The 288,358-nt window shown below is 35.5% G+C and overlaps 1 protein-coding gene across 2 annotated transcripts; it reads left to right on the top strand.

The window, feature by feature from the left end:
• Positions 1–58,343: 58,343 nt before the first annotated feature.
• Positions 58,344–265,641, top strand: LOC149569688 (UDP-Glycosyltransferase superfamily protein). 2 transcript variants are annotated; one of them, XM_089822412.1, is made up of 15 exons: positions 58,344–58,536; positions 59,306–59,377; positions 111,186–111,285; positions 111,460–111,599; positions 111,761–111,831; positions 165,175–165,256; positions 215,201–215,302; positions 215,540–215,595; positions 232,515–232,549; positions 232,654–232,891; positions 233,556–233,804; positions 233,952–234,011; positions 234,110–234,149; positions 264,908–265,126; positions 265,304–265,641. In XM_089822412.1, the coding sequence occupies exons 1-15, from the start codon at positions 58,435–58,437 to the stop codon at positions 265,376–265,378; spliced, it is 1,641 nt and encodes a 546-aa protein (XP_089678538.1). In that variant the 5' UTR covers positions 58,344–58,434; the 3' UTR covers positions 265,379–265,641. The 2 variants fall into 2 exon arrangements, with proteins under 2 accessions (XP_089678538.1, XP_089678537.1); XM_089822411.1 differs by having other exon boundaries at positions 264,893–265,126.
• Positions 265,642–288,358: the final 22,717 nt, after the last annotated feature.

Raw genomic sequence — 288,358 nt, 5'->3', positions numbered from 1 at the left:
GATTTTATATCGGATCTAGGGGGCCTTCATTTTGGGTCACTTTGAGCCCAAACCAACATTATTGTTGAGTTTGTGATCTCAAAAAATCCCTATTTCCATTTAAAATCTATCCATTTTATACACAGTCACATTTTATAGAAAAAAATTAGCCCAAGGTTGTACAACCTTGAGCACGCTTCTCGAGATCAAGACAATTTTATTTAATTTATCGAAAAAAAATTGCAAATCTTATTTTTAGAAGGTACATGGAAAACAATTTCTTTTTAAAGGAAGGCATTGGTTTTTTAGGGAAAAAAGTTTGGAGCTCCTTTCTTAAAAGGGTGCAGGCCCCATTATACTTGTCTATGCATGTTGGCATATACTCATGGGCATCGTATAGGCTTTGACCATAGTCCTTGGCATGCAAGCATGTCACCTCTATTGTCTACACTATGTTGTTAGTGTAGACACCTAAAACCTTTAGAAAATAAAGTATTTTTATTTTCTAAAAAAATCCTGATGACATCATCATTTATTAATTAATTAATTAGTTTATTTATTTATTTATTCTTATGCCATTAAATCCCTTTATCTTAATTAAAAATATTTAATTAAGGAATCCCTCCCAAAAATGTTTAAATCTTATTTAAACATTATTTCCTTATTTATTAATTATTTAATTAATAAATTGACCAAAAAACTCAAAATAAATTAAAAAATTATTTTTTTCCCAAAACTTAGCTAATTTCCTTAAGACCACTAGAATCTTCTAATCCTTCTTTAATTTTGATTAAAGGCTAATCCCATCATTTCCTACCCCTAATCCCAACTCAAAATATTTAATTAAGATTAAATATTAATCCTCATGTTTATTAAAAAAGTTTTAATAAATATCTCCTCAACCCAAACCCTTGAAATAAATAAAACTTTATTTATTTCCTAAAAATCTAATTTATCCTCATCCTAAGAAGTTCTAGACTCTTCTAGAAAGTCTTCATCCTCATCCTAGGAAATTTTAGACTATTCTAGAAAGTCTTTATCCTCATCCAAAGTCTAGACTCTTCTAGAAGATGTCTTTAAAACTAATCCTACATTCCCTAAACATGAGTTAAAACTTCCTAACCCAAGCCAAAGTTAACAAATATCTCCTCCTTCACCCACCCTCATTAAATGCCATCCACTTGCCTATCCCTAAGCTAATCCTTAACCATCCTAATCCATCCTCTAATCATTTGTACAAGCCTAAGCAAGCTTAAAACCTTCCTAATCAAGTCCAAGTCGAAATTGCTCTCATCTCCCTCAAAATATCTCAACCATAAAACTTTATGAAGCCCACTAGGCCATAAATGACTCTTCCAAGCCTTTTTATTGCTCTTACAAGTCATTATGAGGGTCTTTATGAATATTTTATCCCTTGAGCCTCCTTTGTTGACTCATCCTTCCCCTTTCCTCCATCCTCTCACCCTATGACATGTGTCACTCCCTGATTGGCTGTAAGGAAGCACAATCCATGTGCTCTCCTCTCATGCAATCTGAGCCCTCCATGAGCTTTTTCCCATCCTTGCATCTTAGCCCTCAATCCCTCAAGCCTCTTGCCTATAAATTGGATCCTTCCCCTTTGCAAAATAACACAATCCATGAAGTAAAGTCATAATGCCATTTTAAGAAGCCATTTTACATCAAAACCATACACTCACACCCAAATTTCAACTCCATTTGAAGCCATTTTTGAAGCATAATCTTGAGCATACATCCTATCTATTTAGACAAAGCCACTCAACAAGAGAGCTTCTTATTGAGAGAGTCCATTAATGGCTCATATTCTCAATTGAGAGCTCATCTTAATCTATCTTAAAGTTTATGAATTTTGTTTAGTTTGTAGAAGCTTTATTTAAATTTGGTTTCTATTAGCATACTAACATTGCTCATATACATTTTGGCATGCCCGGTGGGACCCCGCATGGGTCATCTTCATTGGCTTTTTTAGTCAAGTTTTGTATGTCATTTGCTAATTTTGGCTAATTTTGTTTGTTTTTGTGATTTGTAGGATTGTATAAATTGGTTTTGTAGGTCCACATGAGCATGAAAAAGACAAAGGAACTCATAATCTATCTCATAGTGTTTGCAGATTTTTCAAGCTTATAGGTGGACAAAGCACTTGGAATTCTTCTTCCTCTTCTTGTCTATATTCTTCTTATTCCATCTACTTCTTCTTCTTCTTCTTGTGGGAGATCTTGGCCATTTTTTTTGAAGGAAGCAAAATTGTACACACTTCTTTTTAGTGCTTAAAATGAACCCCTAAATCATACTTAAATCCATTAAAAACTAAAAATTTGCAAAAAAAAAAAAAAAAAAAAAAGCCTTTTAACAAGTGAAACTAAACCAATTCAATCATTTGCATCCTTGCAACATCAAGGTTTTAGATGCATTCATGCAAAGTTAGGAACACTTCATTTTTGGAAATTTAAAAAGAACTTCAAGTTTCCATTTCAAAAGGTTCAAAATCAACACTAAGTGCACACTAAAATCTAAATCAAACCCAAAGCATCAATCAAGGATAAAATGAACCTCATTTGCAAATATTTTAAAGTTCTTTTAAAAATCTCATGAAAACTAAGAGTCCTAAATGGTTTCCAAAAATTATCCTAAAAGCTTTGTTATTTGTTCCAAACAAATGTCTTGTTGCAAAATCTTGAATTTTTCTTAGGTTTTTCATGCATCAAAACAATCTAGGAATATCATTTTTGGGCTTAAAATATGCAAACTAGAATACAAAATCTTGAATGAAAACCAAAGTCCAAAAATTCATTTTCAATTTTGAGTCCAAAACAATCTTGAATGATCTAAGGTTAAAACAAAGCACTTCAAAGTTCTTGAAACAACACACAAAATCTCAATCTTGAATGCTCAAAGGAAAAAACTTGAATGTTTAATCACTTGTCTTTGAATGCATGTTGCTAAACACACTCTTGAATGCCATGGATTAAAATCAAATTTTCCTTGAATGCATGATTAAAAAAACAAATCCAATCTTGAATGCAAAGGATCAATTAACCATTGCAATATCAAACACTTCATTTGGAGCTTCTAAAATTGAACAAAACAAATCTCTTTTCCACATGCAATTTAGGTAAAGTTTGATTTTTGGACATTTAAGAAACTTTGTTAAGTTAAATAAAAATTTGCAAAAATCAATTTGAGTAGTTCCTTGGACTCACCTCTTTTCTAATCACCCATCAATTCAACCATTGGTTGCAATCTCAGCGCCATTTATGGGAATGGGTCTACTTGAAAAAGGTGTTAAATGTTCCACAATATAACTGACTCACTTGGTCTTTGAACGTTTGCTTTAACTTTATCAAAAATTTTAAATGACCAAAACTCTAGATTAAATCGATCACACTTCAAGTTTGGGCACTAAAATTGAACAACTATTGACGTGGAGGGCCTCCGGGTGCGCGTTTGACAAATCGAGTCTCACACATCTTTTCTTTGGGCTTAAAACAAAATCACACCAACTCTTGAATGCTTTAAAAGAAATTAATCGATACTTGATGTGGAGGGCCTCCGGGCGCACGAGTTTTCTTTTTTTGACCCTAACTCTTCTTCTTGTTTGCATTCTCCGATCGATTTACTTTTGTTGGTGCTTCAAGTTGGAATTGAACATTATCTCTTAAACATGAGTGCTTGCAAAGTCTAGATTAGTACACATAAGAGTCAGTTGGTAAAAAAACAAGCATGTTTTTTTTAGCCCAAGGTCATCCAAGTCTTCTCTCCCCTTGTCGTCTTTCGAGGCCATCTTGGGTGCATAAGATTAGGATCCAAAACCTTGTTTCTTTTTAGGAGGCCTGCTTGGGAATTTCATCACCCCTTGGACGACCTCAACTCCAGCGTTCTAGCAGAGTATAAGAATCAAGAGGTGAATCAAAAGACACCTCTCTTGAAATCAAGATTTTTGTCACTTGAGCTAAGCCTCAAGGAACTTTATACCCTTGAGAAGTGAAAGAGGAGAAGTGGGTTACCGCTCCTCTCCACTGTGTGACATCTTGTTGGTTTCATCTATGGATTTGGGCCTCACGTACCTTTGGGTATATCAAGGACTCCCTAACTAAACCAACTGTCAGCCTTGTAGACAACCATGTAGAGTGTTAATGTGTTTGAAGTGATTGATCAAAACATTTGTAAAACATACACACTCCTCAGCGCAAGTATCACATTTTGAGAATCAAAAACTTCTATCTGGTTGTTCCTATCTATTGCTTTCTTTTTTATTTGTTGATTGAATGTTTGCCAAACTTGGTCAATCCTAGCTTAGGGTACACTTAGCGTAGTCACTACCTATTCCAGAAGTTGAACAAGTTGAAGCAAAATAACCGAGGTCTCTCAAAGCCAAGCAGATTCAAGAATTGATGTCAGAGCAACCCAAACCCAAACAGAAGTTCCACAAAGTTAAACTCAAACCATCTCAGGCATACCAAGAACTTTCAGCGAAGAGAAAGGAACTAACACCAAGTCCTCGAATTGCCAAACTCCACAAAGAAGAGGATAAAGTTGTCGACGAAGCACTTCAAGAGGCCTAGTTAGAGTGCACCATCAAATTTAGCCAACATCCAGGAGTTAATCCTGCTTATGCCTTACCAACTAGGCATGATTTCTATGATTAGACACCCTTGTTTCTCCACACCTTCTTGGATAAGCTTTACCTTAGAGTCATCTTTGTAGAAAAGTCAGCCATCTTAGGTTATCTCCTTAAGCATTATTAGCTCATCCATCTCATTTAGGACCAAACCATCTAGCCAGCAATCCAAAATCTTCACATCCAAGCCTTCAAAAATTGTTGTCACCTTGCTAAAAGTTTGCCATTCCTAAAATCTTTCAAAACCACCAATCTCACCAAGGTTATCCCTTTGACAAAGCTTTGTCTAGAGTAATCTAGCTTTGGCACTTATTATCCCTCATCACCTTGAGCTAAAGGTTGGGATCCACAAGTGGTCAATCTCGTGTTCTTCCTAAAGGATCATCAGTCTATCCTTAGGTTGACACAATGACCACCAAGCTTGCACATAGGAAAGCAGACCTTTTATGCTTTGGCAACATATCTTTGAAGTTAGAATCCCCAACCCAATCCTCCTTAGGTTTTGTCATATAGCTTTGCCTCAACCTAGGAAATCATTTGCATAGAAAAGCCTTCCTCCCTTTTGCATCCACCAGCATTTGTTGCATCTCATCCCTAGGAGCATTTTTCATGCCACCCGTCACTCGCTTAGCCAAGAAGAAAGAAAAAATGGAGCCCTATCATTTGGATTGAACAGCCTCACCCCCCTTGAGCACTCAGCCATCCTTCAGCCCAGAGAAAGCTATGCCATCATCTACTGACATTGAAGCTTTCATGAACCAACCAAGAAATGCAGTATTGGTAAACGCCATTATAAACAAGAACAAAGAGACAATCATGGCTAATTTTTGAAGGGACAATGTAGGAACCTTTGACTTTGGAAGACCCCCTCCATTATCAGATCCATCTCACCCATTATGTGGGTAGCTGCCACCACCCATAGGCTCTTATGATCCAAATTATCCTCAATATATGCCAAAAGAAGAGCCTCCAGCCAATCCATATGATCCAACAGACCCAAACATACCATCATCCACCCAACTTGAAATCTCCATGCTGCAAGCCAACCCATCCACCACCACTCCATCCTTGGTTCATACCTCTCCACTCCAAACCCCCTTTACCCAAAACACCTCACCGTTCATGCCCTTCACTATTGTTGCTGCTGCTCCCCAACCCAGCCTTCCAAATCCACCCATCTCCCAAATCAGTGCTAGCATCTTTGGCCAACCTTAGCAATATACAATAGGGATGCTACCCATGGGGCCAAGTAATCAACCTTTCATCACCCCCAGCTTGTTCACCATAGCCCAAAGCACAATCCCATCATTTCTATTAGGTCCTGGGAGCTCAATGCCATCAACCACAAATCCACAAGCTACTACCCTCACTCCATAAAGCTATCAAACCCCACAAGCTACTACCAATGTTCTGCCCAGCTCTCAAGTGACCCAAGCTCCCGCCACCACTCTACCAAGCTTCCAAATCCAGCCACCAAGCTATCAAACCCCATCAATTCCATTTCCTAGCTTTCAATTCCACCACCTCCACCACCAACTAATCCATTACCTCCTATTACCAAATACTTTTCAATGCCACTTCTAGGAGGTAACCCACCAATCCAACCAACCACCAATTATTTGTAGGTACCATCCCAAATGGGGGCACAGCCCACATACCTTGGTCAAACCCCACAAGCCCCTCGATCCTTTCCCCAAGCTTCACAACCATCTTATACCTTACCTCCACAAAGCAATTCATTTATCCCACAGCCAGCTTATGTTCCTCAATCCCAACCTCAAATCCCATATCAACAACAAGCCTCGCAACACATGCAGCACTATGCGCCACCTCCCCCTCAGCAAACTGTCATCCACCATGTAGCTACCCAAACAATGTACAATCTCTATCAGCAAATCCCTCACAACCATCCATATTCAGTGCCCCCATCTAGTGCATACCTACCTCAAGGCACTCCTACATTGGGCGCACCCAAGCCATCACCCATTAATTCAGAATGGGAAGCCATGAAAATAGCTTTGAAGAACATCCAAGAGGGAAATGATCCAAAAACTTTCAAGTTTGAGAATATGTGCCCTTACCCATTTGACAGAGCCATTACCATGACACCATTCCCCAAGCATTTTGAGACACCCAAATTTGACAAATTTAGAGGAAAAGGAGACCCTGTCACACATATCAAAGAATTTTACATGCACTGCCAAGAAGTGGCATACAATGACGTCTTCCTCTTGCGTCTCTTTCCCAAAAGCTTGGCCAAACCAACTCTTGAATGGTTTTATAGAATCCCCTATGGCACAATTAAAAATTTTGCTAAATTATCTGAGGCATTTGTAGCCCAATATGCCCATATTGTTGAAACAGAGCTATCAGTAGTTGATCTTGCCCACACCAAGCAAAAAGGTGGAGAAAGCCTTCCCGAATATCTGCAAAGATGGCAAACCCTTACCACCCACATATCTTGCACCTTGCCAGAGCACCATTTGGTGAAAATGTTTATTGATAATGCCCTTTCTAGCTTGGCTCACCACATGACCATGAACTGTTTGCAGACCTACAAAGATATCAAAGAGAAAGGAATGATCCTTGAGCAAGGACTCATTAAAGATGGTGTGGTCAAGATTTACAAGGAAGCCAACCAAAATCAATCACATTCCAATGACAAGTCTAGGTATTGGAACAAGAAAAAGCATGTTGCAACAGATGGTGTCACTGACACCAGACATGTGAATATTGTTGGTCCTTCTCACAACTAGTCCAACCCACCCTATCAACCAAACAATCAGCAAGCTATCAACTACCAACAGCAGAATACCCATAGCTATCAAAACCACAATCCAAGACCAAACTTTCAAGGGTCTAGCAATCAAGCTAATGCCATCAATGTAGTTGCAGGACAAAAGCCCAGATTCTAAAATACACCTAGAAACTATACACCCCTTGGTGAGCCATTGGATGTCATTTTTGAGAAATTAGTCAAGGAAAACCTCATCAAATTTCCTCCTACCCAGCAAATTGACCTAAGCCAATCCAAAGCTGCATGGTACAAAGACAATGAGTACTGCAAATTTCATAGGGTAAAAGGTCACACTACCCTCAGATGCATGAAACTGAAAGACTATGTGCAGGACCTCATTGATCGGAAGGAAATCACTATTGGTGCCCAAACCTCTCCCAATGCAGGCTTACAAATCTATCAAAATGCTTTTCCTACTCACAACAATCAAAATCCTGGAAAAGCACCTATCCAAACCAACAACAACAAAAACACCAACAACCGTCAGCCAAACCAATAGCATGGGAAGAACAATGACCACACTTCATCCTATATAGACTATGGTAGCCTTATAGGTTGTATATCTGAGAAAGGGCCTTCTGTCAATGTTATCAATATCCAAGGACCAAACAATGAGTGTGTAGTCACCACTCGAAGAGCTCGATTTAACATCACAAGCCCACCCGTTTCACCAGCACCATCAGCTCCATCAAAAAGCCAGTACAATATCTTGGAACACCTTGGGAACATGCCAACTCAAATCTCCATTTTAGACCTTCTTCACACTAGTCCTGTGTACAAGAACATCCTTGATAGTGCTCTCATAGAATCCGGTGTCCCTTCTAATATCAATGCTACTGATTTTTGTAATCTTGTTGGACACCTTTCATCCTCATGTGCCCTATCGTTCAAACCCACCGACATACCCATGGTCGAGCCATATCACACCCTTCCGCTTCGCATAGCCATCATGGTATCCAATTTTTCTGTGAAAAGAGTAATGATAGATAATGGATCAGCCTTGAATATTTGCACCCTAAAATTCATAAAACAAGCTGGGTATACTGAGGCAGATATCATCAGTGAGGTTATCACCATCAAAGCTTATGACAACTTGAAAAGAACCACAAAAGGAACTATTTTGCTGCCAATCAAGGTTGGGCCAGTCATCCAAAAAACACTCTGCCATGTTATTGATCTAAACCTACCATTCAACATCCTCCTCGGTCACCCATGGATTCATGCCATGAAAGCTGTTCCATCCACTTACCATTAGTGCGTCAAATTTTTGCATCAAGGCACTAAGGTAACCATCCATGCCGATCCAAAACCCTTTCCTTTCTGTAATGTTGTTGAAGCTTCATATACAAACCATTACCCTAGAATTGATATCGGCACATCCATCACCAGCTCATCCCACACTTGTAATGACCCAGAAACCATCCTTGCCTCTACCCTGTCTACCGTGAAGATCAATAACAAGGGTTGTGGAGAGTATAGTCTGTCGGATGCATTTGCTGTTGGGGCACTCCCACTTGATCCACATGCCCATGGACGACTGACATATCACAAAGCTAAGGAGATTCCACCTCCTCGATACAAACAGTTTGGCCCAACAACCTTTGTATCCTCGAAAATCCCTCTTCATGAGGAGCTCACTCCAGATATCAACAATTGGTTACATAAGGATGCACCTCAAAGGAATCAGGCACACCTTGATCACTTCAGCCAGAAGTATCCTCAAGAACATAAGCTCATCAGTGACAAATGGAACTATCAAGGTGGTGGTATAGGACCAGAAGAAAGAGGCATGCAGTGCCCTGTCGATGCACACAAGTGGGAATCGAAGTCAGGTCTTGGCTTTGGCATACCCACAACTGAGGGCACCAATACAGACGGTCATGCTTTTTTGAACATTCACTGCAACCTTGTTGAAATCAAAGACATTCTTGAGGAAGTTGAAAAGAGAGCCTACGATGATATCCTAGACCAAATCTCCCTCGAAGACTCTGTTCTCCAAGAACTATCCATCCACCTCATTGACCTACCACTCGCCCATCCACAACTCATAGATTGAGACCAACCAAGCATCATACACATTGATGAGTTCACATCAAAGGAAGCACTTTTGAGATTCATGGGAGCTGAAACACCTCACAAGAAAACAAAGCCAAATTCTGCCTATATCTACAAGCTAGATCCCAAGGGGTATTTTGGAGAAAATCCCCAACCTAGTTTCGATACACCCAAAACTGGAACTAAGGTGAATCTGAGACTAGCTAAGGCAGTGAAGAGAACCCCTCAGCAAGAACATCCAGAGCCACAAGCAAAACATGAGGATTTAGCATTACCTCCTCAAGATAATCGACCAGAGATATCTTCTATTCTAATTGAGGATACTAGGGAAGTCAACATTGATTCTTCAAAGATCCCTAGGCTTGTTCACATTGCTACATCCCTATCACAAGACCAAGCTGATCTCCTCTCTGAGGTCTTAAGAGAGAACATTGGTCGATTTGCATGGTCATATTAGGACATGCCAGGGCTTGATCCAAAGCTTGTAGTTCATCATCTTGCAGTCAATCCACAGATCAAGCCCGACAGACAAAAGCTTAGAAAAATGCACCCCAAGATGGCATTACTGGTCAAAGCTGAGTTAGAAAGAATGTTAGTTGCTAAGGTTATCTGACCTATTGACTATTTAGAGTGGATCTCCAACATGGTCCCCGTCACTAAGCCTTCTGGTGACATCAGAATCTGCACTGATTTCAGAGATCTTAACAAAGCTTATCCAAAAGATGATTTTCCCTTGCCCAACATAGATATGATTGTAGATCTTACAGCTCGACATGAAATTTTGTCCCTCATGGATGGATTTTTTGGGTATAATCAAATCAAGATTGCAAAAGAGGATAAGCATAAGACATCATTCACTACCCCTTAGGGAACCTTTTACTACAACATGATGCCTTTTGGCATAAAAAATGTTGGGGCTACCTATCAAAGAGCTATGACAGCCATCTTTCATGATCTCATCCATAGCATTTTGGAGGATTATGTGGATGATATCTTTTTCAAATCTCATACCTTCATGGATCATCTTGCTGACCTGGAGAAAGTCTTTGATAGGTTAGCCAAATATCATCTCATGTTGAATCTCAAGAAGTGTGTCTTTGGCGTCACATCTGGCAAGCTTCTAGGCTTTATAGTCTCTAAACGAGGTATAGAGATCGACTCCAAGGAGGTCAAGGCTATCTTAGACATGCCTCCTCCCCAGACACTATGACGGCTTCACTCTCTTCAGGGAAAGCTTCAATCTGTTTGGCGCTTCATCTCCCAACTTGCAGATAAGTGTACACCATTTTCACATTTACTAAAGAAGGATGAGAACTTCAAGTGGGATCCTTTATGTCAGCACAGCTTTGATCAGCTCAAGTAGTATCTCACCAATCCCCCTATCTTGGTTCCACCAGTTCCTGGTCATCCCCTAATTTTGTGCATATCAGTAACGCCTACTACTCTAGGGGCACTTCTAGCACAGCTTGATGACTACAGCAGAGAAAGAGCCATCTACTACATCAGTAGAACCCTAGTTGGTTATGAACTCAATTACACTCCTATGGAAAAAGCTTGTTTGGCAGTTGTTTTCTCAACTCAAAAGCTTTGCCATTACATGCTAAGTCATACCATCCAACTAGTCTCCAAGATTGACCCTCTCAATTATATTCTCTCCAGAACAACACTTACAGGCCGTTTGGCCAAATGGGTTATGCTCCTTAGCGAATTTGACATCCAGTATGTGGACAGAAAGGCAATCAAAGGGCAATCTATAACAGATCACCTAGCTGATGCACCTCTAATAGATGCTTATCCGTTGATCATAGAATTTCCAGATGAGCATATCTGTCTAATTGAAGAACAACCCCCATGGAAACTTTATTTTGATGGCTCATACACATCTCATGGATCAGGGGTAGGAATATTGTTGGTCACACCTCAAGGAGATTACATTCCAAAAGCCTTCAAGCTACAATTCCCTAGCACCAACAATATAGCTGAATATGAGGCCCTCATAGAAGGATTAAAGATAGTTGCAGAATGGAACATTACTGAGTTACAAATATTTGGCGATTCTCAGCTCGTCATCGAGCGAGCCCTAAATGAATATCAAACGAAAGATGAAAAGCTATTACCCTACAAAGAGCTAGTTGATCAGCTAACCCAACATTTTACAAAGCTTCAAATTACACAAGTGCCTCAAATACAGAACAAAGCAGTAGATGCTATGGCTACTATCGGCTCGCTCTTGGAAATTCCCCAAGTAGCTACACAGTATGAGTTTTTAGTCGAGCAGCTCCTCACACCCGCCTATGCGAATGAGGATTCAAACCGTGTTTGTATCTTGGTTGGTCCCCAATCCCCTTGGTACCATGAGATTCATGCTTACCTTAAAGATGGTATCATATCCCCTCACCTCACACGTACCCAACGCCAGAACCTCATCCAAAAATCCTCCCGCTATGTTATCATAGCCAATACCCTATATTTTTAGGGTTATCACGATACTCTCTCTCGATGTTTAGACCAAAATGAGGCCGCGATGGTGTTAAAAGAAGTAAACTCTGGACTTTGCGGTGCCCACACGAGTGGTATTGTCCTAGCACGACAAATCCTTAGAGCAGGATACTATTGGCCTACCATTGAAGAAGACTCCTATGACTTTGTTAGAAAGTGTCTCCCATGTCAGCAACATGCAAATCTTGTGCACGCTCTAGCACAGGATCTATAGCCTATTGCAGCACCTTGGCCTTTCGCTTGTTGGGGCCTTGATCTAGTTGGAACTATCACACCCCTCTCATCTGATGGACATAAATGGATAATAACAGCTATAGACTATTTCACTAAATGGGTGGAAGCAGTCCCCCTCGTCTTAGCTACAGGAGTTCAGGTCTCCAAGTTCATCTTATACCACATTGTTTGCCGCTTTGACATCCCATCCACCATCTTCACCGACCATGGAGGTAACTTTGAAAATATCAACATGGAAGAATTATGCACTTCCCTCCGCATCCATCACCACTTTTCTAGCCCATATTTCCCACAAGGTAACGGCCAGACAGAGGCAACTAACAAAACCCTCCTCAAAATCCTAAAAAAAGTTGTCAATGATTTCGGTCGTGATTGGCACCTACAAATAAATCCAGCCCTATGGGCTTATCGAACTTCCTTCCATACATCCATAGGCACAACTCCATACTCCCTAGTCTATTGTGCCGAAGTGGTACTACCTATAGAGGTTGAACTTCCCTCTTTGCACATATCTTTGCAAGGGCAAATATTAGATGAAGAATACAGAGTAGCTCGGCTCACCCAGCTAGATCTCTTAGACGAGAAGCAACAAAAAGCCTATGATCATCTCATAGTCTATCAAACTCATCTCAAAAGGAATTTCAACATGAAGGTGCTTCCATGACACTTTTAGCCAGGTGACATGGTCCTCAAAGAAAACATGAAAGTCTAAGCAGATCGAGAAAAGAAAGGCAAGTTTGAACCTACATGGCTTGGTCCTTATGTTTTCACTGCTTCCTTTGGCTCCGGAGCCTATCAGCTATCTACACCAAAAGGAGAACTCTTGAATGATCCTACTAACATCATTTACCTCAAGAAGTTCTATGCTTGAAGATCCTTGGTATACCCAGCTTTTGAAAAATACAAAAAAAATAGTAAAGAGAAATAAGCGTCCAATGGTGAAAACTTGGCAATTCAAGCGCCTTGGATAGGTACCTTGGTGAAAACCTAGTAATTCAAGCGCCTTGTGTACTAAGACTAATACATTATCTATCACTATCCTATCCCTTATCCATTCACCCACCATCCCATAAAACACCTACTTGTTCCCTTGGTGTTCCAACCAAATATCCAAAATCTAATGGAGCTTGTAAATACCTCCTGTACAGCTTGTAAAATCTTGTACCAAAGCTTGTGTTATACCTTTCAAATCTTGTACCATACCTTGTATATCCGAATCTTGTCCAAAGTTTATACCATATTCTAGCTTATAAATAATCTTGTATCCTAGCTTGTATACTATCACGTGCACACACAAAACCCCATTTTCACTTAAGCTTTTCACAAACCATCTACCTATCCACCTATCACCTATTGTAGACATCCCATCCTTCACAAACATTTCCATCTCACAAAAACCAAAACATGAACAAACTTGTACATTTGTAACATATCTTGGTCCATCAGCTTGTACATCCTCTTTAGCTTAGTACCATTGTATCTATCCAGCGTTCGTGTCAGTTTGTCCTTGATCAGCATCTTGCACCCATCGCACATCTTGGTTAGCTATTTCAATGCATCCTTTAGCTACATTTCCTGTCACCAAAGTGTTATCTTTCTTAGTTCAGCTTGCCAGATGCATCACTCATCCAAATCCACCAGCTTAGGTGCTCTCCGATAGGTCCTTGTAGGATATAGCTTTCCTCATGTCTAATCTTGGTCCGTTAGTACCTCGTCCTACCCATCTCGTTGGCAAATGGTTCTCTTTTGGATTTTCACTTTCTTTTGATTTTGACTCTTCCCTATTGGGTCTTGAAATATCTTTTCCAAGCAATCTCCTTGTTCCCTCCTCAAGGTTTCCACGATCTTCCATATCATGATATACTGTCAATGGGGCAATCAGAGCATAAGGTCTTGATCATGTCTTTTGCTTGTTTTCTTTTCTGCTTGTGGGTTACCCAGTGAGTTTCCACACTGCTTCCTCTGGGATTCATGTGTGATACTAGGGTAATCCTTGCATGTTTGTTTTGAGTCAGTTCGTCAGTCCTTTGGATAGTTGGTGAAAAGTCCTTGATGTTCTTGGTAACCTTGGCAATTAACCAACAGTCCTCTAGCAAATCTAGTGCTCAACTACATGGTAGTACTTCTCTTTGAAGTATCCCCCTGCTCAAAAAGCTTCAATGGTTTTCCTTCATCTCCATTATCCCCCATCCATATCTAGCATCCGTCACTCCTACCCCAGCTTATGCATCAGTATCTCTTTGAATCACTCCTCACCTTTAGCTTTAGGGATCCACAATCCTAGTCTTAGGGATCCACCAATCCAAATCAATCCGCCAAGCCTCATCTTTCGCGATCCACAATCCTAGTCCTAGGGATCTTCGAAACCCATCTTTCGCCAATCTAACTCTTTGAAATCCTATTGCATCAGCTTTATAATCCCCTCATCCATCTCCCTATCCTAGATTCCTTTTTATAGCGCTCCGCTCCTTCATCCTCCACCTTCCCTAAAGTCTTAAGCTTGCTTCCTCTTGTGCATCTAATTCTCCTTTATCATTCTCCCATAGTGAGAGTTTGAGCTAATTCAGCCCCTTCTCTTTGCCAATCTAAGTTTCCTTGCTCATCCAAGATTCTTGTACTTTTCAAGAAGCCATCAAGCCTCTCTTTCTCTCCCCGCCACCTTCTTGAGGGGGCATCTTGCAGTCCATTCTCTCCTCTTCTACTCTAGCCTTGGGCATCTTATTTTCTTATCTTTGATGCCATGCCACTTGCGGCATCACATCAAAGAGGGGCAAAATGTAGACACCTAAAACCTTTAGAAAATAAAGTATTTTTATTTTCTTAAAAATTCCTGATGACATCATCATGTATTAATTAATTAATTAATTAATTAATTAATTTTTATGCCATTAAATCCCTTTATCTTAGTTAAAAATATTTAATTAAGGAATCCCTCCCAAAAATGTTTAAATCTTATTTAAACATTATTTCCTTATTTATTAATTATTTAATTAATAAATTGACCAAAAAACCCAAAATAAATAAATAAATAAAATTTTGCCCAAAACTTGGCTAATTTCCTTAAGACCACTAAAATCTTCTAATCCTTCTTTAATTTTGATTAAAGGCTAATCCCATCATTTCCTACCCCTAATCCCAACTCAAAATATTTAATTAAGATTAAATATTAATCCTCATGTTTATTAAGAAAGTTTTAATAAATATCTCCTCAACCCAAACCCTTGAAATAAATAAAACTTTATTTATTTCCTAAAAATCTAATTTATCCTCATCCTAAGAAGTTCTAGACTCTTCTAGAAAGTCTTCATCCTCATCCTAGGAAATTCTAGACTATTCTAGAAAGTCTTTATCCTCATCCAAAGTCTAGACTCTTCTAGAAGATGTTTTTAAAACTAATCCTAATCCCCTCCTAACCTTGTCACATTCCCTAAACATGAGTTAAAACTTCCTAACCTAAGCCAAAGTTAACAAATATCTCCTCCTTCACCCACCCTCATTAAATGCCATCCACTTGTCTATCCCTAAGCTAATCCTTAACCATCCTAATCCATCCTCTAATCATTTGTACAAGCCTAAGTAAGCTTAAAACCTTCCTAATCAATTCCAAGTCAAAATTGCTCTCATCTCCCTCAAAATATCTCAACCATAAAACTTTATGAAGCCCACTAGGCCATAAATGACTCTTCCAAGCCCTTTTATTGCTCTTACAAGTTATTATGAGGGTCTTTATGAAGATTTTATCCCTTGAGCCTCCTTTGTTGACTCATCCTTCCCCTTTCCTACATCCTCTCACCCTGTGACATGTGTCACTCCCTGATTGGCTGTAAGGAAGCACAATCCATGTGCTCTCCTCTCATGCAATCTGAGCCCTCCATGAGCTTTTTCCCATCCTTACATCTTAGCCCTCAATCCCTCAAGCCTCTTGCCTATAAATTGGATCCTTCCCCTTTGCAAAATAACACAATCCATGAAGTAAAGTCATAATGCCATTTTAAGAAGCCATTTTACATCAAAACTATACACTCACACCCAAATTCCAACTCCATTTGAAGCCATTTTTGAAGCATAAGCTTGAGCATACATCCTATCTATTTAGACAAAGCCACTCAACAAGAGAGCTTCTTATTGAGTGATTCCATTAATGGCTCATATTCTCAATTGAGAGCTCATCTTAGTCTATCTTGAAGTTTATGAATTTTGTTTAGTTTGTAGAAGCTTTATTTAAATTTGGTTTCTATTAGCATATTAACATTGCTCATATATAGTTAGATCTTTGCGGTACATTGTACCTAGTCATTTCTGTGCCAACCTTTTTGTGGGGGAGATGGTTCTGATCTCTAGACTGCATGTACTGCACATGCAAATGTCCACGTACTAGCATCCATCACTAGCCTTTTGTGCACCTTAGCTTATGCCTTGGGGTGTGCCTTTTTTTTTTTGGTCCGCCACCAACCTTTCAAGGCTCCCAAACAATAATATTTTAGCCCCCTATTCCTAGTACCTAATGATAGGTCCACACCTTGGCCAACATGCAAACATTTCCACCAACCACGTGGCCCTCCATCTATCAAACATTTCTAACGCTGAACCCACAAGGTGTTTTGGTATTTAATGAATGGTGTTCTTTTTTAAAGAAAAATTTAAAAAATTCAAGGATTTATTTGGGGTTGCATCTGGTGGTTTCTGACAATTTTTTTGGGTGGTTTATGACCTTTAAAGGAAATTTTGGCCTTCTAATAGTAGTTTCAACCCATGCATAGGTAGTTTGGGTGTTTGGCATGGTTGGCAATTTTCAAGATATGGGATAACGGTTTCCCTTATTTTTCTTGGTGGTTTTCTTGTCATTCTTGATGGTTTCTTAGGAAAGACAATTATCATTTTTGGTGACATACATTTTTTTTTGCCACCAAAATTATTTTTCTAGCACCAACCCATTTTCCAGCATATTGATCTTTTTCCTTGGTAAGAAATTTTTTTTTTTGGTATGTGGGGATACTTTTGAGCATTTGTTTCCCTCAACAACCATTTGACTATCAAATTCAGGCTTGTCATCTGCTAATGGCATCACTACATCGGCATGCTTGATAGTCCTTATGGATTTCTTTGGATGTACCTTCAATTTTTTGTTCATATCTCAGGATACAAACTCTATTTTCAGCAAAAGAGATATCATTAGAAATTTGGTTCTAAGTGTGTCCCAATAGTGCAATTATTTTTTTCAATTTTGATGCTTTTTTATGGCATTTTTTGGTGTCAAATTCAGCGATTCATTATTGCACTCTGAGAAACATATTTTAAGCATCTAGTCTCTATTTTAGGAAAACTTTATATCATTGGAAAGCTTTTTCTATTCTCTTTTCCATTGATGCTAGTTGTTTTCCCAGATTTTGCTCCTGGTACATCCTATTTAGTTTTTTGCATTTTTGCATTATGGTGGATATCTTGGTTGTTTCAAGTTTAAAGGTCATTTTTGTTTCTTGGGATGACACATCTTGGGTTTTACTTTCTATTGTACCATCCTTATGTCTCTTCTAATCATTGTAGACATCTATGGTAAGCATTTTTACAAATGTACTAAGATAAAGTGTCATATTTTTATTTGTATTTTTTCTTTATTTGTTTTCCTTGTTTTACCTTTTGATTTGAGCACTATAATATGAGGGAACTCATACAAATTATTTTATTCTTGGGATCAACCATAACTTATGCCTTATGATACATGCACTAGTTTGATTAAGTGTCATGGAGGGGGGGGGGAAGTGGGGGGGGGGGGGGGGGGGAATGTTTGCCTTTGTTTTCCATCTACCTTTGTCAGTGAGTATTCCTTCCATGACATTAGCCTCATGAAACATTTGAGATTGATCACCTCATGATGCTATTATGTAATTTTTAGGTGTATCTTGATCATGGTTCCTTGACATGCAGTTCTTATTGACCACTTTTGCAGTTTCCTATCACCTCACCTTTATATGCATTAGGGTGTTCCTTTTGTTGGTTCTTATTCTTCCTTGGATTGATTGAGTGAGCTATGTATACAATATTTGTTCTTATATATTAGGTGGATGCAGTGACTAGGTACCTATCTATTTTGATGAGATGGATCTATTACCATATATACACTTTTCTTTTCATTCCTATTTTGGACGCAACCTTCCCTATTCAATTGAACACCTCTTAAGGATTTGGTCTTTTATGACATATGTATCTTTGATCAAAATTATTTTCCATTGATTGCCTCCTAATTCAAGTAGCGTCATGTATATTATAGTCCTCTCTACCTAGTTAGGTTCTATTTCAGTAGAGGTTCTCCAAATCAACATTTACTTTCTGATAAGAATTTGTAAGTTTTTCATTCTTTAGTGTTCTTCTTCATGATCATCCTTTTGTTCCTATCTTTTGGGATATTCTCTAGTTTGGAGGCTTCTAAAAACCTTCAATAGTTCTTTCGACATTCATTCCATCTCTTCTTGGAGTAGGGTTTTTTCCATGTGGTTTTTGTTAGAAAGTAAAGTCCACCAAGATGACATCAATGATAAACATTGTCATAAATGCAACACATTACCACTAAATCATGTATTTACTAATTCTAATATACTCCCCCATAGGAGTATCATCAACATTCATGTTAACAATCTCCCCCTTTGGCATTGATGGAAACATACATGGAAAAGGTCTAAGTTCCATGAATACCAAATATATTTCTTTTTCATTTACATTTCCTTCATCATTCATGTTGCTCATGAATGTAAACATACATCTCAGTCTCATATAATACATTCTTTCTTTAAAACTCATCATATCAAGTAGCCAACATGTATAAGGAAGGTGTTAATCTCCCCCATACATAAGCATCTCTAAATATTCTTCAATCAACACTCTCCCCTAAAGAATGCCACTCTCCCTCAAAGGATTTTTTTTTGTACACATCTCTCTCCCATTGAAATCAATGAAAAAGATGTCATCATGTCAATTCTCAAAATTCAATCATTTCTAAAGAAATTTGTTTAAGCTCTAGTGTCCAAAGACACTATTGAACACTAATACCCAGAGTCCTTGATTACTTGGCTCAAGCACAGATACTCCCCCATAGGAGAAGCATCAAGCATTTAGTCAAGATAAGAATGGTGCTCTCATAACAGCTTGACTGACCTACAATCTCTATGTCAACTACTCAAAAGTAGGTTGGGGCATAATCCCAAGCACACCTCTCAAGTACTGAAATGTATCCTTAGCTAAAGGTTTTATAAATGTGTCTTTTATCTGCTCCTTTGTGCTAACATATTCAAATCTAACTTTTTTCTCTACAAAATTCTCTCTCAAAAAGTGATACTTAATAGATATATGCTTTATATTTGAATGTAAAATGGGATTCTTTGATATACTTATTGTACTTGTATTATCACAATGTATGATAATATGTTCAATATACTCTATTCTAATATCCTTCAAAATCTACTTCATCCAAATAATCTAATTAGAATTATTTTTTGCTGCTACATACTCTACTTCAACTATGTTCTGTGAAATACAATCTTGTTTCTTACTTAGGCAAGAAATCAATCTTCCTCCCAAGAAGAATGCTCCACCACTAGTGCTTTTTCTGTCATCTACACTTTTTACCCAATCATCATTAGTATATGCACATAACGTAAAATTATGCGATCTATCATACCACAATCCATAATCAAATGTGCCTTTCAAATATTTGAAAATTCTTTTAACTGCTACATAGTGTGTCTCTTTATGATCTACCTAAAATCTTGCCACAATTCCAACTACATTAGCTATATCATGTCTAGTATGTGTCAAATACTATAATCAACCAATCATAGATCTATAATTTTTCTATAATAGTAGGGGATTCATCTTTGCTAGGTAGTTTCCAACCAATAACCATAGGTGTTCAAATAGGTTTACAACTTTCCAATCCAAATATTTTCAAAAAATCTTTAAGATACTTAGCTTGTGATATGAAAATTCCATATTTGTTTTGTACAATATGCAATCCCAAGAAATATTTCATGTCTCCAATCATACTCATCTCAAATTCCTTCTTCTTTTCTTCTAAAAATATCTTACTTGTTTCATCACTACCTCCAAAAATAATGTCATCCACAGATACTCCAATAATCAGTAATCCATTATCATTCTTTCTCAGATACAAGTTGCTATCAACATTACCTTTCACAAATCCCAAGCTTGTCAATTATTTATCCAATCTTGCATATCACACTCTAGGTGCTTGTTTCAATCCATACAATGCCTTTTTCAATTTGCAAACCATATCTTCTTTATATTTCAAAGGAAAATCACCAGGTTTTTCAATGTATACTTCTTCTTCAAGTTCTCCATTTAAAAAAGTTGACTTGACATCAATTTGATAAACTAAAAAGTTCTTGTTAGCTGCATATGCCAAGAACATCCTCACTGCTTCTAATATAGCAATAGGTGTTAAAGTTTCTTCAAAATTAATTCCTTCTTGTTGTAAATATCCTTTACATACCAATATTGCTTTGTTTCTCACAACTTCACATTGTTCATTCATATTTTTTCTAAATACCCATTTAGTTCCAAAATCATTCTTATCTTTATGTCTAGGAACCAATTCCCAAGTTTTATTCTTCTCAGTATTCTTTAGTTCTTCTTTTGTATCTTCAATCCAATAATCATCTTTATAAGCATCATCAATATTCTAAGGATCAACTTTAGAAATAAAACACAATTATTCACTTACCTCGTTCCTTGTCATAACTCCTTTGTTCACACTACCAATTGTGTGTTGAGTAGGGTGATTCTTTGCCATATTTTTGTTAGGTGTGACATATTCAATTCTGATTTATGCTCTAGGCTCAAATATAGTTTCTTCTCTCTAAATTTCTCCTTTTAATTTATTCTAAAAATTAGTATTAGTTTCATAAAATGATATATGCTCATCATTATTAATGTTAGCTCTTTTATTATTCTCTCCATTAAAATCATAGTCAAGTATCCTTTCCTAAATTCTAAACTTTTCATCATCTGGTATGTTAGCTTTTTCAAAAATAGTCTTTGATCTTTGATTAAAACATATGTATACTTTTCTCTTTAATGAATAACCAAGAAATATTCCTTCATCACTTCTTGAACCAATTTTTCCAATATCATCATCTCTTTTAAGATAGCATTTACTTCCAAAGATTCTAAAGTACTCTACAAAAGGTGCATGTCCAAACCAAAGTTCATAATGTGTCTTACCAGTGCCTTATCTAATCTTCACTATGTTCATATTGTATATTTTTGTGTTCACTGCTTCTCTCCAAAACACATGTGATATATTATTCTCAAACATCATTATTATTATTTCCTTTGTTACTATTTTTTTCTTCTCTCTACTACTTCCTTATGTTGTAGTGTCTTAGGGGTTGAAAGTTGTCTCTTTATACAATTATCTTCACAAGAACTATTTACTCATTTCACTAGTACAATTCTGGCAAATAAATGACTACGTGACTAAAAATTTTAGTCACATGACTAAAACTGATCAAATTTAAGTAGCACTTTGCAATTTATAAGTATAAGTGACTTCAATAAATGACTAATTTGGTCATCAAGTAAAATTAAAAGGTTAGACAAAGATAAGTGACTAAATAAATGACTAAACTATTGGTCACTAATAACTAGTCACCCAAACAAATTACTAAATGAATGATCAATGATTTTTTTATTATATTAATACATTTCTTAACTTTGTTATAACTTTTATTACTCATAAATGAAGTTTTTGTCCTATCAATAGCTTATTATCAATAAAGTTCCTCGAATACCCTCTCAATTGATATTGAATTAGAGATAAACTCAAAACCACCATATTCTACACTCAAACTCCTCAAAATCTATCTATGAAGTTTTGAAGAAAATAAAAACCATAGTTATGGCATGCCTCCAATTTATTTAAGTTAATACATATTCCATTTTTAAAAAATCTTCTTATTTGATTTGAGTTTTTATAGATATTCTCTAATGAATTTTTAATGTTTTATCACTAAAATGAATGTTTATGCTCTCATTCTTCTTTCTCAAGTCTCTCACAATCGCTGAACAGACTCGATTGTATTTTATTTCATTTAAAATATTTTGTTCACAACCTTTAATTATTTTATTAAATGCTATATACTAATAAGATATATTAGAATTAATTTAATTATTAATATTTTAATTAATACATGTAAAAATCTATATTTATATAGAAAAAAATATTTTTTCCTCTTTCACATTTAAAATCCTTGAAATTGGACCTTGTCTAAGTTTTTGACTTGAACTCAACTCAATTCAATATGTTGACACCAAAATTTGGCTTAACAATTAGAAGAAATTCTTGATATTTGATCTTATGAGGAGATATTTGCTTGAACCAAACAAATATTTCCATAATGAAATATATCACATAGAGGAGAAGATGAAATGCACACATCAATATCCCTAGTATCCTCATGTGATGCAACATCAAAAGGACATGAACATAAAGATATAAAAGTGGAACTACCATGAGATGTAAGAAATTAGGATTACTAGGTATGAAAATAACACAAGTATTTAGAGGAGGTACAATATCACCATATAAAATATGATCCCTACATGTATCCAATGAAGATAATGGAAAATTAAGAGCTAAGTCAAAATCGTACACTACAAGAGTTGTATCACGAATCATGTAGTATAGTATGACAAAGAGAAATCTTGGTTAGGAGGATTTAAAACATAACTATAATAAAAGTTTAACAATAACAACACATTAGGATGGATTCAAAACCTAACTAGTATAAGTAATATATAATATGAGTAACATGGAAAGATAAATACTAATGAGCATAGAAAATAATATAATAATTTTTGGTAGAGACAAAAATACCCAACAACAAATATCTAGACCAATAAAAAAAAAAAAATGATCAAAATCACAACTAACCTCATAAAAGAGCCATGTCTAGACAATTAGTAGACATATATAAAAGGTCTCAAAGGAGAATAAATAGTCTTGAACATTTTGATCTAACGTCTACTCTAGGGTCCAACACACATAAATATGAATTTTCACATGCAACCTTGACCTTAGATCCGAGACCTCAAAATTTTGCATGACTCTATCTTGAAAATGGTAGCCTTAATTTTTGTATTCTTACAAGTCAAAATTTTATTTACCTAATTCTATTTAGACTACATGGTGCTTAAAAACATTAATAAAACTTGCTATCTAAATGAAGGAATCCTTAAAGGTATTGATTGTAGTCAAGTTCTATTAGACAAACTCAATGATGTTTAAACAAGATTGATGACAAAACACACACAGTGCAAATATCTATGTATTTATCTTTGTTTATTCATACAATAATACAATGATTGCTCTAAACAATAAATTACATTTTCTAATAAAATCATGATTTCCTTGGAAATTTTGTTAGACCATATGTATTGATATGCTAGAAAACTATAAATATGACAATTAAATTTATCACTAAAATGTCAATGTTTGTTATAGACAACTTAGAATTTTACTTAATAATATACATCATGTAATTTTACAATATAATATATATGTCTCATAAATATATGTTATTATATAATATATATGTTTCTATAGAATAAATATTTAAATGTTTCTCTTTTGATTATTATATACTTATATTAATTTAGAATCTTGTCAAAATAAAATATAATAAATTTTAAAAACTTATTTTTAGTAATTTAAATTATTAATACATAATATATATATATTTATATTATCTATTATATATTTATATTAATTTAAAGTTTTCTTAGAAATTTATTTATTTTATTTGAGATTTTTTATATATTACTAATTTAAAATTACTAATGTTTTAGATTTTTTATATATTACTAATTTATATTTATTATTTTTTAATTTATTAAAAAATTATACTAAAAAATTTGACAAGATAGAAGTATGGAAGTAGTGAAGGCAGGAATAATTTTTTTGTGTCGATAACATTAAAGGGAACTTGCCAAATTAAAAAATGATTGGGAAAGATCACTATACAGTGAGAGCAATTGATCTTTGATTTTAGTTGACCGCATTATATCTTGGAGAGAATCAATGACAGATATACAAAACAGAGGTGTGCAACTTGGGGCTCTTCTTCCTCCGCCCACTATGCTTCCTAGAGGCCCTCCTCGCCCTTCTCCTTTCGTATTCAACCCTAATTTTTGAATACAACCATCTTTGTATTATTTTTCGTCGATTTGGAAACTAAACCCTAATTTCAATTTTGTGCACAAATCAAACTTTAATTTAATTTAAGCAGAACAAAGTGCCAGCTAATTCAAAATCGGGTGACAAGATTCGGTTCCAGAAGGCGCGTGGATTCGAGTTCATGGGTTTCAACATAGTTTCTAGTTCCAATCAAATTACAAGTAGCATTTGATTGGAGAATCTTATGCTTCTTTTTATGATAGAGCTTTCTAATCTTCTCCAATTACATTATGAGATTCTCCTAACTTTACCGATTAGACATGTTAATCATTTTCATGCAGGAGAATGTTTGAGTTTCTTAGCTGTAATTATGGTTTAGTAAACTTGCTCAACTGGGAGACACAGTTATTTTTTGTTTAGGGTTAGGTTTATTTTTAAACCCACAATGCTATTGGAGCCTAGTTTTCTAGTTAGTTTACTGAGCAAGAAATGGTGCAAGATATTCATATTTCTAACTCTTGGGCCATGGAAATGGCTTTACATTATAAAAATGTCAATCTCAATGTTAGTAAACTTTCCACTTTTATAAACATTTTCTATCTTGTCAAATTTTTTGAATATTCACCAATCATGAACATCACTAATGATCTAAAGATAATAAACCTCACATTGGTCACTCCGACCCTCAGCAATATTATTAATTTTAGCTCTAATAAGATTTTAATTCATCTTGGGTCTTTTTCGTGTCTCACCATCTTCTTTTCTTTAAATCTATCTGAACAACCAGCAAGGAGGCTTCTTTTTTTAAGACTCTACTCTATAGTTTACCACCAAAATATTTATCTCCACCTAGTTAGGTTTTCACAGAAATATAATATTCACTTGCCTTGATTAAAAAGGTGCACAGTAGGTTCTATTAATCAACAATGTTAGAAGTAAAAATTATAAAGATCTTTAGGTAGTAAGCAAACTGTATTACCCCGTATAAATATTTAAATATCAAAGCTTGTCATTTGATTATGGATTGAAAATCCGAGCACTTCACTATCTTTTTCCAATTATTATTTCTTTTTTTTGTGGAATAGTAGATTAATGAAAATTGTTGATCCATTTGTGAAACCAAAAATAAAACTATATTTCTTTAATTCAACTTATTTGCACAGTTAAACAATGCTAGATAACTCCTCAACTCTTAAGACTGATGACCAACCAATCTTCCAAAATATTTCTTAATTTAAAACAAAGAATTTCATAAGGTACCATATTTGCAATAATTTTATCTTCGAAACATTTAACTCTTACAAATTACTTTCATAGAGATTTCTTCAATTTTCCCTTTTGAGATATTGTGCATTTGTAATGTTTAGTATAACAACATTACTCAATTGATCTTAAATTTATATATTAGAATTTTTATAACCAATTTCATATCATTTTTCCATGTTAATACTTATCTTATAAACAATCTTTTCATATATTGTATTATTAATATTAATATTAAGTTATTAATATTAATCATTGAATTATTTTCTAGTTGACCTAGACATCTTTTAGTTTTTTGGTATGATGAACAAACTTTATGCTGATTATTTCCCTTTATAATAGCATAATAAACTAGTTTTTTTATTTTGGTTTGAAGGCAAAGGATTGGAGGCATTTTTGTTTGCAGGGGGAGGGTGTGGAGTTAAAGAGGAATGATAAGATTGACTGTTTGGTCGAGTTTTCTGCTAATTGGAGAGCCTAAACCTAAATTAGAGATGCTAGTTTGCAGGGGCAACAAGACTTATCTAGAACATTGCACCCCTTTAATTCCAATTTCATGATCAGAGACATTCAAACAAAAAAAAAAAATTTCCCCAACATTCTAGAATGTTGGGATGTCTCAATTGAATTCATAGGCTTAAGTGATTTTTTCAGCTAAACTTATTCATACATTTTTTTAAATCACGATGAATGAAAATAATAATAAAAATGCATTCTCTTTGGGTCTAATAAAATTTCTTGGTTTAGCACAAAACAAGCCACACTACACTTAAATAAAATCCACGAAAGCAAAAGTTCAATGCAAAGTGGCAATTAATAAGAGCTGTGAGATAGGCTTGGGATATGGTTATCTGATACCCTGCCTTTTAAAAAAGTTTTTCCTCATACTTATAAGATCTTATTATCCATTAATCTTTTGAACTTCATTCACATTTGTTTGACAATTTACAATCCAGCATTCTCTAAGGATATGTCCCATTTTTCGGTGATATTTTGGAGACATTAAGATGGGGACAAAGTACTCTCCAATCATTAAAAAAAGAAAACTAAGGGCATCCATGAGATGTCTACTCAACTTGCTAGTCATATCTTACATCATATGAGATGCCCACTATCCACATTATCCATAAGCTATTCCATAGATATTAGTCTATCCACCAACCTGTGAAAACTAGGGGCATCTATGAGATGTCTACTCAACTTGCTAGTCATCTCTCTTTTCTTACATCATATGAGATGCCCACTATCCACATTATCCATCAGCTATTCCAGAGATATTAGTCTATCCACCAACCTATGATGTTGAGCATCTTAATACTTCATCAATCTTCTAAGTTTAATCACCAAAGTTTGACATAAAATACTGGTTAGAGGCTCATTGTACTCTATTAAACATATTCCAACTTTTAAAATTTTTGTACTCTATGAAACATATTCCAACTTTTAAAATTTTCAAGAACAAATAGTTAATAAGTTAGCCAATCCGTTAAACGCTCATCAAACACCTCTTAATAAGGCCATCTTAAAATTCCATACAGGAAACTCCAATTTCTTCCATCAATCCATATCCATTGTTGCTTTATTATACCTGGTTCTAATTTATTCCACACCCATTTGAAAACAAAGATAACTTTATTTTTTCTCATAATATCTCAAGCCCAAACCAATTCTACACCAGCCATCTATTAGCACACTATAGAAATCTGCATTCTTATTTTGAATACATTAACTCAATACCACTATTTCTGAATTGTAAACCTTAGTCACTAAAACCAAAATCTTTCAAACACACTAAATCAATTTAGAAATTGACTCTTCACCACCCAATAAAATCAAACAATAACTAATTCCCAATATCATGGTTTATGAATCTTTTTAATTGGGTTTTGTAATGGATATATATGGTCTCAAAGATTGAAATTAATTTCTCATTGCAGATTTAAATTGGTCTTTAATACCCAAAACCGATACCATGAAAAGGGGATTTAGAATCAAAATCTGAATTTTAAAAAAAAACTTAAAGTCTTGAATCGGTGCAATAGAGAACCGATATCATAATGACTAGAATCTCCATAATGAAATGGGATTTCAGATTTTGTTCCACCGGTTCTTTTATCGGTTACTTGGAACTCATTATTCAAATTCTAAATAATAGGAACCAATTTCTTTAAGACATAAATCTATTTCAAATTTACTCCCAAGTACCTTTCTTTGAAAGCATACATTACTATTGCATTGAGTATGAACACTCAAATTAGTTTCCAAATCATTCTTGAATGAAATAATAATCTGATTTGTCCCACAGAGATTCAAAATGAATTAATGATAAAATAGAAAATTAAAACTTGATATTTGGAACCATAAACGATTTGTTATTTAACTCACAAAAAATAATAGCAGATTCATTGAATCAAAATTGGGAGCTCCAAAACATTTAAACAAGAATGATCTCGATTGCAAACAAAGTATGCAGCAGCAAGAGGGATCTTTAACAATTAAATTCTTTCTTCCCTATTCTGTGACCCTTTTATAAGAGTCTTTGGGTGGTTAAATATTTCTTTATGATTGATCTATTCAACTTCCTCATTTGGGTATAGCTTTGAAAAATATTATTTTTGCAAATGTAGTCTTTTTACATAGTTATTCATATGATTTGGGCTCACTTATCATTTTTCATGAACTCATGATTCACATTGACTACAATTAAATGATAAAAAAATTTGTTGTTGTCAAGGTGCCTCTGCACCAACTTGCACTTTTTAAATGCTTGGAAAAGACTAAAATCAAAACAACACTAAATTCAAATCCATTAATGAGGGTGTTGGTTCTCAAATTAAATACACACCCTATCATCTCAAAATCCCTATAGTACATTTGTATTTTATGATTGAACATTTTTCACTTTAGCAATCAAGCAGAGGAAAACTAAAAAGAGTGGGAGGAGGAGGAAGATAGAGTTCAATCTGTCATCCACAAAATCACCAGATATCCATTTTTCAGGTTTACAACAAATAGTTTTCCATTTATTTATTTATTTTTGTTTCCATTAAACAGAAAATGAAATGAACATAAAGAATAAAATGAATAATAATTGTGACCATTAGTTCAATCACAATATGTTTTTCCTCTGCTTCAAAAACCTTGCCTTTTTTTAGCACTTGTAATGTCCTAAAAGTTTTAACAAAATTGTTGTCTTTTTTTTTTTTCCCTTCCTTTTTGTGTGATGAAGGTAAGGGAAAGAGATGATCCCAGCCAAATCCACCAAACAACCAATCTAGTCAGGGGTGCATTGCAGTTTGATCACCCTTCCAAGTTGTTGGAACCATATGTCAGAGGTTCATTTACTTTGTGTTCCTTGGGGACACATTCACAACCCACTAGTAGCCCACACCAACCCGTGTTTCCAGGATAGTGAAATGGCAAGGAACGTGCCCTAACCATCTCAAGATTTTTTTCAGAAAGGAAAAATGTCCTAGAAATAATTAATAAAATAATTGTTATAGTTTTTATAATTTTGGATTCAATTTATAGTATTGATGTAGGAGTTAGGATCACTTATTACAATATTGAGCAAGAGTCCTCCCATTTGCCAAAATATGAAAAATTGAGGCATTTGTCTAAAGATGGAAAATTGACTTTTATATGAAGGAGGTTGATGAATGAATCATCACATAAAAAGCAATAAATAATATGTAGAGAATTTTATCAACACAAGTTTTCTTCAAAAAAATTATCTCTATTGATCTTAGTAGAAATAGATTGGCTTGGAAATTTTATAGATCAATTATACAACATAGATAATTGTCTCTAGAAACACCCACATGAAATATGATGTTGTAGATTACATATAGTCCTTGGGAACTCTAGAGAGTTCTATTGTCACACATATCTCCACATATCTACAATCTGGAAAATATTCCAAAGAGTTAGACAGGTTAATTATTTATAAAGTGTCAAGGTGGTTATGAAATATAGGAGTTGGAAATGTACATGCATACTATTTGGAGGGGGAGAGAGAGAGAGAGAGACAAAGAGAGAGAGACACACACACACACACACACACACAGAGAGAGAGAGAGAGAGAGAGAGAGAGGGTAGAAAATGTATAAGAAAAACTTGAAAACATGCAGACCATAATTAGAGTTTACTCTAACTTAAAATGTGCTTACTCTACTCAACTAGTAGGATTTCCTTCCAATGTAATAAAAAAAGTAGAAATAAGCCGCATGTAATTACTTTCTACAACTTTATTATAATAAGGAAAACAAGCCACATGTAATGAATGTGACAATGAAAATATTTTCTTGATCTTTATATTATACATTTAATAACATCACTATTTTTTAAAGGGTTCTAGCTCAATGGAAGAGCACCTACTTTACAAGTAGGTAGATGGTGGTTCGATTCCATCGTGCCCTGATATTATTTAATAAATGATTAAGTAAATTATCAAATATACTACCAAATATACTACCAAATGCACTACCAAATAAACTACCATTTAACAACAATAAATGACCAAATCAATGATTAAAATAGTTTAGTCATAAATTTAGTTGGGAGATAAATGTCTAGCAATATACTACCACTAGTCACGTGATCAAAATTAGTCATATATCTACAATATTTAGTAGTTTATTTAATCATATATTGTTGTTTTTGTTCTAGTGTTTGAAATAAATTGTCCTCCTCTATCAAATCTTAAGCATTTAATTTGTTGACCAAATTCATTCTCAACTCTACTCTTGAATATCTTGAATTTCTTAAAAGCTTCAGATTTATCTCTAAGAAATGCAACCCACATCATTCTAGTGAAATCATCAATAAAAAGCATAAAATATCTTTCACCATAAAATGCTCTTGTTCTTGTAGGACCACTCAAATCTGTATGCACAATCTCCATTTTTTTTGAAGTACTAAATATCTTTCTTGGAAATGAGCTTTTCTTTTGCTTTTCCAATATACATTTTTTGCACATCATGTTAGTAGGTTTCACAATCTTAGACAAATCCCTTACTAAAAATGCAATACTAACCTTCACAATGTTATCAAATTTGATATGCCAAAATATCTTATGTCATAACTAATTGTCATCCACTTTAGCAACTAACATGACATTTTAAAAGGGTTCAACTGAAATACATTACCTCTTGTCCTTGTACCAGTACTAATAAATTTACCATATTTATCCTTGATGATGCAAGTTTTCTCTATGATTTGTAATAGATTCAACAATTTATCCAACACTTAAAGAAATTATGTTTCAAACCATCCACAAAGTAAACATCTCCAGTGTTAGCCTTTCCATCAACTATAATAAATCCTTTTTCTTTTATGTGACATGTTGTATTGTATCCAACTCTAACCGCTCCTCCATCATAACTATTGAATTCAACAAATTTATTCAAATCTCTAGCCATATGATGAGAACAACCACTATCTATAATCCAATTATACTTTTTCTTTTTCAATTTGTGATACTAGTTCTTTTTCTTCTCTTATTTCTTCTTTTTTCGGGGCTTTCTTCCTTAATAGAAAAAAATCCAATTTTGTCATCCTCATCATCACTATGCTCTAATAAATTTATCATTTTAAAATCAACTTCACCATTCTCATCAACATATAAACAATCCTTAGACACTTTTGACTTGTAAGGATTTTTAGGCTTACACTTATTTACTCTCTTAAGACATTTAGAAGATAATGACCAAGTTATTTACATGTCCAACTAACAAGAATTTTGTTACCTTTAGGTTCTTTCTTTATAAGCAAGGCAATACCTTCTTAATCTTCTTGTCTTCTTCATCTTTTGCTCAATTTCTAATGGCATAATCTCCACTTGTACTTGCACTTAATTTCAATTTAGGTGTTGTTAGAAATAGGAAATGTTGAGTGGGGGAGGGGGGTGAATCAATGTGTCACAATTTTTTTCCCAATTGTGGATATCCTTAACAATCTTTAAACATGCATATGTAATCAAACTAAAAAGTAAATATAATAACAACAAAATGTAACTCATAACACCATTATTTTTTAACTAGGGAAACCTTGGCCAAGGGAAAGCCTCGACAATGATGATATCCACAAAATGATTCACTAATCAAAAGTATCTTGTGAAATATATTGACCTTGTTAGGAATCTATTACATCCATATAATGTATTTGTCCTTGTTAGAGGAATAGGTATGATTAGAAGCCTAAACCCTATTAGGAGTTAACATTACAATTTAAAAAGTAGCAAGATGACTCCACTACTCAAACATGCATATACAATAACATATTCTATATACAAAAGGTATAGATACAAAAAACCTTTCTGACGGTGTCGATATCTTCAAAATCTGATTTGTCCTTTGTAGCTCTCTTCACAAGACTAATCATACATTCATACTATAATGTTCTAACATCAAGTTTGCATCAATATTAATCATAAAAAGTGCATATTACAACATTATAATATTACATTACAATGTCACACTTTGTCCAAACACATGGTGTCTTCTTTATACCCAACTACTTAACAAAGTTAACCTTCATTCCTTTGCATGTTTCCAAAATTTTAAAATTAATTTGTGCTAAGTTGGGATTAACATATAGGATGTCATCCCTACCTTTTTAAGTCATTTTAAAGTAAATTAAAACAATTCCTTAACAAAAATTCCTTTACTCTATTATCTTCTTTATCTTGCTTGTATAACTTGTACTTGTAAAACTCACCATAACTTTGTTCGTACGTCAAATAATCTTTAGTTCTTTTAGATGTATTATTAATACATCATACCCTTTCTTCCCTTAACTTTTCATAACCTCATCTACTTCTAGTAAATCATGCTAAACCAAAATGCATAACTATTCATTACTTTCCTGAATTATACATAGACAGATTTCTAAGTTTAATCATTCAAAATTTAATCTAATATATTGTGTTCTTTATAATAGGTATATGTTTTCATAAATTAAAACCCTATATCATCCTTACACATTCTCCTATCAAAATTTTAAACAATCTCTCCCTTTGACATTGATGGCAACATATGGGAAAATAAGTCGTGTCCTAAAAATCTTTAAAATTGCAAAACTTGTGAAGTTCTTCTCATGGCCAAACAAAATTTAGAAAATGTGGATCATTTCATATATTTTTGATCTATACTAATTTAACTTACTTTGACTTTTGTTTATCCTACTTGTAACTCCTTATAGCAAAGTATACAATTTTCCTTATACTACTCTCCCCCTTTGACATCAATGGCAAAGTTGAGCCAAAATTGTATATACATTCCAAAATTTTGTTACCTTCACTTCTCTATCAAGCATGCCTACTCACGAGTTCCATACGCTCTCCAAATTTCCTCTTCAAGTTGTTGGATTATTCATCCCATGTATCCTTGACTACTTCTAATATGTTGATTATTGCACATAGTCCATAGGTTTCAAACTCTACTACATTTAAATCAGAATAAACAAATCTAGTGAAGGAATCATTTGTGTTAGGACATTGCTTGAGTTGCCTTTTGCACAAGGTCAATTTTCAATATAAGTTTTTTTAGTTAACAATGGAAATTTCTTTATGATTATTTCCTTCCTCAACTCAAGTAATCTCAACTCATCATGAATACTGTTGATTCTTGCTTCCAAATATGTTATCTGTGCATTTGGATTATGCAATTCATCCACAATGCTCTTTAATTCAAATTCCTTGTATTTTCACTCTCCCTCAATGTCTTTTGTGTACTTAAAAGATAAAGTACTTTTTCCATACAAGTCCTTTCCTTCTTGAAGAAATTTCCTCAATACCTTGATAAAAATATCAAGAAGCGATAATTCACTTGTGATATTATTATTGGCAATATGGTCAGATAGATGTCTTGATGGTTGTAATTTATGGAAACATACATTCAACATTTCATTTATGCATTTAGAGTTAGAGAATTTCCTAAGTGTTAGATAGTTTACAGCAGCATAATGAACAAATATTAAGTGTACAAACAACTCATTGAGAGTTAGCTCATGTGCAGTTGAGGGAAGCTTCACAAAAATATCATGATGACATGTACTAGTGTGCAAGTGCATATGGATAGTATGACATGAGATATGGTTAAAGTACTAGTGTGGGTATTTAATAGTGCAGAACAAAGCATAGTAGAGAATTGGATTGTATGGCCTTAGGAATTATTTTGGTTACGAAATAATTACTAAGTTATGATGAGCCAACTTTGCGGATATAATTCCATAAGTTATTTTATATTATGTCAAGCATGTGAATACATGCAGGCCGACTAAGCATAGTTTTGTAATCATGCAAGGTATAAGTAAAGATTTTATCTTGTGAAGATAAGTGTGTACTATCTATGATAGATGAGAAAGTGTTATGTGATGCAAACTTTTGTACAGAGAGATTAAAATAATTATGAGCCTTATGTGATGCAAATTTTGATGTATGATTAGAACAAATGCAAAGTACAACAGACAACAAATATTGTATGTATATCTATTATTGTGGACTAAATTGTATAATTGCATGTTAGGGTAGTGGGCTCTTCTTGCATTCATTCTATTTTTTCTACCAACTCTTTACAAATTTGAGGCTTATAACAAGGCCTAGTCTCATAATAGGGACTCGAGACACTATATGTACTTCATAGACTCCTAACAGGGTTGATATCATTAACAATATCCTATTGTTTAGTAAATCATCTAGTGGGTATCATCCCCACTGGGGTTTTGCCTTGGCCAGGGTTTCCCTAGTTAACAAATAATGGTGTTATGAGTTATCTATGTGAATGGTTATGTTCACTCTTCAAAATTGTTGGTTTACTTTTGTATGCAAGCTAAAAGTAATTAACAACATTTAGTTGTGGGAAAAAGTTTGTAGAATACTAATTCACCCCCACTCTCAGTATTATCTATTTCTAACAATCAATATCAGAGCATAGTTTCTTTGAAGAAGTTTAATAGCTTAAGTAAGATCATTGAAGATATGGAACACTTGAAGAAAAATCTTGAAGAAGCTTTTGAGCAGATTGACCTTCTTACTAAAGAAAGAGATAACCTGAAAGATAGATATGAAGATGTAAAAGTTTTCATTAGAAAGTTAAAAGACAAGATTGATGGTTTGGAATCTAGCAAGGAATCATTCATGTAGACTTTTGATAATGATGAAGTAGGAGATCTTTAGAAACAAAATGAGATCTTGAAACATGAACTGAAAATCATTGAAGTTGAGTTGAGTCTTAAGAGAAATGGCAGTAAGAATGAACCAGAACTAAAAATGAAGAATGCAGATCTTAGATCCCAATTAAGTCAAGTTACATTTGAACTAGATATTATCAAGATTGAACATGCTAAGTTAGAGAAGTACAAAATTATTATGAAAGGAGAATTAACACAAGCTAAGAAATATATAGTTAGAGAAACTTTTTCTAGTAGTGAAAAGATAGATCAATGGATATTTCATCAAAGACCTTCTTATGACAAGACATGACTTGGATATTTGATCGGAGACAAATCAACCAAGAATGTTGAAATTAGAAGAGAACTAGATCTAGTTATTGAATCACCTAAGGAATCAGATCTAAGTAAGGTAGAATCAAGTATATCTACTAAAGTATCAAAGGAACTTAAGTTAATTTATTTGTCAACTAAACCTGATGAACCTAAGAAAACATAGCAAGATGATAAACCTAAGCAAGATGAACCACCCAATGATGTAAGATGTGAGTTCAAAGCTAGACGTTTCATATGTAATGAGGTTAGACACATGAAACAATATTGCACAGGTAAGCCTTTTAAACCCATTACTAATTTTTATTGTTATAATTATAACGGTTATGGACATAAGGTGGTAGAATGTAAGAAAGCTAAGTTTGATGGTTATAGTACAAATAGTAGAATGTCTAGGAGTACTAACCCTGCAAGTAATGAAAGAGAAAGATCACAAAATAGATCCAATGATGGAGAGAAAGATAATGGAGAGAAGAACCAGTTTGTGTGTTACAAGTGTAACAACCTTGGACATATTGCAAAGAATTGCAGAGCACTTGAGAATCAAAATGGAACTAATCAGAGGAGAAATGCACTTGTATGTTAGCTATGTAATAACCTTGGACACACTTAAATAAATTGTAGAATGGATAGAAGGGACATTAACAGAAATATGAATAACATAAGGAACAACAATAAAAATGACAGAAGGAATGTTAATGGCAATAACATCAGTCAAAAGGAAGCAATTAAGGAACATGTTGATGAATTCAAAGAAGCATTTGTGATAGCTAAAGATCCAGAAAGCTCTTATATAGTTTTGGAGGAACAATTTTTTTGATGCGCCTAATAAGAGATTGAAGTCACAAATTGTTTGTGACTCATCCTAATTGAATTAAGCAGTTTTAGTTGTGGCAGGGTGTCAATTGGCAAAAACTAATGTTAGAGAGAGAGTTGGATGTTGTGTAGTTACCATGAGGTTAAGGATATAGAGAGAAGGCTATGGTCAAGTGTGCAAGTCTTGCTATGATTTCAATGAGAAATAATTGAGAAATCAAGCTTACTGGTATACAAAGACAATATTTGAATTTGTGGTAGATATGCATTTGATGCACAGTACAATTTGAAATGATTTAAGGATCACAAGCAAGATTGTATGTACCATTTGTTCATGCAAAGTGTCTTGAGTAAATTGAAGAGTGATTTGACAGTAAATTGAAGTGTGAAGATAAGTTTGAGAAGTGGAAAGTTGCGGAAGCCCTAAATCATGTTTTTAAGGTATTTTACGAAGCTTGAATCTAGTTTGTTTCAGTATTTTGAGTTACAGTTCAAATGGAAAGTTAGAATGTGTATAATGTAAGTGAAAGAACATGATATGATTTTAAGAAATATCCATTTATTTCTTTATTGGATGATCTGTTAGGCACATTTTTCTAAGTTCCAAAAAATGTGTTGCATGTCGAGGATATCTAAAGCTACATTCACTCCAAGATTGAGAGCATAAGTGATGAAGAGATTCATGAGGACTTCAAAAAGATGTGTAAAAATGACCTATCCTTGAAGTGTGAGAATGCACACCTAGAGAATTTGAATTTATGCACACCTAGAGAATTTGAATCTAGTGAAGTATATGTTTTATACAGAGTTTGACAATCACGATTGGACCCAACTCATTTTGAGTAGGGTAAATGATGATATGTTATGGTTAGGAGATGAGAATATTTTGATTGTTATTGACCTAATTTACAAGGTCATAGGATCGAGTAATGAAGATTATAATCTTGTTAATGAGAAAAATTTCAGGAAGATGGTTGAGAGAAACCTAAATATGAAGTTTGATGAAAGGAACATGAAGGTAGACTCCATTTAGGATAGAGGAGGACAGTTGTTAACCAAGATATTAGGGTACAAGTTAAACCATGGACCAAGGGTTAACTTAGTACCAACTAGATTTTTGCATGCAACTTCTGTAATGGCTATTCAAGTAAGAAAGGTTAATTTATGCAAGATTACCATATTGCAATTGTTGGACAATATTGCAAATATTAAGAAGACAAATAATGTAGCTTTTAGATTTGACTTCTTGTCTTTAGCTTTTAGATTTGACTCCTTGTTGACTCACATATTCTTTTATGCTATAAGGAAGTTTCTTAGATTGATAAGTTGGGATAGTAGCGAGTGTGCAATGAAGTTGGTTACTCAATGCTACAAATCTAAACCAAAAAATGTCAGAGATGATAAAATTGATAAGATGATGAATAACTTTTAGAATGAGATGAAAAAGAGGTATATGATACCTCCCTCTATGGTAGATAAGTACAAGGAAGAGATATGCTTCATGGTGGAAACTGATAACACCTGCATGGAAGCAGTAATACCTAGAGTTTAATTTATAGAGCTTGTGGGATATGAGATGAGCATAGAGCTCATAGAAGGGTATGCACATATTATTCTTGAATTTGAGAAGGATACAAAGTTCCCTAGATGGGGTAGTTATGAGGAAAAAATGAGAATAATTCATTCAAAACTATACAACAAAGAAAGTAAGAAAAAGGATTGAGAAAGAATATTGATGAAGGGAAAAGATAATATGGACAATGTACACAATCATACAAGTACCTTACAAACTTTGAGAGTCAAATTAAAGGCAGTTAAGTGAACTTGAAATACTTTTTTTCAAGTTACAACTCCTAGAATCCAGAATTGAAGACTATGGAGTAGAAGTGGAGAAGATACACGATATGATCAGAAACTTGGAATCTGACAAAGAGAAAGTAGCAAGGATATTCTCTAGTCTTAGAGAAATTTTTCCATCAAAATTTAGCATTTTGCAGAAGAAAATTGAGGAATTTCTTACAACTAAGGCTTCCTATGGCAAGTTTTCCTACACTGACTTGAGTGCAATTGAAGTGGCATCCTATGCACTTTGCACACTAATTAGTATGTCAAAGATAGTAAAGGAGAACTAGAAGAAAGAGATAGAGAGACTAAAGGTTGTGTATACAAATTGTTTTTCCAGATTGATAGGTTGATCAATAGTAGATCCAAATTTTTGTGGATACAGTTTCTAACACCTTTGCCATTGATGTCAAAGGGGGAGTATTATGTAGAGAAGGAAAATTGTATAGATGTATATGTATATGTAAGGGGGAGATTATGTATGTATCAATGTAAAGGAGTGATAAGGAATGTAATGATCCATCAAAAAATGAATAAAATTGTTATTTTTTGAAGGCAATTTTTGTAGTTACTTTTATTTTGTTTTTGTTATGTATGACATCATTTTGGGGCCTAGCCAATTTTCCCAAATTTTTCCATCAATTACAAAGGGGGAGATTGTTGGAAGTATGGTTAGATAGATGTCTAGATGGTTTTCATTTATGGCAACATACATTCAAAATTTCATTTATGCATTTAGAGCTAGAAAATTGTCTAAGTGTTAGACAATTTGCCACAGCACAATGAACAAATGTTAAGTATGCGGTCAACTCATTGAGATTCAGCTCATGCACAGTTGAGGGAAGCTTCATGATAGTATCATGATGACATGTACCTATGCACAAGTGCGTACAAATAGTACGATGTGAGATATGGTTAAAATACTAATGTGGGTATTTAACAATGCAAAATAGAGCATATCAGAGAATTGGATTGTATGACCAATTATTTTGGCTATGAAACAATTACTAATTTCTAATGATCCAACTTTTTGGATATTATTCGATAAGTTGTTTTATATTATTTCAAGTGTGTGAACACATGAAGGTCAACTGAGCATAGTTTTGAAATTATGCAAGGTATAAGTAAAAAATTTATCTTGTGAAGATAAGTATGTGCTATCTATGATAGACGAGCAAGTGTTATGTGATGTAAACTTTTGTACAAAAATCTTGAAAGAATTTCAAGCCTTATGTGATGTGAATTATGATGTATGATCAGATAAGTGTGAAGTACAATAGACATCATGTATTGTATGTATATCTATTCTTGTGAAGAATTGAATTGTATAGTTGCATATTAGGGCAGTGGGCTCTTCTTGCATACATTTAATTCATTCTACCAACTCCTAACAAGGTTGAGGCTTCTAATAAGGCCTAGTCTCCTAAAAGGAACTTGAGACGCTATATTTACTTCATAGACTCCTAACAGGGTCAATATCCTTAACAAGATCCTATTGTTTAGTGAATCATCTAGTGGGTATCATCCTCACCAGGGTTTTCCCTTGGCTCGAGTTTCCCTAGTTAACAAATAATGGTGTAATGAGTTATCTATGTGGATGGTTATGTTTACTATTCAACATTATTGGTTTACTTTCATATGCAAGTTACAAAGTAATAAAAGCATTCAATTGTGGGAAAAACTTTGTAGAATATTGATTCACCCCCCCACCCTCTCAGTGTTATCTATTTCTAACAATTATTGAAAAAATTTCTAAATAGATTAGCATCATGTGTGGCCTAAGCTTTTGTTGTTGTAACTTCAACCAATGTAGAAAATTTCCCATCAAATTTTGTCATTGTCTTCTCTATATATGGGTCATCCACTTGTATTTGAGAAATGTCTTGCATCTTCATTCTCATTTTATCAAGTGCGCCCAAGGCATTGTTACTAATCTTTCCTAATTCTTCTGAAAACTTATTTAGTGAGAATGTTGTTAGCTATAGATGTTTTTGTATGTCCATGTTACCTTCAAACATCTTGGTAGCATCTTGTGGCAATCCAATAATTAGCACTTTGAGAGGAGATCTTGAAGTACTAATCTATGTTGTATCTACTGCCTTAGCAGGTGTTTGTACAACTGCTACTTGTCTCTCCTCAATTGAAATTTTAGGTCATTGTTGGTGTGGAGGGTGTGATGGTTGAACATCCATCTGGTCTTTCTATTTTGGCACTTGGTCTTCCTTTCCTTTCTCTGTCTTCTCATTTTCTTTTTTTGTCTTCTTCAAGGTGATTGTGTTGGATGTCACTTATCTATTATGTTTGACCAATTAATTGAATAGTCAAACTTTGTAGTCACTAGTATAACTACCAAAGATAATTCTATGGATTCTATTTCACTGTGCATAGTATTACAATGCCATTTTTTTTTTCATCTTCATCCTTTGAGTTGATATAGTCTTCAATGTAAGATATGGCCAAATTGCCAACTTCTTCTTTCTTTTGTTCTGTAGGGGGCTCAATTTAAATATTACCAAAGGGTTCTTCACTAGTTTCAATAGTGATAGAAACTCCCCCTATCACCATTGTGTCATCTTCTTCACTTGTTGCATCTCTTTTGTCCATGAATATATCATCGTGTTCTTCCTCTATTGTTGCTACTACCATTGGAGTAGACTTCATCATCACCTTTACTATTGGCTCCTATGTCTCCTTGATCATTGATTCACATTCACCTCCAATTATTTAAATAAACCCTTTCTTATTCCTCAACAATGGCTTAACCTTTTCCAATATAGATTTCATTTCTTCTTCACTCTAAATGATAAAGTTTCCTACCAACCTGTTCTCTTATCTTCTTGTCCTCTTACTTTATTCTAAGTTTCTCCTCAATCAATCTATTAAATAGATCTTTAGGAATATTACCATGTACATGTACAAGTAATTGTTTAAAATCTATCATGTACCTTATCATAGTATTCTCCAATTGCCTCTTCTACAAAGGGTCATAAAGATCATAGTACTTATTTAGCTAATCTAGATTGCCATCCTGAATTATCATTTGATTCATTTGGCCAATTTCAAGTTTGTAAATCGTTTTCTTCCTCTCACTACTTTCTATTCCCTATGGATGTGGTTGTGGTAGTGTAATTTGGCCTCTGATCTTTCTTAGTGTACTTGTCTTCTTTGGTGTAGCCTTCTTTCCTTCATAGGTCATTAATACTTTTGGTTTCTTGTTGGGTCCTAGACTAGTAGCCATAGCCTTAGTCCTTTTTTATCTTTTAAGTGTTACTTCTTTCTTTTCATCTTTATTTTTTTTGCTAGTGGTTCAACTTTTATCTGTACTTCAAATTTTATAGGAATAACACTAATAGGTGCTACTGGAGTAGGTGGTGTTGATGGTGGAATACTTGGTGCAACTGATAAAGGTTGCACTAATAATATGTTTCTTTGTCATACTACTCTCATTTTTGCTACAGTCTGTTTTGCTTCTACATATTCCTCTTGTTTCATTCTTGTCTCCTTGAGCATCTTCTTTACTACCCTCTCAAAAGATTTCTTTGTTGTCTTGGATGATAATAATTCTTGTGCTTCTACGTTTCTTTCTTCTGTTATTCCTTATTTCTCACTTTCATCATCAACTTTTGCTTTTAACAATTTGGTTGCATGCTCAATTTAATCTCTGTCATTGTCTCTTCAAATCCCAAAGAATCAACAAACATTTCTCTGGGAACAACTACCTCCATGAAAGTATTATCATAAACATATTTTCTTCTTAAATCTATCTACAATTTACTTGGGAATTCCAACTTTGTTCTTCATTTCAGTTTGGAACAATCTTATAAAATTGTTTATTGTAATGATCATATAATCTTGAGGTGTTTTCTATAAAATAACTTACTAACTCCATTTCACATTTATCTAAATTTCATTATGATTATGACATACTTGGGAATATTTTCATAACATAAAAGAAATAGTATGTGATTAGGGATCTAAATCTAAAAGTTGCATATTTGTTCTTCTTAATTCTCTCTAGATTGTCAAACAATTGTTTCTTCATAATCTCACAAAGATTAACCTCAACTCTATCAACACACACCTTAAATGTAGCATAGATGAAGTTTGCAGAGACTTCACCCTCTCTTGAACTAAAATTTATTTTATAGGATAATATTTTACTCACAAATCTCAGATCATCCTATTCTATTAGGTTTAGCATCATGCTTCTCACATTCCATTTTGTCTTGGTGTTTATTTGCCTTATTTTCTTCACATTCTTTTCATTGATTGGATTTTTTCCCCTATTTCTAAGTTTTACTTCATGGATTAGGTCACTTGTGATGTCAAAAACCTTATCTTCCAACAAAAATTTGTTTTCATGTATTCTACTCAGTATGATTCTAGCATAACCTTTAGTGTCAAATTCATGGCAAAATACAAACTGTCCAATTTTAAGTTGACCTGAGCAATTGAACTCATCCTTGAAACTTGTGTCTTGTTTGTAAATCTTTTCAAATTCCTTAGAAATACCACTATCTCCTAGGGTCTCAAACTTGTAATGTATGTAAGAGTGTACATCCTCTACAATCACTACTTTGTTTGGCATTTGTGAGAATGCCCCAAAATGGTCATCTCCCAACTGTACAATTGAACCTCTTTTGAACTTATATCAGGGTTTCTCCATTATATCATGAAATTAGATTGATCCATTCTTACAAATTTCAAATGACTTCACGGTTGATATAGATTAATACCTTCAAATCATTGATCAATCTCCTCCACAATTTTTTCTTGGCTCACAATGATCAAATGATGGTACATTTCATTGATTTAAGTCCTTCTATTCATTACAAATCCATTCAACATTAATTGTGCTAATACACAAACTCAAAAATATTAAATTCCTTTCTCAAGATCAAATATGATCTTAGAATTTTATGCACTCTTATCAGTAGATTCAAGACATCTTTTACATGATTCTTCTAAGTGCACAAAACTTTATCTTATTATTTAAGGGTCTAATGAATTTCTGGTGTGATATCCCATATTTCTTCTAATGAATTGGATTTCTTAGATTGATAGGGGTTTGTTAGTAACTATAAATCACTTTAACTTCTTCTAAGGTGTATTACTTGTCTTCTTTTCAACCCATACTTATGTGCTTGTAGGTGTATTTGCCTTAACAAATGTTTCATTGAAGCTTTCTATTTTCTCTTTCACATTTTATTTTTGTCTCTCATTATTACTTTCACTCCTTTTGACATTGATGTTTGCATTCCTTCTATAGTTCATATTTTTTGATCTTATGTTCTTTGTCCTCACATTGTTTCCAAAACCATTATACTTGTAAAATCTCGATGTATGCCCAAGTTTATTGCAATTATAACTGTAGACACCTAAATCTAATTACAACATTAGGTAATCTTATTTAGTCATCTTCTAGGATATTATTGATTAAATATTTATTATTTAATTAATCAATCATCATCCCCTAGTTAATTAATTAATTTAATTAACTATAGCCCAATTGATAAAATCAAATGATAACCCAAAATTAATTTATCAATTAACTCCCTATTCCTCTATTAAATTAATAAATGTCCAAATCTATTTAATCTAATCCCAAACCCCTTTTATTAAATAAATCATTTACTAAATCATCCTAAAACCTTAAACCATCCCTAAAACTTATCCTAAACCCCTAATCCAACCCATCCCATCAAAGCTAAGCCACTTACCCCCTAACCCGCTTCTTCAGCTAAGCCTGATCCCCCTCCTAAACATGTGCACCACATTAAGAAAGGGTTAAGACTTGCTAACCTAAGCCAAAGTCAATAGTCTCCCTTGTCCTCTTCTATCCCTATCCAAGAGAATTAATGGCTCTTACATGCCATTAATGCCTCTTACATCCCTCTTACACACTCTTCCTCCCTCAGTACTTCCTTTGACCATCCATTTTTCCCATCCCCTCACACTCATCCTCCTTGTGACAAGTGACAGTCCTTGATTGGCTCCAAAAAAGCACAATCCATGTACTCCTCTTTCAAAGCACCCTAGCCCTCCCTCACCTTCTCTCCATTCTCACATCTCGACCCTCCATCTCACTACCCCTTAGCCTATAAATTGAGCCCTTCCCCTCTCACAATCCATCATCTACCCATGCAAACTTATAATGCCCAACAAACCACTACAACATATCCATTTACACCATTACCATGTTAAAATCCCTCTTCATCTCCATTGTTGAATCCTCCACTCACCTCCATGCTTGATAAATGACCCATCACTTGAAGCTTGAGCACAATCGAACACACATCCCCTAGCTATCTGGACATATCTACGTCATCATAGTTCTCACTCAAGGAGCTTACCATTCTTGGTTTGCCTTCCCTCTTGGTGTTCACCTCATCTAATCACAAATGTTTCTATTGGTCGGTATTGTAAATGTTAAATTATTATTAATATTTGTAGCATGCTAGGTTTTTAGCATTACATTTTGGCACACCCGATAGGACCATTCTAATCATGTTTTTGCACTTATTTTGTTAACTAACCAAATTGATGCATTGTGCTTGTTAGTCTAGGTGCTTTGTTTCTTAACATTGTTCGCAGGTACCAAAATCCCCGACCAAGAAGCATGCTCTCGACCATCCAATCAAATTCCTATTAAAACACCTTGCAAAAATCCTTTATTCGCGAACCCGTGGTTGTGAATTTTTGATCTTATATCGACAATATTGCGAACTCATGAAGGAAGGAATGCATTCAAAATGAACTCTTACTACTACATGGCAGTAAAAAAACTCCCCATCATTCCTGCTAACCAATCCTCTCGCGGGAATGCAAGTTTTACTAGGGGGATCACTAGAACAAATCTATGAGAACACCTAACCAAATAAACCAGCCCTAGAAAATATTGTTTCTAACCTTTGTCATCAATCTCGCAAATACACTTACTAGTAGGAATGCTTTTCACAAACCTGTAGGATCACACTTTTGTAGTATTGCACTGTGAGTATTTTTTCGTGATCTACTTTTTCTCTATTCTTGCTAGTTTATGTACCATGATCTCATGTTCTTTAACTTCATTCCCATGTTGTGGGATCGCAAGTTTACTCCTACAGGTTTGCTAGTTTTATTAACCAGTTTATCTTTTTGATGTTTTTGACAGGGATGATAGCTTACTAGCTTGTAGGAGTGTTTTATATTCTTATCTTTAACTATTTGTTTGCAGTTTTACTTAGCTTTCTTCAAAAATTAGAAAATTTATATTCAAAAAAAAAAAAAAAAAAATTTGACTTTTAGTGGTTCCGTAGGATATGGACTATTTTGAGTTTATTTACACATATAAAAAATAACTTTAAAAAGTTAAAATTATTTTTTGCATAGTTAGATATTCATTTTAGGGATTTTTGGGTGATTAATCAAGTTGATTTTTTTGTAGCATTGTAGATTAGAGCATCTAGAAACACCTAACCATGTTGTTTGCAGGTTTTTCTTAGGAATGAACTTGAATGCTTAAACATTTGTCTTTGAATGCATGTTGCACTTAATTGGATAAACCAAACACATTCTTGAATGACTAAAGTTAAAACAAACCAAATTCAGTCTCGAGTCCCTACATCAATTGAACAAATCTTTCATTGAATGAATGTTGTTAAAATCAACCTTGAATGCCATGGACTAAAATCTAAAGTCGTCAATGGAATGCATGATTAAAACAATAAACACAATCTTGAATGCCAAGGATAAAAGAATCATTTCTATAACTCACATGTTGAATTTGGGCATAAAATACTTAAACTCAATCTTGAATGCCTAAAAGTCAATGAATAAGGCAAATTGATATGCTTCAACTTTGGGGCTTAAAAATAATTCATTCAATCTTGAATGCTCTAAAAGTAAAATGTTCTTATTACCCCATTTCAAAGCTTTCATGCACAATTTTCTTATGTTGATGTCGATTGATTTATTTTTATTGACGAACCCTTGACTTATTATGTTGACAACGTTATCAAGTTGGAAATAACTCTACATGCTTAAACACAAGTGTCTTCAAGAGTAGATAGAAAACCTAAAGCTTCAAATGGAAAAGAACAAGTGGTCTTGTTTTACTTCTTAGGAGACCTACTTGGGGATTTTATCACCCCTTGGGATGATCTCAACTCTAGCATTTTGGCAAAGTATAAATATGGGGAGGTGAATCAAAAGACACCTTTCTTGGAAGCATAATCTTGTCACTCTTGGCTAAGTCCCAAAGAAATTTATACCTTTGGGAAGTGAAGGTGGAGATTTGGGTTACCGTCTCCTCCCAGCTATGTGGCATTATTTTCTTTCATCTACATATTTAGGCCTCACGTACCTTGCATATATTGAGGACACTGCTAGCTGAGCTTGTATATCCTAGTCAAAACCTTAAAGGATCATTGGTTTGTTTTCACGTGTTTGAGTGTTCAAAATTCTCCCCATTTTTAAGAAAAATCCAAAAACATCTTATAGACATTCACATTGGTTACTATCAAATCCTTTTGCTAAAGAGATCACTTGTTTGTCTCTCTCAAAGATGCTTTGTCCTTTCAGAGATTGTTTTCTCACAATACACAATATCCATTTATGAAAGAGTCATATCCTTGTTGTTTCCAAAATGGTTGTTAGCAAGTCCATTCGCAAAAACCCTCCGTCTACTTTGCTCTACTTTATATTTTGTGGTATCCATTGGTAAATCATTCAACCCAAATAAAAGGCATACTTAGCATAGTCACTACCTCATCAGAGATTTATCCACACTTCCTAAAACATTATCATCCTAATCACATCCTTTCTTACATCATTCTAGTCTTCCATCAAGTTTTCCTTATCCTGAGATACGTAAGTCTTCTTAGTCATCCCCATCCCATTTCCATATCTTTTGGATTCAATTTTTCCTTCTATCACAAGCCTAATCCAAATCCAAATATGAGCCTATGTACTTAACCTAATCTACATTTTTGTATTCCTTTGTATTCATCCTTCATCCCCAAAACATAATGTCACAATCCTATTATGATGAGTGTGGTCATCCCACCTTTTCTCTAGCTCTATCCTATTCCAATGATGATGAAGATCTTGTTGACTATGATGGGTACATTGAAAGCCTTAGAGATAGTGCTCCCAACATCCTCCAAAATCCAAACATTCCTCCTTGCATACCCACTAGTACTCCTTACCATGCCCTTGACAAGGGAAATTCATTATTAAACTCATCCACACCTCCTTCCTATATTGTGCCCACATATTCCTCTTATACGTCAATCATATCTCCACCTTCCTCCACCTTCATATCCCAGTCTCCACCATTCCAAAATAATTCTAGTAGCTACATCACTAGTCCAAACCCACCATCTCAATATCTTCCAAACCCCTTTCCAAATCCTCCAACTAATCCTATTTATACAATGCATCACCTAAATCCCCTTACTCTTCCCAGTCCCACACTCATCTCCAAGGAGTTTTACAAGGAAACCCAAAGATAATCCATCTCCCACACCCATCATTCCTCTTACATCACCCTATCGCTATCATCCATATTTCATCCACCCCACTTATCAAACCCCTTCCATCTTCTACCTTCCATCCATCAAATCCCTTCAAATCCCATCTACATCTCATCCTCCTAGCATTACCCAAATCCCATATAATAAACCTAATGAGTCCCTCCTCCATCATCTCATCCCCATTAAAGAACCTCCTACCCATCCATCTACCTCACTTAAATAAATCATCCATACTTCTCCTATCATACCATCCACTCCCATCCATTCCTATCAGGATCTTGTCCAAAAGCACATTGAAATATCCCATGACACAAAAGAAGATCCCACTATCCCACTTATTCCTCTACATGATCCACTTTTATAATCTACTCCATCCAAAGAGTGGTCACCATCCCCTCCATATCTGAATCCTACCATCATACCTACTCCATCTCAAGATCCATTTCCATCAACCCATCCAAATCAAGATCCTATCATTCCATTCCCTCTACTTCATGATCATACATACCCTATAATCCATGATGATAGATCCATAGAAGAAGAACTAATTATCATATCTGAAGGTTCGAGTCCTTCAGCTATTAATGGACTCACATCTTGTGTTCCAAATAGGTAACATCATATTGAGGAAATAAATAAAAGTGTATCTCTAGATGTTGGTATCCCTTCTATCCCTGCATGGTCACAAGTCCTTCCATTTTCACCCCAAAGTTCCCATCCATCTTGTTCTACATCTATTTTGGGCCCTTATCCTACTACTTCTTTCCAACCCTCCATTTTGGGTCTGTATATCCCTTATCTAAATCCCCCACCCTTTCCATCCATTTTGGGTTCTTATATACCTAAATATGTATCCTTTATCTCCTCCATATATTTTGTGACCCACTCCTTCCTCAATTCCATCTGTTTTAGGCTCATGTCCTTCATTCCCTCCATCCATTTTGGGCAATTATATGCATCCATATTCTTTATTCCAATCCATCATTCCATCCCCTCAAATCCACAAGCTAGATCATCAAAAGCACCCATCTTTGAATCCCTTCCAACCTTCAAACTCTACCATTCCATCCACAATCCATCCATATCCCCCATGCTCTTGTTCTCATACCATGGCTAATAGAAGAAAATTAGATGCCAAAATCAAAAAACATAAATCCAAAAATCTACAAAAATACAAGTTTCAACATTTCCCTTCTAAAATACATGTTCCAAAAGAGAAATATTTAATCCAAATCAAAGAAAAAGTCAAGAGGCCACAATGGCCCAAGTTGCAAAAGTCAAAAATCATGTGAATACCTAGGATGCTCATAAAATAAATATGTCTCAAAGAAAAATCTCAATTGGCATCCATTCATGCTACTCAAAAAACATCATCCATTCATACTTTATCCAAATCTCCATATAAACATCCTTCATCCCCCCAATCCACTGTTAGTCCATATACTTCTTATCCTGGATTTCTAATCCTCCATCTTCCAACTTTACTGTTAGTCCTTATATTTCTCTTCTTCCATTTTCTCCTTAGCCTTGGTCAACATCATCTTTCCCACTACTTCATCACCTTTCAAGGTGTGTGCCAATGATGATCTTTCCAAATTCCTCATCAATTTAACACAAGTCTTATGTCTTCCCATCCCTTATCTGCCAACTCCCACCCACCATTCTACTCATTTTATCCAATCTTTTTCTACCCATCATACCAACATATATCAGTAAAAAATGCATTAAAAAAAATCAAATAAAGAAAAATAAGTGTCCATTCGTGAAAACTTGGCAATTCAAGTGACTTGGACAAGTACCATGATGAAAACTTGGCAAACAAGCGTCATGTGTAATCCCCATCCAAATGCTCTGCAAACTTGGGGGCACATTCCATCACCCACCATACCCATATCATCCCACCATACCAACCACATCTTATCTATTTCACCTACCATCCTTCTTCAGATATTGATAAAAATAACATCCACCAATGCTTTTGGTCATTCTTTTGACATCCATTCCCAATCAAACTTTGTCTCCACCTATCCTTTATCTACCCACTCTTCCTTCCATATAATCCCTCTACCTCCTCTTTTTCAAATCTTATCCACTAACCATAATTATCCCCTATCTTCCTTTCTCATTCACCTTTCCTATCCTAGCTTCCATCTATCTCCATCATCCTCTTGTTGACTAATCTTCCATCCTATCACATCCCTCATAAAACCTCCTCTTTGGTAATTGGGGACACTATATTCCTTGGAGACCATGTCATGTCAATCTTTCCATCCCCCCATTCTAGTCCTATTTTCATCTTGTCATCCCCAAAACTAGTCATCCCTTTTTCTTCTATCCTTGCACTTCTCACCATCTCTCCATCTTTCCATCACCTAGTACATCCCTTTTCATTGGTGTCTACCTCTAGGCTATCCCCATATACCCCAATATCATCCATTTATATTTGAATTCTCCTAGAAATATACCATTCACTTCACCATCCCATTGCACATCATTCAACTCATTCAATCACCTTCTTAATCTTCTGCCCAACCTTGTTGCAAGCCTTGGTCACACCCCAATCATCATCATCATTGGGATGCATCCTTCCCACTCCTTTTCTTCAGGTAAATCATTCCCTTATCCACATCACCCTATCCACCGTCAACCCACTATCTTCTCATCCCAAGCTTTTCATTCTCTATCTTAAGATTTTCATCCGCTATCTTCCCATCCCAAGCTTTTCATCCCCTTTATCTACTCATCCCAAGGTTTTCCTCTATCTCCTCATGCCAAGCTTTTTATTTGCTAATCTTCTCATCCTAAACCTTTCATCCACTATCTTCTCATATTTATCTTTCTCAATGTTATCCTATCATGTTGAGCTTTTATACAATAATCCCTTGTAAATATTTTGGTCTGTCGATTGTATACTCCTTGTGTGTCAGTCCTTAACTTGGTACTATTGTATATCTCTCATCTATTTGTGTTAGTTCACATTTGATTTCAAATTGCACTTATCTTGGTTAGGTGCTCTAGTGAATCCTCGTATGAGATCCCTTGTTAACAAAATGTTTTCCTAAAAAGTTCTTATTGCCCAACTCATCCTAGTCCTCAATATTACCAATAGATCCTTGTAGGATGCATCCTTCCTCTCGTTCGATCTTGTTCCCTTAGTATCCAATCCTACCGATATCTTTGGGAAAAGTTTACTTTTTCATGCATTTATATTTTCTTTCGATTTATTTTTTTGGCATTTCAAGTTTGGCTCTTAAAGTATCTCTTCCAAGCGATTTGGGTTGTTCCCTCATCAAAGTCACCATGATCTTCTATATCATGGTGTGCTATGAATGGTGCAATTCAAGAGCAAGGTTTTGATCAGGTCTCTTTTGTCTTCTTTTTTCTACTTGTGAGTCAGTCAGATATGACCCTTGCATAGTCCAAACATGTTATCACTTGTGGTTACATGGTGTACTTGGGAAACATCATTTTCTTGTGGGTTATCCATTATCATTTCCACTCTAATTCTTCCACGATTCATGTGTGATGGTGGGGCAATCCTTGCATGTTTGTTTTATATTAGTCCTATGTAATATTGGTGCAAAGGCCTTGATGTTCTCTGTAACCTTGGCATATCTCCAATATTCCTATATCAAAATAAGTGCTCAACTACATGGTGGTGCTCCCCTTTGGAACACCCCTACGCTCAAGCTTCAATGGATTCCTTCACATCTCACTTCCACAAAAACATAACCCATTTTACCACATCCTATCCAACCATCCCATCCAATCAATCCAACAATCATGATCCAAACAATCTATCAATCTCATAGTATAGCTCATGCATCAATCATAATCATAGCTCATGCATCAACCATAATCATAGCTCATGCATTAATCATAATCTTAGTCCTCACCAATCATAATCCTAGAATCATAATCTCTCGAACCCTACCATCTTCCAAATCACTTCCCCGGGTTCAATTTAAAACAACCATTCACCCTCCCCCTCCCCCTATAACCAATGTTCTTAACCATTGGTTAGCCTTGCGTACAAGGTTTTCCTTTGTATCATTCTCCCATAGTGAGAGTATGAGCTTCCTTAAACCCCCTCTCTTAGCCACTCTCAATCCTCCTGCTCACCCTAGATTCTTGTACTTTTCAAGAAGCTGTAGGGCCTCACCTTCTCTCCTTGCCACCTTCTTGAGGGGGCATCACATAGTCCATTCTCTCTTCTTCTATTCAAAATTGAGGCAACCATATTGCTTTAAAAAGTCTTCTTTACCTCTTTTATATTTTGAACTTCTTTGAAATAGTGTTGTCCCATCACTATGTCAAAGAGGGGCAAAATGTAGACACCTAAATCTGATCACACCATTAGGTAATCTTATTTAGTCATCTTTTAGGACATTATTGATTAAATATTTATTATTTAATTAATTAATCATCATCTCCTAATTAATTAATTAATTAAATTCACTATAGTCCAATTGATAAAATCAAATGATAACCCAAAATCAATTTATCAATTAAATCCCTATTCCTCTATTATATTAAATAAATGTCCAAATATATTTAATCTAATCCCAAACCCCTTTTATTGAATAAATCATCCTAAAACCTTAAACTATCCCTAAAACCTATCTTAAACCCCTAATCCAACCCATTCACCAATACTAACCTCACTTAGCCCCCTAACTAACCCATCCCATCAAAGCTAAGCCACTTACCCCCTAACCCCCTTCTTAAGCTAAGCCTAATCCCCCTCCTAGATATGTATACAACTTTAAGCAAGGGTTAAGACTTTCTAACCCAAGGCGAAGTTAATAGTCTCCCTTGTCCTCTTTCATTCCTATCCAAGAGCATTAATGGCTCTTACATTCCATTAATGCCTCTCACATCCCTCTTACACATGCTTCCTCCCTCATTACTCCCTTTGACCATCCATTTTGCCCAACCCCTCACACTCATCCTCCTTGTGACAAGTGGCACTCCTTGATTGGCTCCAAACAAGTACAATCCATGTGCTCCTCTTTCAAAGCATCCTAGCCCTCCCTCACCTTCTCTCCATTCTCACATATTGACCCTCCATCTCACTACCCCTTAGCCTATAAATTGAGCCCTTCCCCTCTCACAATCCATCATCTACCCATGCAAACTTATAATGGTCCACTAACTGCTACATCATATCTATTTACACCATTACCATGTTAAAATCCATCTTCACCTCCATTGTTGAATCCTCCACTCACCTCCATGCTTGATAAACAACCCATAACTTGAAGCTTGAGCATAGCCACACACACATCTCTTAGCTATCTGGATATATCTACATCATCACAAGTCACACCCAAGGAGAGGTGTTCACCTCGTCCAATCATGAATATTTCTATTAGTTAGTATTTTAAATGTTAAATTATTATTAATATTTGTAGCATGCTATGACATTGTTTCCATGTCTAGGTCTTGATTGACTAATCTGTAATTTACAATCTATAGCAATATGTCCAAAGTTGTTGCATTTATAACACATAACTCCATTTCTTGTGATATTTTTTGCACCAATAGGTCTACTAGTTGCAAGGTTAGTACCTTGATGCATTCTATTATTATTATATCTAGGTTTCCAACATTCATTAGCTCTATGTTTGTAAGCATAAGAATTATGAAAAAAACTAGAAAACGAGTTCTAGTATACTTACATGTGCAATCCTTCTTCATGGGAGCAATTTCATTGAATGTAAGGCATCTTCCATTAAATTGTCTCCTCACTTCTGTGGGTTGTTCAAATTATTTAGGTACTTGCTTATTCATATCTTCTTGTTGTTGTTCAAGCTATTGGATCACTAGATATGATTCCTTAGTGACTTCAGATCTCTTAGATGATTCTCCTTCATAGTATCCAATACCAATCATATCACCTTTAGGTCTTTGTGTTATGATCTTCTCATCTTGTTTTTTAGTGATGAAATACAATTTCTCAAAATATTGTTTTGTTTGTGTAAGCTCTCCTTTCATAATAGTGTTGTACTTCTCAAGTTTTGTAAATTGTAGGTTTGTAGATTCAAGTTTAGATGTCACCTTGGTAATTTTGGATTACACATTTGCATTCATAGATCCCAAATCTAATTGACTTTTCTTCTCATCTTCCATCAATCTCATCTTAAGATTTGTGATCTCAAGTTCATGCTTTAGAATCTCATTCTCCCTCTTAAGCTTAGAAACTACATCACTACCCTTGATTTGATCATTTGAATCTTTCTTCTTGGATTTAGTAGATTCAATCTACTCTTTCAATGTCTAAATGAAATTTTGTGCATCTTTAATTTTGATCTTGAAGCTATCTCTTTCTTCTATGCTTACATCAAGTTCCTTTAGAGCTTCTTTCAAGTTCTTCATTAATTGATCCATATTCATAGAGACCTTGCTCAAGCTATTAGGCCTTCTCTAAATAACTATGCTATGATACCCATTTTTAGAAATAAGAAATACTGGGGGGGGGGGGGAGAATCAGTAGTTCATAAGCTTTTTCCAAAACTATGGATATCCTTAACAATATTTAAACATGCATATGTAATCAAATTAAAAAGTAAATATAACAACAACATAATGTAACTCATAACCCCATTATTTGTTAACTAGATAAAACCTGGCCAAGGGAAAAACTTGGTTGGGAATGGTACCCATAAAATTATCTACTAATCAAAAGTATCTGGTGAATATATTGACCTTGTTAGGAGTCTATTACATCTGTATAGTTTATTTGTCCTTGTTAGAGGATTAGGCTTAGTTAGAAGCCTCAACCTAGTTAGGAGTTGGTATTATAATTTCAAAATTAGTAAGATGAGCTCAAGTGCTACTAAAATATGCATATACAATGATATATTTTGTATACAAAAGATATAGATACAAAAACCTTTCTAACAATATTGATATCTTCAATATTTGATTTGTCGTTTGTAGCTCTCTTCACAAAATTGATCATGCATTTGTACTATGCTATTCTAAAATAAAGTTTATATCAATAATGATCATAAAAAAGTTCATATTACAACATTATAGCATTACATTACAATGTCACACATTGTCCAAACAAAAGGTGTCTTCTTTATACCCAATTGCTTAACCAATCGGTCTTCATTCCTTTGCACATTTTTCAAAATTCAAAATTACCTTTTGCTAAGTTAGGGTTAACATCTAGGACATTGTACCTACCTTGTTAAGTTATTATTTTGGTGAATGAAAACAATCCCTTAACCAAAATGTCTTTACTATGTTATCTTCTTTGTTGTATGTAGAGCCTGTACCTATAAAACTCACTATAACTTTGTCCATACATTGAATAATATTTAGTGCTCTTAAAACTGTTCTTAATAAATCATAAGCTCTCTTCCCTCAATTGTGCATAACCTCATTTTCTTCTAGTAAACCAAGATCAACAAATATGCATAATTGTTCACTATTTTCCTCAATTATACTTAGATAGTTTTATAAGTTTAATCATTCAAAAAATAATATGACATTTTTATTTCTTTATAATAGGTATATGTTTCCATAAATGACAACCCTATATCATCCTTACATATTCTCCTAGTTGAATTGGCAACAAGTCTATCTCTTTGTACATTGAAAGCAATTCCAATTCTAGGCAATTCACTATTTTTTTCATCAACATATCAGATGTCTGTAATCTAGCGAGAAGAATCTCTCTTGTAAAGTTAGGTGTGCTTAGGTGTGCAAGGAATAACATGTTCAATCATCTATTCTATCTATTTATAATCAGGTGTCAAAGTCTTCAATATTTTCCATACAACTTCATCTTTTGTCTTTTTACCTCCACAACTCTTAACTCTTAAGTCTTGTAATTATCTTTGATATTCTAGAAAAATAACCTCTTACAATTTCATCTTCCAACATTTTAGCATCTTCAAATAAATATATCCAACTCTACAATCTAGCCTTTCTTGCATGATCATCACCTTCAAATATTCTTTGTAAAGCAAGCCAAATCTCATTAGCAAGTCTTAAGGTTTTTACTTATCCATATTCTATTTTAGGAAGGGCTATCAATAGTGCTTCTCTAGAAAGAATATTCTACATGAATAGATCTTTTTGAGCTTCTTCACACTCACCAAGCTTATCTTCTTCAATTATAGTCTTCTTATTTATTGTAACCAACAAAAAATTTGGACCCATGCATAGCAGACCTGTGTTTTCATCTTTTCTCTCCAACTATCATAGTTAACTCCATCAAACTTTGAACTTTATTTTCTAAACTGCGCCATGGATCTCCTAAAGTTATTAAGCTTTTCCTTCAAGGACCTGAGCTCTAATATCAATTGTTAGAAAGTAAATTCCACCAAGATAATTGAGAGGGTGGGAGCAAAGTAGTTATGCAATTAAAACATCTCTCAATATTTTTATTAATTCTAAAACATGTAATTAATAGATGTAACAAACATAGAAATATGACCATGCACAATAACACTAGATATGTTAACTAGGGAAACCCTTGATTAGAGGGAAAACCTCAGTGACAATGATGCTCACAAGATGATGTACTAATATAAAAGTTCCTTGTGAAAGGATAGACCCATTTAGTAGTCAATGAAATAAAATCAGTATATATGAGTCCATGTTAGGAGATTCCAACCCTATTAGGAGTTGAAAGGAGGACAATTGAACCCACTGTCCAAATAGCCTTAAAAACAGTTTTCACTAGATAATATTCTGGATAAGCATATCCAAGATTTTTGAATTGACTAACCAACAACTCCTTTGCCAACATAGTTCCTTTGAAGCTTATAGTACATCAATCCACATCAATATCTGCTCTGATCAAAAGATATTTGCATTCAAGTTTGATCAAAAGATATTTGCATTCAAGTTTGCTCACACACTAACTATCCACACTAGATCTCACTTTCAAGTTCGCATAGCAAACAAATGATCTCAATGATCAAAACCACACTCCATCACAAGGAAATAACCTTTCTTTAGACCAAGTCCTAAAGAATAAGTATTGAGTCAGCCTTGAGACTTTCCAAATTCACTATAATAATATAGGAAAATTTTAAGATTTTACGATACACGTTGTATTATAGTTTTACATCTTTTCAACATTACAAGTAAATTGTTAGCTCACAGTCTTCACAAATTTCTACATGATGATCTTGTGATTATTCCCTCTTAACCAAGGTATTTTTGTCATTTCTTCAATCTTTGTCTTGATTTGCTTAAGCCAATTCCATCCCTATGAGGAGATATAATCAAAATAATAGTACCCACTTTCCAAAAATGCCATCTGAAGGCTACCTTCAATAACATCCTCATAACTTGAACCAATCTTCATATTTTCGTATGCACTCATAGTTGTAGTATCTAGAAATACTCTTGAACATATCCTCAAGTGCGTATAAGCTTTAGTCCTTGAACTGCACTAAACACTTATTCCTCTGTAACTCTACCACTCTTGTCAAAATAACAACTATATTGACATTAATGAAATGCAACACATAACCACTGAATCATGTCTTCAATAATGTTAATATAGTCCCGCATAGGAATATCATTAACATTCATGCTAACAATTTTCTCTATTCGTCTGCTTTATAGAGATTTAGTTGTGATTGGGTACCTCATCAGGTCTTGTAGTTGGGACTCAAATTTACTTTCAGTAATAGTTTTTAGGTTTTTAGCTACTCCCTAAGTTTATCCTAAGGGGGGTTTAGAGTGATAAGGTATTGTCTTATTAATTAAACAATTTTGATTTAATTATTAAGCCACTTATTATCTCTATTGTACTTAAAAATTTAGATGTATAATAATTATATCTTTTATTAATTATTGTAATGCAACTTAGGTTAGTTATCTTTTAGGGTTTTGATCTCCTTTTATAAGGATTGATCACTCTTTGTGATCTATTCATTCAATGCAATTGTAATTTATCTTTTGCACATCAAGAATGTCTCATTTTCTGTGGATCTCTGGATTTAAGCCTCCATAACTTTGCTTCTCTCTTTTTGTGACAAGTGTTTGCATGCAAGTGATTTTTGGGAGTTGTGGGTTGAACTTTTCTCAACTTCAATAGATTGCAACCTCATTATCATTTTCACATCATGTTATCATTTGCTCACCTCATATAGTCTAGGACATAAAGCTTGACAGATTATCTAGAAAGTCCCTATTGCTTGCAGTTTGGATTTAGGAGATCTTACAATTTAATTATCTTGTGTTAAAGTTATAACAAAAGAATTTTAAAACTTATTTAATTAAAATATAATTTTAAAATTCATAATGTGAACTTAAAAATTGTAGTTATCTTTGGTTTACTTAGAGTACATTATAGAAATTTGTGGTCCAAAAAAATACTTAACTGTTATAGAAATTTACTTTTCTCATTCTATAATTCAAAAAGTCTACTTTGCCATGGTGTAATTCATGACAACAATGTTTAGTTTTTGGCGATGTTCGTATTGTCACAGCTGATTCTAGCTATTGCAATTTATTTGCTTTCATCTAAAGCCTTATAATATTTTTTTCCTTGACTGATTATCTAGAAAGTCCCTATTGCTTGCAGTTTGGATTTAGGAGACCTTACAATTTAATTATCTTGTGTTAAAGTTATAACAAAAGAATTTTAAGACTTATTTAATTAAAATATAATTTTAAAATTCATAATGTGAACTTAAAAATTGTAGTTATCTTTGGTTTACTTAGAGTACATTATAGAAATTTGTGGTCCAAAAAGATACTTAACTGTTATAGAAATTTACTTTTCTCATTCTATAATTCAAAAAGTCTACTTCGCTGTGGTGTAATTCATGACAACAATGTTTAGTTTTTGGCGATGTTCGTATTGTCACAGCTGATTCTAGCTATTGCAATTTATTTGCTTTCATCTAAAGCCTTATAATATTTTTTTCCTTATTCTAATACCAAAAAAAAAAAACTAAAAATCATAAAGATGCACCCTAATAATACTAATAAAACTTTAAGGGATTTAAAAAAAAAAATCGGCCTAAATTTCTTTAAAATTGGAAAATACATTTGAAATTTATCGAACGGTCGAGAGACCAATTCTGAGCATGGCTACGCGTAAGCCCAGAATGATATAGTTATGTAGTATCAGATGCTTTATTCGGCGACAATGGACTTCCAAATTCACAGAAAGAAGAGACCCAGAGCTGTGTTCATGGCGTTCGGCACCAAGGGCGATGTATTACCTGTCGCTGTAAGTTTCCATCTTTGTACAAGTTAGAATAAATAAATTCCTGGGATGATAGCGTTTAGGGTGGACGGATTGCCAATTATATCACGTGTTTGGTCTGCGGCACTTTATTTTTTAATATACCCATAGGTAACGCGAGATTCTGGTATTGGCATCAGGACCCTTTTGCCATCCCCAAACACATGCTCTCATAATTGTTATAAAATACAGCTTTAGACTCAGTCATTTATTCATTTACCCCGGTTTCTAATGGCGTCCCTATTCCTATAATCAAACGCCTACATTTGTAGGTGACAATGCTCAATAATCTTTGAGGAGAGGCTTATTTACACCCCACATAATTTTTAACTCTTGGACATATGTTAGTGGGCGAATGCGAGCAGAAAATTGAAAGATGAAATTCTAAGAGATGTGTAAATCTTAAATAAAAAAATCTGAGCTTATATTGTTTGTAATATATGTTCTCTCGAAGAATAATAAAAAGAAAATTGAAGAAGGTAGTACATTCAGGTTGTAACATGAATTTGATACGTACGAAGAGATACTTGGAAGGTTCGGGATGGTAATTCTACCACAACATAACTGGAAGATTAGGTATTGGCACCTCCGAGTCTTTTGGAAAGCTCTAGGTACATGTCAGATAAATGTTAAGAACGTAGATGGTTTCTGTCAAATATATCTATCATTTTTATGTTCACTTATGTTGGAAAAGAGTTTGAACATCTATTACCAAAAACTAGCTGATAACTTCATCTTTTAACATGATTTGCAGACAATTGCATCAGCCCTCGCAAAACACCATCAACATTACCTTCTGACATTTGTCACACATGCTGCTCACGAGGTTTGTGCTTTGAGTTTCATTTTTTTAGATTAATAATTTCAGTTTTTAATTGATTATATATCACTAACAAAGAAACAGGTTGCACAGTACAATTCATGCTCACAAGGAGCATAACAGGTCTAGGAGACAACGAGCCAATACAAATACAAAAAGTTACATAGAAGAATACATTTAGTGCTTAAAAACCAAGGTATTCTAGACATGATAGCTCTCATTGTATCTGTCCAAGTCATAATACCATAGTTACACTGTCGTCGATGACGGGGGGATAGGCTTCTGGGAGATGGGGACAAAGGGGCCTCAATTTGGGCATGGTTGGGGGATGGTGATAAGAGGTGGGGTGGTGTATATACTATATACTATGCATATGATACATAAAATGCTAGTTATGAAAAGATGTATACGATTATTAAAATAGCAAAATTGCAAGTACCAAATAATGAATAGTAAATACTTGAACATTAGCATCGAACAATGATCATTGAAGTTTTGATAGCAAATTACTAATAAAAAATTAGAATACTCAATACTAAATAAATCTTAAATTGTTGAATTGACAAATGGAAGATTTTTATTATGACATAAAAATTAACTGATCATAGAGATGATTACAAGAGTAACATGATATTAAAACAAGTTCAAAATCAAAATGACAAAATGTAGTGAAGGAGGCCTCTAATCATCCCTTAGGGGTTTGACAAACTCCTCATTAATGGAACTACTAGACTCCCCAAGGTCAAGATCTCCCAAAGGAACACCAACCAACCCTATATCTACAACATCCTTATCAATTTATGATGAGTCCTTTCACTCTACATCCCATTGTGCTGCTAGGTTCTCCTCGTATGCATGTGTCCTGCAGTTAGTGATACATAAGGCACTATGTAGAACCACTAGCTTCTTTGCTCTCCTAAAGGAAAATTTGTTCCTCTTAAGAGAGTGGATGAAGCTGAATACGATGAAGAACTAGAAACCCGAGACAGAAAATGAATGGTTGGTGTGGTAGTCGCAGATTTCAGTCCATGACAAGTCCACCACAAAATTATTCCTTCTGTGCCATAGTTCTTATATCTGCCTTTGGTCAGCCTTATAACACCTGTGACTAACAAATTTCATCCACTCACTATGAATCTTGTGAGCAGTTTCAGCATCCTACATCCTATCAATACAACCAAATTGCCCTTCCTTGACCTCATTATGTAACTCTACTAGGCCTAGGCATGTACCACTTCAGATACAATATATAAGAAATTATGGCATGGGAGTGTTTAGGCTATCCTATCTGTGCTGAACTATAGGTCGAATGTCCTCATTGTAGAATGCTAAAGTGGGTCCTTCTTTGGCACAACTGACCTCATTTGGCCAAACATAGAATTGATGCAATCATGCACCTCTCTAAGGTTAGGTGTATCCCCATCCCCATTTCAAATAACCTAGAAAACTAGAGTGATGTTAGAGAGTATGTATTTTGCATCGCTCCAAAATGCATCACTTTTCACTGTCTCCTTGACCCTCCTCCCCTGTTTGTTCTGGTCCCATCCCACCGAATCCATTCTTGCGCCATGACCATTAGGTGTAGTGGATCTTGCAACTAAAGCATTCTCTCCAAAAGAATGAAATAGGATGCATATCTATTTTCAACTGGTTTCAAGAAGTCCTTCCCAAATCTCCTGAAGAGTGCATGTGAAGTGTGGTGGTTGTTGATATACATCTGCACATCTTTCGCTTATCAAAATGAGTATAAATATGCAATATTTTCTCTACAAAATATTGAAATAAGCATTTACATCATAAAAATAAATTCAACATTAAATCACATATAAAACACACAGTTCTTTTCCAACCTTGATTAAACCCGAAACCGCAAAACACTTGCTCAACATTATCTACTCATATAAATCATTCAATGGTTATTTTGAACTCAATCATGCATAAATAATCGTTAAACCACTAAATTACTAATAAAACCATAAACTTGTGTTAATAACAAAATTCCCATGAAATAAACATTGACACACAAACACTAGTTCTGATGTATCCACATAGGGTTAAGGTCATCAAACACTACCAATGGCTGTAGACTAGTGTAATGTTGGTCTCACAAATTCCCATGACATAAACATTAACACAAAGGCACTTGATACAAGGTATCCACATAGGGTCAGGATCATCAAACACTACCAATGGTGGTAGTCGAGTGTGATGCAGGTGTCATGAATAGACAAATCACACTCAACTGTGCACAATAAAACTAGGGTCAGGGATATTGGTGATTTCAGGAGTAAAATCCATTGGGTAGTATGCATGCTCAGACCTGAGGAGCTAGGTGGAGTTGATGCATGGTACCTATAACCTATACAACCTTCCATATATATATATATATATATATAGATATAGATATATAAAGCATAGTTGAAGCACTTATAAATAGTCCATTAACATTATTCACTGAAAAGGGAAGTATAATGGTGTAATCATTCTTATGTATTTAAATGTTACGACATCACCCTTTTTCACATATAATTACCTTTTAAACATTGCAATAATAAACTCATCTATATTTAAAAACATTAAGCATCATTAAATATCATTAATGACAATGATAGATTCTTGAGCCATGTCACTAACGATGCATAGCCAACAACCTAACATCTCATCAACATCATACTAATCCACTTAAATATAACATATCTTTCTAACTACATTTACTATTATTTAATATGAAATGTACTTCATTTTACATCCAAGCATTGGCTTATAACCATAATACCTCCTTCCCATCACATGGTTGGAGTGGCACTACAATCAGGCAACAGATTGTTTGTATCCACACCGTCCAATGTGGATATGCCAATTGGTCAGAAGCCCATCGATTGTATCTGATTGTGAATGATTCTGATAAATATTTATCTCTGAACTACTGTCTCAGTTTGGTTTTATCGCTGTGTTCCTCCATTTTGTGCACTTGGGACATTACATAAGCTTTGTGTAATTGACAAATTGACAGTAAGGCAGGGTATTAAAATAATGTTTTAATATTCAATTATAGTAAATAAAGTTGTTAGGATAGACTTTAGGAATATTCTTATTCTTTTAGTTGTCTTGTGCTTAATTTGTTTTTAATTATTATTTAAGGAGACTTTAACCCCTTTGTTAATATCAAAATCATTGTAATCATACTTCGTGGGATTACTTTTTGTAATATTTCCTTCAAATGATCTTTCTAGAAGGATCTTGCTCTCTTACATTATCTGAATTGTTATCTTCAACAGAAAAAAGTGTTTTATAGAAGTTTTGAAATTCAACCATAACATGGGTAGGATCATTTTTAATGCAGATTGTCTGCCCAGATTGAGCCAATGTCTTGGCTAGCTTTTCTCTCTCTTATATAATCAAAGAGCTGTGAACCTGTGGGCTCCATTTCTGAACCAATTCATTTTAGTCATAACTTCTAAAACTTTAATTTTTTCAGTTTGCTATTTTCTCAAGTTATATTTGACTTTCACTAGCTCCTCATTCAAGGACTCATCAAAAGGATCATCTTGCAGTTGAGATTCAGGAGAAAGAAGCTCCTGCTGCTGCATATTCTTAGATCTCCTTCTGTCAAGAGCTCTCTTTTTCCCCACAACCTGGAATAGGGATCTTCAGCTACTAACATCAGTATCCTAATTGTGAATAGAAGAGTAGTTTTCTAGCAAGATCCTATTGATTTTTATTTGTTTAAAAATACACTCATTACAATCTTCAATGTTGAACAGATCAGTTTTAAGCTTAAAACTGTTTCCATTCCTTAACTCACTTTGCTTCCTCATATTTTCCACTTGAATTCTAACCTTAAGAGGGTGATAGAAAGTATGGAGGGGGGGTGAACTTTGACTTATTTCCATCATCAATCTGATCAAAACAGGATTGTACATTGTTGACATAGAATCTGTCTAGCCTACTATAAATCCTTCGGTACCTTTTTGAGAGTTGCAGCAAATAATCCATTTTTTTTGCTAGAATGGGTCAAACAATTTCAAAGAATTTCCATTTTGTATGGAAATAAGTTTTTGTCTCCTTTCCAAGCCATTTCCAGCCCTGCAGTTTCATCTCCCTTTTCTTCCACCATATTAAAATCTCCCTCCAAAATCTATGGGATATCCTAAAGGCAAAGTATTCAACCATTTCCACATACCACTTCTTTATCTAAAATCATTGGGAGTATATAGGGAACAAACTCCAAATTCCAAACCATCTTTTTTAGGATACTCTAGACCCCTCTTTACATTGGGAATACCTATGCCTTCTAATATTTTTTCCCATTTATTGTTGAGCAAAATGGTAGTTCTGCCCTCCCATCTTTCATGCTCGCTGCAAAACTGGATAGCATCTTTGAAGGCAAACAATTGGTGATCTGCTGATTACAAAACAAACACAAATACAAAAGCCCCAAACCATTATTTAGAAAACCAGATGGAAGATGACGTTATGGAGTTCAACCATATTCACCAATATTACAATTACAATAATAAAAAGCTGCAACTATCAACTAGTAGAGTAAATATATCCAACAATATATTTAGTATGGTATAGAGGAGTCAAGGAAGGCTGCCCCCAAAGTCAAGAAAGGCAGTCCAATGGGTATTAATGCTGTAGATCTCTGAGCTTTTGGAATCTTTCACGAGCTAGAGCCTTTGTGAAGATATCTGCAATCTGATCTATTGCAGTACACAATTTCGATGAATCCTTGTTTAGCCAATTCCTTGATATAGTGCTTTTGTATCTCAATATGTTTGGTTCTACTATGAAATCCTAGGTTCTTTGTCATTCGTATAGCACTCTCATTGTCACACTACAATAAGGTAGGTTCATATTGAATTTGGCGTAAGTCTTCTCAACCATATAGTTTGACAAGTTGTTGATGTGTAGCTTTGTATTCTGCCTCTGCTAGAAAGCGATACTATTGATTGTTTCTTGAACTTACAAGTAAATACTGCAGAACCAAAGCTAAAAGTGTAACCAGAAGTAGACTTCCTATCATCTGCAGAACCTTCCTAATTTGAATGTATAGCCAATTAATCTGCTATCCTCTAAATGCTGGAATTTGAGACCATAGCTCAATGCCCCTTTAACATTTCTGAGAATCCTTTTAGCTACACTCCAATGTGTTCCTTAGGCTCTGACATGAACCTGGTTACCAAACTCTCTGCAAATGTGATATCTGGATGAGTAGTAGTTAATTAGATTAAACTTCTAATCAACTGTCTGTATAGAGTGGGGTTTACTGGATTTGACACATCTAAAGTGGACAATTTACATCCAACTTCAATGGGTATTGCAACTCTGCATCTAAAAGTTTTATAGGACATTTGAGGCATATTTTTTTTTGAGACATAAAGATTTCATCTTTGTTTTGCTATACTTCTATACCCATAAAGTAGTGCATGTGTCCTAAAACTATCATTTTAATCTCAGTAATCATGGCTGTTCTGAACTCTGCAAATAAATCTGAATTATTCCCTGTGTAGATAAGATCATCAACAAAGAGGACTAAGATATAAATATCTTTTTAGAGTTTCTGATAGAGAGATTCGGAATTGACTGACTGCATGAAAAACCTTTCTGCTGAAGGTGTGAGTCTATTCTTGAATACCATGCTCTTGGTGCCTGCTTGAGACCATACAAGGCCTTACTCAATTTGCAAACATAATGTTCTTTAAAAGGAATTTTAAAACCTTTGGGTTGTGAAACATACAGTTCCTCACCAACATCAATATACCCATTCAAGACAGCACTCTTCACATCCATTTGATAAACTATCCAACTCTATTGAGCTGCCAATGCCAAAATCAATTTGATAGTATCCATTCATGCTACAGGTGCAGATGTCTTAGTATAATCAATACCTTCTTGTTGAGTGTATGTACCCTTTGGCTAACAATCTAGCCCTTATCAATGCTTCCATCAGATTTGTACTTAGTTTTATATACTCATCTTGTACCAATGATTTTATTACCATAAGGTAATTGAACCAAATTCCATATGTCATTCCTTTCAGTTGTGTCTATTTCAGTATTCATTGATTCAATACACTCTTCTTTTTCTGGAGCTTGTTTAAATTTTTGTTGTTCATTATTTTCCATGATTTATGTCATTTACCCATCAAAATAAGATCTATATAATTAAAATATAAATGAATAGATAAATAATAAATAAATAAAATAATAATAATAATATAATGGTATAGTTATAATTTATTATAATCTTATTCTAAAATTGCATAATATATTAATATTAAAATATGATAATTAATTATTATTATATAAAACTATAGAACAATAATAATCATAATATAAAGTGAATTGTATTAATACTAATATTAATAATAAATAATAACATAATAATAATATTAATACTAACAAATAATATAATGAAAAGACACATCTTTTCAAATATCAAGGTATATAAAGAAATATCAATCACCCAAAAAGACAGAAGAGAAAATGGAAATTTTGGAACTGATCTACAAAAATTCTAATATAGAAATAAAAGATGAATTAAGTAATGTCCCAATAGGGGACATTGCAATTTGACTCATCAATGCAAAATTCAGTTATGCTTGTGACCTTGTTGTTATTTTCAAAATTTGAATCCAACATAAGAGTTGATGGATGACTCTTTTCTATCCTTATTGGATATTTTTGATATTTTCTTTCTGATCCAAGTACATCTTCTTCCTCTTCAATCTCATCACTTATTATCTCTTTTCCTTTTGTTTCATTTTCTTTGGTATATTCTGTTAGTTCATTGAATTCCACATCTCTACTTATCACAAGCTTTTTCCCTACTGGATCATACAACTTGTATGCTTTATTTTTAGTTCCATAACCCATGAAAGTTGCATTAAGGCCTTTATCATCTAACTTAGACCTTTTTTCTTTGGGTATGTGTGCTTAAGAAACACACCCAAATACTCTGAAGTGATCAACACTTGGCTTTACCCTAGACCATGCTTGTTCAGGAGTCATTCCTTTAGCCACTTTTGTAGTACTTCTGTTTAGAAGATACAATGTTGTGTATATAGCTTCTGCTCAAAAACTTTTATCCAGATTTCTCTCTTTTAACAGACTTCTTGCAATTTCAACAATTGCCATATTCTTCCTTCAACAACAACAGTTGTTGTGGAGTGTAAAAAGTAGTGAATTCTCTCTTAATTCCATGATTTTTGCAAAAATGAATAAATTGATTTGACTTGTACTCACCTCCATTAGCTGACTTCACCACTTTTTGTTTCAACCAAACTCTTGAATTGCACAAATTTTTCAAATTCTTTTGATTTCAAATTTTTTCTTGAGTATTCATTAATGAAGGTTAAAAAATGTTTGGATTTGTTCACAGAAGGTATTTCTATAGGACCACACAACTTTGTATGGATTATCGCAAGATGTTATTTAGCTCTTTGAGATTTCGCAATAGGAAAATTTATCCTACGTTGTTTGCCAACAATACACTTTTCACGCACTTTTTTTGTGTCTTCAATTAATGGAAAACCTTTAACCATTTTTAATCTTTTGAGTAAAATCAACCCACTAAAACTTAGGTGACCATACCTTTTGTGCCAAATTTTATTTTCATTCATTTCCCTAGACCATAATCCTTGGTTCCCATGAGTGAAATGAATAGGAAACATCCTATCACCTATCATTGTTTCTCTTGTAACAATTGCATTCCTTTTTGATTTATCTCTTACTATGCACTCATTCTTATCAAAAGTTACTTGATAATTTTGCTCTCACATTTGTCCAACATAAAACAATTTTTTTTTGAGTGCTGGAACCAATAGTGTTTCATTGATATGCTCCACTTTACTATATTCTGTTGTAACTGAAAGTTCCCTTACCTCTGCTTCCATGAGAATTATTATCTCCTAGTACTACAATACTTTGGTGCTTTTGATCCAAATTGACAAATAAATTCTCATTAGATCTCGTCTGTGAAGAACATCCAGATCTATATACCACACATTATTTTCAATGACATTTGTATTGAAGCAAGAAATGAACAAATTTTTCTTATCTTCAATAGTGTTATGAGCACTTCTCTTTTCTGTTTCACCTTGTTTACTCCAACATTTTGAAGCATAATATCCAAACTTATTGCTAGATTCACCTTTGTCTTCATTCTTAATGCTATCATCAATTTTACTATGATTCTTGAAGAATGTGTTTCTTTTTCCTCTTATATTTTCTTTAGAGGAAAATGCTCTCTAAGCTTTATTCATTACTTTTCATTCTCTCTTCCACAGTTAATGAAATTCCACTTAATTCATCAATTTGCATGCTTGAGAGATCTTTAGAAATCTCAATTGTAGAGACCTCACCAACAAATTTTGGAATCAAACTTCTCAAAATCTTTTCAATGACATGCTTGTCTTTCCCTAGTACTTTCATTTGACTCACTAGACATTCTACCTTTGTTAGAAATTCATCGATAGATTCACGAGTTACCATCTTTACATTTTCAAAGTTTTTTCTCATTGTTTGTAACTTAGGAGGTTGTGCACCTTGATATGCATTACTTAGTTTTTTCCATGCATGCTTAGAGTGAACAATACCTTTGATCCTAGGGAAGATAGCTTGGGTGATTGCACCTTGAATCAAGAATAAAGCTTCATTATCGTTCTTTATATTTGCTTTGTATTCCCTTAATTGGTAGTCATATAATGCATTTACATCTGCTATTTTAACATATCCATGTTGATCAATGTAATGTCCCTTGTTGGGACTTTTATTTAATATTACTCAATTAATTTCTTGCAGAACTCTTTCAAATATTTCTCGTATTTCTGCATCTCTGAATGCCCATCTCTCAATGTTGAAATTCTATATACATAGTTTTTATTCTAAGAGTCATGTCTTTTCATATTATATTATAATAATAATATTATACTGGTAATATAATTATATTAATAATTAGATTATAACATATATTATATTAATAATATATCAGCTATATTTCTTATTATAATACATATAATGCATAATATATTTACTTTATATATTTAGATTATTAATCAAAATATTATATTTTATTGCTTAATATAATATGTAATTCTCCAGTTAAAAATATTATGCACTATTATAATATGATAATAAATTATACTACACCCTTATTTATAATATATTATTATTTATTTAATTATATGGATCTTATTGTTGAAGATGGTGAAAGATCAACACCACACCAAGAATCACGTGCATGCAAACACCTGTCACATAAAGAGAGAAACAAAAGTTATGGAGGTTGGAATTTCCAGATCCATAGATGAGACATTCTTGATGAATAAAAAAGAGATTGCTATTATCAAAAGTGTATTAATAAATTACAAAAAGATCAATGCTTATAAAAGGAGATCAAAACTCTAACAGGTAAAACCTAGGTTGCATGATAATAATTAATAAAAGAATTAATTATTATATATGTCTAAAGTTTACTCTAATACGGGAGTAGCTAAAAACCTATAAACTACTATTGAAAGGAGATTTGGGTCCTGACAACAAGGCCTAATGAGGTACCCAAGCACAACCAAATCTTTCAAAAGAGGAGAAATAAAGAAAACCACATGGGAAAAACCCTACCCCAAAAAGAGATGGAAATAATGCTAAAAAGAACTAGTGAAGGACTGAAGAAGCCTCCAACTTAGGGAATGTCCCAAAAGATAGGAACAAAAGATGATCGTGAAGAACACCATTGAAGCATGAAGCTGCAAACACTGCCAAACTGCTGATTTGAAGAACCTCCACTATATAGAACATGACCAGGTAGAGAAGACCAAGTCTGAAGAGCTGATCAATCAAAGATGGAAGGTATCTTCATGACTTCCGAAAATAAGGATGGAAGAATGTCTATATGGTAAATGATCCATCTCACCAAAATGCATAGGTATCTAGTCACTGCAATCGCCTAGTACATAGGATCAAATACTGAATACATAGCTCACTCCATCGAACCAACATAACCCCCCTATAATGCTGAGAGGTAACATATGGGTTGCATGATAACAATTAATAAAAGAATTAATTATTATATGTCTAAAGTTTAGCTTAAGTAAACTAGAGATAATAGGTGACTTAGTAATTAAATCCTATGTTCCACGGAGTTTCCGGGACGGGAACGTTTTAGGGGACGGGGACGTGTTTCCGGTACGGGTACGGGTCGAAGCCAAAATTTAGGGGACGGGACATTAGGGGACGGCGATTAAAAACATAGGGGATTTTTTTTAATATAGAGACAAAATTCAAATATGTATATCATAACATTGATAAACCATTCACCATAGACATTTTAGAAGATAAATACATGGAATATTATCAAATGGCAAATACTAAGTGCTTCCATTATAACAATATCACATACATATATAGCAAAAATTAAAATGCCTAAAGGCTTCAAGTATCATGCTGAAATCAGAATGAAATAAAGAGAAGTCCAACTAAAATTGTTAGTAAATAGTAAATACCGAAAGCAGTCTTGCCTCACTAAACACAATCTTTGCTCATTGCTGCTACTGCTCTTATGTTTTTTTCCTTCCTCTTAGCAAGTATGTTAAATCGAAAAATGAGTAGAAGAGTTAGTGTTTTAATGGACCAAATATAGGTTGCATATTGTTATTATGTCTTTAAGATGACTAGGGGCCACACGAACAACAAAAATTAGGAAAAAATGTTTTTTTGGGGATGGTTTGCCTTTTCCAGATTGACTGGAAAAAAGGGGACGGCCAGCAGTTTCGGGGACGGATAGGGGACGGCAAAACTGTCCCCGATACTGCTGGCCGTCCCCAAGTTTCCTGCCCAAAAAAATTGGCCGTTTCGGGGACGTTTCTGAATTTTTCAAAAAAGGGACGTCGCAGGGTACGGCCAAAATCCGTACCCGCGTCCCCGTTTCGTACCCGGTACGGGTACTAGGGTACAGAGGCAGGGGACGCGTCCCCGTGGAGCATAGATTAAATCAATATGATTTAATTAATAAGAAAAAACTTTATTACTCTAACACTTATTGATTGGGATATCACAGTCCTTCCCTCTCCGATTTTGCTTGTCCTTAAGCAAAAAATCATAACTTTTTTTTAATAAAACCAAAATATAATTGAATGCAAAAAGATTTTAGTATACATTGTAATGCATGAAAACACAAGGCATACACAAAGTAGACATATGAATGCATGAAAACATGAAGTAGGCACATGAAAATGTGAAGCAAACACATGAATGCATGAAAACACGATGTAGACGCATAATACTTGCACTCTTGATTAATGCCTTACAATTCACTAGAGTTGAGAAGATGATTTACAAAATTTTATTCTTCGATAGAATCTCGCAACCACAAGTGATCATTAGTACATATGTATATATAAGTTTCAAGAAAATGCGAGTCAAGAGAATTTATTCCAAGCCAATCCCATACTTCCACACGAGGTGGCCTACTTATGGGGATGTTTGTTTTGCTTTGGATATATTATCATTCTTTAGTGCAAAAGAACTCTTAGAATGTAAATAGATTGCTTAGGCACCAAACTCGACGACCTTCTCAAGGTTTCTGTGAATCCAAGCCAATGATCCCTATTGGGTGGATATTTTGCAACCGACAGTTTTAGGTAAAATCCAATCGCAAAATAGGATGACCAGACACAGCATGTGAGGTAGAGTCTCTCCTACCTTAAAGGGAAGGCTCCCCCTTCTCATTGTTCCTTGGATCAACTCGAGGTAAGCAAGAAGTTGAGAGATTTTGTAAAGGGGTGTTATCTCTTAGATTTCAGGAAAGAATCCACTTACCCGTGGAGAAAGTAATGAGAAAGATTAAATTTCTAACTACACTTCTATCTAGTAGCTGGAAACGGTGATATCAATAAACTAACACTAACTCAAAGGCTAGCTGAAAGTGTACCGATTTGGCTCTAAGTCCGGTCGTACTCTATTCTATAAGAATAATCTTTACTATTGGGGTACAAAGACTTCCAGAAGTAAAAGATTCAAACTATTTTGTGAATCAAGAAAGAGATATAAGCTACAGTCAAAGCTTCTAGTCTATATATCTCTACAACCACTCCTAGTCAAAGCTTTGGCTCCAATTGCTTCCTAATTCCTTTTATACTCAATTATCAAGAATGTAAAAAACACGTGAATCAAAGATAACAAATGCAAATTATAGTCAAAGCTTCTAACTTGCACAGGTAACAATTTCACTCAATCAAAGTTCAGCCTCAATTCACTTTTCTTTCAAAATGATGCTACACAATCAAAGCTAAGCTTGCACAATTTTTTCGAAGCTCTCTTGCGTACAATAAAAGATAGATTTTATAATAAGAAAATACTCTTTTATATAGGCAAAGGAGTTGAGAAAACGATGGAGGAAAAAGTGGGAGCAACTCAACCAACTTTGACCTAGTCTAACTGAAAGAGAAATTATTGGACTACGTGTCACTACACATGCAATTGTTAAGTTCATGGATCTTCTGCAAATGTTTACATTCCTATATATGATTCTATTTGAGCAGATTGCTAGAAGAGCAGACTTAGAGATTTCAGTGTGTCTTCTAATCTGTAATCTAGCCCTCCCTCATACCTAACTCAAGGGGCATGTTTATTGAATGGACATGTCCCTCTCTAGGTTGGCCTATTTAACAACATAATTGTTTCCTCAAGATTGGTGCCCATTCCAAGAGTTACTAATGGTTAGTAACTAACTAACCACATTAGTAAATAAGAAGACTTATAAAAGCCACAAGGAAGATGCCAATCTATCTAGAGGGGACAATATGTTCTAGTGATCAATACTTAAGGGAACTCATGCATCTAGATCAGACTGATCTGAAAATCAGAACACTTATCTTGTCAAAGTTATAAGGAATTAACACTCCCTCTTAACTTGATAAGTGATAGAAACATATCTAGCAACATCAATAGAGATGACTAAGCATAGATATACACTCTATACCTTTCTAAATTTCAAGCATGATGTATCATTATACAAATGACACCTGAAAACACATCATATTACAAATCTTGTAATATAAGCTATCACTGGAGCTTGTGATCAAATCACTAAGCATCGTTCGTAATACAAACTATCAAATCACCTAGGCTTGTAACACAGGATGTTTGACAAGGCTTGTGATATGAAGTATTACTTGAACTTGTGATAACAGTATTGCATAGAATGTAGTACTCAGGATAAAGACTAGAGAATAATTAAATTCTCCCTCTATCCAAGTTGTGATGTCTGGAGTTTTAGAAATGTCATTGTCACAACATGATCTTGATTTTGTCCAAGATCTAGACTCTACCAGTAATCCATTACTAGAATGCCTTACATAGGATAAAATCCGGAGAATAATTAAATTCTTCCTTTATCCAAGTTGTGACTCATAGGCACACAACATGATCTTGAATTAAGATTTGCCAGTACACTAGATAAAATCCGGAGAATAATTAAATTCTTCCTTTATCCAAGTTGTGATTCATAGACATAGAAATGCCTCCATCACAACATGATCTTAAATTCAACCAAATCTGCCAATAGTTCTCTATTGGTTAGAACATTATCTCAGAGATCGTCACCTCTTATAATGTCTTTATACAAGTGTTCATTATTTCAAAGATCGTCACCTCTTAAATAACAAACACAAATGGTGAAGCCTCATAACAGTCAATATCCTGACAATAATATAAATTATCATAAGAATGCAAAACAATACAATCATACCTGGATCTTTCTTGAGATGATCACTCTCAGAGAGGTTTGATAAGAATACCTGCTTTATAATTTTCAGTACTTAAGGATAAAGTCTAGAGAATAATTAAATTCCATGGTTACCAGGAGACCCGTCTCCCCCCTAAAAGTGGCGTCTCGGAGACCGAGACGCGTCTCGGAGACTTTTCGCGTCTCCGGAGACCTCAAAAAAGGTTGGAGACTTCATGACGAAGTCTCCTGAAGTCTCCCCGTCTCCTAATCCAAAAAGTGAAGTCTCCCCGAAGTCTCCTGATAAAATATAAATGTAAAATATAATATTAAATAATTTTATATATTTTAGCCCTCATTTAAATGTTTTTAATACAAAAATCTAAGGTACTATATGAATTCCGTAACAACTGCTTGGTGATGTACATGACCTACAGGAACACGATACAAGTCTAAGACAACATATTGGAAGCTGTACAGGATTGCAGTAAAGATCCCAAATCACATAAATTTATGCGGCTGAGGAATTAGGGTGCAAAAACTGTTGTTAGTGCATTAGAAGATAGTATTACGTATGTTACAGAAATCTGATATGTAAATGCTTGGTAATAGTATTATTCCTCATGAAAACCAAGCATCTATTTGCTGATAAAGACTCAGCGATAACAGTGATAGACTAGAGGTTTTATGTATGTTAACATGAATGTATTTGGTCCCATATTTCTGTTTTTTCAAGAGGATATCATGTTTCAGTTTGATGTATAAGTCGTATTTGTTATTCGTACCTGTTTATCTGCTTTTGGCAATATCCTAGTACCAATATAGGAATCTTTGTTAGTTGAATCTGTGTAACTGGAAAAAAAACACTATTACAAAATGATTTACTCCCTTTTAAACTAAGCAATCCTAACTCTTAGTTAGAAAATAGAAATCCTAAGTGTGTCTCTATGCATGCATTGATGTTGAATAATTCAATAATTTTCACGAATTTTTTGTAGCAATGCCAATTTGTCAGGTTTTAAAATCTATTTCAGTAATGTACTTTTGTATCTGACTGCTTATTATTATTATAATCTTTGACAGTTTGACTCTATGAATCTATTTTAAATTTTAATGTGACAACACTAGTATTATTAATTTATTATTTACTTTAGTCTTTTAGTCTTACGGTATTACTATTTTGAAATTTTGAAATTTTGTATTTACTTTTAGTATTAGACTCTTTAAGTTTAAACTATTAAAAATTTATTTTACAAAAAAAAAAAAAAAAAAAAATTGCCGTCTCCAAGTACCCCCGTCTCCTATTTGGAAAATTGCCGTACCGGTACCAGTACCAGTACCGGAGACCTCAAAGTCTCCCCGTCTCCCGGTGACCTTGTTAAATTCTCTCTTTATCCAAGTTGTGATTCATACACATCGAAATGTCTCTTTCACAACACAATCTTGAATCTATTCAAGATTTGTGAGTAGTCCTCTACTGATTTAAAACACTATAAGATCATTTGCTATCATAGAAAATTCGTGTTGGAAGATTGTTTTCTATTACTGCAAACTGTTGCTGCAAGACTGTTTGCTGAGAAACGCTTCTACACCATGATATTTATAAAGGTAGGCCCATCAGATGTTTGCTTACTTTAGATTTTTCAGACTCCTATTGGATATCAAATCTTCCAAGCTCCTTATTCAAGGTTGCCTTGATGAGATGTCAGACTCCCTCTGAATTCAAAATTCTTTCCTACAAGAACATTCTTTAGAAAACAAAATCAAGGCATATACTCTTCTTATAAAAAATACAAATGAAAGATATTATAGACATAAGGTAAAAGAAGAGCTCAAGTACAATAGATACTTATCTTTCCATCATAACCTTGATGAAAGCTTTCGTACTTTATGAGTATACACCATATTGACATGGTACACTCAGTCTAAGTTTTATAACCTAGATCCTGGGGAGTCAATTTGATCTTTTAGGTACTCTTTGACATATAACCTTCTTATAAGATGATACTTATGATTTTCTGCTACAAATTCTTTATTACTCAGAAATCAATAAAGCATGGTCTACTCCCTCTAAGTCAAGATTCACCATTGCAGATCATTTAGCTTCTTTTGTCAGAAAGGCATACCATGCTAATATCCATGATCTTAGTGTCACATCATGATGTCACTTTTTTCCCTCCATTCTAAGAGAACCAATACTAATAATCTGAATAGTCATGAAGTTATATAGAATGCATCTTTTCTAAGTCCACAATCATTAACACTCCCTCTTGGACTTGAGGGAAGATCAGAAATGCCTTGAGTAAAATGATATGTAGTCTCATGATGTAATCTTTATCCATGTGCATCTCATCAATGATTCTATCCATGAGTTATCTTCATTGATGAACTCCTTCTCAAACATAATAAGAGAGTTTCTCTAAGATGATATAATCGTTTGTTCTTATTCCAAGGTTCCCTTTTATAGTGGATCAAACTTATTTTGAATGGGAGTTTCCTTTCAGTAGAGCGGCATTTGGCTTACTCATTGTAAATTCTCCAAATGTCTCAATATCCTATGATTTAAAAAATTAGACTCTCTCTGATTCTGAGCATTGATGGGTGCCAAGAGAACTTTTTAACTTATTGCCATCTCCCCTTCTAAAAGAACATGTAAGCAATTTCTAGGAATTGACAAACAATTCCATATACTACTGATCACATATGGAATTCATCAATCAACTCGGTACATCAATTAATCATTCGCATTACCACTTATCTTCAATCATCCTCTTAATCTTGGTGGTGGGGCCCCTTTTGTGGCGTCAGTGGGATGTCATTTCCATGAGGCTGGAATTGTTCCAATATCTAATTAAGATCTTGAATTGCGAACCATTATCAGGTCAATCCTCATTCACAATCAACATTACTCAAATGTTTGATATGTCCATTTACCCTTTCTCAATGATTTTGTCCTTTGAGAGGATCTAGGTTATCAATTTATTACTTTGTCCTTTTTCTCCCTCCGTTCATGTATGTTGTCTCTGATATGCAATCTAGAAGCTATTGCGAGTTGCAGGATAAATACTAAGCAAAGGTACACCTTTTCAAAAGTTTTGATATGAATAATGCATATACTCTCTCAGGAGTTGTTTCTGATATATTAATATTATTATAGACTATTTGACCAGAGCCGTCTCTGACCTGCATTTATAATACTTGCATTGAGATATATTTCGCTAGCAACCGTCTATGCTCATATCGTGTGGATTCCACAATGAGAGATATGTTTGATAATCAATTCTTCAGTGATCCATTTTCTAGGATATAGGTAAGTGATTCGAGCGTATCATTTACAGCAGATATGATCGACCAAATCTTTTACAGACTGCAATAAGATTGGCCAAACCACAAGAAGTATTTCTGTGGGGAGTTGAGGAAACCAATTGTGTGGATACTCTCATCATGGTAGTCAGTCCATACCTATTGTACTAAGGATATGCAATCTTCTAGTCTATTATTGCTATTGCCAAACATGTGTGAGTGCACACTAGCCTCCAACAAGACATTCGATATTAATAATATGGCCATTAGAAAGTGATCCAAATGATATATGATATTATTGCTACTGTCGATGAAGAATTTTAATGGAGGCGATTCTACGTGTCTCAACCTCAAAGACTATTCTGCAAATTTATTAACTCGTACTCCCTATTATCCCCTTGATGCTAACAATCAGTTTCCTTATCTCTCGATGTGTTGCTGCTCCGTATTTCTGGATGGAATCCTCTACGGGTGTATCCTTATGCCACACGAATGAGGTGGTTGTTATCTTTGATTTTTATAGTCGAATGATCAAATGAGAAGTCCATAATGTATGTATCATATTTAATAGTTATTTATAACTTATTCATTTCGTAATCATTTCAACATATATCTGTTGAACTTCTTTTCTCATAACTTCTTCCTCTTCCCTACGTGACTCTTCCTTCAACAACTCCTTTCTCCACATCTCATCCAGCATAACTGGTGTTCGTGTGGGTGTTGGATCAATTGGGACAAGAACATGAGGCCTTCCATGTCGAAATAACTCAGCGAGCTTCTTCACCTGTCAAGAACTAAGCTCGAACTTTAACTTATTCTTTTCATCGAAGGAATTGTCTTTGCAGATATCATTCTTGAAACATTCTTCGCTCAATTGAAAGCATTGCTCGTGAATACGAAAGCGGACCTGGGCTAGAAAAGTTGCCCTCTCTGAAGGCATCTAGCTCCAAGTTCATAAAAACTCCAGCAGAAGAGGCCTTGTATATGCCATACATCTTTCTCTCCTCGTTATCAAACAGAAACAACTTCATCCCCGGCTTAAACTTTTCACCAGATCCTTCTTTCTTGTAGGAAAGTCGATGATGCCATATCGAAAACAATCCTCCTTCATTTTCGAGTTGCATATGAAAATGAGACTGCCAATCTTTTCCTTGCGACACCCTAGTTCTTCTTTCTCTCCCTCCTATAAAGAATTAAAAAAAATTAAAAAGATTCTTCTTTTAATTTTGATGGGCATTATTTGTTGCACGAGTCTCAAGCAAAATGTTTACTTTAGGTTTGGTGGCGACTGTTAGCCGACTGGATGGTTCCGGTGGTATTTTGTATTCTGTAGCCGACGTCGTCGGTAAATAGTTTGTAGCAGATAGAATAATTGTGGCTGACGGACTCCTTCGGGAAGGTTCGGCGGTAGTATTTATATCTCGTCTGGGATCATTGTAAATCATCATTCATCTACTATTGTGAATATAATTTTGCTGTTCGTGTTCATTGTCTGTATGTGATCATTTTCTTTACCTGTACGGTAAACATTTGGCGCCATTGCCTTATGAATCTGGAAGGTGGGAGGAATGAAGATTAATGCCAAATCAGCTTAACAAGGATCGGAATAAGGTGAAGGGAAAAGATGGAATCCGTACTGCGCAAGAGAATTTAATTCTGGCACAGCAAGCCGAACGCCGACGGAGATTTCAGAAGATTGCCGACGGAAACCGTAGCGCGGAAGAATTGTTGGAGGAGACTCAGCAGCGGGTGGAATTGGTGGAAGAAGCATGGGTGGAGTTCTTGAATTTGTGTTCGCCGAGGGAAGAAAATTCAGATGGAAGAACATCAACTCGCATGGCTCGCAGTGCCGACGGAGCACGAGCGTGGAGTGATCTCTTCGTCCAGGATAGACTTCCACGGGAAACAATTTCGGAGGGTCCTTCTTCTTCACCAAGGTTCGCAGCTGTCGACACCTCCGGTGTGGGAGTGCAGACCGCTGGTGCAGGAGTTCAGACTGCCGGTGTGGGAGTTCAGACTGTCGGTGTGGGAGTGCCGACCGCCAGCGTGGGAGTGCCGACCGCCAGTGTAGGAGTGTAGACCTCCAGTGTTATGGCGGGACCCAAAGAAAAGCTGCCGAAATTTGAAGGTGATGGTACAGCCGACCCCATCCGACATTGTAAGACATGTGAGATGATTTGGCGAGAAAATGGAATCACAGATGCCGATGAATGGGTCAGGCAATTTCCGGCAACCCTACGAGGTGTCGCGATTGATTGGTTTTCGGATATGGATCCGCAGAAGCTGGATACATGGGATAAGATTAAAAAGGAGTTCTTGGCGGAGTTTAAACTCTTGCGGGATGATAATGAAATCGTAGCGAAAATTTTCAATACCAAGCAGGGGAAGCACGAAATTGTCCGTGTCTATGCTAGGAGATTAAAAGACTTAATAAACAAAATGGAAAGCAAGCCGGCGGACGGATTACAGAAAAGGTGGTTTGTGGACGGCCTACGCTCACAGTTGCGGAGGAAAATGAAAATTGTACCACCGTCGTCATATGTGGATGCTTATAATAGAGCACTGGACCTTGAAAGTGCGCACATAACAAAGAAGAAGAAAACTAGCTCCTCTGACTCTGATGACGACGAATTTGCTAGAGATGATAGCAGTGACGACGAAGGTAGTAGCAAAAAGGTTCGTGCCTTACAGAAGGATATGGTTCGAATGATGGAGTTTAAAAATATGCAGAAAGAGCCAAAAGGTAGTGAACTGTGGTGCACGGAATGTAAGACCGACGGTCATACTAAAGGATCGTGTCCGAAGAACCAATTCTGTGACATTTGTCAGATCATGGGACATTCAACAAAAGATTGCCCCTTTAACATGAAAACAAGAGGATCTCCGCAGGTGCTTCTCACACAGGAGGCTTCCCCGTCAGGTGGTAACGGAAACACGAATGCCGCCGGCGCTACATCTGGAGGATACAAGAATAATTGGCGTGGACAGAATAACAACAACAATAACAATACCACTACAAGCAGAAGCCAGATCCAGTATGATGCAAACGGACGACCGATTATTCAGTGCCGAGCATGTAACTTGTGGGGGCATTTTGTGCGAGAATGTCCAACGGCAAATACACCTCAACTATTGTGTCGATGGTGTGGACCCGACAATCACGACGACTCAAAATGTCCAAAATCCGGAGTGAACTTGATCACTGTTGGAGTGGATGAGGAAGAAGTTCTGGCAATTACGCGGCAACAAGTAAAAGAATACCCGGACCCCGCCGAAGAAAAGAAGAAATTTGTGGCAGCACGGGTGGAGGTTGGAAAAGTATCTAAAGCAGTAACACATCCGGACACCGCCGGCAACTCAGCAAGGAATTCCGCAGAACAAAACATAGTACGACAAATTTTGCAAACGGAGGTGCAAGTAAAGGTAAGTGATTTGCTTCTCACCATGCCCCAACTTTGATCTGCTCTTTCAAATATGGCAGGAGAATCAAGCCTCGAGAAGGAAAAGTCACCGGGAGAACCAAGTCGACGAAAAGAAAAAGAAATTGTTATGGGAGGAGAAGATCAGATGTTGCTGGCGCTGACATCCGGACGACACCCTGCAGTTGTCGAGATGGGGATACTTGGACATGTTCTCACAGACACCATAGTGGACAGAGGGTCCGGCGTAAATGTACTGCCAGAAGAAACTTGGAGGAAACTTGGACAGTCGACATTGTGGCCTCCAAGGTTTCAGCTATTGACCGCCGATCAACATGGTATTAAACCATTGGGTATTCTCATGGCACAGCCGGTAACCATTGGCACCTAGCCGTTCCTGATGGATTTCGTGGTGATTCCATTGAAAAGGAAAGGCTATGATGCTATCCTGGGCCGCGGGTGGCTTATCGAAGCAAGAGCTCGACACGACTAGAAGAAGAACACTTTATCCCTCGAAAGTAAAGGCCGCCGATTCGTCATTGATCTGCATACCCAAATGGTAGGGGAAGAGGCCCTGTCGTCAGATTCTGACGGAGAGGAGGACGAAAATAGACGACGGATGGAACCGGATCAGGAGGGCGTCCTCCGATTGGACGGGGGAACAACGGATGACGACTTGGATTCCGTCAACGGTCTCTACCACTGGCAAATGGGGGACTATGAATTATTTCACAACTGTAATGTTCTGTCAATTGAGAACGAATATCCGAAGGAGTTTATTGAAGTAAAGGAGGGGGAGGCACCGTTGGATGTTACACCCGCCCATGCATTCAGTAAAGGAGAGACAATCAAGTACAACGAAGCTCCGCTGCAAACAATGAATTTGGGGGACGAGGCAGAGCCGAAGAACATACTAGTCGGAGATAATTGGGATCCAGTACTCAAGGCTGCGGCATTCAAGATATTTATGGACTACAAGGATGTGTTTGCATGGAAATACAAGGACCTCAAAGGAGTACTGCCGGAATTGTGTGTGCACCGCATCCCATTGGTGGACGGAGCTGTACTTGTACGAAAGCGACCCTACAGGATGAACAAGAACTATGCCGCACGGGTTACGGAGGAAATCAACTGGATGCTGGAAGCTGGCATTATCTTCAAGGTACAGACAAGTGAATGGGTGTCACCAATAGTCATTTCATTGAAGAAGGATACTATTCAGATTCAGATATGTGTTGATTTTAGATGCCTGAATGCAGTAACGATCAAAGATCCTTTTTCGATTCCTTTCACAGATAGCATTCTGGAGGAGGTTGCAGGGCATGAAATCTACTCTTTTATGGACGGGTTCTCTGGATACAATCAGATTCTATAGCGGAGGAGGATAAGTTGAAGACAACGTTTGTTGTCGAAGATGGGGTCTACGCGTACAACCGGATGCCTTTTGGGTTGTATAATGCACCGGCCACATTCCAGCGGATTATACTGCATATATTCGACAAAATGTTTGTAGGAAATTTCAAAGCCTTCTTGGATGATTGGTCAATATTTAGCACGGAGGACGGACACCTGGCAGCACTTGTTGAGTGTATGGAGAGATGTCGCAGGGCCCGGCTAGCATTGAATCCCAAGAAGTGTAGATTCATGGTTCCGCACGGCAGACTGCTTGGAAACATTGTCTGTAAGGAAGGATTAAAGACGGATCCTGACAAGGTGAGTCATTCTTGAAATGCAACCATCTACTAATGTGACGGAGGTAAAATCTTTTCGCGGGCATATAGGTTATTATCAGAGATTTATTAAAATTTTTGCCAAGGTGTCCCAACCGTTAGATAAGTTAACCTGCAAGGAAGAATCATTTAGATGGGATAAAGAGCAAGATGAGGCATTTGGGCTGAAGGTACGACTGGCTACGACACCCATCCTAGCATATCCGGACTGGAATAAGGAGTTTCATGTTCATGTGGATGCCTCCAACTATGCAATTGGCGCGACCCTGGCACAGACTGGTAATCACGGACTGGGTCATCCAATATACTTTGCCAGCCGGTTGCTCTCAAAGGCCGAGCAGAACTATAGCATGACTGAAAGAGAAGCGTTGGGAATGGTTTATGCTGTGCAAAAATTCCATCATTATTTGCTTGCTACACCGTTTGTGTTTTATGTTGATCAGCAGGCCCTGTTGTACATGATTAATAAACCCGTCATCCAAGGGAGGATCAGCAAATGGCTACTACTGTTGCAGGAATTCACTTTCAAAATCATTGTCCGGCCAAGAAAGAAACATGTCAGTGCCGACCACTTGTCGCGGATCAAAACAGGGGAACCAGCAAATGGTGTGAATGACGACTTCCTTGACGCACAGCTGTTTCAGATTGGGGTACTGCCGGAATGGTACAGGAGTATTGGCGAGTACCTGTCAACAGGACAGTTTCCCACAGGGATGTCACTGAATGATAGGCGCAAATTGATAATCAGGAGTCATACGTTTCAATTGATCAATGGATTGCTCTACAAAATGGGGCCGGATCATATTCTTCAGCGGTGTGTATTGGAAGAAGAGATACCGCAGGTGTTAAAAGAAGCACATGAGGGTCCCGCGGGAGGACACATGGGACCCGACACCACTGCACGGAAGATATTACTCGCAGGACTCTGGTGGCCAACGGTGTACAATGATGCACGGGAATGGGTCGTCGGATGTGACACTTGCCAACGGGCCGGGAAGCCGCTGAAGAGAGATTTCATGCCACTTCAACCTTCTCATGCGCAGGAACTTTTTGAGAGATGGGGACTAGATTTCATTGGACCACTGAGGGTGAGCAAGACTCGACGGTGCCGATACATCATTGTTGCAACGAAGTACTTGACCAAGTGGGTGGAGGTCCGTGCGTTACCAGATAACTCGGCCGTCAGCACCATGAAATTTATTTATGAACAGATCATCACAAGGTATGGAATCCCGTTACAATTAACAAGTGATAGGGGAGGTCATTTTGTTAATCATGTTATTCGACTGCTCACCACTCAGTTCAAGATTTATCATTCACTATCGAGTCCGTACTATCCAAGAGCAAACGGGCAAGCAGAGGCCACCAATAAAATTCTAGTATCCATCATCTACAAATCCTGCACGGTGGAAGGTGCCGATTGGGAGGAGAACTTACCCTCTTCTCTGTGGGCTTACCGCACGACGTACAAGGTGACAACAGGGCACACACCATTCCAGTTAATGTTTGGATAGGAAGCAGTGGTCCCAGCGGAATTCATGATTCCGAGTCTCCAAATAGTGTTGGAAAACAAATTGGATGACGACGGAAGCCTACAAGAGCGATTGAATAATTTGAATAAACTGGAGGAGAAACGGTTGTTGGCACAGTGGGTGACGGAAGTGGCATAGAACAGACGCAAGCTATGGCATGATAAGCATCTGAAATGTAGCAGATTCCAGTCGGGACAATTAGTACTGAAGTATGATGGCCGTAATGAAATCAAGCCGGGAAAATTCAAAGTGCGATGGGTTGGACCATATCAGATCTGACAAATTGGCAACACTGGGGCAATCAAACTGGCAACCTTGGATGGACAGGAGATGGCTCAGTCAGTTAACGGATCTAAGTTGAAACCATATCGTGCAAGAAAGTTCTCGCCATCATTGAATCCTCCATCGTCGTCATTACAACACTCTGGCGGCGACGTCGTCCGAAGGTACCTCTGTTATTTGATGTGTTAGGAATTATTAAAAAAAAAAAAATTACAAAAAAAAAAAAAAAAAAAAAAGTAAAGTTGGGCCCCACGGACTGAAAAGCCCCGTAGGCAATGGCCTGTCCGCGGGCAGACTCAGAGACCCCGCGGACAATGGCCGTCTGTGGGAGTAACAAAAGAATGCCCCCGCGGGTTGTTATAAGCCCTGCGGGCATAAAGTTGGCATGATCGATGTTGTCTGCCAAGAGTTTTTCCTATTTGCTTTGGACCAGATCAAACTATTAATACCGTCTGCTGCCAGTCCTGGTATATGAGTGTGCGGAGTGGCATCAAAATTTTGATTGCAGGGGGCGGCATAGGTGGATTAGCCACTGCACTTACTCTCCATAGGCAAGCTCATTGCGAGTGATAGGTGTGTGTATCACTATTTGGGACAACGGCTGGAAAGCTCTTGATGCTCTGGGCGTGGGAGATGCTCTTCGCCGGGATCACAGCCGAATACAGAGAATCGACACGATCCTTATAGCCAGAGGCCTCACCAAGTCTATAGAACCGTAACAACATGAAGTGCGTTGCGTGCAACGTAAGAAGCTTATCGAAGCCCTGGCTCGAGCATTACCACCAGATACAATCCGATTTGGCTCAAAAATCTCAGCAATTCAAACAAGGCAAGACAATTCAAACATCACATATTTGATTGTTTTTACTACCCAACAATTGCCTCCAGGGGTTATCTCTGCTACCGTAACAGTACGTGGGGAAAGTGACTTGAACACATCCAGAGTGACATTTTTGTAGCGGTCGGGGGAAACAAATATAAGGAGAAATAAACCATCTTTGCATGGAATCAGCGGGCAAGCGGAAGCCATGGAAGAGTCAGTTGGCAGCTAGCATGGAGAAGAATTCAAGAGTTTTGGCATCGGGAATTCGAGTTGCAGGCCCTTGCGGTTCCCGTAGCAAGAAACAGAAGACCAAGGAGGAACTCACTCATCTCACCGTCCAGTTTGAGTCTTAGTGGAAGCGAATGCCGGAAGTGGTGGCAGGAGACCCTTGAGGCAGACCAAATTAAACAAATTTTGATGCGGGCACAGGTACATTGGGCTATTCAGCTTCCCATTTTTTCTATCCGGTTGTTCGAATCAGTTTTGTGCACCATGATAAAGACATATAGCGCTCCGAACAGAACGAGTACATTCCTGGACAAGGAGCATCAGATGACAGTGTCTTTTAAACCTAGGGATTTCACTAGGGTTTTCGGCATCCTTGGCCCCGATGGGAGGAAAGTGGAAATCAAGAATCATAAACTGTCACGGGAACGGAAGGAGCATTGGATAAATCTAGTGTGTAGGGACCTTACACCCGTGGAGAGGGAGACAGCAGTTCAGGGGACAAAGTGTAGAGGGCTTCATAGAGACTTTATTCGGGAGGGTCATTGGCGTTGTATCATGGACGTCATCAAGAGCAGGTTGACAGGTGCCACCCGGGCCTCAGATATCGCATTGCCGCAGATTGTGTTTATGAATGGTATCATGCAGGGATTGGTATATGATTGGGCCTCAGTACTTGCCGACAGGATGGAGGAATTCATGACGCTTCAGCACCGAACATTTTTTATGCCGCACCATGCCATCGGGTTGTTTCTAGAGGCTGCAGCTAGCCAGATTCCAATGGATGGCTTTGAGGCTCCTCCAAGGGGCAAGTTGGCAGACGGGGAGCCTCCCATATTCTACTGGTGACACTTAGATACAGGAGGATCAGCAGCGGGTCACAAGAAAGTACTTCGCGAAATGGCTCCTTCCGGAGAGACAGATAGCGGACGGGAGGGCACTTCGATGAGTGACGAGGCGGAGTCCGTGGAAGAAGAGGTGAGCACATCGGCGGAAGTTGATGGTGAGGCAGCAGGTAGTGGGCCCACATTCTTTACCCCTCCTCAGTTGTCAACTTCAGCGCACTTGACTACCTTTTCGACAGTCGTTCCGACGTTTGGTCAGCGCCGTGCCCCGGTCCTTATGACTCCTCCAGCGGAGGCAGATGTCCCACGGACAGTGATGGAGGTGGCCCCAAAGGCACTGACGGATGATGTCCCACGAACAATGACGGAGGTGGTTCCATAGACAGTGACGAATGTCGTCCCACGGTAAGTCGCTGAGTCATTGCCGACGGCTGTAGCGGAGGTGATTCCAGTTGTACCAGCTGATGTCACCGTCGCAGTCACACCGAGAGCACAGTTGCCACCGCCACAGTTTGAGCCGCAAGTTCGGTTGGAGGTCATTGATTGTGATGCAGTGGTCACTGTTTCATCATCCTTTTTAGCAGAGGCCGAGTCAGCCCAGCCAGTACCGGAGACGAACATGGAGTTTGCGCAGTTTGACCAACCGGAGGTGATGGATAGAGCTAGTGAGTTTCTGAGGCAGCAGTTCCGACTCACTCCTGCCAAGCAGGGTCCGTCCATTCAGTCTCCTAGGCGTTCAGGAACATGGCCAGCGGTACCAGAGCCTCAGCTTCAGGAGGAGGGAATGCCACATACTGTGGTTGCGCCAACAACAGAGAAGGCGGCACCGGATGTGGGCATGGCTCCCGCTAATGAGGAGGAGAACAGTGATGCGGAATGGTCATTGGAGGCCTTCGCCAAGGAGGACTATGGGTCGGATGAGGATAGGTGCCGGGATTACCTCAGAACTATGAAGTCTGCATTGAAGAAGGGACATGATGTGGCAATTCAGGCCCTGACTCGGCGGAGGGAGTGGCACTTGATCAGAGCGTATATTCGTGGGATTTGTTCTCGACGATTTCAGACTTGCTTTATAGACAGGGGCTGGCCGGCGATGGAGACAGATGAGATGTTGGCAGATTGGGCCACTGAGCCGAAGTTGGGACCCAATGACACTCCTATGATGAAGCTGGCACATGAGATTGTGGGACTATACAAAGATGTTTACTACGGTCGTCGGCGTGCGGAGGTGAACAGGGTTGTAGCAGAGATATCATTGGCAGCTAAGACTGAGGCTAGACAGAAGCTAGCCGCCAACTTGGCCGACCAGCAGGCAGCATGGGCTGCAGAGCAGACAACACTATTGGCAGATTTGGCAGCAGCGGTGCAGGAGAGGGATGTGGCTAAGAAAGGTACGGAGGCAGCGGTTCGAGATAAGGATGCGGCTGAGCACGAGATGCAGTTAGCTAGGACGCAGGCCATGGATGTGGCACTTCTTTTAAAGGAGGCTGTTGAAGTTAATTCTCAGATTTAGACAGATCTCCGTATCAGGACAGAGCAGGTGTACGAGTCACGTCGCCAGCAACACACTTCTGGGACGCCCCCTTCTCTCTAGTATTTCTTCTGTGGTCTGTAAGTTGTCTCCTAATTTTGTTAGTCGTCAGGAGACGACTGTTTTTTTGGGGGGGATGGTGTTAGCCGACTAGATGGTTCCGGCGGTATTTTGTATTCTGTAGCCGACGTCGTCGATAAATAGTTTGTAGTAGATAGAATAATTGTGGCTGACGGACTCCTTTGGGAAGGTTCGGCGGTAGTATTTATATCCCGTCTGGGATCATTGTAAATCATCATTCATTTACTATTGCGAATATAATTTTGCTATTCGTGTTCATTGTCTGTATGCGATCATTTTATTTACCTGTACGGTAAATAGAGACTGGTTCATTGATTAATATCAGACCACTCGTGTTGGGGGCTACTGCACGTTTTTCGCATATCTTCGTGCTTGTTCCTTTTTTCATCTTATTCGGTCTAGGTAGAAGGAAACAACTGATGCAATTCTAAATAGCAAAGTGTAAATGAATCCAACCTTTAGAATTCTCACAAAGTCTTTTTTCGTTCTGATCGTCCACATGCTTGCCAATCCTTAGTTCTAACTTTCTTATGTATACATTTGCAACCAAGGTCTGATACTATGTTAAGTTCATGGATCTTCTGCAAATGTTTACATTCCTATATATGATTCTATTTGGGCAGATTGCTAGAAGAGGAGACTTACAGATTTCGGTGTGTCTTCTAATCTGCAATCTAGCCCTCCCTTATACCTAACTCAAGGGGCATGTTCATTGAATGGATATGTCCATTGAATGGACATGTCCCTGTCTAGGTTGGCCTATTTAACAACATAATTGTTTCCTCAAGATTGGTGCCCATTCCAAAAGTTACTAATGGTTAGTAACTAACTAACCACATTAGTAAATAAGAAGGCTTATAAAAGCCACAAGGAAGATGCCAATCTATCTAGAGGGGACAATATGTTCTAGTGACCAATACTTAAGGGAACTCATGCATCTAGGTCAGACTGATCTGAAAATCAGAACACTTATTTTGTCAAAGTTACAAGGAATTAACGACAATTCGTATTACATGTAACAACACATTTTCATGTAATACATCCTCTTGAATTACAAACATGAAAGAAGAAGAAGAAGAAAGATAGAAGAGCATTGAGACAATCCTAGGGAATGTTTTGAAGGGCCTTGTACTTGATGATGATCATGGGATCGGGGATTGTTGTATTCCATGCCATTGCATTCACCATACTGAGTTTCCAGTTGTGATTTGAAAACTCGACATAATCAAGCTTTTCCTCATTCCAAGCTGTGAATTATCTTGTCAGACTTGCACATTCTGGATTTTCCAACACTTTGAAGACCTTCTCAATGATGTCCGGAGGTAAACTTGGAACAACTTTCCGACAAGCATTTGCATATTTTTTTTTGAAACAAAGTGCTTGGCCCATTTCTATATGAACTTAGGTTTTCGGAGAACCATTGGGAAAATGAAGATCAAATGAATTACTGTTTCTTGAGAATCAAAACATGCCTTCTTGATGGGATATCTCTATTTTTTTTGAAGAAGTTTTGACATATCTTGAAGAGTGTGCCGCAACATGAAGATGATTACATCTTTCAATGGGATTGAATCCTTGAGAACTTTGAGATTTGAGTTACAATGACGAATCCATGAGGGGTGGGTATTCAAAGTATGGATTAGACACTTATGGAACACATATGATGGCTGGAAATGAATTGAAAAGCATACATATCTGGATGGAAAGGGCCAAAGTTAGACTTGCAAATATGGATTGAATGTGGGCAGTGATGGGCTTTTGTGGGTGTGGTCAAGAATGCAAGTTGGGATGCATATGAATGCGTGCAAATGATAACAATTGACTTTAAAAGTGTGACCTTTAGTCAAAAATGGGTTCTCTGGATGTCATTACACGTAAAGTGGATTACATGCAAAACGAACATGCATTTAGGAACGAAAAGTGAGATTGTATGTAAATGCGGATGGAAGGTGAATTTGCATGTAATTGCATGTAGAGAATGAGATGCAATGTGTTATGACATGAAAAGTGGAACTACATGTAGTTGCTCATGAAATGTAATTGCATATGAAAGAAATGGATGCAATGTGCCTTGGCATGTGATGGCGAAAATGGAATGAAAAGATGCACTTGCATTGGTTGATGGAAGATGGAGTGAAGTGAAACGTGCTCAAGTTCTTGGGAAAGAACTTGCAACTTTTTCCAAATGAAAAGCAAGCAAACAAACAATGAAAATAAAACACAAGAGAAACACATACCTTCAAACATGTCAACAAGCAAGATACCTGCAAACTCGAATTTGGAATTTGGGAAAAAAACCAAACGTATGAAAATGAGACTTTTCATCGTTTTTAAAGAGAAGATGCACTTTTCATGGCATCTATATCAACAAGTGTGTAACATCAAGCTAAACATGCATCAAATCAGCAAGATAAGCATGAATTAGTTAACAAAATGGAAAATGTCCACTTGAAGATTAATATGCCAAGAATGAAGGGAAAGCAGTTTCAACTTCGAAAAATTCTCAAACAAACTTGGACCTCTTCAACCTTGCAATGATGAATTCGAAAAGAGCATCCAATGAGGCATTTTTGGCTAAGAATGCCCAAAATGTGCCCTACAATCCCTCAAAACACCAACTTTTATAATAAATGCAAGTTCTTGGGACATTTTTAGTAAAAAACGTGTTTCAAATCTGCCCCAAATGAATCATTTTTTGTAAATCAAGGGCAAAAATGTGATCCTAAGAACAATCATATGGATCAAAAACCCCAAATCGACTCCATGAACCAAAACGTGATCGGCAATACCATGAAAATGGACGTGACTACAAATGACAATAAAATGAGCGATTTTGGCATGAAATCAAACGTTTAGGGCATGGCAAAACCAAGAAATGCAAAAATGCCTCTCCGCTTGGGATTTTCAAGTCATACCATGATCATATCTAAGCATTTGAGTGTAAATCATGTTCTTGGATGGCATATGCATGGAATTTTGCCTTCAATCTTCAAAAATGGGTTTCTTGAAGACAAATGCATGCCCTTGGGAACAAATCGCACCTTTTGGGTGCCGTTACATGTTTTAAAATCTTCAAAATGGCTCCTTATCAAAAACACACCTTTTGGGTGCAACTACATGTTTTAAAAACACATGAGAAAGAGTCTACAGGCAAAAACGCACATTTGGTTTTACTCAAGTTATTGCTTGATGTTTTTGCCTTTGAAAATATAAAATATATAGGGAAATTTGCATATATACATTACTTTCATACGAAGACATGGATAAACCATGCCATTTAAGCATCATAAAACCTTAACATACAACATTTCAATAATCAAACTCAATGCTCAATATGCTATAATGCATTCGTAATTTGGAATTATTGTCAATGTGCATGTAATATTAAAATATAACATAAAAAATTGAAATATACCCAAGAACATAATTTGGAATTCATTTTCAATAGCAACAAGAAGAATAACCCACCTTCCAAATTGAAACACACTACTATCATTTAATTCTGAAACTACACTTCCAATTCATTGTAAGTGGACTAATATTAATACTAAAAGGTCCTCTATTTTGTTCTGATTAAGATATAAGTTTGTTACAGTAAGACGATATCTTGATGCAACTTCTAATATTCACCATATCTTTCGCAAAGGACCTAGATTAACCCAAAACCAATGTCATGTCCCCATTTTGGAGGTAATTTGATTTAATTAATTTAATTAATTAAGTTGTCCAAAATAATGAATATTTTATGAGGATGACTAATTAATTATTTTAATTAAATAAATAAGTGGTATTAAGTTAATTATTTATAAAATTATTAAATAAATAAATATTAAAAGATAACTTTATATTTAATTAATTTAATAAAGTGACTTGAAGTATACAATATTTTATAAAGTCACTTAGTAGATAAAATAAAATAATGTTCTAGAAGTTTCTGGAGAAAGTGGAGAAAAAGAATATATAGGCATGGAGGGCTCATTGTCTATCATCCGAGTTTATTTTCTCTATTGTGTCTACTTGAGCATTTGTGGAGCTTGAAGGTCTGCAAGTATTCAGCTTAATCATTGGGAACGATACCTCCCAAGTGATTGCATAATTGACGAGGTGAAAGATCCTTTGAAGGGCTGCCCTTTGGAAGTAGCACTCAACCATTTCAAGTTGAGCTTAATTTGTATACTTAGACTTACTTGAGGGTTTGAGTTTTTGGTTGCAAGAGAAAAAAAACAAAAAACAGATCCGAAAAAAGCAATCCGAAAAAGTAGTCCAAAAAAGTAGATCCAAAAAAGCAGATCTGAAAAGCAGTTCGAAAAAGAAGATCCGAAAAAGCAAATCGAAAAAGTAGATCCGAAAAAGCAAAGCGAAAAGGCAGCATTAGTAAAAATTATTACAGCCATCTACAATCAGGTTCCTTTGGATATTTCATGCATTTTTCTTATCATTTAGATGCATATTAGAAGCTAAGGTTGTAGGTGAAAGTTTGTATTAGATTTAAGCATTATTCTTGCGGATGCACGCCAAGAGTCTTGGCCATTTCATACTAGCATTGTAGTTGACATTATATGTGCAATAAAGGAGACATAAGTTGCTGGTCTGATATAGTTGTAATTGAATATGTATTTATCATTCATGATCAGCTTATTAGTTTGCATGCCAATTGTTTGACAAAATGTCAATTGGCTGTAGGTTCTCTTTTTGACATAAATAATGTTATAATTTTGCATACCAAGTGTTTGTATTAATGCCACTTGGCTATAAGTGCATTAACGCCATCATAGGTTGCATCCAAAGTGTTTGTCATAATTACTATTTGCTGTAGCAGCATATTGCAAGTAGTTTTAGTTACATAGTTGCATTGAATATTGTCAAAATAAGTTGCACATTCATGTTAGGTCATTGTTTAGTCAATTTTGAGTCTTTTTGCAAAAAATTCTCATTGAAGAAAGAGTCATTAAAGCAAACTGAAATACTATATCAATCATATGACCCTTGTTTGTGAAGTGTTTGACAAAATTTCTTAGTTCAGCATTAGAGGTTTTTAGTGGCCTATTGGTAGGGGTCATTACAGTGGTATCAGAGCGGTTTCTTGTCAGCTTGACAGGGTTTATGCAACAACCATTCAATTTAGTTAATAAGAGCAAAAACAAAAGGGCTCTATTTACACAGGGAACTAGCACAGCTGAGAACATGGCTAAAAGACATTATAAAAGCCCACTCAGAATTATGAGAGATGATGAGGCTTTATAGCATCAGGATAGGCTTCTACAGTCAATAGAGGCAAGTACATAGGCAATGATGGCTATGATGCAACATTTGATTGGGGAAAACAAGAAGGATGACAGGAGCATAGCAGGATCACAATATGGGCAAAGGACATGGTTTGGGACAATTGACAAACCCACATGTCCTACATTCAGGGAAGAAATTCCAGCACTCACACCTGATGCTATGGTAACAGATATTGCAGTTGAACTCTGACAAGCGAGGAATGAGTGGAATTCATTACCAGCATATGTATAGGATGGATGGACATTTGACAGGTACCTAAACTACAGAGCTGCCATGCAAAAGCAGGCAGATAAACACAGTGAGTTGCAACAGGTCACCAACAAGTTGATTGGATTTCTATTTGGCAGATCTTCTCACAGGGAAGATGACACAATTACCAGGAACTTGCATGAGGAGTTTGAGAATTTAGCTTACAGCGAGGCTGAGGTCTCAGATTCTACTCTGCCACAGGAGGAAGTGGTGAAGGATATTACACAGATTGATAGTAACTGTCAACTTGATACTCAAGTGGAGATAGTTGTATACAGGTCGCCAGAGGGTGATATCATAGGTACTCAGGATGGTTTGGTTATGACAAACAATGACTACAGCGTAGAGGGTTCAAATGATGATTTTGAGGATGTTTTTGTGCACGATGGTGAGATACCTGGTAGAGATGAGTAGACATTGAGTATACATGACTTTGCTAAGAGGGAGTACCGGGCACATTTGGATGCTTCGTCACATAAGGTTGAGGCGGGTAGTACTTCATATGATTTGTCTAGCTAGCTGAAGGTGAGTGAAGACAGTATTGTGACTTCATTATCTCATCATGACAGGATGTGGGATATGATAGAGGATCACATCCAGGTGATTTAGTTACAAGGCAGACATAAGGAAGTTCAGGCAGAGTCTTCTTGTGTTGACTTACAGGCGATTAGGGAAGGAATGGGAACGATGAAGTTAGTTATTTACATCTTCTATCAGATCGTGACCATCTTCTTAGCCTTGCCGGAGACTATTCAGATGCCTTGAGGAAGGAGGAGGAAGTTGACAGGCTTTCTCGCGAGCTTGAGGACACTCGAGCTTCTTTGGTGAATACTCCATTGGCATTACAGGACTTGGAGAGACATGGGGATGAGCATGGCGTGGAGTTGAGTTTAGTTTCATCTTGCACACTTGATACTCAGCTTTCTGCGGCAGGCGGATCATAAGTGGTCGTTGATAATGTTGTGAGTTCGTCTTGTATTCACATCCAGGATACAGGGACAGTGTCAGACAGGTATATGTAGTTAGTTGGTATTAGTCATATTACTCAAGTGAGGAGTTTGCTTGAGTTACCAGCTGATTCTAGTTTACGGATATGGACTCGAGATTGTTATATTGGCGTTTGGGATTTAGTTGACTGGAGATCTTTATCACTTTTTGGTAGCAGTGATTGTTTGGGTGCTATCATGGATTTGATTAGCAGATTGCATGGTGTTGTTTCTTCTTGTTCCAACAACTTGTCCGATGTTGGTATTAATTTTTATACATCGGTGTTGGGCTTTGTTCATATATCCATTTGACCATTCTTGCTGGAATGTGTTGATGATCTTTCATATTTGGCAGTATGTACAGATGAGTCCTAGGATTATACTAGCATTGATGACATCAAGGAGGATGTAGTGGGCAGTTTTGAGGACTTAGTTTCCTCGGCAATTTTTTTTTGTACAGAGGAGTTGGACAGCAGTGCTACAGTTTTTGATTCTTTGTATTTTGATATGAGCTTTGGAGTTGATTTGTAGGATATGAATGGTAATACTCTAGAGACCAGTAACTTTGAGGATGCTCCTTTGGATAGTGCGTCAGAGGAGGATTGTAGGAGACAGTCTAGCCAGTGCCATCATGTGTCTAGTCAACTGAGAGTTAGTGAACGAGACATTGCTATCGCTTGCCAGCATTTTGATGCTGCTCGTCAATTGTTAGCAGTTTATGGATGGGGTTCTCCTACTAGTGATGAGCAGGGAGGTAATTATATTTCCTTGACATATATCCACTCTTTATGGGATGCTATCCAAATTCTGAGACAGAATTATATGCAGTTGGTAGCCGACAAAGATTATCTTATGGAGTGGGGCAGTATAGCATATGACGCATTGTTGGTCAAGGAAGATGAGGTGAGTGAGCTTACTCAGCAACTCGTGGTGACTTCTGAGATTCTTGAAAGTAAACAGCTGGCTCTCGAGGAGTCACAGTTTCATTTGGCTGAGGTGACCATGGAGTTAGAGTGACTGTGGTCTTTACCGGATTCCGTACAATCATAGTTTGTGATGTTTGGCGATTCGAGGATGCCCATGGTCGAGATTTTTAGAGATAGTGGAGATGGGGATGTATCCATCCTTAATACTAGCATTGGCATGTCGGGTTCTCTTCCACAGGGTTCAGGTTCAATTGAATTGGGTGTTGCAGCAGATTGTTGTGGTATGCCTGACATGGTGGTAGTCTCTACTACTGATGACATGGAGATTGGTGATGTTGGTGAGCCGACAGTTGGCATGGTTCCTACTAGTGATACTACTCCTTTGGCGGTGTCTTTAGAGGTAGTAGTCAGTTCAGGCTTGGTTAGTGATCGATTGTAGCTAGTTTCATTTGGATTGCAGTCTGAGCCACTGATTGGGATTGGTGCATTCTATCGGCATTACATTGTGAGGTATGCTCATCAATTTACCTTTGATGATCATGTTGATGAGATGATGATACGAAGATGTACTTTGGTTCCTAGTGCTTGTCATCAGTTATGGGATGGTTTGACGACACGGGATGAGAGTTGCAATGGGCATGACATGGCGATAGGTTCTGCGGTTGACAGCTTGATAGTACATGACTTAGAGCAGGAGTTTGGGAGTGATGCTTTAGCAGTTGTTATTGATTCTAGTCCTTTGGCTATGTCATCTCCTGACTTAGCTGGTGATTAGTTGTAGTGGGTTGCATCACCTATGCATGGCGAGCTGTCGCCTGAGGTTGGTTCTTTTAATCAGCATTATACTGCAAGGTATGTTCATCAATTTGCATTTGATCCATGTGTTGAGGAGTTGATGGCAGGCCGACTTGGTTTGGGTTCTATTTCCTACTGTTTATCTTGTGATGTATACTCACCATCAGCAATGCATGTGAGTTATGGTTATGAGACAGTGGCCGGTGATTTGCAAAGTTGTGCTGATTGTAGTAGGTGTATAGTATGTGGATTCTCCGCACTTGGTGCAGTTTTATTCGGGAGTGTTCACCATTGTGATAGAGTTGGATGGTACATCCCGCATAGGTTAGTGGGATGCATTAATGGTATTTACTGTGTTGGCAATTTGACATGTCCACTCTACTTGGGTTCTGATATTTTGGGAGTTTGTGTCTCGTGGGTTCTTGACTATGGCAGTAGTGGATTTGAAGTTCAGTTGAGTAGTGATTCACCCTTCATTCATGGATTCTTCTTGGTTATATTGCAGAGGATATTGCAGGATCCTGCGTTGATTGACAGCAATATAGTTCATGACTACATTTGGGATCCAGGTGGATTGATTGGTTTATTGTTCAACCATTGCTTGGGGACAAGCAATTTTAGGAGGGGCGGATTATCATGTCCCCATTTTGGAGGTAATTTGATTTAATTAATTTAATTAATTAAGTTGTCCAAAATAATGAATATTCTATGAGGATGACTAATTAATTATTTTAATTAAATAAATAAGTGGTATTAAGTTAATTATTTATAAAGTTATCAAATAAATAAATATTAAAAGATAATTTTATATTTAATTAATTTAATAAAGTGACTTGAAGTATTAAATATTTTATAAAGTCATTTAATAGATAAAATAAATTAATGTTCTAGAAGTTTTTGGAGAAAGTGGAGAAAAAGAATATATAGGCATGGAGGGCTCATTGTCTATCATCCAAGTTTATTTTCTCTATTGTGTCTACTTGAGCATTTGTGGAGCTTGAAGGCCTGCAAGTATTCAGCTTAATCATTGGGAACGATATCTCCCAAGTGATTGCATAATTGAGGAGGTGAAAGATCCTCTGAAGGGTTGCCCTTTGGAAGTGGCACTCAACCATTTCAAGTTGAGCTTAATTTGTATACTTAGACTTACTTGAGGGTTTGAGTTTTTGGTTGGAAGAGAAAAAAAAAGCAAATTCGAAAAGCAGTCTGAAAAAACAGATCCGAAAAAGCAAAGCGAAAAAGCAGATCCGAAAAAGCAAAGCGAAAAGGCAGCATTAGTAAAAATTATTACAGCCATCTACAATCAAGTTCCTTTGGATATTTCATGCATTTTTCTGATCATTTAGATGCATCTTAGAAGCTAAGGCTGTAGGTGAAAGTTTGTATCATATTTAAGCATTATTCTTGCGGATGTAAGCCAAGAGTCTTGGCCATTTCATACTAGCATTGTAGTTGACATTATATGTGCAATAAAAGAAACATAAGTTGCTGGTCTGATATAGTTGTAATTGAATATGTATTTATCATTCATGATCAGCTTATTAGTTTGCATGCCAATTGTTTGACAAAATGTCAATTGGTTGTAGGTTCTCTTTTTGGCATAAATAATATTATAATTTTGCATACCAAGTGTTTGTATTAATGCCACTTGGCTATAAGTGCGTTAACGTCATCATAGGTTGCATCCAAAGTGTTTGTCATAATTACTATTTGCTGTAGCAGCATATTGCAAGTAGTTTTAGTTACATATTTGCATTGAATATTGTCAAAATAAGTTGCACATTCATGTTAGGTTATTGTTTAGTCAATTTTGAGTCTTCTTGCAAAAAATTCTCATTGAAGATAGGGTCATTAAAGCAAATTGAAATACTATCTTAGTCATATGACCCTTGTTTGTGAAGTGTTTGACAAAATTTCTTAGTTCAGCATTAGAGGTTTTTAGTGGCCTATTGGTAGGGATCATTACAACCAACCAAGCACTGATGTATTGCTAGAAAATGACACAAGGATGCATGTTCTAAGTCTATAATGCACTTTTCAGACTTTCCCAACACCTTGCAAATAGTTTGCTATATAATTCTGAGCATGCAGCATGACTGTAACAACAATATTAATTCCATAATGCTTAACATAATGTTGTCAAATACTAATCAGAGGGCCTCAAATAGGAGTTTACCACCAAACAATAATGAGCATGTTAGGGTGAACTTGGAAGGAGGGGCCCACTTTAAAATTAAAAAAGAAAATGTTTAATGAAAGAATTTTTTTTTAAAGTGCTGATGTTGTCTATAAAATTGGGGATGCTCATCCATCTCGGGGACTTCCAAGGCATCCTCAATAGACCCCAGGACGTACGGACATCCCCCAAAAAATTTCCTTAAGTCCCCAAGTTTCTGAGATGTTTCCTGGGAATCAAAAAAAGTGGGACAGGGTGGGGATGTCACCTAGCCGCCCCCAAGTCCCCGAAACGTCTCCGATACAAGGATAGGGTTTTTAGGTATACAACAGGTAAGTTATAAACTATATATGAATTGAAAAGGTCATGATACCAAATTAGTAAGCATGTCGAGATACAATAGGGTGTTTATAACCAAACATCAACATCCTTCCTCAAGGTTTATGTGGATCCAAACCTTTAATCCCATCTTGGAGTAATCTCAAAGCAACTTGATCCCATCTTGGTTAATCATCAAGGCATCTTGTAGGGACGTTGATCCTTACCCATCTTGGAATGACGTATCAGTTGGATCAAACAATCCTACACTATATCCTTGTTCTTCTAATTCAGAATTATAATGAGCATACTGTTATTCACTAAAATTAATATTGATGACAGAGGGTGTGTGGGACACTCACCTTAATATATCCAAGTTAAATTTGTGACTGGAGCATCTGCTATGTATATTTGTGTTTTTATGTTCATCTGGTTATACCAGATGGAGATACTCATTGGTTTTGGAATTTTCTTAAGCCTGTTAACTGCAGTCTTATCGACCTGCACCACAGTGAGTTCATCTTAAATGCTGGGGATTTTGAGCATAGAATAACTCTTGTCGTTCACTGATTGTGCTTTTTCTCTCCTTTTTCTGTTCGATGCTATCAAATGGGAATACTCGTGTTTAATATACCTAACTATATTTTGTTTGTCCTGGGTGTTGAGATAATGGGTGTTGCACACATTGCATAATATTGTTATATTTTATTATGTAATGTTGTGCCTAGATGGATGTGCAACATGTAAAGATTCCCATGGAATATTCTTGATGAGTTGTATTGTAACATTGTGATAATATTTTATGTAATTATTTAATATTGGGAAAAAGAATTAAATGCCCAATATTAAATGTGGGGTTAGTGGGTTAGGTAGCACATGGTTTATGTAATACCACTTGGTGGTTTTGTGGGACTTGCTACTATATAAGCAGCCACAAGGGTAGTTGTTGTAGAGAGAGAGTAAGAGTGAGAAAGGCAAGAGTCGAGTAGGACAAGGCTTGACAGGTTAGCCAAGGGAGCATTTGTGAAGGTTGGAAGCATGGCATGGGATGTGTGGATTCATGCTTGTTCACATAGTTTGCTCGGTTGTGGCTATGGTCATGAAGGCTTCCATGGTTGTATGGCAATGGTATTTTTTGCTGAATAATACATGGTGATGGATGCTTTTGGAGGCTGGGTTTTTTCCCCTCAATGAGGGTTTCCCAAGGTATATCTTGTGTCACAATTTTGTGAGTATGTTGTCTATTCTCTTGCATGTGGATTTTAATTCCGTGTTTATTTCAGATCTATTATGGGTTATGTGGAAACGGTTATATTCTTTGTTGCCAAGTTTCCTTACAATGGGGCCCATGGATTGTGGCTCGTGCAGCTTGTCCTTTCATTCCATGTCTATTTGCGACTACTAATGGTGACCTTAACTATTCCCATTTCCCACTTTAGCAGTCTTCACGTGTGTTCCAATTACAAGATAAATTATTTGTTCTTACCCTCTTCAAAAGCCACATAAGACCTTGTCATGAGGTGATTTGACCGGAATATATCCCACCAATAGTGGATCGAATAAAAAGTTACTTATTCATTATCTTCTTTCTTGGCAATCTTCTCTATCATTTCTTATTGCCATTTTCCCCCTGTTAGATGGGTCAGATCCCATTGGTTTGCCCTTATTAATTTATTTGTTTATCTCACTTGTCTGTGGCAGGACTTCGATGGAATCTTTATATTATACTCCACCCTTATTTCATTACTTTTTATCAATTATTCTCCATTATTATTGTTTTTACCTAGGGTACTCGCTGCAATGTAACTGCAATATCTCTGTTTGCCACCTTTGATATTAACACAAGTTTGTGTCACCTTTTTTTAAAAGTTACTGCTCTGCCGTTTTAATCAACATCACATTTATGCCATGTGACATGGTTGTGTTTGGAGATGTCATTGCCACTAATAAACATCTTCAAACCATTCAAATTACAATTGTGTCCTTTTAAGAGTTTTCTTGTGACTGCGCGATGGCTCCTCCTTACTCAGCTGATACAAAGAGTTATCAAGGAAACATTGTGAGGACGTGATTGTCGCATATTGTGGGCAATTTTGTCCTTAACATATGGATAGCTTTGATGTTTCCAGATATCGTGCAAACAATGATTTCCACACATCATTTGCATATTCTGAAACATGCTTAGAATGTAAATTTATGCCTTTTCTGTTAACTCAATTCATGCATTAACTTTTATTATTTTGTGTAAAAATGGTCAGCAAGAATGCATGTGCATTCTGAATTCAATGGCTTTACAGGTATCGTCTTAGTCAATGATACTCCTGACGCAATTTGTCACCCTGAGAATTTTTAGGATTGGTAATAAGAAACTTTAAACTTTTGTCGCAATTACCAACCATAAGCAATTTTGTGCATAATTTCTATATGGGCAATAAGTGATCCCAGTTCTGATAAATAAAGACTCTGAGAACTTCATAATAGTCACTACGGAATATGTATTTTACACAGCAACACAATGAGATCTTCCTGACATTAACATAGCTTCCGTACATCCCAAAGGAAATATCCTTCCTCATATTTTCAGCCATTGGTTCACATATTATGAGTGATGCCAAGTATAATATGTGCCCTCAAAAAGACAATGATTGTTCTTCCTCCATACTCTACCTGGCTGTCACCTATGACCATACTCTATCAGGTCATGCTATAGACTTGAGCTATGGGAAAAAAATCAGTCAATGCCAAATATATCCATGAAACCAAACTTCACAGGATGGTCTTTAACTCACAGCTTGGTAGGAAAACCAGCTCTAATACTAATTGTAATGTCCCCTGCTGGGACTTTAATTTAATATCACTCAATTTGTTTCTTGCAGAATTCTTTCACACATTTCCCATATTTCTGCATATCTGAATGCCCATCTCTCAATGTTAAAATTCTATATATATATATATATATAGTTTTTATTCTAAGAGTCATATCTTTTCATAAAAAATAATTATATTATATTAATAATAATATAATTATATATTAGTGACATAACATATATTATACTAATAATAATATAAATTATATTTCTTACTAATATATATTATTATTAATATTGATAATATAATTTTTTTTTACCATTGCATAATATATTTACTTTATATATCATAATATAATATATTTGATTCTTATATTTTAAAAGTAATATACTATGCAATATTTAATATGTTTATAATAAATCATAACTATATTATTGTTTTTTTATTGATTTATTGTTATCTATATTTTATTTGATGGGGATATCACAAACAATATCCCCACAAATCTTTAAATTTGAGTAGAGTTTGCATTCTAGTACATCAATATGTAAAATTATCTCCTTCAGACAAGAATCAACACATTAGACATTAAATTGCCTACCATATTTGCCATAAAAATAAGCACAATGACTCAATTGCTCAACACAAGATCTGGGAGAGATCTCTTGCAAATGAATACTCTTCTTGTCCCTTCAATTGGGACCCACACACACAGATTTATTATTATTACTTTTGAAAATAAGTGTCGGTTACAACCGAAAATGCAATTAATTACAAGTTATTATGTTGTCCCTTTATTAAAAAACTATATAACATCTCTATAAGAAGTTTTAATTCATAAATCATTTCTTGAATATAACTAATATTCCCACAAGAGAGATCCAAAGTTAATTAAATCTTTAGTATGAGCTAAAATCAAAATATTAACTTTTACTTGCATGTGAAGGTGAAAAGTTAAATTCATAATTAAAGCTCAAAACAAATTCTCTGACTTGTCCATGGAAAAAATAAATAAAAACCTTTAGTATGCAAATTTTTTATCCCCCAGCTAGCACGGGGATCTCCTTTCAACTTTGGCAGCGGTGGTCTTTCTCTGTATTAACAGAAAGAGTCAACAACTTTAGTGCTGACTTCTTTTATATGCAGCCGTTTATGTGCTAGCAATAGGAAGACTTCTCTTCTGCAATCTTCACACCCTTTTACTGTAGATCTTGTGCAATCTTATACAGAGAAAAACTGCAGCTAGTTGCTCTCTTTTTAGCAGCAACATCTAACAACCTTAACAAGAATCTGATAGATTCTCCTTCCTAACAGATTCTCATTTCTCCTTCAAGATTCTTTGGCATTCTTCACTTCCTACGACAAAGATATTCTCAATTTTCTGTCTTTTTCTGCTCCTTTTAGTGACTCTTCTAAATCCAACCACTATGCAAATGGTTCTTAACAGAAAGCGGTACCAGATGAAGGCGAACAATTGGTGATCTGCTGAGCACAAAATAAACAAAAATACAAAAGCCCCAAATTGCCTTGGAGAAATGAGAGGCAGGCAATCCATTATATAGAAAACCAAATGGAAGGTGACATTACAAAGTTCAACCATATTCACCCACATTACAACTATAATAATAAAGAGCTGCAACTATCAACTAGAAAAGTAAATACATACAACCATTTGTCACTCTTTCCATATGAATTTCATATACCTGTACAGCAAAAAATCCAACAGCTTTGATTCCTTGAAGGAAGCATAAGTCAGAAGTCTTAAAATTGCTTATGATTCTTCTAATAATGTATTTTCTGTCAGGGGATTCTAGTTCATTGATATTCTAACGAATGCAATTTAGGCTCTTCATTACCACGAGTGGGTTGTGATACTTAGGATTTCTTTATATAGTCAAACAAGGCACTTGAGGTTTTTTTTACTTGTTTGCTCTTTTTATTTTGGTTCACAATCTTCTCTACTAACCTATTTTCTCTTATATTTTAGAGGCATCCTTCTCAATTCTCAATTATTGTTCCTTATCATATCAAAATAAGGGATTGTCATCAATTACGTTTTCAGACCTATCCTCAACAACATCCGTATTTGGCAATATTCTATCATCCTTTTTTGGCTATAAATTACCAAATGCATCAAACTTGAGCTCTGCAAGATCTTCTAATTTCTTATTATGAGCCCTTTAATTTTTTTTTCTTAGTTTCCTCAAGAAACACTCATGAACAGCTTTTTTTATGTCCCAGGTTGCTCTTATTTTAATTTTTTACCAAAGGGGGTGGCAGAAGAATGTTGAGAATATTAGCTTCATGGAAATTGAAGCAAATACAATAATTGTGATTTTAGATAGACTTTCAAATTAAATTCTTAAAACAAAAGTCATAACATGACAAACAATGTTAGAGTAGAGGATAGGCTTGAAAGAGCAGCAAATTTCTTCTCATGGAAAATTCGAATTATAACAACTTTTGAAGAATTAGAACTAGAATCATTCATTGAATCAAATATTTCAATGCCTGAAGATGAGGTAGAAAAGGCCACTTGGTAAAGACGAAATAATAAGGCTAGGAAAATCATTGTTGATTCAGTAAAAGATCATATTCTTCCATCCATCTCAAATGTCAGGAGGCATTTGAGGTATACAAAAAAATTAAGGATACATTTGAAATCAACTACTCAAGTAGTTGATTACATTAAAAAATCAACTGATAAATACAAAAATGAATAAAGGAGAGTCAATTTCATCCTACTTTGGAAGAATTTCTGAAATAAAGAATCATCTATCTTCTATTGGAAACAAAGTAGAAGACCAAGAACTATCCATAATTGCACTTAGAGGATTACCTATATCTTGGGAAGCATTCATCCAGGTTGTCAGCAGACCTTCAATCCCAGCTTTTGATCAACTGAAAAATGATTACACATCAGAAGAATCAAGACTAATTTTCAGAGGGATCATTTCAAACCAAGAGGGAGAAAATCAAGCTCTTTTCTCAGTGCCTAACAACAAAGGAAAGAAGAGGAAATTCAAAAGAAAGAGATATGATAAAAGGAAAGGAAGTAATAATTACAAAAGAAATGACTTCTCCAAAGTTCAATGTCGTAAGTGTGAGAATTTCAGACATGCCTTCAAAAATTGTCCATAAAGGGAAAAAATCCTAGCTTCCTTAGCCGAAACAAAAAAGGATGAAAATTTGTTAATCTACTCAGCCCTATCAAGTGAGATGAAATCCAACGAAAATTTGTGGATAATAGATAGTGGTGCTTCCCGACACATAACAAGATTCAAAGACAAGTTTGAAACTTTTGGAAATTATCTCACTGAAGGTGTCACCATTCGAGATAACTTGACCTATCCAGTAAAAGGAATTGGGACCTGTTCTATACAACTAAGAACTGGGGTTACACTAAAATTGAAAAATGTTCTTTTCGTACCATGCATAAAAAGGAATCTAGTATCGATCTCTGGATTTGCTGATGAAGGGTTTCGCGTCACCTTCAATGAAGACAAAGTATTGTACTGGCCAAAAATACTAATCTCAAGAATGCTATCACCATAGGGACCAGAGATAGAACCTTATATAAGCTATGTAACATTCAAAAGCAAGCCCTAAGCCACAAAGTGACAAATTCTAATGAAATATGACATAGAAGGCTCAGACATATTAGATTCATTTCACTTCTAAATGTAGAAAAAATCACCACTGGAACACCTAGTTTAAATTCAGAACATATAGGCACTTGTAAAGGATGTGCTCTAGGAAAGAATATAAAAAGCCTTTTCCTCCTAACAAACACAAGTCTAAATCAGTTTTGGAAATAGTTGTCATAACCCTATATTTACATATAATGAATCCTTTGAGTATTTTTAGTAAATAATATTGATCAAATATTACAAATAAATATTATTGATAATAATGTCAATAAATATTTTTAATAAACAATAATAACAATTGAATATAAGACGAATATCTTGAAGATATTGATTGCTAGCATCGAATATAAAAATAATCTTAATAAATAATATTCATGAAGATATTAACTAATAAGAGATTATAGTCAATGATGACTTAGTGCTTAAGAATGTAATCAATATAAATAATAATAATTAACATATTTACATCTTACTTATAAGCATATTACAATAACATAACCTACTAAATGAGTATAATAATAAAACTATAATATAATAATAAACCTATAATTCAAGAAATAATGAATCGATTAGAAAGATAATCGATTATACAAGAATATTAATAAGTCAACAAATAGAAAGTATAACTTAGAGATAGATCACTATTATTAATAAGGAGATGCAACTATTCAATAGGATACGTCTCATGGGGACCCAACGATCAATTCACAATGTATAAATTCAACCATCAAACAATCATTAATGGGAGGAAAAAGGAAGGAGGATATTGAAGGTTGGAGTTTCAAAATTGACTTATATAAAGAGCATTCATGTTGCAGGTAATCATTGCATAGACATAATCTCTCTCCCCTTGAAACAAGCATCACCAGAACGAGAAAAGCAATTCGTATCAAAAGGCGGGAATAATAATCAGTTAGGTCAATCTCTATCACTGAGCAAGAGAACACAATTAGCTAAGCAAGGGATAGAGTAAGACTCATCATAATTGATAGACATAAAACAAGGGAACTAACATGACGTGGAGGCTATACAACACACCCACGAATAGAAGAATACGAGAATAAATAACATTGAATACAATCATCAAACTATATCCATTTGAAGAATGAAGAGGGAAAAGAATAGCAACGAACATTTAGGTAGATAGAAGCAATGTGCAGTAATAGAGGAAGCAAACAAATCTTTCATCTCTTGCCAACATGGATGCTTACACTACAAATCAACGCCAAATAGTAGCATGCACAGAAAAGACGTCTTAACCTGCATATGCATAGTGAATATGATAAATAAAGGAAGAAACAAATACATCTCTCCATAAAGGCTATGGGATTATTGCAGTTCAAAAACAAGCAATGCTTCGTAGATTCTTGGACTAATAATAAGGACCAATATCTCAATCATCACTCACAGTGAGAGAGAACAAAGACATGATAATAGGGGTGCACATGTCACATCATTGCATATTATTATCTCATTTCACGATAAAATCCAAATTGGAATAAACTAGAAGGTCATGTAATCAACATAGGAACACAGAGAATGAATGTGAATTAGGACAATAAGGTGATATATATATATATATCACAAAGGTGACTAAATAGTAGCATCCTTAAAAGGATAGTAAGATATACATACATACATACATATAACTAGATCTCAATAGTCTAATATATCCATATCCGATAGGAATAACTCTTAGCTATTTAACTATTGATGTTAAGTATGCCAATTCACCATAACTTTCATGTCTCTTATATATATATATATATATATCTTATAACTAGAGACCAAGTAAGGGCTTGGTAGAGGACATTCAAGAGTGAATGTCAAGACTCCTTAAGGGGAATCTTAGAGAGAGATTTGTAGAGAATTTCTTAGAGACAATATATCTATATATATATATATTGTAGTGGTCAAACATATGCATATGTCAGAGATAAGAGACTTGGTAGAGGTTAAATCTATACCAAGTACTGTTATTAGAGATCCCAAAGAGGCCTTATGGAGAAGCTCTTTCTATGATAATACCTAATCGAGATAAAATTCTCACTAGAGGGTTGGGTGATTGGAGAAAGGATCTCTTCCGAAGGATTAGGAAGGGTAGCTTGGTTCGTGTTTAGATTAGTATTTACTTAAATACAATAGTTCTCATATGTTTTACATACAATTTTTGATATTGTACTGACAAATGGTTGCAGGTTACAACATTCGAACCTAATTGGAAAGTTGAGACATTACACTAGTTCACTCTAATTTATGTGGACCTATGCCAACACTTTCTCTAGGAGGATTCTCTTACTACATAATATTCATTGATGATTTCTCTAGGAAAACCTAGATTTGTTTTCTAAAGGTCAAAGAATCAAATGAGGTCTTATCAAAATTCAAAGAGTTCAAAGAAATTGTGGAAAATCAAACGTCAAAAAGAATTGAAACTCTAAGACCAGACAATGGAGGAGAATATACCTTTGAAAATTTCAAAGTTTTTTGCACCTCTGTTGAGATTAAGAGGGAGTATACAATACCTTATAATCCTCAACAGAATGGGGTAGCAAAAAGAAAAAATAGAACCATTGTTGAAGCAACAAAAACCATGTTTCATGATCAAAATTTACACTTCTCATTTTGGGCGAAGGCCACCAATATTGCTGTATACATTCAAAACAAATGCCCACACTCAATCCTAGAAAAACTCTAGAAGAAGTCTTAACAGGAATTAAACCCGACTTAAGTCATTTTAGAATATTTGGTTGCCTTGTCTACATTCACATACTTAAGAAAAAAGAACCAAGTTAGAACCATCTGGGAAGAAAGGAATATTTGTTGGGTACAATGAGAACTCCAAAGGGCATAGTCTATGTACCTGGACAAGAATCAATTGAAGTGAGAAGAGATGTCATATTTAAAGAAAACACTGCTTTAAAACTATCAACAAGTACAAAAGATGAGCTCATAACAGACTTAGATGAAAATCTACAAACTGAAATTCAGAGGGAGAACATATCAGAAGAGAATGAATCATTATCGGATACAAAAAATAGACATCTATAATATCAAGAAAAGGCCATTATAGGCAAGGAAAATGATTGAAGAAAATAATGTTGAGCCAGATGAAATTTCTAGGGAAAGTAAGAAAACTAGAAACAAATCTTGTTACACTGCAGAAGCCCTAATTTGTCAACCTTGGAAAGATGCTATGGTTGAAGAATATCAATCCATATTACAAAATGATATTTGGGATATTGTACGCAGACCAAAAGACAAATCAATTGTTTCATCAAAGTGGTTATACAAAATCAAATATGCTTCAGATGGCAGTATTGAAAAACATAAAGCGAGGTTTGTTGCTTGAGGTATCTCTTAAAAGACAGGTATTGATTATGAGGAAACTTTTGCTCCAGTTGCTTGATACATTTCGGTAAGAAAAATTATTGCAATTGCAATATCCAAAGGATGGGAGATACATCAAATGGATGTCAAGACCAGATTCCTGAATGATGTCATTAATGAAGAAGTATATATTGAACAACTTGAAGGTTTTGTTATAAAAGATAAGAATCTATATGTATGTAAATTCAAGAAAGCTCTCTATGGCCTCAAACAAGTAGCTCAAGCTCTGTATGAAAGGATAGATAGCTACCTCACCAAACTAGGATACTCAAAGAACGAAGCTGATCCTAACATATACTTCAAAATTTCTAATGATGATACGCTAATACTTGTTTTATATGTTGATGAGCTATTGATAACAGGTGATGATCACTTAATTGAAAGATGCAAACAAGATCTTATAGCTGAATTTGAAATGAAGGATCTAGGCCTACTACACTACTTTTTGGGTCTAGAAGTATGCCAAAAGAAAGATCATATTTTTCTAAATCAAGGGAAGTACTCTCGGGACATCTTGACTAGGTTTGCAATGATGGACAACAAATGTCTAGCAACTCTGATGGAAACTAATCTACACAAACTAAAAGAAGTTGTGAATTTAGAGTCTATTGATCCCACTCTTTACAGACAGATCATTGGATCACTTATGTATCTAGTAAATACTAGAGCTAATATCTGCTATACCGCAAATGTTTTAAGTCATTCATGTGTGAACCAAAGAAGATTCATTTGATGGTTGCTAAGCATATCTTGAGATATCTATGTAGTAGTATTGGTCTTGGTTTGAAATAGAAAAATGTTGAGATTAAACATGAAGGATATATTGATTCTGATAGGGCTGCTTGTTCCATAAACCACAAGAGTATTACAAGGTGTTGTTCCAATCTTGGATCAACAATGATATCTTGGTTCAGTAGAAAACAACCTACAGTTGCTTTGAGTTCCATTGAAGTTGAATATATGGCAGCCTCCATGGGAGTCCGTGAAGCAGTATGGCTGAGAAAACTATTATTTGGACTCTTTGAAAACAACTAGGTCCCACAATGATTCATTGTGATAATTAGAGTCTTCCACAATCAATCAAAGCACATTGAGACTCCTTACCATTATATAAGAGACATGGTCGACATAAATGTCATCAAGCTGATATATATCAGCACCAATGAGCAAAATGCTGACATTTTCACTAAGCCTCTTGCGAGCGTGAAAATAGAGTACTTCAGAGATAAACTCGGTATGACAAATTTGTAAATATATATGTAAGTTATTCATGAATAAATTAAAATTAAATGTTTGCAAACTTGTGTTCTGAAAGGTGACGATCTTTCATGTGTAGGTCACTATTGTAAGGTGACGACCTTATCAATAGTTGATCTATCTTCTAACACCAAAAGTGTTGAAATAAAGTGTTATCATTGTTCTTCAGGCCGGATTTTTCCGGACACATTGATAACCATCATGGTTCTTTGGGCCAGATTTTGGCAGACACCATGAAAATCTATTGTTATGGTTCTTCGAGCCGGATTTTGCCGGACACCATAATTTGATTAACCATAGTTAAGTGGTGTTTTAATCTTGTATATATATATATATTCTTCAATTCCCCCATTGCTAAAGAGGGAGTGTTGAGAATATTAGCTTCATGGAAATTGAAGCAAATATAATAATTGTGATTTTGTATGATTGATAATAAAACTGTATATTAAAGGTTAATTATACACACACACACATATATATGTATATATAGATAACTATATCTGCATTCTTACACATTTATATACACACACACACACACACACACACACACACACACATAAATATTTATATCTGCATTCTCTCTCTCTCTCTCACACAAACACACACACACACACATGTCAGTCATCATAATCAATATTATAAAATTTCCAAGTCCCGATCTCTTGTATTGGTTCACATCAAGTCTGACCTGTATTGGACTTGTTAAGCATTCCTATTATAATCTTTGTATTGGGCTTGTCAAGCCTTCCGATAACAATGTTAAATGTACCAGGTTTTGCATTGAGTCTAATCACATTGTTACCATATTACAACTGGTAGTGTTTATAAATCAGTGCATTTGTTAAGGTATGTTAGTTATGTATTGGGGAATGAGAATGTAGGGTCATGACCCTATGTAATCATGTCTCGATGCATATATAACATGCATTTCAGATCTGCTGAGAGATATCAATTAAAACGGCAATATATCTTAGTCTGAAACCTGGACAGTACATATACATACAGAATAAATTAAATCTGATTCAGCATTGCAAAGAAGATCTTCACACATACATTCAAGAGTTATTTTCTGGTCACTTAAAGGATATACATAAGAAGAAATACTATACTGTTAGTCTCCACCAACAACAATCATTAAACTTTACAAAGAATGGGCTTTCTTAGAATCTTCCTTCATGCAAATGAAAAGTGTTCAAATTGGGGTAGTCTTTCTTGTGACGCCCTTCTGTTTTACGAAGAAAACAAGCTTTTAGACAACCCCATGATCTCAATTTTAAAGAGCATTGACCTTCCACAAAGGGTAATTCCAATCTGCTTAGGTGTTTCAACACCAGGAGAGAGCAATTCAAGAGCTTCTCGCACCCAAATACAGAAGAGTAGCTTTGGATTCTTCCATTTGAAGAACCCTTCACAATGGAGATAGCAGTTGAGGAACAAAGGCCTAAAATTGATGCAAGAGGTTCTTAGCAGTAACTCATCTCAGTAATGTAATGGCCAAGATTTCTTCATTTTAAATTTCCAGAAATCAAGAAACCATTCTAAAAATAGACTTTCCCATATTCCAAATTTGTTTCCTCTTATGCATAGAGTGGTCTCGAAAATTCAATACAAATATCCCTTCTGAATCATTTTGTAGAATGAGACATGCAGTCTTAATTTTGTGTTGCAAACCTTTAATATCCATTCATCAAAAGATCTCCAATCAGGGAGGTTGTCCCTTTCAACAACAACAAAGGAAACTGCAAAGTATGCTAATCCAGTTTCCTCCTTAACAACAATTGAGAACATAGGCTTATTTGGCTCAACAAACAAGCTTTTCATGGGAGCAGGAGGCAACTTACCTTCCTCCTCCTGCAAAGACTCCATTCCCACCTGCCAAAATCTCAAATCATGCTTATTCTGGAATTCTTTTGGTCCCATCTCTTGCATCACAAAAGGACTCTTTCTTTTTCATCACAGACGGAAGCACTAATATCACCTTCTTTGAGTATTCACTCTCCATCACATAGCTGTCCCTAACAATAGGTCCCAGTATGTTGCAGGCACCTAAGGCTAGTGGGAAAATAACTATAACCAATTCAAAAAAAATTCAAATTGAAAACATAACAGAGGGAATCAAACAAGTTCTGAGAAAGCCACTTCACAGTTAGAAAAGGAATTGAGAATTCTGAAGCAGTAAAGAGCACAAAGAGCAAGACAAGGTCCAAAGGGGGAGCAGTAAAGGCCAACAATGAAGGTTGACTATTCGTCTTCCTCAAAGAAACTCAGAGCTTTCTCTGTCTTGTTCTTGGATGAATCTTATAGAATATGAGTTGAAGCAACAAGAACAATATTTTGTTTGATGGTCTTTAATGTCATTTTATTAACTTTTCTCATGGTTTATGGGGAACTGACAATTTAAAATTTGAAATCTTGAACCTTCTTCAATGGTTTTGGTTGCTTCTATCCTGTAACACTTGGCTGGATTTATGCAGCCTTTGAGTTTACATTTGGCAGCAGCAGATGTTTCATTCTTTGCTATTTCAACACCTCCAGTGCTTGTGTTACAAAGAACTAATGAAGAAGTACAAACAGGCACGTCATCTGTATTTCTCAAGTTTGTGATGGTTTTAGCTTTCTAATTCTGTAAAATAATGATGCTATATTTTTATTTATTTGGGTAGTCTTTCAGTTTTCCATACTCTGCTTGTGTGCTGTATGTACATCACCTTGTTCATGTGCTCATGAGATTGAATCTTTAACTGTCAGGCACACAAAGTGTCTCACCATACTTCAGAAAACAAGCTCTTGAGCATCAACATCGGAAAGAGTGCTTTTCCGCCATAGAGATGATATTTGGAAAAGACTACGTGCAGGGTGATTTTATAGCAATCAACTTTTTTGCTCTGGTTATTCCTTAATTCCTATATCCCACTGTATTTCATCTGGAAAATTACATAGGCTAGCATTCAAAGAAAGACTGTCAGTATTGAAGGTTTGCGGTCTTTAAATTTTTGCTTACATGTCTTTTTTCACTTAAAGAGCAACATATATACTATTTCTTTTGCAGGAGGGATGGCATCTTGCTGAACTTTTTCAAGTGCCTTGTGTTGTCACAGCCCCATATGTTGTTCCCTACAGGTTGGTTGTGATTAAAAATACATTCTTTTCTAGCTATGATGTTTCTTATGTGTGGCCCTTCCATAATGTTTTGTACATTTAGCAATGCCTCTTTCATTGGAGATGATGAGTTCTGCAAATATATTTTTTAAATGAGAAAAAATCTAGTCTTTGTGTGGGTAACATGAAGAGCAAACAAGAAATATTGAGAAGTGGGGGGAGGGAGCAAGGAGGGGGAATCAGTATTTCATAACTTTAAAACTTTTAACTGTATGAAATCACATCAAACATAATGGCAGAAACCATGAAGGCACATACATGAGATTTCTTGTGGAAAACCCTTTAGGGTAAAAAAAAAACGACATGCAATAACTTTTATTTATAGAAATATAATGCCCCCAACTAGGAGGCTGCTAATTTCTATCTTTTAACAATTATTGCTAAGTAACCAAGTCAAATCGATTTAAGAAAACAATGTATAATTCATAATACATTTATAATAAATATATTTAAGCCCCAATTCCTCACCTCCCTCCTAAACTCAACCCTAAGGAGAACATGGATTTACTTGTCCTAGGGCGCTTGATACCAACTTTTAATAGGTTTCCTCAAGACTTGGGGCCCTGTCCCTATCCTGTCTTGGGATTTACCTGCCCTCGTGTGGGTTTACTCCAACTTTCCCTACACAGCACCAACCTATCACCTCTCGGGATTATAGAAAGAGATTAAGGAATAGACTACAAATATTTTAATTCTTTTGCATTACAAATATATATTCATATAATGTATAACTATATAATTCTAATTATTATATATATCTACTTCACACACACACACACACACACACACACACACACACACACACACACACACACACATATATATATCGCTTAATTTATCATACAAATATTTATTTCAATATTATAATTTCCTATTCCATTCTTACTCCTTCCATGAAGAGTATTTAAATAAACATTCTTCTCCTATTTCTTCATTTGGGAATGATTTAAATCCTTATTAAATACTAGTGAGATTTAATAGTTGCATCTTATTGGGAAAAGTCTCTTAATGTATGTGCTTTCCCCTTTTATAGTGTTATACCAATGCGAGGGTACTTTGGGACTGTGGGACACCGGGGCGAGTTTTCAGGACACGAGAAAATGGGCCTCATTTTCAGGATGATGGGGGGACGACGGCAAGGAGAGGACAGGCCAGAGAGGGGTGTTGTATAGTATACATATAGAACTTGAAATGCTCACTATGAAATGATGTTTTAGTAGTTCATTATATCATACCAAATTAAAATACTTGAACATAGAAAAATTGCAACATGAATTAGAACCATTGACATTCAACATAGTAACATATTACATACCCAATAGTAACATTCAAAATTCAAAATTCAAATAGAAATTCAAGTACATATCCCACCGGCGACATGGTTGCGGAATGACAGAGGTGGGGGTGCTTGGGTACTCAAGTACCCGGTGTAGGGACATCATGGGGATGGGTACTTCAAGGTTTGGGAGGGGGGTGTGAGTCTCTGGGTTACACTACCTTTTTACAAATTCTATTCTATTCTCCTTTTATATTTCATGTTTGAGGGAGTCACATCTTTTCATTTTATGCCTTTTAACCATTCATTGAACTTAATTATATGTTAATTTAATTATTTTATATTTTAATTATATTTTAGAATTTAGGTCTTTTATATTTAAAATTATATTATATTTATATTTTTTTATATTTTAATTTAACTCTTCTATATTTAATTTAGATTTTATTTATATCTCTTATATTTTTAATTATTATTTTTTATTAAATCCTATTCTAGAAAGGGAACATATTTTTAACAATTTTCCCTCTTGCAATTTATTTATTTTATTTTATATTTTAATATTATTTATTAAATTCTCTTTCAGAAAAGGGCATCACAAGAAATAGGCACCGATCTAGATTACAAAATGGGCTCTAACTCACAAAGAGCACAACCCCTATATAAAGCACCAACTGTGACCATTTAAGACACCATTCTCAATTAGAGAGCGTCAATCTTCCTCTAAGCACCAAACTCCAACCAATTGAGACACCAATCCAAAATCAATGGAACGAAAAAAACTCCATTTGAGAATACAAACCAGCCACACCAATTTTTTCTCATACACAACTCCTTCAATTCCATCCATTGAAAAGTCACACATAGTATCAACTCGACTCGATAACAAAAACTCAATTCAATCAATATGCTCAACTCTCTTCAATTAGCTAATATGAGTTCAAGAGGACATATGAAGTGTCATGTCCCCTTTTTAGAGTGGACATTAGAGACGATAGAGTTGGCTTATCATTAGAGTCTCGTAGGCTAGCAGTGGTGTTTAGGGACTCAGTCAGGGTACACAGTGTTCGGCTCTGGAGTTTCACACAGTAGGATAGCAGTTCCTTAATTGTAGGAGTTTCCTACATTTTAGGAGGTGGAGATGGGTTACATTCTTGAGTCTCTACGAGATCATTCTATGGTTTCAGTTTCGGGAGATTCAGAGACATTCCTATTTTTTAGGAGTATCCCTAATTTTGAGGGATGAGACTATTAGTTATTTCAGATTATTCGGCATTAGTCACAGGAGGTGACGAGTTCAGTTTCACCTTGTAGAGGTGTTTTGGCTATTAGTTCGCTATTTGGGAAATATTTTAATATATTTAAATATTCTCCTAAGTTAGCATTTTAATAATTTAAATAAGGCTAAGTTATAGCCATTTTGGAGTAATAAGGGTTTTTTTGGCCTCATCTGGGTGAATATCCCTTGGTGTAATAGCTCGTTAGAAAGGTCTTGAACTTTTGTAAATATTTCTCTTTCCACTCAGAGCATTTCGGTGAACGGATTTCTTTCTATTGGGAAAAAGGTCATTTTTTGGATACTTGACCACTTTAAAAATGAGAAATATATTATTTTATAACCCAACGCTACATGGGGACACTTTTAGGGTTCGAGCTAAGTTTGGTGGGTTATAAGGAGGTAAAGACAAAGTTTGAAGGCATTATTGACATATTACATCTTGGATTTGTGATTTGGGCTTTGATTGAACTTTTAGCACTTGGGACGCCAACCCCACTTGCTTTGCCTGTTTGGGACATAGCCCCCAAAACAGTGGTTTGGATTTGTTGCAGTCAGAAGCATTATGGAGATTGTGCATTGTTTCTTCTGGAGAATGCAGTATTGAGTCTGAGTTTTAGCTGGGGTTTTGGCATTCTATCCACGTGTGGGCACTTTGCAACTGTACGACAACACCTGACAGCCATATTCCTTCCTACGTGCAGCATTAGAGAGTTGGAACCTGGTTGTAGCTTCCTTCTGGGCTCGTATTTCTCCTTCACGCCTTCAGGTTGGGTTTATCCTTGGTTGTAATCATCTCGATATTATTGTAAATCTTCATCTGGTTACAAATTAGGTTTTATATTCAAAAATCTGCTTGAAGCGAAATTGCTTTGATTGTATTTGGAATGTATTTTCAGAACTAGTTCATGTTATTGTACTTCTGTTATTACTTATTGAAAAATCATCAAAAACATAACACAATCAAACTCTTTTGCAACTTCCGTCTAGTTCTACAAGAAGATTTAAATAAACTAGGAAAACAAATTTAAAAATAATAAAATTATAGCAGATCAACAGAAGAGATCCATCAGGGATCTTTCAGTGGTATCAGAGCCTAGAACCTGCCAGCTTGTTGGAAAAGAAACCAGTTCAGTTACAGGCCAATACCATGGCTAGAAATAAAAATGGGTGCTCTAAGTTTTCATCTTCGTTAACAAACACAAGTAAGATGCCTCTTGCCAAGACATTCAATGTTGCAGTTATGAGCAGCTACCATCAGTATTGTTCTCTTCCTAAGGAGATGCGCAACCTCCTTTCCTTTATAGAATTTATGGGTGTACCTAAAGCAGATGATAATTGGGTATCTACAAGCTCCTTTCAGTAGCAAAAAGAGAAAGAAATATTAAATGATAATAAAGAAGCCATTAGCCACAAATTGGAAGAGAGTACAATCAGGGGACAAACCATTAGAGATGTTGGAAATGTGACACCAAGGTGTGAGGCCTATTCTGAAATTTGCAACAGCAGTTCAAATCATGGGGTAACATTTATTTCAAATGGAGGTAATGATGTTGATGATGGTATTCAACTTAAGAATGGGATGACAAGTTTAGTATGCAGGCAGTCTAATTTTGAATCTCATAGAAGCCAAGTTGAAGACTTCTTTGAGCCACTTCTATCTAAGCATGTGAAGAATCAAGATGGGGTGTTGTTTGATGATTGGAATGGAAGCATGGAGGAGGTTCCCACAACTCTGATTTGGGGCAGTGATAGCTTACACCCTCCTCCTTGTAATATGGTAACTCTTTCACTTGGGAATAGTCATGAAGGCCCATATGCAAGTGGTGGCCATGAGGCTTTCTATGATAATACACTTAAAGGGGTCAAAAATATAACTATAACACATCATAATAATTTTGAAGTTCATAATAGAAGTGACACAACTTCGTTACCTCAAGATGTGGCATCCTTTGGTCAAGAAGAGAACAATGATTTGTATTCTATATTTGAGGGTACACATGGTGCAAGCATGGGACGTGATGATGGGAATGGTACAAGTCATCATAAACCTGATTTTGTGTACTTTGGGGTAGATGATATAAAACATTGTCAAAGGTTGAATAAATATTGGTTAGATAGAGCTATGCAAGCAAATATACTTGCTGCCCAAGCAAGACAACATCTCCAAAGAGTCAAAGAATGCCATAATCAGATGGATGATGCAAGGAAACAAAGGGAATCATCCATTGGATCTTTATTTCTTCCCACGGAAGAAGAGGCTAGCGTTGATTTGGATGGAACAATAAGTAATACAGAGGGTCAGGATTATTTTGGTGAGTTTGCACAAGAGAGTAATCCGGACATAGGTATTTCAGAGGCATTGGGTGATGAGACTTCATGTCATGATGAGTCTGATTTCTTAAACCATACCCTAGAAATTAGAGTAGTGAATACTTATAGTGACATTGAATCCGAAGATCGTGATTCGGTTGTATGTGCAGACACATGGGGAGTTGATGAGAGTGAGCATAGTGTGGTGACAACAGTTTCATCATTGACAGAGGAGGTGGTCTCAGAGGTACAATGTTCTAGTAATAGAAATGAAGATACATGCATTAGTGAATGCATACTAGATACTCCTTACAGCGATATACATGACTCCGACACAGTATTCTACCATAGCACAGATTCAAAGGTAGTACACATGCTTGAGAACTATCATTTTCAGACTCCTCATCGCTTGATTAGACAACTCAGGGCCGATGACAGAAGGGTAGACATAGTGGTTGAGCACTTTGATGTCACTCGATAGATGTTATCTATACTCAATTGGAGTGCTCTTATGACTGATGAGCAGGATAGTGGAGGATTTTCCATGGCAGATTTTCATGCTCTTCATATGGAGATATTGAAGTAGGACTTATACTATTCGTGTTGCGATAGTGCGCTCCCATCTTTAGAGGATAGAGTTATTGACTGTAGGCACCTGACTCAACAGTTTGGGAGGATTGGTTGGTGGGACCAGCAAACGATCCAACATTATGTCAAGCAGTTTCTGACATGGGCTATCACATCTATATCACAGAGACTTCATCCGGGATCATGGTTACAGGATGATGTGGGTATTAGCAGACGTGATGCTTTGGACGATTATTACTTTCGTGGTGCTATCACAGTGGTTGCAGAGAGATATGGCATGATAGAGGTTTCTAGTTATCCCTGTTTATACCTGATGGATGGGTGCTAGTTCAGATGGTGTTGGAATCTCTGTGTTGTTTTGTTTGATGCCTTGTCTCGCAGGGATTCCAATATGTTACCACCTTGGTTGTGGGAACACTCTCATCTGGTGTGGGATCCTGGTATTATCCTATGTAGTGCATTTGATTGGGTGATCTTTGATGTGCTGCTTCATATCACACACCCAGAAGTGTATATCAGAGTGGCGCAACAGGAGTTTGTTCATTGCTTGTGGACAAGCAATCTCCGGGAATGGAGGATTGTCATGTCCCCTTTCTAGAGTGGACATCAGAGATGATAGAGTTGGCCTATCATTAGAGTCTCATAGGTTGGTAGTGGTGTTTAGGGACTCAGTCAGGGTACACAATGTTCGGACCTGGAGTTTCAAACAGTAGGAGAGCAGTTGAGAGCAGTTCCTTAATTGTAGGAGTAGTTTCTTACATTTTAGGAGGTGGAGATGGGTTGCATTTCTGAGTCTCTACGAGATCATTCTATGGTTTCAGTTTCGGGAGATTCGAAGACATTCCTATTTTTTAGGAGTATCCTTAATTCTGAAGGATGAGACTGTCAGTTATTTCAGATTATCTGGCATCAATCACAGGAGGTGACGAGTTTAGTTTCACCTTGTAGAGGTGTTTTGGCTATCAGTTCGCTATTTGAGAAATATTTTAATATATTTAAATATTCTCTTAAGTTAGCATTTTAATAATTTAAATAAGGCTAAGTTATAGCCATTTTGGAGTAATAAGGGGTTTTTTGGCCTCATCTGAGTGAATATCCCTTGGTGTAATAGCTCGTTGGAAAGGTCTTGAACTTTTTCAAATATTTCTCTTTTGATTCAAAGCATTTTTGTGAGTGGATTTCTTTCTATTGGGATAAAGGTCATTTTCTGGATACTTGACCACTTTGAAAATGAGAAATATATTATTTTATAACCCAACGCCATATGGGGACACTTTTAGGGTTCGAGCTAAGTTTGGTGGGTTATAAGGAGGTAAAGACAAAGTTTGAAGGCATTATTGACATATTACATCTTGGATTTGTGATTTGGGCTCTGATTGAGCTTTCAACACTTGGGACGCCAACCCCACTTGCTTTGCCTGTTTGGGACGTAACCCCCAAAACAGTGGTTTGGATTTGTTGCAATCAGAAGCATTTTGGAGATTGTGCATTGTTTCTTCTGGAGAATGCAATATTGAGTCAGAGTTTTAGTTGGGGTTTGGGCATTCTATCCACGTGTGGGCACTTTGCAATTGTACGGCAGCACCTGGCAGCCATATTTGTAGTTGTACGACTGCACTTGGTAGCCATATTCCTTCCCACGTGCAGCATTAGAGAGCTGGAACTTGGCCGTAGCTTCCTTCTGGGCTCATATTTCTCCTTTACGCCTTCAGGTTGGGTTTATCCTTGGTTGTAATCATCTAGATATTATTGTAAATCTTCATCTGGTTACAAATTAGGTTTTATATTCAAAAATCTGCTTGAAACGAAATTGCTTTGATTGTATTTGGAATATATTTTCAGCACTGGTTCATGTTATTGTACTTTTGTTATTACTTATTGAAAAATCATCAAAAAAATAACACAATCAAACTCTTCTGCAACTTCCGTCTAGTTCTGCAAGAAAATTTTAATAAACAGGGAAAACAAATTTAAAAATATTAAAATTACAGTAGATCAGTAGAAGAGATCCATCAGGGATCTTTCATGAAGCTACAACTAGAAATTATAGACTTCTAGCTTTTCAAAACTTCTCAACTCTCACATCAAGTTAAGAACTTCATACTTATAAAAGAAATATGCTATAGAATTCCAAAAATCACCATGCATTGTCAGGCCTTCGATTGATGGTTTCCTTAATCAATTGCCAATAAAAATATTTCACTAGATTATTAATGCGGCTCCATTTTTTATCAATTCACCAAGAAACTTCAGGATACTATATCTTTTAAAAAAGAATCACCTTCAATTTGTATCTTTGTCGCATAAATTAACTCCATAAAAAAGATGATGCAAGTGTTTATAATGAACATAAATATACCTGCCCAATCATTAATGCAGCCTTTGTTTAAATGATAGTTGATAAACCTCAAAAGAAAACACCCGGTTGAATCAAGGAATAAATAGAGTCAAAAGATATAAGAGGAATAACCATACAACAATCTCTTGTTGATGTGAGTTTTAGTCCACTACAACATGCATAATCAAACACTCAATCGTTCGAAATGAAACACCAAATATTTAACTCTCTCTTGATATTAAGTCACTTCTTATGCTAAGCTTGCAAAGTAAGAGGTCGAGCATAAGGTGACTTCAAGGTTCTTTTACTGTGGATATGTAATAACCCAACTGGCTCTCAAATAATCTGTGTTGAAGAATTGATTTCTTTTTTTTTGTTCTTGAGGTTTTGCAATTTTGATACTACAATATGTTAATGCATGTAGTTTCGGTCTGACATTACTGTGGTAAGCACATACGTATGTATATATGTACAACAACATGATGCACACGTTGTTATACATATATGCATACGTACATGCTATTGTATCTTCCACAGTCTGAAACCAATGAGATATATATGTTCCGAGATCATTAAGGCATGATCGAGATTATTTTTGATTCCTTTGATGTTTAGATCATGATCGATCTATCCTTTATATTGGGCTGCAAATGTAATGATTGGTTATACATTTAATCATTGTGTTTATGACAGTAACTGATCATGAATATTAGTTAATAATGAACGAGTGTGATAATGAGTCCATGTCTCCAATTGGAGACATGTCCATTCATCCTCACACCCCTTCTGTTGATATTTATCCAATCTGCTCGATGTAAACTTAGCATCGGAATTTATTAATGCAAGCATTCCAAAAAGGGTCGAAAATAATTCTGAGCTTGATAATACTTCATTTTTGTTATTACTGCACTAATGTTTGCAAATTCTGGAAGCAATTCAAAACATTTGTGTTATTGTTTGTACCTGCAACAAAATTTCTGCAATCAATTAAATCTAGTAATAAATTTTACATGGAATCAGAGCTTGGCTAAGGAAAGATCACACTAAGTTTATAAGGATCAGATTTTACTTCAAATAACATTCCTCCCTCTCTCTAAAAAGATGACAAACACAATGAGATTCGAACATCAGTGTTGATAACTTCGAATCTTGGAAACTTTGACTAATGATGTTTTTAAAAGAAAACAAATTGGAATCATTTGTAAAAGAGGACAAAGAGGAACTTAAAGATGATCCTGAAAAATCAGAATGGATCGAGAAAAATGAAAAGTCTATGAAGATAATTGTGAATGTTGTTCGAGACCACATAGTACCTATTGTGGCAAAACATACCACAACATATCGTATGTTTCGAGCTCTTGAAAATGCATTTATAATGAATAATACAGGTAGAAAACTTGCTCTTAAAAGGCAGATGAATATTATAAGCATGAATAAAAGAGAAACTATAAATGCTTTCTTTATGAGAATTACAGATTTGAGAGATCAATTATTTGCACTTGGTTATGAGATTGAAAATCAAGAATTATCCTTAATAGCATTAGGAGGACTTCCAAACTCCTGGGAATCCTTTGTACAAGGTATAAGTGCTAGGTCTAAAATCCCTAAACTAGAACGTTTAAGATTAGATTGTTTTCAAGAAGAATCAAGATTAATGATTAAGGGAAAACACAAAACGCTAGATGAAGATGTTCAAGTTCTTAATACAAATGCTCATAAGAAGGGAAAGAAGAAAGACAACAAAAGGAAAAGAAATTTTTTATGGAAAAGGACAGTGCAAACAGAAGAAAGACTTGTCCAAAATCCAATGTTTCAAATGTGATCAATATGGACATTATACAATAAATTGTCTCGATAGATCTAAACCGCAAGCATCTTTTGCAAAATCTGAGACGTCAAATGAAGGCAATGAATATGAGAAATATGCCTTCTATTCAGCATTATCCAGCCTGATATCAACCAAAAGGAATACATGGATAGTTGACAGCGGGTCTTCTAGACACATCACTGGATATTAGGATAACCTGGAAAGCATGCAAATAGAAACAGATGAAGAAGTTACAACTAGTGATGATTCTGCACACTCCGTAAAAGGAATTGGAACCAACACCATAAAATTGGAATCTGGAAATTCAACTTTGTGAGGTTCTTTATGTACTAGGTATTAAGAGGAATTTAATATCTATATCCGCACTTGAAGATGATGGTTTTAGAATTGCATTCATGGGAGGGAAAGTACTAACATGGCCTAAAAATTCAACCATTAGAAGGGCTCTAACAATAGGAGTAAGACAAGGACTTTTATATGAGTTATGTGCTAATACAAACCTTGCACTTGTACATGAGACCTCAGATTCAAATGAAATATGGCATAGAAGACTAGTTCATATCAACTTCCGTGCCCTAACATCAATGGAGAAAGTAGTAACCGGAATGCCCAAGTTAAACCATATTCACAATGAATCATGTAAAGGTTGTGCCTTAGGGAAAAACACTAAAAAGCCATTTCCTCATAGTTTGAGCAAAACTAAAGAAGTGTTGGAACTAGTACATTTTGATCTATGTGGGCCCATGTCTATACCTTCTATAGGAGGATTCTTGTACTGTTTGATATTTGTTGATGATTTTTCAAGGAAGACATGGATATACTTCCTTAAATGCAAAGAATTTGAAGAGATTCTCTCTAAGTTTAAAGAATTCAAAACTATCACTAAGAACTCCTCTGGTAAGAACATTAAAGTTCTGAGAACAGATAATGGGAAGGAGTATACTTCTGAAATATTTAAACAGTTCTGCAAAGTCACTGGGATTAAGAGGGAATTCAAAGTCCCTTACAATCCTCAACAAAATGGGGTTGTTGAAAGGAAGAACATAACTATTGTAGCAGCTGCTCGGGCCATGATTTTTGATCAAAATTTGAGTATGTCCTTCTGGGCTGAAGCATCCAACACAACAGTCTATATTCACTATAAATGTCCTCACTCACATTTGGACAATAAGGCTCCTGAAGAAAACATTTTCTGGAAAGAAACCTGTCATCAATCACCTAAGTATATTTGGATGTCCTGTGTATGTTCATGTACCTAAGGAGAAGAGGACTAGGTTAGAACCTTTTGGAAGAAAGGGTATTCTCATTGGTTTTAGTGAAGCAGTAAAAGAATATAGAGTCTACATACTTGGACAGAAACAAATAGAACTAAGCAGAGATGTCATCTTGGAGGAGGACATTGCTTTCAAAAGAGCCAAAACCTCCGATGAACTAGATACATTTGATGTATCTTCAGAAGAGACTCCTGCTTCTGAGATTCAAAGGGAGTTCCTTGAAGAGACTTCAACTGAAACTAAAATCCTTCCAGAGACTCAAGAAGACAGTCTTGATCACTCTAAAAGGCCACTTTGGGCAAGAAAAATAATATAGGAAGGAGATGGATTCACAGCCCCTTCAGGAACCTTCCGAGAAAGCAAGAGACTTAGAAAATTGACATACAATGCTCTCTTGTGCGAGGGCTCGAATCCTAAACCTTCTAGTACTTCTGAAGCACATAAACATCAAGTTTGAAAAGACGCCATGGTGGAAGAATACCAGTCTATACTAAAAAATGATGTTTGGGACAGTTCCGAGACATAAGGAAAAATCTGTTGTGTCTTCAAAATGGTTCTTCAAAGTTAAGTATGTTGTAGATGGTAGCATTGAAAAACATAAAGCTTGTTTTGTGGCTAGAGGTTTTTCTCATAAGGAAGGAATTGACTTTGAAGAAACCTTTGCACCAGTTGCCAGTTACACTTCTGTTAGAGCTGTAATAGCCATCGCAGCGGCCAAAGGTTGGAAAATCCACCAAATGGATGTAAAAACTGCTTTTCCTAATGAAAAAATAGAGGAAGAAGTATACCAGGAACAACTAGAAGGGTTTGTAACTCATGATGCTGCCTCTCATGTTTGTAAATTGAAGAGGGCTCTATATGGACTCAAACAGGCTCCTCGGGCTTGGTATGAAAGGATTGACAAATACCTTTTAGTCTTCAATTCACTAAGAATGTGGCTGATCCAAATCTCTACTTCAAGGTAACTAAAGGTGACATGCTAATTCTAATTCTTAATGTTGATGATCTTCTGATTACAGAGGAAGAACATCTCATTAATTAGTGTAAGAAAGATTTGGCTTCTGAATTCAAAATGAAGGATTTAGGAATTGTTCATTCCTTTCTTTGTTTGGAAGTACGACAGAAGTCTGACAATATCTTTCTACATCAAAAGAAGTATACTATGATATTTTCAAAAGATTTGGAATGTGGGATTGTTGACCTATGTCTACACCTATGCAAACCAACCTTCGCAAGCTAAAGAAAGCAAGTGCTGAATCCAGACTAGTTGATCCCACCTTATACAGACAGATAATTGGGTCCTTGATGTATCTTGTAAATACTCAACCAGATATTTCTATGCAGTGAATGCATTCAGTTAGTTCATGTGTGAACCTCGTGAGATTCGTTTTGTTGCTTTGAAGCATATATTGAGGTATCTACAAGGTACTATTGGATATGAACTTAAATATGAGAATACCAGCTTGGAGTTACATGGATATACTATTTCCGATTGGGCTGAAAGTGTAAAAGACTAGAAAAGCACATCAGGATGTTTTTTCAGTTTATGATTAGCCATGATTTCTTGGATTTGTAGAAAGCAAGCTTCTGTTGCTCAAAGTTCTATTGAGATAGAGTATATTGCAGCAGCTATGGGAACTAGAGAAGCAGTGTGGCTTTGGAAGTTGCTTCCTAACTTGTTTGGTGAACCTATGAAACCTACCACTAGTCACGGTGATAACCAAAGTTGCATCAAGTTATTTGTGAATCCAGTATTTCATGATAGATTTAAGCATATAGAAATTCCTTACCACTACGTAAGAGACATGGTGGAAAGAAGAGCTATTCAATTATAATATATTAATACAGTTGATGAAATAGCTGATATTCTCACCAAGGCTCTCCCTAAAGTGAAAGTTGATCATTTCAGAAAGAAACTTGACTTGATTGAAATGTAAGTTTATGAGATTGAGTCTCAACTTTGTAAATTTGTATTATTTAAATAAAGATGTTTAAAATGTAAACTCTTTTGTCATATGTGTGACTCTATGACTCATGGGCCTACCCTATGTTCATTATTTAATGTGAAACTTTTATAATGAAATATTGATTTTGATAATATAAGGTGGCAACTTTATAATTATTAGATTACTATCATGATGAATATCATGTGACTTGATATTCAAGGAAAAATCATGATAGTTAAAAGAGCATGTTGATGGATGTCATGTGACTTGATATCTCTTGAAGATCAATATGTTGAAATTCATGGTGGCTATTATGTGACTTAATATATATGGATGTACCATGATCTTTTATGGTGGATATGGATGAACCATGATCTTTTATGGTGGATATGGATGTACCATGATCTTTTATGGTGGATTTGTATACACACCATAACTAAAAAGAATATCATGTGACTTGATATCTGTATACACACCATAACTAAAAAGAATATCACGAGACTTGATTTTCTTATATATATCTTGAGGATATTAGTTTTCATATAAAAAAGAACTTATATATATGCACTTTGTCTTCCCTAGCTAAGAGAGAGTGTTAATGTATGTAGCTTCAGTCTGACATTACTATGGTAAGCACATAGGTATGTATATATGTACAACAACATGATGCACACACTGTTATTGTAATAACCCCAATAGGTTATAACTTCTTCAAACACCAAAAATCTTTATACTTCAGTTGTTTGACATTTCGTCAAACACTTTGCAAGCAAGCTCTGATACCACTATAATAACCCACCTCTAATTTGCCCTCAAAAAAATGCTGATGAAAGCTCAAGGAATTTCATCAAACAATTCGCATGCAAGGGACGTATGACTGATATAGTATTTCAGTTAGCTTCAAATGACTTTCTTCAATTTGCATCAATGAAAATCTTGTGCTAGAAGACTACAATGGACTACACAATGACCTAACATGAGTGTGCTACTAATTTTGACAATATTCAGTGCATATATATGATCTAAGCATGAGAAATGAACACCTACAGCCAACTGGCATTTTTACAAACAGTTGGTATGCAAACTAACTAGCTGATAAATAATGATATTAAATTGCTTAAATGGCACCAGCAACTATTATCTTCTTAATTGCAATGAAAATTACAATGCTCATGAAAAATGGCCAAAACTTTGGCATTTACATGGATTACAAAATGATAATGCTGGTATAATGCACACTTACAGCTGAAAGCTTATAACGCCCCAAAAAACAATACATAACAAGAACCTGGTTGTAGATGGCTGTAATAATTTTCTCCTATGCTGCCCCTTCTACTTCGCTTTTTTCGAACTGCTTTTTCGGCCTGCTTTTTTGCACCCGCTTTTTTAGCCTGCTTTTTCGGTTCCGCTTTTTGAACTGCTTTTTCGGATTGCTTTTTTCGCCTGCTTTTTCGGTTCTGCTTTTTTCGGGCTGCTTTTTCGTATCTGCTTTTTTCAGACTGCTACCATATTGAATCTCAAGACCATATCTTTCAATGGCGTCAAGATTTCCAGCTTGAAGGGATTTCGTCCTTCAAACTATTGAGATATAATCTCCAGAAAATTTTTCAATTTCTTTGATACTTCCAAGCCTAAATAAATGAGAGCTATCCTCTTCCTTTTAATCCCTTCCTCACTTGCTCCACGCTTCCGTCTTGCCAATGTGGGATAATACATGACTTTTAATATTACTTCTTTTTTTCTTTTTACAAAGTCCATGTATGTACTCAAAAGGGAGACTCTTGATTTTTATAAAGTGACTTTATGAAACATTATAATATTTAATTTAAATAGTCACTTTACCGTTGTAACTTCAAACATTAAAATAATATACCAAATAAACTCGAAATCCCACATATAATAGCTCATTAGAAAGAGCCCAACAAAACGCATCTCATCCTGTCACTGAAAATTGAAGGCACTGCATCCCCCTATTGGCTTTCTAAAAATAGTAAGTCTTCCTGACAACCCAACAAACGAACTCCGTTTGGCCTATAATTAAATTTGACTAGGCCAAATAACCTCAGGATCCCTTTTGAAGTTCTGGTTAGCCCTCGGGACCATACAAGAATGGGCTAACGACAACATACCTCCAAACTGGCTAAGTGGGGGACATTACAGTTATACATATATGCATACGTACATGCTGTTGTATCTTCTACAGTCTGAAACCGATGAGATATATCGATGTTCCGAGATCATTAAGACATGATTGGGATTATTTTTGGTTCTTTTGATGTTTAGATCATGATCGATCTATCCTTTATATTGGGCCATAGATGTAATGATTGGTTATACATTTAATCGCTGTGTTTATGATAGTAACTAATCATGAGTATTAGTTAACAATGAATGGGTATGAGAATGAATGTCCATGTCTCCAGTTGGAGACATGGCCATTCATCCCCACACCCCTTTTGTTGATATTTATCCAATTTGCTCGATGTAATCTTGGCATTGAAATCTGTTAATGCAAACACTCCAAAAAGGATTGAAGATAATTTTGAGTTTGATAAAACTTCATTTCCGTTATTATTGCACTAACGTTTGCAGATTCTGGAAGTGATTCAAAACATTGGTGTTATTGTTTGTACCTGCAACAAAAATTCTGCAATCAATTAAATCTGGTAATAAACTTTACACAATATAGCAACAAACTAGAAGATTTTGCAATAATAATTTCAACTCAAATATTTAGATATTACATAGGGAATATACAACTTAAAAATATCAGATTTCAATATCAACTTAGATACTAAGTATTTTCACAAAATACCAGCAACTTAGTTGATAAAATATCCCCTATTATCTAAATCAACAAAACCCAAAAAAATTAGAAGTTACAATCCATGAACTTACAGGTAAGACATGCCTTGAAATCCTCTAACATGAAGACTAGCAGCAACAAAGAATTCTTCGACAAACAAATGCAACTGTAGATTTGGAAAGTGCTGCTCCCAAAGGGCAGATAGAAAATAACACTTAGCAATAGATATAATTTGGCGCTCAACCAACTCTAAATTAACCAACACACAATTTGATATATCAACTCCAGTGGATCTCTTCAGAAATTCCAGAACAACCTCCAGCAGCAAGAAAAATTAAACTTCTCCTTAGCAACAGTTAATATAGTAGGAGAAATGACAAATTGTATACTTCAACACAATTTGCCAAGCAATCTCAGAATTGAATCTACAATACTTCAGCTGTAGATCCCAAACCCTTATACTTGAGCAAGGGCACAAAATTTCAGAACTTGAGCAGTGTCACAAAGACAATAAAGAAAGATAAGAGAATCAAATAATTGGATGCTTTTCTCATCAAATGTCCTCATATTTATAATCTTCAAATGACACTAGTTTCCCAAAAGAACTCCACTTAAGAAGCTTCCTCTACACAACATTAAAATATAATAAAGTGTCATTAATATAATTTATTAATTGCTTTAAGCTCCAAAAATGACTTTTTTCATCATAACTTAATATTTTGACACACAAGGCCACTATTTCTTGTTTCCACGATTTAAAACTTTTCGTCTCGGTTCCAATGAGCTATGATACTGAGGTGACCAACAAACAACACTAACAAAAATAACAACCTCAACATATTTAAATGAATAATAATAAAAAATCCCCCGTCTTACGAAAACAACTGAAGTAGCATCAAAATTGAAATCTGACAACACCAAAGTGATCTTGATGATGAAAGACGATGAATGAACCTGACGGGGTGACTTACTATAAATAGACGCTCCTTCCAAGATTCTTGGAGCTCAAATCAGAAGTCCAAAATAAAAACTGAGAGCATCACCCAACTCCTCTAACTCAACTGAGCCCATCGGAACGAACAGTTTGACTTACTATAAATAGTAAGTCCCTCAAATGGAGCCAAAACACACCATAGGCTGCTGAAAAACCTATAACCCCACATCTGAGTATTGTTTTTCTAGGATCGTTTCTGCAAATGTGCTAACATGGCCATTGTGATTGATGTCTTCCAAATGTAGATTTGAAGACTCATAAATATGAGAGGAGACATGTCTCATGAAGAGACATGTCTCTATAGTTAATCATCATTAGTTAATATATATTAATAATATAAATAACCATATTGTATAACTCATCTTTAAGCATATATGTAATATGTTATTATATATATATATATAAGATATTTATCTTAAAGATTATTTACCATCAAGAAGCTAACTCATGATAAAATCAATATGATAGAAGCTACAACCTTAACACTTCCTCTTAGCTAGAGAGGATTTATAAAATACATTATGCTCTCAAGAATAAGAAGAGATATCATCTTAGTATGATATTCAATTCACACTGAGGCTAAATTCCTCACCTTTCATAACACACAATTGAAGCAATTTCCATCATTTTAGAAAACACCATCTTAAGTGTGGTCTATATGGTGTCTGACAAGATCCGGTCCAAAGAACCATAACAAGTTGGTTATCATAGTGTTTGGCAAAATCTAGCCCAAAGAACCATGATAACAGGTCTACCATTTGTAAGATCGCCACCTTACAATGGTTACCTTCTGAATGTTCTTTATCATGGTGTCTGACAAAACCCGGCCCAAAGAACCATGATAACAGGTCTACCATTTATAAGATAGCCACCTTACAATGATTACCTTTTGAATGTTCGTTATTATGGTGTTCGGCAAAATCTGCCCCAAAGAACCATGATAACAGGTCTACCATTTATAAAATCATCTCATAATGGTTACCTTCAGTTTATATATGTTAATGAAAGATCGTCACCTTTCATTACTTATCAAAACAGCATCATGTAGTGACTTACATGATATTCACCATGAACCACCATGAACCACCATAGCTGCTATAGAGGGTGGAACAAGGATTTTCACCCCAAACTTCTCTCTTATAGAGAAGAGCACATTACAAGGAATTTCACTTAGAACTTCTCCTCATAGAGAATATATCATCCACAAAGGATTGCATCTCCAAATATCTCGTTCTAAGTCAGGTCCTATAGTTACTTCGTCAGAAACTCTCTTCACCCAAAGATGCCTATTGAACAAACTCTGAATCTTATATTAATTTTTTGATTTTCTAGTGATAAGTTAATACTTCCTCATGATGCACTCAAGAGTAGGCCTATCAAAATCATGCAGTCACACATATGTATTTTTAGACTCCCTCTAAGTATTAATCTTCTAAGCTCTTGCGCTGCCTTTGAAGAAGTGTTATATTCCCTCTTAATGTAGAAGTATGCTCATAATCTCAATCATCAAAGATATTTGCTTCAAGAGACTTACGTTATGCAGTCTGATTACAACTTCTTTGATACTTATCCGTACATTAACATCCTTGATACAAGTTGTTTCAATGAAGGTTCATATACATCAAATCAGAAAATGCCTCCAATGGGGAATGAAACATTGGTTAAGGTAATCATTCACCCCCCCACAATGTAGAATTCCCACATGCTTAATTTGAACAATTAAATAGTCTAGTTCAACAACTTTGAAAAGCACACTTCCATTTATAGATGAATTATATTCCTATTCAGTCCTCTTGTGACAATCCTTGTGTTTCTGCTCTGGTTCTATACCTATGTTCCAACACATTAATCTTCCCCAATGACTGAAAATTTAAGCGTCCTCACTTTTTGAATCAATATGACCGAGATCACCGAGAGTTGACTGAATCACATCCTGTAATTGCTCCCTCTGTTTCAGGGTTGCCTCTAATGAATTGTTAGACTCCCTCTAGATCTCAATCTTCCTTTTTCTATTGTGTGGGGCTTGATGTTCATGCATTCGTCGCTTACCTTTTCATTCCAATACTATATTATCTGGTGTTTCCAACTTGAATGATGAAATAGCAATCATAATCCATGAATATCACATCAAATGTTGTAGACCCATTTTCTCCAGCAAGCTTTGCACCATCTGTGGAATAAATTTCTTACAGTATAATACGATATAACACCATGGACATCGCATCGGTAACATTTGCAAATTTACTGAGCATTGACATATTTATTATAAATCAGACAGAGTGATGATGACCATAAATTGCTAACTTTCCTGAATGTCCAGCAACCCGAGCAACTGCAGATTACTTTACAGAAATAATGCCCTCCTCCATATCATAATTCATTTCCCATGCTATATATTCCCTGGTTGGGTTGCATCAGTCATAGATAATCTTGTGCAGAAACAAAACCATTCGAGTTTGGCATAAAATAAAATATATGGTGACTTCTTTAATCCAGTCTTGATTAATATTCCTCCGCTATTGCATACTCTTTAAATATAAATATATATAGGCCAGAGTATTATATTCTGATAGGCTCTAAATATTCTGCAAGTGTTATTTCAGAGAGTCTTCAAAATAAAAGATAAAACTCGTTTCTAAAATCTGCAGATGAAAAATGAAAGTTTTTTCAATGTTATTTCACAGAAGAATTATGGTCGGGCTTCACTTTAAGCTTCCCCTCTTGACATCAAGGAATATATGAAACGTTAGAGGGTTAGTGCATTTGAATAATACTCCAGGTATTATTAACTCTTCGCTAAAATCGACAGATGGTGAATCGTTCCTCAAAAACTTTCTTGGCCTATCGGTGACCATGGACTAGGTTTTGTCGCTGGTAGTGTATCTGATCATTCTGCACCCCATTTATCCTCGATTTGGTGTCTAGGATTTCGTGGAATATTGCTACATTCATTTCATGTTTTATATAATTAAATTCTTCTATCCTCTATAGGTATTATTTTTGATAGTCAATGCCTTCTTCATGCAGAATAAGTTGCTTTATTACATTTGCAGTTTGGTGATAACATGTTTTTCTAGGATCGTTTCTACAAATGTACTAACATGGTCACTGTGATTGATGTCTTCCAAATGCAGATTTGAAGACTCATAAATATGAGAGAAGACATGTCTTATGAAGAGACATGTCTCTATAGTTAATCATCATTAGTTAATATATATTAATAATATAAATAACCATATGTATAACTCATCTTTAAGCATATATGTAATATGTTATTATATTATTATATAATAATATATAATAAATAATATATATTATATTATATATATAATATTTATTATATATAAGATATTTATCTTAAAGATGATTTACCATCAACAAGGTAACTCATGATAAAATCAATCCGACAGAAGCTACAACCTTAACACTAAGATCCTCAATCCCACTGTCAATTCACGAGGGTCATGATGGTGAATTGACCAAGCCAACTGTAGGAACCTACTAAAAATGGGGACATTACAGTCCTCCCTCCCAAAGATTGCTTGTCCCCAAGCAATCCCAGAGCAAAATGAACAACGTAGTCCACCTGGATCCCATGGGTAGAATTGTGTACTATCCATGTTGTGTACAAGCAATTCTTGTAGCACTAACAACCAAATAATGGACATCACCATTAGAATCATCTGAAAACTAACCCTAGGCACTGATGAAGGCAATCTAACTCATGAAACTCAACCTAATTGAAATACCAACTCTGTCCATACCCGAGTCACCATCAAATTGTCACTCACACCCAATTGCACTGTGGAGATGGTAATAACCATAGGCACCCGAAACACTACCACCAACTCGAACCTTTGCCAAACTATCTTGGGTGTGAGCTAACTTGCAGCGTTCAATCCCATCTGCAAAAGATGGTGCTAACCCATCCCATAATCGATGGAATGAAACTGGAGCCAACCCGCATCGACGTGAAACCAAGTCCTCTACCTGTAGGTCAAAAGAAAAGTGACGAGCACTCCTCACAGTGTAATACTGATAAAAACTCCCAATCTCTGTTAAGGGCTCATCATCCTTAAACTAGGAATCAAAAGATGGCTCCAATATTTGACTTCGAGCTATTGGTCAGGCAGGATCCTGGGCAACCCTCTTAGCAAAGCCAACCACAAAATCCCTATTGGAAAGCATTGTAGCCAAGGTCTATGCAGTCTTCCCCACCAATCATCGTATAGCATGAGAGCTCCGAATGAGAGTACTCTCAGATACCTTGTATGAATCCTCTTGCATATCCGAGCTCTAAAGAAAATACTCCATGAATGACAAAGTACAGTAGAAATTATATGTGGAAGCATCAACTTGCTCTTTCGCAATCCACAGTTGATCCCTTTGAAAATGTGGTACTACCAAATGTCCAATGGTACTAGTTGTATGAAATGAAGAAATAGATCTGCTTCTAGTAGAAGGAAGAAAATCAACACGAGAGCTCGTCTCCACTGATGCTCTCACCTCCTCTGTATCTACTGCACCAATATGCTGGATGAATGTGACGGCCACATTATCACGACCATCATCCTCAATCATAGAAGCAAACTCACCACCAAACACAAAATGTAACTGAACAAGGTCTGGGCTGGTGTCGACTGTACCCGCTCTAACTCCACGGTAACCTCATCGAACTGTGACTGTGACTCCTGAAGAGCCAACTGAGTATACTAAAGAGAGTCCATAGTCACCTCAAGCTCCTAGTTGAGCTCAACTACCTCCTCTTTCCCTAGCAACGTCTCATAACAGGTGCTACCCCACTCCAGAAGGTAATCCTTGTTAGCAACTAACTGAGAGTAACTATGCTTCAAGATCCTGACAGCCTCTCGAAGCTCATGAATCTCTGCTAGAGAAAGACTACTATTATTGTATTCATCTGACGTAGGAACACCCCAATCAGATGTAGCTAGCATCTAATAGATAGCGTCATATTGTTCAAGAGCTGAAGAAATGTCACTATCACTCACCTTCAACTGACCGGTCACATGATGCCTGTGTAATCCTTGACTCCTATGCAAGCTCTTTGTCTCACTAACTGCACTATGATAGGAAATTGAATTAGAATTGCCCACCACAAGATTGCTCATACGTGTGCTATTGTCCTCGCACAACTTTGCATCCGAGATACAACTACTATGTACCTCAACCAACTCTTCATCCGGAGAAATGGGAGCCCTCGCAATATCAATCTCCTTGTATGTCTCAGCTTCTGCCTCAATAGTAAGATCTTGTAAACATCGATCTTGGGACTCATCCAAAACCTCCTAAGAGTCATTACCCAATATCTGACAAGGGGCATCGTACTTGGTGCAACTCATAGCATCATCCAACAAATCCCCATCACCTGACAGAGCCTCAACTGTCATCACTTGACTCTGCACACACGACTCTATGCTAAGTTGTGAAACAATAATGCTAGAGCACAAACCCACATCTACTAACTCCGTTATAAAGCCCAAATCACCAACATCACAGCTGGGTGACTCCATACATGCATCAGTCCCACCTAAGGAAGCAGCTGCCTCCTGCATTGGAGCAACACTATGATAGCTCACATACAAATCTCCAATAATAATCCCCTCCTCGAGAGAGCCTAAAGTATCTGTAGTAACAACTGCATCAGCTGTCTCTGCACCAACTGCAACAACTCTAGGAGCCTCAACCTGTTGAAGCTTAGTGCCGCTATCCTCCACTTCCACTGACACAACCACATGTCCTTGTGAAATAAGTCCATCAACACTGTGGATAGGACTACCAGGTGTCTTAATAAATATAGGTACATCAGCATCATGGACACCTGTCGAGGGAAACTCAAGCCTCCTTCCCATAGACCTTCTAAAGGCGGAAATTATATACCTTGCTGCCCTCTCAACCGTCTTTGGTTTCAACAAGCTCTCCGCCATCTTTTGCTGATTAAGCTTAATTTCTCTATACTCTCTCTCAAGGAATTTAGTTTCCTACTATCTTCCTCACTACTCTGCTAACCCCTGAAACTACTAGGCTTCTTGTATCTGTCCATAGCTGGAAAAAGCTAGAGTGCTGGTCACTCCCAAAACAACAACAGATCTGAACTTAAAAAATATTTTCCTACCCCATAGGATGACAGGAAACAGCTCTGAAACCACTGTAATAACCCCAACCAGTTATAACTTCATCAAATGCCAAATTCTTTTATAATTCAATTGTTTGACATTTCATCAAACACTTTGCAAGCAAGCTCAGATACCACTGTAATAACCCGACTGGCTCTCAAACAATCTGTGTTGAAGAATTGATTTTTTTTTTCTTGAGGTTTTGCAATTTTGATACAACAATATAGCAGCGCACTAGAAGATTTTGCAATAATATTTTCAACTCAAATATCTAGATATTACATAGGGAATATATAGATGAAAAATTTCAGATTTCAATATCAACTTAGATGCTGAGTATTTTCACAAAATACAAACAACCCAGTTGATAAAATGTCCCCTATTATCCAAATCAACAAAACCCATAAAAATTAGAAGTTACAATCCATGAACTTATAGTTAAGACATGCCTTGAAACCCCTTGAAATGAAGACTAGCAACAACAAAGAATTCTTCGACAAACAAACGCAACTGTAGATTTGGAAAATGCTGCTCCTAAAGGGCAAATAGAAAATAACACTCAGCAACAAATATAAATTGGCGCTCAACCAACTCCAAAATAACCAGCACACAATTTGATATAACAATTTCAGTGAATCTCTTCACAAATTGCAGAACAACCTCTAATAGCAAGATTTTTTTTTTTTTTCCTTAGCAACAATTAATACAGTAGGAGAAATGACAAATCGTATACTTGAGCACAATTTGCCAAGCAATCTCAGAATTGAATCTACAATACTTCAGCTATAGATTCCAAACCCTTATACTTGAGCAAGGGCACAAAATTTCAGAACTTCAGTAGTGTTACAAAGACAACAAAGAAAAATAAGATAATCAAATAATTGGATGCTTTTCTCATCAAATGCCCTCATATTTATAATCTCCAAATGACACTAGTTTCCCAAAATAATTCCATTTAAGAAGCTTTCTCTACACAACATTAAAATATAATAAAGTGCCATTAATATAATTTATTAATTGCTTTAGGCTCAAAAAATGACTTTTTCTACCATAAATCAATATTTTAACATGCAAGGCCACTGTTTCTTGTTCCCACAATTTAAAACTTTTTGTCCCAGTTCCAACGAGCTATGATATTGAGGTGACCAACAAACAACACCAACAAAAATAGCAACCTCAAAGGAAACAATTGAAGAAGCATCTGAATCGAAATCTGACAACACCAAAGTGATCTTGATGATGAAAGATGATGAATGAACTTGATGGGGTAACTTACTATAAATAGATGCTCCCTCCAAGATTCTTGAAGCCCAAACCGGAAGCTCGAAATAAAAACTGAGAGCATCACCCAACTCCTCTAACTCAGCTGAGGCCATTGGCATGAATAATTTGATTTGCTATAAATAGTAAGTCCCTCAAATGGAGCCAAAACACACCATAGGCTGTTGAAAAGCCTATAACCCAATAACTGAGACTCTCAAATCCCACTGTCAGCTGATGAGGGTTGCGATGGTGCATTGACTAGGCCAACTGCAGGAACCTGCTTAAAATGGGGACATTACTGGATACCTGGTCAGTAGAGATGATGTGATTTGCTGGATCATCAGGGGGACTTACGCTTGTTCATTCAAGACTTGCCAACTTGACTATAATGATTTGGCTTTATAACGTGCAATAAAATTATGGTTTGATTTTTAACTCCTAGATTCTATCTTGAACTTAACTTCTGTTGCTACTTTACCTCTAACAATGAATGCAAGGAAATATTGATGAACTTGGACTATACTAGGTGTAACCTCACCAACAACTCCACCCACCTATTGTAAGCTTCTATGGTATATACTAAAGATTTTCAAATTTACATCTCACCTTCAATCCCATCAAGTGAATGCAAACTAAAGATTCCATATCAATTAAAGTTATGGGTTTTGATCATCGGCTTATGACATAAGGTGATTCTTATAATCCATAAGAAGCTAGTGCCTCGGATTTGTTTGAGTCTAACAAGTGAACATCCACAATTCCTTCCATTCACAAAATCTAAACTACTCAAAGAAAAATCTACTCTAACAACTTGAAATGAAATTTGATCTAACCTGTCCCTATTGTCATTCCTAGGAAATTCAAAGATGAGATAGAGAAGATCATCCAGGACTGATTGGATATGGGACATATCAAGCCTAGTTCTAGCCCCTTTGCTGCTTTTGTGTGTTGATGAAAAAGGATGGTACTATGCGAATGTGTAGTGACTACTGTGCACTGAGCAAGAAAACAATTAAGAACAAGTATCCTATTCCGTGCATAGATGAGTTGTTGGATGAGCTTCATGGTGTTGTATGCTTTCCAAAAATGATCTTCATTAAGGGTACCATCAGTTTTGGATTCGAGAGGAGATATATAGAAGACAACCTTCAAATGTCAGTGTGGGCATTATGAGTTTTTGGTGATGCCATTTGGCCTCACTAATGTACCTGTCACTTTCCAATCATGCATGAATCACATCTTCAATAAGTAGTTGTAGAGGTTTGTACTTGTATTCTTTGATGACATGTAATGTCCCCATTCTTGTGTTGCATTAGAATTAATGGATTTAGCCTATCATTGGTTCCTTGTAGGCTGATACTGGTGATTAGAGGACCTTGTTGTGGAGTTTTTGAGCTCTCCAGTGGTCAATTGTGAGTTTTGGCTCCATTTTGAGGGACATACTATTTATGCTAAGTTAATAAATGATTCCAATGAGCTCAGATGATTTAGAGGGCTTATATGATGCTTTCAAATGTCAATCTGACTTTTGATTTGGGTTCCAAGATACTTGAAGGGAGCATCTATTTGTAGTAAGTCATCCATTCAGGACCGTTCATCATCTTTTATCGCCGGGATCACTCTTGTGCTATTAGATTTTTGATTCCATTCAAAGAACCAATTCACTAGTGCAAAAAAAATTGGAAAAAGGGTTTGGGTTCATTTGGGGACGTTTGTACAAAAACATGTAAAAATTAATTTGTTTTATATATCTACTTATTTATGAAGCCTAGAAGCATGAGTTAAAATTAGAATGTCATATAGTCAAAAACACCATAAACTATAAATATTGTAATCATAGCATCATGAATTGTGATCATACCATCATATACTTAAAGCAACACCAAAGATTGAAAACATTAAAATTATATCATAACAACAAGTTTAAGCATCATTGTTTCATGTTCAACTAAAGGATAAAAAAATCTATTTATCAAGACAAAATAACCTACTTGCACACCAAAAATGAGAATTAGAAGCCGACATAAGCTTTTCATTTCCACCATTTAGGGTTAAGGATGTTAAATTGTAATGTCCCCAAATTTGTAGGTTCCAGTAGCTTGGCGATGTCAGTTCATCATGCGACCTTAGTGAGATGACATTGTGTTTGAGGGTCTCAATTGAGCAACTTGCTATTTATAGGAAGTTGAATATGCAGAGTTACTATTTTTAGCAATGCAATTGAAGTAGTTGGTGACTTGGCTCTTTCAGTGGTTGATTGGGCTTCATTGTTGAATAGCATATTGTAAGTTATTTTATTGAGTATACTTAATGAATAACTTATAAATCTTCCTTAGAATTTGATGGTGTAAAGTTGAAGACTCTTAAGTGAAAAGTGTAATGGTGAAGCTCTTGGGCGTTTGGTGTGAGTGAGAAGCCATCTTTCATTTAATATTTTAAAAAGGACGCATTATGGAGATCAAACCAACCTCTTGTTATTGCAATTTATAAATTTTGTGAATTCTCTAAGGGTTTCAGTGTTGGGAATTTGGAGAAGTCTGATTTCACCATTTGAGTTGCATTTTGAGTTGGTAAAGGATCTAGTGAATTGTGTCGGAGGTCTGGATTCAATTTGTAATTAAATTGGTGCTATTGTATACCAGATTAATTGATATTTGATCTGCATTTTGGAAGTTGAAAGGGAAGGGTTTGTAGAGAAATTGCAATTACCACCGCTTCAAATTTAAGAAGGAAGCATCTGACTGTTTGGTCTACCTTATAAACAACCAATATCATCATTGTATGAGAGAAGGTTTCACAAGATGAAGAAGATAATATTATATGCAGTGGAAAGGGGGCAAAGGGAGGTTATTGGAAATCTTTTGAGTTAATTTTCATCATCCTAGTGATCGCTCTGAGAGTTTGCAAGAATGAAGTTCTCTTCTAGTTTAGATTTTACCATGAACAGGTTTAGTTCTTCATTGTATCTCTACATTGGCTCCAGTGTTTCCTTAGTTGGTAATCATGCATTGGTTACATCTGGAGTATCACCAGGTACTGCAGATGATGGAAGTGATATTATGTATGAAGCTTCTGACATAGAAACTCCATGAAAAGCTAGATATCATAAATCTAAAATTGATATTGAAGATAGTACAACTGAGAAAGACACAATATTTAATAGAGAATTGGTGATGAAAAATGGGATCTCTGAAGATGAACTGCGCTATTTTAATTTAAGAGGGAGAAAACTATTCTTTAACAACAAAGAAATTGCTTATGCAGATGGAGGGACAGAATTTCAATCTTGGCATGAGTGTAGAGTCTTTATTGATAGTAATGGTAGTGAGGCCAGTCTATTAGAGGAAGTGAAATATCAAATGTTGGTACTTCTGTTACTGATGGTCTCTCATTTCATGGAGGCATAGAATATGGTACATATAACTTCAGCAGCATTGATTTGAATTTTCCAAACAATGTGCAGCCAGTATTACCTTCACATGAACGTGGAAAAATGAAGAGGCTACTCAATGTTTTGCTGTGACGGTTGGTCACAACTAAAACAAATATGGAAGATCTTATTGCAAGACTGAATCAAGAAATAGCAGCAAAATAATTTCTCACTGCTAAGGATGAAGTTTTCCATATTTGATGCGATGCAAAAATTGATCGATGATATAAGAGGTGGGAATTTTACATTGTGGGGGGAATAATAGTCAATTTTGCATTCCACTTGAACCACCTTTAGAAAGGAGATGTTCCATTCTCAAATGTCTATGGACCCTCGTGCAGATAAGTATTTCATATCTTTGAGTATTACATTTATCTATTTGTGTTCTACACATACTATTAAGAGCTATTTGCCTTGATCTTTTCCTTTATGTCTACAGATGTTCTTCTAGGAAAAGAAGACTGGTACTTTACACATGCTACCAAAATATTGTGCAATAGCTTGAAAGAAGCTGTGATCTAGAATTCTCTAATGACCAGACTGGATAAAGTGAGGCTCTTGAAGAAAATATTCTTGATGATTGAGATAATGAGTATTCTTCTATATTCAGAGTGAGTATGACACTATAAAGGCAACATAGGAGCTTAGAAGATTGATACTTAGAGGGGTTCTAGAAATACATGCATGCAACTGCTTGAGATTATGAGCCTACTCCTGTGTACATCATGAGAAAGTAATGACTTATCACCAGAAACTTAGGAAGATTGATATTAGATTTAGAGGAGTTCGCTAGACATCCTTAGGCGAAGAGAGCTCTAAGGGAGTAACTAGAGGACTTGACTTCATAGGATTGTTGTTTAGAGGGAGAAATTTGAAGTGTGATCTATTTTCTATAAGGGAAAAGTTTGAAGTGAAATTCTTTGTAATGCATTCTTCTCTGTGAAAGAAAATTGAGGTGAAAGCCCTTGTACCACCATTTGACTTGGTTCATGGTGGTTACTATTTCACATATGATATGTAATGAAAGGTGATGATCTTTCATTGACATATTTAAATAGAAGGTAACCATTGTAAGGTGACAATCTTATAAATGGTATACTTGTTATCATGATAGACTTACATTAAGTTGTCCGAGAGTGGTGGAAGTCATGATAACTAACATATCATGATTAGACTTCATTAAGTTGTTGTCTTAGAGTGCCAAAGATCATGATACTTGTCATGGTAGAGACCATGACATTGTGATTTGTTGTTAAGTTGTCCTAGAGTTTCGAAAATCAGATAACTCATATCCTTCTAGGATATAACTATTGACCTGATGGTCAAATCATTTGTCTATTAGTAACTTAACACTTAGTCAGTTGGTTGCATTGCTGCCAACCTCTAAAGTTGCTACCAAGCTTTTCATATTGCTAGCAGTGTAAGCCAAGTGCTTTAGTTGCTACCGAGTCAATCAGTCATAATGCAGTTCATGCCGAGCTTCACAGTATCTATCGAGCATCTGAGATAGAGTATAGTGTTGACCGAGCCATGCAGGGTTAACCGAGTTCTTCAGTATCAACTGAGTCATCTAGTGCTTACCAAGTTCCTGTTACCCCAAGTGATCGGTATGGACTGAGCATCTACATCAACCGAGTGCCAGTGTTCGTTGAGTGTCAGAACATCACCCGAGTGGTCTTCAAAACTCAAGTTACAACAGTGAGTCGACTTTGTGAAGATTGTTTGAACCTTGAATTGTAGTCGACTCCAGAAGGTAATGAATTGGATTGGTATATATGTAATACATTGTATCATATCTAAATATCGATGTGAACAAGCAAAAGAAGCAAATGAGTGTAAATTAAAGAAGGCTACAAGTAGTATAAGGAAAAGTAAAGACTTATCTATCACAGCGAGGTGATCATTGTATTCAAATGAATCTTATTCAACAAACCGAGTTGCAGATCAGAGAGCAGCTACTGATTCATCCTAATAGGTGTATCATTCAAATCTTTTAACAAGGTGGACTTAACAGTCTCATTCCAAATCTCCTAATAGAGTGCGTACTTCATTGTATGTTGTAAATTCTTTCACAAGATGGACCTAACAGTCTTTATTGCTCCTAATAGGGAAAATCATCAGAAGTGATCAATTGTAAGCTTTAACAGGCTAACTTTATACTGCAATGATAAAGCTTGTGCGTATTATCCCTACCTCAGTTTTACTTTCTATTTGGATGGTTTTCAGGTTACCAAATATTGTGTCAAGTGTCACGAATGTTTTATTGCTTTTAGTTTGTCATGCATGCAATTAGACGAGATTACATGGTGAATGTTTAATTGGTGAATTAGAGTATATTGGTTTCGTATTCACCCCCCCCGGTCTATGCTACATTTCCAACAATAACATATTCTTTTGGTAGGCGTCAAGGATTTGATGTCAGTACACATACCAAAAGAATATACGTATGATGAATATCATATGATTGATATTTCTTGTTGAATCATACTTCGGATCATATTGAAAGATAACATCTAAGTTGAGGGATTTATGTTGATATTGTAACATCCAATTTTTCCAGCACTAAATTAACATCTAACATACCCAAAAAATACAGTTACGACTTCGTTTCATAGGAAGGCAATTATATCTTCATGTTCATGTGAATAAGATTTACTGTTAAAAAATCAGTTAGACAAAATTTCTTAACTAAAAACTTGAAATACTATCAAATGAATTTACTGCAAAAATTGAAAACCACATACCTTGGAAAACTAAGATCGAAATCAAACTAAGGATGTTTCTACGACCACCCAGGTTAGTCCACAAATACACTATAACACTTTTCACATGACGATTACCATCTAAAAACCGCTCTCAAAATCAAATGATGATCACAATTAAATACCACTATATTTAAAATTAGGGCATCACATACCACTGTATCAATTAGGGCATTATTTACCATCGGTTCATTTAGGACTTCTGATACCGCTATATCACATAGGCTTTCCGCTACCATGGATTCAATTAGGGCTTCCAATACCACTGTATCATTTAGGGTTCTAGACATCTCTCAATCAATTAGGGCTTTAGATTCCTTTCCTTCCGATCACTTAACTGTGACAGTATCTCAAGATTAGAAATATGCTTATATTCGATATTCATATAAATGAAAAGCAATCCATGAATCTATCTCTTATATCTAGGTGTAAAATAATAGTAACAATGAAATAACTCAATTTAATCTTACCTCATAAATAAAAGTGATATTACTTGTTTCCGTTAAACAATTGATTGCATAGCTTATCTCTGTCTGATTCACAATTGACATTTTGGGGAGAGGTGAAACATTGTCAGGGGCTTAACCACCCAACCTTGGACCACAACTTATCCCCACACGATCTCTAACGAGAAAGACCCTCCCTAACGGGAATAGATAGGGGTCATCTTGCCATCGACTAGGCTTCCTGGTAATTAACTCACCATACGACTTGGCAACAGGAGATCACAATAACTGGAATATGTATGAGCTATTAATTATTTCATATTGAATGATAAATATTGAAATGTCATGACTGATACTGATTCATATTATTGATGATTCCTTTCTCAGACCTCATCACCCATCTTCTTGGCTACACAGCCGGGTGAGTCCCAGGTATTCGGAATTCTCAGAGTAGACGGCTCTATCGATTATTCAAGAAGATTATATACAACCATCATTTCGCATTCTATGTTTATATAAATTATGTTCTTTAAAGATTTCAAAATTCAAATGCTTAATTACTTATTTTAATCATAATTGAATTCTTTTCCACATTCTTGCAGACCTCCTACACCTCCTCACCATTTCAAGCTACCATGCCAGTGATTCCTAGGTGCTCACGAGTCATATCGACCATACACCTCTCCACCTATTATGGCATTATTGCCGGTGTATTCCTTGGTGTGGATTCATTTATCATCTCATTATGAAAGAAAAGAATGTATCAAGTTCTGATCAAAATTATTATGCAAGGTTATTGTGGCTTATTCAAGGTTGAAACTCTAAGTTAAAAACAAAGATTATCAAGGAGATATTGAATAGAATAATTGAACAAGAATCTTGTCTTATCAAATTGATTTTAGACTGAAAGGAAAAAGGTGGGTTCAGTATTTAATTTAAAACGTAGCACATTCACAACTTGGGATTTAATTATAATTTGATTCCAACTTCAGTTGGATTCCATCAAATATACAAGCTTACAGTCAACATAACAAAATGATGTAGTCGACATGGCAATTAGTAAGGTTTATGCATACAATTGGCATAGCAATGATAAGGAAAATGCTTACAGGCTGATAGCAAATGATAGGAAATATGTTTACAATCGGCATAGCAAATGTTATGGAAGATGCTTATAGTCGACATAGCAATGATAATATGGATGATGCATACAGTCAGCATATGAAAGTATATTAAAAACGTGCAAGAGAAAAGAATACCCTTACGTGACTGTCTTGTATCTTGTTACAGCAAGTTATGGCCCCCAGCCTAGCTTGATTCGCAGTTTTGAGGACGAGAGAGTATTGTGCAAGGACAATAGCAATCGGAATACTTCACAGGTTATCTCCTTCAAGGATGTGAGCTGAGTTTCATTGGAAATAGAGAGGAAATATGGTGTGTGAGTCGATAACTCGTGAGACTCTAATATAAAGTTTAATTTGACTCATCGACTTCCCAACAGTTACAATATTTCATTCAAATGCTATACAAAACATTTAAAGAAAAGGAGAGAAAGTAAGTCGAACCATGAGTGAAGGAAATTTCGTTTTTACCGCTAAAAAGGCTAAACATTTATGTTTACGTTCTATATCCCTTGGCTCTACTCATGGCTTACAATATAAGGAACTACCCATGATTTCTTGGCTTCCAAAACATAAAAGATGTAAAACCATTCAAATTCCCAATTAATAAATCGACTATGAAGAGAGAAGAATAAAAGCAAATAAGAAGTTGGAAAAAAGAATTGGAAGATTATAATAATTCAATTATTATAATTCAAACATTATTATAATGTACAACTAAACATCACTCTATTAAATTATTAAATGATAATGGTGCCAAATCATTTTTATACTTAAATGCACGTAATTAAATATTTATTAAAATAATATGATGAAAGATAAATTAAAATCCTTTGAGATACTTTATATATTTTAACCCAATTATTTTAATTAAATTATTTATTTAAATAACTCATGCGGTTCCATAGATGTATCTTGTTTCAAATCGCTAGGTCCTCTACCTGTCTGCCCAATGATGGTGATGCCTTGCCTAATTCTTTTCTGACAATGCTTCCACCCCTTCGACATGCTTCCTGCAAGGAATTTCTTCGTAATTAAATTTAATAATCATAATAGTTAACCTTCATCTTAATTCCATGAATTCGTGATTAACGATCAACTAACGTGTCATCTTCACTTGAAATCATAACGACTAACCATCTTACCATTTCGCCAGATTATAACAAATTAAACTGCCAACTGACTTCATGTGAACTTCAACGGCTATATTTCAAGTTAGGTAAAAAATTGGGATGTAACAGATATCCTTAAATATGCCATTCCAGGAATATCATACTGAGATGATAACTCTTCATATACTTGAGATCATAATGTGTTCTACAAATCCTCCCTAGCTAAGAGGGAGTGTTAAGGTTGTAGCTTCAGTTAGATTGATTCGATCTAAGATACATCATTATTATTGGTAAATCATCATTTCCTATATATACTTATCCATGATAAATAATATATATTGTAGTGTATATTATATATATTGTTATACATATTATGATTTTTTAAAATATATATTTATTAATTCAATGATAATTAAACCATAGAGACATGTCTAATATGAGGTTCAAATCTGCATTTGGAACACATCAATTACAATGGCCATGTTAGTACATTTGTAGAAAATGATCCATGTTACTCAACAAAAGTTGCTCTATCTTGGGCACATTATTAGTGCAGAGGGAGTTTGCATGGATCTTGATAAGGTTCATGTAATGTTAGATTGGTCTACACTAGAGACCCTGACACAACTTAGAGATTTCATTGGGCTATGTGCATTCTACTAGAGATTTCTGATAGGTTTCTCTCGTCATGCAGCTGCCCTTGCTGATCTGACCTGTAAGGGTGCATTTGAGTGGATTGCTCAAGCATAGGAGTGCTTTGAGAAGTTCAAATAGATTATGACATCATACATAGTGTTAGCAGTGCTAGACTTTTCGAGGCCATTTGAGTTGTATTGTGATGCCTTAGGTGAGGGCATTGGTGGTGCTTTTCCTAGGATCGCCATCCCATTGTATTTGAGACCAGGAAGCTTAGTGGTCCAGAAAGATCATTTAGTGTGTAGGATAAGGAGATATTGCCAATAATGCATGCCTTGGCCAAACTCAGGCAATACTTGGTTGTCAATTCTGCATTAAAACAAATCATAATAGCTTGAAAAATTTCCTTGGTCAATGGGATCTTAATGAAAGGCAAAAAAAATGGGTCAGCAAACAATCCTATGATTTTGACATGTCCTATACTAAGGGCACAAAATGTAGATACTGATGCACTCTTACGGAGATTGCACTTTGTGTGTTATTACAAAGGTATCTAAGGATTGGAGACACTTGATCATTGCAGATTATGTTAGGGATCAGTGGGCAGTTGATATTGTTTATGGTGGTACTCACGACAACAACTATACCCTTGCAAATGAGCTGATCATTTAGAAGGGGAGGATTTTTTTGGTCCTAGGATCAGGTGTCAGGCAGATTATATTGCAGGCCTTTCATGATTCTCCATTAGCTAGACATCCCGGGTTCTTTAAGGCCTATAGATAGATTCAGAAGAGTTTCACAAGGAAGGGCCGGAAGTTAGATGTGCAACAATATGTTTGAGAGTGCTCTGTTTGTTAGTAGAACAAATGGGAGCATTACTATTCAGCTGGATTGTTGCAACCACTTCCCATTCTTGGGAGGAAGTGTGAATGTTTGTCCATGATTTTATCACAAGCTTGTTGAAAGCCCAAGACAAAGACTGCATCTATGTAGTGATGGATCACCTTACCAAATATGCACACTTCTTTCCCATCACCTCTACATTTTCAGCTATATAGATTGCTAAGTTGTTCTTTTGTGAGTTGTTCAGATTGTGTGGTTTACCCAAAGTATTGTGAGTGACTGAGATAGCCATTTTATGAGTCACTTTTGGTAGGAGCTGATTAGATAATGTGGGACAAAGCTGACTCCAAGCACTAGTTACCACCCCTAGAGTGATGGTCAAACTAAGATTGTTAATAAATGAGTGGAGTGCTGTCTGCAGAATAATGTATTGGCACAACAACGGACTTGGGTGAAGTGAATATACCTATGTGAGTATTGTTATAATTCCACTCACCACATGTCCATTTAGATGTCCCCATTTAGAGCGTTGTACGGGTATGGCCCTCGAGCTTCATGGATTTGTTATTCAATGGCAGTAGGGTACCCAGTGCAGGAGATTTACTACAAGACAATTAGGATGTCATGAAGACTCTGAGAGACAACATTCAAAGAGCACAAAATTAGTAGAAGTAGTATGCTAATCAGAGGAGGACCGCTTGCTCTTTTTAGGTGAGAGATATGGTGTATTTGATGTTGTAAACTTAGACACAATCTTCCATCAGGAAGTGCGGAGTTGAGAAGCTCAAGCCTTGCTATTATGGTTCCTTCCATGTGGTTAGACACATGGGTGAGGTAGCCTATGAGCTTGATGTGCCAGAGGACAACAAAGCTCATAATGTATTTCATGTATTGCACCTCAAGAAGGCGTTGGGTAGGCATGTTGTCCCATCTTCTACTTTAACTTCACTAGATGATGAGGGGAGATTAGAGTTGATTCCTGAGGCTATGTTAGATACCAGGGAGATGCATTTGCACCAACGGATCATCAGAGAGTTTCTGGTGAAGTGGCAGGGTCTACTAGATGAGGATGCCACTTATACTTCAGCATCCCACACTGCAATTGCTTGGGGACAAGCAATCTTAGGGACGGAGGATTGTAATGTCCCCAATTTAGCAGATTCTAGTAGCTTGCTGTTGTCAGTTCATCATCGCGACCCTAATGAGATGAGATTGTATTTTGAGGGTCTCCATTGAGCGAGTTGCTATTTATATTAAGTCGAATATGTAGAGTTACCATTTTTAGCAGTGCAATTGAGGCATATGGTGATTTGGCTCCTTTAGTGTTGATTGGGCTTCATTGCTGAATAGCATATTGTAAGTTATTTTTATCAAGTTATACCTAATGAATAACTCATAAGTCTTCCTTATAATTTGATGGTGTGAAGCTGAAGACTCTTGAGTGAAAAGTGTAATGGTGAAGCTCTTGGGTGTTTGGTGTGTGAGAAGCCATCTTTCATTTAATATTATAAAAGGATTCATTATGGAGACCGAACCATCCTCTTGTTATTGCATTTTATGAATTTTGTGAAGTGTCTAAGGGTTTCAGCATTGGGAATTTGGAGAAGTCTGATTTCTCCATTTGAGTTGGGAAAAGATCCAGTGAATTGTGTTTGACGTCTGAATTCAATTTGTAATTAAATTGTTGCTGTTGTATACTAATTTAATTGATATTTGATCTGCATGTTGAAAGTTGAAAGGGAAGGGTTTGTAGAGAAATTGCAATTACTACTGCTTCAAATTTAAGATGGAAGCATCTGACTGTTTGGCATTGAATTTGTGCATTCATCATTGCAATCAACATCACTTCACTGAGTCTTGAATGGGCTGCAATCTGCCTGGCTGAGGCAGCGTTTGGATACATACTCCTGTGAGTTTGTAGGCACCTGCATGTATCATTTTTGGGAGCCGTTTTTTCTGTAGACAAGCCATTCTTCTTTAGTGTCACATCCCATAGCAGCATTTTGAAGCATTGGTCTGAAATCCTCATGTGTGGCATGGGAATTCTTCTATTACTGCTGCAACTTATCTAATGCCAAAAATGTCATAGGTTCTTTAATTAGTTGCTCTGTCTTTATGTTTATGACTTTGATAATTGCTTACATCAAAATTGCAATTGCAGATTATGCTAGCAAGCTATAGTAATTCTCAATAATTGTCTTCAATAATTGTATATATTTTCTTAAGCATTTCTATATATTCTGAAAATTACAAAAAAACATATATATCCAAAACTGAAAAAAGCAAAAGCAAAAACGTTCAAAATAAAAACATTCATCCAACACAATTCTAGAGTGAGCTAGTGGGGCTCTTACACAAACATTTATAAAATTTGTGAAAAAATGTCACTTAAATTACATCCGCGGGTCGTAGTTCGTCGAAGTTTGTTCTTGGTACAACATGTTTGGGCATGGTTCACTTAGGTTCATTTTGACAGCCAACAAGTTCGAACTAGGTCCTTGATTTAGGTACCAGTTCATACCTAGGCATGGACTGAAGGGGCTAGGGGCACACTAGGGTAACTAAGGTTATAATTTAATTATATTTACTAAGGTTTCTATTTTAATTGAAATTGTTTAATGGGCACTTTAGTGTTATTGCTTGTTGGAATTGGGATGAAAAGTTTTAAATCATGGGCACATGAAAGAGGAACCTTGTGTGTCAAGATACCAGTATATTAGTGAAAAGGTTAATTTTGGAGCAATGGGGGAGTTTAATTAATAAAGTGGCTTTATTATTTGTCAATTTTAAATTATAACATAAAGTTGCTTTATGAGAAATGAAATTAAAGTAAGTTAAAGGAGATGAAGACAAATGGTAACTGAATTTATAAGAGGGGTTTCAGATTTGATTTCATGGCTTCTAGATGCATTTTTGATATTTTTGCTGATTTGGTGCTGAGTGTGGAATCGAGGGTTTCAACTTTTCTTTTTTATTTTAAAAAAATTTGAAAGAATTGAGAGTTCTTATCTGCATTTGTACTTTGAATTGGTGTTCATGCGGCCAATGAATTGTGTTGGATGTGGTTTAATTTAGAACACTCATTTGAGCTCATATGGTGATCAATTTGAGAGAAAGTTCTTGTTTTTTGTTTCAGCATTTAATAGCAAAGTCTGGAGGATTATTTGGATGCAGATTGCAACCCTTAAAGGTCTTCGTATGGAATTATAGACAACTGCCAATCATCTTCACGCTATAAACAAGGTTTAGAGGGCTTTGCAAATAGTTCAGAGATTCTACTTAAAAAATTCAAGGTGGAGCAATTTGATGTCATGTTCGTAATTAGCCATAACTCAATTTCATAATTTGATAAATAATTTCCTCTTGTATTGTATATGATTTCTGTCAATAATAAAAGCATTTGGTTCAATGCTTCGGAAATTAGTTTCATAATTTCCTTTTTATGCCCGACCAACACTTAATTTTTTTTTCAAGGAAACCCTTATTTATTTTAAAAATCATTTGTATATAATTTACAAAGAAAATTAGGCTGGCAAAGTTAGAACTTGGAGAGAGTTCTTACATGATACTTTGATTCACAATAGGGCGTCACAGGAGCACACGAGACATTTGAATGGGATGCTTGGTATTATAGAGGTTTCGTCTCTATCTTCCAAGATGTCCAAATGTGAATTTGTACTTACAGAGATCTTATACTTGGGACATTCGATTGGTAAGGATGGAGTTAAGCTTCATGAAGAGAAGATTGATGCAATACACAATTGGTCACCACCTAGGAACATTTTAGAGTTGCGTGGATTCCTTGGTTTATGTCTGGATTACAACCGGTTTGTTAAGGGGTATTCATAGCTTATAGCCCCTTTAACAAATCTCACTAGGAAGGGTTCTTTTAGATGGCCAAATGAGGCACAGGTTGTGTTGATGGGCTTAATTAAGCAGATTGTGAGTGTAATGCATTAGGAGAGGGTATTGGAGCAATTATTATGCAAAATCGCCATTCTATTGCTAAAGAGAGGCTCTATTCTACCCATGACAAGGAAGTGCTTTCCATCATGCATGCATGCATTGGTGAAGTTCTATCATTACTTGGTAGGTGGTAAGTTTGTAGTGAGGACAAACAACAATAGTGTAGATACTTCTTGCAATAAAAAGAGCTTAATAAGTATTAGTAGAAATGGGTTAGTAGGATACATGCATATGATTTTGATACCAAGAATGTCAAGTGGAAAAAAAATATTCTTGCTGATGCACTTTCAAAGATTCCTGCAATTGCTACCCTATGTTCCTTGAGTGAGATTTCAGCAGATTTGAAGTCTCAACTATTGGTTGAGTTTTCAAAAAAATAGTTTGCATGCAAAATTATGGATGGTTTGGTTTAGGATGACAAATAAATAGTGAGTGATGATCTTATATACTATAAGAACATAATCTACTTGGTTCCTGGATCAAAACTTAAAGAGCAGATTTTACAGGCTATCCATGATAGGCCACTTGCAACACATCACAAGTACTTGAAGACATGCAGGAAGATCAGAGAGAGGTTCTCATGTTAGGGCCTTAAGGATGATGTCTTGCATCATGTGTGTGATTCCGTGACTTGTCAACATAACAAATCAAAGCGCACCTTCCCAATGGGTCTTCTACAACTGTTGCCCATTCTAGAGTAGAAGTGGGAAGGTATTTCTATGAACTTCATTATAGGACTTCCAAGGGTCTAGAGAAAAAATCATATTTACATGTTGTGGATAGATTGATGAAGTATGCTCATTTCTTTCCTTTTGCAGCCAATTTCACATCTTAGGTGGCAAAGTTGTTCTTCAGAGGGGTGTTCAAACTACTTAGACTTCTAAGGACCATTGTTAATGCCTGGGACAATAGATATATGAGCATCTTTTGGCAAGATTTATTTCATTTAGTTGGTATAGAGTTAACACCTAGTACAAGTTTTCACGCTCAGACGGATGGATAGATAGAGGTAGTTAAGAAATGGCTTGAGGGTTACTTGTGTAATTATATCTTGGGGGAGTAGAGATCAGGGTGTGTGTAATATTTACTGCTATAATACTATGTACTATATGTCCATTGGCATGACTCCCAATCCTTTTATGGATATGATGCACTATCATTCGTGGATTTTGCGTTGGATGACAATAGAGTGCCTAGAGCTCATGATATGCTTTAGGATTGTCATGATATCCTTAAGGCACTTAATGGTAATATTCAACATACATAGAATCAACAGATGTATGAAGACTATCACAGGACAGAGAGGTCATTTGAAGTGGAGGACATGTTCTTCTTGTGCCTTCAGCCCTTTAGGAAGAGTACACTTAAGAGTAGTGAGGCAGAGTGTTATATCCCAAATTTTGACTTAATTTTAAATTTGCTCATAACCGTTAGATTGAACGGGTTTTTCTTTCATAATCATGTGAAGTAGGTAATTATTTATATCCGTTGTATTAACTCTTAATAAAGATAGTTGTTAACCATTACTTGTTATGTGATGTTTAGCAATTGCTTGATTTTGGAGTTATGGTTAATAAATAAATTCTTTTAAATCTTTATTTGGAAATTATTATGGAACTTGTTATTATGGTGGAAGTATTTCACGGGTGATTGCAAGAGAAGATGAAGAGGGGAAGCATTCCTAAACGGGATCAACGAAATGGGATACTAGCTTAAGTCCAGTCAATAGGATTGACAATTATGACCTTAAATTGCCTTGCAAGGACCTAATGACTCGAGCTTCAGGATACAACTAAAGGACCCGCATGAGCTATTAAATAAACAATTTAAAACATAAAACAATTTAATTAAAATATAATACGTACCTCAAAGGATTTTAAATGATCTTTCACCATATTATTATAATATATACCTATGTACGTACACATAGATATAAAAATAAAGTGACACCATAATATTATTTTCTTTATAATAAAATGATGCCACCTCACCAATACATATACGTAGATGAATATAAACCATAATATTTTTCGAATTATAACCTTCAAATCTTCTTCCATCCTTTTTATTCTTTTTCTTGTTTGAAACCGATTGAACACTTGGCACATTTATTTGGCGTCCAAGAGCCAATACATTTCCTTTATGTTACAGCTTCTTGGAAGCCAAGGAGTCACGTTACTCATTATATATTTTAAAGTCGAAGGAGACGGAAGGCAACATTTTATTCTTATTTTCTTACAATACTCGACTACCTTGTTCTTGCAAACGACTTCTGTGATCATTACTGCCTTCTTCCACATTACCGACTACCTTTTTCTTAGTGCCGACATCCCTGCTGTTATCAGTTTATACCAGTACATTATTCCTTCCCACAATTTCTTGCTTATATAGTTATTTTGCCGAAAATTGTGAGCAACCTCATACAAGGATTGCATTAGAGATCTTGCAAGCAAAGGTGAGGCAGGTAGTTGAGTGTTCAACAAGACTTCATTTCTAGATTAATCCAGGTTATGTGGAATATCCAAATCCAACATTGTAAATATGATTTTTCTTGATCAAATGTTACAACAAAACTGAATTACATAGCAGTAAGCTACAACTTTTATCATGATGATATCTTGTTTGATATTATAGGATTGATCCTCTCAAAAATTAGATTTGTATATGGCAAGTAAAAGCCAAGTAACCATGCTATGGATTCAAGGATCATTATGCCATTGGAGATTAGAGTTACACAATATTTTTTACAAATCTTTAAGAACATCTTTCTCAAATCATAGATTGTGATAAGTTGGAATATATATAGATATATATACTAATCTTGAATCAATTGAGAATCAACGGACATAGCCGATTGCTCTGAGATTCGGGCACCTAGGACTTACCGATTGTATAGCCCGGAGGTGAATTGGAATCTGCAATGACATAGAAATACAAGTCAGATATGATGAATTAAAAACTAAAATTATTTTATTAATAGCTCATGCTCGTCCCTATTATTGTTTCCTGTTGTCAAGTCAAGAGGTGGTGATCAGGTCATTGAACCCATCAGAAAACCTTGGCCAAGGTCATTTAAAGGCATGTTTGCCATCTATTGATCACTTGATGTTAGTGGTTCTAGTTATGCAGACATGTCCGTCCATAACTGTGTGGATATTCTAAACACCAGAATGCTCAAGTGGCTGAACTAAGAATATTCCAAGCCCAATCCCGGGGTAGGGAGGGCCTTTCTAATTCAATAGATTGTGTGGGGATAAGTATGGTTCGAGGTTGAGAGGTTAAGCCTAGGTCAATGCTTCTCCTCTTACCGAAAGTCCAAGCTTGCACAACCAACTAAAGACTCATCAGATAATACTTGTATGTTTCCTTTTCTTCTTTTCACGTTAAGCATTTGCTTTACTTATATGTAGAAAAAAGATAGTTAATCATCATTATAGTTATAGTTAAATTTAGTTTAATTGATCATTGATACAGATTGTTACATCCCAAATTTTGCCCTAATTTTAATTTTGATTATGATCATTGGTTTAACGATTTTTTTTTTCTTTTCCTAATCATGTGAAACAAGTTAGTGAATTATATACGTTGTATCAATTGATTATTTCTTTCCTGATCATGTGAAACAAGTTAGTTAATTATATACGTTGCATCAATTGATTATTTCTTTTCCTAGTCATGTGAAGCAAGTTAGTTAAATTATATACGTTGTAGCCAGTGATAACGAATTATTCCTTCATGATCATGTGAAATGAGTTAGTTAATATAGACGTTGAAAAAAATGATTACACAACTTATATTTGTCATTCGATGATTGAATGACTTTTGATTGGAATTGACAATCAATGTGTTTATATTTTTGAATTAATGTATTGGCGAGAATGTTTTGCTTGAGTGGTTGCAGGAAGAAGACTGAGGAGAGGGGAAGCATTGCTAAACGAGATCATCGGAAGGGGATGGTCGAAATGGCCCAGTCATCAGAATCGATAGGTATGACCTAAACTACCTTGGAAAGGATACAAAGACTTGACCTCAGGTTTCGTTAAGGGACCGCATGAGTAAGAAAACAATATAATAACAACTTAAAATAATCAAAAACTAAATATAATTCATACCTTTTAAGAGTTTTTGAATCTCTTTTATTTAATCATTATTATAAACTCGTAAATACAAACTTATATATATATATATATATGAAGTGGCACCAATAAATTATAAATAAATAATCCAATGATGCCACCTCATCAATATACATACAAGAATGTACATAAGAGCTTATAATAATAATAATAAAAGATTTAATCTTTTCATTTTCTCATTTAACTTCCCGCTTTTATTCTTTTCTTTTCAAAATTGAAATTCTTGAAGTACCCAAACAGACTTCTTGGAAACGTATGGAAGCCGAGGAGTCTCGGCCTAACTTTTAAAGGAGTCATGATCAGGATTGAGAATGTCTCTCACATTTTTGTTTACTTCATGATAAATCATTGCTCTGAACACTCTTCTTTACCGTCGAACATCGATTTATGCAACCGAATCCTTGCAATTACAATCATAGTCATCTGCTATGAACCTGATACATCCTCTGCTGCAGAAGTGAAGCTGGAAGCCCAACTTACGATTGGGGGAGAACAGGTTACACCCGAACTCGCAAGTTATACTTTAGTTTGGTAATCCTTGGGAACCAATTGTGTAGTATTGCAATGGAAAGTTTATTGCTTAGAAACAGTGCTAATATGGAACCGATCTTATTTGAACTTAGCTGAATGCAAATATAATGCATGCGTACTTCCATTCTAAATTTTTATTTCTGCTCTTCCATTCTGCATCTACATATTCTCCTCAGTCGGTTGGGAATGATTTGTGGAGATAATCTAATATGCAATTTGTAAATGTCTGAGTTGTTTATGATACCAATTTCCAAACAATCTTGAGCTTACATCAATTATGCAGCCTATTGAAGACTGAGATAGATATGAATGTTGAACAAATCCATATGATTGCAATACTCATAACATATATAATACCTGGCTCGAAATCATAATACTTTGATACCAAGGAATTCACCTGGCATTGAAGCCATAGTATGGGTGAAGACGTGTGAAATCAGGTCGGAATCATGAGGACACTGAGGAATTCACCCAACAAAGAGGCCAATGAATGGTGAAGAGGTGTAAACTTAACCTGCAAATAAAATCAAGAAATCAGATTGGAATAAATAATTAAATAGCTCATGCATATCCTGATAAAGGAACCTGTTGTCAAGTCGAGTGGTGGAGATCGGGTTTACGAACCCAATTTGAAATCCTTGGCCAAGGTAGATATAGGCAGATGTGTCAATCATGAGATCTTTTTGTTTGTCCAGAAGCTTCAGTTATTTAGGAATAACTAATGGGACACTCAAACCACGGGGTAGCTCGGATGGCTGGACTTAAGAACATCCCAAGCCCGATCTCGAGGTAGGGAGGGCCGTTCTATTAAGTTAGGATGTGTGGGGATAAGTATGGTCCGCGGTTGGGAGGTTAAGCCTAAGTCAATGCTTCTCCTCTCACCAATGCCGAGGCTTGAACAACATGGCAAAGGGATTTCTCCATTATTTCTATATGTTTTTCTTTGCACTTCTACCTTAGAATCATAGCAGAATAAATAGGTAGTTGTTATTTTACTTTCAGCTGAACATGTTATCAGTTAGAATGAATATTTTAGTTGATAAAGAAGATAGTTGTTACTTTACTTTCAGCTGAATTTGTTATCAGTTAGAATGATTAAAATGTTAGCAACATGCTCAATTATTTATTTCATTACAACAATCGAATATATTATGCAAATAGAATAGGAAGGAGTTACTTCTTTCTAGTTATAATTAGTTAATGGAAGTCTTTGTCATGTGAAATGGAATCAATTATTTGATAATTATGTGTTTTAAACTAGTTAGGAAAATTCGTTTGTACCATAGATATTTAATTTAATTGTTATTCTAGTTATTTCAGTTGATCATTGATATAGTTAGTTCAGTTAATCATTATTCTAGTTATTTCAGTTGATCATTGATACAATTATTTTCAGTTAATCATTATTACAGTTGATCATTGTTTCAGTTGGTCATTGATATAGTTATCTTAGTTGGACATGGTTATTTCAGTTAATCATTGATAGTTAAAATAGTTAATGTCCTATGAAAAGGAATTCAGTTATTTGTTCAATAATTTGTTCGAGAAAACTCTGTATAAATTGTCTTTGTTTTGTTATAAAGAACTGCTTGTTACATAGAGAAACTTAAGCTGAGATTTTATGGGCCTTACAAAATATTGAGGAGGATCAGAGAGGTTTATGAGCTCGATTTACCTTCTGATAGAAAGATACATAATGTATTTCATGTATTGTGCTTAAAGAAGGATTTGGGGCAGTACAATATACCTTCACCCAAGTTACCTCCATTGGATGAGGAGGGCAGAATGATTTTGTTTTCTGTTTATATTTTGGATATGAGGGAGAGAAGGTTGAGTAGAGTTATTAGGGAGTACTTGGTACATTGGAGGGATTTTTCCTTCGAGGATGCCACTTGAGAAGGAGAGGCTCTAGTACAACGTCCAACTTTATAGTATCTTGCAAGCAACCAACTCCAAAACAGGACGACTATTGTGTCCCCTTTTTAGATTGATCAATAGTTGGCAGAGGGTTGACTTATTATTTGGGTTCTTGTAGGTTAATGATATGGTTAGGGGACTCATTTAGAGGGTTAGGGAGCTTTATAGGGACTCTGAGTGGTTTTGGACCTTTAGAGGGCAACTCCTACATTTTAGGGAGGTCTCCTAATTTTGAGGAGAACTAGCAGTTGACTGGATGACCACTTAGGAAACCATGTAGTTGAGCAAGATCCCTTTTAGTTTCATTTTCAGGTGTTTGGAGATAGGTTCCTACATTTTTGGGAGAATCCCTACTATTAATAGGAAATGCCAGTTGGTGTGCAAGATCATAGGGCTTCAGTTGCAATTTAATTCTGAGTCCAGATTGGCATTTCACGAGTAAATCCAAAAATATCTTAATATTTCCTAAATTGGTATCGATTAAATTAATGTTAAAGTGATTTTATAAAGTTGCTTTGTTGGGTGGATATTTTGCAATTGACATTTTTGTGAAAATCCAATCACAAAATAGGTAGACCAGCCACAATGTGTGAGACAGTCTCTCCTACATTAAAGGGAAGGCTCCCCCTTCTCACCGTTCCTTGGATCGACTCAAGGTAAGCAAGAAGTTGAGAGATTTGTGAGGAATGTTACCAATATTCTTTGCTCTTAACTTTCATGAAAGAATCCACTTACCCGTGGAATGAGTAATGGGCAAGATGACATCTCTAACTACACTTCTATCTAGTAGTTGGAAATGGTGATAATGATAAACTAACACTAACTTAAAGGCTAGCTGAAAGCGTACTAGTTTGGCTCTTGGTTCTGTTTTAATCTATTCTATAAAAAAAGCCTCTACCATTAGGGTGCAAAGACATCCATAAGTAGGGGAATTCTAACTATTTTTCATGAATTTGAGATGGTAATACAAGCCACAGACAAAGCTTCTAGTCTATGTATCACCACAATTGCTCTCAGTCAAAGCTTCGGCTCTGATTGATTATTAACTCACTATGCTCTCATTATTGAACACACACTAATAATAGGAATCAAAGATGTTAGGCACAAATTATAGTCAAAGTTTCTAATTTTCTCTATTACAATTGCTTCCAGTCAAAGCTTCGAATCCAATTGCTTCTTTTAGTCACTTTTCTTCCAAATTGGTACTACACAATCAAAATTATGCTTGCACAAGTTTGACAGAGCTTTCTTGCATACAACAAAGATGATTTTTACAATGAGGGGCACTCCTTTATATAGGCAAAGGAGTTGAGAAAAATGAGGAAAAAGTGGGAGCAACTCAACCAACTTTGACCCGATCTAACAAATAAGAGAAATTATTGGGTTACATGTAATTACATCATTTCATGTAATACATTCTCTCCAACTATAAGCATGAAAGAAGAAGAAGAGGAAAGTTAAAACTGTTGATTTTGAATGAATCAATCTTGTAGATTGTTGGCAAACGCCTTGTACTTGATGATGCAATCTCGGATGATAATAGGATAAGGAGTTTTTGTATTTCGTACCACTAAAATCACCTTGATAATCATGGTGTTGCGCCTTTTGATAGCCTCTGACTCTCTTTGATGAATTATCTAATGTCATTTGAAATCTTGATGTGATCAAGCTTTTTCTCATTCAAGTTGTCGTGAATTATTATTTGTAGATCAGCACAGACTGAAGTCTTTGACACTTTGAAAATCTTCTCGATGATGTTCGGATGTAAACTCGAAACAACTTTAACACCAACATCTGCAAAAAAAAACAAAAAAACAAAAAAAAAAAAAAAAAAAATATATATATATATATATATATATATATATATATATATATATATATATATATATATATATATATATATATTGAAGCAAAGTGCTTGGCGTATTCCCAAATGAACTTAGGGTCTCAGAAAATCATTGGGAAAATTGAGACCAAATGAATTAATGCTTTTTTGATTCGAAGCACACCTTCTTTACTGGATGTCTTCATTCTTTATAGAAATTTTGACATATCTTGACTTGTTGCAACATGAAAGTTTCAATGGAATTGAATCCATCATTGGAAGATATGGATTATGACTCCATGAGAATATTGGCAAAATGGATCTCTAAGGAATAATATATGTAGAGTATTGATTAGATACTCATGGAACCTATGCAATGAATTGGATGTGATATGGAAAATGCATGCATAGGACTAAAATGGGACTTAGGAAGATGGATGGTATGTAAATGCGTATGGGAAAATGATGGATTCTTATAAAGATGCCTTGAGGAATGAAGGCTAGGCACATGGGAATGCATACAAATAATAACTTTTGTTTGTAAAAGTGTGATCTTTAGTCAAAAATGGGTTCTCTGGATGTCATTACATGTAAAATGAACATGCATTTAGGTTTAGAAGATGGAAATGCGTGTAAGTGGGAATGAAGAGTGAGATTACATGTAATTGTATGTGGAGAATGAGATGCAATGTGTCATGACATGGATAGTAGAATTACATGTAATTGCTCTTGAAGTGTAATTGCATATGAAAGGAATGGATGCAATATGCCTTGACATGTAATGGTGAATATGGACTGAAATGATGCAATTGCACAAGATGGTGGAAAATGGAGTGAAGTGAATCGTGCTCAAGTTCTTGAGAAAGAACTTGCAATTTTTCCCAAATGAAGAAAATCGAGAAAGCAAGCAAACAAACAACAAAAACAAGCACAAAGAAAATACATACCTTTGGTTTTAAACTCAACACTTGTCAACAAGCAAATTGCTATCGAATGCAAATTCGAATTTGGAGTTTGGGGAAAATCCAAAATTGTGAAAATGAGAGTTTTCATTATATTTAAAGTTAAAATGCACTTTTCATAGCATATATATGGACAAATGTGCAACTTCAAGCTAAAAATATGAAGAGAAATAAAAAGATAAGCATGAATTGATGAGCAAGTTTGAAAATGTCCACTTACTTGGAGATCAAAGAGCCAAAATAACAAGAATCATAAACTTTAAAGACCAATTCTTCTCCAAATCTGGATTCCCAAACAATAGTTTGACTTCTTCCATACTTGCATTCAACAAATGTTATTGAGCAATGAAGGGTCGAATTTGACATGAGAATGCTGAAAACATGGTCTCCAAAGGCAATAGCATGCATTCAAACTAAAAAATGACCTCTATTGATCCAAAAGTATGGGCTGGAAATGCCATTTTTTGGGTGGTTTTAACGAAAACCTGCCCTTTTCATGCAAAAATCTGGATCATTTTTGCAAAAACCTTGCTCACAAATGCATATATATCAATTGTTTTTGACTTGTGAATGTAAAAACAACTTCCCCAAATGCAAATACATGGATCCAAATGCAAAAACGTGACTCCAAAATGTAAAAAAGTGAATGATAAACCCAATTTTCTGGGCGTTTTTAGCAAAAACGTGATTCTTAGAAGGTATGAAATGAAGCATTTTTGACATCTAAAGATAAAAATGTGTTCTTCAATAGCAATTATATGGATCATTACCTCAAAATGACTTCTATTTGAGCTAAAATGTGATCAAAATTGGCCCAAATCTGGGTGTTATTCAACAAAATGTGGCTCAAAAATGCAAAAATCTGAGTCATTTTTGTCTTGGATATGCAAAATCATGACCTCCAAATGCATATGTATGCATTCAAACTCAAAAACAACCCCCTTGTAATGGATTTCAAGCCATTATATGGGTAGATCTGAGCATTTTTTATGAAAAATATTTCTTGGGGTAAGAAAACATCAAATGTTTTTCCCTTGAATCTTCAATTTCGGTTTCTATGAGGGCATATGCATGTATTAATGACAAATCACACCTTTTGGAAGAGATTTCATGTTTTAAAAATATGAATTAGAGTCTCCTCATTCAAATCGCACTTTTTGAGTGCATATACATGTTTTAAAAATATGTAATGGAGTCCAAGAGCAAAATCGCACCTTTTGGGGTGCATTACATACTTCAAAGACATGTAATAGGAGACCAAATGCAAGTCACACCTTTTGAGTGCGTATGTATATTTTAAAATTTGTTCACAAATGACCCTTAGTGCAAAATTGCACCTTTTGGAGGTCACTGTATGTTTTGAAAATACTTAAATATGCATGTCTCACTCTTGGAGAGTCGTTTCATATTTTAAAACACATGTATTTACATGTTTTATGTGTTTTCAAATTGCCTTTTTGTTCAAAATCATGGTTTCTAGAGGGAATTGCATATTTTCATGTAAATGTGCTTGTAGACATTCTATGCACAACTTAAGCAATGAATTACACACATGCCAATTTAATTTTTGATGAAATTTTACTTAAATGAGTCATAAACAATATTTACACTATATAGATAAATATATAATGTGCAAATATGATTCAAAAAATAATATTTACTATGATGTTTGAATTAAAATTCAAAAATTAAATCAAACTATATATTTAATATAGTGACTTAAGTGAAAAATTAAAAAGCAACTCAACTTAAAAATATAACATAAAGTGCTCTATAGTTAATTTAAGTGAAAAATTAAAATACTGAAGTAACTTAAAAACATAATATAAAGTGAATTTATGTTATATTTTCCAAAAAGTGAATGTCAATTTCAAAATGTAAGATGATATTTTAATTCGTGCAGTTGCATTTGAAAAGTCCACTTCTTGGGCACTATCTTTTGATTGCCAACTCCGATTAAGCCCTAAGATAGACCGAAACGAAGAGAAAACCGAAAGCAATGACTTGAGCAAAACCAAAGGACCAAAAGCCAACAAACACAACCTCAAAAACGAGAAAAAATATGTTTAAGGCTTCAAAAATCAAGCATAGGCTCAAGAAATAGAAAAACTAAAAAGACTTGATGAAAGTCTTCAGTAAAAAGATTTGTTATATCAATTGAAATCGATTGGTTGATCAATACTAACCAATTAAATAATGAACTAAACTCAGAGAAATGCAAAACTAATTTCAAAAGTTTCGTATTGTTAACTACATTTTGTGTTGACAAAATGCAGGACAACACACTTTATAATATAATAAGTAATAATAAATGTTGTCTCATTCCCTAGGCATATAGACATAAGTTATTTTAAATAAAAGGGGTGTCAGTTATAAGAAAGATAGATTACTCCTTGGTGGTTGATTTTTTGAAGGACAATAAATTTATTAAAAATTAATAAAATAAAATAAAGGAAACCCTAATGGTGGTCGATTTTGCTTGAGAAAGAATAATAAATGGTCTTAGGAGGCTCATTTTCAATATCCAGGTTACTTGTTTTCATTGTTGTCGGTAAATATTGTGTAGCTGATGGGTTGATGTCGTCGGTAAATATTGTGTAGCCGACGAGTTGATGTTGTCAGTAAATATTGTGTAGCCGACGGGTAGATTAGCATGTAGTCGGTAATTATTGTGTGGCTGACATGTTGCCGACAGACCCCTTCGGGAAGATTCTTCAAAAAGGTATATGTACCCCATCCAAGATCATTATAATAATCATTGTAAGTATTATGTAATCTCTTCAGCATATATGCAAATAATAAAAGGAGTACTTCTGTTACTTGTTCTTGTCTATTGTCTGTATGCATTAATCTATTTACCCCATATGGTAAACATTCATTACAAATCCACGGCAGAGCTCTAATTTGCACAGTTGCAGCAGTATCTCTCTTCAAGGACTAAAATTCTTGAAGATTGCAGGATGGACGTCCCCCAGTTTGCTTGTGGAATGAAATTACAGTGTTATATCAGCTGGTAAGAGTAATTTGAGCATTGGTTTTGGTGAAGTCAATGTATTTGTGTTGGAAAGGGCAGAATTTTGTATCATATTAGCAGACTTATTTAGGCAGCCAAGTCCTAGTTGTACAGCCCAAGGGAGAGTGGATGACTTTTGGGAAGAAAGACATATTACAACAGGAGGTTGACAGGGCAAGAATCTCTCTAAAGTTGCAGATTGGATTATTTTACTACCATTGGAATCTGCTGGTGAGCTTCCAGCCTTGCTGTACATCCCAGACAGTGATGTCATCTAGCCAGGTTAGAGTTTTGTCAGCAAGTCATAATGCAAAAACATGTATGGTTGCAGATCTCAATGGTATGGCTACTACTGTGTGAGAATTGACTGTAAATTTGAAACAATCAATTGCTATAATTTTCTCTGCTGGTTGTGCCTGATATATCTTTATTACTTCAGATTTGTGTTCAAATAATTAAAATCAGAGTTTGCATATGTTGTTTAGTTTCTGTTTTGTCATTAGACTATTATCTTTTTTGCTAATTATCCAAAAGAAGATAATATTTTCAGAAAACAAGAAAAGCAAAAAAAAAATAGAAATTGCAAAAAATTAGAACAAACGAGACCTCATTCATCCTACGCTGTCAAAGACAAAATAGAAATCAAATTTCAGAATTTGCCTCAGAATTAAATTGTTCCTCTAGAATATTCAACTGGTGACAGGGCAATCTGACATGGCGCATTAATCTGACTAGGCAAATACATGGACAAGCAAGCAGCTTAGGCAGACGTGCAACTATCTTAATCAGACAACCAAACAGCTCAAGCACGTTGAGCACCTTTAACACCTCAAGAAAATCAACCAATTTTCTATTGCTTTGAGTAATCCTCTGAGATTTATATGGCCTTAATCATCAACTTTTGACATTAATGGCAACGTACTCAACACAACATAAGATTTCGAGCAACAAAGGAAAGGAAGTGAAATCTTATAAGGGCTTTACCATTGCTAACATTATCATGACTTGTTTGTTATCTTCAATGAGTAACATCCTTAATCAGATGTAAATCTGATCGCTGCAGTATACACATATTATCTGTTACAAGTATGAGATTTCTAGCATCGATTAGATTGATATTCATCAAATAGCAACAACATTGATTTAATAATGCAGATCGATATATTTGGAACAAAACATAATTGTTTCAATCTGATTTGTGAATTGTAATTCGATTCAGCAATAAGATTAATATGATGATAAAGTGTATATTTATATAAAACTATATCATTGTATTGACCTTATAGTTATCCACAATTATCTGACCGAAGATACTATTTTCAACATGGAGTCTCTAAGTGACAAAATCCAAAATGTCAAAATGGGAATTGCCAAAATAATACATTCATGGCTGGTCTTTGCTTGAGCAACAACCTCAGAAATCATAGTCACATCATTCATTAAATATCTCAAAAGCTCCTGTTTATTGCCCTTGTTGCAATGAGGATTATTCTCATTTTGCAATGTGAGCCCAATTTATCCTGTTACGCATCATGCTTCTCGTTAAATTGTTGTGGCTCCTTAGGATCTACATCTCACTGTCTTGCTAGACCTTGCTTTTACTCAAATGTATCTCCATTAATGAGACATAAGACACTATCTATGTACAATAACTGGCTTTTCTGTTTTCAGAGGTAAGTCCTCATCTTAGAAGAGTAAATAATACATTAAATGGACCAGTTTCTCTTAGCAGTAGAGGAATTAGAAACCTATAATATAAGACAAATTTCAAGTGTGTGCAACAATCTTGGAGCACTATAGATCGGCCACCGATTAATTGGCAGCTGGATTGTCTCAAGCCAAAGTGTGCTTCTCCGTTCTTGCTAAAGTTCTTTAGCCATCTAGTCAGGTAAACTTTGTATACTCAACTTCAATCAATTAAGCTCGTTTGGACTACACATTCTCAAGAACCTTCACAGGCTATTCCTCACTTCATGGTCATCAACGGGAATAACTCGGCTAGGTTTGTTTCCATAGCAATTTTGGATTGAATGCATGTGTAACTATCATGTGCAGAGGGCTCTTTAACTTCCACCTATACTGGACGATGTGATGAATATGCTCATTGTAGAACCTTTAGGGTATGGTCTATCTCAGAAATGTGAACCTTCAACTAGCCTAACATGCTATCAATGCACTTGCAGATCTCCCCAAGACTGGGTTTGTTAGAACCCCCAAATTTGACAACAATGAAAACAAGGGATACAAAAGATGTGATATATCTTGCAATTGACCAAAAAGTGTCACTAGTAAAGTACAAAGCAAATCAAGTTTTAAGTAGTTTGAGGAATTCCTTCTTGGAAGATATGTTTTGGTATATTCACCTTTAATCATTATTGCTTGTTTCATTGACATTTGGCTCTCATTTTCTGAATATGTAAACCATCTCTTTCTTTCTAACTTGTAGACTTTATATATCTGGTCATTGGAGTGCTTTTGGACAATACAGTATTTTTTGCAATATTTTTGGGATTACTCAAAGATCCATTGTCAGGATCAGGAGATAACACTTTCTTTTTCATTTTACAGTGCTCCATCCTCATTTGAACGCAGATTCAAAATTGAACATCCATTATTATATGAACAACTTCAAGAAGATAGTCCTAATAAGGTAGTATTACAAACTTGAGTTTATCATTTAGATAATATACTCATCATTTGATGTTAATGTTTGTTAAAATTAAAAAATATTGTTGGAGTTCAGAAAGGAATCCAAGACACTCTAACGTCCCACAGTGTATCTTGCATATAGGGCATTATGTAAAAGAATCAAAACATGGAAACGCAGGGAATGTTCAAATTTGAATAATGTGAGCCCACTTCTATTGAAGTTACACAGAAAGCACATAAAAAGTACCCCACTTCCAATGTAATGTCCCCTCTTTTGGGATAACTTAAAATTGGGACAATTACCCCAATTCTTTACACTTTATCAAATTCTTGCACTTGAACTAAGTAATGGAGCGTGAGTGCCATATCAATTGCTATTTCAGATTCAATCAATAATATATGTGCGGAAATGATTTATCAATATTCCTCTGTAATTACTTTGTACAAATTCCTTAAATATATAGGTTTCATAAATCCATCATAATCATTTGTATTTTCTTCATATAAGACTGCTGGTGTATAAGATCCGGTTTTGTATCAAAAGGGGATTCCTTTTGAATAAAGGACATCTTTATATTGATAAACAATAGCTCTATGACAAATTGCACCTCTCCATAAGTTAATCACACCCATACCTTGTTTAAAAATTATAATTATTGTTTACAACTTAATCTTATTTATTTATTAATAGCTGTCACAATGATATATTCCAGAGATGCATTGAAACTATCATTGTATGATAATCTCTGCTGTTCCATAATAGTCAATCATATGTATGGTTCCTTCATAAATTCTATACCATGGAAAAGTCATTTTAGTCTTTATATCAATGAAATGGTTGCTTCTATCATACTGATGTCTGATGCTGATCATTATCCTAAAATACATGCAGTCTACTTGTTTTCAGATGTTAGTAATTTGAGTTTATACTCCCATGTCTGTATTTCTATTGCTTGATGGAGCTCCACATATTAGAATTCTCAAGACGAATACATCCTCCATCTGTTCGATGATCTGCCATGTTTGCATACAACTACTATCTGAGTGGATATAGTTTGCTGAGTCTAATATATACAAAATGCTGATTGAGCATTATTATGGCTGACCGGACTAAGGGAGATGATGATTTAATGCTGATCTCTAAACTCCTTCAACACTGACTGAATGATATAAGTGTTTGATGTTCCATTCTCTCTCAAAATCTACACTATGCAATTCCTCCAGTGAAACTAATGCTCAATGATAATTTCTTGTTGTTGCTCTTTCTATACCATGAAAAGACAATAGGTACATATCTTGTGCTGAATCCTTGTTTTAATATTTATATTAATATAACATGTTTAATTTATATTAATATATAAGAATGCATATTAATATAATATATTTGATTTATATATTAGTGTCTAAGTTGTCAGTTCAGATTCTAGTACGGATGTGGGTTCGAAATTTGTCCAATTTTATTTTTCGGTTGGGTTTGGATTCGTTTTTGGTTCGTATGTGTATGTGTGTGTGTACGTCTATATATATATATATATATATATGCTGCAGCAAATAATTTCATACATCACTATGTTAAATTTAAGCAACTTAGTAAAATACACCACCACGTATTTTAACAGTTTAGTCCAAATGACATAACAAAATGCCAAATACACCACCATATCAATGTTTCTGTTAAAAAATGATAATTCCAACATTAATGATCAGTCATCACTCATCAGTGATAAAATATCATCAAAAACCATCAAACAAATCATCGTCATTTTGCTGTGGCGAATTTGAAACACAAAAAATGCCACTAGCATCAGTTCTAGCAGCCTCAACATTACTGTGTAGCTCATGATCACCATCATCGATTGCAAGTGCGTCAAAGCGGGCTTCTAACTCCGCACACTCTCATTCAACATCCCAATGCTTTGATTCCCCTTTTTGTAAGCACCTTCTTTGTGTGTTGTGAGCCTCAAGTTTGAATGCACAAAGACCAAGCTATCTGCATTCTTGGAATTTAGTCTATTTCGTCTTATTGAGTGGATAGCATATGTGCTCCAGTTCCTCTCGGATGACAATGAGCTAGTGAACTATCAAGATTTACAATTTTGAAATTAGAGAGTTAAAGAGTTTTCAATAATTAAAAAATATATATATATATAAATTCAATATTCATCAACAATAATTTAGAAATTAGAAAATTAAGAGAGAAAATTCTGATGGCAATGGGTTGTAGGTGCTGGTACATTTGTCCAGGAAAGTACCACCATTAATGTGCATCAGTATTGTTCTTGTCTTTAGGAATGTCAAGACCACAATCATCAGTGCTTGCAAATCTCTTGAATTCAAACCTCACGATAGATCGTATGTGCTTGGAAAAGACTCTTCAAAGGGCTTCCTCGTACCCTTGAGCAACTTCAGAATCTCTTTATTGGGCAACTCTAGTGGTACTCCCCTGAGGACTGATTGACTATAGAACATGGGGCACAATGCAAATGCAAGTAGGTAGTAATTTTGTTCCACCTCTCTACCATGATTATTTGTAGTTCCTTGCAACAAAAATTCTTTAGGATCTTGCTCTTTCTTGTTTATGATATTTCTATTATTCTCTATCATGGAGTCTATTATGCCATCATATACCTCACCCAAGCAAGGTCTATCCATGTTAGTGTATTGGATCTTGCTCAATATAGGCTCAGTGAACCTTAGAAGGTAACACAGTCCCACCAAGAGTCATCTAGTATCATTGCCTTAATGGAAGCTGCCTTGACACTATTAGATTCCCTCCATATGCTCCAATCAGCACTGATTACCATTCTAGACAATGTCTTTTTAAGCTTGAAAAGACATCTCAAAACAATAGTGTTGCATGCAAAACAGGTCTTGGCAGCCTATTTTAAAATCAAAACAATAATATATTGAAATCAATATTAAAACTAAAATTAAAAAACATTGAAAGTTTACAAAAGTGACTAATTTTCTAAAACGTATCTGATTTTTCAATAATTTAACTTACCTTCAAGAGCTTCAATTTCAAGAATTGTCTAAAAATGGCTCTCATCATATGGTGGTTTTTGATGAACATCTGGATCTCCTATGCATCTTCATACATTTTTAATCTACTCAATCTTAGCACCAATTTTTCGCAGCATTAGGTTGAGTGAGTGCACAACATAAGGTGTCCAAAAATTGTGTTCGAAGCACTCCTTAACCAATTACCCAACAACCCTACAATTCTTGGCATTGTCAGTTTTACTTGAACAATATTTTGAGGTCCAATTTTCTTAATGGCTTGGATGAGAATATTAGCAACGAAAGGACTATCCTTCACTTCCCCTTCATAATCCACAATGTTCAAAAAAATTGCACCTCTTGTGGATACTACAATAACATTGACTAAAGGACGATTTCTTGCATCTTTTGGATGGAAATATTGTCATTGATGTCAGAGATCTTCAGGATGTTATTATTAGAAGTTGTAATTGATTGTTCACAAGATATGAAGAACGACTTTATATTATTTATCGAAAACATCAAAATAATTAATGAGTGAAAAAATGGAAGAACTATATAATAGTAAGAAATATATATATATATATATATATATATATATATTGGATGAACTATATAATAGTAAGAACTATATATATATATATATATATATAGTTATATATAGTTCTTACTATTATATAGTTCATCCAATATATATATATATATATATATATATATCTTCAGTAGAGGAAGATGTAAATCTTTTGTTAAGAGCAATAGTGATAAATATAGCTATACAGTTTGATCGAGCATCTGAAAGTAATTACAAAGTTATGAACACATAAAGAAGTAGTAGAGACATATAGAAGGTAATAAGAATTAATACACAAATGGCTATCCTTGAAGCGTATATCATATTGAAATGATCCAAACCCGGAATATAAGAAGACTCAGCAAAGTAACTAACACAAAGAGGGAAATGCTGTTATGCCATGCTACGAGTTTGAACTTTTCTGTTATGTTGGTAACAGTCAGGGCTAACATAAAGAGGTGGGAAGATAATATATGGAACAAATTGAATGCATCTCATTACTTATTAATTCATTCACTTACATTTTATTTAATCCGCATAGAAAGAGAACGTATTAGCTAGTACATAAGACTCGCAGCCACCCAAACTAGAAAGGGGAACGACAAACATATTATCATATTCAAATGCAGGATAGTAAGAAAGAGGCACCTAAAGTTGGTGTCCAGTCCCGTGGCCCTCATAATCCCCTATGATGCTCCCTACGACATGCTCGTATCCGGGAGTTGTGCTGCTTGTAGTGAACTTGTACTTGGTATTAATGCCAGTCGAATGCCGCCCACGACCTTGGGTTCTTGGTAACTAGTCTGCAAGCAATGTCTTGCCATGCAACCAACTAGTGTGCTGTGATTGGAGAAGATATTAGTCACTACCTTATAGCAACCACGTCCTTCCAACTGGTGTTAATGCTACAACACCCTGTAACCTTTGCTCTATTTCACACGTAGCTGACTGTATTACTCTCACTACTTCCCTATTGATAGTGATTAGAGCTCCTCAGGTTAGACCCTGTACGTTATACTGTTGTTTCCCTATGCTTGTTACTGATACCGTACTCCCATAACCACAGATGCAGACGATGACCATATGATTTTCTAGCTAGGATAAAGGATTTGCAATTGATTCTACTACCATTCAGTTTTTTTCTGAAGTAGATTCAATTGAATAATATATACTGCAAATTCGTGCCTGAACTTGGAACAATTTTTGAAGAGATACAGGGGCTACGTCCAGTCTCCCTATCCTCCTTAAGGGGTTTCGTCCTTAAGAAAGCCAATCACATTTAAGCAACCTTGATGTTTTGAAAACAATATTATATTTCATGGTGTCAATCCCAAGGAAGCTCGTTGCTTGACCTCGATATGAGGGGAAGTACAAACAACTAGGCAATGTGGGATAAACGCCATTTTCGTCTTTTATTCACTTAGGTTACTTTTGGTATAAAATGACTTTACGTCATAAAGTAACTTTATAAATCCACTTTATAAAATAAAGTAACTTAACTACAGAAAGGCTCCAAAACTTTAAATATTTCCCCAGCAAAACCAAATTAACTCCTGTGACTGGCTGGCATCCTCGAGAATAATGTCAGTAGCCTATCTGAATGGAAAGATAGACAAACAAGGTGCTAGTAAGGCCTAGCACGGAGATAGGGACATTACACATATGAAGGAAAGCAATAAGGAACCCATTGTATAAGGGAAATCTAACATCAACATCAGTAGAGAGAGTAGCGATTTGTGTAAAGATGAAACATTAACAAGAAACATTAATAAGATGATGAAGGAGCGATTCATTGTGGAAGAATGACAATAAAATGTGATTCTATAAGAATCGATGACTTGTGAGAAGGCTGCGATAGACACAACAGAACAGATATAAAAGAGCATCAATTATGTTATTAAGGAATAAATAATGGTAAGGACCATTGACATTACGAAGAAAAGAGGCATGCATATGGGGTCAGCTGATATATATTTCTTGAGGCAGTCTCATGATGGTTCCAGTGTGAGGGAAGCCATGACATCAGTCGACAAGAATAAATAACGACAAATATCAAGGCATACTGTGCGAGAACTGTCACAAAGATTGGTCCCAATTATTATCGTGACAAGAGTAGTGATGAATGAACAAACATTCCAAATGATATTTTATTTAATATAAACAAACTTTATAAAAGCGTTGAATAATAGATGCTGTTCGAGTCATGAAGATACTTAGTTATTAACCATATGATAAAAAGGTGTAACTTAATGATCTAAACAAACCCGATCATTAAAAGTGCAAGGGACAAAGATCTAATTAATTTGGCTAATCAAATGACAAATCAGGGTTATAAAAAGCATCTTCCTTTGCTTACATTAGTGTGAATCCAATGGAGAGAAAGTATAATGACTCCTTGTATTTGAAAAGGTACATCTTATGATAGATAAGATATAAATAAGTTTTATGTCATTTGTAAAAAGAAATGTAAGTGGTGGATAAGAAAGTAGAAGAGTAAAAAGAGAGTATGGAGCAGATAGTAGAATAAAAGAATAAGTGTGAAGTGCATGTGAACAAAAGGAATGAAGAATAAGTGGAGTACTAAAAAGGGTGCACAATATATATCTATATCTATATCTATATATATATAATTGATTCATGTGAAAGATAAAAGGAATAAAATGGAAATGTATCATCAGATTGAAAATCTAACACACACACACACATGTACGTATGTAAGGCGAGAATAAAGAAAACATATCTTTACTGAAGGCTGATTTCATGAAGGAAGAATGAGTGTATAAATTTATACAGATTGGTTTAAATCATCCACCATTAGTTGAGTAAGCAACATTGACAATGTTGAAAAACTGTTTGTGTGCAATGGGTTGGTGCTCACGAAGACAGAAGTGGGAGTTTGTGCTTCTAGTGAGTTGGTGCTCATAAAATATACAGGTTGCAGCCTCTAGTAGGTTGGTGCTTATAGATCATTATAAAAATACCAAGTTTATATAAAACAATTATTTTTCTGTGGTTTTCTCCTCCATTGGGTTTTCATATAAGTCATTGTGTCATTGCGTTCATGCATGTAAATTGTTTATTTCAGCTATTGAGGCAATTGTTTTGATTAATGTTAAAATTTGGAGAAGTTATTATTATACTGATTCACACCCCCCCAACAATGTAATCGTGTGCTCTCAAGTGGTATCAAAGCGGGTTCCTTCTTTGAAGCCTAATGGCTTAAAGGTAGATCTTAAGAGCACAACATGCCGAAAGTGTCCAAAACAAGACACCAACTTTTGATGGGACAAACTATGCATTTTGGAGTATAAAGATGGAAGCATATTTAAATGCAATTGGATTCAATGTTTGGCAATCAATGCTAGATGAGTACATGCTGGCAACAACACCACCACAAATTCAGCTGGAAAGAAGAGAAGTGAAAACAATGCCAAAGAAAAACTGTCATGTGTCTTTGTTGGAAGGCATTTACACTATTCTAATCATATTGAGTGGAACCTCTAAAGAGAAACTTATAGCAATGAAGTTCAAATAAAGTTAACATCAGATATAAATATAATACTAAATATTCTTATATACTAAGTTGTCATATATTATCATCAATTATTATAAGTAAAAAAATACAAGACATATTTAAGAAGCATACTGACCTGATTATAAGAGGCAGTTGGTTATTCATAAATATCAAGGCAAAGTCATCTATGAATTTAATTCTTTTTGATTGATGTTTGATCAATCTACTATTCTTTTAAATTAGTCTATTATAAACAAATCCCACATAAAATAATATTCACAATACTAATATTAGTAGTTAAACAAACACTTAATTTCATAAACACTAAAAATAAAATAGAATAATTAACAAACACTATATATATATATTAAATAACACTAGATCTCACCTTATCGGTTTAAACCGACCAAATTCAAATTCAATTACTAACATACACTAACAAAATGCAACCACCATAATGAGTGGTCATACCACTTGATTGGATTGTAAGAGGGGTATTTAAGGAGATCGAAGGAATTGGGAGGGATGGACAAAAAAAGACAAGAAAATGGTGATATTAAAATATGAATCCTATACCTTGCAAGGGACATGAATGGTGTAAGGAGTATTAATAAAGGGAAAGGAACCCATTATAAGGAAGGAGGAGTAAAAATAAATCAATAAAGAAGAGAAAGGCTGCCATGCTATTGCAGCAAAGAAGGATATGAAGTAAGCAAGAAAATTCCATGTAGAAAGCTAATTAATTCAAGATCTCCCTCCTTTTTGCTTGGTAGAATCTCCCTCCTTGAATAAGGAATCTTATAAAGAAGTACATAATTTCATTTTGAATTTATTTATTAGTAAGATACAGGAAGGTATAGATATATGTATTTTTTTAGTTATATAAAATTTCTTTTTGTGAATTTATGTTATCAAGCCGAGAGGCTTTGTATAGTGACATCAATTTTCAATGTAAACATTTTAGCTTTTTGAATAATTTTGCAGTCGATTAGATGTCTTATTATATATGATTAAAAAAATGATTCGTATTCAATCCAGTTGGCAGGATACAAATTTTTGCAAATGCATGTTATATAGTAAAGAATATAAAATATACGAAAATGAAAAAAATTCTTCGCATACAAATGCATGTAATCAGGTTGTCATATTTGACCTCAGCTTTGTTAGGGCAATTGTGTATAGTCCATATCATTGAATTGAATCTCTGTTATTTTGATGATTGCTGTATGAAAGTTTCAGATCTAGTGTTAGGTTGAATGTGCACCCTTTAATTGTTTAAGTTAAACCTCTATAATAATATTCAAATAAATCTCAATACTTCTTTTGAGTTAAATCATAGTACATCTAGGTAAGTTGCTAGTATAGATATGGGCAATTGTTGTTCATAATACTGCATTAAGGTTAATGTTTATTTCATACAAAGTGAATGGTTGTTATTTTTATCCTGAAGAATAATCTTGTGCTGAAAGTTGGTCTATGAGTTTTATAGTTATTAATTTTGTGCTGAAAATGAGAATGTCAAAAGATTGCCACAGCTATGATTGGGTTGACCCCTATGATTTCTTTGTTTAGGAGTTCCATTCGAATGTCATGTGCATGGGAGATTAGACGTTGGATGTGAGCACAAATGACTTGATTCTCACCTCCATTGAGATTTTGGATGTTGAACTTGTCAACCGCATAAAGCATGGATCCATCGTTTCCCTAAATACGTGCTATTGACAATTTCTTTCATTTCTACTTGGAATTCTTTCTTGAGGTCCTATATCCTATGTCACATTGTTCGCCGCATTCCATGCACGAAATACGAATTTTGGTGAACTTCAGATATTTCAGTAAAATTTGTTAAAATTCGGCTTCAGTTCGTACAAAAATGAGGACGGGTTTTTTTTATCAAGTCAAACATTTTATAACAGTTTTTAGGGGTTCGCAATACCATTGTTAAGGGTATCTTACTGTTATACAATGCTGTACTGCAATTGAGAGGCAGCATTGAGTGATTTATTTAACCTTAGCCCACCGAATACTATCTTCATAACTCTGTGAAGTCCATTTGCCTCTACATGGAACTGCGCCTAGAACCTCTCGAGTTTACTCTAAAAACTCATGGGAGGCAAGATAGGAGCCAAGAATTGACGCTCTATTCCTTTCCGTTGTGTTGCATGATTCAGTCATTTTGCACATCCAGTTTTCAGAATGCAACCCCCAGACTCTATGCTAGCCAATAGTAGTTAGGCATTATTACTGTTTTAGGTTTTTAGTGTTTACTATTTATTTTATGTTCATATTATTATATAGTTTTTGGTTTTTTATATTTAGAATTTGTTTTAATTTTTTCAAATATTAAATTTTTATAATTTTATGTTTTATATTAAATTATGTTAATAAAAATTAAATAATAAATTTATATTTTATAAATGTGTCAATGTTTTTATAATGATTTTAAAACTATATTACAATGATAAAATATTTTGCTCATTTTCTCTATATATTAAATTATATTATTCAATAATTAATCATATAATTTAGGTATAATTTATATTTTATAAATGTGTAAATAATTTTATAATGATTTTAAATCTATTTAACAATGTTAAAATATTTTGTTAATTTACTATTATATATATATATTGAATTTGATGTCGAACTTTTTTCCGAATATTTCCTCTTGCCGAACTTTGTTTTTTTGATAGGGTTTTGTATCATCACAATGTTAGAGTGGTTTGGCTGAATTTTTTCTTAGGACAAGAAGACAAGATTGAGGGTATTTATTTTGTCAATTTCTTTTGCTTACAATTCTAATCTTTTTTTTTTGGATCGGTAAATGGCCAAAGCCTTGATTATATTGATTAATAATAAATTAAATACAACAGAGTACCTCCGTTCAAACCGGCACTAGTAGAAAAGAACGAAGAAGAAAACCTCCAGTCTTGCCCGGGACCATGGTCCTTTATTATTACATCATAAAAGGGGCATACCCCAGTTGAATTACTACAAATTTGTTATTGTTACAATGTAGTAGATTGGAGTCCAACGGATTTGAGTGTTCTGATGACTCTTATACCAAACAAAATCCTATTGCCGGAAGGAACATACCAGCCAATGCTTTAGATTTTTAGTATGTGCCCATCCATTGCTGAAAGCTAGAATGACACATGCCTTACTAACTTGACAATCAGTCATGCAACTTTAAATGGAAGCCATCTGAATAGTTAGTAATAGCATGTAAATTAATTTCCTGATCAGATACTGGAAAACTATAATAACCTGGGGAGGACCTAAGAATACTGTACCTATTCTACTTAGGTTTATTAGTTATTTCATCCTGCCTCATTTTAATCAAAGCCACACTCCTTATTAAGTATTAAATAACTTACCAATCTCCATTTAATGAGTTAGTAGAGATCTTCATCAAATTATTAGTAGATAGTGCCTTCCAATATAGAAAAACTTTTACTCTTGTTTGACCAATCCTACACTTTTAAAAACTTTTATTGAATTCAATTCTTACTTAAATAACCTTTTCATAGTTCTCTGAGATGTTCCTAAATTATCCTACTAACACACTTAGAATTCACTGCTGTCCAAAGAAGAAAGAGAAACCCCAACTTTACTATGATGAGCACAATATATTAATCTCTGCCTACAAAGCTACCAGACAAACATAAAATAAACCACAAACTAAAGTCTGATAAAATTAATTGCTTAAAGAGGGCCAGACAGAGCATGCTGTAATAAGTACTAATCCGAATGAGAAGACAAAGCTGTATACTTGTCAGATTCCTTAAATTAATTACCCAAAATACTTTCTCATGAAACTTTATAGTCTTAATTATTCTAAGCTCGAGGTGGAAAGTTAGCATGCAGGGGAATTGGAATGATGAAGGAATACATCATAACAAACAATCAGGTTAAGGATCTTTAATAGTCAGAATACTCTTCTAAGTATAGAAACTTAACCTTGCTGTAATTAATAGTGATTGTTTAAAATCTTGGCAACAAGTAATCCAATTAATCTGCTCATCTAAGGATCTGAATGCTACTCCTTCATAATCATTGCAACTCCAATCAATCAAAAGATAAGCATCCTTCAATATCGTGCTCACAAAGAAACAAAATCCTTTTGGTGACCCTAATTAACATTTCTTAAGAGATTTGATAAAACCATAGGTCATAGCAGACAATCCGAAAGCATAACAAACTCTTTATTAATATCGACTTTATATATATTGAGTGCAATTAATTACATATACGCAAAGGATACTTCAGAGCAGAAAACAACTAATCTAACCAGCCTTTGGATACATTACCATATGAGGGCTACAAAACATTTACATCTGATACAAAATCCCGATTAAGGGCTAGTAAGATAGCTAACTAAAACTTTTGGTACTTATGAACATGACTTAAACCACCCAAAACTCCTGGCCAAGGAAAGAGACAATACAAACACATACCCAACCAACATATCGGGACAGGGCAGACAAGGGTACCATCCAAAAACCAGAGATGTCAAACATTAAACCTGGCGCACCCTACTTCTTCCAAAAAACCATAATGACCTCTACAATATCATTAGGGTTCTACATCTGAAAATGGGGAGGGAATTCAAAGGAGAACTTTTCCCCTACTAGACTTCTCAATATTGGGTGTGCAGAAGTCTAAAGTGTCCAAATTACCAAATACTACCGTGGATGGATGTAAGCGTTGAATAGGCCGAGGTAGCTTCTGAGCCATTCCTTTCCATTATCCACCATAATCCCTCTCCAACTAAGGAGGAATTGAATACTTGATTCCATTTTTGGCCATACCTTATTGAAGGCTACCAGATCCCTTATTACCAATGCAAGCCGCCTAGGTACAATTGCCAAGTCAAAGCTCCACAGTGGATGATCCATATACATTTCAAGGAGGGGGACTCTAAACTTCTCATCTAAGCTCATGATAGCTTCTACCAGGCCTTGACACCAAATGGGATTAAAAATGTTCAAATAGAGTCTCAGCATTTCTCATTTGGTTATCCTAGCTCTAGCCATGCACCCAATAAAGGTACCTATGATGTCGCTGTTCGTCCTCCAGGTGAAATCATATTTGAAGAAGCCCTCGCCTATAGCCTTGCTAACTACAATTCGAGTCATCCCATCAACTGGCCTAAGCACCCGATTCCACCTTTTTGGCTTTATGTTGCCACGAAAGGCCATTGTGCGAACCTTCGAGGTATGAAAAACACAAATGAACGTATCCATAACTAGAAAATTACTTGCAAAATGACAAAGACGGGTCGAGGCACGGACAAATAGGTAAAAATGTACTTTGTGAAGGCTCTAGAAACACCTAGACTCTGCCTATATTATCTTAGATCAGAAACTTAACGTCACCTTGAAGCTATCATGATGCGGATACACCCCAGGCTAGGAACAGGCATACATCCTACTAAAAGGAATGATGAAAAAATACAAACTACACTTCGGGTGATGGGAGGAACTTATCTAAAAAGATTACCATCATATCTTACACTTTCGATATTGATATCGAATTAAAGGATCCTTAAAATTTATGTTAAATGAAGATGTATCTCGGAAGAATCATGACCTATAAATCTACTTGCTGGCCTATCTACTATACAACCAATGGGAGCTTATAATAAAAGATATATTATAAGCTGTTCATTCCACCTTATTACAACATACCTTAGATAGGAACTACGCAATCTACATATCCTGTATTATAGCTACAACATACTTAAAAGAAACCGCACCTTATAGAGTAGATACTAAAAGCTTAAAATTAAATAAAAACTAAGACTAGGAATATTCATAACAAATCTTTGTATACCAAGGAGTTTTCACCATCAGCTCCCTTATTTGCCAAATGGTCTGCCTTCTGGTTACCTTCCCGAAAGATGTGACAAATCCGAATTTTTGCAAACCGATCTAGTAGCTTAAGGACTTCTTCTAACTTAAAATCAAGGACCCAGTTGGGTGTGGCTCTTTTCCTAATAGCGTTTAAAACAATTTGAGAGTCACCTTCAATGATTATATTCGATAAACCTAAATTTTGATAGAGCTAAAGTCCTTCCAGGGCTTTGAGCTCTGCCAAATTATTAGAAGTGGGATTTATAGACTTGGCTTTTTTAGCAATCCACTTACCTGTATCATCATTAATGATGCAGCCAATACTTGCTGTCCCTAGGTTGCCTCTAGCCGCCCCATCGAAGTTAAGCTTTGCCCAACCCTTCAGAGGAGTCCATTTACAACTTTCCCTTGCCTCCTTGCTCTTCTTGAGATAGATAAGTGGAGGATTAATCAAGTTTGGCCATTTCTTTTTAATATGTCCATCCCAGTTCGAAAATGATCCTTCTTCTTTCTTGGAATTCCTAAGATGGAAATTTACTGTTTCGACTATGTTAGCTTCTATTTTTTTGACTCTCTTCTGGCTGCATCTCTTTATCTCAAAAAATTCTTCCATTCCTTTCTTTCCAAACTTCCCACACAAGGATGGATGGGCAAATGTTCCACAATTTACTGTAGATGCCTTTACACAGATTGGTGGGCTAGCCTTTGAGAAGATCAGTTAATGAATTAGGTAACAGGGAAGACCAACCTAACATATGTCTAAGCCAATTCCAACAAACTTGAGAGTAGGAGCAGCTGTATAAGATGTGATCAGTATCCTCGCTGTTTTGTTTGCATAGTACACATCTTGAGGGACCTTCAAAACCTAATTTACGGAATCTGTCTGCTGTCAGAATCCTGTTTTGAAATGCCAGCCATAAGAAAAATCCTGCCTTCGGCAAACAAGAAGGATTCCAACATAGTTTAAGTGTAATTTCCACTTCATCCCATCTTTGTGAATGAATAATAGCTTTCTATCCATTTTTCACACTATACTTGCCATCATTCGATGCTGCCCAAATGAACTTGTCATTCCTCTCGATCTGCTTAACTTTCCTGTGTTGTATGGTCATTTCATATGCCTTTATTGCAGCTGGTTCCACTACTATGTCCTTCAAAGGTTTCCATATCCATCTAGTGTTTCCTTCCATAGAGATCTTTGTTTTATACTTACTGACTCTACTACCCCATAGATTGACTAATTTCTCTTTGAGGTCCCCCGAAACTTTACTGCTATCTATCTGGGGGTGCCGATCCCATGAATCTTCCCAAAATAGGGCTTCATCACCCTTGCCAACATCCCAAGTTAGATATTTACTGACAAGGTGGTGACACTTAACCATGAAATTCCAACTCTCTGACCCTTTGGGAAGGGTCTTCATTCTGAAAATCGATAAAGGGTCTTCTACATTAAGGTACTTATTATATATAATTGTGGCCCATTTATGCTCTCTTTCCACAAAAAGTCACCATATTAATTTTGTAAGATTAGGTGAAAAACTAATCTCCCAAGAACACCTGCATGCATAAACCTGTCACATGGATGAAGCAAAGAACAGAGGCAAGGAAAAATCATGGAGGCCAAAAAGCCAGATCCATCTTATGGACATGCAAAGAGCAATATCTCATATAATCCAATAAGTGAATGAATAAAATACAAAGAGGTGAATCCTTATAAAGGAATCACGAAACCCAAAAAGGGAAACTAAAGCCTAAAAAAGCTAGGGTTGCACAATATAATTAATAAAATATTAATTATATGCACCTAAAAGATAGCTTAAGAGAATTAGAGTAATTGGCAACTTAATTAATTAAATCAAAGTGATTTAATTAATAAGTTAGAACAAATAATTACTCTAATACCCCCCCTTAAGCGAAGCTTGGGAGGAAGCTAACCTAGCACAGCTATGAAAGAGAATTGGGTCCCGACAACAAGGCCAGATCAAGTACCCAATCACAACAAAATCTCTATAAAGAGGAGAAATAGAGAAAACCACATGGGAAAAACCCTACTCCAAAAAGAGATAGCAAAGAATGTTCCAGAAGAAGGAACAAAGAGATCAGAAGAGAATCGTTGAAGCATGAAGAACCACAAAACTCTGTCAAAATGCTGATCTGTAGAACCTCCATGGAAATAGAAGGCACAAACCATCAACCAAAGGAACCTCCATGGAAATAGAAGGCACGAACCATCAACCAAAGAAGCATAGAACAACAATATAACCTCTCTTAAGGCAGGTGAGGTGACAGGCAGCTGAAAAGATGGGCCAAGAATCTCCTACAACACAGGAGCCAAACAAATCGAGAGTGAGGTATAAAACATCAATAAAGGCACATGTCATCGACACTACATGAGGAATTAGAGAAAGAGGGCCTATAAGCGGCAAACAACTATCCCCCCATGGCACTTTATAAAATAGTGCGAGTACAACGAATCACAATGATGAAAAGGATCCCAAAACGCAAGAGTGGCACTTTATCTCAGTGCATTGCAAAAAGATGCTTACAATGAATATCAATAATGATCAGAAAAAACATAAGGCTGAAACAACAGAAGGTAGAGCCCAAAACGAAGCAACTGAAGCAACAAAATCGATCTCCGGACCTGAAACAATCAGGATATCCACCAGAATGCTAAAACGCAAAAGACTGAATAGGATGTGCCTGGAACAGAATCTAGAACAACAACCAGCATCATTGGAAAGAGGACAGAAAGAGCTTTCCAGCGATATAAAGAAGTCCAAAATCGGAGATCAGAAGCTCAAGATACGCCTCCTGGAGTGCAAAATAGAATATCCGGCTTTGACTACCAAAACAGGCAACCAAACTGCATCAAAATACAAAAACACCTATACCAGCATCTCCGTCTCGGAACCAGCTTTGCGGCACATTTTTTGGATTGAAAAAATACGTCCATATGCTCAAGTTACAGAGAAAAAACCTCCAGGGCCTTTGAAAATGCAAATTTTTTTTTTTTTAAAAATAAAAAAACAAAAAACTCCAAAAAAAAATCTCCACCGTCGGCGGAGCGGCGGCTGGGCGGCGGGAGGGAGGAGAGCCGCCGCGGGGCAGAGTTGCGGCGGTGGCCGCCGGCGGAGCTGCTGCGGGCCGCTGGCGGACCGCCAGTGGTAACCGCTAGCAGTGGCCGTCAACGGTGACCGCTAGCGGCTCCGCTGCGGTTAATTAACCGCCGGCGGCTTAAACAGCCGAAATAAGATTTTTTTTGTATTTTTTTTAAATTTTTGACGCCTCGTACTGCGTGCAGGGGGCCGTACGGCCCTGTCGGACAAAAAAAAATTTGCCTCCCAGACCAAAGATGTCCAAAATGGACAAATTTTATATGGATTCTGACTGTAAACGGCCTTCCGAATTCAATGGAAGGGTCCGTTTGAGCCCAAAGTGCCCCAAATTTTTTAAAAAAAAGTTGTCCGTACGGCCTCCCACTGCTCCGAAAATCACAGCTTTTGAAACGCTTCAACAAACCACGAACAACGAGCAACAAGCTAGCTCTGATACCATGAAAGATTAGGTGAAAAACTAATCTCCCAAGAACACCTGCATGCATAAACCTGTCACATGGATGAAGCAAAGAACAGAGGCAAGGAAAAATCATGGAGGCCAAAAAGCCAGATCCATCTTATGGACATGCAAAGAGCAATATCTCATATAATCCAATAAGTGAATGAATAAAATACAAAGAGGTGAATCCTTATAAAGGAATCACGAAACCCAAAAAGGGAAACTAAAGCCTAAAAAAGCTAGGGTTGCACAATATAATTAATAAAATATTAATTATATGCACCTACAAGATAGCTTAAGAGAACTAGAGTAACAGGCACCTTAATTAATTAAATCAAAGTGATTTAATTAATAAGTTAGAACAAATAATTACTCTAACAAATTTAGCCCCTAATGCTTCATTTTGCCTTAATAAATTCTTAATTCCCAATCCTCCAAAATCCTTAGGTTTGCATATATTCTCCCATTTTATGAGAACTAGTTTTTTGGATTCCTTGCAGTCATTCCAAAGGAAATTTTTGAGTTTTGCCTCAAACTTTTGTTGGAGATACTTAGGTAATGGAAGACAAGATAGCGGGTAAGTCAGGATGGCCAATAAAATTGAACTTATCTTAATGATCTCATCAGCTTTTGAGAGCCATTTATCTTTCCAACTACCAATCCTAGCCTCTAATCTCTCTAGAATACTATGCCATACCTTACTGGATTTCATACCTTTCTCTAACTTGATGCCAAGGTACTTGCATAGAAATAAACCTTTTTTATATCCCATAACATGGCAGATCTGTTTTTCCAACTTTGGTTCCTTATTAATAAAATAAATCTAAGATTTTAAGTCATTCACTTTATGACCCGATGCATTCATGTATTGCTTTATGATGGCCTTTAAATTTAGCACCTCTTTAAGTTTACTTTTGCCCAGTAGAATAGTGTCATTTGCATATTGTTGGTGAGTAATGTTAGAAATATTCCTTGTGACAGTAATACCTTTAATATCCTTGTTGTAAGCCTTAGTGAGAGATCTCCCAAAAACTTCAGCCATAATGATATAAAGAGACGGGGATAGGGGATCTCCTTGTCTAATGCCTCTAGAGGTTTCGAAAAAGCCCTTGGGGGTCCCATTAATTAGAACTGAAATTTTTGTTGTGGAGATGCAATTAAAAATAAGGTTAATCCATTGGTGAGAAAAACCAAATGCTTCTAGGGTTTTGCAAAGGAACCGCCAATCAACCATGTCATAGGCTTTTTGGATGTCTAGCTTCATGGATATGCTTGCCTCTTTGTTCTTATAGCTGAGTGAACAGTTTCTTGGATAATTAGGATGCCATCAAGAATAGATCTACTAGGTACGAAACCTGTTTGTTCTTCAGATATAATTTTGGGAAGGATAAGTTTCAATCTGTTTGCTAAAATCTTGGATAAGATTTTATAAATAGTATTACACAACGCGATGGGTCTAAAGTCTCCTGGACTCTCAGGATCCACTTTTTTTGGAATTAGAGTGAGAAAGGAATAATTGATTTTGGATAACAATGATCCACCATTTCTAGATGCTTCAATTGCTTTCCACAGGTTTGAGCCTATAATGTTCGAACATTTTTGGTAAAAAAAGGCCTGAAATCCATCGGGACCTGGTGATTTATTGGGATTCATATTAAATACCACCAATCTGACTTCTTCCAAAGTAATAGGTTTATTTAGAGCTTTATTATCTTTAGTTGAGACTATTTTGGGGATCACTTCAAGCATATTGGTTTGAGCAGCTCTGTTTGACCCCTCATAATTATTTAATATTTTTTGGAAATGATCCACAAAAATATTCAAAATTTCTTTCGGAATTTCAGTTGGAATACCTAGATGGTTTTTAATTCTACATATTTTACTTTTTGCTCTGATGAAGGGTAGAGTTGTGGAAGAATTTCGTGTTCCGATCTCCCTCGTCTAGCCATCTCTCTCTTGACTTTTGCCTCCAAAAAAATTTCTTCTTTGGATAATATATCCTCTTGTTTAGAGAGTAATTCTTTTTCTAAAAGATAGCTATTATTATTTATACCTTTCTTAATTACTTTTAGATTTAATTTCTTTAATTTTTCTTCAATATCCAATTTTTCTTTGAAAATGTTATTGAAGTGTTCCTTGTTCCATTTGAGAATATTTTCTTTAAGCATTTTCATTTTTGAAACAAAAATAAACATCCTAGAACCTTCAAAATTACCTTGAGACCACCATTCTTTAATATTTTCTAGAAAGCTTGTATCTAAAAACCACATTTTTTCGCATTTAAACAGGTTCCTTATAGGTTTGTATGGCTCAGAAAATTCAATTCTGACTAGGAAGTGATCAGAACCAACAATCGGCAAAATAGATGATTGGATATTCAAGTTAATTACATCCAGATCTCCTTTAATGAAAAACCTATCTAATTTTTCAGCTATATAAGCAAAGTCCTTCCTTTTGTTGTTCCATGTGAAATTTCCATTATTAAGCGGGATATCAATTAGGTTATGAAAATCGCACCAGCTTTTAAATTCTTTAGAAGCTTGAGTAATCTGTTGAGTTCCCCCTACTTTTTCATTTAAGTTTAGAATAGTATTGAATTCTCCACCTAATAAGATCAGACTATTCTTATGACCATTCATAAATATGCTAATTTCTTCCCAAATTAATTTTTTCTCTAGACTATTTGGACCATAAATGTTCACTAAAATAAACTTGAGATTGGATTTCAAGCTTTTGACTATGCTGCTGATCCAATTGTTGTTTACATTTAAGATGTCTAAGGTTACTTTCCTAGGGTTCCATATGAAGCCTAAACCCCCAGATGCACCTAAAGATTCTTGTAGAATGATACTCTAGTTACCTAACTTTTTACCTAATTTAATTCCTTCTATCTTATTTAGTTTCGTTTCCTATAATAAAATAATTTCAGATTCAAATTGTTTTAGGTTTTGTTTTAGTAATCTTTTTCTGCTAGGGGCATTTAAACCCCTAGCATTCCACGTAGTGATCTTCATGCTTCCTTAGCAAGGCACTTTCCCTTCCCATTGTTAAATAGCTGATCAATCTTTTGTTGTTCTCTGTCCTGACCATCCGCTTCTCTAAGTTCTTTGAGCAATTTTCTTCCTCTTTTAGCTTTTGCTTTGCTACACTTAGGGGAGATTAGATTAATCCTTCCTGATTCATCTATATACCTAGCTGATAAATGTTTTTTTGCGTATCTAGGGCAACATCCGATTTGCTTTCAACTTTCCCTTCCATATCTTCACTTTCCAATTCTTGTAAAATTTGCTTCATTATATTTGACTTATTATTTGAAATGTTATCCTCTGAATATGGTAATTTCTTGATGTCATTCCCCTTAGAAACCTCACTTTGCTTTGTGCATAGTGTCTTTTCCATTATCTGTGTAACTTTCCTATCTTTATCATCACTTTCTATATTTATCAAATCTCTTAAATCTTCACATGTGTAATTGTCTCCTCCTAATTTTAGGACCCTCTGAATCAGGTTCTCTTTTTGAACAACAATACTCCTGTCTATATTTTCAAAACTAAAAACTTGGATTGATTCCTCGGTTAAAGAATCTAGATTGTCTTCTTTAGACTTGGTAAGACTCCTACTCTGTAGTTCTTCATCCCAAATCAGATCCCTATGTAAAAATTCATGGAACTCTTGTGTCAATTGTCTATCTACTCTGTTTAGTTCATTGCTCTTATCCTTTTGATTGCTGACCAGTGGAGAAGGAGGGCCGGTTTTTGATGCTGGTGTCTGCCAAAATTTAGATAACTTGAGTGCCAATTGTTTCCCCATTATCTTTTGATTGATGCTGTGGTGATTTGAAATCCTCTTCTAGAATATTGTCCTCCTCTTTTTTTGCCATCTCCCTTTCGAATAAAAAGGAGTTTTCTAGTTCTATGCTGATATCCCCACTGCCTAAAGGCTTCTCGGTATGTTGCTTTCCTGTGTTATTTGACGACTTTACTTCTTCAGTTAGTAGACTTGATTTTTTGGACTTAATGTTTTCACTATTACTAGGTATTATGTCCTGTAACTGTGTATTGATCTTTTCATGAATATTGTTAGTTTTATCCATTTCCACATCTTTGGAATTTTTCTTTCCACCTGAGAGCTGCAAGTTTGGATCCACATGGATTTTTTTGCCATCTCCTATATCTGATATCTCAGTATTTCCTTTGCAGCTATCTGGTGCTATGTATTTATCCTCTGCCTTCCTCTGATTATGTATTGGTTTATCTGCTTGATTGGTTTCTGAAGCTTTCCTTTGAGCCATCTTTGTATCTGAAATGGGAGTATATCTAGCCCCTGATGATGGATACGCCTTCTTGCTCTTATCTTTTCTAGCTGCCCCCTCTACTTGGATTAGTTTTGGTTGTGTCAATGGGTCCTCATGAGAGTGTATGGGAGACTTTTTGGAAGAGCTCATTTGAAGTTCCTTAAGATTTGTAAATTTCATCATAGGAAATGTACTATTGAGGTTCATAGTAAGTTGGATAGTTTTGAATAAGATTTTCCTATTATCATCTAATCTTATTATTTCTGAAATTTTGCCTTTGTAATTATGAAAGTCTAGACTATAGATGGCTCTATTAGTAATCACTTTCTTTTGCATAGAATCCAAATTGTTAATCTTGCTTTTGATAAGTAGTTTTACATTATTACATAGATGAAACGAAGAATCCATACCTATCAACTCGCCCATAGATAAGCCTAATTTCTTAATAATCTCTATTTGTAAAAGTTCCAGAGGGAGGGATTGTATGATAAACCATGATGGAATCATAAAATCTAGCAACCCTTACAATCCGGAGACCATTCTAGAAATTTAACAACATATCCTTTGAAAAAACAGTCAGAGACAGATAAAGTCTTTTTTAACATATTCATCCTTGTAGTGCAAATAAAGTAATCTATTTGAATAGTGAGAAATACTTACCTGATCCTTGCAAAATTCCTGTAACCAGTTGGTAAGGTTAAGCAACTCGCACTTGGGACCATTCCAAAAAGTGAATATGCCAACCTTTTGGCAATCTAACCATTTGTCTTCACTTTCCTGATTACTTATGATGATGGTATTATCTACAGAGAATGGAGGAGTTGAGACTGGGGAAGATCTGGAGGGCTGAAACGCATCGGGAGAATTGATACCCAAGACCCTCCGGTGAGGGGGAACATTTGATCTATGTGGGACGCCTGGAGATGGGGTGCTGGGAATCTCTAACCTACTATGATGGGTCTGAAAATGAAGGGGTATATCAAGAGATAAATCTGATAGATACCCTTTTTGCTTATAGATCAACTCATTCTTATTAATTTGAGCATATTTAGTGAGGTTGAAAACTCCAATCTAGTTATCTAAGCTTGTCGTAGAAAAAATCGTGGGGGGAGATCTAAGTAGACCTGATGGCACTGAGGAACAGAGGGAGTAATCATACTTGGATTGTTTATTCTGAATCAAACCTTTTTCCTCCTGGTGGGGATATCCTTGACCGATCTTTATTTGGGTTTGGAAAGGAGACCTCAAGAACTTCTTAGGCTCTTGTTTGATTCGATTACTGATTATATGCTTTGATGAAGATTGTAACCGTCCTCTTGCCTTCTCCTCTCTTTTCTCTTGCTATGAAGCATTAAATCGAAGGCAGTGAGATTGCTGATATTGCGGCTCCAGATCTTTTATCCCTTCTAAAATGGAGAACGTATTCGAGGTATTGACGACATAATTAAGGCCAGCATGAACATTTTGGTGAGGGGAATGCTTTGCTAAATCCAGAGAATCCCGTTCTTCCTTAGGGTTTTTATCCTTTTGTGGCTGGGGTCTAAAATATTTCACGGGAGGTCTGCTTTGATTAATCGTGATACCTACCTTTTTCGAGTTTTTTGAGAGGTTCGCCATATTCACAGAGCAGAGCAAATTTGAATGTACAATTCTGATCTTTATTTTTGTTTATACTATTACTTTTTTCAAGCAGCATGCTAGTCCAACTCTAAATAACAACAAATAGAAGATGCAATCTTTTCTCATTTATGCATTTATCCTTTACAACTAGAGTGCCTTTGTGTTTGTGTTTTATTCTTTTGGCAGCCTTCTCTTTTAAGGGGTTTCATTCCACATTTTCGTTGTGTTTGTTTTTCTGATTGGTGAATGGCAAATCACCATTCTTCCTATAATCAATGCATTGTATTTTGGATACCATGATTGCATTTTTATTTAACCTTGTTAAGGTCAGTTTCCTTGGTTTTTTTGGATTAGTCTAATCACTATTTCTTTAGTGACATTAAAATAGGGACCATGTGCATGCTCTTATTTGAGTCTGTGATCGGTGTGCATGCATAGGTGATAACAAAGATTCTCTTATTGTGATATGGGTTGCATAGGTATTCTTGTCTTCCCATGTTGAAGACCATCAGGAGGCTATTATTTTTTATACTGCAAACTGCTTTTTAGTCTTCGTATGTAATGTTTTACTACTGTCCACAGGCTGGTTATCATTTTTCGTTGGCTACTTTCCCTTTTTCATTGGTCTAGCACTTCGAGTTTTTAATTGACTCTATTTGTGGATTGAAATTGGATATTTATAAGTGCATAGAATGGAAGGTGGTCTCATGTTTTTCCTTTGTGGTAATTTAACAAGTACAATGCTTCATTCGCTTCATTTCCTTTCTTGTATCTGTGCTTTTTCTTGGTTTGCATACTCTGTCTTTCCTCATGGAATCTTGATGCCATTTTGTCAGTTTCATTTATGTTTTTTCATTTTTTCATAAGTTTGTTATTGATTTTTGTTTCTTGAATAAACTGTTTTATAATTCTTGTTCTTCTGTATCACATCTGTCGTATTAACACCTATTGAAATATAAATAGTGGCTTCGGTTTTGTTAATTAATTGCATTTTAATTCTTACCAAACATTATGACTAGAGGTTGCTTTTAGGTGTTCAAGAGTTGCATTAGTTCAAATATGTGTAATATTTAGTTGGACTTAAATTCAAATTGGTTTCTCTTTAGTTTTACAACTCCACATTTTGTTTTCCAAAATTGTTACCTCTCGATTTTATTTATATAGATTTGATAAAAGATGGATATGCTTGTAGATATATATATATATATATATATTACACACCCTTAAATATGATGAATTTGTATAAGGAAGAAACAACGAATATATATTTTATCTTTCTCTTATAGGTTGTAAAGGAAGGATCTTCTAAGAGTAAAGTAAATATAGAATTAAAGTAATTTAGTATGAAGAATTCATTGAATGGTCAACCAATGAAAGAGCTACATGGGCCAAGCACAAAGTAAGGTATGTCATGAATTTATGAATTATATTTGTAATTACAAAATTATTTAATTCTCATAAATTATGCTTTATGAATAATGTGTACATATACAAGTGTATATGAAAAGGTGAAATTCTAAATGAATAGCCTACATGGCTTAATATGGTTAATGATTTAAGATCAAGAGAGCCTATTTTTAGGGAAGAGAGTGATCGTAATATGGTTAATGGTTTAAGATCAGGAGATTCCCTTTTTGAGAGTGATCTTAATATGGTTCTTTAAGGCCGGAATATTCAGTTAAAGTTAACATATTCATATGTGATAAGGGCACTGGATAAAGGATATCTCTTCCAAGAAGGTCCTTTGAGGGAGCACTCCATAGAAGACGGAAAAATAACTGATGATGGTGCTAGAACTGATATTATATCATTTAGGACTAGGAGATCCCCATAAGTTTTACTAACCCTGAAATGGAGACTTCTTTAAGGTTTGGGTTTGGATAGATGGTAGAATAATGGGATTATATTTATTGTTGTATAAATTCTCACATTTGTTTTGCGGGTGTTCTTGTCCTAGCTAGTAGAGACATTACAAAAACATGCTGTTTTATGCAATCTAGCCGACTTAGAGTTTACAGAAGTTATGCATTGTAAATCTACAAAGGAGATATGGGACGAACTGAAAAATATTTCTGAAGGAGCTAACAATGTAAAGAAAACTAAACTCCAAACCCATCAAAGTGCATTCAAAAGCTTTAAGATGAAGAATGCTGAAGACAACCTCTTTTCTTTCTCGCGTAGATAAAGTTGTCAATTCAATGAAGGCCCTTGGTGAAGATGTGGAGCATTTTGTGGTGGAAAATATTTTAAGATCCTTACCAATGAAGTTTGATTCTAAGGTGTGATGGAGCCCTAATTTGGGCAAATTAGAGCTTCCATTCGAGTGTTATCTTCCAGTATTTTTTTAAAAATTGCCTAGGTTCTACAAGGTGGTGATACACTTATTCAGCTATATCAAAACTTTATTATTGAACTTGAAACAAAGATATTGATCCTACAGGCCTTCATTTGAAATGTAATGTTAATATATATATTGAAATTATTAGATATGAGGCATTCAAGAAGAAATTTGTGTGATTCAAAGCAAATAAGCAAATATGATGCATATGAATTATATATCATTCAATGCTATGAACCGTATGATATAAACAATCAAAGCCAAAAAGATGTTATGGAATTTCAAGATAGAGATGGTAGTGACAATAATGAAATAAAGGAACCGAACCTATGATTCCAAAGAAACAAGTCACAACAACCATCAAGAGTCCCCCAAAAGATTGCTACATGCTTGAACTAGGGAGAGTTAGAAGATTGCATAGATATGAAGTTGTCAAAAAGCAAGGTAGTGGTATTTGGGAAAATTAGAGCTTCCATTTGAGTGTTATCTCCCATTATTTTTAAAAAAATCGCCTAGGTTCTACAAGGCGGTGATACACTTATTCACCTATATCACAACTTTATTATTGAACTTGAAACAAAGATATTGATCCTACAGGCCTCCATTTGAAATGTAATGTTAATATATATTGAAATTATTAGATATGAGGCATTCAAGAAGAAAAATTTGTGTGATCAAAGCAAATAAGCAAATATGATGCATATGAATGATATATCATTCAATGCTATGAACCGTATGATATAAACAGTCAAAGTCAAAAAGATGATATGGAATTTTAGGATAGAAATGGTAGTGACTATAATGAAATAAAGGAACCAAACCTATGATTCCAAAGAAGCAAGTCACAACAACCATCAAGAGTCCCCCAAAAGATTGCTACATGCTTGAACTAGGGAGAGTTAGAAGATTGCATAGATATGAAGTTGTCAAAAAGCAATGTAGTGGTGGCTGTATGGCCACAGTCTATGTGATTACTTGTGTTATTTCATGCATAGCAAATGAACTCAAGATGATAACTATGGGCGACATACAAATAATCAATCTAGTAAAGAAACACAAACATCAAATGCTATTCTCAAAACCTTTGATTATAGAGGAGAAATTGAGCGGACAAAGATTGTTTCAAGAAGTGGGATTGGAAGATGTCAGGCTTGTAATTGATCTTTGTCAGAGATTGGCACAGTAAATAGGAAATAGATTTCACAGTAGGATGGCAGATTAATCCAATTAAGACTCGATACTGAAGTCGGGCATTCAAATAAGGCAAGGAGGGGAAATATAACACTACGAACCTCAGCAAAAAATTAATCTCCCGCCAGGAACACGTGAACAGTAATGATTGGTAGTTGACAATTCTGAGCCCTTACAACGATAATATACTGGGATGATAAAATAAAGAAAACGAATATTGAGAATTGAAAGGTTGCAAAACAATGACGCCGTTGAATGTGTTGCGATAAGATTAATGTTTCTCACACCCAGGAATCACCGACACTGAGTAATGATATAAGTTAAAATATCACTCAAAAAAATATATGGATAATAAAATATCATCAGCCGATGGGTGATCTTGGTCATGCAAACTGTTACAAAATAGGAAACCATCGATGGTGCAAATCAAAGTTTCAAAACACGTGATTCCCTGTTGATAAATTCAAAGGGTATGATTTTTGCCCCTTGTGAAAATGAACAAAGAGTAGTTGATCTCAGGTTGTCAAGCGACTACCACGGCCAACAAACACAAGAAAATACATCACTATGGGGAGTACATAAGACAATCTCCTACTCATCAACGATATTCTATTCAGACCAAATATTAATCGCCCACATATGATATTTATTAGTCCCTGCCTGAAGGCAGGGTACTAAAGTTTTTGGTGGTGGACACAATTAATTTCTATAACTAAAGCTAATAAATTCCTAAGGTCGAAAAAAGAGTTTATTTTTTAATTAATTTTGATGCATAATTCCTACTTTTTGATTGGCTGGTGGCAATTATGCTAGGGGTAAAATTAATTTTTCCACACCAAAATTTGAAAAAAAATAGTTTCTAGAAACTTCTCCAAACAATTGTCTGGATCAATTGCCCACTGAGCACAAAGCTAGAGTGAATTGTAATAGGCATGCCCTTCGGCTCTTATGTAGGGTTATCTTGCTATTTATTTCTAATCATTTTTTTCAGAGGAGGCATATTATGCTGATTTGTTGATCCACTTCTACAAATTGACATTAGGAGGTGGAATAGGTAGTGGCAGAGGCTCCAAGGGTTGGGCGTGCATCATCTACAGTGAGTGCAAGCAAGGTAACACTCTTAGAGAGAACCTCCTGAGCAACAGCCAGATGTGAAGGACAAGCAAGACGTGCTGATGCTAAACCAATGCGAGGAGACAAAGCTTACACCCTAGACAAACCCAAATCCACCGAAGAAGCCCCGACCCTTGCAGCAATAATAGAAGAAATGATCTATCCAAATGCAGGCGGCACAGACAACCCTAATGCAAAAAGACCAATCCGTCTATTGGCACCCCCACCACTGTGGATAAGGTGAGATGGTTTTGAATCATATCCTTACCAAAAACTCATAAATGAAAGGGGTACTAGTACTCAAACTCTTTCTTCACTCGGTTTAGGCTCCTAAGTTGCTGGTTCGGGTTCGGTTCCAAGTTCGAAGTTTGAGAATTGGTTCACAAGTTCAACAAAATTTTGGAAAGGGGTTTGGGTTCGTTCGTATAAAAAACATCTAAAAATTATTTAAAATATATATATATATATATATATATATATATATATATATATATATATATATATATATATATATATATATATATATATATATATATATATATATATATACATTTTTATGAAGCATGAGTTAAAATTAGAATGTAGCATAGTAGCATAAACACATTTAAACAACAAAAACTTTAAAACATGAACCACACACCAACCACACTAAGAACCTAAACACACCTTAGAATTCATTTTCTTTATAAAGTTTTAAAGATATCCATGCTTTATTTTGCCATCCAGTTCCCTTTGCCTCTCCTTCTTTGTCTTCACTGATCCCTATCCTGCTGCATCCAGTCCCATATATAATACAATTATTGGAAATGATATATGTAAAATTATTCCTTTATAGCAATAGCATCTACACAACTAAGTGACAAGAAAATCTAGACAGTCTTCTGAATCGGACTAATAGCATCATCAAAAGAATGATATATCGTGTAAATTAAAAACAAAAACATAAAAAATAATTCTTAAGATTCAAAGCAGTGTTAGGAATAGTTAAGTATAAAATTTTCTACCACAGTGATCCTTGTTCCATAAGCTATTATAAAAATCAAATCTGCACTTGCTACATTACATATAATATTGAAGCAAGCTATGTACTAGTAAGTATAAAACAGATAGCAGAATGTGAAGAAACCTAAGCATGTTAAGCAATAACTGAGAGTCTTGATATACAAACCTCATAAGTAAACCTTTATCACAATAATAATAGAATCTCATAAAAACGATTAAGCTTAGCTGCAGGTTCGAATTGGGTTTGAAAATTTCAAGGCAGTTCACTCGGGTTCGAATCCAGTTCGAACTAGATCGAACCAGAAGTGCAAAAATCGCACCCTGATCGAACCAAGTTTGAACCGGACCCGAACTTTGAATCGGTTCGAAGTTTCCTGGGTTCAGAGGGGGGGAGGTACCCTTGCTACTTAGCGGTTTAGCAAGTCAATAGGAATATTTGAGTGTGGAAAAGAACCGCCACAAAATATATAATTCCAAAACTTCCTTTGTCATCTGCTCAGATTTTACTATAGTGGCAGTCTTACCATAGATGTCCCCATTTTATAAAAGGTGAGCAAGGCCATGTATAGTGTGGAGTCTAATAAATATTCTACAAGAAATTGTTCATCTCGTGGAATTCTTGTTCCAAGGCCAAATGATCTAGAATAGGCCCATTAATTAAGTCAGCCCAGTGTATACTCGAATCCATGCCTAGCTTCATCATAATAAAGGTCCATCTTTGCTAAATGGTGTTGGGCATTTCCTCTCCACTTGGGTTCACCATATGTTACATACCATTGGTCAGTCAGGGCTACAACACATTGATCAAAGGACTTGAACAAGCCACATAAACTATAACCGCAGAAGCCATCGTGCATGCAAAATTTGTTAAAAAAGGTCATTATTGATGAACAACCTAACAAAAAATGTTGTGCAATAGATTCTCTTGCCCAACCATATGGAAACAAAAGGAATTTTCCAAAGGCTATAGAGGCTCCCTTGCCACTACCAAAAGCCCCAAATTTTGAATGCTTCCGATTCACTTCCATTCGCTATCCAAATCTCAAAACTTTGTTACATCAAAGAGAATGATAAGTGTGTTTTGTAGCAGTGTTATTGAATTTTCCATTAATGTCAATGCGCTGCTGAGAAAAGGCTGTGGATGCAGAATAGGTCTTGTGAGGATTATTTATAGTCTAGATTTTTCCATCTAATCTATATCTCTTAACGTGCTACCTACTCTTGGAGATGAATTTTTTGGTTGCAAATCTGGGTTTTGTTTTCTGAGAATTCTGATCTTTTAAAATTTATCACAGGTGGTGAAAGTTTGTTACAACTGTCTAAAGAAGCCCCAGTCAAGTGACACATGTTTTTGTTCCCGATGTTCTAGAAACCACTCCAAACTCTCCCTAAAGTAGAAATGTCCAAATGTAACTATGATTAATTCCACACTATGAGAAAGCATATACAATTAAAATGTAATCATTATTCTGTAATTTTCTTTTTTCAATTTATTTGAAGTCATATTTCGTTAGATCATTTTCAACATAATTATTTGATCATTTTCAACATAATTATCCTTTCTCAAAGGCCACACCCACATTTTTTAAGTCCAAAGTCGAGATTATATATAATTTATTCTATTAAATATGAATGACAATTAATTGATAAAAAAATTAATCTATGTAAATTAAAAAGCCTCAATTCCAAAAGAAAAAATAATTACTTTTACATCCACTTTAAACTAGCGTAATATATATATTTAAAAATATATAATTAGCATATTTTGGAAAAAGTTTAAACAAATTTAATATCAATATGATTTAATTAGCTAAATAAATATGAAATATGATTTTATTTGTAAAATTAAAAAAATATTTTTATTTGAGTATTTGATTTTTTTAAAAAATTAATTCAGATTCTATAAGAAATGAAATGTATGTATACTTTATTTTAAAATGAAATTGTAGATATTTAAACAAAAATCTAGATATGATGTAATATGCATATCATTACAGATTTTACAAATAAACTAAATTTTATTCATTTTATAAAATTGTTAATTACCTATTAAACTTTTATAAACAAACTATTCAACTCAAAATATTTTCTTGATAGAGTTGAAAATTATATTTTTGTTACAATCTTCCTAGAATATGAATAATCCTTGTAGCAATTCATTTTCATATCATTCTCAATAATACCTAGTTGCTAACTATTCCATTGTATATTTGCAAATGTCTTAAATGCTTCTCTAATAAATTATCTTCTTGTCTTCACTATGCTTTAACAAAACAAATAACAATATTTCTTGGTTTTCAAAAGGCAGGGATTGTAGCTCCTCCAGAGCTCTTGCTAAGACTAATAAAGGAGAAGTAAGCAATGATTTAGGTAAAGAAAAGAAAATCACTAAATGGAAAGGTGCCGATATAATTTAAATCATATAATGTTAAAGGGGCATGACTTTTAATTTGAAAGATCATATCTTCCAAAGAATAAGATATATATGAAACTTATTTCATTTTGGTGGAGATATAAAAAAAGAAAGAAAAAACAATAAGACATATTCGACAAAAAGGCTTTGAAGAGGAAATATTTTATTTTTACTTGTAAGGAAGAATAAAGAGTTGAAAGATGATTTTTTAATGTAAATTTATATATTATATTTTAATGATAATTAAAAGCCTTTTGCTTTTTGATTATTCAAAAGGCATTGAGATTTAAATTGCATTTGATTCGTCCTTTATTATCATATTTAAATTCTATAAACAATTTAAATGTCAAACAGCTGGATACGATCATTTAGCATCTTAAATGTGATCATCATATATAGTGAAATATCGAATTGTTTCTATATCTGTATCCAGTTTGTTTCCCTACGATAGGAGTTAAAGTTCAATTTGGACTAATTTAAGATTTCATATATATTTGATCTGTCGATCTTGATTATTAAATTGTTGATAGTATAAATGCATAGAACTTATAAAGTTGTATGTGTAAATCTTCATTGTAGTTTACTCTGTTGCCCAAATAAGAAAAAGGCACTAGTCTTTTGAATCATTGGAGTATTATTATTGGGTTTATATTTGTAGTCATAAATCTATATCTTCCTTCTTACAAGCATCAAACCAGTTGGTAAGAACCATATACAAAACATTCAATTATTTTGAGCAAGCAGTCAACTTTGTTTTGATCGAGTTCAAGGATTCTGCCAACTGAAGAACTCAGAAGGCTTAAATTCGCTATAGAAAAGCCTTGAACCAAGCATTTAGTGTTTGAGGTGAAGGTTTATCCGCCTAGGTGTAGCAAAGCCTAAAGTGCAGGGGAATCAAGGTGATTTTCGTTTGTTGGCTAGAATTGATTGTGGAATCCTATTGGAGAATTGGCAAGCTTTTGGATTTCCAATATGTGGTTTCGGGAACCAATAGATTGGCAACTTTACTGGGTAGAGTTGTTCACAATATATATATTTTGAGGTTACCTAGAATTCCTAATTTCGTAGACCAAAAACAGAAAACAATTCGTTTGGAAGCGTATTTTTCTAGAAGCAAGATACCGGAAGATCAACACAATCAATACATTCCTAGAATGAGTTGGTGACTCTATTCAATACAATTTTCAATTGGTAGCTTTGCTAAGGGAGAAGACTCAGAAGGAGATGGTGGATAGTTTTTTCAAATCTATCGATCATTTCAAAGGAAGCCTTTTATTCCAGTGGGCATTAGGCCATTGGATTTGAGCAATTTTCATTATGAACCTAGCAAGTTATCCCCAAAACTTTCACAAATTGTGCCAAAGTTCCATGGAGAATGGGATGAATTAGCACTTCGGCATTTGGATGAGTTTTATACATTTGTAGAGGATTATGAAATTGTGTAGAAGATCAAGTGATGAAGCTATTTTCTAGGATATTGAAAGACAATGCGAGGCAGGCATATGAATCACTACCTATACAAAGTATGTCATATTGGAAAGAGTTCGAACAATGGTTCTTATATGAATTTCATGATGCGAGCAAGGAAGATGAGATGTGTTATTGTTACTCATTTTCACCTACTAGCTCAAAATCGACAGAGCCATGATTGCTAAACTGATTGCTAAATAGAATTCTTATGGTCATGTCTTTGGTTATGAAAGCACTTGTTATTTCATGCATATAAATTACATTTTATGCCGAAAAGTAAACACATCACATAGAGCAAATATATATCACAATGTTTTATAAAAATGTAGCTTTATTTATTATGTGTTCATCATGTTTCACACAGCTCGTGAAACTAACCAATGAAAATAAGCCAAAATTTGATCTATGCATGTAAATGTAAATGCGCAAAGTAAAGAACTAGAAAATATAATGGGTCATGGGTGGCAACCATTGCGTGGAATGACTGGCCGCGTTGCTGGTTGTTTGCATCTTTGATCCCGTTGTCCTGTTTTCCATGCTCCCGTTCCAAATCTCGCAAGTGCAAAAAGTGAGATCGAAACGATCTAAGCAATGGCCAACAAATCTCACCAGCCTACCCCCCACATATGCATTTACATCTAAATCCCAGGATTGCGATTTATTTTAATACCATATTTGATTCTTTGCAGTATCCTATCTCTAATAGGTACGTGGATGTAATTGTAGGCTCCCACGAGGGTTATTAAGCCCGACATGCCTATAAGAGATAGGATCGTGAAAAGATGATCAAAGTACAATAGGAGTATTAAAGGGATATATTCATTTATGAAACCTTTTACTCTTTCAACAGAGAAAGCTACAAGTTTTGTATCAGTCAAAGAAAGAGAAACATAATAGCAAAGGGACACATCGATCTTGATTTGAAACCTTTTATTATCTCAAATATGCAGATTACAGAGTGAATCATCTAATTGTTTTAAGGGATGGATTATCACTAATTTGAAACCTTACAATTAATATAATTAAAGATGCAATAGTAAGAGAGTGCTATAGAAGGGGCTATAAGGTTAGTAAGATTTTAGCAATGAAGGGTTGAAAGATAGGGTATTAAGTCATTGTTGTCTTGCATTTTGTCACCACAAATTGTAGGTAACAGTACGAAATGTTTTCAACTTAGTTTCGCATTTCTCTAAAATAGTTCATTATTTAACTAGCTAACATTGAGCAATCAATCGACCCCAATTTGTATAATGAATTATTTACTAAAGGCTTTAGTCAAGTCCTTTTCGTTTTTCATTTTATTAAGCCTATGCTTGATTTTTGAAGCCTTTAATGTCCTTTTTCACGTTTTTGAGTGTGTGTTTGTTTGCTTTTGGTCTTTTAATTTTGTTCAATCCCTTTCTTTCGGTTTTCCGTTCGATTCGGTATATCTTAGGGCTTAATTGGATTTGGTAGTCAAAAGATATGATCATTTAAGTGCCCAAAAGGTGGACAATTGCATATTTAAAATATCATGTTATGTTTTAATGTTGACATTCACTTTTTGAAAAATATAACATAACTTGACTTTATGTAATGTTTTTAAGTTACTTCATCACTTAAATTTATCACTCGAGTAATTATAGAGCTCTTTATGTTATATTTTCATGTTAAGTTGCATTTTAATTTTTCACTTAAGTGACTTTATTATCTATATAGTTTGATTTATTTTTTTAGTTATGCAATGGTCTAAGAGAAAATTTGAGAAAAAGGTCATGGAGAAGATTGCAGCAAAGATTGCTATTAGTTAGGTAGAATTATCAAAACCTGTAGACAATTTGGAGAAAGTAATTCATAATGTACATATATTGTTTAGAAATCTATGTGATGTTTTTATCTTCACAAAAGAAATAAGAGCACAAATTGACAAGAATGAAGCTGATTTGTAGTATAGTGCAAATACACTGAACATGGATGCAAGTTCTAGTTCAATACATTTTCAAAAGTTGCGATTTTTGCAAGGCAGTCTGAATTGATGACAAAAGACATCGGAATAAGAGCAAAGCTCATATCAATTCAAGCAATGTTTACACCTCATTTAGAGGTCATGCAAATGCATTTGCAGAATGCAAAAGAGTTAATAAAGAGAGATCCAAATTTTTCTTTAGCAGATAGTGTGGTAGATCTCGCAGCTAAATTGGAAATTGAAATTCAAGCAATTGAGTCTTTAAGGACTGCTTGGGATAGCACCTTGACAGTGATTTTGTAGATTCATAAACTATTTTTGGATAAATATGGTTTAACTCCTACTAATACCCCTCAACAACCATGAAAAAAAAAGGGAAAATATGTATGGTCAAGCACAAGGGGAACTAAAGACAAAATCATAACGTGTACATAGCTGCTGAGCCGAGTCAAGGTATGGAGCACATCCTAAGGGGTAGTTTTTGTAGATTTTGACATTTTGAAAATTTGAAGTTTGGGTAAGCATGAAAGTTGATCATGGTAAGTGTTTTTTCCACTAATGCCAAAGGGGGACATTGTTGACCCTAAAGGCAATCCTAGCATTGTCTACCAGTGCAAAACACTTAGTTATTTTCTAGGCAATGTTGGTTGGTTGACATTGCGATTGAGCCACTATATAGGCCGAGCAAGTATAATAGTGAAGTCTACATATTTAGTTCATGCCGGTACACATAAGAGTTGCCGAACAATTCAGAGGAACAATTTAGTTAATGCCAAGTCATTCACGATACAATGAATGTTGAGCGAGATAAAGAGATTTATAGTATAAGTCGAGCAAAGTTAAAGCTGAGGGACAACATGAAGAATAGTATGTGCCGAGCATCAAAAAAACTATTAGTGCCGAGTATAACAATTTGTGTATGAGTTTGTAATAACACAAAATCATATGTAAACCATTTTTGTCGAGCTGGAAGCGTGTTTTACAGATTGAGGGGCTCATGATGCAGTTGTTGAAGATCGTTAATCCCAATAAAAGACAATCAACCAATTAGAAAATTAGAGGGACTATGCGGCAAAAGGAATGAATCTAGATCGTTGATCATGATCTAGAAGCTTCATGGAACAATTATTTAAGGAGGGTTTTAGACCTATTTTAGTATGGTTGCAAGTAAGAAGTTTGGATGTGAAGTATAAGGTGAATCAGAGGGGTAAAAGACAAAGGCGATCGAGTAGTACAGTGAAGAGTCATTGAAGATCAATCGCAAAGAGGTGATATTACATTGGATAGAGATCTGTTATCTACATTCTAGTGAATATTGAAAGATTAGGTACTGATACATTCTAACATGTGTTTCAGGGTTAATCACTTAATAGAGTGGTCCTAACAGGCCTTTGTAAATCTCCTAATAGAGTGCTCACTTAATTGTGATGTAAAATTCTTTAATCAAGGTAGACCTAATAGTCTTGTAAGCTCTTAACAGGGTAGATCATTAGAAGTGATCAAACATTGCTGCCTTAACAGACACTTTATTGTTGCAATAGTGGAGATTTTTGTGGGTGTCATTCCCACTACAATTTTTAAATTTTACCTTCACCTTTGATGGTTTCTGCATTACCAAATCTAGTGTCATGTGTTGATCAATTGCTTATATATGTTTGTGAGTTTATTCATGCAATTAGATGTTAGATCTTATATTGCATTGCAGTGAATGTTTGATTTGATATAAGGTTAAATAGAGATAAGGGTTAATGGTGAAGTTATCAAATATGGTTCATGTTTGAAGTGTTATAGATCCTGATTTACACCCGCCCGCCCCCCCAATTCACTCCCCAACCCCTCTTAGTATATACTTTCCCTATTAGATTTCCAACAAAGGTTTGTGTTTGCTATGCATGAAGGTAAATTGTTGGGATATATTGTTTCTAAGAAAGGTGTCACAGTGGATCCTGAGAGAGTTGCAGCCATTCTAGAGCTACACTTACCGTAATACAAAAAGGGGCTTTAGTCTTTTATTAGAAGAATAAACTTTGTGAGGCATTTTTTACTTGATATTGCAGATTTGTTAAAGCTACTAACAACCATGTTGAAGAAAAATGTTGTTTTTAGTTGGACTAAAGAAGGAAAAAATAATTTTCAAGCAATTAAAGAAGCTTTAGTAGCAGCTCCCACTTTGATGAATCAAGATTGTAATAAAGATTTTATCTTGTATGCCTATGGAGGGAGTGAAGTGATATCTACTATGCCGGTCCAGAAGAATTTAGAAGGATTGGAACAGCCAATTGCTTTCTTTAGCAAAGGTTTGGAGGGGTATGAGCAAAGGTACAACTTTGTTGAAAAACATGTCCTTGCTGTTGTTAAGAGTCACAAAAAATGTAGACATTTTTTGTCCCATAATAAAACCCATTTGAGAGTAGCTCATCCAAGTGTCAAGGAGTTTTTACTTAGCAAGCATCTGAATGAGAAAATGGCAGGTTGGATAACCTGAGGCATTGAGTAGGACATGAGCATTGACGTTACCAAGTTGGTCAGGGCAAAAGGGCTTTGTGAACAGTTGAGTGGTGAAGAAATTTCAGAGATTGAACAAAAAGAAACAACTCTTGTACTACAAATGATAGATAATAATGATGGAACAACAAGCTGGTTGAAGGATATGGTCCATTCTCTTAAGACAAGTCAATGCCCGCTAGGGTTGGATAAGGCAAAACGAAGGTACTATAGGCTGCAATCTTTCCTGTATGTACTGATCAAGAACATTTTATATTGCAAAGACCATAGTGATGTACTTCTTAGATGTATTGATTCAGATCATAATGTAGAAGTTTTACATGAGTTTCATGATGGGCATTCCAGAGGCGACTTATCTCCTAAATCTATTGCATTTATGATCATGCGGGTTGGTTATTATTGGCCTGATATTTTTAAGGACAGCCATGCATATGTCAGAAAAGTGAAATGTAGTTTATTTTCAGCAAAAGAAAGGCTTTTAGCTTTGCCTCTGCAACCTATTAAAATAGAACAACCATTCATAAAAGGGGGAGTTGACTTCATAGGACCCATCAACCCTCCATCTAGTGTCGGGCATAAGTGGATAATAACAACAACTAATTATTTCATCCACTCTATAGAAACAACAACACTAAAGGACGCTAATGAAATTGCTGTTCTAAACTTTTATGATGATATTGTTCATAGGCTTGGAATTTCTGACTCCATAACCTTGGATAATGCACTTGCTTTCATTGGTTTGAGAGTAATTGAGTGGGCACTTAAGCATGGCATTTATCTCAGTAATAGTTCCAACTATTATCCACAAGGCAATAGATTAGTAGAATCCACAAACAAGAATCTAATCAGAATACTAAAAAGGATTTGTAAGAAAATCAGTGTGATTGGCGCTCTAAGTTGAAGGCTGCCCTATGGGTTGACATGATCACTACCAAGATCATTGAAAATTCACCTTACATGATAGTCTTTGGTAAAGAGGCCAAGTTGTTGTAATGTTCCCGTCATAAAATAAATAATTAATCAAACCTTTGTTAATGGGCCGATTGATATAGTATATCTCAAACCTATTTTTATTTAATTGTTTCCGTAGGTGTGGTTGTTGACTATCTTTGTAAACCCTTGAGAAGTTCCTTCGAAGTGTGTTTAAGCATGACATGTAGGTAGTAGTTGGTATGTGATTTGGATTATTCTTCTTTGTACTGCGAATTCCTGTTGGGATTCTCTGTTATTTGCCATTTCGGAAGTGAAAGATCTTCCCTAGGCTATTTTGGTTTCGGTTGGATTCAAAGCTCATCCTATTTTGTCTCTATATTACTTGGCTCAAATCTGACAAATCAGAGCACTATCTTGTCTGCAAATATCAATTGAAGTTAATTCGTGTTCAATCTCCATTCTTGCCCGACATTGATTTGGTGTATTCAGAACTTTGATATTGTTTATAGTTGTATTGACTGAACCCTTCCACCACCGTGCAAATCCTTTCATACGACTTCACTCTGCCATCTATTGCAACTATACGACCACCTAGCCTACATTGTATGGTACAACCACACCCAGCTTCGTATGACCTCTTGAACCTACCGTATGACCAACTCAACTCAGCCTCCCCTCCACCATACGGCCTATTCCAAGATCTACCGTACGACCTCTTGTCACATTGTATGGATTCCCTGCTACACCATACAAATCCCTTGTTGTACTGTATGGACTGCCTGTTGCAACGAACGGATCCCTTGATGCACCGTATGGACTCCCTGTTGTGAGGTCGGAACATTACAGTTGTCTATTACAATAGAGTTGCCAGCTCTTGATCTTGCAAGTTGGTTTTGTTTGAAGGAGATCCTATGCAAGTATGCTATGTCTAGTTCATGGACTTGGAGGAGAAAAGGTCTATTACAATGTAGGCTATGGATTATCAACAAATGCAAGTGAAAATGAGGTTTGATAGAAAAGCGAGAGCAAGGAACTTCAATGTGGGTGATGCTGTTCTCAAGTGGGATGAACTAAAGAGCAGGCCAGGCAAGCATGCAAAGTTCAATTCTTTTTGGGGAGGCCCATTCGTGATTGCAGAATATAGGGAGTACAATGCATATCAATTGACAAGTATGGAGGGAGATGTGTTGCCTATACCAATCAATGGTATTCACCTTAAATGCTGTTTTGAGGTATGATCTGCAAGGTTCTTTGTGCATATTAGAATAGGTTGCAAATAAAATGTTGTTGCATTATTGTTTTGAAGTTTGTTTTTCCCTAAGGGCTGCTATGCACAGTTTTCCTAGGTTTTCCTAGTGTTTCCTTGCTTTCAATAAAAGTTTCCAAGCTGTTTTCAGAAGGTGAGCAAAATACAACAATGCTTCACAAATGTGCATACCTTGATTACTTGCTCATGCTCATTCCTACGCTCACGAGATGGCATTTTCAAGAGAAACAAGTTTCTCATTCAGCATACATACCAGCATGGTCATCTGACCAATACCTACACACATCCGACATTGCTTTATTTTGCCCAATCATAACGTTGATGTGTGTTAGACATGTGAGAATATGCCATAATTTCCTTCAGCCTAATGTCATACACACGACTTATCATGATGAGTGGAATCCTATCTCATCATTGCAAGCAATGCTAATCACATTGAACTGAAGATAACCATCATCACCTATTCTTGCATACTTAATTTGACTCGCAACCCAATGAACTATTAAGGCTACTAGTTTTGTGATGTCTAGCAGGCAAAGATATAGCAGATGTTGCCAAAATTGTTACTCATTTTCCAACTACTGACTCAAAATTGTTAGAGCCATGATTGCTAGATTGACTCCTAAATAGAATGCTTATGATCATGTATTTGGTTATGAAAACACTTTTTATTTCATGCATATAAATTACATTTTATGACAAAAAGTAAACGCATCACATAGAGCAAATATATACCACAATCTTTTCTGCAAATGTAGCTTTATTTAGTAAGTGTTCATCATGCTTCATTAAGTGTTCATCATGCTTCACACAGTTCATGAAACTAACCAATGAAAATAAACCAAATTCTGATCTATGCATGTAAATGCAACTATGGAAAGTAAAGAACAAGAAAGTAAAATGAGTCATGGGTGCCAGCTGTTGCCTGGAATGACTGGCTGTGTTGGTGGTTGTTTGCATCTTTGATCCCGCTGTCCTATTTTCCATGCTTCCGCTTCAAATCCTGCAAGTGCAAAAAAGAGTTAGATCAAAATGATCTAAGCAATGGCTAACAATCTCACCATCCTACCCTCTCGCATATGCATTTACATCTGAATCCTAGGATTCCGATTTATTTTTTCTAACATGTTTGCTTACTATGCAACATCCTATCTCTGATAGGTACACGGATATAGCTATAGGCTCCCACGAGGGTTATTGAGCTCGATGTGTCTTAAAGAGATAGGATTGTGAAAGCTGATAAAAATACGATAGGATTATTAAAGGGATATATTCATTTATGAAACCTTTTACTCTTTCAATAGAAAAAGCTACATCAGGTTTTGCATCAGTTAAAGAAGGAGAAACATAATATCAAAGGGACACATCAATCTTTATTTGAAACCTTTTATCATCTTAATTATGCAGATCATAGAGTGAATCATCTAATTGTTTAAGGGACGGATTAATATGGATTAATACAGTTAATATAATTAAAGATGCAACAATAAGAGAATGCTATAGAAGGGGGTATAAGGTTAGTAAGTTTTTAGCAATGAATGGTTGAAAGGTGGGGTACTAAGTCATAACAATGCTAAACAAGCTTGCAAGTACAGTAATAAATGAAATATGAGATTAACATGTAATTGATAATCTTCAGATCATTTGGTTTGCTGAAAAATGTTATAAGACAGGCAGGGATATTCTGTAGAGGGTATATTATTCTACAGCAAAAGAAAGTTCAGTATTTCGAAGAAGGGGGAGCATTATGAGAAGAGAGGGATGAATATTTATAATGCTGAAATTACCTGCTGCATACCTGAGTCTGGGAGTTTTTGTGCTTATAATCATAAACAAAGTAATTCATGACCTAAACATGTATTAAGGAATTCACAGGAAATTTTCAATGAGTGATTATTTGCTTCAAGTCCAAAACATCTCACATGATATATCTCTTTGGAATCATAAAATGAATGGTGGTTATTATTCTTTAAGTACAAATTGACCTGTTGTTGGTAACCAACATCATTACAATAAAAGAAGTTTTGGGAGCCAATGAATGCTACAGATGAAGATTTGGGTGAAGGGAAAAAATGCAAATATGTCGTATAAATTTCAAGAATCTTATATTTTTATTATAATCTAAATTAAAACCCTTAGCCACATGAGGATATATGATAGTGTTTTTATAAAGTATCTTATATTTTTATTGTAATCTAAATTAAAACCCTTAGCCACATGTGTTGATTTATTGTATATGCCTTGTTGTCTTGTTGGTATGATTAGTCATTAAGTCAAATTTGATATGTTTCTAAGGAGTGATAGGTTAAGTCATCATGTTTTGACTAAGCAGTTGGATTGGTTTGGAAACATGACAAGCAATTTAAGGAGTTGGTTAAAAGTCTAATTTGACTTTGCCAAGACAATTTGCGGGTATTTATGGCTAGTTGGAGCACTTTATGGGTAGTTTGGCATGAGTCATAGGGTTCTTAATGACTTAGTTGAGCTTATCAGGCAGTTAGTCATCATTTTTGGTGGTTTTGACTCCTCTTTTATAGGCTATTTTCATGGATTCGACCTAGTGATGGAAAATGATACTTAATGAGTTTTGAACTCATGTTTGTAGCAGTTCTGATTATGTAGAGAGGGATTTTTTTGACATTTTTGTATCTTCGGTGTAATTTTTGCAACTCAGTTTTGGGATACTCAATCTATTGGACTGAATTTTTAGTCTTATTTGGATATGAATCTTCTTTTCTTTCTGCAGTTTTGTGTAAACGTATGATAGATAAGGACAATCGGTAAGTTTCTAAATTCCTATTTGCCTTGTCTCAACTTTTACCAAGTGGCGGGAGTGTAAGTTTGTTTGCAGTTTACAGTGTGTGTCATATTGTTTGAGTTTGTTAAGTGAATACTTTATTTTCCTTAGCTTTCTTTTAGAACCTCACTGTGAAATATTTATGCAAGCTTTTACAGAACATAAGTGTTTAACTCATCAAATAAGGTGTTACAAAGTGAAGTTAGTTGTATATTTTTTGTGTCTACATCTTTGGTGAATCACTTGTTAGTTAATGTCAAGTTTCAGTTGGTGAATTTTCTGCATATCTTTTCCCCTTTTCCTTGTCAAGTTTTAGAGTTGTTTTGAAGATCAATTAGGTGATTATCCAATTGGAACCGACCTAGAATCCAGGGTTCTCATTTTCACTATTGCATATCCCACATGCAGATATTGAGTCCCATGTTATGCTAGATTACTGAACTTTAGAGTTGCAGTAAGGTGCAAATTTGGTGTGTAACAATTATGAATAGTATGAAGATCAAAATTGCAGCATGGAAGAAGATCTTGATAGGTCTCCTCTTGATGCCTTTCTTAGTTTGGAGAGATTTGAAGGGGAGTCTTCAGTGCATTTGTACATGAGGAATGCAAACATTTATCATGAGATACCATCAGACATCATATCCCCAGTCATGGAATTTATAAATAATTTTTTTAGTTGGGAGTCTCACCAAGTGACCCCGATTTGAAGCTTCTTTTTCAGATATTGGAAGGTGACGGAGATGCAGATAGATATACCAAAGTGCTACAAGAACATAATGATGTTTCAGAGTTGAATGGAGAAGAAGTTTTTTGTCAGTCTGAAGGAGAATTTGCCCATGATGATACTCATATGCCAACAGATGATAGTGAAAGTAAAAATGAGAGAGGATTCTCTCAGTCTGGAAGAAATTTCAGCCTTGTTAGACATAGAATATCAGAAACATGTTGAGAAAAGTAGTCCAATTTTTTTCTCAATCCACCCTACAAAACAAGTTAATGGATCAGTACATACTTAAGAGGCACTATATGAAGGAGATAATAATTCATAGGAATCATATAGTGAAGATGAAATAGAACTGCATACGGTGTATGAATTGGAGGAAGTTTCAAGAGATAATGTCAATGAAGATATTAGTGTTGTTAATGAAACACTTGATGATCCAAATGAAAGTTCTCATGAAGGTATGCTTGATTATTCTATGTTCTTGAATCCATTGTTTGAAAAGGAAGCAGATGAAGATATGGCTGAGTTCTCTATGTTCTTGAATCCATTATTTGAAGAGGATTTTCTTTGCAATCAAGTCCATCAGCATCATGATGAAGATAGTGGTCCTAATTTTGAAGTTGATGAAATTCCTGACATGCATTCAGAAGGTGAGACATTTTTTAGTTCATCCTATGACCCGGAAGCACATCAAACATGCAAAGCTGTGATGGAATCAATTGGACATAGTGGGGAGAACGTGTTGAAGAATAGTGCTGAAAGTTTTCCAAATATCCTATCTAACTAGATTCTCGATAATATTGAAGTAATATATCCTAAATGTGAGCTATTCTAAAAGCGTTTTTGTGAGGAGAAACAATATCCGGAGTGTGGTAATGAAGCAAATTGTGTACCCAGCAATAAAGACTCATTCTGATACTTTTATAACTGATCAAAATTATGATTCGAGCGATCTTCCATTCAGCAAAGACTACATCAATCAAATCAAACCAATAAATATTCTCAATGAGGATGGTTCACCTAGTGTAAGCAAACCAAGGAGATGAAAGAAAAACGCATGTCATGTGATGGTTGTTTTCTGAAATTTGCTAATGGATCAGATTTTACTAAGGAAAAATATGATATCATATTCAGGAGATCCAAAGTGCTACATGCTCAAAATCAAGTGTTTGATAGAGGAAAGAATCAATGTTCACTTTTGGGGGGCTTGGGGCCACCCAATATCACCTTGCATCATGTTAAGCATGGATGCTTGGTCTGCTCCTCCAGAGATAGCTAGAATATCATTATGCCCACAAGGGGCATATGTCCCCAACAAGAATTGCTAATGGAGCCCTAATTGGAGCACAAGGGGCATATCTCCCCATATGTCCATTTGAGTGTTATATCTCATTATTTTTAAAAAAATGCCTAGGTTCTACAAGGTGATGGTACACTTATTCAGCTATATCAAAACTTTATTACTGAACTTGAACAAAGATATTGATCTTAGAGACCTCCATTTGAAATGTAATGTCAATATATATTGAAATTATTAGATGAGGCATTCAAGAAAAAAATTGTGTGATTTAAAGCAAATAGGCAAATATGATGCATATGAATGATATATTATTCAATGGTATGAACCCTATGATATAAACAGTCAAAGCCAAATATGATATGGAAGTTTAGGAGATATATGACAGTGATAATAATGAAATAAAGGAACCAAACCTATGATTCCAAAGTAGTAAGTCACAACAACAATCAAGAGTCCCCCAAAAGATTTTTACACGCTTGAACTAGGGAGAGTTAGACGATTGCATCCATATGAAGTTATCAAAAAGCAATGTAGTGGCGGCTGTATGGCCACAGTCCTATGCGATTGCTTGTGTTATTTCATGCATAACAGATGGACTCAAGATGATAACCATGGGAAACATATAAACAATCAATCGAGTAAAGAAACACAAACATCGAATGTCATTCTCAAAGCCTTTGATTATAGAGGAGAAATTGAGCCGACAAAAATTGTTTAAGTCAATGTGATTGGAAGATGTCAAGCCTGTAATTGATCTCTGTTTGAGATTAGCACAGTAAATAGGAAATAGATTTCATAGAAGGGTGGCACATTATTCCTGTTAAGACTCAATACCGAAGATGGGCATTCAAATAAGGCAAGTAGGAGGGAAAATATAACACTATGAACCTTAGCAAAAAATTAATCTCCCACTAGGCACACGTAAACAATAATGATTGACAGTTGACAATATCGAGCACCTGCAATGATAATATACTGGCCCGATAAAATAAAGAAAACAAATATTGACAATTGAAAGGTTGCAATACAAAGATGTCGTAAAATGTTTTTGAAATAAGATTAATGTTTCTCACAGCTAGGAATCAACACCATCGAGTAATGATATAAGTTAAAATATCAATCAAAAAAATTATGGAAATAAAATATCATCAACTGGCGGGTGATATTGGTCATGCAAACTGTGACAAACAAGGGAAGCATCGATGGCACAAATGCAAATTTCAAAATGCATGATCTCCTGATGATAAATTCAAAGGGTATGATTTATGCCTTGCGTGAAAATGGACAAAGAGTAGACAATCTCAGGTTGTCAAGCAGCTACCACGGTGAACGAACCCAGGAAAATACATCGCTATGGGGAGTACAAAAGACACATAATCTCTTACTCATCAATGATAATCTATATAGACCGAATATTAATCGCCCAGATATGATATTTATTAAAATTGATAAGGGGGAAGTAAGGTAGTTTAGTTAAAGTAAAGAAAATCATTAAATGGAAAGATGTCGATATAATCTAAAGTATATAATGCTGAAGGGGCATACTTTTTGAAAAGTCATATCTTACAAAGAATAAGATATAAATGAAACTTATTTCATTTTGGTGGAGGGACAGAAAAAAAGAAAAAACAATAAGACAAATTTGACAAAAAGCATTTGGAGAGGAAATATTTTATTTCTACTTATAAGGAGGAATAAGGAGTGAAAAGATGTTTTTATAATGTAAATTCATTTATTTTATTTTAATGATAAATAAGAGGCTTAATTTTTTTTTGATTAGTAAACAACCGAAGCCTAGATTAATAATTGTTATTTATTGTAATTAATTATTTTTATGTGTTAAGCAAATTTGAAATCAACCTCCCACATGAGAGGCCCACAAGTTACCGTTGTGTTATAGGCTCTTGCCTATTAAATAAAAGCCTTAATTATTCAAAAGACATGGAGATTTAAATTGTAGTTGATTTGTCCTGTATAATCATCTTTAAATTCTGTGAAAAATTTAAATGTCAGATAATTCGACACGGTCATTTAACATTTTAAATGTGATCATCATAGATATAGTGAAATATTGAATTTGTTTCCGTATTTGTGTCTAGTATGTTTCCCTACCATAGGAGTTAAAGTTCAATTTGGACAGATTGCATATATATTTGATCAGTTGCATCTTGGTTATTAAATTGTTGATAGTATAAGTGCATAGAACTTTATAAAGTTGTACATGAAAATCTTCATTGTAGTTGACTTTGTTGCCCAAATAAGCAAAGGCACTGGTCTTTTGAATCATTGAAGTATTATTATTGGGTTTATATTTGAAGTCAAAATATCTATATCTTCCTTCTTACAAGGATCAATCCAATTGTTAAAAACCATATACAAGACATTCAATTATTTCAAGCAAGTATTCAACTTAATTTTGATTGAGTTCAAGGATTCTTCCTGTTGAAGAAGTCACAAGGCTTAAATTTACTATAGAAAATCCTTGAACCAAGCGATCAACATTTGATGTGAAGGTTTACCCACTTAGGTGTAGTGAAGCCTAAAGTATAGGGGAATTGAGATGATTCTTGTTCGTTGGCCTGCACTGATTGTGGAATCCTGTTGGAGATTGGCAAGCTCTTGGATTTCCATTTGTGGTTTTGGAAACCAACAAGGTGTCTGCAACCGAAGAGAGGAAAGATCTAGTCAAACTAACAAAGAATTAATTACATGAAATTCTTACTGCTTATGAAATGAGAATAAGAGGCAAAGAACCTTCAAAAGAAACAATGTTCAAAGTATTCAAGATAGGGAAGCACAGAAAGTGTTAATGTTGTAGCTTCAGTCAGATTGATTTAACCATGAGATACATTGTTATAATTACTAGTTAATCATTCTAATTAGTAATCATTAGACAATTAATGTATACATACATTATATATATATAACAATTGTCTAATAATTACTGATCATAAATAATGAAATAGCGTGTTAATGAGTAGACATGTCCCACGAAGGGACATGTCTCTCCTTGACTCATCCACAATATAAATACAAGAGAGATTGCTTCCTTTGGAATACATAGAAATCACAGGTAGTGCTATTACATTTGCAACAATAATACCTTAACATGGTAGCAGAGTAGATGTGAACTCTTGGGATAAGAGATTTTAGTGAAAATAATACCATTTTGATCTCACTATTAATAAAATTGACGTTCCTAAGTCCGAGTAATAAGATAAGATAAATTTATTAATGTCCAATGAGAGGCCATGAGGGCCTAAGGGACTGAAAATCATACAATGAGGAAACCACTAGCAGCAGGAGCACCAAACAATTTTGGCAAGAAAAACAAGATAAGAGAAGAAAGCAAAAGAAGAACCAAACAGGAACAAACAGCCAAACTACTTCTCATAAGTGAGAAGTAGTCATGAACTGAGGGGTACTACTCTGCACGGGAGTGGGCCATGTGCCACCTCGAAGAGTTGTTGGGAGTCAGGTCATGTTGATGATATTGTTCTCGGGTGCCTCTGTAGGGTCTCATAGACTTGGTGTGATCAATAAAGTGGCAAAGGGGTCACTTCATTCCCCGAGCCAAGGTCCCAAGAGTGAAGAATGAGGTGATGAACTGGTCGGTAGACTTCATTGAAGATAATGTGTGAGGCTGCAGGATGTGATCGGAAAGCCACAAGGCCTCCTGAAGATAAGGTGCCAAACACCACTAATCAGTGTACCTAAAAAGGGACGAGAGGGATGTGCACTCTTTGAACAGGCAGTAGAATCTCTCTTTGATCTTGTAGAAGGTGGGGTAGTGGAAAATTAAGTGGGTCTCAGTTTCCGTCTCCCCAAGCATGCAAAGATGACAAACCCTCTCCTCTTTTTTTATTTGATGGCCAATCTGGATCTGTAACTGATGAGAGCCCACCTTGAAAGAGCCCATAGAAATGTATAGGGCATGAGTCCATCACTGAGAAATGTTCCAAGGACGCACAATAATCCCATCTTGGATATCCATGAAGTGCTCTGTGTATATAGCCATCCTATGTCTAAGACCCCCTAAAGGGTTGCTCCATGTCGTAATAATATACTGTCTATATATGTCGGTCTTGACATAATCGTTTAGGTCCAACTACGAGGGCAAAGAGGTGAGAGTGGGTGTCTAGAGAAAACTGAAAGTGGGGAAAAAGGTTGATTGAGATCCCAATTGAGCCAATAAGAGAAGATGCCTGGGTGAACCAACAACGAGCCCTACCAGAAGGGTCAGAACTTGCAATCGTCTCAGAAGAGCAGTAGGCCAAGTAGTAGTATTTGTGACATCTCTCTAAAGAGTCAGCAAAGGCACACAACTCTAGACAAACCAAACCAGATCAAAGATTGTCCCAAGCTTGAATGGACGAGCACCAAACTCAACTAAAATGATACTGAGGGGGGTGGACTAGTGTTACCTAATGATGCTTCTCCCTTGGAATCTTGGCCCAAAAGTAATTTTAGACTTCATTAACATCATATTTTGAAGTTTCTGAAATCTCACTATTCTTGTCACTACCTTTAGAATGAGTATTGTGACAACCCTTATTCACCATGTTGCTTGCTTCGTGAGTTTAGCGTTTTTTTGTAGAAGGTAAGTTAGCATTACATAATAAGCTCCGGATGATCTAGTAAGTAGTGGAAAGTTTGGGAGCCATATCCAAATTGGAACATTTGAGTTCTCAATGAGGATTAAAATCTAGATACCAAGGTTTCAGATAATGATAGCTCTTCCCTAAGACAAAGACCACTTTTGTAATAGGAAGTCCAGATACAACATGGAATTGCATATTATGTGGAAGAAATTCTGACAAAAGTGTCCATGAAAATTTCATCTTCCAGGAATGCTTGTTGATTTTTTGAGAGACATTTGTTGAGCTCAGCCAGGCTTAGGCAAGAGTTAGGTAGCTGGAAAATCAAATTGTATTCTCTATGTGCCATTTACTTTTGTTTGAAATTCCACAACTGGGAGGATCTCACATTGGGCCCATGATTTAAGGGATTCACTATAAACGTCAATACCAAAGTTGCAAGTGGTAACATAAATCTGATTCTTGGGTGTTGTACATGGTCCACTAAGGGAGCTTGAATGAGCTTACTGAATAACCATTTGATACATGGATGTCAACATATGTAGTCAAGGACGATTTAGTAAATGTCAAAAGTGGGAGCAAGGTATAGGAAATACTGGGGGAAGAGGTCCAATTTATCTTTGTTAAAGGAGCATAATTCTTTGGGGATGCACCCAAACAATTTGCTATTTTTTCCTTGATAGTCATGCAATCACAAAGTGGTTTGGAAAGCATCGAAGCTATAAAACACATCATTTGTACTCTTTACTTGTTTGACACCAAATGATATCATGTACACCACGAGGAAATATACTATAAGTATAAAGCTTAAGTAAATTGAAAGTTGAATAGGTATGACATAAAAACGTTATTGGATCTTGAATGTTTTTGGGTCATATTGCATAAACCTTTTTCTATTATTGTTTCAAATCACACTCCATGATCCATTGTCAAGATTCAGGAACACTATTTCTCACTTAAATTTAAATATTGATAACCAAGTTATAATTAGTCATTTATTATGATGCATTAAGTACAAATAACACCATGACAGCAACGATTCATACTTACCTTGCATAGCTTTAGATGAATGTGGCATCCATATTTGGGTTTTATCTTTACCTTGATAGGAAATGAGGTTGACATTGTCTTTTTTGACCAGTAAAACTGTTTTTTATGAGTTATTATATATATGTTTTAAACTTTAGATCGTGCCATAGAATTGATGCTAAAACCCTCAAAATCAGGTACAAAACATCCCAAAGTGGGAATTGGGTAAGAAACACTACAAGATCACCTTGGATACTATTGCTTAATCCTGCCGATGCTTGAGTACTTTCATGGATGTACTTGGGCAATTCTGGGACAAAAAACTATAATCTAGGTTGATTCCTCAAGGTTACCATGTTTTCTTTACCTTTTTTAATAGTTTCTTAGTCCTCAAGTTTGACTGGTTAACAAAAGAGAAAACCCTAGGCTCTAAATTGAACCTTAAAACATTTTAAAAAACAAAAACAAACATGATAAATTCAGATTTAATTATTTTACACTGAATATCTATCATGACATTTAAGATTGACAAATCGACGTCAAAGTAATATTTTTTGTTTGTTCTATGTATTCCTTGTGGTTATAATATATATAAACTTAGTTCCCGCTTTTAAGGCTAATATACACAAATCTATGGTTTTCATTTGTTTTAGTTTATAGATTTTTTTTTGTGATCAGTAAGAGGCCGAAGCCAAGATTCATTATTATTATGTGATTGAATTAATTATTATTATTTATTAAGCTTGTGTAGAGTTGAACCCAAGACCTCTCAAATAAGAGGCTCACAATTTACCATTGTGTTGTAGGCTCTTGCCTATTTAGTTTATAGATTTACCCAACCCCAATTTGTTCAATATGTTATATTGATATATAAAGTGGAGCTCATTACACTTGCTTGCTATTTGCAGGTGTGCTGGAGGGATGTGATGCATTGGATGTGGCCACTTTTCATGGAGCGTTGGGCTTCATGGCGGACAGATTGTTTACATATTAGCTCATGTCCATTAACGGTCCGCCTTCAAATTCATTCCTTAGGAAATTGGGAATAATTAAATAAAAATTATATGTAGTAGAATGTTAGATCTTATAAACTGAGGAGCGTTTTTAGTAACTTTTTTAGTACTTAATAATGTATGCATTGGGACAGTTAGAACGTTGGACACTATTTTGTTCATTCTTGGTGCTGGAGATTGTACGATGGTTGTTACATGTCACTGATACTGCTTATTTGTTTTTCAATAATGCAGGATCCTGTGACAGGGCTTCCTATATCACATCACCGGCCCAAATCTCCATTACTTTTGTAAGTGCTTGTAGAGTAAAAGTTTTTTTGGTATGTTTTTAAGTATTGAGAACAAAATATTTGATTCGTGTTTTATAAGGATTCATCATGTTTCATTGAATTTTAACAACCTTTTTCCACATGATTACCACTTTTCTTGTTTGCATCATATCATCATAAAATTAAATATATAGTAATATGTTAATTGATTGCAGATCAACAGTTGGAGAGCATGTAAAAGAAGATGATGTGGCAGATGGGGGCAGCATAGCAGTACTATGTGCCACTTGACCCAGTTAGTATGTCATTATAAACATTGAAAAATGTGATAGATTTATGAAGAGGCGTGGTAACTGTTGTGATCGTCAGTCACTTCATCACTCATTTTGCAACGGGATCCCCTTGATCTTTTTATCCTCAGGTTGTATTGTAAAACAGATCACTTCTTAGCAGATAGTTCATGGTGGTTTCCCTATCCCGCATGCGCTTTTGTTGAAACATAGGATGCCATGTCTAAGAATAGATATCCCATTCCTTGCACAATGCATACACAATGGTGCCCGTCTAGGAGCTGTTACAAATGCCAGTTTGCAAATGTTGTGATTGTATATCCTTCTCACAATAGATCTGTTATCAGCCATCTCATGCCTAGAGACCCAAAGCAAATTTGTTCTAGTTGTCCATCGTGGATTATAAATCGTAAATGATATTCCTTGTTCTTTGGGAGTCCAGGAATTGCGGAGTGCAGTTCAATGCTTAGGAAGGATTGGTCAACAAAATAATAATCCATGACAAGGTGAAAGACACGCTCTGCCCAATCCTTGGAGCACACTTTGGTGTGTCTCAAGGAAATTATGCAAACAAAGTCTTTCGAAACCCTTCAAAAATGCGCTCACTGGACAAGATGGGGCACAATTCAACCCGGGTCATGGAATTTGTCCATCATGGACAAATGCTTGACATTCTCAAAACCCCGCTCTCCATGAAAAGTAGAGCATGCTTTTTACCTCCTGATGGATTTTGTTCATCGGGATGGAATCCACAACCTAACTAAATTTGCCCACTCTGTATAGATTGGAACGCATTTTTGCATGCCTTGAGGAAAGTGTCCAAATCAGAGGAATTTGGGACACACTTCGAAATATGCCCCTGTTTTGCCTCACACATACCAATGCATTTGGTGGATTTTCCATGATAGTAAAATTATTGACAATGAAATATCCCATCGCTTCTAAATTGTTGAGTGCTAATGAAAAAATCCAAAAATCTGGAAGTTTCAAACTTTGAGAAAATTCCAAATTTTAACAGCTCGAAAACTTGGAGAATTTGAGACAAGTTGAGAATTGTTGGAAAATTTGAGGGCGCAAACGGTAACTATTGGAACGCAACCATTTTTATTGGACTTCGTGGTCATCCCATTGAAAGAAAAGGATATGACGCTATTCTAGGATGAAATTGGTTAGTGCAAGCAAAAGTAAAACATGATTGGAAACGAAATACCCTATCAATGGAGCGCGGAGGCAGAGATTCATAATTGACCTGCACACACAAATGGTAGGTGAGGAGGCAGCGTCGTTAGACTCAAAAGGTGAAGGCGAGAGTGACAATGAAGGAAAGAAGAGAATGAAACTTGATGAAGAGGGAGTATTGAGACAGGAAGGAGGGTCGAATGAGGATGACCTAGACTCGGTGAACGGCCTTTTCCACTAGCAAATAGAGGACTACGAACTCTTTCCGAGTTATAATATGTTAAGGGTTGACGAAGTTGAGAAAGAAGAGGAAAATGAATGTTTGAAGGAATATAGAGAAGTGGAAGAAACAAAGGCGATTACGGCTGAAGCTAAACGCAGCAAAAAGAAAGATTCCACCATCCGGTACATGGTGAATGGACCACGTGGAAAGAAAAGGTCACACCGCACCATGAAATTAGTAGAAAGGTGCCGATAGCAAAGAGAACACATCGTACGGTCTGCACAGGAAACAAAGAGGAAGAGCTTAATAAAAACTTTAGCAATATAGAGTGAAGGTTCTAAAATCAAGAATAGAGCTATTGATGGCAAGGAGTGGTAGCCGATGAAATTCATGGTACCGAGTTCCAAGAACAAGCTTGGTGATATGGAAATCTTGAGGGAGGGATGGTATAATTTAACTAGATGAGCGATGACTGTAGGCACAATGGGCCACAGAAGTTACACAAAATAGGCGGAAGATATGGCATGAGAAGCGTTCGAAATTGAATAAGTTTCAACCGGGGCAGTTGGTGTTCAAATATAGTGGACGGAACGAAATCAAACCGGGAAAGTTTAAAGTCAAATGGGTCGGGCCATACCAAATTTGGGAAGTAGGTGATAATGGAGCAATAAAGCTATGGACATTGGACGCGTAGGAAATTTCGAAAACGGTGAACGATTCGAAGTTAAAAATATATCATGCGTGAACTGTTCTATCATCGACAAATAATGAAGAGCAGTAGTGTTAGGAAAAAAAATTTGAAAAAAATTAAAAAAAGTTCCAAAAAAGTTCAAAAAAAAAAACAGAGAGAGAAAGTGTAGGTGTGCCCCGTGGACACTTGTCCTGTGGAGGGGGGTGTTCTGCGGATGCGTGGCCACGGACACAAAGTGTCCTGTGAACGCATGGGTGCAGACACCTGTGCTCCACGGTAAGATTTCCGCGGACTGTGTTAGATCTCCACGAGAGGTGTTTAAGATTTCCGTAGACAGTTTTTTAAATCTCCATGGGATGCGTTTTCAATTCCCGCAGCTTATGTTTATGCTTTAACCTTCCACAGCTGATGTTTTAAAGTTTTGCGGGTTGCTTGCCTCCGCGGACTCCCTTTTTCTCCATCGGCATCACTGTCTCTTTCGCGGACGTGACCACTCTATTCCTCTGCGAATAATTCCTATCTTCTGTAGGTTGCTACTTCCTAACCTTCGCGGCTTCAGTATTCCACAGGTAGTGTTACTCTTCCACGGGCAAGCATTACTTTTCCACAGGAAACTTTTTGGCTTTTCACCAAACTTCTTCTAGCTACGTTCGAATCTCGAGAAGGGAGGAAACCCTTGCGCAGTAGTGGATATTGCACGAGTTGAGAAGGGGAGAGATATTCCATAGGGGAAGAGATGCATGGCAAGAAACTGCAGATACAGAGAAGAAGGGTGGCAAGAGGTTAAAAAAAAACCGACGACAAATCAAAGATGTTCAAAATGAATAATGTATGATGCTGAGGGGAAGGGAAAGACATAAATAGGTAGGAAACTTAAGAAGTTGCCAGAAAGAGTGTGGGATTAGAAGAAAATCACAAAATAGGTGTGTTCCATGGAGTTTTGTGTGGGTTATTAGTCGTGGGAAGTATGACCAGTTGATGAGACCTAGAGCTGTTGCAGACATGGAGTGTCTGTGTACCAAAGGTGGAGAGAGCACTGGAGCAAGCCTTTCGAGAGGAATGTTACGCTTTGAGACACTTGGAGTAGGTGTTGGACGTGAAGCTGTCTTGGTGGATGCATAGAGAGCTTGGGAGGAGCTGATCATCCAGTTGAGGGCAGTAGAGTGACACTTGGCTAAGTGTACCCAGGAGTTGGAAGAGAAAGCGGCACGGGTCGCTATCAAGGTCAGCTTGACTAAGGAAATAGTATTGTGTTAGCAGAGGCTACAACTGCAACGTGGGTTGGAGACCAGTTTGGTGCAGGCACGGGATGAATGTGAAAGTGATGTGACAGAAACAGATCTATCTTGTTGTAGTTAGTCAATTAATGTATTTTGATTGTTAATTTGTTTGGGATATTTTGTAATTGTCGTCCAGAGATGACTTTTTCTTTTAGGGGGAATGATGTCATCGGTAAATATTGTGTAGCCGACGGGTTGATGTCATTGGTAAATATTGTGTAGCCAATGGGTAGATTAGTGTGTAGTCGGTAATTATTTATTATGTAGCCGACGGACCCCTTCGGGAAGGTTCTTCAGAAAGGTATATGTACACCGTTGGAAATCATCGTAATCATCATTGTAAGCACTATGTAATCTCTTCGGCATATATGCGAACAATAAAAGGAGTACTGCTGTTCTTGTCTATTGTCTGTATGCATTACACTATTTACCCCATATGGTAAACAAGTTTCTTGAGAGAAGTGTGAAAAGTGAATTCCAAGGAGAAAGTGTCTTGACAAAGTTCTAAAATCTGTCTTTTGGAGAAATTGTCTTTGCTTTCTATGCTTTTTGTATATTCTTACCTATGGACATTTTCTGTTTTGCAAGAAGGAAGAATGAAAAAACTTCGAGGAACTAGAGAAAAGTCAGTCGGAGAGATTTGCAAGTTTCTTGAGAAAAGTTTGAAAAGTGAATTCCAAGGAGAAGTGTCTTGACAAAGTTCTAAAATCTGTCTTTTGGAGAAATTGTCTCTGCTTTCTATGCTTTTTGCATATTCTTACGTATGGACATTTTCTATTTTGCAAGAAGGAAGAATGGCAAAACCTTGAGGAACTAGAGAAATGTGAGGACAATTGATAAAGAATGAAAGGAGAGGATTCTACCTCGAATCCAAAATCATGTCAAAGTGGGCTGAAATTGGAGATACAAGCCTTGGTGGCCTCGATTTGAAAGAGTTCAACCGGAGAATTTTTGGCTACAATGACCATCATCCAATGCACCTAGCTACCAGAACTGTAAGAAGTGGATTTGTTGTTCCAGCTGGTTTCCCTCCTATCTTTCAGCATCCAGAGATGATTGTGAAATGTGCCAAACACTATAGTCCTAGGGACATAACAATCAGGGACGTTGAACGAAATATTCTCACGAACTTTTCTCTGGCATCCATATCTGAAGCATTTGGGATTCATTAACACCTAGGGATGGTCACAAAAACACGGGCATAGGCACTTACAATATACACTGCTGGAATCCAGTTATGTGAAGAAAGAATCAACAAAAGATGATTGAAAAAGAAGAGATTGCATCATTCCAAGATTCCTAAGGAACTAGTATAGCTCAACTTGCAGAGGGAGTATTACAACATGATCATGATGCGTCCAATTTTTGGCATATCTCATTCTTATAGATTTGAATCTTGGATGTGTTACTTTGTTGAGCAGGTGGTAGAAGAAGATGACAGGATAGATTGGGTTGGGCTCATAAGTGACAACCTAAACGAACAATTGATAAATCTAGAGCACACAAGAAGATTGTACATAAGCTCTGACATCATCTATATGCTAGCATGCAAGAGAATTATGATGGGTCGAGATGCAAAGGACCGATTGGGAATGGAAATAGACATTTGAAAGTTCATGAATGCTACCCAGAGTTGCATTTATATTCCAGAGATGATTTTGTAAGGGTTAATGACGCCTTTTCCATGCGCATAGTAAGAACACTACAAAAGAGACTGCATATGAGATTGTCAGTTGGCCTGATGAAGTTGGTGGAAGATTACGATACTTGTTTCATTCAATTTCCTACCTTCTCATACTTTTGAATTCAGGGATTTTCCATGGAGCCGTGCAAACTTCCTAGGTACCCAATATATAAGATGATTTTGTTGGAACTCACTCGCTAACTCACAGTCTATGAAAAGATTCAAAAAGGGAAGAAGAAGTTGGGATGGTAGTTCCCAATTTCCATAAGAGAAGGAAAAATAGAGGTGTGCTGATGTCAAAAAGCAGCTGAGATATCATCTGATGAACTCCACTTCTTTCGTCTTCCACTTTATCCAAAAAGGCCAGATTTTGATCCCTACAAGATTACAACAGTAGTAGGATCAAAGTACCAACTTAAAGTTCACCTTGAGGATTTTTTGGCAAATATTGCGGATGAGCATGAGATTAGAAAGAAGATGCATTCAAGATTGCCATTGAACATTATCAGAGCATGCAACATATTTCGGGTTACTGATTAGATGGAGGATCCAAATGTGATGTGAAAAGGATAAAATCTAGAAATGATAGTTCATCCATATGATTGGTAAAAGAAAGAAGTCACGGATTTGGACATTCTTTCAAAGCCCGTCTTGGATTTTATAGAGTGGTGGAATTGATCGTAAGCTTGAAAAGCTAGTCGCGCCAATAAATGGATTCACATATAGATTAATTGGTTGCCGACCGCTTGGAGATGAAAGATTGGGGCAAATATCCAACAGGACTATTGAAGAAAGAGGAACTCCATCAGAGGGTGTAGGAAACAAGAAAGGGAAAGAGGTAGCTCGAGAAAAGCACCCCAGAAGTGGGATATACATCCAAGAGCCTCAAGAGAAGAAGCAGAAGTCTGGAAATGGTCCATCTTCTCCAAGTCGCACCCCTAGTGTTCAGGAGATAGAAACATTTGAAAGGTAGGAAGTAGAGACAAGCATAAGAATATTTGAGCAAGAAGGCCAGTACGTGATAGATTGAGTATAAATGCCCATGAAAAATTTGTGCAAAGGAGAGGAAGAGATTAAAATATAGCTATAGAGGAAAGTCTCGCTGTAATCTTAGAGCGAGAAATGATGGAGGATAAAGCTAGTCTAGAAGAGGAAGAAGCTCCTACAGTAGCAATACTAATTCCAAATGTTAAAGTTGTAGCTCTTGCAGGATCGACATTCAAGCATTCCAAAGGAAAGAACAATTGGTGATTCCAATGGACCAGAGTATACTCATTCTAGAATGCTTGAAGCAATGAATTCAAAAGAATCAACAAAAGGAGGTTGATCTGATAATCGAATTATACGAAATTTTGGACCGAGCTAACCGATCTGAAGGGCAAGGGAAAGCAAAAAGATTCACTAAGGTTGTCAAAGTAGAATCACGGTCCAAGATTTCGCAAATTGCAACTCTTATAGTTGACAAGGGTAAGGATCAGATTGCTTCAGATGAGTACCATGTAACAAAATCAATCTTGGTCGTGCCTCTTGAGAGCAAATCTTAGAAGAATTCGATGACTCTACTCAAGCTTTGAAAGATAGACTGAAGAAGCTAGAAGATGGATACCAAAAACAAAAAAGAGAAATGAAAGCCCTGTGTAAGTGCATCAATGACTTGACTCATCCAGAAAGGGAGGAAGGTCATCATTTGTCCCTCTGATGAATGTTTCAATCAAAGTAGTTAATGATATTGAGAGGACGTTCATTGCTCTAGCCATCGGAGTAATCAGGTGGGTTGAGGTCCCAACAGTTATTCGAAAGAATAACTGAAGTGTCTGGACAACAACACGATCAATTGGTTGTGGCAAGTCTGCCTATTACCACCCTGGCCAAGGATTTCAAAATGTGGGTTTATAACCCGATCTCCACCACTCAACTTGACAACTAATTTCAAAAGTGGAATTTGCATGAGCTAAATGCATTAGATTTTATTTACGTAGTATTGGTTACTGATTTCATTCTTGTATTTCTTTTTAACAAGTTCATCTACACCTCATCACCATAATTCGGGCCATCAGGCCGGTGACTCCTTGGTGCCTGAACATTTATCCTTATTTGTATAGCTCGCACCTTCATCACCTCATTCTAGCATTAGCTGGGTGATATCCTTGGTGCTCTCATTATTGTTATCAGATATTATATCATATTTTCAAAAGAATAAAAGTAAAGTTTAAATGAAGAACTTCAGAGATTATTCATAAAGAATGTTCTTGAATATATTCTATCTTTTCAAGACATTCGACTGATTTGAAAGTATTACTTTGGACAACAATTATATCTAGCTAAGGTATTTGCTTTATTGCAGTTTAATGTGGATGTAAATACAGACTTAAAAGATGATTACGAATGTTCTAAAACATATTAAAGACGGCTTGTTTAAACATTGTCTAGAAAACATGGAAAAAGATTCAAAAGCCGACTCAGCTAAAACAAGTTTTAAGAAGAAATAAGGAATACAAGACGTCTCCTTACATGACACACTGGACTCAAACGCCTCCTCAGATTTCCACGGGAATGCAATTGTTTATGGAATGCAAAAACGTTTAAATTTGGGTGCTGATGGCACCGTAACAGAGCAAGAGAATTTCAAAGAGAAGTTATAAAGAAAAAGGAAGCTGGATATCAGTATGGTGCCGATACATGACAAAGCTATCATATATTACTTTGGAGTCGATCTTATGGCTTCTTGCCGTTACAAGATTCATACTCGAATTCTTTTATTCAATTGGTTTGAAAAGAAGAATAAAGAAAAGAGGGAAAATAAAATGAAAAGGAAAGATGAAGAGTTTATTTATTAATATTATTTTATATATTATCTTATTTTTTGGATTATGTTTATAGGTACGTAGTTATAAGGTGGCATTTTTGGATTAATGAATTTAATGTATTGATGCCACTTTATGATTATTTATCTGTGATCATAGTTAAGCGAATAAAATAATATTTAAATGATATTATTATTTGATAATTTCTTAAAGGTAGGAACTTCATTAATTTTTTTAATAGTTATATTTGTTTTACTTATAGCTCATGCGAGTTCCACCATGAAATATATTGTCAAGCCTTAATAACCTTGCCAAGGCGATTTTTAGGTCAAACCTGTCATTACTGATGACTGAACCTTATGACCATCCCCTTCCAATGACCTTGTTTCGTAATGCTTCCCATCTCTCCAGTCTTTATCCTGTCAACATTTTAAACAACATTCTCGCCAAAACATCAATTCAAAATCATCAAGTGATCGTTAGGAAATTTCATCATAATAACTAACTCATTCATCATAAATGTACAACATCTAAAATTAACTAATTTCCATTTCACATGAACACAACGGCTAGATTTAACTGACTTAGTTTCATAAGATAATTAGATCGATGCAACGGCTAAAATTAACTGATTCAATTTCACACGAACATGAAGAAATAGATAATGGCTATAACTAACATGATATAACAACTATAATGAACTAACTCAATTTCACATGAACATGAAAATTTAAGTAGGTTCAATGGCTATAATTAGTTTTAAAAATTTTAGGGCAAAAATTGGGATGTAACATCCTTCCAGTGGAATGAAAAGACGCAACACACTTATGATAAGTTGAAAGAAGTAATGAGCACTTGTCTAGTGTTTGTCTTACGCGACTTCACTCAACCATTCATTTTGGAGTGTGACGCATCCAGAGAAGGCATTAGAGTGGTACTGATGCAAGATAGACACCCCATAGCCTATGAGAATCAGAAGCTTACACAAGCAGAGCGTCTATATTCCATTTATGATAGATGTTGGCCTTTGTAGATGCACTATGTTCCGACAGTATCTGATAGGTGCTAAGTTTGTCATTCGTACTGATCATAATAGCTTGAGGTATTTTCTGGAGCAACAGGATTTGAATGAGAGGCAACAAAAATGGTTAAGCAAGATTCAGGCTTTTGATTTCGACATTGAATATGTGAATGGAAAGAACAATGTGGTTGCAAATGCCTTCTCTAGGAAATTCGCCATCTGCTTACTGACTCAGATTTCAGCTGACTGGAAAGCACATTTATTGGTGGAATATTCCAAAAACACATTTGCCTGTGAACTAATGGATGGAAACACGCAGGATGATCAGTACAAAGTGGTAGATGATATCATTTAGTATAAGGATCGGATATACTTAGTGCCTGAATCCAAACTGAAGCAAAAAATCTTGAAGGAGATGCATGCCTCACCCTTGGCTAGACACCCAGGTTTCCTCAAAACTTACAGACAACTCAGGGAAAGATTTTCATGGAAAGGCCTTAAAGGAGACGTATTGCAGTATGTAAGAAAGTGTGCAGTTTGCCAGCAAAACAAATCCGAACATACTCTACTCGTCGGGTTACTGCAACCTTTTCCTATACCAGATCAGAAGTGGGAAAGTATCTCAATGGACTCCATTACTAGACTTCCCAGGGTGAACGAAAAGGATTGTATCTTCGTGGTAGTTGACAGATTGACGAAGTATGCACACTTCTTTGCCATTTCCTTAGATTTCCAGGCTGTACAGGTAGCCGAATTATTTTTTAGAGATGTCTTTCGTCTACATGGCTTATCCTGAAACATTGTTAGTGATTGGGATAGTCGATTTATCAGTATTTTCTAGACAAAACTGTTTCGATTGGCAGGGACAAAATTGTCACCAAGTACTAGCTACCACCCTCAGATAGAAAAACAGATGGAGATTGTGAACAAGTTGCTTGAAGGCTACTTTCGGAACTACAGTTCGACACAACAATGGACATGGGTCAAATGGATGCATCTAGGGGAATACTATTACAATACCACTTATCACATGTCCATCGGGATAACACCCTTCAAAGCACTATATGGGTATGAACCCCTTTCATTTATCGACACAGTGTTGGGTGACAATCACGCACCAAGGGCAAGGGACTGGCTTCAGGAAGGGTAGGACAGATGCTTGAAAGAGAACATACAAACAGTGCAGAATCAACAAAAGGTTTATCCCGATAGACACTGAATTGAGAGAAGTTTCAAAGTGGGAGACTTGGTCTATCTCAGACTTAAGCCATATAGGCAATCCTCATTGAAGGCAAAAGGGAAAGAAAAATTGAAGCCACGATTTTATGGCCCTTATCGTGTAGCTCGCTGCATCGATAAAGTTGCCTATGAGATGGAACTTCCAGAGGGGAGTTGCATTCATAACGTTTTTCATTTTTCTTGCCTAAAGAAAGTTGTGGGACAGAACATCACGGTAACTGCACATCTTTTGCCGCTCAATGAAGAAGGGAAGCTCATATTGGAACCAGCCGAGATCATTGATGTATGTGAGAAGACCCTGCAGAATTGTATTGTAAAGGAATACTTGGTATGCTGGAAACACTTGTCATTGGACAACGCGACTTGGGAAGGAAAACACATTCTACAACATCCAGCATTGCATTTGGTTGAGGACAAGAAAAGTTTGGGACAGGAGGACTGTAATGTTCTCGTCATAAAATAAATAATTAATCAAGCCTTTGTTAATAGGTTGATTGATTTAGTATATCTCAGACCCTTTTTTTTTTTGTTTCCGTACGTAGCTATGGCAGCCGGCTCTCTTTGTATACCCTCAGAAAGGTTTCCGATAGGTATTTAAGCACGGCTTGTACATAGTTGTTGTCATGCGATTTGGATTATTTCTTTGTATTGCGGATTCCTGTTGGAGTTTAGTATTGTTTGCCATTTCAGAAGTGAAAGATCTTCCCTACTTGGCTGTCACAGTTTCAGTGAAAATCAACCCACACCCTATTCCGTCCATTGTACTTCCTTGTTTTGGATCTGACAAATCCGGAACACCATTTTTATCTGGACTATATCTATCTGTGTTATTTCAATTTTTACTTGTCTCTGGCATACTTTCCTAAATTGTCATTCATTCAGAAGCTTAGCATTAATGCATCTAAAGATCATCTGCGAGTCACTTTCCATTTGCCGAACACTCCTACGCATTATCTTCACTCTTATTGTATGGTTTCCTAAGGACAACCATACGACCATTTTGTGCCTACCGTACAACCTAATCCTCCCCTCACCGCACAATTGCACACCCCGTATGGGTCTACCATACATCCATATCCGTACACCTCACATTCCACTGTACAAATTGCAAACCATCCTGTACGGCCCAGTCTACCACCATATTGCCTATTGAGCATACCGTACGACCTCCAAAACAAGCTTTAGCAGCTATTGCATGGCTAGAATCGCAACCAATAGGTGATTCGTACATTACTCTGCACAACTGTACGTCCTTAAGGTGCTCTGTATGACAATTGTGACTAGGAGCACATTTTGATTGGAGTCTGATGCTGGCGTTCACTAAGCTCACACACAGACAAACCAGTTAATCGGACAACAAAACATTACAGTGTTCCCCGCCATGCTCAATTAGCTACAATTCCTTCAAATTTTCTAAATTTTCTTTAAGTTCTAAGGGAGGCTATGGGAGGTATCTTGGGATTGGTGAGTGGGAGACTATCCAAAGTAGTATCTAAGCTCCGCCATCATGATGAGTCCACCTCATCTTGAGAGAATCCCTACCTTCATGGAAACTCAACCTTTTTCAGTTGAATTCTCCTTGTTTGTGTTTTGTTTCACTTTGTCTTAAGGCAGAATTTTAAGTATCTAGAGGATTGTAGAATCCCCTCTAATGTGACACTTGTCATTCCTTGTGCATTTTTTTCATGTCCAAAGGATGGGGAAATCTCCACCTCTAATGTGATGCATATATTCCTTATCCTTGAGTCACATTTCTCCTATGTTGCGGAGATATGTATAGTAGGCCCAAGTATTGGGACTCCTCTATGCTCAATAGAGTATGGACCCCATGAGCAAGGCACACCACATTGGCATTTTCCACATTGTCCACCAAATGTCCAGAAAAATAAAAAAATAAAAGGTTATCACGCTGGCAAAAAGAGAACAAAAAAATAAGACGCGAAAGAGAATACATCAAGTTTTTGAGGAGAAAGAAGGCACAAAAGTTGAAATGAAAACACAAAAGGGTAGATATCTCGGGAAGTCCTAGTGCTTCACCCTTGTGAGCATCACCTAGATCTAAGGAGTGCTAAGTGTTCCATTTATTCTCATTTGAATTCATGTTGAATCACTACTCATGAAACATGGGTCAATGAGTTTGACTCAAAATCACAATTAAAGCTTGATAGCAATATCACAATTTGACTTGCTGTGGAAATTATCTCCTACTTATCAATTGATGAGCTTAAGGGGCTTTCTAATGAATGGTTCATAAGGCACAACACATGGTGAAGGTTTTGCAAATGGGGTTGCAAGCTTTGGGTTTAAACATGGAGGAAACTCTATAGTTAAACGCACTCAGGTTGGAGTAGTACTGGGACGGGTGACCTACCGAGAAGTCTTGATGCTTCACTCCTGTGATCATCACCTAGATGCAAGGAGTGCTAAGTGTTCCATTTATTCTCATGAGAGATGGATTCATGTTGAATCAGTGCTCATGAAACATGGGTCAATGAGTTGTCAAAATCACATAGTTAAATCCTAATAGCAATATCACAGGGTAGATATCGTTGTGTGTCTTCCATTGCAAAGAAAATGTCTTTATTTTCCATTTCTATACTGACTATCTTTTTTAGATTTTTCATTTCATCGTCTATTGCAAACAAAATGTCCTTTCTTGCCATTTCTATACTGACTGTCGTTTATAGATTTTTCATTTCATCTTCTATTCACAATTTCTCTATCTGCAATTATCTCTATATATCCACATTCTTAGATTTTTAGATTCAAAGTTTTTTCCATGTCTTGGATGAGGGCTGATGCATGTTTCCTTCGATGTCGTGTGTTTCATTCCATGCCCCATGTTTGCCAATGTTGTGTTTTTTGTATTAATTAATTTATTTCACATACATTACCAATGTTGAAGTTTTATTAATTGGTATATATTTTATATAATTTTAGTATTTTAACATGGCATAGAAACTAAGAAATATAATAATTTTATTATTCATAACTTCAATCTTTGACATATATAAATTATAATTAATTTCATATTTTATCACTGTTCTTGTTTTGAGGGATGTGCCAATGTTGTGTTTTTATATTTATTTATTTATTTTACATACATTACCAATGTTGAAGTTTTATAAGTTGCTATATTTTTAATATAATTTTAGTGTTTTAACATGGCATAGAAACTAAGAAATATAATAATTTAATATTTTATCACTGCTCTTGTTTTGATGAATGTCTTTTTTTCATTCTTGCTTCTCATGGGTTGCAATGGTTTGAGTTGAGCACTCTATTGTTGATTTTGAGGGGTTTCTATTGCTTTTTCTTCTTGTTGCTTTGATATCAGTCCACGATGATTTTACAAGACTTTTGCTTGCATTGATCTTGTGTTGCTGTGCATTGGTCTCGTGTTGTACACTTTGTGGTGTCATGCACATTCGTAATGGTCACAATGTTGCTCAATTTCAACAACATTATGTATGTGAGCATGATGTTGCGGCATGCATTCATTGCGATTATAATGCAATAAAAATCATTCATTTTTGTCTGCTAATGTTATAGTGTAAAAGCTTGATTAGTACAGACTACCACTGGTTTTGTGATGAGGGTCATCGGGCTAGGACAATTGAGGCTGTTGAAAGTAACTCCGATTAATGTCCTCCTTGGTAATAGTATTGATCTTATCTTGAGGTAAAAGGAGATCAGAAAGGAGCTTTTAGTGACAAATTGCATTAAGGCGGTCATTGGAAATACGATCTGTCTTGAAGAGCAGTGGCACCTTTCTTACAACTAATGTTTCCATGTAGGCTAGATTTTAAAGTAAAACCATCTTCATAGATGAGTAGAGAAAAAAAAATGGGTACACTTCATTCCTATGAAACCAAGTCAGCCATCACCCATGGCTTGTGTGAAGATTGATAATAAACTCATAAATGTCCTAAAGGCAATGCAGTGTTTTTAGGACCATGCCTAGATGGTTATTAATACATCAAGGTTTACAAGGAATGATATGTTGAAGTTTAAACCCTTTATATTTGTGTTTTTGAACAATCTATCCTCAAGGTTAGGGGTCCATAAAGGAATTTGATAAATCATATGAAATAAGTTAAATATTTCAATATGAAAATTGGTAGTTAAAGCTTGAAACACTACCTAGGACAATATGAAAAGCATGCTTTCATCACCAACGTGTTATAATGCCAGCCACATAGAAAGGACCTACAATCAAATCCCAAGAAGCTTATAGGAAGTACAGCTTCACTTCTGGTAGAGAAAAATTGAGCTTTGTGTGAATTTCCATGGTAGTGTTGAAGACGATTAGGAGCAGATGCCAAGAAGTAAGAGAAATTATGGTTTGGTCTATTTGAGGAATTGTCAATGTTGCTAAGAGAAATTATGGTTTGGTCTATCTAAGGAATTGTCAAAGTCGCTAAGAGAAAGTATGGTTTAGTCTATTTGAGGAATTGCCAATGTCACTAGTGTAAACCTTGGGTAAGGTTGGAGAAAAGATAAAGCTTTGGACTGGGCTAATCTTCCCAAAGGATATGGACCTAAGCTATTTAAAACTTCAAAACTGGTATAGTGTGTCGATGTAACAAGATCATACATACTGAGCTTTTTCCCACTTAATCCACAATTTTTCTTTTTGTTTGGTGATACGAAGGAAGAGAAGAAATGGAGGCAGTCATATGCAAAAAGGGCACATTGAGAAGTTTTCTTGAAATCACAAGGGAAAAAAGGGATGGCAAATGGAATGTCTGCAAAAAGTTCTTAATTGAAATAAAAATAAAAATGCAGACATAAAAAACAAAAGAATCATGAATCGTTAGCATGTTTTAAATGAAGGTGAAGCTAGAGCAATTTTTAATGCAAATGATACCAAGGCTGATTAGAAGTTCAAGATTTTAGCTGCCCTTGCCATTTAGCTCTATATAAAGTTTAAACATCTCAAATTTCAATCCTTATGAAGGCTTGTTACTTGTACCACATTAAGATAAACTCAACGTTGTCTCTGCTTGTTGAAAGACTTCTAAAAATTTGTCGCAAGTGTGCACACTTTTCTGATTATTAAAGCCTTGTAGAAAAAGAAACGGTAATAACAAAGAAGGTGAACACAGTTTTTGGAAAGATGAATTTCCAAATATTCATTAATAAACAAATTTGAGAGTTTTTTATTTTTTTATATGTTCTAACTTTTTGCAGGTTTTTGGGACCTGCAGGCCCTACACTATCTCAGAATGGAGGGCCTAAACATATGTTAGAAATTAGTAAATTACCTTAAAACATTTTTATGCCTTTTTTGAAGTGGGAAATGAGCATCAAAGGTTTTGAGGTATTTCTGTGTGGAACATTGTCCTGTACACAAGTGCGACTATGGAGTCCAAATAGTGAGGATATCCTGGATGATGAATGCCACTATTTAATAGCCATGGACCCCACAATATCCCTCTGTTCTCTGCTAAAATGTTGATACCCAATTGATTCAGAGACAAGTAAAACCATTCTATGGTTCTGACAAGTATCAGTTAAAGTAAACAATCCACCATCAGTTATATCTAAATGTTTCTAGAGGAGAATACACTGATTTTTATGACTCCAGCAAACAAAAGAGGTCCCATTAATTTGCCAGATCACAAATGAGGCTGGCCAAGGAAGGATATTCATGGATTGTGCTCTATTGCTATAGATTAAATTTTAAATTCCTTCGCAGGGGCTAGCTACCTGTTGAGCTTGTTTCTTAATATTCTTTCCAACCTAAACCCATGTTTAGGGTACCCATTGAGATATACTTTTTCGTGAACTGGAAGTACATATTTATTGTGAATCCTTCAAACAGTTTTCTGCTCAATGGAAGCATCAGAGCAGAAATGATAATAGAGCCAGTCTAACAAGAAAGGTCGGTCTTGTCTTCTGTTCTTTTAAGAATTTATTGACCATGGGTGATCTTTAAGAGCTGCAATCAGAAACCTGGCTAACTCTCCTGGTTATGATCTGGCAGCCATAATATTATCCATGAAATCTTCAACCCTCTGTTTCTAATGTGCAAGGAAGAGTAATTCCATTCAACGCTCTGAATTCAAAAACTTCTCTCTCTCCAATAGACCATTATATCATGTTTCTTGTACATGATACTACCAATTAGGTGCTATTTTTTTTCTATTTTTGCATTAAATACTTAATTCATGTCTTAGAAAGCATGCTATTTTTGTTTATCCATTATAGTGATCGCATTTTTCTTCACCTATGACCTGATGATTTTCATATCAGTTCAAAGATATACAGAATTGTTTTACCTTCAACTGTTGCATAAACCCTTTTGGCTTCTTATGGTTTCTTAGTGTAATATTGGAGTATTTAATATGTGAGCATAATTGGGAATGGTAATTGTGGATTTATTCAGAATCAGCATTGTGAGGCTTTTAATGCTGTGCATTTTAAAATTAGCATGAGAACTAGGTCTACTTCCAAAACGATGTATAATTTAGACACATTTATCATATCAAATCTTATGGTGGTTAGTTTATTTCCCATATTGCAGGTATGGTTTTAGCAAAGAAGTGGTTGAATGCCCAGGCATGTGGAAATATTTTTTTGATTTTACTTTCTACAAAGCAAATTAATGAATACGTAGATATAATAACTACAATTATAAATAACTGTGTTTCCATTAATGGCAGGCTACTGGCCACCAAATGCATATGTATGTGGGTTTTGGTTTCCACCAGCAGAGTGGGAGTTACCAAAACAAAAGGATTTTGGAAAATCTGTAAAGGAGCCTGGAGAGGGAGAAAGTACGAATTCCACGGATTTGTGTCTGAATCCTTCTCTTATTCCAGTCAAGCTAAGAAATTTCCTTGCAGAGAGTTCAAATAACAGCTGCAAACCCATCTTTATAGGACTAAGTTCTATTGGGAGGTAGCTTTCCTGCATCCTGTATAATTCTCCAACATTTATATATTTAAAAAATAATTATATATATATATATATATATATATTCTAACTTGTGAACTTAATAAACAACTTGAAACCTTTTAATTTTCACATAATATTGTAGCAGTTAGAAGTCGCAACAATGCATCACTTAACTGGAATTCATGATAATTCTTATGTTTTTATAGCATCACTTTTTGACAGAGAATATTCAGATGTTTGAGGATGTAACTAGTAGTTGTATTAGACAACATTGCATTGACTGGATACAACTGAAATAATTGTGGGGGTTTATTGGCATAGTCTATGATTGAACTAAAACCTACTTATTATTTGTTTGTCACCAAGAACAGCAACTTTTATTGAAATAAAATTTAGGTGTTAGATACTATATAGTAATATACATACCCAATGTTCTTGATTTTTAGTTAATTACCGAAGGGTAATTTTTAGCAGTGGTAACTCACAAAGTATACAAAATCATGTCAAAGCTTATTGGAATGCTTAACGAAATGAAAGATCATATTGCTGTAGTTCAGTTTCCAACATCCATACAGTGGTGATGTGGGTCCATGACATTTTAACATACGCGTGTTGCTTTGGAATCCCAAATTTCTCTTCTGACATATGTTTTGGTTCTTGTACATAGCATGGGATATATTGAAAATCCTCAAGGTATGCTTTTATCAATGAGAAAAATTCTGGAAGAAACAGACTACAGAATTATCTTTCTTACAGCTGGCCATCCACTTTTGGATAATGCTATAAAATATTTTGCTAAGGAGTTTCAGGGGAATCACAAACTTCTAGATTCATCTGTCCCTGATTTCCAAGGTATTTCAGAGATTATTGAAGATGGGCAGTTACTACTTAATAATAGACTGCTTTGCTATGCTTGGTAAGATATCGTGAAACCGTGATCTGTCAGGTGTATTTTTTTTGCAACTCTAAATTGTGTTTTGGTGCTATTTAAGTTTAAACAATAGTTTATTTACAAGTGTCATTGATGAGTGCTACTTTTCTTTTTACTTGTCTTGTAGCACAGTTCCGTACCATACAGTTGGCTCTTTCCAAAATGTTCTGTAATAATCCACCACGGAGGGAGGTAATTATCGTTGTTTGTTTAATGATAGATACTCCTGTTCACCTTAATGATTTGTACTATATTTGATCTTGAAGAAAATGTCTACTTGCTCCTTGCAGTGGATCAACTGCAGCAGCTCTATCTGCTGGGCTGCCGCAGGTCAGTTTCAGATTTCATTCTGGAATTCGCTAGTTTTTTTTATTCAAATTTAATGAGATAGGTATGCATACAGAAAGAATGGAATATATTCATTAATTTATAAAATTCTTGATTGTTATTATTGGCTTACACAACTATGAAAACCATGTTCTTAGAAAGTTAACAGATATATCAAAAAACATTAAAATTTGCCATGCCAAGACCAATGATAGAGAATCAGTTTGTTCCTAGTACAGTGGTAGCTATAGGCATAGCATTGTTAGGCATACCCTATGGAATTTGAGTTGCTATTGTTTGTCAGCAATCTGTTGGTTCCATGGCTCTTAAAGCTTATGCAGTCTAGAAATTTCATGCTATTCAATTAAATTCTCATCAGAAATTGAATTTTAGATTGAAATTTTAATGTTAACATTGAACAAATGTAAAATAAGTAAAATAGGTCTATTTATGGTAGCAATAACTGGGAAAAAATCTGCAGTTGACTGTGAGTACTTGGCACCAGGCAGTCTTTTCATGCTATTTCTAACTGGTGTATTCAGTTCTTTGAAAACTTGTCAGTGCCAGGTCAAACTTGGGTTAAACCTTGGGAAAATCCCACAGTTGAAAAAAACTGCAGTTAAAATGCAGGTATTTGAAGAAACTGAGTTTTTTCCGAAGTTCTCACTTTTAGCATGAAATGAGAACTGCAGTTTTCTTTTCCCTGTACAGTTGCTAGACATAACAACAATAGGATTGACAGAAGAATGGATGACCATTAATTGAGGGACGATAAAAATATGTGAGACTAGAATAAGTTTTCTAATGAAGAAAACAGTGTCAATTTGATACAGAGAATATAATGAAGATAAAGTTTAAACATTTTGGATTTGTAGCATCTCTAAGAGAAAAACTATTGTTAACTATAGTATTTCTTGTAGAATAGGCTTGAGCAAGTTGGGGATTGAGTAGGAAGTCTTGCATGTGTCAAAATCTTCTGAGCAAGAGCCAATGAGTAAGTACCCAAAATATCCTAAGCCAGATAATTTTGCAGAGGTGAGGAATGGCAAAAGATGTTTCAGTTGTTGCAGGATTTAGTGTTTGGTGGGTCATCTATTGCCATTTGGAGTTGACTAATAATTTAGCCTAAGTAGATTGGCTCTGCAACTTAAGGATGAGATCATCCTATGCTAAGAAACCATCAACTACCATAGGATACATCAAATTATCAACCACGTTTGTAAACTTGAGACGGGATCAGTACTATGCGTACAGTATGAGATGCCTAGGTATATTGCAGTATAAGAGTTAACTTACAATTTCACTAAAAGAAAGTCCTACTATAATGTAACTGAAAGAAAATGCAATCTTACTACATTGTAATTTCATAGCCACAAGCTAAGAATAATCATAGCTAAAATGTAAACTACTAAGTGGTACCATATCTCAAATGGGCCCTGTTTTAAGATTTCTCACTTTTTTAAGATTTAACTGAAGTTACTATGTCGAAAATTCTCTTATGTGCTTATTGATGAAGAGAACTAATTACAGAAATTGTAAATTTGTTAAAATAGAGGAAACATACAGGATTGTTGATCCTTGGATCATCTTCTACATTGCATTTCTAGACTTGACATTTACTCTGACAAGAAGATTCTGAGTTGTTACTCATCCCTGATATATGGGAAGCAGATTATTTAATCAAGATAGAAAATATAAAAGAGATTCCTTATAGGATTCCATATCCATCATAAAGACGAACTTTAATAGCTGAGCTGAAAACACAACCAAAGTTATTAATGAGAATTATGATAAAAGTATCTTAGGTGCTAAAGATGTCTGTAGAACCTAGGAGTCTCATTCTGATGCTTTGGTGGACACCTCAGTACTTGCAATGCCCATTTTAGTAACCTGTGCTACTCGACTGAAGGAAAACCTTCTGCTTTTGCAGTTGGTTGCATGAAATCTATAAGATGCCTTTGACCATTTTTCTGCAACATGTTAGTTCCTAGAAACATTTCTTATAACAATAATCATGCATACTATTATATCTAAAATTCATAAGAAAATATGTTTAGTACTTAATAAATAGGGGAAAGGACCCAATTCTTGAGCAGATTCCATTGGCTGTGATAACAGTTGTTGACTTAATACACATACTTGTTAAATTAAATTTCAATACTTATAACAACATTGCACCTTGTAAAGTTTACTTACAGATTTCCTTTTAGCAGCTGAATTATGTCTGTTTCCTGCAGGTACAGTCAATGCCAATGAAGTATACAAGTGCCATACAGTATATATAAAAATTCAATGCAAAATGATGATAAATATTATTCAAGATTGGTGTCTGAGATTCCTTCAATCTGCACACATTAATCAATTACTATGTTGAAATATTGATTGGCATATACATTATATATGATGTGGACAGGTACATGGGTGAATGGGCATGTCTCCATTTGGAGACATGTCCATTCACAATGGTCACACCTGATGATTAGTCATAACAAGAACTAATTCCATTTAAGACTTTAACTAAGTTTATTTGGAATTGATAACAATCAGTATAAATATGATTGTTTCCAGAATTCAAATCTGAGATATTACTTCAATAATAACATGCATTGGCAGTTCTGAATGCTGCGATCTTCATTAAAATATTCAGACGATATTGATGTACATATACATATTGGTATTCTGCATATTGACATGTATAAATACATGAGTATGATCTCATGAGATCAATGCAATTTTCTGAACCAAAGCTATTTGCCTCAACACTCCCTCTTAGCTAGGGAAGACAAAGTGCATATGAATATTCTCATTATAAGAAGTAATATCCTCAAGATATATATAAAAAAATCAAGTCTCATGATATTCTTATCAGTTATGGTGAGTATAAATATATCAAGTCACATGATATACACCATACCAATTCATGGTATACCTAGAGATATTAAGTCATATAATATCCACCATGAATTTGAACATATTGATCTTCAACAGATATCAAGTCACATGATATCCATCAACATGCTCTTTTAACTAACATGATCTTTCCTTCAATATCAAGTCGCATGATATTCTTCTCATTATAAGAAGTAATATCCTCAAGATATATATAAAAAAATCAAGTCTCATGATATTCTTATCAGTTATGGTGAGTATAAATATATCAAGTCACATGATATACACCATAACAGTTCATGGTATATCCATAGATATTAAGTCACATAATATCCACCATTGATCTTCAATAGATATCAAGTCACATGATATCCATCAACATGCTCTTTTAACTAACATGATCTTTCCTTCAATATCAAGTTGCATGATATTCTTCTCATTATAAAAAGTAATATCCTCAAGATAAATATAAGAAAATCAATTCTCATGATATTCTTATCAGTTATGGTGAGCATAGTTGGCATAATCGCCGAATAATCGGCGAGTTTCTACTAATGGGCGAGTTTTTGGGATTGGCGAGTTTTTCCCAAATTTAATCGCAAGAAAAAATCGCCGAGTTTTTGTGAAAAAATCGGGGAGTTTTTCAGAAAAACTCTTTTTTAAATTTATTTATTTATTTTTTAAATTAAAATTTTTTTTTTTGTTTTGTTAAAAACAAAAGGCAAAAAGCCTATATATATTATGTAAGATAGAGAGTTACAATATGCTAGTAGAGCTAGGAAGAGGAAAATGTGATTGTAATGATGTTTTTACTTCTAGTTTGACACAAATTATTTACTATTATGCTTCCTGCCATCAGCATTCAGCATGAGAATGTGATTTTGTACCCACTATGCATTTATATATATCTAAACTCCTGCTTCTTTCTTTTGTGTTCTCTATAATGAACTCATTAGATGCATCTTCTCATTGAAATTTGCAAAAAAATGTATTTTGAATTAAATTTTAGCGGTTTTTTTAGGTTCCTGAGTTTTCCCGAGTTTTTTTTTCAAATGGCTGAGTTTTTCCTGATTAAACTTTTGGGGGCTCGGCGAGTTTTTGGATTTGGTGAGTTTTCCAACTATGATGGTGAGTATAAATATATCAAGTCACATGATATACACCATACCAGTTCATGGTATATCCATAGATATTAAGTCACATAATATCCACCATGAATTTGAACATATTGATCTTCAACAGATATCAAGTCACATGATATCCATCAACATGCTCTTTTAATTAACATGATCTTTCTTTCAATATCAGGTCGCATGATATTCATCATGATAGTAATCTAATAATAATAAAGTTGTCATCTAGATCCAATGAGTGCTAAGTGTTCCATTTATTCTCATGAGAGATGGATTCATGTTGAATCACTACTCATGAAACATGGGTCACTGAGTTTGACTCAAAATCATACTGTTAAATCTTGATGGCAATATCACAATTTGACTTGCTATGGAAATTATCTCCTACTTACATATAGATGTTGTCTGGGTTCTCTCCAGATGCTCTCTAACGCATCTTGCGCACATCTACAGGCGCTAGAAGAGCTTTGTGAGCGCATTGGTGCAATACCCAAACGCATCCGTGCATCCTTAAGTACCCACACCAACGTCCGAGGAATTCCTGAATGCATCGGTATCTAAGCGGTAGAACATTATGAACATTCCGCTTCATATGGCAACCTATGTCGTGAATCCTAAATGGTATGAATCAAGACCTAGGATAGTCATTCCATCTAGCAATGAGGAGGTGAGTCAAATCTGGAATCTTAATTTTTTCATTTAAAAATTATTTAATTTAATCAACATGTGAAATAACGCAAATGGGGTTGCAAGCCAAGTGGATTTAACCATGGAGGAAATTCCGTAGTTATGTGCACTCGAGATGGATTAGTACTGGGATGGGTGACCTCCTGGGAAGTCTCGGTGCTTTACCTCTATGAGCATCACTTAGATCCAAATCGTGTTAAGTTTTCCATTTATTATCATGAGAGATGGGTTTGTGTAAACCACTACTAATGAAACATGGGTTATGAGTTTGGAAAAAATACACAATTGAATCTTGATAGCAATATCACAATTTGACTTGGTGTAGAAAATATCTCTTACTTATCATTTAATGAGCTTAAGGGTCTTTCTTATGAATGTTTCATAAGGCATAACACTAGGTGAAGGTTTTGCAAATGGGATTGCAAGAAGAGTGGGTTAAACCATGGAGGAAACTCCCTAGTTAAGTGCACTCAAACTGGAGTAGTACTAGGATGGGTAACCTCTTGAGAAGTCCCAATGCTTCACCTTTGTGAGCATCACCTAGACCCACTGCATGTTAAGTGTTCCATTCATTGTCATGAGAGATGGGTTTGTATAAACCAATACCAATGAAACACGGGTCAATAAGTTTCACTGAAAAACTAAACAGTTGAATCCTGATAGCAATATCACAATTTGACTTGTTGTGAAAATATCTCCCACTTATCAATTAATGAGCTTAAGGGGCTTTCTAGTGAATGTTTTATAAGGCACAACACTTAGTGAAGGGTTTAACCATGGAGGAAACTTCGTAGTCAAGCACACTTGAGCTGGAGTAGTACTGGGATGGGTGACCTCTCGGGAAGTCCCATGGGATGTCCCAGTGCTTCAACTCTATGAGCATCACCTAGATCCAATGCATGTTAATTGTTCTATTCATTTTCATGAGAGATGGGTTTGTGTAGACCACTACCCATGAAACATGGGTCAATGAGTTTAACTCAAAAACTACACAATTGAATCTTGATAGCAATATCACAATTTGACTTGCTATGGAAAACATCTACTTATCAATTAGTAAGCTTAAGGGACTTTCTAATGAATGGTTCATATGCCACAACATGTGTTGAAGGTTTTGCCAATGGGGTTGCAAGTAGAGTGGGTTTAACCATGGAGGAAACTCCATAGTTCAGTGCACTCAAGCTAGAGTAAATCTAGGATGGGTGACATTCCGGGAAGTCCTAATGCTTCACCTCTGTAAGCATCACCTAGATCTAATGCATGTTAAGTGTTCCATTCATTGACATGAGAGATGGGCTTGTGTGAACTATTACTCATGAAACATGAGTCAATGAGTTCGACTGAAAAATTACAGAGTTGAATTCTAATAGCAATATCAAAATGACTAGTGGAAAATATCTCCTAATCATCAATTAATGAGCTTAAGAGGCTTTCTAATGAATGGTTTATAAGGCACAACACTTGATGAAGGTTTTGCAAATGCGGTTGCAAGTATAGTGGGTTTAACCATGGAGGAAACTTCGTAATCAAATGCACTTGACCTAGAGTAGTGTTGGGATGGGTGACCTCCCAGGAAGTCCCAATGCTTCACCTTTGTGAGCATCAACTAGATCCAATGTGTGTCAAGTGTTCCATTCATTGTCATGAGAGATAGGTTTGTGTAAACCACTACCCATGAAACATGGGTCAATGAGTTTGACTCACAGTTGAATCCTGATAGCAATATCAAAATTTGACTTGCTATGGAAAACATCTCCTACTTATCTATTAATGAGCTTTCTAATGAATGGTTCATAAGACACAACACTTGGTGAAGGTTTTGCAAATGGGTTTGTAAGTAGAGTCTGTTTAACCATGGAGAAAACTCCATAGTTAAGCACGCTTGAGTTGGAGTAGATCTGGGATAGGTGACCTTCCGAGAAGTCCCAGTGCTTCACCTCTGTGAGCGTCACCTAGATCCAATGCATGTTAAGTGTTCCATTCACTGTCATGAGTGATGGGCTTGTATAAACCAATACTCATGAAACATGCGTCAATGAGTTTGACTCAAAAACTACACAATTGAATCCTAGTAGTAATAAACAATTTGACTTACTATGGAAAATATCTCCTAGCTTAAGGGGATTTCTAATGAATGGTTTGTAAGGCACAACACTTGCTGAAGGTTTTGCAAATGGGGTTGCAAGCAGAGTGAGTTTAACCATGGAGGAAACTTCATAGTTAAGTGTGCTCAAGCTAGAGTAGTTGTAGGATGCGTGACCTCTTGGGAAGTCTCGGTGCTACACTTGTGTGAGTATCACCTAGATCCAATGCATGTTAAGTGTTCCATTCATTGTCATGAGAGATGGGTTTGTGTAAACCACTACTAATGAAACATGGGTCAATGAGTTGGACTAAAAAACTACACAGTTGAATCCTAATAGCAATATCACAATTTGACTTGTTGTGGAAAATTTCTCCTACTTATCAATTAATTTTCTTAAGGGGCTTTCTAATGAATGGTTCATACGGCACAATACTTGGTGAAGGTTATGCAAATGGGGTTGCAAGCAGAGTGGGTTTAACCATGGAGGAAGCCCCGCAGTCAAGAGCACTCAAGCTAGTGTAGTACTGGGATGGGTGACTTCCCAGGAAGTCTCGGTGCTTCACCTCTGTGAGCATCACCTAGATCCAATGCATGTTAAGTGTTTCATTTATGGTCATGAGAAATGGGTTTGTGTAAACCACTACCCGTGAAACATGGGTCAATGAATTTGACTCAAAAGCTACACAGTTGAATCCTGATAGCAATATCAAAATTTGAGGTGTTTTCGTAGTTTCAAATTAATTATAAATATGTTTTTATTTGTTCAAGTTAGGTGAAGGAGGGCTTCTTCAAGGCTCTTGCAAAAATTTACAATCTTGATGATGCATGTAAGATTCGTCAACAATAGCTTGACTTTGCCAACCTTCTGGCCCAACCTTTAGTAAACCAGAGGCGAAGACAATCAAAAGAACATTATTGGATGCTAGACGTGGAAAAGATACACTTGAGTTGAATGTTCTTGCTATTCATCTTCTTTCACAAGTTGTCAGTTTCTCTACTGCAAAGAGGAACTAGTCCACATATAGCTTCATCCAATCAATGAAGAGGAACAACTTTACCTCTAAACAATCAGAGAAGTTAGTTGTTCATAGTGTATTGTGGCTACAAGCTCAAAAACTCCTTAGTTTGGTCAGACTCCAGCATTACATTTGGATGTTAATCCCAAGGATGGTTTTCAATTTGAGGAGGATGATACACCTCCAAGACTACTTGGGGTTCCATTGGATGCAAACTCTCAGCGCACGCTTGCTAAGGACTCAAAGGCTGAGTATGGTGATGATCTTGATTTAGATTTAAATTCCTTTAGGACAACCTATATTTGGCATATATCATTTGTGGATACATTATTGATTTGATTATTGTTGACATATGGTTATGGAGTTGAACTTCTATGATATTGATTAATGTTTAGTATTTTAGTAGGATTTCTCTTTATGTCATTTGACCTCATGCATGAAACTTGGAGCCTTTGGGCAATTTTAATATGTATGCCATGTTACATCCCAAAATTGACCTATTTAAAATTATTATAGTTGTTGAGATGATTAGTTTAAAACTATTGTTTTTCCCTGTTCATGTGAAAAGGGTAGTTATATGCAAAGTAACAAGAATCGGAATCGGCAAGGCCGAATCGAATCGTGAATCGGCAATGAATCGGCGATGAATCAGCAAATTTGAAAAAACCCTTTAAATTTAAAGATTTTACAATTTAAAACTTATTTCATGCACCCTTTATTGAATATAACTTAAACACACTATAACATCATCAAATAGAAGTTAAAACTTAACATACATAAACATGGAACATAAAATCCATCACATATGTAACTATGTTATCTAAAATGTAAATTGTAGGCTAGCTGAAGTAAATAGAAATCAAATGATCATAATGATTTAAATCATAGAATGTATGTAAGATGATCCATAAGACATCAAATCATAAATGTATGTAAGAATCTAAGATGAAGATCCATGAAAGTTTGAAACATATGTCTATCAATGATTCAGTATCAATATCTGTAAACAAAATATAAAAACAAGGCTCCAACTCAAGCCTCAGACTCATAGTCATCACCATCATCCTCAACATCATCCTGAAGCTCGGCTGCAGCCTCAGCCTCAGCCTTTGAGTATCTAGTCTGCCTAGTAGCAAGGCGTCTAATGTAGGTCCTAGAGGACTGCCGAGCCATATCTCCCGCATGTAAGATGGGCTCATGAACGTCGCTAGGGCCTGTGCTTGTGTGTGCACATGTGCGTCTACCAATGCCTGAAGAACGTGCTCTAGCTGCCTCAGCCTCTATATCCACGTGGTCAACCCACACACGGTCTTCCTCAGTGAAGACTGGATCCACAACCTCTGTGAGCCACTCTGATTCTGGATCAATCTCCACCAAAATGATCGGAGAGGAGTCAGTGCCCAAAATTTGTCTGATCCTAAGACGGAGGTTGTAATGAACAAAGACAATATCATTCAACTTCTGCACTGTCAACCTGTTTCTCCTCTTCGAATGGATGTGCTTGAACATGGACCAACTGCGCTCACATCCAGAAGCGTTGCTTGGCTAACTCAGAATACGAATGGCAATTTATTGAAGTTTTGGAGTTGTGGCCCCAAACATTTGCCACCATCTATCTGCAATAAGGGAAAAATTGAAAATAGAAACAATTAGTCTCATTTACAAATTACAAGTTGACTCTAAAATTACATAATCAACTTTAAGTTTAGAATCTAGATTCATGAACATTGAATATATTATTTAATTTTTACGTAGCTGTAGTGTTGTGTAAGCATTTATGGCCATCCTGCCAGAGAAAAGTGGCCCCTCTTTATTGTTGAACTGGTCTAGCTCAACAATCGCAGCAACACTATCTTCATCGCTACTCAACCTCTGAATCATTGTGTATAAGCCAGTGAGAACCTCCGCATCTGCCTTGAACTCAGAACGGAAACGATATGCCGGATTCAGAAAGTAAGCTGCTGCATGGATGGGTCGATGGAGTTGATTCTGCCATCTCCTATCGATGATGTCCCAAATAGGGCCATACCTCTCATGCACTCCTGCATATTGGGCTCTGATGGCCTCCTTGGCCCTATCCATGCCCTCATAAATGTAGCCCATAGAGGGCTTCTCCCCATCAACAGTTTGTAGCAAAGCTACAAGGGACTCAGTGACCTACATATAAAGTAAAACAAAAAACTTGAGTCAAAACTTAAATATAAAATAATATAACTTAAAGTAAAAGTAAAATACTAAATGTTAAATTGCAATAAATTTACCTGCAGGATTTCTCTAGCGGGTTTCCAAAAACCATCCTCATCAAATATGCAATCCGCCACATCTATCCCTGCAGTGGTCGTAGCATAGGAAGAGGAAATCCACTCCCGCCCTAACAAACATGCTCCTCAATTCATCGCTTGATGTCAACAAGGACTGCAAGGTGATGAAATTCGAAGCAAACCTCGTGATACCTGGGCGAGCTAACTCCTTGCCTTCTGTGTACTTCCTCATTGTGCTAAGGACAAATGAATGATTATAAATGAATTTGCATATGTTTTTTGCCCTTTCCACACATGACTTGACAAACTCAAGTTTGCCAATTTCCTCCAACATGAGCTCAATGCAATGTGCCGCACAAGGGGACCAAAATATGGTGGGGTGCCTCTCCATCAAAAGTTTACCTACAACAATTTTAAGTCAATTAGAAATTCAAATTTCAAAATTCAAATAAATTTATTTTCAAAACTTGAAAAGTTAAAAGTTTACCTGCTGCAACATAACTTGCTGCATTATCCGTCACCACCTGGATCACATTTTGTTCTCCCACCTCTGCTATGACTTCCTCAATAGCCTCACATAAGTATGTGGCATTTTTTACATGTGCGAAAGCATCGATGGATTTGATGAACATGGTATATCCTACAAGTAACAAAACAACGAATTAGAATATTAAAATTAAATGGATCATCAACAAATTAGCATTCAACAAATCAAAATTTACAATTATGTATGTAGGAAAGTAAAATGATCAATTACCTCCACAGGATACAAGAAAATTGAGGAGTGTTCTATTCCTCCTATCTGTCCAACCATCAGTCATGATGGTGCAACCCTTTGCAATCCACTCCTTTTGGTTCTCCTCGAGCTCAGCCCTCATGTCCTCTACCATCTCATCCAAGAGGTATCCGCTCAACTCAGCCTCAGTTGAGGCTTTAAACCCCGGACCACAAATAGCAACCGCATCTATCATGTTCTGCCAATAAGGAGCCTTGTCACAAATAAAAATTTAGATGTGAAAGACTCAAATTATAAAACAAGTAGATATAATTAAAGTTTTACTTTTACTTTTAATTTTAACTTTAAAGAAAACAACGAAAAAAGAATCAATTACCTGGCTGCAATAAATGGAATGTTGCAAAAGTACCAAAATTTGCATATCTCCTTTCTGGCAGCATCATGAATCTCCTTGTTCAAACCCATGGCCTCAAGCATGGGTTGGGAACCAGGAGTAGTGCGGGGCACAAAGTAACTATCCATTCTGTTTTTTCGCACTCTAGGCTGCAATAGGTTGGTGTGGGACTCTGTCTCAGTATGTGACCGACTAGCACTAGCACGAGCAGAAGAACTAGGATAAAAAGAAGGCCTAGAAGAACTCTCTCCAACACAACCTACAGATGCAGAAGCTGATGCAGATGCAGATGTGGATGCGGCTGCGGATGCGGATGCGGGAACATGGGAGCCAATACCCCTTAACCCTTCAAGTTGCATTTTCCTATTGGCTTTGTCTTTTTCAATTTTTTTTAATGCCATTAAGCAAGTGCATTTTGCCTCAAGAGTTTGGTGAGTGCAAATTGTAACATAGTGTCCAGGTATAGCAGCAATGTGGTATTTCAATCTATAAATACCTCCAGAAGTTATTTTTTCTTTACAAAAAATACATTTTGTTTGATATTTGGTTCTTCCAGGAAACTCTTCGTTATATTTCCAACATTCATCTTTTCTACCCATTGCGAATTTGCGAAAAATGAAAGCAAAGGCTGTTGCAATAAAAATTTATATGTAAAATATCAAAGTTTGAAGCTAATAAAAGCTACAAAACAACAAACCTTAGTTTGCAACTTAGTAAAAATAAAGAACATTCAAGATCTAAACTAAAAATCTTGAAAACTATAAAAATTTAACAAAAAATGCATAATACACTAACATGCAAAAGAAAAAGAGCACTTACCTCTTGCAAATGAGTTGAGGAGTGTTGAGATTGGCTCCTTAATGCTCCCAATGCAATTGATGGCCTCCCCAAATGGATTGCTGATCTCTTTTGTGCTCTTTCTTCTTGCCGGTTAGAAACCCATGGCTTTTCTTTTCTCTTCTTCTTCTCTCTCACTTTTCCTCTCTTCTACTCATGTTAAACAAATAGAAGGCCCTTTAGGGTTATAACAAAGAGAATAGGTCAAAAACAAAGTAAAAAAAATAAGCAATTTTTTAAAATTTTACAAGTCTATACTTTATTGGCCGCGAGCGATTCATGTTGATTTTTTCAGGCAATTCATGGGATTTTTTGGATGAATCGCCGATTCAGGCGATTCACCTGATGAAATCGGCGATGGCGATTTTCGACTCCAAAAAAATCGCCATCGCTGAATCTAATTGCTGAATCGCCGATTCAGGCGATTTTTGGGCGATTCTCGTTACTCTGGTTATATGTAACTGTTGTTTCATATGAAATTGGTTATTATCAATTATTATGTATAACCGTTTATTGATGATGGTAGTTAACCGTTACTTGTCATATGTTGATGATGGTAGTTAGCAGTTGCTTTCTTGTTAAATGATGGTCATTAACTAATTTCTTTACTACTATCTATGTTATATGTTGATATGGATTTATCATGGGAACTTGTTATTCATGTTGAAAATGTTGTACGGATGGTTGTAGGAGTAGACGAAGGGGGAAGCATTGCTTAATGGGATCTACGGAATGGGGCACTACCTTAGTCCATTTATCCGATCGACGAGTATGACCTCTAACTATTTTGGTAAGGACCTAGCGACTGCATAACAGGGTACATACATTGGACACACATGAGCTATTGGACAATCAATAAAACATTAAGCATTTAAACATAATCAAAATACGTACCTTTAAATGGTTTATGTTGGCATTCCAATCATTTCATTATATATATATGTGTGTGTGTGTGTGTGTGTGTGTGTGTGCACATAAGTATAAAAAGCATGGTGCCACCATAGTATTAAATCATTCAAGCTCATCTCTATTAACATACGTGTACATATACATACATACATACATACATACATACATATATATATGCATATACATTGAGAGGATATGAAGATAAAATAATCTCTCAATTATGCACATATATAGATATGCATATCCTAATAGGTATAACCTTAGACACAATAATAATATGATGACGCCATTCGAAAATAACATATAAATGTGCAAATACATATATGTATGTATGTATAAAAATATAAATTATTTCTTTTAATAAGGAGACCTTCAAATTCTTTTTCTCATAATTATAAGTCTCTATAAGAGACAAGGAGTACACTTGGCATCTTCTTTTTTAAATCGGTGAACCAAGAAGCCGATTATCTTTTTTTGTAACTGCTACCAAGAGCCGTGACTTCTATTTTGAGCCTTCTATATTATTCCTATTTGATTTATGCTCGAGGGTATGTCTAAGAGAAAGCACCAATACTATAATTCTATTTCCGTTCCCTCTTCTTTTTTCTTTCCTTATTTCTTGCTGCTGATATTGGAGAGAATCTGAGCTACTGTTCCTGATATTAAATGGTCTTCAAAATCTGAAATCCGCATTTGAAAATCAGACTTCCGAGAGCCGGTCATTCAGAGTTAATCAAAGATCCATTCTTTCATTGATCAGGTTATGTGATTAGTTTTCCTAATCTTTATTTTGGTATATGTATTGCATTCGAAAGTATAGATACAAAAGTAGTTTCAAGGATTTTCAAATAACAATGCTTGGCTGTGATGTAAACTAACTCTATCAAGTAGCTCATTTGATCAAGCACACCAAGTTATCTCACCATGTTAAGTTTGAACCAAATACATATGTCATGCTATGATTTCCTCTTCGAAACAACTTGTCTTTCAAATTCAAATTATAATCCTCTGAAGTTTTCTTAAGAGAAGTCCTTGAGTCTTAAGGACTGTTTTGTGCTAGTACTGAAATATTATTTCCATCAGCTGAGTTTCAGCAAATGAATTGATATCCTCTATGAATAGACACCTAGGACTCACTCGGTTGGTTAACCCAGAAAGAGGGTAAAGAGGTGGAAATAAAGTTCTGCAAGAACAAGAAATAGGAATCAGAATTGATATGATAATTTTATTACTTTTAAAGAGTTATTCAATAGCTCATGCATGTCCATTTAATTACCCTTTTGTCAAGTCGAGCGGTGGTGATCGGGTATTAGAAACCCATCCAAAACTTTGGCCAAGGTCATTAAAGGCATGCTTGCCTTCTATAGATCACATGATGTCAGTGGCACTAGTTAATCAGACATCTCCATCTATTATTGAGCGGACATTCTGAACACCGGTAATGCTCAGATGGTTGGACTAATACTGCCCCAAGCCTAGCCCCGGGATAGGGAGGGCCTTTTTTATTAAAAGATTGTGTGGGGATTGATATGGTCTGCGGTTGGGAGGTTAAGCCTAAGCTAATGCTTCTCCTTTTATCCGGAAGTCAAGGCTACTTTCCAGTTAGATTTTGTATGTTCTTCTACCATCCTTTACTTTTTCTTGTGAATATCGAATATCATAGAATTAATGTTAATGATTTAAGTTCCTTTTGTAATTATGATGGAAATCAGTTATTTCAGTTGGTTGTTATTTCAGTTGAATGTTAATTCAGTTAGTTTCACATGAAATGGAATTAAAGATGTTCACTTCGGTAAATTAGTTGAAGTATTGTTTTCATATCTGTTCTTAATTTAGAATATAGCTCTATCTTTTTTGTTTAGACAATTCGTTTGTTACATGCCATATTTTTACAATGAAATTATGAAAGTGTTTGAATCTTGGTAATTTGCTATGAATTCATTGTACTAAATCAATTGTATGATATACATATTTGAATTCTCTCTCTCTATATAAAATTTCCCCCATTTTTCAATAGTTGTCTCCTGAAATTTGGCTTGAACCATATCTGTACAAGAAACATGTCCCTGTCCCCCAAAACATTGTCATCCATGGAACTCTATGGAGTAGAAGAATGACCACAATTGCACAAAAAAAAAAACAATCCATGTATCCAATCTCTACGCACTGAATTGTGCATCTGAAACAAAACATGTACATGAGAATCAAAGGTGAAACACAAGTAATCCAGATCATTTACCCACTACAATACCCCTCCCCCCAATGAACCCAACTAGGAACCGTGATGCACACGAAGGATCTCGCAACACATTGGAGAATGTCCAACAAAAAATACCTAGATCCCATATGCAAAAGAGAAGCCTGCCAACAACCACCTCAAACTTCTATTGCACTATTTTGATCACAATGTCACCATGCTTTAGATGGTGGAGCATCCCAATGGGACCCATCCAACTTGCATGTTACTCCTTTCATCACTTGGATCCCAATAAAGATAAGTCTCACATTCATCCGTCGCAAGGAGGTAGGGGTGTGGGAAAACATTTGATAGATCAAATCTCCCTTTACACATTACCAATTCCCCATGGGTGTGAAATCCAACTATACTACAAAGGTAAGAACTCCCAAGGGTGTTTGTATCACAACCACGATGTCCACCCTTTGTTGAACTGCCACATATACATTGACTTTGCATGTAGTCTCCCACCAACTTGGAGCTACTAGCTTCACCAACTAATGATGATGTATACCTATCCCATAAATGATGCTATGATCCTAGAGCCCATCCACATTAAAATAAAAATAGTGAACACTCCTCATTATGTAATTACAATAAAAGGCTTCATTCTCTATCAAAGTCTCATCACTAACAACACGAGCATCAGAGGAAGGCTCCAATCTCTAACCCTAGATAGTTGATTGGGCAGGGTCTTTGGTAACCCTCTACAAACCCAACCACAATATCTTTGTGAGTAAGCATTGTAGTCAAAGTTTCTACAATCACTCCCTCTAAACAACGAAAACCGTGAGACCTCGCATGAGAGTAGCCTCGGTAACTCTAAAGGAAACCTCCTAAAACTTTGGACTATTAAGCAGGCACTTAGTAAATGTGTTTGTGTAGTAGAAATTAATTGTGGTAGAATCAACCCGTTTTCCTACAATTCACAGTTGATCCCTTTGATATTGTGGCACAAGCAACTGTCTTCCACCATCTGCTAGATTAGATGGTGTAACAGATTTGCTTCTAAGATAGGGAAACAAATCAACATGAGAGTCATACTCCCAACCAAATGACATTGTACCATCCCTCTATGAAGATGGAGTAATATTGTCTACCAACACAACTATCTGGAGAATTCACTATTGTCACAGAAGGGCTCTCAATAACTTGTCTTACATCATTTGACAACCGTTGGCTACTAGAGAACCTAATACAACAAGATGCTCTCTGGAATTCTCAACCAAAGTACTCATCTCATCTAAAACTATTGCACCCGACTCTATGATGGATGTAGCCACATCCTCACTGCAACCCTTGGATATCAATACATTACCAACTACCATTGTAGGAATTTGAACAAATTTGTAGCTAGTGAAAATTGTACTCGACTCAACTTTATGGTAACTTCATCTAACTGTGACTGCGACTCCTGAAGAGCTAGTTGGGTGCTCTCCCATTTCCCTATAGTAACTTCAAGCTCATGAGTGAGTTCATTTGTGTCCTCTTCCTTTCCCATGAATGCATCGTAACAAGTGCACCCCCACTTGAGAAGGTAGTCTCTATTAGATGCAATCTGTAAGTAATTATGTTTCATTATCCTGACAACTTCTTGTAGTAAATGGATCTCTACAAAGGAAAGATTACTATTGTCGTGCCCATTTAACACGAGTACCTCAACTACATATGCCTAACATTTGATAGACAACATTGTAGTGCTCATTTGCTATAGCAATTCAACTATCACTCACCTTTATTTGCCCGATCAAATGATGTCTCCAAAGACCCTGACACCCATATAAGCTCTTTAACACACAGTCCACACTATGATATGAAATTGTATCAGCATCGCTCACCTCATGACAAATAACATCATGTGTGCTATCATCTATGCATACATCAACAACCAAGGTACTGGTGCTAAGCACCTCAACAAGTGGCTCATCTGATAGGGGAGAAGTTGTTGCTACAGTAGTCTCCTTGCACACTCCCACTTCCCAGGTATTTGGAAGTCCTTGCTAGTCAGGATCTTGGGACCTATAACCAACCAAAAAATTCTTTCAAATCAGACTTGTTGAAGCATGAATTATAATCATAAATAACATCATGAGTACCCAAATCACAAGTACCAACATCATCCGCCTATAAAACCTGTGCTATCTCATGCAGATGCAAACATAACTCACCCCTATCACGAAAATCAAAATTATTAATGCTTGTACTTTCCATGCAATCCTCAAAAATGACACTCCCATCTTGTGAGTCAAGTAGACACCCACTACATTTTTCACATTGGCCTGTCATCAGTCATCAACATCATCATTATGCTCAAACAAGGGACTGCTGTCATAAAAATCAGAACTGCAGTTTTCCACTTCTTCCTTAATGGAAGTCTAATTTTTAATATTCATGGGATCAACTATACGTAGGTCACTAGCTACCAAAAATTCATTGTAAAGATTTCTAGATGTCCCACTTGTAGAGACCTCTTGTTTCTCTTCTGTTTTGTTTTGTGATGTAGATCCCTTAAACATGGATGTCATGTACTATGGCAAACGTTTTATGGTTGTTGGGTTCTAAAAAATTCATCCATCCTTTTTTATTTTGCTTAATCTTCTCGAAGTTTTTCATTATGGCATTTTACTGCTTCCTAGAAATAATCATGCTATTCTATTGGTTTCCATGTCTAATTGATTCCCTGGATTTTTCCATAATTGAAACAACTGCAAGAGTGTTGGTCACTGAAAAATTAACATGTGTGCTCTATGATTACCCCCAAAACATGATGGTAGGAAACCACTTTGATATCACTATAAGAATGCCTTCTGGTTCTAACTATAGCAAACACCAAATTGCCTTACTTTTCAGATGTTTTACATTTTATCAAACACTTCGCATGCAAGCTCTATTTTGTTGTATTTTATCTTCAGATTATTTTTGCTTGCTTGGAATTCTTTCAAATGAAGTTTAAATGCTTTCAAATGATTACTAAGATATCTAGGCAAAGAACTAAATTTCAAATGCAATCCTTTTTGTGTTTTTGAATGCATACGTATGATTTCTATGTAAAATATGCACCTACAGCCGATGTGCATTTTCACAAACACTTGGCATGTATATTAGTAATTTATTATATGCTGAAAATGAATAGCTACAAGAAAGGCATTTCAATGAAAATTTCCATACAATCAACTGCTGCAACTCTTCACAAGAAAAGCTTATTCCTTATTTCCCAAAGAAACATTTACAATACCAAATTTATATGCATGAACAAATTTTTCAATTTAAACAATGAACCTGTAAATCTGAATTTAAACAATTGTTGAACTCTCTTCAAAATAAGTTGCAGCCCTCTAATTAAAAACACTGCTTCTAAAAGGACTGTTACTGCTTCTTTTGGCAACTTGAAACCTCATACACAGCCCTTCACTACATGCTGCAATCTACAATCAATTTAATTTTCTGCCCTCGGAGATGTTGCTGAAATGAAATGGGGCTGCTAGTTATTTATCTCTGCAAACAATGATAAAAATCTTGGCCTGTGGATGAAGCCAAAGCCCTTGCACAATGTGTTGGGTGTTTCACCAATTCAAAGTGTATGAATATCTGAAAGAATTCTCAGTTCTTAAGATTCAAAACCCTTGGGGTCCATTTGTTTGTGGGAATTGAACTGGAATAGGAATCAACAAATTCCTAAATATTTTAATTCTCAGTTTGGGTGCGCCAATTCAGAATGGGAATTGGAATTTGTATTTCTATTTTGGCCCCAAAATGAGAATTTGCAATTCTACCAAAATAGATGTTATAGGAATTGCAATTCCAATTCACATTTTGCTTTTGACTATTTGATTAAAATTTGAGATCTGCTTAAAGGATTTTGTGGACTAACCTATGCGATTAAAATAGGCTCTGTGATCAGGGAAGACTTGCCATTCCATGTGTTGCTGATTTGTATGCCACAGGAGTGAAATCTGTGTATTGTCAACTTTATGAGCAGACCAGCAATGTCAATCATGGTGAAGGCATTGGAGGGGATGACAGAGTTGGACAGTTTCCCTTGTTCTTCCTCCCCTGCTAAGCAACAGTCATTTCTTCGCTCATATGAATCTCCAAATTTGGAATTCTTGTACACTGGAGATTCCTCTAAATTATTGGGAAGATAGATTATTTTCTATTCAACTCTGATGCTTCCTTTTGGACTCTTCTGGTTTCTTGAGCGGCAGACCTCAATTTTTTTAATTGATTCAAGTGTTTAAATATTTACTAAAATGAAGGGATGTAGAAAAGCAAGACACCAAGATGAGTAACCAAAATTTATTACAAATAAGGAGATACAAACCAGAAAAGATGCAAGATGAGTAAAATGAAACAAAGTGGGAGATTCAGATAAAAAATCTGCAAGAGTTTAACAGTGCATGCTTAATATGACATTCTTTTTAAGAGAAAAATACTAATTTGATTTGAAATGCTTTTTATTTTCTGTGGAGAAATTTTTCTGTTCATTCTCTAAAATACTCATTTTTCACTTAGATTACCTTCACCAATGGCTAGAAAAGCGAAAAAATTGTGCACTGTATAAAGCCAGCGTGCCATAACCAAATCGCCCACCATCTGTCCAACTGTTCAGGTGATTTCTAATTTAAATTTCACTTCTAATTCAAATTTTGTAGAACCAAACAGTGAAAAAACATTTTCCCCATCAAATTCTGGGCGAACCAAATGGATCGAGAATAATAAATTCCTATTCCCACAGCCAAACGGGCCCTTGGTTCCAAACTTCATCACCAAAATCTACAAAATATCAAATGCATCAAGAATGAACTAATTTTTGCATTGAATGCATATATAACCTTCAAGGCAAATTGGTTAGAAGCTTTAGGTTCACTCTCTACATAATTTAAAGGGGAAATGCACTTTTGTTGCAAAGTTTGAAGTATAATAATTTATTCCATCTCCCTCCATTTGGTACACAACAAAATTACTATACCTATGTTTCCCTTTAAATTGGCACTCTACATTATTCCTCTGTTAGTACCCAAGGTGGTCTCAATTTTTAAACTTTCAGTTTCAGAAGTTGAACCTCTTTGAACCACTTCGAACTGAAGTTCGAAGTAGTTCAAAGTAGTTCGACGGTTCAAAGTAGTTCGAAGTGGTTCAATTGTTCATTCCACAGGTTCAGTTCAACAAGTTCAAAATTTTGTCATTTAAGCTCAGGTTCCGCCAATTCAACAGTTTCGAGAAAGTGCAAAGGTATAAGTCAAGATGGAGATCAGTTCAGTGGTTTAAAAATGTAAAGTGGTTCAAAAATTTCAATATGCAGATGCGGAAACAAGTTTCAGGTTCAATGCCTTCAAGTTCAATGATCCAATGCAGAGTGATTGAAGAAGCAGACATATATCTCAGGATATCCGTCATAAATGGTTCAGAGTAGATTGTCTTACAGCATAGTGATTCTCTCTCAAATTCTCAGCTTGAAATAAGATTGAAGTGGTGTATTTTGCACAGTTCAAATCTGGAGCTCCAGCTTGTCAGGTTTTGAGATCCAGATTAATGAGAATAGCGGCTCAGTTTTAAAATCAAGCTTAGATCCAGAGTCTAAATGTAGACTCGAGCACAATCAATTTGTGAATTTTAGATGTGAAAGAAGATTAGTTAAAAGTCCACACACATATTGAACATGGAATCATGGTTAAAATTTGAGAAAAATCAAAAGCTATCATTTGTCTATGCATTAAAACAAATCAATCCAACTCAAGGAGACTGATCTGCTTGATTGAGGTGATGCTCATGTATATCATACTAAATCTTGGCTCGAGGGACATATTCTCTAAAACCTTCATCTTCTCTTGAAGCCTTTTAATCAATCTCGGCTTCAAATTAGAGGGATCAAACGTTGCTTTTGATAGCATGAATGCTTGTGATGTTGAAGCTATTAATGTGGACCACGATTGGTCAAGAAATTCTGATTGGTGTTTATGAAAATACAAGCTCTAGAACTTAACAGACTACAGGATGACATACAATAACTGCTTATTACATGTGTGAAAGTTGTCGCCAGTAGTAATGTTGTGAAGATAGAAAAGTTGATTTCACATTTGAGATAAAGAGTATCAATAAAGGGTGACCCGATGCAAAGTTTGGCTCCGAAGTATCAAAATGAATAACTGCAACATCGAACACATCTTCATATGGTAGGGAGAAATGTATATGGAAAGTGTTGCATCGAGCCTTTGCTCTATGAAGATTCTGCAAGCACAGATTCCCTTCATAATGATTGGTGTCTACGGCTTGTGGCCAGTAAGGAGACAAGACATAAACTATTCGACAAAGTGCAATGCCTTCCAGTAAAGATAAATGAAGAGCCATGTGATGTTTCATTATTTAAAGCCAATATATGGAGATGAAAGGTCGATACTTATCCAGCGAAATCAAGAACCTTAGATTGATTATAATCATGCACTCGGCTGCTACAACATATAGGTTCTTATCTGGGATTGGTAATTGTTACCCGAAGAAACTTTGTTAAATATTTGAACTATGGTTATGGCTTCATCGTTGTTCCAGGTGTATTCATAAGAGATATGCCTCTCCATCAGTTTGTGATAAAGCTGCAAAACCATTTGCATAATCTAGTATCAACCAACACAAGCATGTAGCCTTCGACAACATCAACAGTCCCAGGATATAAAACCTCGAGCCAGTTCAGAGCTTCATCGTGCATTTGATCTTATGTATCTAGATGGTAGCATTGGCTGGGAGCCTCTGTTGTCAATGGTGCATAACAGGGGTTGGCACGTATAAGTACCAAAGGTTGTTGAAAATATAACACAAAATAGTCATAGCCGTGGAAGACAGAACTTTATAAAATCAGGATGGGGTGATGAAAAGGTTTTGGAGGAAAATGTTGTGAACACAAACTATGATGAAAACGTTTATCATGCATGGTTGTACATGTTTCACTGCTCCTCTCAGCCCTGGCTCCTTGTGTCAGAACTGAAACTACGTGCACCCTTGATAGAATGCCTGCAGGGCAGTTGTGTAGGTGAAGAGAGCATATCACCCCTTAACTTGATTGTGGCAATTTGAGTGTATATCCATGACACGGGCTGAGCAGTATATGACTTCAAACATATATTGAACCCAGAATGCCCAATGATACATAGTGATAGGTGTCATGGATAAAAAATTAGAGAGAAGCAAATGATATTATAATGTTTTATAAACATTATATCATCATTAGTGGGGAATGATATTTAAATATCTTATAAAGATAGAAAAAGCCGATGACAATCTAGCAACGGAAGGAGGCAATTTCAAGAATTAGTTTTAGTAACTAAAAATGATTTGATCTTACGAGGATAAAAGTTGAGGAGTCATCAGAATGGTGGGGGTAAAATATAAACTTTAAATAAAGTTTATCATCGAAAACCAAGGAGGAAGGAAATTGAAAAGTCTCCACGGAGATGATTTTATAATAATAAAGATTTCCAAGAAACAGTTACCAAAAGGGGAATCAAAACTGATAGAGAAAAGATAAATAGGCAACAACAAGTGAGTGAAAGGGGTTCCATTTTTTCTTTCCAAAGGACTGCAGACTTTGTGCTATAGCAGGGAGGAGAGGTTTCCCCATTTTATTTCATTTTCTTGTGAAGTTGCGGAGGGCAAAGCAAGTTTTCATTTTCCTGTTCTAAACTGTGTGTTAGCAATAGGAGAATTTTGATTTGTTACAACTTTCTTTAATGGTGATTGTAATAGCAAGTGCATTTTTATGCTTTCAGAGGAGGGCGACTTGAGAGTTAATTGTTTGTCAAAACTTTGAGTTTGAGCAATCTACTTTCCACTAAGTGTGATCTTTGTGTCGCTTTGGTTTTCTCTGAAATATGCTACTATATCTTCGTATTTTCATTTCTGCACTTTCTCAAGAAGAGGGAAAATGTGTTTCTTGATTCCGTCTTTTGTAGCATGTTAGGGTGAATGGACTGTGTCATTTACCATTTAATTTCTTGCAGTAGTATAGGTTTTCGCATCTACGCTGTATTTACGGGTAGATGTTCGATATCCTTTTATGCTTTCTGGTAAAAGCATTCACATTTAATTCATTGAATATTCCATACGGGAGCTGTACTCGATGAAAATTCAGAGGAAGGTTATCAATCCATGATAACCTATCCAACTGTTGGTGTCAATTTGTCCTTTCACTTGGGCATTCAGGGTCGGATTTGCACGCATTTCCTACAAGGACAATCTGTTCACTAACAGATTTTTGGCGACTCTGCTGGGGACTTTTGAAGTGAAGATTTAAGTGTGTAACATTTGCTTCCTCAGTTTTATAATTATCTCCGTGTGCAGGAGATTGGCGACTCTATGCGAAGATCATGCCGGACATGGAAGTCATGAGAAAACAAAGGCCAGATCCTTCTCTCTTAGAGCTTTGTCAAATTGATGATAAAGTCTTACATGATTTTATGGACAGTTTCAGAAAAAGTATTTCCAAAGGTATCCAGAAAACTCTGAGTTTTGAAGATGATGCAAGTTCTTCGCTGCTATGGAAAGGCCTTTGCGGAAGATTTCATAAGCTGAAACACTTGCAAAACCTCGAAGAAGTGGCTCGGTTAAAGGAGCATTTGAAAGAAAATGATGATGGACCTCCCGTTATTTCAGTCTCACCCATGTATCTCAATCTCCTTGTCATGAGTGATCAAGAAGTACAGCCAGAGTTACTCCAGCCTCATGTTGATCCAGTTTCAACAGATGAAAATATATGTGGAACAAGGGTAAGCAATAATGATAAAATCTTACCTCAAGATTTTTCTTCATCCCATGTAGAAAGTTTTCCGGTAAAAGAACACGGTGATCGTTCTTTGCTTCATGATTCTGTTGGAATGTTGTCTAGTGATGCTTTACCTGTAAATGAATCTTTTAATGTCATGAGAAATCGTGAAAACATTGGCTCTTTGAATGAGAATGCTGGAAGAGATCATGTCCTCGAAACTTTTCCTTCTGAAGATTTTGCAGCAGCAAGCCCTGTAGATGATGCTGATTTTAATGGAGGTATATTCAAATCTTTTTCTCCACATCTTGAGAGTTTCAATTTTAACTATGTTGATAGTCTCCCTATTTCAGAAGTTCCTATTGATGAGGAACTAGACAACTTGCCTCCAGATTTTCAATCTTTCACCTTTGATATTGATCATCTTTCTTTGAAAAGTCTTCTTGATGAAAGAATCCAAAATAACATACAATCTGAAAATGAACTTCCTATCATTATAAAGAATGAAGATGATTCCTTGTGCTTGCAAACCAGTGACGAGTCCTTGCAAAGATTTTTTCCATTTGATGATGAAATATGTAACTATGACAAGGTGAAAGTGCATGAAGAGAAGTTTCTTTTCCATGATAAAGATACTGAAATTAATAATTAGTTTGAAAACTGCCCAGCTGAAGCATGGAAAGGAATGTCACTTGATCAGCAAGAAGAAACCATTGTCAAATTCTTGTTATATCTTCAGCCGAAAGATTTCTCTCAGAATAGTCCTTTTGATGGTGACTCATTCTTTCATAGAGACAAGAAAAAGATACCTCTAGATGAAGACACCTTTGCTGAATTTCTTGTTGAGATACAAAAATATGAAGCTGACCTTCAATCTAGCAGTGATTTGGCATATGCGTTAAAGAATGCAATTCTTGATGAAGAAGAGGAGGTCATAAACACATTTTTGTCATCACTCAATCCGGGGTACTTCAATAATATCTCAGGTACCTGTTTTTATCAGTTTCAGAATGAAACATTTCTTGATATCTTTCCTCTTCATCCATCTATGCATAGTGTTACTGATTGGGATTGTGGAAGAAATGCTGAAAAGTTTGATGACATTTTGGGAAGAGAAAAGAATAGAATTCATGGCCTGTTTGATGATAGCTGGTTCCTTGAAAGAAATAGAGAAAACATATATCCAAGGATTGATCCTAAGTTGAAGGAGGCATCATTATGGCTGCGAGATGATCATGACCATACACTGGAGTTCAATCTGCATGACAATGTTCTTGAGGATTGCATATCATCTTTTGGTGAGGATTTTTCATATCATGTTTTTCAGGTTGAGGTGGAATCAAATTTTGCTAGCATGAAGGATCCATTTTTAGGTGAAGGAGAATACTATGATGAATTGTGGCTGTTCGGAAAAGAAGGTTGGATCAGCATATGCATGCACGCAGTTAGTTTGAAGTTTGGCATTGAAAGAGTCGTCAGCACACTATGGTTTGGAGCTGTTCCAATGAGACATGACTTGCTGCTCCGGAAAGGATGCTACTTCTCCCAGCCGGTAAATGGATTTGCATGATCCCTTTCCTTTCTTCTGGTTCTCATGGTAGGTTCTCTTCCTACCTTTTTATATATTTTGTAAATAAGTTTTGTGGTGCATAGTGTAGTTGGAATAATGTGCAAGCTTCAGGCTTGCTGGTAGTTTTGGTTTGTGGTTGGTTTGAGTTTGCTGGTTTTGCCCTGCTCCCCTCCGCCCTCTCTGCAAGCAGCTCCTGGTCTTCTCTTGCTGACTCTATTTGCCCAATGGATAAGGCACTGTTCTTTCCCAGAGATTGTTGGAGTTCTCTGATTTCGCATCAAAATCAGTCCCGCAGTTAGAGCCCCTGTTAGTACTCAAGGTGGTCTCAGTTTTTAAACTTTCAATTTCAGAGGTTGAACCTCTTTGAACAACTTCGAACTGAAGTTCGAAGTAGTTCAAAGTAGTTCGACGGTTCAAAGTAGTTCGAAGTGGTTCAATTGTTCATTCCACAGGTTCAGTTCAACAAGTTCAAAATTTTGTCATTTAAGCTCAAGTTCCGCCAATTCAACAGTTTCGAGAAAGTGCAAAGGTATAGGTCAAGATGGAGATCAGTTCAGTGGTTTAAAAATGTAAAGTGGTTCAAAAATTTCAATATGCAGATGCGGAAACAAGTTTCAGGTTCAATGCCTTCAAGTTCAATGATCCTGTGCAGAGTGATTGAAGAAGCAGACATATATCTCAGGATATCCGTCATAAATGGTTCAGAGTAGATTGTCTTACAGCATAGTGATTCTCTCTCAAATTCTCAGCTTGAAATAAGATTGAAGTGGTGTATTTTGCACAGTTCAAATCTGGAGCTCCAGCTTGTCAGGTTTTGAGATCTAGATTAATGAGAATAGCGGCTCAGTTTTAGAATCAAGCTTAGATCCAGAGTCTAAATGTAGACTCGAGCACAGTCAATTTGTGAATTTTAGATGTGAAAGAAGATTAGTTAAAAGTCCACACACATATTGAACATGGAATCATGGTTAAGATTTGAGACAAATCAAAAGCTATCATTTGTCTATGCATTAAAACAAATCAATCCAACTCGAGGAGACTGATCTGCTTGATTGAGGTGATGCTCATGTATATCATACTAAATCTTGGTTCGAGGGACATATTCTCTAAAACCTTCATCTTCTCTTGAAGCCTTTTAATCAATCTCGGCTTCAGATTAGAGGGATCATACGTTGTTTTTGATAGCATGAATGCTTGTGATATTGAAGCTATTAATGTGAACCACGATTGGTCAGGAAATTCTGATTGGTGTTTATGAAAATACAAGCTCTAGAACTTAACAGACTACAGGATGACATACAATAACTGCTTATTACATGTGTGAAAGTTGTCGCCAATAGTAATGTTGTGAAGATAGAAAAGTTGATTTCACATTTGAGATAAAGAGTATCAATAAAGGGTGACCTGATGCAAAGTTTGGCTCCGAAGTATCAAAATGAATAACTGCAACATCGAACACATCTTCATATGGTAGGGAGAAATGTATATGGAAAGTGCTGCATCGGGCCTTTGCTCTATGAGGATTCTGCAAGCACAGATTCCCTTCGTAATGATTGGTGTCTACGGCTTGTGGCCAGTAAGGAGACAAGACATAAACTATTCGACAAAGTGCAATGCCTTCCAGTAAAGATAAATGAAGAGCCACGTGATGTTTCATTATTTAAAGCCAATATATGGAGATGAAAGGTCGATACTCATTTAGCAAAATCAAGAACCTTAGATTGATTATAATCATGCACTCGGCTGCTACAACATATAGGTTCTTATCTGGGATTGGTAATTGTTACCCGAAGAAACTTTGTTAAATATTTGAACTATGGTTATGGCTTCATCGTTGTTCCAGGTGTATTCATAAGAGATATGCCTCTCCATCAGTTTGTGATAAAGCTGCACAACCATTTGCATAATCTAGTATCAACCAACACAAGCATGTAGCCTTCGACAACATCAACAGTCCCAGGATATAAAACCCCGAGCCAGTTCAGAGCTTCATCGTGCATTTGATCTTATGTATCTAGATGGTAGCATTGGTTGGGAGCTTCTGTTGTCAATGGTGCATAACAAGGGTCGGCAACGTATAAGTACCAAAGGTTGTTGAAAATATAACACAAAATAGTCATAGCCGTGGAAGACAGAACTTTATAAAATCAGGATGGGGTGATGAAAAGGTTTTGGAGGAAAATGTTGTGAACACAAACTATGATGAAAACGTTTATCATGCATGGTTGTACATGTTTCACTGCTCCTCTCAGCCCATGGCTCCTTGTGTCAGAACTGAAACTACGTGCACCCTTGATAGAATGCCTGCAGGGCAGTTGTGTAGGTGAAGAGAGCATATCACCCCTTAACTTGATTGTGGCAATTCGAGTGTATATCCATGACACGGGCTAAGCAATATATGACTTCAAAGATATATTGAACCCAGAATGCCCAATGATACATAGTGACAGGTGTCATGGATAAAAAATTAGAGAGAAGCAAATGATATTATAATGTTTTATAAACATTATATCATCATTAGTGGGGAATGATATTTAAATATCTTATAAAGATAGAAAAAGCCGATGACAATCTAGTAGCGGAAGGAGGCAATTTCAAGAATTAGTTTTAGTAACTGAAAATGATTTGATCTTACGAGGATAAAAGTTGAGGAGTCATCAGAATGGTGGGGGTAAAATATAAACTTTAAATAAAGTTTATCATCGAAAAACCAAGGAGGAAGGAAATTGAAAAGTCTCCACGGAGATGATTTTATAATAATAAAGATTTCCAAGAAACAGTTACTAGAAGGGGAATCAAAACTGACAGAGAAAAGATAAATAGGCAATAACAAGTGAGTGAAAGGGGTTCCATTTTTTTTTTCCAAAGGACTGCAGACTTTGTGCTACAGCAAGGAGGAGAGGTTTCCCCATTTTATTTCATTTTCTTGTGAAGTTGCGGAGGGCAAAGCAAGTTTTCATTTTCCTGTTCTAAACTGTGTGTTAGCAATAGGAGAATTTTGATTTGTTACAACTTTCTTTAATGGTGATTGTAATAGCAAGTGCATTTTTATGCTTTCAGAGGAGGGAGACTTGAGAGTTAATTGTTTGTCAAAACTTTGAGTTTGAGCAATCTACTTTCCACTAAGTGTGATCTTTGTGTCGCTTTGGTTTTCTCTGAAATATGCTGTTATATCTTCGTATTTTCATTTCTGCACTTTCTCAAGAAGAGGGAAAATGTGTTTCTTGATTCCGTCTTTTGTAGCATGTTAGGGTGAATGGACTTTGTGTCATTTACCATTTAATTTCTTGCAGTAGTATAGGTTTTCGCATCTACGCTGTATTTACGGGTAGATGTTTGATATCCTTTTATGCTTTCTGGTAAAAGCATTCACATTTAATTCATTGAATATTCCATACGGGGAGCTGTACCTGATGAAAATTCAGAGGAAGGTTATCAATCCATGATAACCTATCCAACTGTTGGTGTCAATTTGTCCTTTCACTTGGGCATTCAGGGTCGGATTTGCACGCATTTCCTCGAAGGACAATCTGTTCGCTAACATCCTCATATGCACTTTATAATTTGATTTTATAATCTAAGTTACCAATTCGAGTTCAATTCGAAATTCGAGTTAGAAGAACCGGTTTGCCAGTACAGCAAAATTTTGGAAGGGGGTTTAGTTTCGTTTGAGTTTGTTCATACAAAAACATGTAAAAATTATATATATGTGTATGTGTGTGAAGCCTAGAAGCATGAGTTATAATTAGAATATTGCATAGTATCATAAAATCATATTATTTAAACAACAAAAACACCACAAGCTTTAAAACTTGTAATCATAGTGTCATGAATCATGATCATACCATCATATATTTCAAGTTCAACCTCAAAGATTCAAAACATTAAAATTAAATCATAACAGAAAGCTCAAGTATCATTGTTTCAAGTTCAACTAATGGATTAAAAATTGCAATGTTGTCAGATAAAATTGCATTTGTGGTTATGGGAAGTTGGTAGTAAGTTGAGCAGTTGGAAATGCTTGTAAATGCATAAATATGTAGTCCAAACTTGAAAGCACAGGTTGGAGAAGGAAGGAATAGCTAGTTAAGCCTCTTATCACTTGTTTTACACACATTGTAGTCTGATTTCTTGCTTTTGTAGAAACTATAACTTCATGTAATATTTTGCATGTGTTTGAGGATGTTAGAACAGTGAATTAATGTTCATTGCATTTGATTTCATTGGATTTAAAATAACCTACATGCACACCATAAATGAGAATTAGAAGCCAACATAAGCCTTTCACTTACACTTTTTAGGGTCAAGAATGTGAAAACTTTATAAAATTTGCAAAAAAAGTCACTTGTTGGCCGTCTGTCCCCAAGTTCTACCTCGGTTCGATTTGGGCTAGACCAATTTGCCTAGGTCCATCCATGATGGCACCAATTTTGAACTGGGATCCCCAAAATTGAACTCTGGCTGGACCAAACAGCAATTTATACTTGGACCAGTTACCAGTTTGTACCCAGGCTAGTCTAGGGGGTGCGCGAACGTAAGTAACTAAGTTTATAATCATTCAATGATCCCTTTTAATAATAAAGTCAAATAGCGTTAGTGATGTGCCCCTCTAATTAATTATTAATAAAGTATTACATTTTTCATTATTAAAATGTCATAACTCCAAAAATACTCATTAATCTGATGAACCATCTAAACCAGAGAATCAACCATTACATCCTCTATCCATATAACTCCCTTACTAAAAATAGAAAGGGCCCTTCACAATCAACCTTAAACTTACTATAAATAGTAAGTATACAACATTGAGCCCAAACAAAGTCCAATCTTAGACATACAGAATTATGGAGAAGATAAGAACCTCCACTAACCAAGCTTCTGCCTCAGAAGACCCTCTATCCACAATAATTGGTCTATAAGGGACATAATAATAGGCTAATCCCCCAAACTTTAAGATTCATATATATGCATTGAAATAATTGTATGAGCTTAGTTGTAGCCCATGCATCATCTAGAACTAATAAGATTTCTTTCAAGACCTTTCAGATTTGCATTCTTGTCATGCTGTTCAGTGTTAGTGATGTATTGCTGTAGACGCTAGATTATATTGCTCCTGAATTTCTTACTAATCTGAATATCATCTTATATGTTTGGTTAGCCTTGTTATCCGGATTTCCATTGTGTAAGTTAATTCTTTGAAGAAAACAGTACTGGATATAAGTCTGATAAAGTGTATTTAGCTGAAACTCTTTCAGATAATCTGCCCTTTCACAATGGATCAGTTCTATTGGGCGGAGAGGATGGGATGGTTAGGGGTTGCACCACCGCCCCTAAAGAAGAAACATCTTCTCCCAGATAACCATAAAGATAGTATAATGGAAGCTGCAAATGCCCTCCTGGATGCATTAAACATGGCTATGAGTGTTGGCATGAGAGCTCGTGCAGCTGATCTTGCAGTCAAAATTCATTCTGAGGTACTCTCACAAGTGAAACAAATCTTCCTTTGTATTGTTGTATTACACATAAAATTATAAAAAATGCTGCTATATTCTATGGAGATTGATTTCTGTGCAGTGGTAATGTTATAATTTATTTGTTAGATCGTCAAAGATCTATTGCATTTATGTTTGTTATGCTGGGGTGGATTACAGGATGGAATCAGAAATGCCATTGATATTCTTACAAAAGAAGTCTGTGTTTCAGTGGACCTCTGTTGTGAAGCTTGAGGCTGCTTCATATATGTCTCAAATGAGTCATTTTTCAAGGATGAATCGAAAGGTCTATTAAGTTATTTCATTAATGTCTCAAGCAAATGAATTTTTGAACCTGAACTAAAGACAGACCCTAAAGTTATAAACTTCCTCTTGTCATCTGTGTCATAAAATTACATGCATTGTTCTTTTGTAAGTTGTATTTACGTTTTCTCCAATAAGCATCATTTAATATTGCAATGCTGGAAACAATTCAAAGTGGGTACAAAATAAAAATATTTGCTCTAGCTACATTATTATGACATTTCATATAATTTGTCATTCTTTTAATGTAAAAACCAAAGCCTCTGTTCACAACAGACATCAATTTCATAAAGAAAGATTAATTAATTATCGATAAAAGGATATGTCTCTTCCCAATAAGATGCAACCATTCAATACCAAGGATGGTTAATAAGGATTAAAATCATCCCCAAAGGCACAAAATAGGAGAACAATATATCTTTGGATACTATTCATGGAAGGAATGAGAATGGAACAGGGGATTATAACATTTTGATGAATATATGTATGGAAAATTAAGATATATATATATATATATATAGTAATAATTAGGATTACTTTTATTGGAAAACACTTGATTGGAGATGAACTGTAGGGATCACACTGGGGGACCCCATCCCTATGATAGAGATGTACATTCATAGAGCATCAACACCTATATTTAGATTTGTCTCAATGACTCATTATGTAGTTGACCAAGATACCACCTTATCACACCGTTATGCTCTGTGGGTATGTCTCATTATCTCTCTAATATTTTGTGCATTCTCCTTGTCACTCTATTGTATTGAGTCCCTATTCCATCTTATCTCTCCAACAAACTATCATTGCCAAGAAAGTCGGAAACCATCATGCAACTTGAGTGTGAACGTACACGAGCAAATCGTCCAAGTCAGCCATCAATCTACAAGTCCAAGTTAATAGTTTGGATTTATTTGTGTGGGAACACCTTGAACCATACAAATCATTGAAACAAACACATGCAAAAGGTAGATTTGAACTTTGGGTGTCATATCCACACAACTTTACAATAGAAACATTATTACTACACTATGAAGTTAACCCCTAGAGTTGTATGTGTTTGTGCAAGTGTGTATGTATGTACACGTGTGTCTATACGTGTTTGCATGTGTCTATTTAAATTTACGGAGGTTTAGTCTTAAACCTTTCATTAATACCTTTGGAAGGATAGGTTAGTTTGTATAGGGAGGGGCGAGTAATTTTTTCTCAATCTAGGCGACTCCCAAGGGTGGTATTGATAGGAGTTCATGAATCCCTTGGTCCAAGCGGTGGTATTGACAAAAGTTCATGAAACCCTTGGGCCTAATTATAAAGAAGGTATCAAAGCTCTATAATAGTAATTCTCCATTGTTCAGTAGGCTCAAGAAAGAAGTTAAAATGAGATGTAAATATAGTAATTATGGTTCGTATTATGAACATATTAACTATCTCTTAATATTAAGGCATAAAATTATATAAAGAAGCATGTTAAATGGATAGTCCCTAGTAGGAGATTTTACAAAAGGGCTCAAGCAGATGAAGTCCTAGTTATAGCAGCTCCAGTGTTGTTAGTTGCAGAAGTAACAAAAATGCCTATGGCAAAAATTGTGATAGTCCCCATGTATTGGGAAAATGTCAATAGATGGATAAAGGATCCATTAGGATGGACAACCCAGTTTGAAGACACAAGGAGGTATGTATACTTCTGATATTATTATATTCAAGGTCTATGATCTATTTACAATGTAGTTTTTTGATGTAATCTTGTGATTCTTTAATGTGGTGCCATACTTATATGTATAGGGAGATCACAATCTAGTTTAGATAGTTGAAAATTGTTGTGTGTGGGTGTGTGTCAATATGTTGTAGGATTGGTCAATTGAATCTGATTTACTAATATGTAATGAGATCTTACTATTCTTTATGGAAAAAAGTGTGGAATAAGAATTATCAATGGTAATGGAAGATCAAAATTTTACATACGTATGTATGTATCGGGCAACAATTCAATTAACTAAATTATAAGCATGATTTCAATCTAATTAATTTGTATGATTATATTTAATAGATTTAAGGAGTAAACCAATATTAAACCTAATTGCAAAAATGTGGAAGTGTGAGTAAAGGGTGTAAGGTTGACATCTGATTAGTCCACATTGGTGGATGTCAAAGCCTTGCCACCAAGGCCAAGAGGGTCAAAGTCTCACTCTTGGGCTTACATTGTATGAGTTGAGGACCCCACTATGTTAGTTTGTGGTGACTGATAAGAGAAGTACTGTACATACTTCATAATTCTTTGGCATATTGTAACCATAAAGCAGGAGTATATTATATAAGATAGCTTAGGGTTAGGGATTGTGGTAATGCGATGTATAATGAGATAGGTTGTTCTTGTGGTGGTATTGAGTTGTAAGGGTTTGTACTATAATCACTGGATAACAAGAAAGGTTGGATGACTGTGTAGGTGGACATAGCCCAGGTTTTGGGTGAACCATGTTAAATTTGTGTGTTATCTATGTTCTTATGGTTTTCTTCTTTTGTATTTGCATTTAACTGTTTATTTGTATATTGTTCCAGATCTATCGAATCCTAACACACTATGGTCTTTCTACCTTTCCTACTATGATGAGAAAATTGACTATACAAAATCTAGGTAAGAGGGTGTAAGGCTTCCATCTAAGTAAACCATCTTAGTTGATGTCTCAGTCTTGCCACCAAGGCTAAGAAAATAAGTCTTGCTCTTGGGCTTAGATGGGTGTTGGTTCCCAAATGGGTTTACAGTATAAAGTAGCAACCACTATGATCATCAAAAAATTCTAAGGAGAAGACAACTCCAATTATCAAACTCCTAGGAGGACTTGACCAACTCACAAGGATTAACAAATCCTTTTGCACTTTAGGCTCCACAAAATCAAGGCAGGTAGATAATAATGCCCTTCAACAAACATTTCAAAGAGTTATTAATGGAATTGTTCGAATAGACAAATATCATATGAGGCATTAAACATGATAGGGAGGTGCTAGATAGTAGATAATTATCCCTTGAACATCAACCTACATGGAGCATGAGATAGGCAAGACAACAAACTTACATAATGAAGATTTGTTGTGATTTAAACAATATTTGTAGCAAGAACAACCTAGATATGAGTAGAAAAACAGATGTAAAACCAATAACTAGTTGTGATCAGTGTCTTGTCCCATTGGGCCTTGCAGTCATGAGAAGCATAACATTATACAACAGAAATCATCGAATGATCTAAGAAATGTTGCATTACAACACTCTTCAACTATAATCCCTATCAAGCTTGCTTATTAAATCCTTGCACACACCTAGTAAATTTGTAACTTATATCAAGCATTTAATTTATCCATTAGATCAAAGCATGAAGGAAAAACACATATCTCATAGCTAGACACTAAGGAGAATAACACCTTGTGTTATTCTTCTTAAAACTTGACTGATTTTTACAATGGAGAGATCTGAACTTGCATCATATTTCATTGGAAAATCTTATGCTATCTCTATCATATAACATAATTACAACCACAAATATCAAATACCAACAAAAGAACTCGACCCTAAGATTTATAAATTTTCTCTATGAAAGATTTACAAAATACTACCCAAAAACCAAAAAACTTGCTATGGATACCCAAGAAATAGATTAGAGTCAAGAAGAATGGTCTACAAACCAATGAAAGTGGAACCCTAAGAAAAAACAATAGAAGATGTGATGTCCCCCAATTATGACAACATAGGTCAAAAAAAATAAATGCAATAAAATACTTTAATAAATATATAAAAATATTACATACTAAGTGATTGAAGTAAATCATGATATATAAATTGTATAAGTTCATTATAAATAAGTAATTTAATTTAATTTTTTAAATATTGAAGAATCAATAATAATATGTTATTGAGATGATAAATAAGCTAATAAGGTCAAGTAATAAATAAGGGTATAATACCAATAAAATATACTTATATATAAATTGATATAACACAATATTTAATGTTTATAAAGGAAAATTATATTAATAAATATATATATTAATGATATTAGTTAATAATCAATATAAATTATTAAATTATGAAGAGTCATGGCTGATGGAAAATAATCTATATAAGTATTAGGAGGAAAGTCATTTGAGAAGACAGCAAAAATAGATATGAATAGAGTCTGTAAGAATTTTAATGAATAAATCTTAAATATTTCAGTGGTACATAGGAACATTTCAGTGGTCTCAAAGTAGGATCTTAAATATTTCACATAAGAACATTTCAGTGGTATCAGAGTAGAATTTCTTCCCTGTGAAAAATAGATCTAAATAAAAAGAATTAAAATTGTTTCGGCATTAAAGAGAAGTGGGATAAATTTAAGAAGAATACCAAATATGGAAGACAATAAAAAGACATTAATGTGAACTAAATTCAGAAAAACCATGAAGTTAGTGAACAATTGGACGTACATTCCAAGGTGGGGAGAAATACCATCGGGAAAAAGAGGAAGTGTTGACGCAGAAAACCACGTCACGTCCAGAGTGTCCAGATTACGTAAGTCTGCATTCTGCTCAGGGATTAGCCACGTTGTACATCAGTCACTGCATAAACGTAATTGAATATAATGGGTGAAGTGCATCGAAATGTCATTGGATACCACATGCGGGAGAAGTAGTTAATAGTTAATAATACGACAAACCAATATATTCAGGTGATGTCTAACAAGGCCCCAGGCATCGGAAATGTTTGAGCAATCCGACCCACATAACAATTATAGAATGGTACCACAATTATGCGAGGAGAGTAAAGACATCGGTTTGCACATACAAGATGGTATGGTAGGAAGAACTTTCATAATGTGACTTTAGATCTGAAGTTGACACCTGCGCCAATATACAAAGAAATAATTCATCAATGTTGAGACGTTGTTAAAAGTTAATCTGGAAGAAGATATTGAACCAAGACAAGTGCAACTGCATAATATCCAAATAAGGAAGAATCAGACATCTTTACATTTTAGGGAGACATCATAAAGTAAAGGAAGGACTGCATCATAATCACCATAAGGTACGAACGTGGAGCTATAAATTTATATCGCCGTGGTGTCGTAGAGGGAGGAACAACACATCAAGATTGAACATAGGGAAGTAAAGATTGAACATAGGGAAGTACGAAGAGACCACATGGACGCACCATCAAACCAAAGGACAGATTGGAGGTTCGCAATTTTAGTGAAAGGAGCTAGTCAAACATCGATTGCAGTTCAAGTGCATTTACAGCCGATCACGTGGAACAAAGGTGAGTCCAAAGAGAAGGGTGGTCAGATCATACTATCGACGTCAACAAGGATTAAACTCAACCAAACATGAACATTGAACTAGCCACCATTTGGGCCAACAATTGTTAAGACTTCTTGCGTGGCACCCACGTCAAACATAATGCAAGAGTGAATATCCCCAAGTACATAACACCTCACCCACATCGAGGCAAGATACAAAGAATATAACAGACAATAAGCAAGGGAAAGCTTTGAGCTTAGGAGCATCACGACCCACGAGGTATAAGGTAAATGAATACGCTAAATTCATAGTTAAATATTTCCTAGACATTTAAGGTATATATAGTCTTCTATATACATAATACAATATGTTATTAAATACATAATGAATATGTAGCTATATTATTCATGGAAATGGACATTGATTTAAAATGATGATATTTTATCAAATAAATAGAAACAATGAGAATAAATTATTATAGTCTTGTAGTCTCATTATAGATATTACATTAAACAATATATAACGGCTAAGTGCTAGTAGAGGAATTGAGCATTTCTATCTAAATGGTTAAATTGGATTAATAGATCCTTATCATGCAAGTGTGAGGGATTATCGCAACATCGTATAAATGGCTAGAGGAGAATGTTAACTCATAGTGTCAGTGCATGAGATGTGTCTTCTCGTATAAATGGCTTATGGTGCCAGTGCAAGAACTATATCCGTTGTATAAATGGCTAAATAAGTAATGAATCTTATAGTGCTAGTGCAAGAAGTGAGATCCTCGTATAAATGGCTATTGTGCCAGTGCAAGAGATGAGTAACCCTGTATAAATGGCTAGATAAGAATGAGGCAATGGCCAAAACTATGGCTAGAATAATATATTTAAACTTGTTGATATTCAAACCTAACTTCTATTTTTGAAGGTAATAATGTTCCAATCTAAACAAATACAAGGAACATTCCGGTAATATAAAAGTGGCATCTGCGAATGTAGTAGGGATATAAAATATTAAGTCTCATAAAGACCACCACCTCTAGAGAAATAATGTCGAGTGATGTGGAGGAGGCATTGTTCCTTTGGAAGAGCACAGAGCCTGAGACATTCAATGTGGAGGGTCTTTGAACACGGTTGGGCAGTCACAAGTGACGTCAGTAACATCTGCAAAGGATGATAGCGGTCATAACGAGGAAGGAATTAGTAAAGATGTCCACATAAAAATATAAGTTACGATCTTAATAAGAAGGGTAGGGCCCTTGTTGCACTAAAGCTTCAGACCTTGTACACCAAAGGTAAGTGAGGATTATTTATTTAAATAGATTTAAATCAATGATAGGTAATGATATATTCCCTTATCTTTATTATTTTAAGATAATGATCTACATACAGCTCTCTCTCTCTCTCTCTCTCTCTCTCTCTCTCTCTCTCTCTCTCTCTCTCCCCCTCCCTCCCTATATATATATATATATATATATATATATATATAATTAATTAATTTTGTTATATAATAGTTTTCTATAATGAATTCAAAGATTAAATGAAAATAATGATCCAAGCACTTGGTGGAGGGCATTCATTGCGAATATCATGGAATGATTCAAGGTTATCACTTCATGTATTTTGTATCAGAGATGGGTTCATTCTCATTTGGCAATTATGATGAAGTAAATGGAAAACTCTTAGTGTCAATATCAAAGATAAGTATTATTACCTGTTTGGCTGACAAAACAAAGATGGATGTAATGTTGGTATTAGAGATAGGTAGTATACCTATTTGACTAATTATTAAGGAATGATTTATGTATGGGTATCAAAGATAGGTATTATACCTATTTGACCAATTATTAAGGAAAGATTCATGCGTTAGTATCATAGATAGGTATAGCACCTATTTGGCCAACTTTTAAGGAAAGATATGTGTGTTGGTATCAGATATAGGTATCACACCTATTTGACCAACTTTTAAGGAAAGATATGTGTGCTGGTATTAGAGATAGGTATCACACCTATTTGGCCAACTTTTGATTTTGAGATAGGGGAAAGGAGTGTGACATTCATGATCAAAGTGGTAAAACATTTCCTTACCTTTTCTTGTTTCAAATTGTAAGCAGGATTTTAACATGTATACTTTGTCTACATTGTCTCTTCCTATATTAATATGTTTGCTTCATGTCTTCTTTGTGTCTTCCTACATTTGCATGTCTACCTCATGTTTGCAGTGCATCCTATGCATTAATGTGTCTACTCTATGTCTTCATTCATAGACTATCATATACTAACATGAGTACTTTGCAAGTATTTAACTCATATGCAGGGAAAAGAATGAAATCATGCTATGAACCACATTAGTCGCTTGAGGACAAGCATATTTGAGAGGGGTGGACTTGTCATGTCCCCTAATTATGATAATATAGGTCAAAAAAAAAATGCAATAAAGTACTTTAATAAATATATTAAAAGATTACATATAATAATTATTATTATGCACTAAGCGATTGAAGTAAATAATGATATATAGATTGTATAAGTTCATTATAAATAATAAATATAATTTAATTTAATAAATATTGAAGAATAAATAATAATATATTATTGAGATGATAAATAAGCTAATAGGGTCAAGTAATAAATAACGATATAATATCAATAAAAAATATATATATGAGATTAATTAATAATCAATATAAATTATTAAATTATGAAGAGTCATGGCTGATGGGAAATAATCTATATAAGTATTAGGAGGAAAGTCATTTGAGGGGATAGAAAAAATAGATATGAATAGAATTTGTAAGGATTTTATTGAAGAGATCTTAAATGTTTCACATAGGAACATTTCAGAAGATAATATATAGGGGGAAGAGTAAATCTAAAGTCATTTGATGTTTCCAATTGTTCAGCTTCAATGTTCTCTAATATGTTGAAATACCCATCTCTCTATAGCTACCCTTAACTACCCTTAATTTGTCTCTCTTTTTGTAATGTCTCCAGTTTTAGCAGGTTCTTGCAATTGGCTTGGTCAGTTCACTATCACGCCTCCTGAGAGCTGACAGTGGGATTTGAGGGTCTCAATTGTGGGGTTATAGGCTTTTTAGAAGCCTATGGTGTGTTTTGGCTCCATTTGAGTGACTTAAAATTGTTGTTTTTGATGAGCTCAGTTGAGTTAGAGGAGTTGTGTGATGCTCTTAGTTTTTATTTTGAGCTTCCAATTGGGCTCTGAGAATCTTGGGGGGAACGCTTATTTATAGTAAGTCACCCCATGAGGTTCATGCATTGTCTTTCATCATCAAGATTGGTGTTGATAGATTTTTATTTTGATGCTTCTTTAGTTATTTTTGCAAGACGGGTGAATTATTATTATTATCCATCTAAATATGCAGAGGATGTTATTTTTGTTGGTGTTGTTGGTTAGTCACCTCAGTATCATATCTTGTTGTAACCGGGATGAACAGTTTTTAATTGTGGGAACAAGAAACAGTGGCCTTACATGTCAAAATATCAAATTATGGTGGCAAAGGTCATTTTTTGGAGGTAAAAGCAACTAATAAATTATATTAATTACACTTTATTATATTTTAATGTTTTCGAAGTGGAGTTCTTTTGAGAAACTAGTGCCATTTGGAGATTATAAATATGATAATATTTGATGAGAAAAGCATCTAATTATTTGATTATCTTATTTTTCTTTGTCGTCTTTTTGACATTTTTGAAGTCTGATTTTTTTGTGCCCTTGCTGAAGTATAAGGGTTTGTTTTTGAGAAGTTCATTGTAATTCACAACTGAGGTATTGTGAATTAGTTTTCTAAGAATTGTTCTTTATCTCCATTGTTGTATACATTGTAGTTGGGACATATTGTGGTGTTGGGAATTTGAAATTTGGTGTCTTCTCATACTGTTGTTATTGTTGTTGAGAAGTAGTTGGGTGCTAGTTGATTTGGATTTGGTTGAGCACCCATTTATATTTGTTGCTAGGCATTATTTTCTATCTACACTTTGGGAGCAGTGTTTTACATATCTACAGTTGTATTTGTTTGTTGGAAAATCCTTTTGTTGCTACTAGACTTCATCTCAAAGGGTTTCAAGGCATGTCTTACCTATTGTTTGCGATCTAGTAGAGCTCATTATAGTGGTATCAAAGTTTGCTTGCAAAGTGTTTGACGAAATGTCAAACAACTGAATTATAAAAGAATTTGGTGCTTGTTATGAAGTTATATCCGGTTGGGGTTATTACAATGATATTATAGAAGCTTCTTGCCATCATGTGGGGTAGGAATTTATTTTATTTTCAAATTTGTTGTTAAATTTGGAGTGACCAACACTCTAGGATTTTCTAGCCATTGCTAGACATATAAGGACAAATAGTTCCAAAAGTCAGTGAAGTAATGAGGGAATTAACACAAAAATGAGTGCTTTGCAGGAGAGTATGGAGAAACTTTGGCTTCATCAATAGAGGTTCGTAGAGAGCTTGTCGAATCTAGAGACGGTTGGGAGGGCAACAAGATATATGGTTTCTGCCTTTAGAAGGCCAATATCAAGGTTTCAGGGAAGGAAGTTTGAGTTTTACCTGACAAGTGTCTATTATGATGTACCTATATTAGCATGACAGCTGCTAGTCCTATCCACAATGTTGATGAGGAACTTATTTGATAAGGACAAATGGATGTGTTAGTGCCCTGGGTGGACAACAACACTAAGCTTCAACAAGTTGGAGCTCCTAGAGTAGTTGCTACAATTAGTTCAAAGGCAGTTGATGCCATAGTTTTCACTAACTGTTTAGACTCTCCCAAGGAGGCATTTGTTATTGGAGACTTATATGTTAGCTATCATATTGTTGCTCCAGTGCAGGAGGTAGTTGCTTCCTTAGATGGGATTGAGGCACGTATGGAGTCACCCAAATGTGATGTTGGTGATTTGGGTGATATAGCGGAGTCAATAGAAGTGGGTTCATGCTCTAGCATTATTGATTCACACCCTGGCATAGAGTCATGTGTGCAGGGTCAGGGGACAGTAGTTGAGGCTTTGATAATTGATGGGGATGCATATACTATGGACACCTCTAATGATTTATTGGATGATGCTATGAGTTGTACCGAGTATGATACCTCTTGTCAGATATTGGGCGATGACTCCAAGGAGGTTTTGAATGACTCCCAAGATCGATGTTTACAAGATCTTACTGTTGAAGTGAAAGTTGAGAATGCGAGGAGATTAATATTGCGAGAGCTTCTATTTCTTCGAATGAGGAGTTGGTTGAGGTACATAGTAGTTGTATCTCAGATGTGGAGTTGTGCAAGGATGATGAGTGATCTTGTGGTGGGTAGTTCTAATTTAGTTTCCTATCATAGTGCAGTTAGTGAGATAGAGAGTTTGCGTAGGAGTTAGGGGTTACAAAGGCATCATGTGACTTGTCAGCTGAAGGTGAGTGATAATGACATTTCTTCAACTCTTGAGCATTATGTTGCTATTCATCAAATGCTAGCTACATCTAGTTTGGGTGCTCCTATATTAGATGAGCACAATGACAGTTGTCTTTTCCTAGTAGAGGTTCATGTGCTTCAAGAGGCTATCAAGATCTTGAAGCATAGTTACTCCTAGTTAGTCGCTGACATGGATTACCTTCTAGAATGGGGTAGCACCTTCTATGAGACGTTAGGGAAAGAGGAAGAGGTGGCTAAGCTCATACAAGAGCTTGAGGTGACTATGGACTCTCTTCAGTGTACTCAATTGGCTCTTCAAGAGTCACAGTCACAGTTGGATGAGGTAATCGTGGAGTTAGAGAGGGTACCATCAACATTGGCCCCAAACCATGTTCAGTTACATATTATGGTTGGTGGTGAGTTTGTCTCCATGTTTGGGGATGAGGGACATGATGATGTGGTTGACACATCTGTCCAAGATATGGGTGCAATAGGTACAGATGAGGTAATAGTATTAGTGGAGTCAAACTCTCATAATGATTTGCTACCTTCTGTTGGAAGCGAATCTATTTCTTCATCTCATACAATTGATATAATTGGATAGTTGGTGGTGCCACATTTTTAGAAGGACCAACTATGGGTTGTAGGGGATCAGGTTGATGGTTCCACATATAATTTCTACTGCATAGTCTTTCACGGAGTATCTTTTGGAGATTTTGGATGTGCGAGAGGATTCATATAGTGTTTGAGGGTGCTATCATCTGAGGCACTCATGCTATTCAAAGGTTGGTGAGAAAGATTGTAGAAACTCTATCAACTATGCTTCTCCATAGGGATTTTGAGGTTGGGTTTGCTGAGAGGATTGCCCAGGATCCTACCCAACCTATAGTTTGGAATCAAAGATTAGAGCCATCTTTTGATTCCCAGACTAATACTGATGAGCCCTTGATAAGGATTGGGAGTTTTTATCGGCATTACACTATGAGGAGTGCTCATCACTGTTCTTTTGACCCATATGTAGAGGATTTGGTTTCACATCGTTGTGGGTTAGCTCTAGTTTCATATGATCTATTATGGGATGGGTTGGCACCATCTTCAACGGATGGTATCAATAGTTGCAAGTCAGACCACTTGCAGGATCCACACAACCAGGACACTTTATTAGTGGTTGGAGTTTATGATAGTGAGTCAGGTACCTGTGGTTGTTATTGTCTCCAGAGTATAGTCGAATGTGAGTGTCAGTTTGATGGGAACTCAGGTGTGGAAAAAGTTGGTATTTTAGTTGGGTTGAGTTCTGATGAGTTATTCTCTTCATCGGTGCCTAGGGTCAATTTTCAGATGATTCTAATGGTGATATCCATTATTTGGGTGTTGGTGTGACAGGAGTTGTTGTACATAGCATGGATAGTACACAGTTCTACCCATGAGATCTAGGTGGACTATGATGTTCATTTTGCTCCAGGATTGTTTGGGGACAAGCAATTTTAGGGAGGGAGGACTGTAATGTCCCAATTTTTAGCAGGTTCTTGCAGTTGGTTTGATCAATTCACCATCGCGACCCTCATGAGTTGATAGTGGGATTTGAGGGTCTCAATTGTGGGGTTATAGGCTTTTCAGTAGCCTATGGTGTGTTTTGGCTCTATTTGAGTGATTTACTATTTATAGTAAGTCAAACTATTGGTTCCAATGAGCTGAGTTGAATTAGAGGAGTTGTGTGATGCTCTCAATTTTAATTTTGGGCTTCTAGTTTCAGCTCCAAGATTCATGGAGGGAGCGTCTATTTATAGTAAGTCACCCCACAGGGTTCATTCATCGTCTTTCATCATTAGGATCACTTTGGTGTTGTCAGATTCAACTTTGATGCTTCCTTAGTTGCTTTCACAAGACAGGTGAATTATTATTATTATTCATCTAAATACGCTGAGGTTATTTTTGTTGGTGTTGTTGGTTGGTCACCTCAATATCAGAGCTTGTTGGAACTAGGACAAAAAAATTTATTGTGGGAACAAGAAACAATGACCTTGCGTATCAAAATATTAAGTTATGGTGGAAAAAGTCATTTTTGGAGCCAAAAGCAATTAATAAATTATATTAATGACACTTTATTATATTTTAATGTTGTGTAAGTGGACTTCTTTTGAGAAACTGGTGTCATTTGGAGATTATAACTATGATGACATTTGATGAGAAAAGCATCTGATTATTTGATTATCTTATTTTTCTTTGTTATCTTTGTGACATTTTTGAAGTCTGACTTTTTTGTGCCTTTGCTGAAGTATAAGGGTTTGTTCTTGAGAAGTTCATTGTAATTCATAGGTGAGGCATCGTGAATTAGTTTTTTGAGAATCGTTCTTTATCTCCATTGTTGTATACATTGTGGTTGGGAGATACTATGGTGATAGGAATTTGGAATTTGGCATCTTGTCATTCTGTTATTATTGTTGCTGAGAAGTGGTTGGGTGCTAGTTAATTTGGAGTTGGTTGAGCACCCATTTATATATTTTGCTAGGTATTATTTTCTATCTGCACTTTGGGAGCAACTTTTTATATATCTGCAATTGCATTTGTTTGTTGGAGAATTCTTTTGTTGCTGCTAGACTTCACTTCAAAGGGTTCCAAGGCATGTCTTACCTATTGTTTGAGAACCAATAGGGCTCATTAGAGTGGTATCAAAGCTTTCTTGCAAAGTGTTTGACGAAATATCAAACAACTTAATTATAAAGGAATCTGGTGTTTTTCATGAAGTTATAACTGGTTGGGGTTATTACACTTTTCATCTTTGAACTGCTGCAAAAATAAAAATAATACAACAATAAGCCCCTTTTCAATATAAAAAACAATTGGCACCATTACCCAAGCTTATAGTCACTTCTAAAGAGTACCCACTGCCAAAAGAGGAAAACTTACTAAAAATATGCAGTCAATAGTAAGAATAAGGTCTTTAAAAGCTTTTTCCTTTTCTCTATATTTCTTTCCTTATGTGTGTAAAAATTGCAATACTTGGTCCATAAAAATGTAGAAAACCACTTTTGCAACTACTTTACTTTTCTCGTGTCTTTAAATTTCACTCTCGTGATTGTTTTCTTTACATAACAATTTGTCACCCCTCTTTATTTTCTTTTAACTTTGTTAAAAATATTATATTTGAAAATCGCCATATTAATGATTCACTTTACTTCATATCAAAGCCCTTTGACCAACTAAAACTTGCATTTTCCCACTCATTTTCTAGCTCGATAAAGCTTGGTCAACATCTAGTCAACTGGCGCAAACTTCCACATGGCTGGCTCTAATTGGCTCCTAGATCCACTTCTATGACACTTGGATGCCACATTGGCCACACCTCAACACCCTCCCACAACACTTGTTGGTTGGCCTTTGCACATATCATCACCCTATGTTCTTGTGTTGACATCATCATCCAGCTGACTGGGATAGTGAGATCATGAAATCTCACCATGTGTCACCCTGAGCTCATCATCCATCTCATCGTGCACTTGCCACATGGTTAGCTACAATCTTGTCATTTAACTCAGTGTTGGCCACCTAGAAATCTCACATCTCATCATGGACCCACAACCTAGCCTTGATTTGTGTGTCACTTGTCTCATTTTGGTTGGTCCTCAATCACTAGCACACTACTAAATCAGTATCCATGTCATCACTCTAGTCAAGATGGGCCCACACAATTTACTGAAGTCATCTCTTCAAGTTGGTCTAATTGGCCAAGTCGTGGTAATCAAACCTACAAGTTAGCCAAGTGGGCCCTCCACCTAGTTGTCATCCATTATAGTTCTCATGCAAGTCACCTTTGATCTGCCCAAAGGTTGGGAGCATTTGATAATTCAATAATCCAATGCCCTCATATAACAACATTGCATGCTACCCCTACATGTCCAATGTAGGATATTACCCACTAACCATGTTCCACTTAACACTACCATGATTCTTTATGCATTCTACATTCGCTATATGAATAAACTTGCATGCTTCAAATACTTAGAAAACCCCATGATCACACGTGTATAGTAGATGCCACTTGTTTTTTTATATAAAATCCTTTTGAAACCCCCCTTTTGTTTTTGTGCATACATTTGATATGGATTTGCATTTTGAAAGCAAATGCATCTTGTGTTTCAACTACTAGCCACATCATTTGATGTGAGGATTTTGAATGATTCCCCCTACATGCTCTACACATTGTGACTTGTATGAAGAGTTCAACTTGTTCAAAGTTTAAAACACCTATAGTGTACATTTTAATGGCGGTCAACCTATGTTGCAAATTGGTCTATGAATCTTTTGCAGGACCTATGATTTCAAAAAATGCCCTTGCATTTTGTTAATTTATTTGATAACTCAAAACAAAAAAAATCCCCTTTTAAACATTGGAGGTGAAAGTAATTCAGGATTTTACAAAATAAATAATTTTGATCATGGATATTGCCAAAACCCCTTTGCAAAGGTAGAGATATTACAGTGTAAAATATTTGAAACTTTGTCCCTTTGTTGAAATTGCCTCCATGCTTGAAGTTCCCTAAATGTCATTATCAAACTTTGTATTAAAAAACTATGCCCCTTTTTTTAAATGCAAGTACCCCCATTCCTCCATTACCATAATTAACTAGAAACCTTTTTCTTTCTTCTACAATTTATTTTCCAAGGAACTTCAAAATAGCCAATGATATCTCTCAAAGTATAAGCCCACTTATGACTTTTGTTTTATACACTAGCACCATTGTTTAAATCAAAATGACTTAAACAATACATTGTCAATGTCAATTTCAACGAACAAAGTTTCTCCTAAGACAAGTTGGGTCCTAGGTGAACCCAACTAAAACATTTCAATTTAAATCGCCTTGCCACTAAAGAATCCCTTGGGAAAACCTCTTTGATTAATTGAATAAAAATTGACTAATTACTAAAAACCATCATCTAATTACTAAAACCCATGATTCTCAGTCATTTAAGAAATGGTCACAACTGAATAAATTAGCTTCATAAAGGGCCTTAAAAATTGATCAAATCACATCATTGCACCATGGCATCTAACTAGCATGTGATTTGGTACACATGAATTTACCCTGCAAAACACCTCATGAAAAATGTCTAAGTTGACAGATATTAACCTTTGTAGCCACCAATTTTATTTTATCCCACAACTAGATGAAATTAGAAAGTAATGACTTGCATTTCAAATTGATATGATAAAAAATATCAAATGGACTTCGAGGAAGCTAAGATTTAGATACCACCATTATGGAACAAGAATTTCTTCTTCATGAAAATATGTAGGTTGAAAGGTATTCTTTTCTCAAAATGGATACTTATAGATGCATTTACTAATTAACACAAAAAACTAAATAAGTTCCATTTGGATTTGGTTTTGAAAACATATGAGATAAACACTTGACTTGCAAATTGGGACATTGTCTCTCTCTCATGTGGAAAATATAAGGTAACAATTGGAAACTTATGACAATCACTAGGTCAAATCTTATAAACTTGTAAAGTTGACCACTTAAGTATTTATCTTGCACTTAATAACACATAATCAAAATAAAATGCAAATGGAATGACCATATCTAATTAGGAAAATAGATTCAATAATGTATGAAAATGGGTAGAGGGGACTTTTTTATTACTTCAATGTAGGGGGTACACTCATTTTTCACTCATCAATCACAGATCCTAAAATGCAAGACCTCAAAGTAGGCTATTTGCATGTTTGAATAAGTACAATATGTAGATTAACACAAAACCCCTTTAACTAGGTAGATGCAAAACACATCAAAAGTGAATGTGGGTATATGAAAATTGAAACATAATCTATTTGATACACATTGAATACTTCTACAAGCCATTATCTCATGACACACAACTGAACATAAGATATTCAATGAAAAATTAAGCATGTTCAACTTGTTTCAAACTTTGGACAAAAATACAAATTACATGCTGGCTAGGAATACACTTTACAAAACCACTTCAATTTACAAACTAGTAGATGGAAATGAACAAATGAGGTGCATGTAATGACTCGAACATACCTTTCAAGTGACGTCACATGAAATTCACAAGATACTTGAATGCTTAAATACCAAAACAAAGCATCTCAATTATGTGCAAAGGGACTTCTTCACAATTTTTCAATAGTGGTAATCTCAATAAATTGAGGTCACCAAAAGGCTTCACTTGGGGCTATATACTTCTTTCAAGAATATAAATATGTCATATCTCTGGGAAGAAAAGACTACACACCTTCCATGAGTTAATTCTCCTACAAGCAAAAGACCATAATTTTTATTTAGTGGACTCAGGCCACCAAAATGAAAACATGCATTCTTTCCTCTATCAAAAGTTTAATTATCATCTACATAGGTGACCAGAAACTAAAAACATCATCAGATACTAGTTGGCCACATACATATGTTGAAAATAAATTGATACAAGTATGAGAATGTGTTTCAATCATTTTTTTGTCACTAATGGAAAGCCTGCTACTTGTTGGTAAGACAACTACTTAGTTGATTTGAGTACTATCATTTATTTGATTAATGAGGAGGATTTGATCAAATGAGATAACAAAATCACCTAGATAAAAGGTTGAGTTATGGTATGTAAAAATGTCTACAAAGATTAGTTAAGATAGTGATGATATAGTGCATTGATTATCTACTTAAGGTTGCAAAGGTTGGATACACTGACAAAGTCTAGAAGAATAAGTAAGAAGAATTGAGTCTGCCAAGCTTGACCAAGTGGATAGTAGGTGCCAAGAAAAGTTAGTGCAAGTCGAGTAGAAAATCAGTTGGAGCCAAGCAAAGTCAAATTTCAATGTATGTCGAGTGATACAATGTAAGCTGAGTAAAGTTTAGTTGATGTCGAGCATCAGTAAACTTTAGTGTTTGCCAAGTGATCTAGTTGAAGATGAGTGGAAGAACACATATGGAAGTCAAGAACATATTGAAGATAAGTGCCAGTATTCATGTTAAATCATCGATTTAACGAATTTCAGTTGACTATTTTATTCTCTTGAATTTTGTGAAGCTTGTGGAAGATAATTTTGATGAGTTGGTGGCACAAAATTCATGGTAAACTATTTTGAGGGAAATTCAAAGAGGATTGAAGTAGAATTTTTTAGAAGGGACTAAAATGAAAAGGCAGGTAGATTCATTGAATCCTACCTAATCTGACCTAAACCTAAAACTGGTGATAGAGGATGAATGGCAAAATATCTTAATTTTCTATTTATAAAAATGGTTGGTTAGAAGCAAGGTTGATCAATGTTGGAGAACCTAAGTTAGAAAAGAGATCTAAGGTATTGCTTTATTCATAGACCAAACAGAAGAGGCTGCTATTGGCAAGCAAAGCAAGAAGACTGAAGAGTATGAATGCTTGAAGGGTGAACAAGCTATCAGAGCTGAAGTGTGTGAAAGCTAAGCAGAATGGAGGACTAAAATAGAGATCTATAATCTGCAAATGAGTTTTAATTTGTTATCAGATCAAGCCTTACTTTTACTTTCTAATCATTGTATCAGTCTAGGGTAAACCCTTTGGATTAAGGTTGACCTAATAGTCATTTGTAAATCCTTTGGATTTAACTAAGTGATATTCTAAGTGAATGACCTAAAGTTCTCTAACAAGGCTCACTCCTAATAGGGTGATTGAAATCTTCTAACTAGGTCACATTTAAAAGTGTGTGTTGTAACCTTTAATAGGGTTGGCCTTTCACAGGGCATCACTTTAGAAGAGTGACAATGAGTAGCATGTTATTGGTGGTTTTTTCCAAATTGGGTTTCCATGTAAAATCATTGTGTCAAATGTGTTATTAAATTTGTTATGTTTCATGCTTACATTTTTGCAAAGTTGTTTTGATAGTAACCTACAAGTTTAAGTGATTGTATGATCTAATTGATGCATGCATGATGAATATGAATTCACTAAGCTGTGAAAATTTTTATTTGTACATATGGACCTTGGATAACTAATTTACCCCCTGCTCTCAGATATTCTAAAGAATTCCAACATATACATCCATGGTCTAAAAAGTATTTAAATATTTGGAAAAACCCATGTTCTCCCAATCACACACTAATTCACAATCGTATACAACATTGTTTACTTCATCATCAAGTGGATTGAAATACAATATTTATCTAGTAATGCATCAACAGACAATATGAAATGGTCATCATGCATTGCCACATAGTCATTTGGTTGAAAAGATGTTGAACTTCCTAATTTAACTTCATGCATACCTTTGACTTCATAAGTTTATTCAACCAACAAAATATTTGGTTCATCAATGGTTTCCTCATACAACGGATTACAAACCAAACATATACCTCTTTTATAAATATCACGTCATTGGACCAGTTGATCCATATCATCATGCTCGTCAAATAATGCATTAGACTTTGTACCATTTTAAAAGGGGCACACTTCATTTTGAGACGTTTTAGCCCTCCTTAGTGTGGTTTCTCTCTCTCTCTCTCTCTCTCCCCCCCCCCATATTTCTAGATCATCTCTCATTTTCTACCATGGTCCTTTAGGTTCTATTTTTATCACCTTTTGGCCATATCTTTTGATAGCTTCATGTTTTCACACTTCTTTTTGCACCTTCTCCAAGGCCTTTAGGACCTCTTATTGGGACCCCCCTCATGAATAGGTTGACCCACTTCAACCTATTCTAGGAAGAGGACAACCCAGTTCGACCTTTTCTCCAAGGAACTTTGATTGCGAGGCTTGAAGTGTCTCAGGTTTTTGAATTACTCTTGGGTCTCTCTTATTCTTTTTTATCCTAAAAACTAGTACAAAAGAAGGACTGGAAATTCAATTTTCATACACACAAACTATTATTATTCATTGTTAATGCATGTAGCTTCGGTCTGACATTACTATGGTAAGCACATGCATATGTATATATGTACAAAAACATGATACACACACTATTATACATATATGCATACGTTCATGTATCTTCCATAGTCTAAAATCGATGATATATATTTATGTATCTATGTATGTATCGAGATCGTTAACGCATGATCAAGATTATTTTTGGTTCCTTTGATGTTTAGATCATGATCAATCTGTCCTTTATATTGGGCCACAAATGTAATGATTGGTTATACATTTAATCACTATGTTTATGACTGTAATTAATCATGAGTATTAGTTAACAATGAATAGGTGGGAGAATGAATGCCCATGTCTCCAATTGGAGACATGGCCATTCATCTCCACACCCCTTCCATTGATATTTATCCAATCTACCTGATGTAATCTTGGCATCGAAATCTATTAATGCAAGCACTGCAAAAAAGATCAAAGATAATTTTGAGTTTGATGATACTTCATTTCTATTATTACTGCACTAACATTTGCAAATTCTGGAAGTGATTCAAAACATTGGTGTTATTGTTTGTACCTACAACAAAAATTGCATAATCAATGAAATCTGGTAATAAACTTTACATGGCACCAGAGCTTGGCTAACGAAAGATCATAGTAAGCCTATAAGGATTAGATTTTACTTCAAATAATAGTCCTCCCTCTCTCTACAATGATGACAAACACTATGAGATTCAAACATCACCTTAGAAGTGCTAATAAATTTGAATACTGGAAACTTCGATTAATGATTTTGCTAAAAGAAAACAAATTGGAATCATTTGTAAGAGAGGACAAAGAGGATGCTAAAGATGGTCCTGAAAAATCAGAATGGATTGAGAAAAATGAAAAGGCTATGAAGATAATTGTGGATGTTGTTTGAGACCACATAGTACCTATTGTGGCAAAACATACAACAACATATTGTATGTTTTGAGCTCTTAAAAATGCATTTATAATCAATAATACAAGCATAAAACTTTCTCTTAAAAGGCAGATGAATAATGTATGCATGAATAAAGGAGAAACTATAAATGCTTTCTTTATGAGAATCATGGATTTGAGAGATCAATTATCTGCACTTGGTTATGAGATTGAAAATCAAGAATTATCCTTAATAGCATTAAGAGGAATTCCAAACTCATGGGAATCTTTTGTACAAGGTATAAGTGCTAGGTCTAAAATCCCTAACCTAGAACGTTTAAGATTAGATTATTTTCAAGAAGAATTGAGATACCTAGAACAATAGAGGAAGAATATACCTGGAACAACCAAAAGAGTTTGTAACTCATGATGCTACCTCTCATGTTTATAAATTGAAGAGAGTTCTATATGGGCTCAAACAGTCTCCTTGGGCTTGGTATGAAAGGATTGACAAATACCTTTTAAGTCTTGGATTCACCAAGAATGTGGTTGATCCAAATCTCTACTTCAAGGTAACTAAAGGTGATATGCTAATTCTAATTCTTTATGTTGATGATCTTTTGATTATAGGGGAAGACTATCTAATTAATTAGTGTAAGAAAGATTTGGTTCCTGAATTTGAATAAAGGACTTAGGAATTCCTCATTACTTTCTTGGTTTGGAAGTATGTTAGAAGTCTGGCAATATCTTTCTACATCAAAAGAAGTATACTATTGATATTTTGAAAAGATTTGGAATGTGGGACTGTCGACCTATGTCTACACCTATGGAAACCAACCTTCACAAGCTAAAGGAAGCAAGTGTTGAATCCAGACTAGTTGATCCCACCTTATATAGATAGATAATTGGGTCCTTGATGTATCTTGTAAATTCTCGACTTGATATCTGCTATGTAGTGAATGCATTAAGTTAGTTCATGTGTGAACCTCATGAGATTCATCTTGTTGCTTTGGAGCATATATTGAGGTATCTCCAAGGTACTATTGGGTATGAACTTAAATATGAGAATACCATCTTGGAGTTACATGGAACTAATTATGATTCGGCTAGAAGTGTAAAAGACCGAAAAAGCACATAAAGGATGTTATTTTAGTTTAGGATTAACCATGATTTCTCGGATTTAGAGAAAGCAATCTTTTGTTGCTCAAAGTTATACTGAGGCAAAATATATTGCAGCAGCTATGGGAGCTAGAGAAATAGTGTGGCTTTGGAAGTTGCTTTCTAACTTGTTTGGTGAACCTATGAAACCTACCACTATTCACTATGCTAACCAAAGTTGCATCAAGTTATCTGTGAATTTAGTATTTCATGATAGATCTAAGCATATAGAAATTCCTTACCACTACATAAGAGACATGGTGGAAAGAAGAGCTATTCAATTAGAATATATTAATAAAGGTGATCAAAAAACTAACATTCTCATGAATGCTCTCCCTATATTGAATGTTGATCATTTCAGAAAGAAATGTGGCTTGATTGAAATGTAAGTTTATGAGATTGAGTCTCAAATTTGTAATTTTTTATTATTTAAATAAAGATTTTTAAATTGTAAACTCTTTAGTCATATGTGTGACTCTATGACTCACTCTATGACTCATGGGTCTATCCTATGTTCATTATTTAAGGTGATAATCTTTTATAATGAAATATTGATTCTAATAATATAAGGTGACAACTTTATAATTATTAGATTACTATCATGATGAATATCATGTGACTTTATATTCAAGGAAAAATCATGATAGTTAAAAGAGCATATTGATGGATATCATGTGGCCTGATATCTGTTGAAGATTAGTATGTTCAAATTCATGGTGGATATTATGTGACTTAATATCTATGGATGTACCATGATCTTTTATGGTGGATAACATGCGACTTGATATCTGTATACAAACCATAACTAGAAAATATGTCATTAGACTTGATTTTCTTATATATATATATCTTGAGGATATTACTTTTCATATAAAGAAGAACTTATATATATTCACTTTGTCTTTCCTAGCTAAGAGGGAGTGTTAATGCATGTAGCTTCACTCTGACATTATTTTCGTAAGCATATATGTATGTATATATGTACAACAAAATGATGCACATGTTGTTATACATATATGCATATGTACATGTTGTATCTTCCACAATTTGAAACCGATGACACACACACACATACACACACACACACATGTTCGAAGATCATTAAGGCATGATTGAGATTATTTTTGGTTCCTTTGATGTTTAGATCATGATCAATGTTTCCTCTATATTGGGCCCTAGATGTAATGATTGGTTATACATTTAATCACTGTGTTTATGACAATAACTAATCATGAGTATTAGTTAATAATGAATGGATGTGAGAATGAATTTCCATGTCTCCAATGGGATACATGGCCATACATCCAATTGGAGAC

Source organism: Cupressus sempervirens, chromosome 3 (assembly GCF_028749045.1).
Source record: "Cupressus sempervirens isolate cs-2001-9-10 chromosome 3, ASM2874904v1, whole genome shotgun sequence".
Classification (NCBI taxonomy): Eukaryota; Viridiplantae; Streptophyta; class Pinopsida; order Cupressales; family Cupressaceae; genus Cupressus; species Cupressus sempervirens.
The sequence above is the reverse complement of the archived record's forward strand: the minus strand, read 5'-3'. Positions and strand labels throughout refer to the sequence as shown.

What these genes read in the sequence shown, in the direction of transcription:
- LOC149569688 (XM_089822411.1), top strand. Translation starts at nt 58,435, where the DNA reads ATGCTTTATTCGGCGACAATGGACTTCCAAATTCACAGAAAGAAGAGA. An exon ending in TAATGAAGAAGTACAAACAG is followed by an intron (nt 111,286 to 111,459) that starts GCACGTCATCTG and finishes TTTAACTGTCAG; the next exon opens with GCACACAAAGTGTCTCACCA. An exon ending in ATAATCCACCACGGAGGGAG is followed by an intron (nt 234,012 to 234,109) that starts GTAATTATCGTT and finishes TGCTCCTTGCAG; the next exon opens with TGGATCAACTGCAGCAGCTC.